The sequence below is a fragment of the Rhinopithecus roxellana genome, chromosome 19 (genome assembly GCF_007565055.1).
Source record: "Rhinopithecus roxellana isolate Shanxi Qingling chromosome 19, ASM756505v1, whole genome shotgun sequence".
In the NCBI taxonomy this organism is placed as follows: Eukaryota; Metazoa; Chordata; class Mammalia; order Primates; family Cercopithecidae; genus Rhinopithecus; species Rhinopithecus roxellana.
This window is the reverse complement of record NC_044567.1, coordinates 24,735,915-24,992,099: the sequence shown is the minus strand read 5'-3', so window position 1 is coordinate 24,992,099 and position 256,185 is coordinate 24,735,915. Positions and strand designations below refer to the sequence as shown.

The 256,185-nt window shown below is 42.7% G+C and overlaps 2 protein-coding genes, 1 long non-coding RNA gene and 2 other non-coding genes across 7 annotated transcripts in view; 3 read left to right on the top strand and 2 right to left on the bottom strand.

Annotated features, from left to right (window-relative positions):
- Positions 1–27,283: 27,283 nt before the first annotated feature.
- LOC104672950 lies at positions 27,284–129,804 on the bottom strand. The gene is made up of 3 exons (XR_749463.2): positions 129,409–129,804; positions 104,740–104,855; positions 27,284–27,336 (listed from the first exon to the last, which is right to left on the bottom strand). It is a non-coding gene; the product is annotated as an uncharacterized LOC104672950 (long non-coding RNA).
- Positions 129,805–139,705: 9,901 nt separating this feature from the next.
- On the bottom strand, positions 139,706–139,846 carry LOC115895091. Its single transcript, XR_004055283.1, has one exon. It is a non-coding gene; the product is annotated as a U4 spliceosomal RNA (small nuclear RNA).
- Positions 139,847–168,642: 28,796 nt separating this feature from the next.
- DHX40 (DEAH-box helicase 40) lies at positions 168,643–222,626 on the top strand. 3 transcript variants are annotated; one of them, XM_030923383.1, is made up of 18 exons: positions 168,643–168,896; positions 169,723–169,890; positions 173,169–173,314; positions 175,792–175,911; positions 176,407–176,634; positions 176,855–176,921; positions 177,973–178,104; positions 180,175–180,274; positions 182,343–182,429; positions 182,568–182,750; positions 191,416–191,496; positions 193,428–193,585; positions 212,340–212,454; positions 212,974–213,082; positions 216,402–216,496; positions 219,564–219,633; positions 219,873–220,101; positions 221,325–222,626. In XM_030923383.1, exons 1-18 carry the CDS (start codon positions 168,785–168,787, stop codon positions 221,462–221,464), a joined length of 2,340 nt encoding a protein of 779 aa, XP_030779243.1. In that variant the 5' UTR covers positions 168,643–168,784; the 3' UTR covers positions 221,465–222,626. The 3 variants fall into 3 exon arrangements, 2 of the variants coding, with proteins under 2 accessions (XP_030779243.1, XP_030779244.1); XR_004055019.1 differs by lacking the exon at positions 221,325–222,626 and adding an exon at positions 217,696–217,913 and having other exon boundaries at positions 168,695–168,896; positions 219,873–219,889; XM_030923384.1 differs by lacking the exon at positions 173,169–173,314 and having other exon boundaries at positions 168,671–168,896; positions 221,325–222,621.
- Positions 222,627–234,205: 11,579 nt separating this feature from the next.
- CLTC (clathrin heavy chain) overlaps positions 234,206–256,185 on the top strand; it is a 76,004-nt gene continuing 54,024 nt past the window's right edge. Inside the window, exon 1 of the mRNA XM_010364053.2 lies at positions 234,206–234,697. Within this exon, the coding sequence (XP_010362355.1) occupies positions 234,656–234,697 (42 nt within the window). The 5' untranslated portion in view covers positions 234,206–234,655. The remainder of the gene's footprint in view (positions 234,698–256,185) is intronic.
- Positions 252,913–253,019, top strand: LOC115895104. The gene has a single exon (XR_004055295.1). It is a non-coding gene; the product is annotated as a U6 spliceosomal RNA (small nuclear RNA).

Below are 256,185 nucleotides of genomic sequence, written 5' to 3'. Positions count from 1 at the left end.
CTTTTACAGGCAGCCAGAATGTCAAAGAAGATACTAAAACCACACAAGTGTGCATGTTTCACATTGCTAATATTTTTAAAGCCTTTCTATGGCCAGGCACCGTGGCTCGTGCTCATAATCCCAGCACTTTGGGAGGCCAAGGCAGAAGGATGACTTGAGTCCAGGAGTTTAAGACCAGCCGGGGCAACATAGTGAGACACCATCTATATAAAAAGATTAGCCAGACATGGTGGTGCGGGAGGCTGAGGTGGGAGGATCGCTTGAGCCCAGAAAGTTGAGGCTGCAGTGAGGCGCAGTTGTGCCACCAGACTCCAGCCTGGGTGACAGAATGAGACCCTGTCTTTAAAAAAAAAAAAAAAAATCTTTTATGAAAAAGGACATGCCTTCTCTCCCTCCCACATATTTTCAACTACCCATTCTGGGCACAGCTACAGTTGACTTTTATTTGTCCTTCAGTATATTATCTTCCAGTGACCTGTTTTGCTTCAGTGGATGTGCCTGTTATCATTTCATTCTTGTTTGCCTTTTGCAGAGAAGGACGAGAGAAAAAAGAATGTGCTTGAGACAACCAATCTCAAGCCAGCTTTGGGTCCTCATTCTTTCAAGCTCTTATTTCCCTCATGGGAGAAAGGGAGGGGAGAGGACACTATCCCCATTTTGTAGATAACGAAATTGAGGTCTTGTAAGGTCTCATTACTAAACCATATTCCAAATTTTAGCATTGTTAAGTCTTTTTTTTTCTTCGAGATAGGGTCCGGCTCTGTCACCCAGGGTGGAGTGCAGTGCTGCAATCTCTGTTAACTGCAGCCTCCACCTCCTGGGCTCAAGTGATCTTCCTGCCTCAGCCTCCCGAGTAGCTGGGACCACAGGTGCACACCACCACACCCAGCTAATTTTTGTATTTTTTTGTAGTGCTGCGGTTTCGGCATGTTGCCATGTTAATTCTGATGTTGCTTCACACGACACTTTCCCATTCTGCCCACCCTGACTGCTTAATAAGAGCTCAGGGAATGCAAATTAGAAAATTCACATAAACAAAACAGCTACAAAAGTCAATGCTACCTGGGAAGTATTATGTATTTCATAGCTCAATATTTTTACACTAGGCTTTGTTGTTGTTTTTTAATACTCTCTAATGGATTACATATGTAATCCTTGACCATCTACATTAATAATAGGTGCTGAATAAATGCCTGATGGGCCTTGAATTGGATGGCGGAGAATTAACAGCTTTAAAAAAAATCTGTTTAACCATGTCAGTATGTTTAAGAGGAGAATGGAGAAGTTAAGCATAAAATGCTTCCTGCATAGGGAAATGGTTCAGTTTATTTGCATTTATTTATCCTACAAGCATTTTTTTCAGACATCTATTATATGCCTAGTCTAGTAGGGAAACCAAGGGAGTAGAAAGCTGTGGTACTAATTTTGCAGTGTGAGAGGATGAGGGATTATGATGCAAGGGCCTCCCCAGTTTGGGCCAAGTCACTCGTCACATCAGCCAGGACCCTCACACAGGACCACTGGACCCTGACAGGCACCTGCTTTCTGCTGAAGCAATTGCTCATAAAGCCTTTCATCTGAAGCAAGTAAGTGGCTCATGTCCTAGAGCAGGGCACAGGGTAGGCTATGGAGCTAGAGCAACTGAGCTCAAATACTGATTTCCCTTAGATAATCTGTAGAAAAGGCTCAGCCCAGTGTCTGGCACAAAGTATTCAAGAAGATGATGATTGTTATCACACATGGCACAAGTCTATTTTGAATTGAGAGTGGGATGAAGAATACTATATTCTTTATGCACATTATTGGTTTAGTTCACACAATAATCCCCCCATTTCACAGAAGAAGAAACTGAGGTTCAAGAAGTATAATAGCATGCCTGTGGAAAAGCGAGGATTTTCACTCTTGTTCTGATTCTGTGAAGCCCACACCCTATCTGTGGCCCCAGCCCGCCATGAAAATCTACCAGAAGGAAACTTCCTGGCAGATCTGAGCACACACCAAAATGTCATGGCTATTTTGTTCGCTCATGTTTTATTCTTTTTTTTTTTTTTTTTTTTTACATATAAAATGGAAATCCTGGCCTTTCAAGCACTGGAAACACAGAGCTTAGAACTGAGGGATGGTTGGGTTGTATTATACCTTTATTTTACAGGCGTTCAGCCCTTTTGATTGTGGCACTATGTTTTTATATTTCTTCTTTTTATTTTTTGGAGGCAGGATCTCTCTGGTTTCACAGGCAGGAGTGCAGTGGCACGATCAAGGCTCACTGCAGCCTCCACCTCCTTGAACTCCTGGCCTCAAGTGAGCCACCCTCCTTAGCCTCCCAAAGTGCTGGGATTACAGGCATGTGCCACCATCCCCAGCCTTATATTTCTTTTGAGGGGGAAAAATGTTTTCACTTGCTCAGAATGATTTTAAAAGATTAAAAAAAAAAATCCAAACCCTTGCCCACGTGAAAGTGACTAAGGTATTCTAACACATTACAGCATCTCCATGGAGCCATTCAGAGGTAATTCTGCAGGGCAGCTTGGAACAAGCCAAGGATTGAAAGTTCATGTTGCATATAAGGTACCTGTAATTCCCAATGATAAATAATTATACATATATTTTTTGAGACTGAGTTTTGCTCTTGTTGCCCAGGCTAGAGTGCAATGGCGCAATCTTGGATCACCACAACCTCCACCTCCCTGGTTCATGCAATTCTTGTGCTTTAGCCTCCCAAGTAGCTGGGATTATAGGCATGTGCCACCATGCCCAGCTAATTTTGTATTTTTAGTAGAGACAGGGTTTCTCCATGTTGGTCAGGCTGGTCTCGAACTCCTGACCTCAGGTGATCCGCCCGCTTCAGCCTCTCAAAGTGCTGGGATTATAGGTGTGAGCCACCGTGCCCAGCAAGTTATATTTATTTTCAATTAAAATAATGATTTATCCCGAGCTCATGAGCTCAGAAATCAACACAGTCAAGTGGAAAGAACCTTGGCTTTGGGGTTGCACAGATGGATTTGAAGCCTCGCTGCACGTTTACACAATCATCACTTTGAGAAAGTCGCTGCAATTATGAGGTCTCGTTTCCATCATCTGTAAATAGGGAATACCAGCAACCACATAAGTTACTGTGAGGTCAAATATAATGACAGCCATAAAGTGCCCAGCACAAATGGGTCTCAGCAAGTGTCACTTATCTTTTTACTGATTGATTGGAACTCACTATAGTGAACACTGTGAGCACATAGGATATTTAGGATTCAACACTTATCCCTCTAAGCCCACCTCTACACAGGGGACTGACACGCAGAAAAGTTAAGTAATCATGGTTATTGGGCCTAATAAGCAGCAGCCCTGTTAGGCAACGAAGCTAGTAGTCCTTGCACAATACTACTTGCTTTTACTTCTAGAGGAGAGTGTGTATGTTTATGGAAAGAAGAAACGTAGCGGGGCATCAGCTAGAAAAATCATCCTTGAATTTTATGCTAACCCTCTCTGGTGGTCTTCAGTACAGCAAAATGCACTCATTATCCCTGCACTCACTGGTCTGGTGTGCAGGCAACGTGCTGGAGAGGAGGAGGCCCAATGCTGTCGAATTCACTCTCCTCCCCAGCTTCCCCTGGACGTGTCTGCCTCAAATTCTGAGCCACTTCGCCAGAGCAAGGCCACACAAGCAAAGCATCCAAGCAATCCAATCAGGGATGTTGTATTTATGGCTTTAATAATGAAGCCTCTTGGGGAAATATTAGTTTCCCATTCCCAGAAGCGAAAATGCTTCCACAGAATGTTCTTAAAATTTATTACTGTTTGTTTTTTTCCTACCACATTCTTTGCACCACCTTAATAGAGTTTAAAACATCCCTTCCCAAAGTAGACAGGATGATCTGTGCTGTCATTCGTTTGGCTGGTTCTGAAGCCAGCACACTGTTGAAAGTTGAAAATACAGGTTGATAATGCTGCTGCTGATGACCTAATCCTATGTTGAACCTGTTGTTATTAAAACTGCCGCTAATTCAACAGGACCTTGTTTCGGCACTGCCCAGTTCTCAGTCACTTATTTCCAGGGCAGCTGGAAGAACTGCACCCATATCTCTTGGAGGCACTCAGGCTTGAAGCTGTTTCCATGGTGACGAGACATACCCAAGGTTCAGATTTCATTTCGTTTTAGATCTCAATGATATTCTAAAAGAAATAGTTTACTGGTGAGAACTCTCAGCCATCTGAGAGAGGAGGCTGGAGGGAAAAGAGAGCCGCTGACCTCCTGGAGCCCTTGCTGTAGGAGGGACCTCTTTGGGAGTTCTTGTTTAACAAGGGAGAGTGGATAGTCATCCTGCAAAGAAAAGGTCAGCATTCTCTCAGAAGTTACTGACATGGACTTGCTGAGTCCAGTACGTCAGACATTTCCTCTTGCCTTGGGTAAACCCAGGTATAGCCTGAAGGAGGCTTGCTTGAAAAAGCAAGCAGTGCAACAAGGCAGCAGAACTCAACATGAGAATGCCCATATTATTATTATTATTATTGCTATTTTTGGAGACAGAGTCTCACTGTGTCATCCAGGCTAGAGTGCAATGGCACGATCTCAGCTCACTGCAACCTCTGCCTCCCGGATTCAAGTAATTCTCCTGCCTCAGCCTCCTAAGTAGCTGGGATTACAGATGTGCGCCACCATGCCCAGCTAATTTTTGCATTTTTAGTAGAGATGGGGTTTCACCATGTTGGTCAGGCTGGTCTCGAACTCCCGACCTCACGTGATCCACCTGCCTCAGCCTCCCATGGTGCTGGGATTACAGGCGTGAGCCACCGCGCCTGGTCGAGAATGCCTACAAAAGTTTTTTCTGCCAGTGGGCATGAGACACACAGTCATGTGGTTTAAAGCTCGGGCACCAGAGTCAGACCTAGCTCTGTTGCTAGTTAGATGTGTGACCGTGTGTGACCGTGGATAGGTCAGTTACCTTCCTTTTTTTTTTTTTTTTTTTTAAGAGATAGGATCTTGGTCTGTCACCCAGGCCACTGGAGTGCCATGGCGTTGTCATAACTCATTGCAGCCTCAATCTCCTGGGCTCAAGCAATCCATCTTGGCCTCCCAAGTAGCTGGAACTACAGGCCTGCACCACCACACCCAGCTAATTTTTGTATTTTTATTTTTGTAGAGATAGAGTCTCACTATGTTTCCCAGGTATCAAACGATCCTCCCACATTGGTCTCCCAAAGTACTGGGGTTAAAGGTGAAAGTCACTACACCTGGCCAGATCAGTTACCTTCTGAGACTCAGCTGACCCATCTATAAAAAAGGGTTACAGGCCGGGCACAGTGGCTCATGCCTGTAATCTCAGCACTTTGGGAGGCCGAGGTGAGTGGATTGTTTGAGTCCAGGAGTTTGAGACTGGCCTGAGTAACATAGTGAGACCCTGTCTCTACAAAAAAAATTTAAAAATTAGCCGGGCATGGCAGTGTGCACCTGTAGTTCCAGCTAATTGGAGGGCTGAGGTGGGAGGACTGCTTGAGCCTGGGAGGTTAAGGCTGCAGTGAGCTGTGATTGTGCCACTGCACTCCAGCCTGGGCAAGAGAGCAAGACCTTATTTCAAAAAAAAAAAAAAAATTCCTATGGGGACAGATCATGCACACAGAGAAAGCCTGGCACTGTAGAGCTGAAGAAATGGTCATGATTTTTGCTTCAGTACTGTGAGGGCAAGGCATGGATTTATGTTACTCAAAGTAGAAAATGCATGTGAAAGCTGGGCACAGTGACTCATGCCTGTAATCCCAGCACTTTGTGAGGCTGAGACGGGTGGATCACCTGAGGTTTCAGGAGTTTGAGACTATCCTGGCCAACATGATGAAACCCTGTCTCTACTAAAAATACAAAAAAATTAGCTGGGCGTGGTGACATATGCCTGTAATCCCAGCTACTTGGGAGGGTGAGGCAGGAGAATCGCTGGAACCTGGGAGGCAGAGGTTGCAGTGAGCTGAGAATGCACCACTGCACTCCAGCCTGGGCAACAGAGCAAGATTCCATCTCAAAAAAAAAGAAAAAGCAAATGCATGTGAAACACTGCACAGAGGAGAAGGATTTTCAATATCATGGATGATAATGATCCCTTTTTTCTCATGTACTTTCTTTTTTTTAACTTTTAGGTTCAGGAGTACGTGTGAAGGTTTGTTACATAGGCAAACTCATGTTACAAGGGTTTGTTGTATAGATTATTTCACCACCCAGGAATTAAGCCCAGTACCCAATAGTTGTCTTTTCTGCTCGCTCCCGCTCCCATCCTCCACCCTCAAGTGTACCCCAGTGTCTGTTTCCTTCTTTGTGTTCTAAGTTCTCATCATTTAGCTCCCAGCATGTACTTTCTAAACATGTTTTATTTTATATTTCTTTCCAGGGAATTTGGCAAATGCTAAATATCCCCAAAGACAATCACTCACACATTCTTTCAACAAATATTTATGAGCTACGCTTTATACTAGGGATAAACAGACAAGGTCTCTGCCCTTAGGGAGTTTTCTCAGTCCTGCCTGGGAATGCTTATGCAACAAGGGGAGTGGGTAGTTGCCCAGAGAAGGAAAGGTCTGAGTTGCCACAGCAGTTACTGGTTGGACTAGAAAGTAAAGTTCTAGAAAGGCTTCCTATGGGCCTTGCCACCATGGCCCCTCTTCCACGGGGTCCCTGTAGCACGTGGCCCAGGTCTCTGCTATGGTCCTTATTGAGTTGTTTTTTATTTTATTGAGTTGTTTATTATTATCTGTGTCCCTCCCTAGCCCTTTCTTGAGGGCAGGGACCCAGACTCTTCTTTTTAGAGACAGGGTCTTGTTCTGTTGCCCAGCCTGGAATTCAGTGGCATGATCATAGCTCACTGTGGCCTTGACCTCCTGGGTTCAAGTGATCCTCCCACCTCTGCCTCCCACTGGGATTTCAGATGTGAGCCACTGTGCCCAGTTCAAACTCTTTCTTTACAGCTACCCAGACTGAAGGTTCAATGAAGGTTTGATGAAGGAACAATCAAGTGGATATACGGATGATCGACTATCCAAAGAATTCTTCCTTTCAACTCTAACCCAAAAGAAAACTTGTGATATTTATTGAACATATGTGAGAGAAAGGAAAGATTGCTTTAGCTTTTACCTTATTCCACTGGAAACCCTAAGGTAAATGAGAGAGAAGCTTAGAGGACAGGAAACATAAGTAAAGCATGTAGAAAGATGTTTTCTACAACCAGTGTTGTGGGGGCAAGGAAGGTCCTCAAATGGTTCCATTTAGTCCAACATAAGTACAAGTGGTGGGAAGAATGGGGAGATTAGCAATTACTCATGGAGTAGCAAAGAGGCAGATTTCTCCACATGGGCTATGTCAGACAGGGAACTGAGCAAAGTCTTGGGAGCACAAACACGAATCCCTTCAGCTGGCTGGTCAGAGGGTCGTGTGCTCTCTGTTGCCCAAAGGAAGTCCTCACAAGTAAGTAGAGCCTGGATGCAAGCAATGGATGAGCCCACGAAGTCAGAGGCTGCACAGTCAGCGAACATGGACTGCAAAACTTTCAGTAGGGTTGCTTTAGGACCAGCCTCTTCATCTCCAGGCCCCACTAATCTCTCTCATTCTTCGTTCTTTGCTCTAGGGAATCTCTTTCCTTTCAAGTAAGAGATGGAGGTGGGGAAACATGGCTTTCATTTGTGGTGTTTTCTCCCAAGTACTTTGCTCTTACTAAGAGTTTTTTCTTTTTCTTACCCTTGATGGCCTAGGATTGTGAAACTCAAAAGCCAGAGAAATAGATACACATATTTTTTTCAAAACAGATATAATTTACAAACAGTAAAATTCACCTTTGAAAAAAAGGTGGGTGCCGTGGGTCACACCTGTAATTCCAGCACTTTGGAGACCAGGGTGAAAGGATCGCTCAGGGCCGGGAGTTTGAGACCAGCTTGGGCAACATAACAAGACCCTGTCTCTACAAAAATAATTTTAAAAATCAGCTGGGTGTGGTAGCTCACACGTGTAGTCCTAGCTACCGGGGAGGCTGAGGCTGGAGGCTCACTTGAGGTCAGAAGTTCCGGGCTCTGCACCACTGCACTCCAGCCTGGGTGACGGAGTGAGACCTGGTCTCTAAATAAATACATAATTTTAAAGGTGTACAGTTGTACTAGTTCTGACAAATGAATACAATCATGTATACCTGTCATGCACCACAGTCAAGATAGAGACTATTTCCATCACCTCAAAAAATTCCTCATGTCCCCTTTGTGATCACCTCTCTCCTCCAGCCCCAGCCCCTGACAATCCTGTTTTCTGTTCCTATAGTTTGCCTTTTTCAGAATGCCATACAAAGCGTTTTGAGTCTGGCTTCTTTCACTAACTGTAATGCTTTAGAGATTCATCCATAATGTTGCGTGGATCAGTAGGTTGTTCCTTTCATTGCTGAATAGTATTCCATTGTACGGATATGCCATCATATGTTCACCAGTAGATGGACATTTGTTTCCAGTTTCTGGCTATTCTGAAAAACCTGCTATAAACATTTGTGAACAGATTTTTGTGGATATTGTGCCTATATTTTCATTTCTCTTGGGTAAATTTCTAAGAGTGGAGTTGCTGGATCATATGGTAAGGCGGAGGTTTAAATTTATAAGAAACTAGGCCGGTTGCGGTGACTCATGCCTGTAATCCCAGCACTTTGAGAGACCAGGTAGGTGGATCACATGAGGCCAGGGGTTCCAGACCAGCCTGGCCAACATGGTGAAACCTTGTCTCTACTAAAAATACAAAAATTAGTCAGGCATGGTGATGCATGCCTGTATTCCCAGCTATGAAGGGAATAGCTGTATTCTCATCTGTGAAGCTGAGGCACAAGAATTGCTTGAACCTGGGAGGCCGAGGTTGCTGTGAGCCGAGATTGCACCACTGGGCTCCAGCCTGGGCAACAAGAGCAAAACGCTGTCTCAAAAAAAAAAAAGATTGCATATTTAAACAAAGACCTCACCCCTGACCCAAAATTACGTTATTTCTTAATGGCTCTAAAATGTCATTTGACAGCTGGGCATGGTGGCTCACACCTATAATCCCAGCACTTTGGGAAGCTGAGGCAGGTGGATCACAAAGTCAGGAGATCAAGACCATCTTGGCCAACATGGTGAAACCCCATCTCTACTAAAAATACAAAAATTAGCCAGGCATGGCGGCGTGCACCTGTAATCCCAGCTACACGGGAGGCTGAGGCAGGAGAATTTCGAGGCAGGAGAATTGCTTGAACCTGTGGGGCAGAGGCTGCAGTGAGCTGAGATCGCGCCACTGCATTCCAGCCTAAGCCACAGAGTGAGACTCCATCTCAAAAAAAAAAAAAAAAAAAAAGGCCGGGTGCGGTGGCTCACGCCTGTAATCCCACCACTTTGGGAGGCTGAGGTGGGTAGACCATCTGAGGCTGGCAGACAAAATTAGCCGGGCGTGGTGGTGGGTGCCTGTAATCCCAGCTACTCTGGAGACTGAGGCAGGAGAATCGCTTGAACCTGGAAGGTGGAGGTTGTGGTGAGCCGAGATCTCGCCATTGCCATTGCACTCCACCTGGGCAACAAGAGCAAAACTCCATCTCAAAAGAAGAAAAAAAAAAAAGTCATTTGACATGAAGAGTCATTTAATCCTTTTGAAGAATCATTTTGTTACTTTAAGTCATGTCACTCCTCACTCACTTCATTAGCATACACATTTGCTATTTATTTATCTATCTATTTTGAGATGGGGTCTCTGTCACCCAGACTGGAGTGCAGTGGCACGATTTTGGCTCACTGCAACCTCCACCTTCCTGGCCACCTCAGCCTCCTGAGTAGCTGAAACCACAGATGTGCACCACCACACCTGGCTAATTTTCTGTATTTTTGGTAGAGACGGGGTTTCGCCATATTACCCAGGCTGGACTTGAACTTTTGAGCTCAAGCCATCCACCTATCTTGGCCTCCCAAAGTGCTGGGATTACAGATGTGAGCCACCGTGTCTGGCCAATCTTGCAATTTATAATCTGGGCTATTTAGTTCAAGGCTCCAGTAAGACTATTATGACCTCTCAAAGAGGCTGCTTAACTCAGCATCTATAAATCTCAAGCCTGAATGGAGACTACAGCCTCCTCCTTCTGCCTGAGTATTGAAAGAAAGGCATTTCTTCCAGCCGTGTATGGGACTGTCACACTGGGGTCTCTGTCTACCCAGAGTTGCTTTCTTATACACCCCTGTGTAGCCAACGGAAGGAGCAAAACATCCGGCAGTTTACTCTGAGGGTCTGTGCGTCCCACTTCCTTTCCTCCAAGGAGAAGTTGCTGCACCAATCACCAGTCACCTCTGTTTGACCAAATTTGAGAAAGAGCGAGCGGCAGCAGGGAACAGACTGGTGGGACTTTTGAAGAATTCAGGTAATCTGTTGACTCGTGGGTAATGCTTACTTTTCGTTTCTAGGCAATAAATCATGACTTACAAGCAAAAGGCTGTTCCGAGTTTTAGACACCATCTGGATCCATTTCCCCCAGGGCCTAGTATCCAGGGTGACCCAGTACGATGGCAAATGTAAAGCCTGCTGAAATTGAGTGCCCGTGTTGGAGAACCAGACTCCAGACATTTGGTTCAAAAAGTGATGGTGACACAATGGGGTCAAGTGAAGCTGTCAGGAAAATAGCTACTAATAATAGCTCATATGTACTGAGCACTCACTCTGTGCCAGACACCAAATGTTCCACATGTACTTTTTTTTTTTTTTTTTTTGGAGACAGAGTCTTGCTCTGTCACCTAGGTTGGAGTGCAGTGGTGTGATCCTGGCTCACTGCAACCTCTGCCTCCCAAATTCAAGCAATTCTCGTGCCTCAGCCTCCCAAGTAGCTGGGACTACAGGCACACACCACCATGCCTGGCTAGTTTTTGTATTTTTGTAGAGACTGGTTTTCACCATGTTGCCTAGACTGCTCTCCAACTCCTGAGCTCAGGCAGTCCACCCGCCTCCGCCTCCCAAAGTGCTAGGATTACAGGTGTGAGCCACTGTGCCCGGCCCACATGTACTTTTTCATTAGCCTTCATATTAACCCTCTAAGGTAGGTCCTATTATTAACTCAGTTTTACAAGAAACAGAGGCTGAGATGGTGACTTCTTTCTTTTTCTTTTTTTTTCAAGAGACAGGGTCTTGCTCTGTTGCCCAGGCTGGATTGCAGTGGTGCAATCATAGCTCACTGCAGCCTCAAACTCCTGGGCTCAAGAAATCCTCCTGCTTCAGCTTCCTAAAGCACTGGGATTACAGATGTGAACCACCATGGCCAGCCTGGAGTCTATATTTTAGCCACTATATATTCAACCTCCAGCCCAAGCCCCACTATAGCAAAAATCCCCAGGGAAATAAGTCCAACAAAGGGAAAAGGTGAGGACAAAGTGTTTCCAAGGTTTCAGAATCTGCTTTGAAGATCAATTCATTTCAAGAAGCCATTTATTTATTCATTTAACAAATATTAGGCTGGGCACAGTGACTCACGCTTGTAATCCCAGCACTTTGGGAGGCTGAGGTGGGTGGATCACCTGAGATCAGGAGTTCGAGACCAGCCTGCACAACATGACAAAACCCTGTCTCTACTAAAAATACAAAAATTAGCTGGGCACAGTGGCAGGCACCTGTAATCCCAGCTACTTGGGAGGCTGAGGCAGGAGAATCGTTTGAACCTGGGAGGTGGAGGTTGCGGTGAGCTGAGATCAGGCCATTGCACTCCAGCTTGGACAACAAGGGCAAAATTCCATCTCAAAAAAAGAAAAAAATAAATAACAAAATAAAAAAACAAATATTTACGAACACGTACAGATGCTGAGGATACAACAGTCACAACATAGCTATGGTTCCTGCCCTCACAGACCCATCTCTAAGAGGGACAGTTTGTAAAGAGAAAATTACAATAAAAAAGAATTTGCTTCGTCAGAGGTCTGAAGGGGTGGTGTCAGAGGAAGAGGTGCCCACATCTGATCGTGAGTGTGAGGAAGGGCTTCCCAGGGGGCGTCTTTGGAGCTGAGTCTCAAAAAATTTGTGGGAATCACCAAATGGACATAGTGTGTGTAACACGTGCGTGTGCAAATGCACAGGGATTGCACAGAAGAGAAAAGGAAGAGGCATTGTGGGCAGAGGGCACATCTGGCCCAGTCCTCAGACCTGAGACTTCACGTGCGTCTGGTATGCCTGGAACACAGAGTTCAAGGGAAACAGCAGGAGAGTGGATCAGGCCACACAAGGTGGTTGGTGCCAGGTCTTGAAGGGCCCTGTAAGGTGTTTAGGTTTCAACTCATAGGCATCAAGAAGCCATTAAAGAATTTCAAGCTTGTTTCCTTCCTTACGGGGTGGGGAGAAAAAAGATTTTTGAGCAGAAGCGTGACATTGTCAGATACACATCACATTTCCACTCAGACAGTTATGGAAGGAAGGACTAGAGAGAGGCACAGAGGCTGGATGGAGGCAGGGAGGTGATTGAGGAGGATGTAGCAATATTGCAGGTGAGAAAAAGTGAAATGCCTAACCCAGGGCAGTGCCCGTGAGGACAGAGAGGAAGAGACAGATAAGGAAGGCCGAGCCATGGGAGTCAAGGGTTGTTTCACCAAGAGGTAGTAGCTTGGTGAACTCACAGGCTATGGCTCCACCCAACACTTCCTAGCAGCGAACTTGATCAAGTTGCTTAACCTTAAGTCTCTCCATTAGTAAAATGGGGATAATAATGGCACCTACAGCACAGGGTTGTGGCAAAACTCAAATGAGATCCATGTGCTTAGCACAGTGTCTGGCACAGGAAGTGCTCAGCTACTTTTCTGTTTTTATCCTTTAGTGAGGGGAAGGGAGGGCTCTAGGCTGGGTCCCAGGTTCCTGGCCTGGGTCGTCGCGTGGATGTGCACTAGGCTGAGGGCAGACTCCTGGAGAAGGCTGCAGTACTGAGAACATTGTGAGCTGATCCTCATGGGCCACGACTAAGATTTGTTGTACTTTTTAGCCCTGAAAGTAATGAATGGTGCTTCTGAATAGCTCCAGGTTCTCTAGAGGAGGAGGAAGACATGGAATAAGTAATCTCTTCCAACAATCCCATCTAATTTAACAGCATCACCATCCTCCCAGTTTACTAGGTTCAAAATCCAGGAGTCAGCTTTGATTCCTCTCTGTCAATACCCCTCACCCATATCTAACCCCTAGGCAAGTCCTGTTAGCTCTACCCCCAAAAGAGGTCTCAAATCTGACGGGTTTTCATCATCTCCAATGCTACAGCCTGGTTCAAGCCACCATGTCTTGCCTGAACTCTGGCAATAACCTCCTTACCTGGTCTCCTCACTTCCACTCATGCCCCTTATAGTACATTTCCAAGAATAGCCACAGTGAGCTTTTCAAAGTATAAACCAGACCTTGCTGCTCCTCTGCAATCAGAATAAAACTCAAAGTCTTCAAGGTCCTACATATTCTGTCTGCCACCCGCAGCCTCGCGACCACAAGCACCTGGACATTCTTTCTGTGCCTTGAACACATCAAGCTTGTTTCTGCTCAGGGACTTTGTACTGAGGTATCCTCGCTTAGGATGGTTTTTCCTTGAATTCTCTCATGTCTGGCTTTTTCTCACCCACCAGGTCTCTGCTCAAATGTCAGCCTTTTCTAGCCCCACCTCACCCTTTCCTCCTCCAGTCACTGTTTATCTATTACCTTGTTTTATTTTCTTCATATCACTTATCACCATTTCCTTCCTTTCTTCCTCTTTTTTTTTTTTTTTTCAGACAGGGTCTCACTCTTTTACCCAGGCTGGAGTGCAGTGGTACAATCCTGGATCACTGCAGCCTCAACCTCCTGGGCTCAGGTGATCCTCCCATCTCAGCCTCCCAAGTACCTGGGACTACAGGTGTGCACCACCACACCCAGCTAATTTTTGTATTTCTTATAGAGACAGGGTCTCATCTATGTTGCCCAGCCTGGTCTCGAGCATTTGAGCTTAAGTGATCTGCCCACCTCGGCCTTCTGGAGCGCTGGGATTATAAGAGTGAGCCACTGCACCCAGCCCTTTCCTTTTTCTTTCTCTTCCTCTCTTTTTTTTCTTACTTTATCTCTACATATAAGTGGTTTCCACAAGGAATAAGACCTTGTCTCAGTGCCTGTATATCCCACATGCCTTGAATAGTAAGTACGTGGTACATAGTAGGTGCTCCGTAAATATGTATTTTTTGTTTGTTTTTGTTTTCGTTTTTATGAAACGGAGTTTCACTCTTGTTGTGCAGGCTGGAGTGCAATGGTGCAATCTCGACTCACCGCAACTTCCGCCTCCTGGGTTCAAGTGATTCTCCTGCCTCAGCCTCCCGAGTAGCTGGGATTACAGGCATGCGCCACCACGCCTGGCTAATTTTGTATTTTTAGTAGAGACAGGGTTTCTCCATGTTGGTCAGGCTGGTCTCAAATTCCCGACCTCAGGTGATCTGCCCACATCGGCCTCCCAAAGTATTGGGATTACAGGCATGAGCCACCACACCCCGCCGTAAATATGTTTTTGAATTGAAAATTAAATGACTGAGTGAAGTAATTACAATAAAGTATCTTATCACGTAGTACAGCCATGGCAGCATTTGTGATGGCTGCTCAACTGTGTATGGGAAATATTTCCATCTGTCTGAGATTTATTTTTTATTTCATTGTAAGTTCTGGAAATATGCTTACCCATATCTGAGATTTAAATTCAATCCTGCCTGATAGTAAAAATTTGGACTAGACTTTTCTCATAATTCTTAGCAATCTGGGATTCTGGGAGCCATGCCTTTTCCCAGGTCCCGAAGTGTTCTCCTTTCACCTGGTTCTTAGCAGTCCCCAGATTAAAGAGCTCCTGTCAGCTGGGTGTGGTGGCTCACATCTGTAATCCCAGCACTTTGGGAGGCCGAAGTGAGCAGATCACTTGAGGTCAGGAGTTCGTGACCAGCCTGGCCAACTTGGTGAAATCTCATCTCTACTAAAAATACAAAAATTAGCCAGGGGTGGTGGCATGCGCTTATAGTCCCAGCTACTCGGGAGGCTGAGGCAGGAGAATTGCTTGAACCCAGGAGGCGGAGGCTGCAGTGAGCCGAGATCGTGCCACCGCACTCCAGCCTTGGGGCACACTCCAGCCTTGGGGCGACAGAGTGAGACTCGTCTCAAAAAAAATTTTTAAAAAGGGAGCTCCTGTGGCCAAATGGTTTCTGAAATGGAAACCTGGCCACTATTCTTAACGGAGCAATCAGTCACCTTCATAAAAGGCACTGCCAAAATTCTACTCAGATTGTTTTATAGTTGGTGTCACAGCAAAGACTCCCATTTGTGGAGTACATATGACTTCCATCCATCTTGCGTGCCTCCTAGCTAATTGCTGTGCCAGCTCTGCGGGAGTAGGTGCTATCCTCCTCCTAATCTGCATGTAAGGAACCAGAGGCCCAGAGAAGCCCTGTGACTTGCCTAAGGTCACAAAGCTGATAAGAAGGAGCTAGGATTCATCCCAGCTCTGTTTGGCTACAATGTCTGGGCTGCTTTCACAACAATCTAGAGGCCAACTCCTTAACTCGGGGGGCAGATGGCCTGATAGCTACCTAACTAATGCTAATTTGGGAACACAGTCATGAGATAAAGAGTTATAGAAAGCAGATTCTGTAATTAGCCTGCTGGCCCAGCAGGAATGGCGAGTTTTATCTCCTACAGATCAGAGCTATTTGACTTGCAGAGATTCCAGGGCAGGACTGTAGGGTCTCTAGAGAAAAGGGTTTTCAGGTTGGGCCCAGTGGCTCACACCTGTAATCCCAGCACTTTGGGAGGCCGAGGCAGGTGAATCATGAGGTCAGGAGATCGAGACCATCCTAGCCAACATGGTGAAACCCCATCTCTACTAAAAATACAAAAATTAACCGGGTGTGGTGGCGGACATCTGTAATCCCAGCTACTTGGGAGGCTGAGGCAGAAGAATCGCTTGAACCCAGGAGGCAGAGGTTGCAGTGAGCAGAGTTTGCGCTACTGCACTCCTGCCTGGTGACAGAGCGAGACTCCGTCTAAAAAAAAAGTGTTTTCAAAGACAGTGTGTCCATAACAGATGTCATGCAAGGAAGAGCAATGTCTTCACAGGGAAGAGAACATGCTAGGGGACAGGACAAGGTGCTAGAAAGGCCCTGGGAAGGAGGAAAGATGGATGCTGAGTGTGGGGCAGAAAGGGTAAATGCATCCACAGCAGGAAACTCGGACAAGGGTTCTGCAGCCCCTGCTCTCCTTCCAGAATGCTGGTTTTTTTGGAACAGGGTCTCACTCTGTCACTCAGGCCGGAGTGCAGTGATGTGATATCGGCTCACTGCAGCCTCAACCTCCTGCGCTCAGGTGATCCTCCCTCCTCAGCCTCCCCAAGGGCTGGGACCACAGGTGGGTGCCACCACTCCAAGCTAATTTTTGTATATTTTGTAGAGATGGGGTTTCACCATGTTGCCCAAGTTGGCCTTGAACTCCTGAGCTCAAGCAATGCTCCTGCCTCAGCCTCCCAAAATACTGGGATTACAGAGGTGAGCCACCCCGCCCAGTCCCCAGAATGCTTTTTTTTTTTTTTTTGAGATGGAGTCAAGCTCAGTCACCTAGGCTGGAGTGCCGTGGCACAATCTCGGCTCACTGCAAGCTCCGCCTCCCAAGTTCACGCCATTCTCCCGCCTCAGCCTCCCGAGTAGCTGGGACTACAGGCGCCTGCCACTGCGCCCGGCTAATTTTTTGTATTTTTAGTAGAGACTGGGTTTCACCATTCACAGGATGGTCTCGATCTCCTGACCTTGTGATCCACCCGCCCCAGCCTCCCAAAGTGCTGGGATTACAGGCGTGAGCCACCGCGCCCGGCCCCCCAGAATGCTTTTTACTGCACCTCTGGCTGAAGTACCTTTTCATTCTTCTCAGAGCCTTTCATTGAGAGAACTTTTAACTGAGCAGAAAGAGGAAATCCCAAGTCCTTAAATGTCACCTCCTCAGAGAGGTCCTCCCTCACCTTCTCATCTAAATCAGACACCTTCTCCTCCCCATCGTTATTCTCCATCACTGTCCCCAAGTCCTTCTCTCAATAACACTGCTCACACTTGGCAATTATTTATGTATTCATTTTCAAGTTCTTTGTCTGGCTCTTCCCCAGGGCAGACACAGTCTTGTTTTATTCAGCAATGTGCATTCAGAACCTAGAACAGTGCTGGCACAAGGTAAATGTTCAAAAACTATTTGCTGAGTGACGGCAGGAGTGAATGGTGTTAGGGTAGCTGATCCTTAAATTGGGCAGTCTTTGTGGCATGTAAATAAGTGATGGTGTAGGCCGGGTGTGGTGGCTCATGCCTGTAATCCCGGCACTTTGGAAGGCTGAGCGGGGAGGATCACTTGAGGCCAGGAGTTTGAGACCAATCTGGGTAATGTGGCAAAACCCTGTCTCTACAAAAAAATTTTAAAAATTATCCAGACATGCTCTTGTAGACTCAGCTACTCAGGAGGCTGAGGCGGGAGGATCACCAGAACCCAGGAAGGTCAAGGCTGCAGTAAGTGTTTGCACCACTGCACTCCAACCTGGGCGACAGAGTGAGACCCTATCTCAAAAAAAAAAAAAAAAAAGAAAGAAAAGACAGTGTTCTCATCCCCTCAATATCTGCGTGTAGGTAGACTCCAGGCTAGAGTTAACACAAAGGACATGAGGACCACTCTCTTCCCTACTGACGTGAGGGGAGTTCTGGGCTGCCTCTATGGCAATGAGCCCAAGTCAATTCAGTGCCCACTGTCTCCTCTGCCACAGAAGCCCCTAGTGAGCTGGGGGCAATGTTGGGTGAGGGGAGGTCATGGGGGTGCTGGCCCCACTTTGTGCTGCCAGCAGTGCTGGCTGGCTCCCATCAGACATATGTGAGCTCTTCGCAAGCAAGAGGGAAGAGAGCTGTGGCAAGAACAAAGTCCGACCCCACTCCCACCCCACCGGACTTGCAGGCTGCTGAGGGACACTGACTGGGACTGGGCTAAAGAGACCATTATTTGTCATCTAATAATCAGGTGTCTGGGGGCAGGTTATTTCTCAGCAGTTTGAAAAACAGGGCACCCATGATATTTTGTTTCTCCTTTGGCCTTCCTGATAGCAGGGTTCACCCACAGGCCTGGCTGACCTGGTTCTTTTAAGGGGGACCTTGAAATATAGATAAGCACCCCGCCTCATGGAAGCCCTTCTGTACCCTTGGCTTGCCCATATTTTTCTTGGTGCCATCCTTTGGGACTTTTTTTTTTTTTTTTGGAGACAGAGTCCCCTTTTGTCATCCAGTGGCACGATCTCGGCTCACTGCAACCTCCGCCTCCTGGGTTCAAGCGATTCTCCTGCCTCAGCCTCCCCAGTAGTTGGGACTACAGGCGCCTGCTACCACACCCAGCTAATTTTTGTATTTTTAGTAGAGATGGTGTTTCGCCATGTTGGCCAGGCTGGTCTCGAACTCCTGACCTCAGGTGATCTGCCCGCCTCGGCCCAAAGTGCTGGGATTACAGGCATGACCCACCGCGCCTGGCCTATGAACTGTGAGACTTCTGAGAACTGTTAGTAGGGAAGATAAATGGAGCCAGGGGACACCTCACTTTGGCTTCAGTGGAACCCATCGTGGTCCAGATTGGGCCACTGTTTGGAATTTCTGAATAGTATGAATCCAGAGGAGAGAAACAACGTTCTGCTTGTTCTCATGGGCCCTCATACCAGAGATGTTTACATCATGGGCCTGCAGTTTAGAGATGCTGGTCATGTTTCCCCACCAGTGTGAGGGGTTTGGATGGTCTTGGCTTATCCTCACATTTCCCCATTTTTTATATTTTTGAAAAGAAAATTAAGATAGTTTATTGATCACCTACTATATTCCAGGCACAGTACTTGGCATACTTTCCAAAGTTGTCTCATTTCATTTGCATTAAAATCATTTCAGGATACATTATTATCCCTTTATATACATAAGAAGATGGAGGTTCAGAAAAGTGGAATAAATTTACTAAGCCCTCTCAGCTCAGAGGTTAAGTGAGAATTTGAATCCAGGATGTCTGGCTCCTAAACCCGTATGTTCTACTCATTCAGGGCCCACAAGGGATGGGAAGGCTGGAACAAATTACAGGGTGGCCTGACTTCATTGCTTCTCAGTATGATCTAATGCTAAAGCACATTTAGCTTGTTTGCTTTTCCTGGGGAGAAACACAGGAAGGGAAGAGGGGTGGAGTAAAAAATATTATTTTTTTTTTTGCTGGGACTCAATCTGTTCTCAGCATCCCATCCCATCTGGGCAATCTGAGCCTTCTTTTTTTTTTTTTTTTTTTTTTTTGAGACGGAGTCTCACTGTATTGCCCAGGCTGGAGTGCAATGGCACAATCTTGGCTCACCGCAACCTGTGCCTCCTGGGTTCCAGTGATTCTCCCACCTCAGCCTCCCAAGTAGCTGGGATTACAGGCACCCGCCATCATGCCCAGCTAATTTTTGTATTTTTGTAACAATGGGGTTTCACTATGTTGGCCAGGCTGGTCCTGAACTCCTGACCTCAGGTGATCCGTGATCCACCACCTTGGCTTCCCAAAGTGCTGGGATTACAGGCATGAGCCACTGCACCCGGCCCTGAGCCTCTTTAAGTAGGCCACTTTGTTACTGTCCTGACGGAGAAAAGGTGACGCTGGTAGGGGCTAACCCCAGTTTGGTCTAGAACTGGCCGTTCCAGTGAGCTGAGGGGTCTGCATAATTGGATAAGATAGCCACACTTTTTCAGTCCTGCCCAAGAATATTGGTGAGAATAAAATAAAAGTTAGCCTGCGTCCATATCTCCTGCCCTAAACAAAGGGAAGCTCAGTGAGACAGAACCCCCAAAGCAGTGACTTGTCTTGCAGGCCAATGACTTTGTCTCCCCAACCTCTCTGCAGCTGCTCTGGCCTCTGCTTTCTGGGATGGAGCCTCCGCTCTGGGGGCCCTCCACAGCCCAGCTCCAGGAAGGTGACTGCTTCCTGATTTGAGATGTATTATTAAACTGTAATCATACTGTGCATGGAGTCAGCCAAAGCAGTGGCTATTAATAGGGAGGTGAAGAAAGCTGACTCAGAAGGAACCTGACTTAGGCTGGAAAGGAGAGCCTGGCCACCTTGGCCTACAATTCTCAGCAGGAGGTCAGTGAGAGAGACCTGAGCTCACTTCGTTCCTGGGCAGGAGTCAGCATTATCTGGATTTCTCAACTTTGGAAACAGAAACCCAAAGCAGTCCTGATCAAAGGGATATTGAGCTGTCTTTCCCAGGTCCTTGGGGAGTCTCCGAGCCCTTGAGTACTGATAGCTTAAACAGCTATGATTCAGCAGAGCAGCAACTCTTCCCTCCCGACATCATGGGTAGATGAGACTTGGAAAGGGGCCCTGGGGCTCCATTTCCGTGACCTCCCTCAGCTGAGAAGCCAGTGCTGAGCCAGCCCTTAGCTGGCTGGACAACCCATTGGCAGAGATACCCAAATAGGGAGATTCTGTTTCTGGCTCCTTGGAGGTGACCATTTTCATTTCAGGTGAAGGACCACAGTAAATGAAGGGCAGGGTGCAGCAGGGCCTCACACTGTGGGGGAAAAGGACATTTTTAGCAATTTCTGTCAATGCCATGCATTTCTCAGAGAGTTCAGACTTTAGCCGTCTGGCAGGCTCCCCATCGTCAGGTAGCTGGAAGCAGGAAAGATCCCCGAATCTGGCTCAGGATATGCCCTGGAGAAACAGGACTGCCCCTGGATGCACAATACCCCTCACTGTGCAGCAGCCACCAAACAGCCTTCACACATGCGGCTTCAGCTCGTTCTCACCAACCCCAGGAGGTGGGTGGTATCAGCCCTCTTAGCTAGCGAAGGAAACAGATTTCAAAAAGGTGAAGTGAGTTGGTCACACAACTAACAGGTAACAACGATGGGAATAAAACCTCAGTCTGTCTGCCACCGGAGGAAAAGCCAGGCACGAGCTGCCCTTGTGCCCCAGGCACAAGCCCATTTGTACCACTTCCACCTAGACCCAGGTGTCCCCGACTTTGTCGCTACCCAAGTGCTCACCCTGAGGCCAGGGTGGTGAAGCTCTGGCGTGTGTTGGGTAGGGGTGCTAAGAGGTTGGGGGAGCGCTATGTCATTCTCTTGCCTTTCTTTCAGGTGGGTGGGGTTGCCAAGGTATGTCTTCTCAAACTGGAAGATTCATTTTAGTTCCTGGATCTCCGTAGAAGGAGGTTCGGATGGAGGTAGGATGTGGGAGGTGTTTTCTCTTCCTCCCTAAAAATACTTATTAAGCACCTCTTGGTTTCAGCTCTGGGCAGCCTGGGCGCTTTCAGATTATAGAACAATTTCATGACACCATGGATCTGGTATTTTTCTCTGCTGTTTTTCACATAGTCTTAATATAGTTTTACCTGATAAGAACTATTCACATGTGTATATCTTTTTAGAGTTCTAAGACAGCATAATCTACATACTTATATGTACCTATAAAATATCTTTTTACAGAATAAAGGGCATGCTATTAAAGAATGACTTTTCTTCCACTGATTGTCATGTGGATCACTTCCTGAACCTGAAGGAGGTTCCAGAACTCCACACACCGGGTCCTGAGCTCTAGCAAGTAGCTGACGGAAGAATTTTCAGCCCCCAGCTGCTAGGGGTTCTCAACACAGAAGCAGGACCAGACCAGGCTTTTGGGAATTTATTCATCATTTTACAGCCATCATGGCGTATCCAGAGCTGGAGTGCTGGAGAGTAATTTCCTGACCATCAGGCTCTGAGCTATTGTTCTGGGGTCTTGCATACTCTTTTGGTCAATTATTTTTTTCTGCCTTTAGCCACACAAGCAACAGGATGGCGCAGCATCCAGGTTCAGAAAGCTGCCTCCTCTCACTTAGTCAAAGTTAATTAATTCTCACTGTACCTTGAACTAGGTCAGCTGCAGGGCTGTGCTGGGCCTGACCTGCTGTCAGGGGAGGGCTTTTCTCATCTGTCTCTTGATGTGCTGTCCTGGGCAGGGAAAGTGGGAAGGAGGTAGGTTTCACCTTTGCGTGGGATCATCTCTCCTCCTTTCTTCCGGGGAGGTGACCATTTTCAGATCTGTGGGTGGGGAGGAAAATCTTCTCTTCCAAAAATAATCTCTCTGCAGTGGGGTTTGAAGTTGGACCAAGCTGCTAGCGCTATTTTTACCCAGCTTGCAGTTCAGGGTGTAAATAGCAACTCTGGCTGTTTTTTCCCACAGCTGACAACAGAGTCAACCTCTTTGAGGCAGGAGCATTCTGGCATTTTGCACAGAGAAAACAGAACACAATTTGCCCTCGGGCCCAGTTGATGATTCCTGGACTGTGGGGTCGGTATCCAGGGCTGGCACCTCCACGATTCTGTTATCTTGGTCTCCACTATAAACACCAGGCCCCATGAGAGCTGCTGGGCTGAGGCTCATTTAAAGAAGCTTCCTGCGGAATGATGAGGGAAAAGGCAGGTCCGTAAATCCCCGCCTGCGCCCGCCGAGGGTTCCAAGAGCATGAGCAGCTCCAGGCTCCAGCTGGCTGTCCCCCTTGCCCTCCTTCTTGCATTAGCAGGCACTTCCTCTAAGACTGCTGCCCTGGGAGGGTTTCTTGCAAACCCACTAGTTCTGAAGAAAGACAGAGAAAACATCCACTTAAGGCTGCCCAGATGACAGCATGTCTCTAAAAATATTTAAGTCTCCTAGTTTTCGAGTGATTGAAGGCCCCACAGCCTTCAGCACTGGCGTCATTTAGAGGTCATGGTGAAAGGACTGGCTCCCTCCTTGCCCCCATTTAAGCAGAAGCTGCGAGAAAGCTCCCAAAGCCTTGGGTCATATCTCTAACAGGCACGGGTGAGTGGGAAGTTCAGCCTCATAGAAGGCCCCTTGCTGGTGCGGTTCATGAGGACGATAAACTTGCAAAGCTGAGATGCGCCCATCACGGTGAGCAATTCTCTCTGTTGCTTCTCTTCTGGGGAATGAACAGGCTTCACATGCTTTTCCCTGAGGCCAGGTTTCTTACACAAATCTGTCCCTGGAGTCTTTGGTCTGAAATAAGAAAGGAGTTTTGAGTCAGCAGGAGAGCCACTCTTCACTGTGAATTACACAGCAACTCCTTGTGGAGCTGCCCGTACCCTTCCCCCGGGTACACATCAATCAATCGAAGTATTTCTCAAATATCTACCCCATACCCAGAACTGGGCATTTAGGTACGTGGTTCAAGTTTCAGATTCTTCCAGCAAATGGTTTGTATGGGGTAAGAAAAAGGATTAGAGGTCAGGTAGGCAGTGGAGTAATCCCCAACTCTGCCTTTTTAAAAGCGGTTTCAGTTGCGCATCCTTGGAATTGATTCTGGGCAGCTGTTAATTGCAAAACTCACTGCCAATTATCGATAGCTAAAGTGGCATTGGAGAGCTTCTCATGGTAAAAATAGGGGCAGGTAATAGATGAGAAAATGGCTTTACATTTGAGAAGAGAGGATGGGAACATACTGTCTCAATCTTGCTGTGTTCAAGGTTTCCTTTGGCAGCCTGGGTTCTCTCCCCGGACTGGCCAGCAAAGTCTACTTAGTGACCTCCAGCAAATAGCCCACCAGCAAGCTACTTAAGATGAGAGCAAAACTTTGTCTTGGCAGCAAGAACAGAGGGGATCCTGCTGAGTTCAGGGCATCCTGGTTCTCACCGGGCTCAGTCACATTAAACAGCCAATACCAGTTTTAGGAAAACCCATGTTGAATGTTAAATGTACTTTTGCCTCATTTGGGGGGTTATGATTGTCCAATTCAGCTGGTAGTTTGTGCACCAAACTTCAAATCGACAAACGATGGTTATTCAAGGAAGTTTCTTGAAGCCTAGATGGTACATGTTTACCTTAAAAAGCAAAACCATAAAACAGAAACAGGAAAAAGTGCCCTGGTGAGTAAAACCAAAAGCATGCGGTAGACAGACACAATGCAGGCCTGTTTTGAACAATGCTCATGGCCCCAGCCTTGACACTGGGGAAACTGGGAACGTGGTCACAGACTTCCTATGTCAAGTGTTTCCCTGGATTTCCTGGAATCCAACTCGAAGTGCCACTTCCCCTGGTGCCACCAAGGAGTTAAGCTTTGGTTCTGTTCTCCCAGTGACTAAGAACGCTCTGTGTGGCTCTGAGATCATCCAGAAAGAAACTGACAGCCGGCGTGGGAAGTGTGTGAGCTTTCAGTGCTCTTGAAATGCCTTTGATGGGCATGGTGAGAGAGCAAAAGGCTTATTGCCACCTAGTGCCCCTGATTGTGTAATTTCGTCGTGAATTCTTGTTTCTTTTTTTGAATTTTGCATAATTTCAAATGAAGATCTCCAACTCCTTGGGGAGCTTGATTCTGTGATGTGTGAGTTATTCTATGGAGCTATTCTATATTTTAGACAGCAAACATATCCCACCACTTGGAAATATCGCCCATTTTGATTGAAAACAAAGTAGAATCAATTGACCTGACCAAATCACACGTGGTGTGTGCGAGGGAGGAGACTGGGTCTTCCCACTCCTGATGTTTTCTTTCTTCTGAAAAGAGTCCAAACACTCCTGGCTTCTCTCCGCCTGCCCCCTCTTCCCTGAGAAGGAGGAGTGGTTTAATATGACTGGTGAGTTTGGAAGGAGGAACTGTGCCTTATATCATCCTCTCTTCTTTTCTTCTTGGGAGCAAGCTTCGCTCCCGCGGGGTGGGAAGAGGAGGCCCATTCCAGCTCAGCTGCCTGTCATCAAGCCGCCAAGTCTGCCTAATTCTGAAGTTGAGTATCAGGAAGCTCGTTTGTCTGATGATATAAGCCACGTTCTCTAATATCAGCTTTATCAGTAGAAAAGGTTATTTTTGGTCCTCATCTAGCTTGCTGCTATCTTCTGATTCAATTCAAAATTCACAGAGAAGGGAGCAGACTGCTATTTTGGGGCCTCCTCAAAGACCCCAATGTATTTACTGGAAGATTTCCTGTGATTAGGAAAATGCCAGCATTGGGGTAAGGTCCGACTTCTAGATCCACATCATCACTTTCTTACAGAACACCAGATTCCTTAGCTGTCAGCTGAGTAAAAGAGAGTTTATGGGTGTTCCGTGCAGCTAAAATGCATCCATTCAAAAGTTATTTATTGAATCCTTACTATGTGCCAGGGAACACATAGGTGATCAAGAGAAACACAATCTTGGGCCAGGCGTGGTGGCTCACGCCTGTAATCCCAGCACTTTGGGAGGCCGAGCTGGTTGGTCACTTGAGGTCAGGAGTTTGAGACCAGCCTGGCCAACATGGTGAAACCCCATCTCTACCAAAAATACAAAATATCAGCTGGGTGGGGTGGCAGATACCTGTGGTCCCAGCTACTCGGGAGGCAGAGGAACAAGAATCACTTGAACCCAGGAGGCGGAGGTTGCAGTGAGCCAAGATCAGGCCACTGCACTCCAGCCTGGGCGACAGTAGTGAAACTCTGTTTCAAAGCAAAAAAAAAGAATGAAAGAAAGAAAGAAAAAAGAGAGGGAGACACACTCTCTGCTGTCACACAGTTTATAATTTAACTAGGGTGTATCAATTTAAAAGTTTAATGTTTCAAGTGAAAGAAAACAACCTCAAATAGGCTTGAGTAATACAGGAATTTATTGTCTCACTGGAGATCCAGGCACAATTTGATCCAAGATTCAAACGGCATGGATCCATTTCTTGGCTCTGCTTCCTCTGAGTTGGATTCATTCTTTAGCCACCACATGTTGGAACCCCTCTCTCCTGGCAGCTTCAAGCTTTCCGCGACGGCTGCAGCAGATCTAAGACATACCATTTACCAGGCTGACAAGAGTCCAAGTTCCAGCAATCCCTGGGGGTCTATCCCGAGAAGGCCATCTCAGGTTATAGACCAGCATAAATCAGGAGCTCACAGGGCAGAAGACACTGATTGGCTCACACCCAGTGGGGCCCACCCCTGATATGGGAGACTTGGGCTCTTTCCAATTCCAAAAATTTGGGTACCTATTTGGAAGGGAGAAAGGGCCACAACCGATAACTGTTTATGATAGAAGGAAAAACATTAAATAAGTTTATACTTCTGCTCTGAGGGAATCATTCAGCCTACAGAAAATGGAGACATCTCATTACTACCTGGAGAGTCAAACACAGGCCTGGGGATCCAGAGATGTATTTGGATTCCAAATTCTGTGTGGGTCCCTATACACAGCTGACCCTTGGGGACATTGTAGAGGTTGATACATGATAGACTTTGCTCCTTGATCTGTCCCTTCAGTAGTTACCCTTAGGCTGTATTCTGCTGTGTGATCGCTTTTCCCTTACGTACTTATTTATTCATTTGAGATGGGGTCTCACTCTGTCACCCAGGCTAAAGGGCAGTGGTGCAATCTCGGCTCACTGCCACCTCTGCCTCCTGGATTCAAATGATTCTCCTGCCTCAGCCTCCCGAGTAGCTGGGATTACAGGCGCATGCCACCATACCTGGCTAATTTTTGTATTTTTGGTAGAGATGGGGTTTCACCATGTTGGCGAGGCTGGTCTCGAACTCCTGGCCTCAAGTGATCTGCCCGCCTTAGCCTCTCAAAGGCCTGGGATTACAGGCATGAGCCATCACAGAGGATAGTATGTGCCTGAGAGAGATGCTAAAAGGATGACTGAGATGATATTCACAAAGTACGTGGTGCAAGTCACCAAATAAACCTAAGCTATCTATTGGCGTGTGTTCATTATGCTTTCAGATTTAAGGACATTCAGCTGATGGTTTAGGGGCTAAACATTAACCACAGCGGGACAAGTCAACACAGCATGAGCTGTGAGCCATGAAGATACACAGGCCTTCGGTGTTCTAAGTTCCACAGACCTGTGTGAAAAACGTATTACCAAAATGAATTGAAAATGGACAGAAATTCCGTCAAACATGCAGGGTAGAGAGAGTGCTCCAGTTAAGACCTCGGCCAGTTCTTTTTTTTTTTTTTTTTCGAGACAGTGTCTTGCCCTGCTGCCCAGGCTGGAGTCCAATGGCACGATCTCGGCTCACTGCAACCTCCTCCTCCTGGGTTCAAGCGATTCTTGTGCCTCAGCCTCCCGAGTAGCTGGGATTACAGGCACATGCCACCACACCCGGCTAAGTTTTTGTATTTTTAGTAGAGACAGGATTTCACCTTGTTGGCCATGCTGGTTTCGAACTCCTGACCTTGTGATCTGCCCACCTTGGCATCCCAAAATGCTGGAATTACAGGCGTGAGCCACCACGCCCGGCCCTTGGCCAGTTCTTAAGAGGCATGAGTACTTACTAAGCAAGTTGATGTGCCAGTGGTGCCTGAGCAATCCTTTATTTCTTCATTCAGCAAACATTTTTTGGGGTATCTTCTATACAAGAAGCTATAATAAAAACAGACAATCAGTTTATGAGGCAGGCACTTAAATCCTAGCACTTTGGGAGGCCGAAGCGGGTGGATCACAAGGTCAGGAGATCGAGACCATCCTGGCTAACACGGTGAAACCCTATCTCTACTAAAAATGCAAAAAATTAGCCGGGCGAGGTGGCGGGCGCCTGTAGTCCCAGCTACTCGGGAGGCTGAGGCAGGAGAATGGTGTGAACCTGGGAGGTGGAGCTTGCAGTGAGCCGAGATCGCGCCACTGCACTCCAGCCTGGGCAACTGAGCGAGACTCCTCTCAAAAAAAAAAAAAAAAAAAAAAAAATCCTTCTTAGAATAAAGAGGGGAACTCCCTTTATAAATAGGTAAATTATTATAAAAGTTATATGCAAAGCTAAAATGAACTAAAGATCTATTATACAAGAGACAGAAAAGAGAAAACTAGTTTCAGTATTTGGGTGGAGGCTGGAGAAGAAGTGGGCTATACCTGGGATGGAATGAACAGACTTTGTGTTAAGTCATAAACAAAGATATAGGGGTAAGTGGAGAGATGGCAATCAATTATATGAAGTCTTATTTGGTTGTTGAAAGAAATGTGACCCAGTCCTCTGAATGCCCTACAGCAGCGGTTTATGTGTACCTTGCCTACTGCTCTTATTCTAACTTGTATCACAGTCGGTTATTTATTCATTCAATTATTTGGTTACTCATTGAACATTGATGCAAGGCTTGATATGTGCTAAGTATTGTGCCAAGGGCCAGAATACAAAATAGAGTGAGACATGGTTTCTGTAGCTCAGTCTAGGAGGGGAGGAGGCATATAAAACATAATTATAGCCTGAGCACAGTGGCTTCCACATGCAATTCCAGCACTTTGGGAGGTCAAGGTGGGAGGATTACTTGAGGCCAGGAGTTGGAAATTGCAGTACTCTATGATTGTGCCATTGCATTCTAGCCTGAGTTACAGAATAAGACCTTGTCTCTAAAAGAAAAAATATATATAATCTAACATGAGAGGTGCTATAATAGAAATATGCCCTGAGTGCTTGGAGGTGAAGTCTTCCCAAACGAGGTGATATTTGAATGGATCTTGACAATAACAGGAGTTTCCTAGGCTGAATTTCCAAAGTAGCTGGAAAGCCCCTGAAAGAGGAGCCAGAATGATGTGTGAGGAAATGCTGAGTGGTTTGGTATATGGGGATCTTTGGGTATGTAGGGAGAGTGTCAGCAGAGGAGGCTGAAAACGTAAGTGGGGTAAAAGGTAAGTCACATAGAGCTTCATAGATCTTGCTATGGGCTTTGAACTGTGTAGACAAAGGGATTTGTTGAAGAATTTTAAGTAAATGATTGACAAGATCAAATTTGGGCTTTAGAAAGATGTTCTGGCAGCAGTCTGAAGGAAGAGTAGTAGTGGGGAAGGACTGGAGGTCAAGAAATCAACAGGGAGGATATTTCACTAGTCTAGGTGAAAAGTGATAACATCTTGATGATTGAAAAAGAGGGAACAGAATGGGTTCAAGGAAGAACTGAGAGATTAAATCAACAAGGCTTGGTTATTGGTTGGAAGGAAGATGATGTAGGGAAAGAAGGCATTAAGAATGACTTGGGGGCCGGGCGCGGTGGCTCAAGCCTGTAATCCCAGCACTTTGGGAGGCCGAGACGGGCGGATCACAAGGTCAGGAGATCGAGACCATCCTGGCTAACATGGTGAAACCCCGTCTCTACTAAAAATACAAAAAACTAGCCGGGCGACCTGGCGGGCGCCTGTAGTCCCAGCTACTCGGGAGGCTGAGGCAGGAGAATGGCGTGAACCCGGGAGGCGGAGCTTGCAATGAGCTGAGATCCGGCCACTGCACTCCAGCCTGGGCGACAGAGCGAGACTCCGTCTCAAAAAAAAAAAAAAAAGAATGACTTGGGGCTGGGTGTGGCGGCTCATGCCTGTAATCCCAACGCTTTGGGAGGCTGAGGTGGGTGGGTCCTTTGATCCCAGGAATTGAGGCTAACCTGGGAAACATGGCTGAAACCTCATTTCTACAAAAAAAAAAAAAAAAAAAAAAAAAAAAAAAAAGCAAAAAATTAGCCAGGCTTGGTGGCACGTGCCTGGAGTCCCAGATACACAGGAGGCTGAGGTGGGAGGATCACCTGAGCCCAGGAGGTTGATGCTGTGATGCACAATGATTAAGCCACTGTACTCTAGCCTGGGTGGCAGAGTGAGACCCTGTCTCAAATAAATAAATAAAAGAATGACTTAGAAGCTACTAGCCCATGTAGCTGAGGAAACAAAAGTGCCATTAACCACAGTAGGGTATAGAAGAACAGGAGGAAAGATAAAGATAGGATAATGACATGCTGTGTTTAAGATGCCCATGCAACATTCAAGTGGACAAGCCCCACTGGCAGTTGGAAATCTCTGCCTAGAGTTAATGAGAGAGCTGAAGGCTAGAGACTGAGCTGGGAATAAATAGGTGCCGAGGCTATGGACATAAAGGGCATACACCCACCAAGTACAGCTGGAAAGTGAGAAGATAAGAGACACCAGCACAGACCCTACAGAGCACTAACATAAATGGATTGATCAAAGGGGAGCCAGAAAAGGAAAGTAAAAAGAGGTGTCCAGAGAACAGCCAGGAGAACTGGCAGAGACCGACATCTTAGAAGGCACAGGAGACAAGAGAAGGAGGAGGCAGTCAAGTAGGCCAGAGCTGCTGAGAATTCTAGTGTAGCATTTGTGACATTTCCCCATTAAAGAGCAAAGCCTGTGACACTAGGAACTCCTGGCACAGTACTTTGTATAAAGCAGGCAGTATCTGTGCCATGATCTATATATAGACATATAGATGTACCAATTTGGAGACTGCTAGTAACTGCTAGATGCCCAGAGACCTCAAATCTGGAAACATCGCAATTTTAAAGTGTTATTTTAGGGTCAAATTAGGAATAAAAACCGTACAATATTAGAAGAGATTCTACCTTTCCTCAAATTCTATTAAAAATTACTACTACCGCCTTGTGTATTTCTTTATATTTGGTCTTCAGGAGAAGATACATGGTCAGCAGTATAAAATGAGGAAGCTGGGGTAATACAATTTATCAGAACAGAGGAGTTCAGTTGCAGTTTCTGGAACACAGAAATTGGTGTCAATGTGTTTGGCCTTTACGAAAGTCTTTCTGAGGGCAACATCATGGTATTTTAGGAACTAAGCAATTTCTTCCTCCTCTTCCTCCCCCTCCCCCTTCTCCTCCTCCTTCCCCCTTTCCTCCTCCTCCTTCTTCTTCTTCCTCCTCCTTCTCCTCCTCTTTCTTATTCTTCATTCTGTTGCCCAAGCTGGAGTGCAGTGACCGTGGCTCACTGCAACCTCTGCCTCCCAGGTTCAAGCAATTCTCATGCCTCAGCCTCCCGAGTAGCTGGGACTACAGGCACGTGCCACCACACCCAGATAATTTTTTGTATTTTTAGTAGACACGGGTTTTTGCTATGTTGGCCAGGCTAGTCTCGAACTCCTGACCTCAAGTGATTCACCTGCCTCAGCCCCCCAAAGTGCTGGGATTACAGGCGTAAGCCACTGCACCCAGCCAGCAATGTCTTCTTCAAATGTCATACAATGTTACAGTTCTTTTTCATTTGCCCATTCTTTCAATGTTGAGGACCTCATATGTTCGAGACACTGTGCTAGGGGCAAAAGACATCTTTCCATCCCTCAAGGAGCTCACGGTTCAGTGGGGGACATAGACAGGGGAATACAATGGAAATATATTGAGAAGTGCTGTGCCAGAGGTAAGCACAGTGTGCAAATGAAGACAGCGAAAGACAACCTAACTCAGAGGGCAGCAAACGAGGGCAGTGGCGTAAAGTCTTTCCAGAAGAGACAATGCCTACCAGGTGTTACAAGGAGGGACAAGCTTCCAGATCAAAGAGAACAACTGTGAGAAAGAAAAAAAAATTCAATATGACTGAACACAGAGTACAAGGAGGGGAAGAGTGAGAGATGAGTCAGGTGGGCAGGTACCTCATCAGACCCCGGAAGCCCTTCTAAGGATTCGGAGCTTGAGCCTAAAAGCAATGAGGAGATGCTGAATGATTATGTTAGAGGACTTCAAAGGAAGTCCTTTGCTCCTCATATTTTTCTTATTTCCCATTCTCTCTCTTTCTTTCTTTTCTTCCCTTCCTTCCTTCCCTTCTTCTTTTCTTTCCCTCCCTCCCTTCCTTCCTTCCTTCCTTCCTTTCTCTTTCTTTCTTTCTTTCTTTCTTTCTTTCTTTCTTTCTTTCTCTTTCTTTCTTTCTTTCTTTCTTTCTTTCTTTCTTTCTTTCTTTCTTTCTTTCTTTCTTTCTTTCTTTCTTTCTTTCTTTTCTTTCTTTCTCTCTTTCTCTCTTTCTTTTGAAATTGCAGCTGATCTGGTCTATACCTAAAGAGAATAACTGCAAGGGATTTATTTACAGTATGTCCATGGTTTGGTGGAGAAAAAGATGGAACTAATCCCTGAAACCTGACTTTTGATGGCAGTAAGTAACAAAACGAGAGGATCCCAGGAATAATTCCTATCTCCCACAGACTTTTCTTCCATCTGAATCTGGAGATGCCTGTGTTCGATTTTAATGAGGAGGCTGTTACCTCCAAGGTGTGGACAGGAACCTTTTTTTTTCTGGCCAAACGAGCAAAGAAAGGAATCTTAATTACGAAGAGGTCTACACTCTTGCTGCTTGAAACTGGGTCCCTGGACCAGTAGAATCAGCATCCCCTGGGAACTGGTTGTACAGACGAAAATCTGAAGCTCCACCCCAAACATACTGAATCCAAAACTGTGTTTTAAACAAGATGCCTGGGTGATTCCATGCACATTCAAGTTTGAAAAGCCCTGATCTACAAGATAGGAAAACTGCCTAGTTGGTAAAACTTAGGGCACTGTGTTGCAATCTGTGTTTTATTTTGCATGACTGATTGATAAGTAATCAGTTTGTCAGCCTCTTTGACTACTAATATATGTCCAAAAGCAAACTCAACCAGAGGCTAACCCCTTTCTACTCTACTGTACATTTCTAAGAAATCTCCACAGAGTCCACAATGTTGTGATCCATTTAAATACAAGACTTGCTCTCTGGCTGATGAGTAAAAGATTCATTTTTTTTTTTTTTCCTATTGTGGCAAAATGTACATAACATAAATTTACCATTTTAACCATTTTTAAGTGTACGGTTCAGTGGCATTAAAGACATTCACACTGTTGTGCATCCATCACTATATCATCTCTAGTGTTTTCATCTTCCCAAACGGAAACTCTGTACATGTTAAAAAATAACTCCCCATTACCCCCTCCCTCCAGCCCCTGGCAACCACCATTCTACTTTTTTTTTTTTTTTTTTTTTCTGAGACGGAGTTCGCTTTGTCTCCCAGGCTGGAGTGCAGTGGCACGATCTCAGCTCACTGCAACCTCCGCCTCCCGGGTTCACGCCATTCTCCTGCCTCAGCCTCCAGAGTAGCTGGGACTACAGGCGCCCGCCACCTCACCCGGCTAATTTTTTTTGTGTTTTTAGTAGAGACAGGATTTCACCGTGTTAGCCAGGATGGTCTCGATCTCCTCACCTTGTGATCTGCCTGCCTTAGCCTCTCAAAGTGCTGGGGTTACAGGCGTGAGCCATCGTGCCCGGCCCACCATTGTACTTTCTGTCTCTATGAACTTGACTACTCTAGGTACTGCATCGAAGTGGAATCATACTGTACTTGCTTTTCTGTGACTGTCTTATTTCACTTAGCATAAGGTTGTCAAGTTTCATCCATGTTGTAGCATATGTTGAAATTTCCTTCCTTTTGAAGTTGAATATTTTGCTGTATGTATCTACCATATTTTGTTTACCATCAATGGACTTGATTGGCTCCCACCTTTTGGCTTTTGTGAATAATGCTGCTACAAACATGAGTGTAGAAATCTTCATTTATGCCAGCATGCAGGTCCCCTCTTCTGGCTTACCAACATTATTTTCTAGAGAGATGCCACAACAAACATAAATTCACAGTTAATGGATGCTCTCAATGGATTTTCTCTGTCTCTCTCTGTCTGTCTGTCTGTCTCTCTCTCTCTATATACATACTTTTTTTTTTTTTTTTTTTTTTAAGCAGCGACAGGGTTTCACCATGTTGCCCAAGCTGGTCTCAAAGTCCTGAGATCAAGCAATCCACCCACCTCGGCCTCCCAAAGTGCTGGGATTATGGGCATGAGCCTCAATGGATTTTCTTTAATATATCAAGTCTCTAGTTGACTCCTTATGAAGAAAAGAGAATTCGCTGTTGTTGGGAGCAAAATGTCTGTTGCAGTTAGTCTCTGTCCAGGAGTCGTGCCCTCCTGAATATAAACTCAGGGCCAGAGCCAAGACTTTAATTTGTGAAGCCCAAGTATTGATTTGGTGACACCATTGTCTTCCCCTGATGCTATTCCTATCAACCCAAATTATCTGTGTGAACACAGGAACCATTTTTTTCCGGGTGTGCTGGGCAGCTGGTGACAAGCTGCTTGCCGATAGGCCCTGACAGAGATGAACACTTGGCTGCTGTTGGGCAGTCAACACTATCCTTGCCAGGGCGTTGCTGGGCAAAGGAATCTACAGCCCTGAAGCTGATGAGCATACACCACCCCAACAGACCCAGTGCTCCACGCTGATTTCAGCAACCCACAGCAAGGCTCAGACAAGGGAAGAGGCTCTCAGCTTATGGGTGAACTATTCCTTTTGTTTTGTTTTGAGACAGGGGCTTGCTCTGTCATCCAGGTAGCATGATCTTGGCTCACTGCATCACTGCAGCCTGTCTTCTGGGTCCAAGCGATCCTCCTGCCTCAGCCTACGGAGTAGCCAGGACCACAGGCGTGTGCCAACATGCCCGGCTAATTAACAAAATTGCAGAGACAGGGTCTCCCTGTGTTGCCCAGGTTGGTGTTGAACTGGGCTCATGCAATCCTCTCGCCTCAGCCTCCAAAGGTGCTGGGATTACAGGCATGAGCCACCATACCCAGCCTGGGTAAACTCTTCTAAAGAACTATATAAAGGGTATTATGTCCCCCCAAATGATCTGGAGTCTCATTTCCTGGTGTTGCTTCAGGAAGCTGTGGGGTCAGCTCCCCTTGTGTGCTTCCCCTCAGGTGCCCAGGGGGCTGCTCTGACAGTCTTCACTTCATCCCACTGTTTCACCTCTGGGACAACTCTTTAGGTTGCCACATATGTGCAAGGATGAGGAGGATACAATCACACCACCTCATTTGGAAAATACGCGCTGAGACTCTTGATTTCATCTTCTGTGGAATGACTTTTACTTTGCAAACGAAATCTGGATGTTAAGACAGGGGAACAACCGCAAGTTCCCCATTTTCATGTTAACTCCTGGCCCTCGAGGATGATTAACTTTAGAAACTGAAAACGCATTTGGGCTAATCGTTTATGAGATCTGATTAAGAGCTTTACAGAGAAGATTTGCACCAGTGTTAAGAAAGGCTCTAGCAATTCAGGAGAATGCACATGTAAGGGATTTCCTTCCACCGGATTAGAAAGAAGAGCTAGCCAACACAGCTGAAGACAGAAGAGAGGAAGAGGTGAAGACCTGCCTGTAAGAATCCAAAGAAAAAGTCTGCCTGTGGGTAAACACATCTGAAGAAGTCTCATGAGAACCACTGACTAGAATGTAACATGCGACGAAATAACGTGTGTGTGCAGCCCCATTAATGTGTGACGTGTGTGTAGCCGCAAGGATGTAATGAAAGTCTGGGAACATGCATAAAAGAACTAAGTATTTGCAGGCCACTGTCTAGAATTTACAATTTGCCTCCTCACAGATTTGTCCTGGTCTGTCCACTTGCAATGCCCTTCTCTGTCCTTTCCATCTCCATTAATACATGCTTATCACCTTATTCAAGAGCCAAGGAAAATCTCACCACCTGCAGGAAGACTGCCCAGACTGACCCCTCTTAACTATAATCAGTCTTTTTTTTTTTTTTTTTTTTTTTTTTCCTTTTTTGAGACAGAGTCTTACTCTGTCATCCAGGCCGGAGTGCACTGGTCCTATCTGGGCTCACTGCAACCTTCGCCTCCTGGGTTCAAGCGATTCTCCTGCCTCAGCCTCCCGAGTAGCTGAGATTACAGGTGCACGCCAGCACACCTGGCTTTTTTGTATTTTTAGTAGAGATGAGGTTTCACCATGTTAATCAGGCTGGTCTCAAACTCCTGGCCTCAAGTAATCTGCCTGTCTCCACCTCCCAAAGTGCTGGGATTACAGGCGTGAGTCACCGCACCCGGCCTCTTAACTGTAATCATTCTTTTGCAACCTCTCCAAATGTGTGTGTCCTACATGTCCTAGGGAAGCCCATGCGGCATTAATGACATCCTTTTTTTTTTTTTTTCTTTTTACTCTGTGTGTGTGTGTGTGTGTGTGTGTTTTTAGTAGAGACGGGGTTTCACCGTGTTAGCTGGGATGGTCTCGATCTCCTGCCCTCGTGATCCGCCCGCCTTGGCCTCCCAAAGTGCTGGGATTACAGGCGTGAGCCACCTAATGATCATTTTCATGCCACTTTCCATATGTGTGGTTTGTGTTCCTAAACCAGTCTATGAGCTCCTTGAGATGGGGACTGTTTGGGAGGAGAAAGGGTATGGTTTGTTTGGTTGCTGTTGTTCTTGGCCTTTTCTCTTGGATATCCTAAAGCAGTGCTGCTTAAACTTTAACAAGCACGTTAAATGCTTATTACTGTTATATGTTATATGCTTATTAATGTTAACTGTTACATGTTTATTAATGTTAAACGCTTCTTATTAAAATTCAGAGTTGATTTAGTAGGAATGGGTTGGACCTGAGATTCTGCATTTCCTTATCTTTCTTTCTTTGTTTCTTCTCTCTCTTTCTTTCTTCCTTTTCTTTCCTTCCTTCCTTCGTTTTCTTTCTTTCTTTCCTTCCTTTTTTTTTTCCTAATGGAGTTTTGCCCTGCCGCCCAGGCTGGAGTGCAGTGGTTCTGTCATAGCTCACTGCAACCGTGAACTCCTGGGCTCACGCAACCCTCCCACATCAGCTTCTCAAAGGAGCTGAGACTATAGGCATGTATCACCATGCCTGGCTAGATTCTGCATTGCCAACCTCAGTGTGGCTGTTGGTTGGAGGACCACACTTGAGTGGCAAGGCTTTGTAACTCCCAGAATAGTGCTTCAACATAAGCAAGCAAGACTTTTGGTAGTATTCTAGGAAAATTAAAATTCCCTTCTGAGGCCCAAGCCCTTCAAGCAAATTCTACCTTGCAATAAGGCATTTCCTCTTTGATCACTAGACTGCCCCCTAAATTAACTGAAGCCTGAGGACATGCTTTTGTTATAGTGCAGTTGTTTGAATTCGCATTTAAATCTAGGAATACAAATAGTTTTACTAATGTAATTTGAGAAGATTGGTGAGTTATTTTGGGTATGCATGGCCTAGCCCTGCAATGCTAGGATTCTCTTGATAAATGCCACAATTACACCAGCTGATCCCATAAAAAGGGAAAACAGTCTAGTCTTCATAGAGTGCTGACAGCTGTAACACCCCCTTTTCTGGACCAGGGGCCTTTGCTTTTCCCCCAGGTGGGTTAGGTAGCTGGAAGCACACATAAAGCTTTTATTTTCCTGTGCCTGGTAAGCCTCTGTTTCCTGTGGAAAGTCCCACTTCATCAGAGGCAAAGAATTCCCTCTTAGTTTCACCTCTGAAGCTAAGAAAATTAGTCTTTAACCATACTAAATGACTTCAATAAATGTTTTTCTATTTTCTTTTTAAATAGAGATAGGGTCTCACTATGTTACCCAGGCTTGTCTCAAACACCTGGGCTCAAGTGATCCTCCTACCTCAGCCTCCTGAAGTGTTGGAATTACAGGCATGATCCTAGCCAATAAATGCTTTTTAACTGGGAGGGACAGACCAGAAGGATAAGCTGGCACTAATGAAACCAGAAAGACACTTGGCTGGACTCCTAGCATGACACCAACAAGAGGAAAGTCAAGGCCAGGTGCCATGGCTCACACCTGTAATCCTAACACCTTGGAATCTGAGCTGGGAAGATCGCTTGAGGCCAGGAGTTTGAGACCAGCCTGAGCAACATGGCAAGACCCGCCCCCCCGCCATCTCTACAAAAAAATTTAAAAAATAGCTGGGCCTGGTGGTACACGCCTGTGGTCCCAGCTACTCAGGAGGTTGAGGTTCTTGGGTCTGGGAGTTGAAAGCTGTAGTGAGCTATGATTGCCTCACTGCACCCCAGCCTGGGTGACAGAGGAAAATCTTGTCTCACAAAAAAAAAAAAGAAAAAAAAAAAAGGAGAGCCAGATCTCTCAGGGCCTTGGTTTACTTATCTGTTTAATGAAGGTATTGGGCTGGAAGATTCCTAGCCACCCCAACAGGTTAGCTAACAGCCAACTTATCAGGAGAAAGGCAAAGAGACAAGAATTCCACCGCTGGCTCCTTGACAGCCCAATGTGACTGGAGTCTCTTGGCTGACTTGTATTCTCCCATTGGTCTCAGCCCAAATGCTTGCCCGGAGATGGTACTAAGTTCTCCCTTCCTAGAAAATTTGGTGCCTCACATCCGCCTGCCTGTTGCAGAAAGACCTGAAAAGACACGCCCTGTGCTGCCACCTAGTGGTTCCTCTTCTATCAAGGCAGGGTAGACTCTTCCTTTCTGTTCTCCATCCACCAGCTATGAGGGTCTAACAGGAGAGACTAAAAATAATGCACTTCCAGGTGCCACCGCTTTAAGGGAATCAGGGACTATGACTAAGAGCTACAAAGTCTTCTAAACGTTATAATTTCCTCTGTACTGTTATTTCCTGTATGTTTCACTGCAGTGATTAGCAGTAAAACTCTAAAAACAAAAATGACCAAGGTTGTTTTTAAAGTCAGCAAGGAAGCAGGGAACTGGGGAGAGGCAGTACCCCAGGGTTTAAGGTAAACAACACCAGGAGATGGAGTGGGTGGAAGGAGCTGAATAACGGAAAGGCAAGAGGGTGAAGTCCTCAGGCTTGTTTGAAAAAGGAAAGAGGGGGTGGGAGGATGAAGTTGCCTTTTAGCTGGAATGAAAGCCATCATCTTAATAGCATTGTCATTCTTTCCTGTTTTGTCTTTAGAGGGACAAATCTGTTTTCAAGTCTGGAAAATGAAGCAAATGTATGGTTTTCAGCTACTGTTGCAGTTCAGGGGCCTTTGTAGCAAAAGATACTCCCCTAGATTAAGGATCCGCAATACAAATGTCTATAGAAAAGCCACACAGATATGGTACCTGGATGGAAGCAGCCAGAGGTAAGGCTGTTGGGAGTGGTGGGGAGACAGGAGAGTACTCACTCCATCTAAGGAAGCAGAAGCAACCAGGCCCAGGTAATTATGGGCCTAACCAAACCATGTACCCACATTGCTAGATCTTTCCAATTTTCAGGAGAAGCGGGAAACTTGGATTATTATGTGAAGTCACCTTATTTTTAAATGTTGGCAGCTAATGTTGCTTAAAAACAAACAACAGTACTCTGTGAGCCAAATAAAACATATCAATGAGACATACATATTTAGCTATCAAAGGCCAACTCTTTGAAAACTTGAATACAGAGGATTTTGCAATCTGGAATGCTAAAGCACTAACGAGTTTTTCAAGGCATGTGGTCTTCTTCTAAATAACAAATGACAAGGAAACAAGCAAATGCCAGGTAAATTGGGGAACTGTAAAATGCTTTGTGTTACGATTTGTTAAAATTGACTATCGTGCCTAGAAATTTGTATAAAGAGCTAGTTTGTTAATTTTTTATGTCCAACTGGAAAGCTCCAATATATTCGTTCAATAAATCATGAAACATTTATTGAGCACCTAATATATGCAAAGTAAAGATAATAGGCCAGGTGCCGTGGTTCACACCTGTAATCCCAGCTGTTTAGGAGGCCGAGGCGGGAGGGTTGTTTGAGCCCAGGGGTTCGAGAAGAGCCTGGGCAACACAGGAAGACTCCATCTCTTCATCTTCATCCTACAAAAAATTTAAAAAATTAGCTGGATGTGGTGGGGCATGCCTGTAGTTCCAGCTACTTGGGAGGCTGAGGCAGGAAGACTGCTTGAGCCCAAGAGGTTAAAGCTGCAATGAGCCATGATGGTGCCATTGCACTCTAGCCTGAATGACAGAGCAAGACCCTGTCTTAAAAATAAATAAATAGGCCAGGCGCGGTGGCTCACGCCTGTAATCCCAGCACTTTGGGAGGCCGAGGCAGGCGGATCACAAGGTCAGGAGATCAAGACCATCCTGGCGAACACGGTGAAGCCCTGTCTCTACTAAAAATACAAAAAAATTAGCCGGGCATGGTGGCGGGCGCCTGTAGTCCCAGCTTCTAGGGAGGCTGAGGCAGGAGAATAGCATGAACCCGGGAGGCGGCGGAGCTTTCAGTGAGCCGAGATCGCACCACTGTACTCCAGCCTGGGCGACAGAGCGAGACTCTGTCTCAAAAAACAAACAAAAAATAAATAAATAAATAAATAAATAAATAAATAGGCCGGGTGCCGTGGTTCACGTCTGTAATCCCAACACTTTGGGAGGCTAAGGCAGGTGAATCACCTGAGGTCAGGTGTTTGTGACCAGTCTGGCTAACATGGTGAAACCCCGTCTCTACTAAAAATACAAAAGAAAAAATGAAAAAAGAAAAAAAATATCAGCTAGGCATGGTGGTGGGTGCCTGTAATCCCAGCTACTTGGGAGGCTGAGGCAGGGAGAATTGCTTGAACCTGGGAGGCAGAGGTTGCAGTGAGCTGAGATCGGGCCACTGCACTCCAGCCTGGGCGACAGAGTGAGACTCTGTCTTAAATAAATAAATAAATAAATAAATAAATAAATAAATAAATAAATAAATAGGCCGGGCGCGGTGGCTCAAGCCTGTAATCCCAGCACTTTGGGAGGCCGAGACGGGCGGATCACGAGGTCAGGAGATCGAGACCATCCTGGCTAACATGGTGAAACCCCGTCTCTACTAAAAATACAAAAACTAGCCGGGCGAAGTGGCGGGCGCCTGTAGTCCCAGCTACTCGGGAGGCTGAGGCAGGAGAATGGCATAAACTCGGGAGGCGGAGCTTGCAGTGAGCTGAGATCTGGCCACTGCACTCCAGTCCTGGCGACAGAGCGAGACTCCGCCTCAAAAAAAATAAAAATAAAAATAAATAAATAAATAAATAAAATGAAATAAATAAATGAAAATTTAAAAAGATAAATAAAACTTTTTCTATAAAAAGTGTCAGATAGTATTTTACTTTGTTTCTTTGTTTCTTTGTTTTTTGAGACCGAGTCCCAGTCTGTGCCCCCGGATGGAGTATAGTGGTACCATTTCAGCTCACTGCAACCTCCACCTTCCGGGTTCAAGCGATTCTCCTGCCTCAGCCTCCTGAATAGCTGGGATTACAGGTGCCCGCCACCACGCCAGGCTAATTTTTGTATTTTCAGTAGAGACAGGGTTTCACCATGTTAGCCAGGCTGGTCTTGAACTCCTGACCTCAGGTGATCCACCCACCTTGGCCTCCCAAAATGCTGAGATTACAGTTATGAGCTATGATGCCCAGCCCAGATAGTAAGTATTTTAGGCTTTGAGGTCCATTCAGTCTCCATCACAACTACTCAGATCTGCCTTTGTAGTCACAAAGCAGCCTTAGACAATACATAAACTAATAGATATGGCTGTGTTCTAATAAAACTTTATTTACAACAGGCAGCAGTCCAAATTTGGCCTGTAAGTTATAGTTTGCCAATCTCAGATATAGAAGATGTAAGAGAGCTTGCAGCCTAATGCAACAGTTTTATTTTTAAAAATTTACATGTTTATATTTTGCCTATTAAGACAAGGAAGTAGAGTAATATCGCTGTGGTTTTTAAGTTATACTTTGGGTGACAACACTGATTTTTTTTTTTTTGAGACAGGGTCTCACCCTGTCCCCCCGACTGGAGTGCAGCATTATGGCTCACTGCAGCCTCAACCTCCTGGACTCAAGCGATCCTCCCCTCAGGCTTCCAAGTAGTGGACTACAGGCATGCATCACCACGCCTGGCTAATTTTGTATTTTTTGTAGAGACAGGGTTTCGCCATGTTGCCCAAGCTGGTCTCAAACTTCTGGGCTCAATTGATCCTCCTGCCTTGGCCTCCCATAGTGGTGGGTGAGTCACCATGGCTGGCCAAGAACATATTTCTGACTGAAATAGTTACTTCAGTGGAGTGATTCAATTCCTCTGTGTTTTGATTGGACTTGAAACTGTTGTGTGGCTCGCACCTGTAGTCCCAGCTACTTAGGAGGCTCAGGTGGGAGGATTGCTTGAGTTTGGGAGGCAGAGGTTGCAGTGAGCCAAGATTGTGCCACTGCACTCCAGCCTGGGTGACAGAGCAAGACCCTGTCTCAAAAAAAAAAAAAAAAAAAAGAGGCCGGGCACTGTGGCTCATGCCTGTATTCCCAGCACTTTGGGAGGCCGAGGTGGGCAGATCACCAGAGGTCAGGAGTTCCAGACCAGCCTGGTCAACATGGTGAAACCCCTGTCTCTGCTAAAAACACAATAAAATAAAATAAAATAAATTTTAAAATAGCTGGGCATGGTGGCATGCGCCTGTACTCCCAGCTACTCGGGACGCTGAGGCAGGAGAATTGCTTGAACCTGAGACGTGGAGGTTGCAGTGAGCTGAGATTGCGCCACTGCACTCCAGCCTGGATGATGGAGAGTCTGTCTCAAAAAACAAACAAACAAACAAACAAACAAACAAACAAACAGAAAAGAAACTGTAGTGAAGAGGCAACATGAAGCTGAGTACACTTGATTGTCCAGAGTCCTAGAACTTCCAACTTGGAACTTTCAAAAATATGTTCTAGAGAGCAAATGAAGCAGTATATCATTTTATTTTATTTATTTTATTGTTTATTTATTTATTTTTTGAAGACAGAGTCTTGCTCTGTCACCCAGGCTGGAGCGCAATGGTGGGATCTTGGCTCACTGCAACCTCCACCTCCTGGGTTCAAGTGATCCTCCTGCCTCAGCCTCCCACTTGGGAGTGGCTGGGACTACAGGTGCCCGCCACCATGACCGGCTAATTTTTGTATTTTTGGTAGAGACAGAGTTTCACCATCTTGACCAGGCTGGTCTCAAACTCGTGACCTCAGGTGATCCACCCGCCTCAACCTCTCAAAGTGCTGGGATTATAGGCGTGAGCCACTCTGCCTGACCGGCAGTGTATCATTTCAATCTTCACATTCCCAATGAAGTAATAGTACATAGAACGTGTTCCAATGATTTTGCTTTATGAGTAGCAGACACACAGACTATGACCATGTTAACTTCTTTATATTTCTTTTTCCTGAAGTGTCAACTAAGGATACCTTGCTATTTACATGGCTGTGGAAGATACTGTTTTACTGGATATCAAAAAGCTATTTGTAGTCTCCTTTCTCTTTTTTTTTTTTTTTTTTTTGAGATGAAGTCTTGCTCTGTTGCCCAGGCTGGAATGCAGTAGCACGATCCTGACTTACTGCAACCTCTGCCTCATGGGTTCAAGTGATTCTCCTGCCTCAGCCTCCCAAGTAGCTGGGATTACAGGCGCCCACTACCACACTCAGCTAATTTTTGTATTTTTAGTAGAGACGGGGTTTCGCCATCTTGGCCAGGCTGATCTCGAACTCCTGACCTCGTGAGTCACCCGCCTAGGCCTCCTAAAGTGCTGGGATTACAGGCGTGAGTCACCGCGCCTGGCTGTAGCCCCTTTCTCCTTTGTTTTCTTCTACTAGACACTCCCTTGTAAGTAAGGGGGCATGTGCTCCAATTCTAGCCAAAAGCTATGAACAGTATCTGCTTAGAGCTTCTGAAAAAGTTTCTTAATAGGGATGATTCCATTTGGCCTCATGACCCTTCCCTCTTCTTCCTGACCTAGAACACAGATGCAATAGCTTAGAGGTTCAGCAGCCATTTTGTGAACACAAGGACAAAAACAACAAACTAAGGATGGTGGAGTGGAGAGAAAGAGGAAGCTTTAATGATATCATTGAGCAGCTCCACTAGCCCTGAGCAGAATACCTTTGGGTTTCTTATTACATGAGAAGAAATATAGTCTCCATGGAGTAAAACCATTGTTATCTGGTTTTCTATTACCTGCAGCCTAACCCAAGCCTTTCTATTTGGGGCTCTTTAGAGTTTTCTCCTATTTTCACAGTCCATCAACATTGCTCAGGAAATGAAAATGCAACAGCGATCTGGCATGCAATGCAGTTGTATTAACTTCCCAACTCTTCCTGGGCCACTTTAAAAAGTTGAGGTTCAAGTTATTTAAAATCGCCGGGCGCGGTGGCTCAAGCCTGTAATCCCAGCACTTTGGGAGGCCGAGAGGGGTGGATCGCGAGGTCAGGAGATTGAGACCATCCTGGCTAACACGGTGAAACCCCGTCTCTACTACAAAATACAAAAAACTAGCTGGGTGAGTTGGCGGGCGCCTGTAGTCCCAGCTACTCGGGAGGCTGAGGCAGGAGAATGGCATAAACCCGGGAGGTGGAGCTTGCAGTGAGCTGAGATCCAGCCACTGCACTCCAGCCCAGGCGACAGAGCGAGACTCCGTCTCAAAAAAAAAAAAAAAAAAAAGTTATTTAAAATCTTGTTACAAACTCAGCATATAAAGATCAAAATCCATTGAGTTTCTTGGGAAGAAGTCTTATTACAACACATCAACATCTAGTTCAAAGAAAATGTTCTATAATATATCTTCTAAGAAAATCAAGGGGATTGTCAACAGATGTTTTTGAACTTGTTTCAGGTGGCAAACATTTTATGCCAACAAACTATCCAAAATGTGTTTAAAAATATATAAATAGGGCCGAGCATGGTGACTCACACCTGTAATCCCAGCACTTTGGGAGGTCAAGGCTGGAGGATTGCCTGAGCCCAGGAGTTCAAGACCAGCCTAGGCAATATGGTAAAACCCTATCTCTACAAAAAATACAAAATTAGCCTGGGATGGTGGCATGTGCCTGTAGTCCCTGCTACTTGGGAGGCTGAGGTGGGAGGATTGCTTGAGCCCGGGGGGGTGGAGGCTGCAGTGAGCCAAGATGGTGACACTGCACTCCAGCCTGGGGGACAGAGTGAGACCCTGTCTCAAAAAATATATATAAATGAAAATAAATTACAAATATATATGACTATAGTCTACATTTTAGAGTTTTTAAATTTCTTTTTGAGATAGAGTCTTGCTCTGTTGCCCAGGCTGGAGTGCAGTGGCATGATCTTGGCTTACTGCAACCTCCAGCTCCCAGATTCAAGTGATTCTCCTTCCTCAGCCTCTTGAATAGCTGGGATTACAGGTGCCCACCACCATACCAGGGTAATTTTTGTATTTTTAGTAGAGATGGGGTTTCACCATGTTGCCCAGGCTGGTCTTGAACTCCTGACCTCATGTGATCCGCCCGCCTCAGCCTCCCAAAGTGCTGAGATTACAGGTGTGAGACACTGCACCCAGCTACATTTTAGAGTTTTATGTCCTCCAAACTCATCATGTTTTGTGATATACACATTAGATGATTATAAAGATCTTTCAAACATTAGAGTTCCCACTTGCCAAATTTAGGACAATTTGATGTATTTTGTACATCAAAAAATAATGGATTATAACCCGTTAAATGAAATGTAAAAAAAAAAAAAAAAGCTCTATGAATTCACAGTGATTCAGAAGCATGCCAGCTAATAAATGTAGACAAATGATAGAATTTGAATTTGTAACTGCCAATGTAATAATTGATTCAGTCTGGTTATTATCAATGATAAAATAATTGAGTGAAAGGATGTTGGGGAATACGATAATTACATGGTTCCAAAGTTGTACCCCACAGATCAATTAATAAATTCAGGCTGGGCGCGGTGGCTCACGCCTGTAATCCCAGCACTTTAGGAGGCTGAGGTGGGCGGATCACCTGAGGTCAGGAGTTCAAGACTAGCCTTGCTAACATGGTGAAACCCCATCTCTACTAAAAATACAAACATTAACCAGCTGTGATGGCGCATGCCTGTAATCCCAGCGACTTGGGAGTCTGAGCAGGAGAATTGCTTGAACCCAGGAGGTGGATGTTGCAGTGAGTCGAGATCGTGCCACTGCACTCCAGCACTCCAGCCTGGGCAACAGAGCGAGACTCCGCCTCAAAATAAAAAATTAATAAATTCAAAGGGAAAAATGTATCTTTACCACGGACAGATCTGGTGAATACCCTCTTAACCAAGCAAGCACACTTGGCTTCACTAATAGTAAAACAATGGATGGCCTCCTGTTACAATGCACTGAGACACACAATACCCCTATGTAGAATTCTGCTGGGATTGTTTAACCTGCAAATAAACATAAGGGAACAATTAAGGAAATTCAGAATCTGGAAAAATCTGCAAGCTAACTGGCCTAGATTCTCAAAAACTTCAATGTCGGCCGGGCGCGGTGGCTCAAGCCTGTAATCCCAGCACTTTGGGAGGCCGAGACGGGCGGATCACGAGGTCAGGAGATCAAGACCATCCTGGCTAACATGGTGAAACCCCGTCTCTACTAAAAATACAAAAAACTAGCCGGGCGACCTGGCGGGCGCCTGTAGTCCCAGCTACCCGGGAGGCTGAGGCAGGAGAATGGCGTGAACCCGGGAGGCGGAGCTTGCAGTGAGCTGAGATCTGGCCACTGCACTCCAGCCTGGGCGACAGAGCGAGACTCCGTCTCAAAAAAAAAAAAAAAAAAAAAAAAAAAAAAACTTCAATGTCATGGAAAACACCAACAGGTGGGGATTTTTTGAGACTAAGAGAGACCAAGGAGATAACCAGATACTATATGTAAACCTCGAGTAGATCCTGGATGGGAGGAGGAAAGCCTGCTAGACATTTTTAAGATCACTGGCGATAGTATATTAAATTGTCTTCTTGAATTGATGTTAATTCTCTTAGTCTGATTGTAGTGAGTGCTATTGTGGTTATTTACTAGAATGACCTTTTCCTAGGAGATCCATAATGAGATATTTAGGGGTGAGGTGTCATGACAGCTGCATCCTGCCTTTAAAAAACTGTGCTGGCCAGGCACGGTGGCTCATGCCTGTAATCCCAGCACTTTGGAAGGCCAAGGCGGGTGGATCACGAGGTCACGCATTCGAGACCAGCCTGGCCAACATAGTGAAACCCCGTCAGGTTGCAGTGAGCCAAGATCGTGCCACTGCACTCCAGCCCAGGTGACAGGGCGAGACTCCATCTCAAAAAAAAAAAAAAAAAAAAAAAGTGCTATATGTGTGTACATGTGTGTAGCAGAAAATGTGGTGAAATGTCAATGATTGGTAAATATATGTAAAAGGTTTAGGATGTTTATTGAACTATTATTCCAGCTTGTTTGGAAGCGTAAAACTTTCTAAAAAGAGAAACTTCATACTATGCCTCGGAATTTTATTGTAACTGTTATTCTTCTGGGAGATATTAAGATGTACTAGCTAGATATTCTGACACAAGCTCTAGGTGTCACATAAGCATTATTCAGTAAAGATTATTTGAGTGTGGCCTACTGCAAGCCAGACATGATTTTAGGCAATTAGGATACTTGAATGAACAAAACAGAGATCTCTGGTCCTGTGAGGCCTATAGTCTGGCGGGGAGAGACAGACAGATATAATAAACGTAATAAGTAAGTAAACTGTGGGAAAAAACAGTTGAGTAGGAGTTAGGGGACAATTTGGGAAATACTAAAGTGGAGACTTAGGTAAATAAATGAAAGAAGCTCAGAGATTGATTTAGAGGATACTGAGATAATGTCCAAATTTTCTATTATTCTAGGATATGCTGGTTTGGTTTCACCTGAAGAGTACTGCACCTTTTAATCACACAAAGCCATTTCAAGTATTCCTAGTTAGTGTTCACAATTGGTGTGCATTTCAGCCAATTCTGAATCCTCACTAGGAATACACTGGTTCTCTTTTACCTTTTACTGAATCCTAACTAGGGTGACCAGGTCTCCTGGTTTGCCCAGGACTAAGGGGTTTCCCATGATATGGGACTTTCAGTGTTAAAATTGGGATAGTCCTGGGTGAAACTGGGATGGGTTGGTCACCTTAATACTGCCACTTGCCACTTGTGTGACTTTGAGTAAATAATTTAGCTTCCAAGAGTCCTGATTGCCTCATCTATAAAAAGGACATTATACATACACACACATATATATGCTCCAACATGGATGAATCTTGGAAATATTATGCTAAGTGAAAGAAGCTAGACACAAAAGGTCACATATTCTTTTTTTTTTTTTAATTATTATTATTATTTTTTGAGATGGAGTCTCACTCTGTCACCCAGGCTGGAATACAATGGCATGATCTCGGCTCACTGCAACTTCTGCCTCCTGGGTTCAAGTGATTCTCCTGCCTCAGCCTCCCGAGTAGCTGGGATTACAGGCACGTGCCACCACACCCTGCTAATTTTTGTATTTTCAGTAGAGACGGGATTTTGCCATGTTGGCCAGGCTGGTCTCAAACTCCTGACCTCAGGTGATCCACCAGCCTCGGCCTCCCAAAGTGCTGGTATTACAGGCATGAGCCACCATGCCTGGCCAAAAGGTCACATATTTTATGACTCCATATCTCTGAAATGTCTAGAATAGGCAAATCTGTTGGGAACAAACCCTCAAAATTTGGCCATAAACTGGCCCCAAAACTGGCCATAAACAAAATCTCTGCAGCACTGTGACATGTTCACGATGACCATAAAGCCCATGCTGGAAGGTTGTGGGTTTACCAGAAAGAGGTCGAGGAACACCTGGCCCGCCCAGGGCGGAAAACAGCTTAAAGGCATTCTTAAGCCACAAACAATAGCATGAGCAATCTGTGCCTTAAGGACATGCTCCTGCTGCAGTTAACTAGCCCAACTTATTCCTTTAATTCAGCCCATCCCTTCGTTTCCCAGAAGGGATACCTTTAGTTAATCAAATATTTATAGAAACAATGCTAATGACTGACTTGCTGTTAATAAATACATGGGTAAATCTCTGTTCAGGGCTCTCAGCTCTGAAGGCTGTGAGACCCCTGATTTCCCACTTCACGCCTCTATATTTCTGTGTGTGTGTCTTCAATTCCTCTAGCGCCACTGGGTTAGGGTCTCCCCGACCGTGCTGGTCTCGGCACAAATCCATAAAGACAGAAAATAGATGAGTGATTGCCAGGTCCTGCGGGAAGTGGGGAATGGGAATTGACTGCCTCAGGGGTATGGTGATTTTTTTTTTTTTTTGCGGGGGTGGGTGAGGAAAATGGTCTAGAATTAGATAATAATGGTTGCACAACTTGGTAAATATATTAAAAACCACTGAATTGTACATTTCAAAAGGGTATATTTCATGGTAAATGAATTCTATCTCAATGAAGTTCTTATTTAAAAAAATACAATAACATGGAGTGACCATATGGTATGGTTTGGATGTTTTGTCCTCTCTAAATCTCACATTGAAATGTGACCTCCAATGTTGGGAGGTGATTGGAAGGCTCTCCTTAACTGGAGGTGTTTGGGTCATGGGGTCAGATCCTTCGTGAATGGCTTGGTGCTGTTTTCACAGTAATGAGCCAGATCTCACTCTATGAGTTCACTCAAGATCTGGTTGTTTGGGGGAGCATGGCACTTCTCCAGCCCTTGCTCCTTCTTTCACTGCCTGCTCCTCCTTCACCCCTGCCATGATCATAAGCTCCCTGAGGCCCCCGCCAGCTTCGGCACCATGCTTCCTGTACAGTCTTCAGGACGATGAGCCAAAATAAACCCTTTTTCTTTATAAATTACCCAGCCACAGGTATTCCTTTATAGCAATACAAATGGACTAACATACCATATAATTCAGCACTTCCACTCCTGGATATATACCTGAAAAAGAAATAAAAACTTGCCCACACAAAAACTTGACATGGATGTTCATAGCAGCATTATTATTATTATTTATTTGAGACAATGTCTTGCTCTGTCGTCCAGGCCGGAGTGCAGTGGTGCAATTGTAGCTTACTGCAGTCTTGACTGATCTCCTGGGTTCAAACAATCCTCCCACCTCAGCCTCCCAAGTCGCTGAGAATACAGGCCCACATCACTGAGCCCAACTAAATTTTTTTTTTTTTTTGGAGACAGAGTCTCACTCTATCACCCAGGCTGGAGTGCAGTGGCACAATCTCGGCTCACTGCAACCTCCACCTCCCAGGTTCAAGCGATTCTCCTGCCTTAGCCTCCCGAGTAGCTGGGACTACAGGCGCCCGCCACCTCACCTGGCTAGTTTTTTGTATTTTTTTTAGTAGAGACTGGGTTTCACCGTGTTAGCCAGGATGGTCTTCATCTCCTGACCTCGTGATCCACCCGCCTCGGCCTCCCAAAGTGCTGGGATTACAGGCTTGAGCCACCGCGCCCGGCCTCATATTTGTATTTTTAGTAGAGACGGGGTTTCATCATGTTGGTGAGGCTGGTCTCAAACCCCTGACTTCAGGTGATCCACCCGCCTTGGCCTCCCAAAGTGCTGGGATTACAGGTGCCAGCCACCATGCCTGGCCCCAAGCCTGACTAATTTTTTATGTTTTATAGAGATGGAATCTCACTATATTGCCTTGGCTGGTCTCAAACTCTTGGACTCAAGCGATCCTCCTGTTTCAGCCTCCCAAAGTGCTGGGATTACAGGAATGAGCCATTGTGCCTGGCTGCAGTATTATTTTTAATAGTCAAAAAGTGGAAGCAACCCAAATGTTCATCAGCTGGTGAATGGATACATAAAATGCAGTATATCCATGCAGTGGAATATTATTTGGCAACAAAAAGAAATAGAATACTGATGCTACAACATGGATGAACCTTGAAAATATTATGCTAAGTGAAAGAAGACAGTCACAAAAGAATATTGTGTCATTCCATTTATATGAAATGTCCAGAACAGGCAAATCCATGGAGACAGAAAGTAGATGAGTGGTTTCCAGGGACTCGGAGAAATGGAGGAAAATGGGTGTGATTGCTAATGGGTATGGGGTTGCCTTTGGGAGTGATAAAACGCTCTAAAATGTATCGTGGTATTGGTTGCACACACTGTGCCCGGCAATGACGACAGAAACTTTCTTTTTTTTTTTTTGAGACGGAGTCTTGCTCTGTCGCCGGGGCTGGAGTGCAGTGGCCGGATCTCAGCTCACTGCAAGCTCTGCCTCCCGGGTTCCCGCCATTCTCCTGCCTCAGCCTCCGGAGTAGCTGGGACTACAGGCGCCCGCCACCTCACCCGGCTAGATTTTTGTATTTTTTTTGGTAGAGACGGGGTTTCACCGTGTTAGCCAGGATGGTCTCGATCTCCTGACCTCGTGATCCGCCCGTCTCGGCCTCCCAAAGTGCTGGGATTACAGGCTTGAGCCACCGCGCCTGGCCGACGACAGAAACTTTCTAATTCATCCAGGGATAGCCCGGTGTGGTGATGCATGCCTATAGTCCCAGCTACATGGGAGGCTGAGGTGGGAGGATCACTTGAGCCCAGAAGTTAGAGACTGCAGTGAGCTATGATCATGTCACTGCACTCCAGCCTAGGTGACAGAGTGAGACCCAGTCCCTAAAAATAATAGTAATAATAGGCCGGGTGTGGTGGCTCCTCCCTGTAATCCCAGCACTTTGGGAGGCCGAGGTGGGTGGATCATGAGGTCAGGAGCTCGAGACCATCCTGGCTAATACGGTGAAACCCCATCTCTACTAAAAATACAAAAAATTAGCCAGGTGTGGTGGCAGGCGCCTGTAGTTCCAGCTACTCCGGAGGCTGAGGCAGGAGAATGGCGTGAATCCGGGAGGCAGAGCTTGCAGTGAGCCGAGATTGCGCCACTGCACTCCAGCCTGGGTGACAGAACGAGACTCTGTCTCAAAATAAATAAATAAATAAAATAATAATAGTAATAATGAAAATCAAAAATAGGCCAGGCACTGTGGCTCATGTCTGTAATACCAGCATTTTGAGAGGCCAAGGAGGGAGGACTGCTTGAGGCCATGAGTTTGAGACCAATTTGGGCAACACAGCAAAACTCCATCTCTACAAAAAAAAATATATATACATATATATATACATACACACACACACACACACATTTCACACAGGGCCAACTTTCCGATCATGTAAGCTGTGCAGTCTCACAAGGCCCTATGATCAGAAGAACCCCACACTTGGTTCAGTGCCCTGCTGTCACTGTCTTGAAATTTTTAATACTACGGTGTCTGAATAAAATCTAGGTGCCCCTCATTTTCATTCTGCACTGGGCCCTGCAAAAAATGGTGTAGGTGTCCTGAATGCACCTTTGTACCCCCATCACTTAGCATAGTACTGATACACGGTGGGTGCTCGATAAATATGAATTGCTTTTCCCAGTCCCAGTACCCTGAGAACAGCCCAATGACCTTCCACACCGATTTACCTAGAACTTCCTACCTGCCAGGGACTGTGTTAGCAGTTGGGATACAGGGGGAGCCAAAGCAGGCAGCTGAGACTCTCTTTCCTCATCACTGCAGGGGAAGCATTGAGGAGGACGCTGTTCACGAAGCCAGACATGCCTACCTAACTACTATCTCCAGCAGCAATTACAGCATCTGACTCATTTGTACTTTTAGAGAAAAATGCATCACCTTGGAATCCTGATCTTGTGAGTTCTTCTTTGTTACAGGAAACAGAAGGCTCTGATGAATTAGGATGGGACTTTAGTTCTTTTCCATGGTGTGAATTTTTCAATGTGCTTGTGAACGATCACATTGACATCTATATTTAAAGAGATCTGTCCGCATCTTTTAATGCAATTCAGTTTCTTTTCTGTTTTTTTTTTTTTTTTTTTTTGAGACGAAGTCTCGCTCTTGTGCCCCAGGCTGGAGTGCGATGGCGCAATCTCGGTTCACTGCAACCTCCGCCTCCTGGGTTCAAGCGATTCTCCTGCCTCAGCCTCCTGAGTAGCTGGGATTACAGGCACCTGCCACCATGTCCGGCTAATTTTTGTATTTTTAGTAGAGACGGGGTTTCACCATGTTGGCCAGGCTGGTCTAGAACTCCTGACCTCAGGTGATCCACCCTCCTCGGCCTCCCAAAATGTTGGGATTACAGGCGTGAGCCACCACACCTGACCAGTTTCCTTTTTTTCATACTATTTAAGCTATCAAAAAGTTGTTTATTTTTTTGAGACAGGGTCTTGCTCAGTTGCCTAAGCTTCAATTCAGTTTCTATGTAGAAAACACTTTGTTAGGTACTGCTGGTACAAAGACTGTAGCTGGGATTTTCTTTTTCTTTTTTTTTAGACTAGGTCTCGCTCTGTCACCAAGTCTGGAGTTCAGTGATGCAATTGTGGCTCACTGCAACCTCAACCTCCTGGGCTTAAGCTATCCTCCCACTTCAGCCTCCATAGTAGCTAGGGCTACAGGCACACACCACCACGCCTAGCTAATGTTTTATTTTTGTAGAGACAGGGTCTTGCTATGTTGCCCAGGTTGGTCTTGAACTTCTGGCCTCAAGTGATCCTCCTGCCTTGGCCTCCCAAAGTGCTGGGATTATAGGTGTGAGCTACTGTGCCCAGCCTGTGCTGGATATTTCTTTTTTATTCTTTTCTTTTCTTTTCTTTTTTTGAGACAGAGTCTTCCTCTGTTGCCCAGGCTGGACTGCAGTGGCACAATTTTGGCTCACGGCAACCTCTGCCTCCAGGTTCAGGCGATTCTCATACCTCAGCCTCCCAAGTAGCTGGGACTACAGATGCACACCACCACGCCTGGCTAATTTTTGTATTTTAGTAGAGACGGGGTTTCACCATGTTGGCTAGGTTGGTCTCGAACACCTAACCTCAAGTGATCCACCCAGCTCAGCCTCCCAAAGTGCTGGAATTACAGGTATGAGCCACCACACCCAGCATCAATGGCTGGATATTTCTAAGCTGGATCACATGAGCTGTTTTGACAGAGATTATGGTGAGTTACAACTTCATGAGGAGTTAGCAGAGAGAGCAATAAAATTCCTAATAGACCTGGCTTCCGCTTGCTACATTTTTTTTTTCTTTTTCTTTTTTTTTTTTGGAGATGGAGTCTCGCTCTATCACCCAGGCTGGAGTGCAGTGGTGTGATCTCAGCTCACTGCAAACTCCACCTCCTGGGTTCATGCCATTCTCCTGCCTCAGCCTCCCAAGTAGCTGGGACTACATGCGCCCACGACCTCACCCGGCTAATTTTTTTTATTTTTTTAGTAGAGACGGGGTTTCATCGTGTTAACCAGGATGGTCTCGATCTCCTGACCTCATGATCCACCCGTCTCGGCCTCCCAAAGTGCTGGGGTTACAGGCGTGAACGACTGCGCCTGGCCTTTTTTTCTTTTTTCTTTTTTTTCTTTTTTTGAGACAGAGTCTCGCTCTGTCGCCCAGGCTGGAGTGCAGTTGCCGGATCTCAGCTCACTGCAAGCTCCGCCTCCCGGATTCCCGCCATTCTCCTGCCTCAGCCTCCTGAGTAGCTGGGACTACAGGCGCCTGTCACCGCGCCCGGCTAATTTTTTTTTTGTGTTTTTAGTAGAGACGGGGTTTCACTGTGGTCTGGATCTCCTGACCTTGTGATCCGCCCGCCTCGGCCTCCCAAAGTGCTGGGATTACAGGCGTGAGCCACCGCGCCCGGCTTTTTCTTTTTTTTTTTTCTTTCTTTTTTTTTGAGAGACAGGTTGTCACCATGTTGCCTAAGATGTACTCAAATTCCTGGGTTCAAGAGATCATCCTCCTCAGCCTCCAGAGTAGCTGGGACTACAGGCACGAGCCACCACTCCCTGCTAAATGTGCTTTTCTAGCGGCAAGACCCAGGGGACAATTCCTTAATCTCTCTAAAGTTTAGTTGTTTATCAGTTAACACAACCCTGGTGCCACAAGGGCTATTGTAAAGATTACATGAGATAATGCACGTATCACTCTTAGCACAGTGTCTGGCTCTTAGTGAGAATGTCACAACAGAAACAGAACATAGACCAGGCATGGTGGCTCACGCCTGTAATCCCATCACTTTGGGAGATTGAGGTGGGCGGATCACCTGAGGTCAGGAGTTCGAGACCAGCCTGGCCAACGTGGTGAAGCCCCGTCTCTACTAAAAATACAAAAACTAGCTGGGCGTGGTGGCAATCGCCTGTAATCCCAGCTACTCAGGAGGCTGAGGCAGGAGAATTGCTTGAACTTGGGAGGCGGAGATTGCACTGAGCCAAGATTGCGCCATTGCACTCCAGCCTGGGCGACAAGAGTAAAACTCCATCTCAAAAAAAAAAAAAGAAAAGAAAAGAAACAGAACCTAAAACATTCGGTAAAACTGGGCTGTTTTGCATCATCATGACTCAATAGTACTGTTCCTGGCACACAGCTGCATATCGTAAAATAGCTCTGCCTGCAAATTCCATTTTTCCAGCTAGAGGCGAAGGCAAACAATTCCAGCCAACATCACCTAACACTGTGAACACAGTGAGGTCCCTTTCTTCCCTCTCAGCCTTGGTGGTGACGCCTCTCCCTGCCCCACTCTCCTAGGCATGCCGTGAGCTTTGCTCTTTGGGAGGCTAAGCAGGGGGATTGGGATGCCTGCAGCTGCTGGCAGGAGTGCTAGGGAGAGGGGCTTTGACCTGTCCTGGCGTCTTTAGTTTCTGGGAGCCCACTCCTTTCTAACATGGTTTGCCCATTGAGCACTTAAGAACTTGTGCCCTGGAAATAGACAGGACTGGGTTTGAATTCCAGCTCCATGACGTACCTTCTGAGTCATCTCTATTTAGTGACCTGTGTAATGAATATTTCCTACCTGTCTTGGTTCAGGCTGCTATGAAAACTACCATAGACTAGGTGGCTTAGAAGCAACAGTGTTATTTCTCACAGTTCTGGAGGCGAGAAGTCTGAGATCAGGGTACCAGCAGGGTCAGGCTCTGGGAAGGGCCCTCTTCTGGGTTGCAGCCTGCTGACCTCTGCTTGTGTCCTCATATGGCAGAAAGAAGGCTGGAGAGATCTCTGGGTCTCTTTGCTAAGGGCACTAATCTCATTCATGATGGTTTTACCCTCATCACTCAATCACCTCCAAAAGGCCCTCCTCCTAATACCATCACATTGGGGGTTTAGAGTTCAACATATGAATTTTGAGGAGACACAAACATTCAGTCTCTTAACACTTGCTGGATTAATGAGATAATGTACCTGTAGTACCCAGCACATACAAATACCTCAATAAATACTTCTTTTCCTCTTCCTCCTCATTATTATTTATTCTGTATATCTCTATCTGAGCAAATACTGGGTTTCTTCTCTTTAACTCCTGTTCCAGTAATCTATATAGATACTCTACTTTCCAGGGTTATTTTGCTTAGTATTTAATGATATTCCCATCCTATATCCATTTTCTTAAGTTCCCACTCTAGTACAAAAATGATGAAGTGAATCCCCTTTGTTAATAAATTTTAATGTCATTAAAAAATATATAGGCCAGTCTTGGTGGTTCATGCCTGTAATCCCAGCACTTTGCGAGGCAGAGGCAGGTGAATTGCTTGAGGTCAGGAGTTCGAGACCAGCCTGAGCAACATGGTGAAACCCTGTCTCTAATAAAAATACAAAAATTATCTGGGCATGGTGGCTTGCACCTGTAATCCCAGCTACTCAGGAGGCTGAGATTGGTGGATCCCTTAAGCCCAGGGAGGTCCAGGCTGCAGTAAGCCATGATCATGCGACTGCACTCCAGCCTGGGCAACAGAGTGAGACCCTGTCTCACACAGACACACACACACACAAATAAAAATAAATTTAAAAACACCTGTTCACTAGCAGATCTTCTCTATAGCTGGCTCCCAATTCTGAAGGGTATTTTTTAACACTAAGTAATGGTGAGGAGATTAAAATCACTTGTCCCACTCACAAGTGAAACTGTTTTCCAAGATCATCCCAGTTTCATTTATCCAGGAAGTGGAAACTGTGTCGGCTGAGAATATCCTAGCACTATTTAGGGGTATCCTTGAGATCTTCTAGATGGTCACGATTAACCCTAAAGCCAGCATCCACTGTTTTCAAGTCACTGTGCCCTATCAAACAAACACAGATCTTAATCTGAAGGAGTTTAAAATGTTACAGGGGAGATAAGATATGTATATAAAGAAACATAATATGGAAAGTAGTGAGTATTGTAAGGCATATACAGAAAAAGTACAATTGAAGTTCAAGAAAAGATTTATTTTTGACTTGGAAAGTTGGGAAAGGCCTTATGGAAAAGGTAGTCCTCATATTTGGGACTGGAGAGACTAGAGGAAAAAACTGGATGTGCAGAAATAAGTGTCAAAGGAAGGGAAAATTACTACTTGTATTAAAAAAAATTGATGGCAACAGTTTTCACATTATGAGGGATGCTACAGAATTCCTCCTGTTGTAGGAGAAATCATGGATGGGTCTTTTGGTTATGAAAAGCAAGCCCTAGGGAAGAGAGGGAAAGTAGAAGTCTAGAGGAAGCTGAATTCCTCTGGAGAAGCTAATAAATCTTTCTTCCTTGAGACAGATGTTGTTGCAATGTAAAATGATATTTATGTCCTTTGGGCGGGCCTCAGAACAGAAGTTCAGGAGGCTTAGAACTCAAAGGAGGAAGAAGGCAATGAAATTCTATGAAAAAAGAGAAGTCAGCAAAGGGCAACATGTTGTGGGTCAAGAAGAATGGGCCAGTTACTAAATTCCCCATGGCAGGAGGAGCCAACAACTTCAGCAATGGCAGTACCTGTTAAACACTTCTGTTATCCAAAATAGGCCGGTCACAGTGGCTGACACCTGTAATCCCAGCACTTTGGGGGGCCGAGGTGGGCGGGTCACTTGAGGTCAGGAGTTTGAGAACAGCCTGGCCAACATGGTGAAACCCCATCTCTACCACAAATACAAAAATTAGCTGGGTGTGGTGGCGTGCACCTGTAATCCCAGCTACTTGGGAGGCTGAGGTAAGAGAATACTTGAACCCAGGAGACAGAGGTTGCAGTGAGCTGAGATTGTTCCACTGCACTCTAGCCTGGGTGACAGAGCGAGACTCCATCTCAGGAAAAACAAAAACAAAAAACTGATCAGGTTTCTGTTCTCGTGGGCTTACATTCTAGTGAGGGAAACAGAAAGATAAACAGATGATAGATAGCAATAATTGCATTGTAAAGCTTTCAGGTAGGTTGATATAATAGCACTCGTGGCTACTTAAGACCAGGATGGCCAGGAAAGGCCTCTCTGAAGAGGTGGCTCACACCTGTAATCCCAGAACTTTTACCATTTGAGGTCTGAATGGTAATCAGCAGCTAGGTAAGTAAAGATCTGGAGGAAAGAGCATTCTAGGGAAAGGTCTCGATCAGTACAAAGGCCCCAAGGCTGGAAGAAGCTTGGCTTGCTTAAAGAACCCAATGGCCAGGTGGCTGCAGCACGCCCTGGGGGAGGCTGGGAACATGCACTGGCACACGAGGTTGATTTTTACCCATGAAGCGAATGAAATGACATTTTGTAACATGTCAACCAAAAAGCAAGAAGCCACAGACTCCTGACTTGAATATGAAGGGTACCTTGTTTTGAAATTTTTACATTTATTTATTAAGAAACTGTAAAAGGCCGGGCGCGGTGGCTCAAGCCTGTAATCCCAGCACTTTGGGAGGCCGAGACGGGTGGATCACGAGGTCAGGAGATCGAGACCATTCTGGCTAACACGGTGAAACTCCGTCTCTATTAAAAAATACAAAAAACTAGCCGGGCAAGGTGGCGGGCATCTGTAGTCCCAGCTACTCGGGAGGCTGAGGCAGGAGAATGGCATAAACCCGGGAGGCGGAGCTTGCAGTGAGCTGAGATCCGGCCACTGCACTCCAGACTGGGCAACAGAGCGAGACTCCGTCTCAAAAAAAAAAAAAAAAAAGGAACTGTAAAACTTTCAGATTAAAAATTAGTAGAATATAAGCACCATAAGACAGGGTGAAGGCTGGGCACAGTGGCTCACGCCTGTAATCCCAGCACTCTGGGAGGCCAAGGCGGGCGGATCACGAGGTCAGGAGTTTGAAACCAGCCTGGCCAACATGGTGAAACCGCATCTCTACTAAAAATACAAAAATTAGCCAGGCGTGGTGGCATATGCCTGTAATCCCAGCTACTCAGGAGGCTGAGGGAGGAGAATCACTTGAACCCAGGAGGCGGAGGTTGCAGGAGCCGAGATCTTGCCACTGCACTCCAGTCTGAGAGACAGAGCAAGACTCCATCTCAAAAAACAAACAAACAAAAAACAAGACAGGGTGAAAAAAAATCAGTAGAATATAAAACAAAAGTGATGACGGTATGTGATTAAAACAAAAGTGATGAAGATATGTGATTAGTAAATACTCTGACATCAAGAAATGAATTAAACAACAACAAAAATTTCAGGTTCTACAGAAAGTACTAGTGTTAAGAGGAAGAGACAACCCTTGAATAGAGGTAATAAATTAACTTCTAGTTTGCTGGATAATACCATTAATGAAGATGAGGGCAAGATAGGAACCCCTAAGAAAAAGATTTTGAGTTCTTGCTGATTTAACACAAAATATTGACGTCAGTAGAAGTCATATAATACTGAGGATTCGCCACTAAAACGAGGACTTCAACAACAGACTCATAATGGTTATTGTCAAATCAAAGAATACTTAAGATTAATCTTAACAAGAAAACATGAAATGCCCTAAAATCTTACAGCTCATTTGGGATAGAAAATTGATGGAAATTTTGACAACAGTCTTAAAATTTTACATAATAATGAATCACGTAGTTGAAAGACACTCTTTTAAAATATCATAAAAAACAAATTTCGGCCAGGCGCAGTGGCTCACGCCTGTAATCCCAGCACTTTGGGAGGCTGAGGCGGGCAGATCACCTGAGGTCAGGAAGTTTGAGACCAGCCTCACCAACACGGAGAAACCCCGTCTCTACTAAAAATACAAAATTAGCCTGGCATGGTGGCGCATGCCTGTTATCCCACCTACTTGGGAGGCTGAGGCAGGAGAATCGCTTGAACCTGGGAGGCTGAGATTGTGGTGAGCGAAGATCACACCATTGTACTCCAGCCTGGGCGACAAGAGTGAAACTCTGTCTCAGAAAACTAACAAACAAACAAAAAACTTTAAAGCAACCGCTGGAGGACAGATGAATTATCTTTCGACCCTTTCCTTAGAAAATGAAATTTAAAATGATATTTAGGCTGGGCATGGTGTCTTGTGCCTGCCATCCCAGCACTTTGGGAGGCCGAGGTGGGAGGATTACTTGAGCCCAGAAGTTTGAGACCAGCTTGGGTAACTTAGTGAGACCTTGTCTCTACTAAAAATAAAATGAAATAAATTAGCTGGGTGTGGTGGCACACACCTGTAGTCCCAGGTACTCAAGGCAGAGACAGGAGGATCACTTGAGCCCAGGAGTTTGATGTTGCAGTAAGCTACAAAAAAAAAAAAAAAAAAGATATTTTAAATTGTCGTATGAAGAGAAAAGACTGTGTAGCCAAAAAATGTAGCAAAAAGTATTCTAGTTGTGTTAATAAGTTAATTCATAAAAAATATATTTTGGGCTGTGTGCAGTGGCTCACACCTGTAATCCCATCACTTTGGTAGGCTGCGGTGGGAGGATTGCTGGAGCCCATGAGTTCAAGACCAGCCTGGGCATCAGAGTGAGACCCCGTCTCATTTTTAAAAAATTATATACATATATATGTAGTAGTAAATATATAATATAGTAATGAATATATAATTATAGTTATTTTCCTAAACGGTGATATTTTTTGCAAGTTTTTGAAAATTTGAAATTTATTGTGGTTTCTTCTTGGATTCTAAACAAATATTCATTTTCTTTCTTTTCTTCCTTTTTTTTTTTTTGAGACAGGGTCTAGCTCGTTGCCCAGGCTGGGATGCAGTGGCACAATCATGGTTCACTGTAGCCTGGGAGATCTGCAGCCTGGATCTCCCAAGTTCAAGGGATACCCCTGCCTCAGCCTCCCCAGTTGCTGGGACTACAGGGACATACCACTATCGTCAACTAATTTATTTGCTTTTTATTTGAGACAGGGTCTCCCTGCATTGCCCAGGCTGGTCTCGAACTCCTAGGCTTAAGCAATCTTCCCAACTCAGCCTCCCAAAGTGCTAGGATTACAGGCGTGAGCCACTGTGCCCAGCTAAATATTCATTTTGTTTTTTCTTTTTTTTTGAGACAGAGGAGTGCAGGGGCGCGATCTCGGCTCACTGCAAGCTCCGCCTCCCGGGTTCACGCCATTCTCCTGCCTCAGCCTCCCTAGCAGCTGGGACTACAGGCGCCCGCTACCACACCCGGCTAATTTTTTTTGTATTTTTTCAGCAGAGACGGGGTTTCACCCTGTTAGCCAGAATGGTCTCAATCTCCTGACCTCGTGTCCACCCGCCTCGGTCTCCCAAAGTGCTGGGATTACAGGCATGAGCCACTGCGACCGGCCTAAATATTCATTTTCAATTTAGTTTTTTATTTGTGTTTAGGCCGGGCGCAGTGGCTGACACCTGTAATCTCAGCACTTTGGGAGGCTGAGGTGGGCGGATCACCTGAGTTCAGGAGAGACCAGCCTGACCAAAATGGCGAAACCCTGTCTCTACTAAAAATATAAAAATTAGCTGGGTGTGGTGGTATGCACCTGTAACCCCAGCTACTTGGGAGGCTGAGGCAGGAGAATCGCTTGAGCCTAGGAGACAGAGGTTGCAACGAGCTGAGATTGCACCACTGCACTCCAGCCTGGCAACAGAGTAAGATTCTGTCTCAAAAAAAAAAAAAAAAAAAAAAAAAAAAAAAAAATTAAAAATAAATAAAAATAAAAGTAGCAATATTTGTGATTTTATATTTTTTTCATAAAGAAACTCCTCCCTCCATAAATTATGTAAGTTCCAGGAGACCCACGAAACCTAAGTCTTTCCCTAGGTACAAGAAGATATGTGGTTTGCTGCTAAAGAAGTGATTTGGATTTTATTCTATGTATGATGGGAAGCTATTAAAAGGTTCTGATTAGACGAGTGACAAGCTGATTTATGACATTTTAAAAAGATGGCTCTGGCTGCCAGGTTACATACAATAACACAGCTTAGTGGGGGAGATGAGGGGGAGGCTGTGTTCATGTTTGTGGTGACAGGGAGTTGGGGGTTCCCACAGCTGTGCAACAGCCAGAGTCTCTGGAGAAAAAGTCAGGACAGGTATTCAGAGCAGGAGGAGATAAACCCCAGAAGTAAGCATTGGGCACGGGTTAGCTATGATGGTCATGATGACCACTTACCATTCAGCTAACATATACTGAATGCTTACTTCTGGAGAAGGTGAAATAGCCCTGGGTGGGTTCAGAAATATTGAAGAAGAGATCGAGTTGCCTATAGGATGGGAGTTCCAGTTAAGGAAACTGATCTGAGAAGGCTGGGGGACTTAGGGATACTGGGACACGTGATTGGCAGGGAGCGAAGAAAAAGACACAGAGGGAGCGAACACAGGACATGCAAAGGTAAAGAGACAAGTGAAACATTAGGTGGGCTGACACACAGGACACAACAGCAGTAATAGCTAACACTTCCACAGTTCACCTGGTGCCATTACCGGGTTTTGCACGTGTTAACTATTGTATTTTATTTTTGTTTTGTTTTGTTTTATTTTGTTTTATTTTATTTTATTTCATTTCATTTTGTTTTGTTTTATTTTGTTTTGTTTTATTTTGCTTTCTTTTGTTTTGTTTTGTTTTAATTTTTTTTTTTTTTTTTTTTTTTTTTTTTTTTTTTTTTTTTGAGACGGAGTCTCGCTCTGTCGCCCAGGCTGGAGTGCAGTGGCCGGATCTCAGCTCACTGCAAGCTCCGCCTCCCGGGGTTACCGCCATTCTCCTGCCTCAGCCTCCCAGTAGCTGGGACTACAGGCGCCCGCCATCTCGCCCGGCTAGTTTTTTTTTTGTATTTATTAGTAGAGACGGGGTTTCACAGTGTTAGCCAGGATGGTCTCGATCTCCTGACCTCGTGATCCGCCCGCCTCGGCCTCCCAAAGTGCTGGGATTACAGGCTTGAGCCACCGCGCCCGGCCTTTTTTTTTTTTTTTTGAGACGGAGTCTCGCTCTGTCGCCCAGGCTGGAGTGCAGTGGCGCGATCTCGGCTCACTGCAAGCTCCGCCTCCCGGGTTCACGCCATTCTCCTGCCTCAGCCTCCTGAGTAGCTGGGACTACAGGCGCCCGCCACCGCGCCCGGCTAATTTTTTGTATTTTTAGTAGAGACGGGGTTTCACCATGGTCTCGATCTCCTGACCTTGTGATCTGCCCGTCTCGGCCTCCCAAAGTGCTGGGATTACAGGCGTGAGCCACCGCGCCCAGCCTTGTTTTAATTTTTGAGATGGAGCTTCGTTCTGTTACCCAGGCTGGAGTGCAGTGGTGCAATCTCGGCTCACCACAACCTCTGCCTCCTGGGTTCAAGTGATTCTCCTGCCTCAGTCTCCCAGTATCTGGGATTACAGGCATGCACCACCACACCCAGCAAATTTTTGTATTTTTAGTAGAGATGGGGTTTCACCATATCGGCCAGGTTGGTCTTGAACTTCTCGTCTCAAATGATCCACTCATCTTGGCCTCCCAAAGTGATGGGATTATAGGCATGAGCCACAGCGCCCAGACTAACCCATTTATTTTAGAAAGAGAAGCTGCAGTCAGATGGTGGTTTGCTCTAAGTTAAGAAACATGGACATATTTTATGGATAGTGGGGAGCCACTGAAGGTTTTTGAGCAAGTATTATTAGGAAATAAAAGAGTAATCAAGATTGCTTAGCTAGGGGAGCCTAAAGACCTCCTGAAATTTTGAGCGAATATTTGTGTGAATGCTTCTTTTCCTGGGGAGAGTCCATACCTCCCATCCAACCTCAAAGGTGTCTGAGATTTCAACAAAGGCTAAGGAAGCCCGGGTGTGGTGGCTGGAGCCTATAATCCCAGCATTTTGGGAGGCTGAGGCAAGTGGGTTGTTTGAGCTCACAAGTTTGAGGCCAGCCTGGGCAATATGGCAAAACCCTATCTCTACAGAAAATTAAAAAATTAGCCAGGTGTGGTGGCACGTGCTTGTATTGTAGTGCCTGCCAGCTACTCGGGAGGCTGAGATGGGAGAATGGCTTGAGCCCGGGAAGCAGAAGTTGCAGTGAGCTGAGATTGCACCACTGCACTCCAGCCTGGGTGATAGAGCCAGACCTTGTCTCAAGAAAAAAAAAAAAAAAAGGTTAAAAATCACAGACTTAGTGTTTTCAAGCCTAGATGACCAATAAGATGGTAGTAAGTAACATGAATGCAACTAGGGGTCCCAGGCAAGACATAAGGAGGTAGGGTTGGCTGGAAGAGCAGAGACATGGTCTCTTCCCTCTGAGATATGTTGATTTCAAGGTGTTATAGGTGGATCTCCAGTGGGTGGTAGAGACTTGGAACCCAGCTCTCCAGAGATGCGGCGAGGCTGCTGCCACAGGCAGGGGAGTGATCCTCTATCACAAGCTCGAGTTTGAATGACATTGTCAAGGAAAATCAGAAAAGAGAGCCAAGGACAGATTTTTGAACACTATTTGATCTGACTGCCGTGCCTTTTCCTAAGTGCTTTCTGACAGATTTTTTTTCTACATGGGAAATTCACATTTTGAACTTTAGTTCCTAAAATACATTAAATCATACTTGGCTTCTAAGACAGGGCAGGAGGGGATGCACATAATGACTACTTATGTGGCTTCTCATCTGAGGAAATTATCTCTTCAAAATGGTCAGGTGCTCCTGACCCTGTTCTTAAGAGCGTGGGCATTTTTGAGCTAATTTTGGAAGTGTGAAGGATAATTGCTAGCACTTAGAGGACCTAGTTCTAGCCCAGTGTTAAAATCTTGAGAACCGGCTGGTCATGGTAGCTCATGCCTGTAATCCCAGCACTTTGGGAGGCTGAGAAAAAGGGTTGTTTGAGTCCAGGAGTTGTAGATCAGGCTAGGCAATATGGCGAAACCCAAAAATACAAAAATTAGCTGGATATAGTGGTGCATGCCTGTGGTCCCAGCTACTGGGGAGGCTGAGGTGTGTGGATCACTTGAGCCTGGGATGTGGAGGTTGCAGTGAGCCAAGATTGCACCAGTGCATTCCAGCCTGGGAGACATAGCAAGACCCTGTCTCAAAAAAAAAAAAAAAAAAAAAAAAAAAATAAATAAATAAATAAATAAATAAATAAAGAATAAAAAATGCCGGGTGTGGTGGCACACACCTATAATTCCAGCACTTTGGGAGGCTGAGGCGGGTGGATCACCTGAGGTCAGGAGTTTGGGACCAGCCCAGCCAACATCGTGAAACCCCATCTCTACTAAAAAAAAAAAAAACACAAAAAAAATTAGCTGGGTGTGGGAGCGTGTGCCTGTAATCCCAGCTACTTGGGAAGCTGAGGCAGGAGAATGGCTTGAACCCAGGAGGGGGAGGTTGCAGTGAGCCGAGATCATGCCATTGCACTCCAGCCTGAGTGACAAGAGTGAAACTCTGTCTCAAAAAAAAAAAAAAAAAAAAAAAATCAGGAATCCACAAAACCCCTCCTCTTCCTGGGGAGGAAAGAAAAGATATCTACACGTGGCAGTAAGCTGCTTAAAGTACCAAGGTAGGCCAGGCATGGTGGCTCACATCTGTAATACCAGCGTGCTGGGAGGCTGAAGTGGGCAGATCACGAGGTCAGGAGTTCGGGACCAGCCTGGCCAATATGGTGAAACCCCATCTCTACTAAAAATACAAAACATAGCTGGGCATGGTGGCACGTACCTGTAGTCCCAGCTACTCGGGAGGCTGAGGCAGAAGACTTGCTTGAACCTGGGAGGCGGAAGTTGCAGTGAGCCAAGATTACGCCACTGCACTCTAGCCTGGGTGACAAAGTGAAACTCCCTCTCAAAAAAAAAAAAAAAAAAAAAAAAGAAAGAAAACCCACCTCTACCAAAAATACAAAAATTAGCTGGGCGTGGTGGTGAGCACCTGTTATCCCAGCTACTCAGGAGCCTAAGGCAGGAGAATCGTTTGAACCTGGGAGGCAGGGGCTGCAGTGAACCAAGATCGTGCCACAGTACTCCAGCCTGGGTGACAGAGTGAGACACTGTCTCATGGGAAAAAAAAAAAAAAAAAAAAGTAAATTGCACATTGATAGCTCCTATCCTGGATCAGAGGTCATAATCCAAGAACACTGAGAAATATCCCAAAGAAGCCGGGCGCGGTGGCTCAAGCCTGTAATCCCAGCACTTTGGGAGGCTGACGCGGGCGGATCACCTGAGGTCGGGAATTCGAGACCAGCCTGACCAACATGGAAAAACTCCATCTCTACTAAAAATACAAAATTAGCCGGCTGTGGTGGCGCATGCCTGTAATCCCAGCGACTCGGGAGGTTGAGGCAGGAGAATCTCTTGAACCTGGGAGGCAGAGGTTGTGGTGAGCCGAGATTGTGCCATTGCACTCCAGCCTGGGCAACAAGAGTGAAACTCCATCTCAAAAAAAAAAAAAAAAAAAAAGAAGAAATATCTCATAGAAGTGCCATCATTTTCCTGAGAGGCTGTTTAATTTTGTGTGAGTACATTATTTTAACAAGAAAGGAGCAACTGCTTTAGTCTGTCATACCCAGAAACTACCTGATAACCAATATGAAATTCTGTGGAGGCAGTAAAATACTGTGTTAAGTGGTCATGATGATCACCATGGCTAACATGTGCTGAACAGTTACTTTGTTTTTTTGTAGAGACAGAGGTCTTGCTCTGTTGTCCAGGTTGGAGTGCCGTGGTGCAATCATAGCTCTCCTCAAACTCCTGGGCTCAAATGAGCCTCCTGAGTAGCTGGGACTACAGACATGAGCCACTACACCTAGCTTTGAATGCTTACTTTGTACCAGGCCCTGAGTTAAGGCCATATATTGGCTGGACACAGTAGCTTACGCCTGTAATTCCAGCACTTTGGGAGGCAGAGGCATGTGGCTTGAGTCCAAGAGTTCAAGACCAGCCTGGGCAACATGGCGAAATTCCATTTCTACAAAAACAAACAAATAAACATTAGTTTGGCATGGTGGCACATGCCTATAATCCCAGCTGCTTGGGAAGCTGAGGTGGGAGAATTACATGAGCCCAGAGGTTGTAGTGAGCCTAGATGGTGCCACTGCACTCCAGCCTGGGCGACAGAGTAAGACCTCATCTCCAATAAATAAATAAATAAATAAATAAATAAATAAAACAAATTTTTAAAAAAGAAAAAAAAAAGGCTATATATTCATTACTCATTTAATCCTCACAATATCCCATCAGATGAGTTTTGTTAAAGGTCTTATTTTATGGATGCAGAAATTGAGGCTCAGTGAGCAAACTTAATGCTTCTAACCACCCTCAGACTGTTCCTGCTTTATTCTGGGCAAGTCTCACCTGCAGACCTTCCTGTGGCCATGTCCAGCCTTGTGGGCCTGGATCATCCATACGAGGGGCAGTAGAAATAGAGTCAAGAGTAAACACCCTTAGATCCACTAGGCTGCACTCTAGCCCTGCCCCTGTGCCATGTTGCAGCCTGCTTCCACCCATCTCTGAACCCTGCCTGTCTGCCTCTAAACACCTGCTTATTGTCCCTACTTCCAGGCACTTCAAACCCTGCACTTCAAACCCCACTGGCTTCCCTTAGGGTGCAGCTGGGTTTGGCCCCACCACCTGCAGAGGTTGGGGCAGAACTAAACAAACAAGGACTTGGATTAGCTGCACCCTGTGAGTCAAGGCCAGTTCTTTTCTTTTCTTTCTATTTTTTTTTTTTTTGTGACGAAGTCTCACTCTGTTGCCCCACAGGCTGTAGTGCAGTGGCGCAGTCTCGGCTCACCCCAACCTCTGCCTCCTGGATTCCAGTGATTCTCCTGCCTCAGCCTCCTGAGTAGCTGGGATTATAGGCGCCCACCACCATGCTCAGCTAATTTTTGTATTTTTAGTACAGATGGGGTTTCGCCCTGTTGGCCAGGCTGGTCTCAAACTCCTGACTTCAGGTGATCCACACGTCTCGGCCTCATAAAGTGCTAGGATTACAGGTGTGAGCCACTGTGCCCAGCTGGAGGCAAGGCCAGTTCTAAGGGGAACATGCTCAACTCAGAGGAAGTCTCCTATGGCTGGCAGAACAAATACTGGCAGAAAAGGGATACTGAGATGCCTGTCCAGCAGTGAGGGCTGGAACTAGATAGAATTAGATTGCCGAAGTGGACAGGTAGAGGGCCAGGACTAGATGTCATAGGGCAAAAGGCACAACGTAGAATACCAGAGGCTTTCTGATAACAAGGTAGCACTGGGTTGAGAATTCAAGAAGGGTCAATATTTAAGAACCAGGATAGATGTCATAGGGTAGACTTTCTCCTCTTTTTCCCCCTGTTATGGGTTAAATTGTGTCTTCCCCAAATTCTTATGTTGAAGTCCTAAGGCCCAGTACCTCAGAATGTGATCTCATTTGCAAACAGGGTTGTTACAGATGTATGCAGTTAAGATGATGTCATTCAGGTGGGCTTTAATCCTATATAATTGGTATACCTATAAGAAGGGAAATTTGGGCCAGGCGCGGCAGCTCACACCTGTAATCCCAGCACTTCGGGAGGCCAAGGTGGGTGGATCGCTTGAGCCCTAGAGTTTGAGACCAGCCTGGCCAACATGGCGAAACCCTGACTCTACCAAAAATACAAAAATTAGCCAGTCGTATAACCCTGTCTCAAAATAAATAGATAATTTCTTTTTAAAAAAGGGACATTTGGAAACAGAGATACACACACAGGGAGGAGGTTGTGTGAAAACCAAGGTGAGATCAGGGTGATGGTTCTACATGCTGAGGAATGCCAAAGATTGCCATCAAGCCACCAGAAGCGAGGGGAGAGGCATGGAACAGGTTCGATCTCACAGCTCTCAGAAGGAACCAACCCGGCTGACACCTTGACCTTGGACTTCTGACCTCTAGAACTGTGAGACAGTACATTTCTGTTGTTGAAGACACTCAGTTTGTGGTCTTTTCTTTCTTTCTTTTTTTTTTTTTTTGAGGCAGAGTCTTGCACTATCGCCCAGGCTGGAGTGCAGTGGTGCGATCTCGGCTCACTGCAACCTCTGCCTCTCAGGTTCAAGTGATTCTCCCGCCTCAGCCTCCTGAGTAGCTGGGATTACAGGTGCCCACCACCACGCCCGGCCCAGTTTTGTATTTTTTTGTATTTTTTGTATTTTTAGTAGAGATGGAGGTTTCACTATGTTGGCCAGGCTGGTCTTGAACTCCTGACCTCGTGATCTGCCCGCCTTGGCCTCCCGAAGTGCTGGGATTACAGGTGTGAGCCATCACGCCCGGCCCAGTTTATGGTATTTTCTTACAGCAGCCCTAGAAAACAAATGGACCTCTTTTCTCTAAAACGGTAGGCCTGTTCCAGTCTGCTTCTGGCCAATCTAGTCCTGGTTTCCTGAACCCAGGCTTCAGAGGAGGCAGATCTGCAGAGAGCTTTTCAATAAAAACGGCTCCAGCAGAGCTCGTGGGTATGCAGAGCTCATTGGAAGTCAGCAGGCAGAGTAGCATAGGGACCTTACACTCCACCATGCAGGGTGAAGATAGTGTGTGTCCTGTGTTCAATGTGGTTTAAGGGAGAGGGTTCCCGATGTAGAACTGGGTACTAACTCTCTTGAGGGATGAAAATATTTCACCTCAAGTCTGGAGCATGGATTTTGCTTAACATGACTCATAAAAATCTTTGTTCTCAGCCTCTCTCCCCATCACCATTCAGGCTGTTACCAACTTGCCTTTTATCTGACAAAGGCAGCCAGTTTCCATGGTTACCTACAAGCATGCAGCAAGGTGCCATTCCTAGGAGACCCCTGGATTAAGCAAATAGCAAGACAGGGGGCCTCTGGCACAATGAAAATAATCTGGATCCAATTATCAGAATGGGATACTGGGGGTAACTGGGTTTCAGGAGCAAGTTGGAAGCCCAGTTATTACAGCTGGGCATGGAGCCAGAGGCAGAGCAGCAAACCTAGTATTACTGTCGGCTGGACACTGAGCCCTTCCTATGAAGCAGGTGCTACAGCAAGCACTTCATGTGACTTACCTCCTTTGGTCCTTGCCTACTTACCAAAGCACTCAGTTTTATAGATGGAGGACTCATGTGGCACGTTGAAGATCACACGGCCAGTAGGTAACAAGGATTTGAACCCAGGCGCTGAATACCTTCCATTTATCCCTCCAGCTGAGCTTGCCATCCTTCTCCACCACAGAGGCTGATCTTATGAGTTGCATCAACAGCCTCCCTTTCTCCGCTAGCACCAGTTGGGTCTGTTAGTGGAGAGCCCCACAGACAAGAGGGAAGAAAGGAGAGGGTGCTTTTGGCTTGCAGTGCCACAAAGTGGCTGTCTCTATACAATCTTCTCCATTTCCTTTTTTGTGTGTTTGAATCTAGGGCTGCTACTGCTCTATCTTTTGTGGTTGTCCAGTACCCACCTTTTGCAGGAAGCCTCTTTATAATAAATCCTTCTTGACTTATGGTCTTTCTAGTAAGACTGTGACTGCTATACCAGGTCTGTCTACTGCTGAAGGCTTTAGCCTGAACTCCCATGCTACTCTTCTCCCTGTTTTCCAGCCAGCATAGTGATTTGAGTCCCAGAGCATTGGATCAGTGCTTTTTTTTTTTTTTTTTTGAGACAGAGTGTTGCTCTGTTGTCCAGGCTGGAGTGCAGTGGCGCAATCTCGGCTCACTGCAACCTCCATCTCCTGGGTTCAAGCGATTCTCCCACCTCAGCCTCCCAAGTAGCTGGAATTACAGGTGCATGCCACTACGCCCAGCTAATTTTTGTGTTTTTAGTAGAGATGGGGTTTCACCATGTTGGCCGGGCTGGTCTCGAACACCTAACCTCAGGTGATCCGCCCACCTTGGCTTCCCAAAGTGCTGGGATTATGGGTGTGAGCCACCATGCCCAGCCCAGCCAGATCAGTGTTCCTTAAACGCCTGCAATCTAAGGTCAGCATTGGTCTCTAACACTTGGAGCTGTGGGAAAGAGGTGCTAAGCCTGAGGTGGGTACTCAGTGGTTACAAATGTGAGGAGAGGGCATGGCCGAGTCTGGAGAGTTAAGCAGGGCCTGACACTCACTACAAGGGCCTTCCATTCCTATGTGGTCCTTCTGTCTGGCAGCTCCCCAGTGCTGAGCTGCTGCACTGGAGTTTAGTTAACTGTTCAGCTGGAGGGAACAGTATCTGCAAGCCTGCCTTCACTGCAGACACCGGCCACAAATTTGTGGATGTGCAGGACCACCCTCACTTCAGACTATCAGGCTACAGACTCAGAGGTTTTCAAAACCCCCCTCATAGAAGGATTCACAGAGCTCAGAAAGTGCTATACTTACGGTTACAATTTTATTATAGCAAAGAATATAAACTCTAATCAGCCAAGGGAAGAGATGCAAGAGCAGATTTCAAACGATATCCACTTGAGGAGCTTCTGGTCATCATCTCCCCATGGAATCATGGAGTCTTGACCATAATGTATGATAATACATAGTACAGATGCCCTTTGACTTAACAATAGAATTACCTCTCGATGAACCCATTAAAAATATTGCAAATCGAAAATGCATTTAATACACCTAAACTACCGAACATCACAGCTTTGCCTAGCCTACCTTAATTGTGTTCAGAACGCTTATATTAGCCTATATTTGGGCAAAATCATCTAATGTAAGGCCTGTTTTGTAATAAGGTGGTGAATATCTCATGTGATTTATTAAATACTGAATACTGCATAGAAATTGTGACAGTTTTGCATCACCACAAAGTCAAAAAATCTAAGTCAAACCATCCTAAGTCAGAGACTTTCTGTATTGCCAACGTGAGAAGGTCACCTACAACTTTGGTGTTCAGAGTTTTTATGGGAATTCAATTATAACACATTTTGGTATCTAGCCCTTTCCAGAGATCAGAACTGATGTGACATGACCCAAAGCCTTCATCATAAATCACAGTTAGACTGCCCAATGGCCAAAGCCTGTAAGCAAACAAAAACAGTCCTATCAGGCAGAACATTCCAGGGGTCTAGAGATCACCTCTTGGTAGCCATGGACAATGGCCAGACCTCTCTTTGGGGCAGTTTAATTTTTCATTACACAACTACTTTGCTCCTTTAGCATCTACCAGACCTTCCCATTTGGCTGTATTCCTGGTGTTTGTCTTGCCTGGCCAGCACTGTGCTATTATCATCCATGTGTCCATCTGAGTGTGGGATGGAGCTCAGGAGACATTTGATTCCGTCTATGGTGAGCATACCAGCTCTTCTCCATTGCAAGATTCACCACTGCAACCACTATCCCTGCTACTGTGGTGGTAAATTTCATGTCTTTATTACATCATTGGGAAGGGACATCTGCTTTACAAAAGAGTTTCTCGGCTGGATGTGGTGGCTCAGGCCTGTAATCCCAGCACTTTGGGAGGCCGACGTGGGTGGATCACCTGAGGTCGGGAGTTCGAGACCAGCCTGACCAACATGGAGAAAACCTGTCTCTACTAAAAATACAAAATTAGCCAGGCATGGTGGCACATGCCTGTAATCCCAGTGACTCGTGAGGCTGAGGCAGGAGAATCGCTTGAACCAGAGAGGCAGAGGTTGCGGTGAGCTGAGATCACACCATTGCATTCCAGCCTGGGCAACGAGAGCAAAACTCAGTCTCAAAAAAAAAAAAAAGAGTTTCCCTTTGTGGCACTAGGGGAAGAGTCTACAATTGCCTTTCAAATGCCCTTGCACAAATCAACTGCCTCCCTACTCTTATGCTTTGGGGCCATTATTAGTAAAATAAAGGTTACTTGAACACAAGCACTGTGATAGCACAGTTGATCTGATAACCAATAACCAAGAGGGCTACTAAGTGACTAACAGGGCGGGGAGCCTATCAGCCTGGATACGCTGGACGGAGGGATGATTCATGTCCCCGGTGGGATAGGGCAGGACAGCACAAGCTTTTCTTTTCTTTTTTTTTTTTAGACTGAGTCTCGCTCTCTCTCCCAGTCTGGCCTTCAGTGGCGCGATCTCGGCTCACAGCAAGCCCCGCCTCCCGGGTTCACATCATTCTCCTGCGTCAGCCTTCTGAGTAGCTGGGACTACAGGCGCCCACCACCATGCCCGGCTAATTTTTTGTATTTTTAGTAGAGACGGGGTTTCACCGTGTTAGCCAGGATGGTCTCGATCTCCTGACCTCGTGATCTACCCGCCTTGGCCTCCCAAAGTGCTGGGATTACAGGCCTGAGCCACCGCGCCCGGCCAGCACAAGCTTTTTTTTTTTTTTTTTTTTTTTTTTTTTTTTTTTTTTTGAGACGGAGTCTTGCTCTGCTGCCCAGGCTGGAGTGCAGTGGCCGGCTCTCAGCTCACTGCAAGCTCCGCCTCCCGGGTTCACGCCATTCTCCTGTCTCAGCCTCCCGAGTAGCTGGGACTACAGGCGCCCGCCTCGTCGCCCGGCTAGTTTTTTGTATTTTTTAGTAGAGACGGGGTTTCACCGTATTAGCCAGGATGGTCTCGATCTCCTGACCTCATGATCCGCCCGTCTCGGCCTCCCAAAGTGCTGGGATTACAGGCTTGAGCCACCGCGCCCGGCCCAGCACAAGCTTTTATCATGCTACTCAGAGTGACACAATTTAAAACATCTGATGCATTGTTTATTTCTGGAATTTTCCATTTAATATTTTCAGACCCCTGTTGACCATGAGTAACTAAAATCTGGGAAAACAAAACCACGAATAAGTGGGGGGACTATTGTCCGCGCCCGGCTCTCGTCTTAGGCCTCTTGAAGGACGCGGATGTGTCTCACTCATCTTCGATACCGCCAGTGCCTACTATGAGCTGGTCCCTCACAGGCATTCTGTAAACCAACGTCTCCAGTTCACCTGCTCAGGAATACACTGCATTGAATTTCTCTAGATGAGAGTTAGCAGAGGTGCCCCTGAATGCACATTAGCTCGGTCGTTATTTGGAAGTGTTACTCTCTTTACCAATACTACCTCTTCTAATCCTTGCACCGGTGAGATAGGTGCTCTTTACTACCTCCATGAACAGATGAAGGAAGAAATTGAGGCATCTATAGAGAGCAACTTTCCTGAAGTCATCTAATCCCCAGGTGGCCCAGTGGGGATGGAACCAGGTCTGTTGGATTCCAGAGCTCCAAGTCCTTAACCACTATTCCGTAATGGCCTGGGGTAGTCCACTGAGATCAATGCAATTATAGGTCATTTCCAGGAAAGGATTTAGCTTGAAATCATGCTTAGGGTTAAGAATGAGATTATAAAATGAAGTGACTTTGAATAATCTGTGAAGAGGTGAAATGAAAGCTCGTGATTATGACTGAGAATGCACTAGAAGTAGAAAAAAAAAGATCCTGATTTTTAAAGTGGTAGGAAATCACTGTTAAGTCCATCTGGTGAAAAGAGATCATCATTAAATCCACATGTAAAATACAAGCTGAAACATTTGTGTGTTGTTTTTTCTGACCTTAGAGTGATCTTTACTTTGTAGCTCTCCTTTTTCTACATTTTTCACATTGAACGGAAAATGTAGCCCTGTATTTTAGGGTTAATTTCTTTCTTTCTTTTTTTTTTTTTTTTGAGACGGGGTCTTGCCCAGGCCAGAGTGCAGTGGCGTGATCACTGTTCACTGCAGCCTCGATCTCCTGGGCTCAACTGATCCTCCTTCCTTGGCTTCCCAAGTAGCTGGGACTACAGGCATGCACCACACCCGAGTACTTTTTTTTTTTTTGGTCGAGAAGAGGTTTTGCCATGCTGCCCAGGCTGGTCTTGAACTCCTAAGCTCAACTGATCCACCCACCTCAGCTTCCCAAAGTGCTGGGATTATAGGTGTGAATCACTGCACCCAGCCTTCAGGTTAATTTCTGTTTTTATACATGTAATGTCATGTGCTGCATAATGAGGTTTGGGGCAATGAGGAACTGCATATATGACAGTGGCCTCATACAATTATAATGCCATATTTTTACTGCATCTTTTCCATGTTTAGATATGTTTGGATACACAAACACTTACCATTATGTTACGATTGCCTACAGTATTTAGTACAGTAACATGCTGTACGGATTTGTAACCCAGGAGCAATAGGCTATACCATATAGCCTATGTGTATAGTACACTATACTATAGCATCTAGGTTTGTGTAAGTAAACTTTATGATGTTCACACAATGTTGAAATCACCCAGCAACACATTGCTCAGAATGTCTCCCCATCATTAAGCAGTGCATGACTGTATACAATAGTATAAAAGGGTAGCATTGCCTAAAGATTTCTAATTAAAAAAAAAAAATCAGTTCCCTGCCTGATCCCTATACATTTCTACTCTCTCGAGACAATCACCTCAACTCTCAGCTGTTCCTTCTAACATTTATAACTGCTTTCTAAATAATATGTTTTTATTTAACTTCTTAGCTGATAGATTTGAGGTATAATCTATTAATTTCCCACCATCATAGATGAGGGTTTCCCTTTTCCATATCACCTTTTCCACTTCCCTTTCTCCCACCTTCCCTACGTAAGCATATCAACATCTTATATCTCTTTTTCTACCTAAGCATTATTGACATTTTATGTTATATTCAAAGTCAGTGTTTATATTATTATGGCCAAGCAAATATTGTTGACAACCAAATCAAACAGTATTAAAGAGTATTCTATTTTCAACCACACCTCCTTTCTTGTATTTTAATTTTTCCTATATTAAAAATTGCCATGTTTTGGCCGGGTGTGGTGGCTCATGCCTATAATCCCAGCCTTTGGGAGGCCGAGGCAGGTGGATCACCTGAGGTTGGGAGTTCGAGACCAGCCTGACCAACATGGAGAAACCCCGTCTCTACTAAAAATACAAAATTAGCCGGGTGTGGTGGTGCATGCATGTAATCCCAGCTACTCGGGAGGCTGAGGCAGGAGAATTGCTTGAACCTGGGAGGCAGAGGTTTCAGTGAGCCAATATTGTGCCATTGCACTCCAGCCTGGGCAACAAGAGTGAAACTCCATCTCAAAAAAAAAAAAAAAAAAAAATTGCGATGTTTTTTCATTTTCCTATTTGCCCATGAACCCATCCAATTTTTCCCCAAGCATTTCAATACTTCTGTCACTTACATATCAAAATGTCTCCCTAATACTCACACATGTAATTTCCATAGTTTTCCTGGAACTCTTCCAGAACCTTCCTTTGTTCTGTCTGGGCAGAGTGCTCTCAAGAGCTGCATGCAACTGACAGTCTGGGAATTCCTAGCTTTTTATTTTTATGAGCCATTAAAATGTAGAAAACAAAACCAACTGAAACACACACACACCCCCCCCCCCCCCCCCCCCAGTGTTTAACTATACCTTCTAAAGTTTGTTTTTTTTTTCAAAGTAAATCCCTATTTGATTTTTTAAAGTAATCCACGAACTCATTGTTTCAACAACTGGAAACTAAAGAGAGCGAACCAAGCATAATGCTGCCGTTCAACTTTTTGTGTTCTAACTGTATCCTTGAGTAACAAACTTACAGATGAGGAAAATTTTCTCTTTATTAAACTCTTCCATCCAACAAGTAAAAAAAGAATGTTTGAGTTAAAACAACACCTTTTCTTCTTTGAAATGGAGTCTCGCTCTGGAGTGCAGTGGCACGATCTCGGCCCACTGGAACCTCCGCCTCCGGGGTTCAAGTGATCCTCCCGCCTTAGCCTCCTAAGTAGCTGGGATTACAGGCACCCACCACCATTCCCAGCTAATTTTTGTATTTTTAGTAGAGATGCAGTTTCACCATGTTGCCCAGGCTGATCTCAAACTCCCGGCTTCAGGTGATCCACCTGCCTGAACCTCCCAAAGTGCTGGGATTATAGGCATGAGCCACCATGCCCAGGCTAAAATAACATCATTTTGTAATTTTTTTTTTTTTTTTTTTTTTTTGAAACAAGGTCTCACTGTAACCCAGGCTGGAGTGTAGTGTCCCAATCACGGCTCACTGCAGCCTCAACTTCCGGGGTTCAAATGATCCTCCTGCCTCAGTCTCCTCAGTAAGCTGGGACTATAGGCGTGCACCACCAAGCGTGGCTAATTTTTGTATTTCTTGAGGAGATGGGGTTTCCCTATGTTGCCCAGGCTAGTCTCAGACTCCTGGGCTCAAGTGATCCTCCTACATTGGCCTCCCAAAGTGCTGGGACTACAGGTACCACTGCGCCCGGCCTGTATAATTATATATATATTTTAAGACAGGGTCTCACTGTGTCACCCAGGCTGGAGTGCAGTGGTGCAATCATGGCTCACTGCAGCCTCAACCTACTGGGCTCAAGCAATCGTCCCACCTCAGCCTCCTGAGTAGCTGGGACCACAGGCCCACCATGCCCAGCTAATTTTTCTTTTTTCTTTTTTTTTTTAATATTTAGAGATAGGGTCTCACTATTTAGTTACACAGGCTGGTCTCGAATTCCTGGGCTCAAATGATCCTCCCACCTCAGTAACCCAAAATGTTGGGATTACAGACATGAGTCACTGCACCCAGCCTTAAAGAGACTTTAAAGATAAATTGACAAATTGCAATATGTGGGCCTTATTTTGATCATGACTCAAACAAATATAAAATTATGACATTTGTGGCCGGGTGCAGTGGCTCACGCCTGTAATCCCAGCACTTTGGGAGGCCAAGGCAGGCGGATCATGAGGTCAGGAGATTGAGACCATCCTGGCTATCACGGTGAAACCCGGTCTCTACTAAAAATATAAAAAATTAGACACACGCCTATAGGCCCAGCTGCCCGGGAGGCTGAGGCAGGAGAATGGCATGAACCCAGGAGGCAGAGCTTGCAGTGAGCTGAGATCACACCACTGCACTCCAGCCTGCATGACAGAGTAAGACTCTGTCTCAAAAAAAAAAAAAAAAAAACGACATTTTTGAGACATTGAAAATTTAAGTGCCAACTAAATTTTCATATTAAGCAATTCTTGTTTATAATTGATCCAACTATTTAAAAAATCATTATCTTTTAAAGATATGTTCTGAAATAATTACAGATAAGTAAATATGATGTATTACCTTTACATCAGAATAATAGGGGAGTTTGAGATGGGGCAAGCAGGTGGAGGTACAGACGAAACAAAGTTGATCATTATTGAAGCTGAGAAATGGCACACAGGGGTTCATTATACCATTCTGTTTGCTTTAATATATGTTTGAAAGTCTCCATAATAAAAAGTTAAAAAATGTAATCTAGAGACAGTTATACCGCAAACTAAATTAGCTCTTCTAAAGCATGGGCTACCTATGCCAAAAATGCTCAACCTGGCTGTGGTGGTTTTAGGACAATGGTCCCCAAGTTCTTTGACACTCATCCCATTAAGCAGTGGGCTCTATGTCCTCTCCTTTTGAATCTTGTGATTGCTCTGCCTAATACAGTACAGAGGAAGTGCTGGTGTGTGACTTCTGAGTTTGGGTCATTAAAGGTGCTGCAGCTTCCTCCTGGTTTTCTTGGGACCCTTGTCCTGTGAGAAGTCAGCCACCACGTAAGAAGTCTGACAACCTTGAGACCACCTGCTAGAGAAGCCATGTGTATGCAATCCAGGAGATAGTTCAAACTGAGCTCCCAGCCAACAGCCTGCATCAACTAGCTGCCAGCCAAGGCAGGGAGCCATCTTGGATGTGTAGCCCAATGTCACCTTCAAGCAACTGCAGCTCCAACCAGCATCTGACTGCAGCCACCTGAGAGATCCCGAGACCAAACTGCCCATCAGTGCTCTTCCCAATTTCCTGACTGTCAAAATCATGAGCAAAATAAAGTGATTTTGTTTGACTGGGTGTGGCAGCTCACTCTTGTAATCCCAGCACTTTGGGAGGTCAAGGTGGGAGGATCACTTGACCTCAGGAGTGTGAGACCAGCCGACATAACAGTGAGACTTCGTCTCTACAAAAAATCAAAAGTTAGCTGTATATAGTGGCATGCACCTGTAGTCCTGGCTACTCAGGAGGCTGAGGCAGGAGGATTGCTTGAGACCAGGAGGTTGAGCCTGCACTGAGCTATATGATCAGGCCACTGCACTCCAGCCCGGGTGACAGAGCAAAACCTTTTCTCAAAAAAAAAAAAAAAAAAAAAAAAAAACACAAAAAACAAAAACAGTTTTTTTTTACACCACTATGTTTTGGGGTAATTTTTTATGCAGCAATAGTAACTGAAACCATGATCAACTATAAGAACCAAAATTAAGGATATACAGAACATTAAAATTGCTTTTCACTTTTCAAAAGCATTAACATTGTGACTGAAAATGTCATTAATCTCTCTGGATATTTATATTCTCACTCATAAATTGAGGTGTGGAAAGAGACTTAAGGCACTTCTATTTTTTTCCCATTTTTTGTAAAAATAGGGTCTCCATATGTTGCCCAGTCTGACCTCAAAGTCCTGGCCTCAAGTGATCCTTCCACTTTGGCCTCCTAAAGCTCTGGGATTACAGGTGTGAGACATTGTGCATCGCCAAGACTTTTCTAATCAATAACAACAAGTAGGCAGATGTTTATCTTACTCACCTGGGTTTTCACTTATATGCAAACTTTTATTTAAACATTTCTTATGTATTAATAACTAATAAACTTATTCATTCTTCCAACATATATTTGACCCAGGCACTATTGCTAGTTGCCAGTCACTGTTCTTAGATCATTTAAAGGCACTCATTTATTCAGATTTAGGCATGGTATAACCAGAGTAGGCCACCTGGCTTTCTAATTGCTCCTTCTCCCAACCCTCTTCATGCTTTTGCAGGCTTAATAGAGTCAGCACTATGACACTCTTTTCATGGTTTTTCATCTTTTCAGAAGAGAAGATCTTTTTCTTCAGTAACTACCATATATGATACTGAACTCTGTTCATTTGAGCATATAAATATTGAGGAAACTGGCATGACATTCCGGGTAGTTCCATGGCAAAACTGCTTCAAAACAAATAAAATGTATTATTCTACACAATACTCTTTGGGATTCTTAGGGTACATTTCCGGACTGATATTTTGGAGTTTGGGCTTTCTTTTCAGAATGGAAATGAGAAGATCTAAATCAAATGAAGTGTTAATGTCTTATTTGCTAGGCAATGCTGTGAGAATACAGGCCTAAGACAGACTAATTTGAACCTGGGCTCCAGTTTAAAAATGTTGTTTGCCTGACATGGTTTTATTTAAAAAAAAAAAAAAATTTTTTTACAAAGTTTATCCTATGAATGCATGTGTGTATTTTTTCCAATATAAAACACATCTACGAAAACAGAACAAAACAAAATAAATAAATAAAAAAACACATCTACGCTATTTAAGTCAACCAATATGGTTCGTTTGCTTCCTCTGATAGTTTCCTAAGGCAGCAAAATAAATACAAAATCAAACTTGTTCCAAAGAAATTAGTACTATCCAGGTGTGGTAGTGCACACCTATAGTCTCACCTACTTGGGAGCCTGGGGCAGGAGGATCCCTCGAGCCTCGGAGTTCGAGATTCCAGTGAGCTATGATTGGGCCACCACACTCCAGCCTAGGCAACAGAGCAAGATCATGTCTTTAAAATAGATAGAGTACTTTACTAAGAACTAGGTTAGGAATTAGAAGGAGGGGCTGGGGGTGGTGGCTTACAACTGTAATCCCAGCACTTTGGGAGTTTGAGGCAGGTGAATCACTTGAGATCAGGAGTTCCAGACCAGCCTGGCCAACATGGTGAAACCCCGTCTCTACTAAAAAAATGCAAAAATTAACTGGGTGTGGTGGCAGGTGCCTGTAATCTCAACTTGGGAGGCTGAGGTAGGAGAATTGCTTGAACCCGGGAGGCTGAGGTTGTAGTGGGCCGAGATTGCACCACTGCACTGCAGCCTAAGCAACAGAGTGAGACCCCATCTCAAACAACAGCAACAACAAAAGGAATTAGAAAGAAAACTTCAGCTTGGCATGGTGGTTCACGCCTGTAATCCCAGCACTTTGGGAGGCCCAGGCGGGCAGATCACAAGGTCAAGAGATCGAGACCATCCTGGTCAACATGGTGAAACCCCGTCTCTACAAAAAATACAAAAATTAACAGATGTGGTGGCACGTGCCTGTAGTCCTAGCTACTTGGGAGGCTGAGTAGCTAGGAGAATCGCTTGAAACCCAGGAGGCGGAGGCTGCAGTGAGCCGAGATTGTGCCATTGCACTCCAGCCTGGCGACAGAGCGAGACTCCATCTCAGAAAAAAAAAAAAAAAAAAAAGAACTTCATCTCCTTTTGGAGTTCATATTCTCTTCAGTATGTTTATCAGTTATAGCACTGTTAGTGTCTCCCAAATCTACATCTCCTGCCCAGGCTACCCCCTGGCTGAGCCCCAGTCTTGCATATTCAACAACCAACTTGGTATTTCTGTTTGATTACCAGCTACAAAAACTTAAGTCTAGCTACCAAAAAAAAAAAAAGGAAATTTATTGGAAAGCTGTGAGGACCTCACAGAGTAATAGGAATGGGAGAGGTTAAGGAGAAGACAGAACGTGACCTGGCACTTCCAGAATGTCTTGGTAATAGGAACTGCTCACCCACTGCTCAACCCTATGGTTTCTTCCATCTCTGCATCACTCCAAACAAGATTCAAAGTCCTGGAGGGAGTTTGGCCAAGCTTGGGTTACATGGCAACTCTTTGACTGAATCAGTGTAGCCAGACTGGCAAAGATAATGTTTACTAAGACCTGTTGTTGAGGCAGAAGTGTGTAAATAGGTGCTCCCATGCACCACTGTTGCAAGTAAATTGCTCCTGCTTTTTCTGGGAGTCAATTAGATAACATACCAAATCTTTTTCTTTCTTTCTTTCTTTTTTTTGTACATACTCTTTAATCGAGAAATACATTTAAGATTTTTTTCTAAGGAAAATAATTGAATGAGTGAGCAAAAATAAAGATAGTTGTTTATTTTATTATTATTTACAGTAGCAAAATTTGGAGACGTCCTAATTGCCAACAATAGGAAATGTGTTAAATAAATGATGATATAACCATATGTTGAAGTGCTTTATAGCCATTACAAATTATGTTGTAGACTCCCATTTGTTTACATGGATACATGTCCATTTTGTATTGTTAAATGAAAAAGGTAGGCTATAAACAGTATTTGACCCTAGTTTTAAAAAATTAATTTTTTTTTTTTTTTTTGAGATGTAGTCTCACTCTGCTGCCCAGGCTGGAGTGCAGTGGTGGCACGATCTCAGCTCACTGCAACTTTTGAGTCCCCCCAGGTTCAAACAATGCTCCTGTGTAATTTTTATATTTTTTTAGTAAAGGTGGGTTTCACCTTGTTGGCCAGGCTCGTCTTGAACTCCTGACCTCAAGTGATCCGCCCACCTCAGCCTCCCAAAATGCTGGGATTACAGGTGTGAGCCATGGCTCCCAGCCTGTAAGTTTTTTCTTAAGAGACAGGGTCTTTTGCTGTGTCACCCAGGATGGAGTGCAGTGGTGCAGTCATGGCTCACTGCAGCCTCAAACTCTTGGGCTTAAGCAATCCTCCAGCTTCAGCCTCCTAAGTAGGTAGGACTACAGGCACCTGCCACCACAACTGGCTAATTTTTTTTTTTTTTTGGTAGAGACGAGGTCTTGCTATGTTGTCCAGGCTGGTCTTGAACTTCTGGGCTCAAGAGATCCTTCTGCCTTGACCTCTCAAAGTGTTGGGATGAGAGACATGAATCACCACACTCAGCATATATGTATGTATGCATTTTTTTTGTTTTCTGGAGGAGGGGAGGACAGGGTCTCACTTTGTCACCGAGGCTGGAGTGCAGTGATGCGATCTCGGCTCATTGTAGCCTCAACTTCCTGAGCTCAAGCAATCCTCCCCCTCAATTCCCCAAGAACCTGGGACCAAAGCATACATAATTACACCTGGCTAATTTTTGTATCTTTTGCAGAGACAGGGTTTCGCCACGCTTCTAGGCTGGGCTCAAACTCCTAGACTAAAGCAATCTGCCTGCCCTGGCCTCCCAAAGTGCTGGAATTACCTGTGTGAGTCACAGTGCCTGACCTATATATGTATTTTTGAAGTTCAAAAGAACTTAAATCTTTGGCAAGCAAGTGCATTTTCACTTCTAAAATCAGAAAAGGCCAGGCAAGGTGGTTTATACCTGTCATCCCAGCACTTCTGGAAGCTGAGGAGGGAGAATTGCTGGAGGCCAGGATTTCAAAAGCAGCCTGGATAACATAGTGAGACCCCCATCTCTACAAAAAATCAGCCAGGCATGGTGGCGTATGCCTGCAGTACAAGGCAGAAGGATCGCTTGAGCCCTGGAGTTCAAGGCTGCAATGAGCTATGGTCATGCCACTGCACTCCAGCCCTGGCAACAGAGCAAGACTCTGCTCTCTAAAACATAAATAAATAAGTAAATTAATAAATGAACAATAAAATAAAATCAGAAAACCAAAAACTAAAGAGAGAGTGCTAACAAAGTAGACTCATTATTTAAATGTACTTAAAATTCTTTTAATATAGATTATTTCCATAAAATGGTATCTCTCACATTTTTAAAAACTCTTCTATAGACCTGGTGATTAGAAGTGTGGTATCTCTCTCACTTTTAACTTTACAATGCAGTCTGTGAGCTTTTTTTTTTTTTTTTTTTTTTTTTTTTTTAATGAGACAAGAGTCTCGCTCTGTCGCCCAGGCTGGAGTGAAGTGGCGTGATCTTGGCTCACTGCAAGCTCCGCCTCCCGGGTTCACGCCATTCTCCTGCCTCAGCCTCCTGGGTAGCTGGGATTACAGGCACCCGCTACCACGCCCAGCTAATTTTGTTTTTGTATTTTTAGTAGATACGGGCTTTCACCGTGTTAGCCAGGATGGTCTCGATCTCCTGACCTCATGATCTGCCTGCCTTGGCCTCCCAAAGTGCTGGGATTACAGGCGTGAGCCACCGCACCCGGCCACCAGTGAGCTTTTAATTGTCATGATGGTACCCTATTTTTTTTTGTTTGTTTGAGACAGAGTTTCACTCTTGTTACCCAGGCTGGAGTGCAATGGTGTGATCTTGGATCACTGCAACCTCCACCTCCTGGGTTCAAGCGATTCTTCCGCCTCAGCCTCCTAAGTAGCTGGGGTTACAGGCACGCGCCACCACACCTGGCTAATTTTTTGTATTTTTAGTAGAGATGGGGTTTCACCATGTTGGCCAGGCTGGTTGTGAACTCCTGACTTCAGGTGATTTACCCGCCTCAGCCTCCCAAAGTGCTGGGATTACAGGCGTGAGCCACCGTGCCCAGCCCAATGGTACCGTATTAAGAATAACAGCCTTCTTTTTTTTTTTTTTTTTTTGAGACGGAGTCTTGCTCTGCCGCCCAGGCTGGAGTGCAGTGGCCGGCTCTCAGCTCACTGCAAGCTCCGCCTCCCGGGTTGACGCCATTCTCCTGTCTCAGCCTCCCGAGTAGCTGGGACTACAGGCGCCCGCCTCGTCGCCCGGCTGGTTTTTTGTATTTTTTAGTAGAGACGGGGTTTCACCGTATTAGCCAGGATGGTCTCGATCTCCTGACCTCGTGATCCGCCCGTCTCGGCCTCCCAAAGTGCTGGGATTACAGGCTTGAGCCACCGCGCCCGGCCAAGAATAACAGCCTTCATGATAGTAACAGTTAACATTTATGCACTGCTAGGCACTGTTTTAGCTTTCTATGCATTTCTCATCCAATGCTCACCACAACCTTATTAGGTTGATACTGCATAATTATTTGACCTATTTCACAAATGAGAAAACTAAGGCTACCTATCAAGTCACTGGAAAGTCCAGGACTCCCACCCAACTAGAGTTAAGTCCAGAGCCTATGCTTTTAATCTCTATGCTAGATTTCCTCCATAATTAGGAAATTAAGTTTGAGCGAGTTCATTTATTTAAAGCATTGCCTTGTTCCAGAAAGGATTTCAGGCATCTGGTTAAGTAAATTGTCCAAGATCACCCAGACAGTAAGTGGCAGTGCCAAGAATCAAAACTCTTTCTTGAACGAACTGTATAAACTAAGCGAGCTAACACAGATGTAGACTCACATCATGTATTTCCTCCTAAACATGAGAAGGGGAAATGAAGGCTCTTTCTTTGGCCGGTTTTCATGTTCATTTTAGTTGGATGTGTTTTCAGCCTTAGAGCGCCTTTATCATTTGAAAAGGGACAGAGTAGGACAAGAGGGATTCATGAATCACAGGACTGGGCAGCAATCACATGGCTGCCCATGGTGGGCAGAGGAAAGGAAAAGCCTGAGGCGATCCTAAAATGTGTCTTGGGACATGACAGACGACCTGGAAACACTGCTTAGTAATAAGCGTCTTCAGGAGGAAAGGTAAGAAAGAGGAAAGAAGGGTAAAATGAAGAGATCAAGGAAGAGTTAGGAAGCCATATCGTATGAGAGGTGGAGGGAAGGTAATGGGGGACATGTATAGCTGTCCAGGAGTGAGAATAAAAATAATAATTGGCCAAGGTGGGAGGATCACTTGAGGTAAGGAGTTCAAGACCAGCCTGGGCAACATGATGAGACCCCCCCCACCCCAATATCTCTACAAAAAAACATAAAAATGAGCAGAGTATGGTGGTGCACACTTATTGTCTCAGTTACTTGAGAGTCTAAGGTGGAAGGACTGCTCAAGCCCAGGAGCTCAAGCTGCAGTAAGCCATGATCACACCACTGGACTCCAGCCTGGGCAACAGAGCGAGACCGTGCCACTAAAATAATAATAATAATAATAGGCCGGCATGGTGGCTCATGCCAGTAATCTCAGCAGTTTGGCCAACTTGGTGAAACCCCATCTCTACTAAAAATACAAAAATTAACCAGGCGTGGTGGCAGGCACCTGTAATCCCAGCTACTGGGGAGGCTGAGACAGGAGAATTGCCTGAACCCAGGAGGCAGAGGTCGCAGTGAATAGAGAGCACACCATTGCACTCCACCCTGGGCGACAAGAGCAAAACTCCGTCTCAAATAACAATAATAATAATAATAATAGTAATTGGATTTGAGAGTGCCAGGTTTCAAAGGAGAAAAGTATAAAAAGGTAAACACTACCAGAATAGTCTTTTAAAAAAAAAAAAGTACATATTCTAAAGATATTCTAAAGTATCTCAAATCAGGGATTGCCCCTTCAGGTCTAAGTGGGTCGCATTTTTGCCATTTCCTCTCAGTCTCCTCTGTTTTGGGTCCACAGCATCCTTCTTCTTAAGACAAGTACTGAGTCCATTTTCTTTTACCTCTAAGTCCAGATAGGTTTGTGTAAAGAACTGTCTTTTCTTGGCAATAACTTGAAAAATAAATAAGATGAAGTATACACTCATTCTCTTTTGTATGGCTGCAAAATGGAACATTCATTTGCTTTCAGTTTGAATTATTACAAAAACATTGCAGAACTTGTCCTAATCTTTTTTTTTTTTTTTTTTTTTTAATGAAAGAGCCTGTCTCAATTTAGTATCCTTAACCAAACATGATTTAGTCCCAGGGCAAGAACTGGTTATAAAGAAAATACAGCTATTTCAGTAACAGCTCTTTAGTCCTGGCTGTTCACAGAAAGCTAACTATGAAGCCGTTTGAAACTCTTCTCATTAAGAACCATGATGTTGGCCGGGTGCGGTGGCTCATGCCTATAATCCCAGCACTTTGGGAGGCTGGGGTGGGTGGATCATGAGGTCAAAAGATTGACACCATCCTAGCCAACAAGGTGAAACCCCATCTCTACTAAAAATACAAAAATTAGCTGGGTGTGGTGGCACACGCCTGTAATCCCAGCTAATCGGGAGGCTGAGGCAGGAGAATTGCTTGAACCTAGGAGGCAGAGGCTGCAGTGAGCCAAGATCTCGCCACCGCAATCCAGGCTGGTGACAGAGCAAGACTTCATCTCAAAAGAAAAAAAAACAACAACCGTGAGGTTTTACTGAAGTTGGACTTTGCCACTCTGGATCATGTAAAACAGAAGTCACTTATTGAGAGGTAGGGACAGGAAGAGGAAATTGTTGACCTGTAACAAGAGTTCTCCAAAGGTGACAGGTAGGCTTATTAACCTCGTGGGACCTATATTTATTTAGCAACTTGAGCTGACCAGCACGTATGCTGGGTAATGTTTAAATCATTAGAGTGATGTATACAAACTTAACATTACAGGAATTTCTTTCCTCTCCCATTGCTGCTTTCTGGACATTTCCTCTTTTTTTGGCCTAAACTATGCAAACAACATTCCAAAAAAGGCAACTCAATACAGGTTGGTTGGATAGAATTCTGTGGAATATTGATCATTAGGACTTCTCCTTTACTATGAGAACTACACAAAGAGTTCTCTGTTGTAAGTAACTGAATCTGGGGCAAAGAAATGTCCACATCTATTTGAACTTAGTTTGGAGTTATTCCTTCTCTCTACAGAAAGGGTATAATGTATATATTTGTTTAAAAATATATGTATTATATTTTTAAATGTAAGTGATTTAATCTTGTTTTAAGGATTTAAAAAATTATCTGAAATAATTAGAGTTGCAAATTCCACAAAGTTTTTTTTTTTTTTTTGAGACGGAGCCTCACTCTGTCGCCCAGGCTGGAGTGCAGTGGCCGGATCTCAGCTCACTGCAAACTCCGCCTCCCGGGTTTACGCCATTCTCCTGCCTCAGCCTCCCGAGTAGCTGGGACTACAGGCGCCCGCCACCTCGCCCGGCTAGTTTTTTGTATTTTTTAGTAGAGACGGGGTTTCACCGTGTTAGCCAGGATGGTCTCGATCTCCTGACCTCGTGATCCGCCCGTCTCGGCCTCCCAAAGTGCTGGGATTACAAGGTTGAGCCACCACGCCCGGCCAAATTCCACAAAGTTAGACAGCAAAAACATGATATTATCGAAATGTACAGAAATATGCAAACAGTAGAAAATGTAAGGCTGGGCACAATGGCTCACGCCTATAATCCCAGCACTTTGGGAGGCCCAGGTGGGTGGATCGCTTGAGGTCAGGAGTTCGAGACCAGCCTGACCAATGTGGTGAAACCCCATCTCTATTAAAAATACAAAAATTAGCTGGGCGTGGTGGCATGAGCCTATAGTCCCAGCTACTCAGGAGGCCCAGACAGGAGAATTGCTTGAACCTGGGAGGTGGAGGTTGCAGTGAGCCGAGATTGCACCACTGCACTCCAACCTGGGCGACAGAGCAAGGCTCTGTCTCAAAAAAAAAAAAAAAAAAGGCCGGGCGCAGTGGCTCATGCCTGTAATCCCAGCACTTTGGGAGGCCGAGGCGGGTGGATCACGAGGTCGGGAGATCAAGACCATCCTAGCTAACATAGTGAAACTCCGTCTCTACTAAAAATACGAAAAAAATTAGCCGAGCGTGGTGATGGGCACCTGTAGTTCCAGCTATGTGGGAGGCTGAGGCAGGAGAATGGCATGAACCCAGGAGGCGGAGCTTGCAGTGAGACGTGATCCTGTCACTGCCCTCCAGCCTAGGTGACAAAGCGAGACTCCGTCTCAAAAAAAAAAAAAAAAGAAAGAAAGAAAAAAGAAAACGTATATTATGATAGCCAGTGACTAAAAACCTAACGTAAACTAAATTTAATCCCGCATTGGCTGCTTCATAAAACCTCAGGTCCAGTACAAACAGCCCTAACACAAATGCAACAGGGGCACAATGCAGTATTAGACTTAAACGCCCAGTAAAATGATTGGAGACCTAGCAGATCTGTGCCCTGATACTATTTTTTAAATTATGACTGATAAGAAGCTCTAAGAAACAGTGAAAGAAAAATGACTCATTCCACAAAGACATTTTTATAAGGGAAGTGGATTTAGAATTTAATGGTGACATTTAGTCATTATAAAGTAGATAATTTCATGAAGAATAATTTGATATTTATAACACCATCATTGTCAATTAAATTAGTAAAGAGTAAAAGTGAATCAAAGATCCTTGATGAGCAAAGTATGATGAAGTGGAACCTCAGTAAAGGCACAGTTAGCTGTTAGGAGAGAAGAAATAGACTGGGCGTGGTGGCTCACGCCTGTAATCCCAGCACTACGGGAGGCCAAGGTGGGTGGATCACCTGAGGTCAGGAGTTCGAGACCAGCCTGGCCAACATGGTGAAATCACATCTCTACTAAAAATACAAAAAATTAGCTGGGCGTGGTGGTGGACACCTGTAATCCCAGCTACTTGGGAGGCTGAGGCAGGAGAATGGCGTGAACCTGGGAGGCGGAGGTTGCAGTGAGCCAAGATCGTGCCATTGTACTCCAGTCTGGGTGACAACAGTGAAACTCCATCTCAAAAAAAAAAGGAGAGACGAAATAGAGTGGAAGGTTTTAATTGCTGTAGTTGTTTTTAGATCCATGTGTTTTTAGATCTGGTACTTGTTTTTAGATTGTTAGGTCTGCATCATAACAGAATCAGACTTGGATTAGTAAGTACACATGAAGTTCTGATTTCTCACGGCCAAATCTTCTTGCGCATTTCATTGTCTCTATTTTTTCTCTTTGGATTGCTCATCTAATGCACTAGTTTCTCTTCTGCAAGGCTTCCTTAAGATTTTGTTTTGTTACAATTTTTGGTTGGTGGCCCATCCTGAAAGACAGTTGTTTACTACATTCTAAAAAAGCCACAAACAAGGAGTGTCTCCATTGTTCCTTGGTTACACATTCTAGTCTATTCAAATTGTGGATCAACTTATTTTTCTGTTGTTTGTAGTCTGTAGCCTAATATACTCTGTACTACCTTCTGAGGACAATATGGGTTTTGTAAATGGCAGAAACATATGTAAATAATCAAGCTACATTGTATAATATATTGTGCCAAGAATGGATTGTTTCACACATGGTGTGTTGGTGAAGAAATAAAACCTTGAAAGTAAAGTGTTTTCTATTAGGCTACCTAATATAGAAATGGTTTATGCCCGAGGGCAAAAAATTCATTGATGCTTTGACATAATCTATTGACTTTTAATTAAAACCTTGCTTATTTTACAAGTGTAAATCCATGAGCTAAATCACATTTTGAGTCTACGGATTTATGACTGGAATAAGTTTAATGCTGAATTAACTCTTGTAAATGTGCTTTCTTAGAATAATAGCATTAGCTCCAAAATACATGTTATTTGATTGCCTTATTGCACCCAAAATAAAGTTATTGCAATTTGGCAATACCATAAACCACATATCTTAATTAAAAATAGCACATATTATATAATAAAGTATGTTCTACAATTGTTCCCAAGATCCTAGCATCTGGAAATGCATTCACAGTATCATCTGTACAACAAACAAGTATTTCATTTTTCAGACCAAAAAGATAAAACCTTAACCCTAATTTTTAAGGCTATGATTTACAGAAACTGCAATATATTGTTATAAGGCTTATTTTCTTTGAAAATGTCTGCTTTGCGTTTTTGTTCATTCCTTGGGTTTTGTAGCTTGGTAAAACACAAATGGCAAATATATTTATCTAAAAATTTAAAAATGTTTTTCTCCCGACTCTTCTAACTCCCTAGTTAGAATTTCAGAAGATCAAAAGGAAAGGAAAAAATAAACACTAATTTATTATAGGATAAAAGAACATAATCCTTGACTCATTTACTTCTAATTAAGACCTGCATGAGACCATAAAAACAGAAATATGTTTATGTAACTCATTTAAAATCTAACCAAATCCAGAGAAAACGTCAACCTCTCCTAGGTGTATCAATACACAGTTTTGTAATATAAGAAAAAAATGTGGCCAGAAAAATGAGATCTAATGGCAATTTCCTTTTCTTACAATAGTTTTTTCCTATCAAATACAGCTAAGAAGCCCTTGCATAAGAACCCAAACACACGAAGTTATCATCTACAGATGGTGGTTTGCCCCTACGTATTATGGGAAAATATGCAGAGACATTCGTGCGTTCATTCACCCACAAAGACGTAGTCAGCAACCAGGCCATGCCAAGCACTGGGGTCAGTCCATCCAAATGCCAAATGCCTAACAGAATAGGGTGAATTATCAAGTCTGTCTGCAGTGAATCTTACGTGTATCTGCAGATTACCTTTCATTTTCACTCCATCGTTTCACTGAAATTCCTATTTTTAGATATATTCTCGCATACTAAAGGCTGAAAATAACTTTTAAGAAAAAGACTAATTTTAGATCTTCCACCGTGTAGGCTCAGTTTGAAATGTTCTCTTTCACATTGCCCTAAGTGAATTATCCTGCGTTTTCAATTCCAAGGCTGTCAGGCCGGATCTAAGCCCTGTTTAAGTCAGTCTGTTGAAAGGGTTAGTAAGACATCTGTGAATGTTAAAAGCATGTGGGTCAGTGCATTGCTTTGATCAGGGATTTTTGCCCAACTAAGAGGACTGAATTTTGACTGAATTCAAAATCGTAGATCATTTGGTGGCAATTAATACAGTACTCTTCTTTCTGGGATATTTGCCAATGTACCTGTCCGTCAATGTTAATCTCTCTTTGGCCAAAAATTTAGATTTTTTTCATAGCTTTTTCATTTTTCCAGCAATCCCCTTACCCTTGCAATAGTCTCTATTTGTTAATATTATTCATATTAGACTTTCTAAATGTGTTTCTCTTTTTTTTAACTTACAGTCACATCCATATTTTAGCTGCTTGATTGTAATTCTCTGACACCAGTGAAATAGGATTCTCCAGTATTAAACCAAGGTGTCTCCAGGGTAACAGAGCAGAGAAGTGGTAGGGCTTGATAGACGAGGCTCTGAGCCACCTGAAGTATTATGTGGAAGGTGACCAGGAATATTCAAAGGCACTATAGAGTTTCAAGGAAGGATACTCTTTGAATGAACATATATTGAAGGAACAAAATGCATGTAGAACAGAGCAAAGCATAGTATCTTTTAAAAATATATTCATAGGCCTGGCGCGGTGGCTCAAGCCTGTAATCCCAGCACTTTGGGAGGCCGAGACGGGCGGATCACGAGGTCAGGAGATCGAGACCTTCCTGGCTAACACGGTGAAACCCCGTCTCTACTAAAAGTACAAAAACTAGCCGGGCGAGATGGCGGGCGCCTGTAGTACCAGCTACTCGGGAGGCTGAGGCAGGAGAATGGCGTAAACCTGGGAGGCGGAGCTTGCAGTGAGCTGAGATCTGGCCACTGCACTCCAGTCTGGGCGACAGAGCGAGACTCCGCCTCAAAAAAAAAAAAAAAAAAAAAAAAAATATATATATATATATTCATATTTGATTGTAGATGCATAAAGAAACACTGAAGAATAGACCAAAAAATAAGAATTGTTACCCATGGAGGAAAGAGGGGCAAAGGAAGGAATGGAACCTATTTGTGTATACCTTCCTATTTAGTTTTGATTTTTGAATCATGAAACACACAATTAAAATAAAAATTACGGCCGGGCGCGGTGGCTCAAGCCTGTAATCCCAGCACTTTGGGAGGCCGAGATGGGCGGATCACGAGGTCAGGAGATCGAGACCATCCTGGCTAAGACGGTGAAACCCCGTCTCTACTAAAAAATACAAAAAACTAGCCGGGCGACGAGGCGGGCGCCTGTAGTCCCAGCTACTCGGGAGGCTGAGGCAGGAGAATGGTGCAAACCTGGGAGGCGGAGCTTGCAGTGAGCTGAGATCCGGCCACTGCGCTCCAGCCTGGGTGACAGAGCCAGACTCCGTCTCAAAAAAAAAAATAAATAAATAAAATAAAATAAAATAAAATAAAATAAAATAAAATAAAATAAAATAAAATAAAAATTACTTGGAAGATCAGGATCTTCAATCAGTAGACTGAGATCCATAGAGCTATCCCTAGGCCTTTCCTGGTAGACCCTCATGCCAATTGCTCCCACTGGCTCCATGAATTCTCAACCCAGTGAATCCTCTCCTCCTCAAGCACCACATTTTCCTGCAAGCTCCACGTGCATCTGATGCAGGTGTCAGAAAACTCAACCCCAACTGATTAAGCAAAGAAAGGGAATTGATTGAGGTAAACTGAAAAGTCCAGGCCTAGACCTTCAGGCACAGCTTGACTCAGGAATTAAGCTAGAGAACACTAGGATCCAGTCCACAGCTCTGCTTCCTTAGAGTTCGTTCTGTTCTCAGACCCTGCCAGTGGTCACCAGCAGCTACAGGCTATCAACATTATGACAACCAATTACAGAAGAAAGATCCACTTTTTCTCTAATAGCTTCCATAAAAGTTCCAGAATTGAGTCTTATGGGCTTTGATTGGCCCAGTTTGAATCCTTTGCCCATCTCATCAATCACTGTCGCCAAACAGAGCATGCCATCATTGGCTTAGTCTAGGTTACGTGCCCCACTGTGGGTACAGGAGTAAAGTGCTTCATTTGAAGTGCATAGGTAGAAAAGTGAAACTGGGGTATATTGTCAGGAAGGGATGTTAGATATTGGACAGTAAAAACACTACTCTTGGCCGGGCATGGTCGCTCACGCCTGTAATCCCAACACTTTCAGAGGCCAAGGCTGGCGGATCACCTGAGGTCAGGAGTTCGAGACCACCCTGGCCAACAGGGCAAAACCCTATCTCTACTAAAAATGCAAAAATTAGTCAGGCATGGTGACGGGTGCCTGTAATCCCAGCTACTCAGGAGGCTGAGGCAGGAGAATCGCTTGAACCCAGGAGGCGGAGGTTGCAGTGAACCGAGACTGCAGCCACTACACTCCAGCCTGGGCGATAGAGTGAGACTCTGTCGCAAAAACAAAACAAAACAAAACAAAAAACAACCAAAAAGCACTACCGTGTTCTCAAGCTGGAGTGCAATGGACCATCTCAGCTCACTGCAACCTTTGCATCACAGGCTCAAATGATCCTCCTGCTTCAGCCTCCCAAGTAGCTGGGACTACAGGCATGAGCCACCATGCCTGCTTAATTTTTGCATTTTTTGTCAAGATGGGGGTTTCACCATGTTGGTCAAGCTGGTCTCGAACTCCTGGCCTCAAGTAATCCACCCACCTCAGTCTCTCAAAGTGCTGGGATTACAGTCACGAGCCACTGCGCCTGACCTAAAAAAGCAGCTTTTCAAAAGAGATTTGAGACTCCTGATTTAAAATAAGGGTTTTTTTTTTTTTTTTTTTGGCCTAAAATGGGCTATCCAGAGTACACTGTACTTTTCAAAGCAGGTCAGAAAAATTGCTGTTCTAATCAAGAAAAAGCAGAAGTTCATAAAAAGTGCTTATATTCCAAAAACTGAAGTTTAGGAGCCAGGGAATGATGAGCAGTTTGATAGAACTGTTTTGTTGAGTTAGACCAGACAATAAATTATTTTTGTGGTTTTTTTTTTTTTTTTGGTATAACACCTCAGTATTATTTAGACCTTGAAACTTCCTCTTAATATGTATTATTTCTGATCAATGACCATAGGCAGTCTTTAAATACTCCACAAGGAATAGACAGAAAGGAGGCATCTTTCCAAGAGAAATTCTCAAACCAAAGTATTCCTTAGCCAGTTTCTGCCCTGTTATTCCATGGCTGGTCTCAATTAGCTTTCTGCCACCGTCACACATTTGTGAAAATGGCAACAGTGGTAATGAACATACCCATAGGCCCATGGAAGATTTCCATTTTCTCTTCATTTCTGGCACCACAGGAACACTTCAGTCCAGTCCAGCACACACAATCAATTCAAGTGCACGCATAAAACTCTACTATATATAGTATGAGTATGAGTGGATTCCAGGATGCAAACTATATATAGTTGAGCTAAATAACGAGTTCGCTGTCATGTTATTCAGCTGGCAATGTTTGAAACATTAAACAGTTCTTTCCAGTCACTCCTTGTTGAATGCTGGTTCTCACTGGTGCTCTTTTGTGCACCCTTGTTTTCAGCTGGCCTGTCTTCTTAAGTCCCTTTCTGGACTTTGGTCAAGTGAGAGCTGTTTCTTTTCTTTTTTTCTTTTTTTTTTTTGAGACAGAGTCTCACTCTGTCGCCCAGGCTGGAGTGCAATGGTGTGATCTCAGCTCACTGCAACCTCACCGCCCGGGTTCAAGCAATTCTCCTGCCTCAGCCTCCTAAATAGCTGGGATTACAGGCGCATGCCACCATGCCTGGCTTTTTTTAAAAAATATTTTTAGTAGAGATGGGGTTTCACCATGTTGGCCAGGCTGGTCTCGAACTCCTGACCTCGTGATCCTCCCACCTCGGCCTTCCAAAGTGTTGGGATTACAGGTGTGAGCTACCGCACACAGCCCTGTCTAACTTTTATGTACAGGGATGGCTCTGGCATTTCCTTCTTTATTTTTATTTTTATGTTTTTAACCCTATCCCTGGTGGCAGGTGAGGCTATGGTATTTTTAGCCAGGAAAAGCTCAGGGCAGCAATCTGGGGGCAATCAGGGCAGCACAATGGGGGAAGCTTGAGGCAATTCCCTGGAATCTTTTTAGATCTGGAGGATGCTGATGGAGATTACAGAGGAGGAAGGGCTAATGGACCTACTCCAGGCTATCTTTTGGTGCTGTCACTACCCACATACATCTTTTTTCTTTCATCTTGTAAAAACTGCTTGTTCTGGCAGGCTCTTACCCAGCCAGGTAAGCCAAGCTCACCCAGTAGAAAATCTCAAAATTGTCTCTGAACTTCCCATTTCCATCAGAGGGGCATTAAAGGGTGCCACAGACATTTATTTGGCCATGGGGATGCCAACATGAACAAGATGGTCCTCGTCCTCAAGTTGTTCACAGTCTAAAGTGAAGTAGAACCAGGTACAGTGGCTCACAGTAATCCCAACACTTTGGGAGGCTGAGGTGGGAGGATCACTTGAGGCCAGGCATTTGAGACCAGCTTGGGCAACATAGTGAGACCCTATCTCAACAAAAAATTTAAAAATTAGCAAGGCATGGTGGTGCATGCTGGAAGTCCCAGCTACTTGGGAGGCCAAGGCAGGAGGATCCTTTGAGCCCAGGAGTTTGAGGCTGCAGTGAGCTATGATCATGTCATTGTACTCAAGCCTGGTTGGCAGAGTGATACCTTGTCTCTATCAAAAGTCACAGTGTGGGAGCACGGGAAGGTTCTGTTTACCTCATATGTGGTCCCTATTTGTATCTCCTCTCTCTCATCTATAGCAGCTCATATTTTATTCTTTCCCACATTCCATTCATTAAACAAATACTTGTTGAGTCTTGAGTCTGTGCTAAGTGTTGGGGCTACAGTGGCATTGGACTTGTATTCCAATGGAGAGAATCAGATAATAAGGAAGTACACAAATAAGATATTATTTAGTGAAACAGAAAACAGGCTAAGGGATAGAAAGTGACCATCAGGGGAGGTAAAATGGGGAAAGGTTGCAACAATGGGCACAGAGATCTCTCTGAGGAGGTGATATTTGAACTAAGATCTGATGGGCAGGTAAGAGGTAACCAAGCATGGGAATATCTGGGGAAGAGCAGGGCTGGCAGGTGAAACTGGAAGAGGAAGACTGAGCGGGATGTCTATGGTATTGCAGGAATGGAAAGAAGGCCATGGTGACTAGAGCCTAGTGCCACAGGGGAGAGTGACAGCAGCTGAGATCACAGAGGTCATCAGGGGCAAATCAGGAGGGCTGGAAGACCTTGATAATCAGATGTCTGAATTTTATGATCAGTGCAATTTGGAGAGGGGAATGTACTTTTCCTATTATCAGATATGCATGTTTTTTATTCAGGGTATCCTTGTCAGCATATAAAGAAACAGAATTAGTGATGAAAATATTGATTGCTTGGTGAGTACAGAATTAGAGCAAAGACAGATGAAAGGTCTTGAGGGATATTTGACATAGGCTCTCCAAGGGTCCACAGCACTGGGGATTTTCTTTTTCAAATATCTGGATATTTGTGAGTATCAGATATACTAAACTCTCTTGAACAAAGTTTAACACCTCAAGTCTCCTTGTTTTTAGGGTAGGCAGGAATTCATGCCCTTTTGTCTGTATTCTTTCATCACACCATCACCTTTCCTTACTTCCACAGCCTTTGTTACATTCCCAGTTACAGATGATATTTAATCACCTCAAGAATCTAGTCCAGGCCAGGCGTGTTGGCTCGCCCCTGTAATCCCAGCACTTTGGGAGTCCAAAGCAGTAGGATCACATGAGGCTGGGAGTCTGAGACCAGCCTGGCCAATATGGTGAAACCCCATCTCTATTAAAAATAATAATAATAAAAAAGTAGCGGGGCATGGTGGCACACGCCTGTAGTCCCAGCTACTTGGGAGGCTGAGGTAGGAGAATCACTTGAACCTGGGAGGCAGAGGTTGCAGTGAGCCAAGATCACCCCACTGCACTACAGCCTGAGCAACAGAGCGAGATTCTGTCTCAAAAAAAAAAAAAAAAAAATGTAGTCTAAAACCTATCATAAACTGGATCCTGATGGGAAGTATACAATTATATAACTTATCCATGGTTAGTGAATAATTTTAGCTTCAGTCTCGGGGAACGAGACCCACGTCCCACCCCCGACCAACTTGGGCTTTTGGCTTGGGGGCTAGTTTTCTTTTCAGGCTTGTCACTCTGTAATCACTGACCACTATATGCATATGGTTCTGATGTAAACTAAAATCTTTATCCAAAGTCTCTATCCACCTGGCAACTTTTGAACCCATATGAAATAAGCAGGGTAGTGACTCTTCTTTTGAGACCTCATTTGCTCATTTATTCAAGTACATGGAGCCCCAGGCAGCACACTGAGTACAAGGGATAAAACAGATGCATGATGTACTCCTAGCCCCCTAGTCTGACAAAGCTTTTATGTGTATCTCTGGTTCTTAAAATGAACAAATTGTCCACTTACAAACTGTATACTTACAACTAACCAGGATGTACAGGGCTTGTGCTCCATGCAGCTTGCAAATATCTGTCCTGAATTATTTTCTGCAGACTAACAGCCACCACAGCTTCTGGTTGCTCCTCTCTCCTCCTTGTCCTCCTTCCCACCTCCAGAGCTCTTGCTGCTGTTGCCATGACAGCCAGAAGGAAAAGCTTTGGAACCTTATCTCTTAATATGGGCCTATGTCTCCCCATGAGGACATTATTGTCTGTCACTCCAACTGGACTCTGGGGCTTGCTCTTTAAATATACCATTAAGTCATGTTAAAATTGGAACTCTAGGGGCAAGATTATGACGGTATTTAGTCAGGGACCTAGGAATTCTCAAATCTTGTTTTTGACTAGCAATCCTTTTCTTCAAAGAAAATATGTGCCACTTATGTCAAAGCAGGGTATAGAGATGCTTTTTACTAAGTGGGGCTTCATGTCTAAGCCCCGAATAGAGTTTTAACAGGTCCATACAGACCTGATGGAGGTCTCTTTTGACATAAGCTGGGTTGACCTGAGATGCCTACTTGACCACTAACAGATTAGAAGAAAAGATCCTCCAGCTCAAACTTGTCAGCTGGGCTCCAGGTTCAGGCAGCCATCTGCTGGTCTGATATTTCCCTGGATGTCTTGTGGACATCTTCATCTTAAAAATCCTTCCATCCTTATTCTTCCCCTAGTCTTCCTCCTCTCCATAAACAGCTTCACCCTCCAGACAGAGGCCCAAGTCAGCAACCTGGGAGGCTTCCTTGACTCTTCCCTTCCCCTTGCCTCCCTGCATGCCCAATCCTTACCAAGTCCTGTGGCTCTATCTCCAAAATAAAACTCGCAGACGTCTGCTCTTCTCCATCACCACTCCCACCACTTCAGACTAAAACGTAGTCGTCTTCCGTCTGGATTATTTTGATCACCCTCGGACTGTTCTCCCTGATTCTACTTGTTTTTCGCCGAGTCCTTCTTCATAGAGCAGCAAGAGCGATCTTTTAAAAGGATAAACCAGATTGTATGACTCTGCTCTTTAAAACTCTTCTTGGCTTCCCACTATACTTGGAATGAAAACCGTCGTCTTCACCCTGGCCTACAGGGCCTGCCCTGCGTTCTCTGAGCTCCTGTCCAGCTTTGTCTCTCCCACTCTCCACCTGGCCCCTCCTCCAGTCACATTTGTATTCCTTCCACTCTCCATGTGGCTTGCAAATATGTCTTTTGTTTCCTCCAAAGTCAAACAGCTGCCACACGTCCCGGTTTTCCCACAAAGCTCTTTTCCCACCTCCAAGCCTTTACACCTTCAGCTCCTTCTGCCTGGAACACATGTTCCCTGTGCTTTGCCTAATCTTTGTACGGTGGCTGTTTCCTTCTTAACCTTGAGGTCTCAGTTAAATGTCACCTCCTCAGCGAGGCCTTCCCTGACTACCCTATCCAAAACTGCTCTCCCGCATGAGTGACTCTCTGTCAGTGCACCCTGTTTATTTCCTATGTAAGATTTTCCAAAACATGTACCTATTTTGGTTATTCATGTGTGTGTTTATTGTTGAGGGCAGGAACTAGATCTACTTTATTCATTATGAATGGCATATAAGAGAAACATGATTAATACCTGTTAGATCCATGAATTATCCTGTCTGAAATTCCACCTGGGATTCCTGCACTCAGGAAAGAAACATGAAATATTTTTTTCCTCTTTTTCCTCCTTCACTCTCTTGGTCAGGGTCTTTTTTTTTTTTTTTAAGATGGAGTCTCACTCTGTCACCCAGGCTGGAGTGCAGTGGTGCTATCTCGGCTCACCGCAACCTCCACCTCCCAGGTTCAGGTGATTCTCCTGCCTCAGCCTCTTGAGTAGCTGGGATTACAGGCTCAAGCCACCACGCCCAGCTAATTTTTTTATTTTTAATAGAGACGGGGTTTCACCACGTTGGCCAGGCTGGTCTCAAACTCCTCATCTCAGCCTCCCAAAGTGCAGGAATTATAGGTGTGAGCTACCACGCCCAGCTGGTCAGGATCTTGATGAATGAAATTCTCCTGAGATGGCACAAATGAAGAAACTGTAAAGAAGAGATTATTCTCTGAGGCAAGGACAGGGTTAAGAAAACCAACACAGGATGTTCAGATACCTGAGAGGAGCAAGAGCAAGGAGTTGTTATACCCCCAAGACTGGGTGCCAAAGGGAGGGAACCATATTCCCAGAGCCCAGTAAGAGCTGGGGCTGTGGAAGAGGCTTCCCAGCTAGAAATGTAGTCTTGGAGGGACATAGCCATTGCCAGGTTGCTGGCAGCTAAGCAGGAGAGGAACAGATGAAGAAATACCCCACCTAATCTCATCTCCTATTTCTAGTCTGTGCCCCTTCTTGACTGAAGCCAACTGAAAGCTAGCCAGCAAGGAAGCCCAGGTGAACAAATCAGTCTGTAGGAAGCTGGCCTTCCAGAGCACTGAGCAGGTGATAAATGGAGAAGAACTGGCACAGGTGTTCACTCCCAGCAGCTGGAACTCAGCCTTGGTTTTGCTCCCATGACTTAGAAGTCAATCCGATTTGTGACTTATGCTTGGAATTTAACTACCATTTATACCACTGGGTTTATAGAATTTTGATTTCTAAATAAACGACTTACTAATAAACCTGACAACACAATTCACTAGGGCATTAGAGCCTGCCTTTATACTGAACAAGTGGGTGAAGTGTTTTTATTATTAATAAGCACAGTACAGCCTACTCAAGAGAAAGAAAACTTCTATAATCTTATTTGGCCACCACATCAAACGAACTATGGAGTCTTTTGATGATATAAATAGTATCCTCACAAAATACATGGGACCAGTATTTGCCAAACTTGATTTCTAGGTTCTGTCAAACCAGTTGCAGACATATAGCTAGAATTTCTTTTCTCAGTTAAAAATGCTTTAAGTCTTTGAGTTCTGGTTTTCATCCTCCTCTGATCAGTTGCTGTGTGAGGATGTCCATATCTGACTAATTTTACTCTACAAATACAGAATTGCACCCAGGTGTATTTTAGGGGTATTGGTCACCTTGAAGTTTTCATAGGTTTTACAGAGATACATGCTGGTGAGGTGGGAGCGGGGGTGAATAACAAGTAAAATACAAGTCTTCCTGAAAGCTGATAATGCAGCATTGGGGTCGATGACTTGTTTTCTTTCTTTCTTTTCTTTCATTATTATTATTATTATTATTATTATTATCATTATTATTTTGAGATGGAGTCTCGCTCTGTTGCCCAGGCTGGAGTGCAATGGCACAATCTCGGCTGACTGCAACCTTTGCCTCCTGGGTTCAAGCGATTCTCCTGCCTTAGCATCCCGAGCAGCTGGGATTACAGGCATGCACCACCATACCTGGCTCTTTTTTTTTTTTTTTTTTTTTGAGACGGAGTCTTGCTCTGCCACCCAGACTGGAGTGCAGTGGCCGGCTCTCAGCTCACTGCAAGCTCCGCCTCCCGGGTTCACGCCATTCTCCTGTCTCAGCCTCCCGAGTAGCTGGGACTACAGGCGCCCGCCTCGTCGCCCGGCTAGTTTTTTGTATTTTTTAGTAGAGACGGGGTTTCACCGTATTAGCCAGGATGGTCTCGATCTCCTGACCTCGTGATCCGCCCGTCTCGGCCTCCCAAAGTGCTGGGATTACAGGCTTGAGCCACCGCGCCCGGCCATCCTGGCTCTTTTTTTGTTTTTTTGTTTTTTTTTTTTTTTGAGACAGAGTCTCGCTCTGTCACCAGGCTGGAGTGCAGTGGTATGATTTCAGCTCACTGTAACCTCTGCCTCCTGGGTTCAAGCGATTCTCCTGCCTCAGCCTCCCGAGTAGCTGGGACCACAGGCACGCAGCACCACGCCCAGCTAATTTTTATATTTTTAGTAGAGAGGGGTTTGACTATGTTGGCCAGGCTGGTCTCAAACTCCTGGGCTCAAGTAATCCACCTGCCTCAGCCTCCCAAAGTGCTGCGATTACAGATTTGAGCCACTGTGCCCAGCCTCTTTTTTTTTTTTTTTAATAGATAATAGGGTTTCACCATGTTACCCAGGTTGGTCTCAAACTCCTGGACTCAAGTGATCCACCTGCGTCCATCTCCCAAAGTGCTGAGATTACAGGTATGACCACTGTTCCCAGCCAAAAATCATTTCATCTTTGTAACTTTAGCAGTGGGATCTGGGGCCACGTTATATGACTGAGTGGCATCACAATATCAATATACAACTCATCTTTTAAAATCTTTGTTTTAGAATATGACTTGGGAGCTGGACAGCTATACTGAATATTTCCACTGGAGCAGAGAGGACTGAGAGGCCACTGCCCAATTTATTGTGTCTGTGTTGAGTGCTAGATCTATGAATGGGGTTCCATATTAGCAAACAGCAACCTCATTTCCAGTTCATTTTTCTCCTTGCTGGAAGTGTTCTAAATATTGGAAGAATCATCTACTCTAAATTAGAATGCCCTCGCTTTGTCTACTCTGCATTTTTTAACAAGAAGGCATACAATATATTTATTGTGTTTATTGATTTATTGATGCTTAGAAAATAAGAGAATGTTGGTTTAGCATGGACTGAATTTTATCTTTCCGCTATGTAAAAAAGAGGCAAGTTGCGCTAATCCTTGAATCACAGAGGCTTATAAGGAGAATTCAAATTCATGTCTGGTTTCCCGTATCCAGAGATTCTACAGAGAGAAAATTCTCTCCTAAAAGGAACTATATACCGGCCAGGCACAGTGGCTCACATCTGTAGTCCCAGCACTTTGGGAGGCCAAGATGGGTGGATCACTTGAGGTCAGGAGTTTGAGACCCGCCTGGACAACATGGTGAAACCCCGTCTGTACTAAAAATACAAAAATTAGCTTGGCTTGGTGGCATGCGCCTGTAATCCCAGTTCCTTGGGAGGCTGAGGCATGAGAATCGCTTGAACCCAAGAGGCAGGAGTTGCAGTGAGCCGAGATCGCACTATTGCACTCCAGCCTGGCCAACAGAGCTAGACTGTCTCACAAAAAAAAAAAAAAAAAAAAAAAAAAAAAAGAACTATATACCACCTGGCATATATCTGAAGAGAAGCAGGGTGGAGGGTAAAGTAAAATATAAGTTCAGTGGAAAAATACTTGGAAAGCCACTTGGTAACCATAAAGATCTTAATTAAATCACCCAGGGCCTTATTCCATAGTGATATGCACCAGGTGTTTCTGCTTCCACTTAATTAACTCAGCATAATTCCTCTTTTAAAAACACGACATATACTGTTGGGGTGTATCCAGCCGAAACACACATCACCACAAAGCTTTTAAAATGTGGTTCTTTTCAATGTACATATTAGAATGGCCTCATGTCTTTCACTATGTGTGTACTGACCTTAGAGGGTCACCCACATTAAAGGATGCAGTAGAAATAAGGCAATCCCACATTTACAGACAAGAAAACACAATAATGTAGTTTTATGGAAACTAACCTTCAGAAATGCAAGGCATTTCTGAGTGTAAACCTCTCAGATGTGGGAGAAATATGTGTGAGATCTGGACTTTCATTTATCCGAATATGAGGAATTTGTCTGCTAGAGTCAACTGGCTGATAATGGATGGAAAGGATTAGTGCAGGTCCTACTTGGCAGGCTTCTCGGTAGAAACCCATATGCTCTCTGACATTGATTATAATTATTTTTCCATCATTCCCAGGTTACATTCTTAGCAGGAATGTGAGCCAACTCTCTCCCTAGGAAGGCTCCTGCTGTGAAACCATCTTTGGCAATGAATCTTTAACAAAAGATCAAGAACTTGACATTTATTTTTAAGCACGAGAAGAAAATGTGTGCAATGTTGGAAGCAAGGACAGGGATAGGAAGAGCTTCTAAACACTTGCAGGCAGGAGCAGTGGAACAGAAAGAAATAGTACATGAGTGACATGACTTTACTTTTGTGAATAGCAACTAATGACTAGGTATGGAATATGTGGATTATATGATGTTAAGGTTTAATGTCTTTTTAAAGTAGAAGGGTGGGGGAAATGTGGTTATTATTCCAAACCAGGTATGTCTTTATGATTTTATATCCAACTGATCATTTAGGGAAAAAAATCTTTTATTTTCAGGAAGAGCATGTGCATTCAAACTTGTTAATTCATTGATTTGAGTTGAAGGGAGGGGGATATGCTTGGTGGAAAAGTTAAAGTGCTCCGGATGAGAAATTCACAGGGTAAGAATTTTTCATTTTCAAATTGTCCACCTACAATAAGGAAATTTCTTCCAAATTAATTTTTTAAACAACAGGGGCAGAAAATGGTGTGGCTGTCAGAAGATTACCAAATTAAACACAAAAAGCTTAGCCTGTCTCCTAAAGGATGGTTATTTCTGTCTCATAGTTTCATGCACTGTAATGATTAGTTTCTCCATTAAAATCAAATACAGAATATAATTAAGTCAATCCTCCAGGTTACATGATTAAAATTCCACTAGCTGAAGGACTTGCTAGAGGAAGTAATAAATACTTTAATAAATGCCTGTACCATAAATGTACTTCGGATGTGACTTAAACTCAGTACAAACCTTATCATAGGCAGTTTATAGCCCCTTGATGGGGAAATTTTGTTTTTGCTGAGCTATGCTCTTCTAAGCATTTGGATAAAGTTCCTAATGGTATTCCACTTTCTACCTTTGCCGAAAACTTAGCCCAAAGTGATGTGTACATTTTTATACATGAGAATGAAATCAAATGAAACGTTTTGATTTAAAAAGGAAACCACATATTATTGAAAACTAAAATATATCTTGGTTATGGACTTGTGAATACTACATCAAAATTCATTGCAGAAGAATAAATTACCCAATCTTGTAATAGAGTTTTCAGATATGGGAAATATATAGTGTTCTTCCTGTTTTAACATTGCGGATTTAAATCATTTGGTTACATAATCACAATTCAATCTTCAACTGAAATTTTCATTGTCATTATTATATCATTTAAAAATATATAACTGAGCACAGTGGCTCATGCCTGTAATCCCAGCACTTTGGGAGGCCATAGTAGGAGGATCACTTGAGCCCAGGAGTTCAAGACCAACCCTGGCAACACAGCAAGACCGCGTCTTTGCAAAAAATTTAAAAACTAGTTGGGCGTGGTAGCATGCACTTGTAGTCCCAGCTACTTGGGAGGCTAACCTCGGAGGATCACTTGAGCCCAGAAGCTTGAGGCTGCAGTGAGCTGTGGTCATGCCACTGCCCTCCATCCAGCCTGGGAGACAGAGCGAGACCCTATCTCAAATATATATATATATATATTTAAATATTATCAGCAAATATATATGTATATATATTTTTAAATATTATATGATATATATATTTTAAAAAAACCACTACAATCGCTTGTACTTAAAGTCTATTCTCATCTTCTCAGTTTGGCATAACCAATAATTCTTTTCTCACTGCAGGTAAAGATGTTAATAGCAATGGGGAAAAAACGCTTCTCCAGTGCTAGGCAAACGGCCATATCCATCAGGAGTAAAGAAAACTAATAAGTTCCCACACATGGCTGCCTTTATCTCATCTATTTGAATAAGTTATTGAATTTACTATGTGCAAGGTTGTTTGCAAAACATCTCACACGCATTCCCTTATTTAATTCTCATAAAAATCTAAAATTTATATGTTTAAGCCTCCCAACTACCCAGTGAGAGAGTTAATAATATGCTCCTTCTACAGGGAGAAAAGTGAAGCTCAGAGAGTTTATTTACCTAAACTTTTATAGGGAGGAAATCATTTCTTGTAACCATCTGTGTCAGTTGGGTCTTCCAGGAAGCAGGTGAGGAGACTGAGTGAAGAACACAAACAGTTGATTCAGGTGAAATGCCTGTTAAAGAAAAAAGGGAGAATCAGCAGCTTGGACAGATAAAGCCTTTGGGCCATGATATTAATCTGATACTTGTGAAAAACAAACAAACAAAAAAGGTGGGGAAGAGTCGGCGCGGTGGCTCACGCCTATAATCCCAGCACTTTGGGAGGCCGAGGTGGGCAAATCACCTGAGGTTGGGAGTTCGAGACCAGGCTGACCAATATGGTGAAAGCCCATCTCTACTAAAAATACAAAATTAGCCAGGTATGGTGGCACGTGCCTGTAATCCCAGCTACTCATAAGGCTGAGGCAGGAGAATCACTTAAACCTCAGAGGCAGAGGTTGCAATGAGCTGAGATCACGCCATTGCACTCCAGCCTGGGCGACAAAAGCGAAACTCTGTCTCAAAAAAAAAAAAGGGGGGGGGGGTGGGGAAGAAACAGGATTGAACAGGAGCACCTCAGAATACAATGCACACCTGACAGTTTTGGCCAACTCAATGGGAAACACCAGAGCAAAGACTGCTGATTGGAAGATATCCGCATTGGCTAGAAATAGCCAGCCCCTAGTACTTCCACTATGCTTGGTTATTATCTGGAGACCGTGCAGGAAGAGTGTGGCCTTAGTTTGAAAACTGAGGTGGTCTGAAGCTGCTGCAGTTGGAGGCTATCAACTAACCACTCTCCTTGCAGCTGAATGGAAGTTATTTCTCGAACGGAGAGCCAAGTGGTATGTCTTCACAACTGCCACGGTTCACCCCGTGCACCATGCAACTCCCTTCACATTTAGGGAACAGCTCCTCCAGGGTTCCAGTGTGCCTCTCTTCTTGCAGATAAACTTAAAAGAGGCAGATCAGTGGGATGAACTATACCCCTTGTCACAGCAGTTGATCTTGGGATTGCAACTGATACTTATCCTCTCCCTTCTCCACTATCCATTCCAAATTTACTCTCCCTCAGTTACCATCTCTAGTGGTCTCAGTGACTTGCTGGTGGTGTAACACAACTTTCATTTTTGAATGAAACCACTGGTAACCATACTTATCTCAAGCTGGCGTTGCTGTACTCATCCATGTATGTTCTCAGTTGGGCCAGGGAGTATCATAAAGCACCCAAGTGGACTGCCTGAGTTCTCTACGTATTCTTCATTGCCCCCACTTGTAACAGCAACACAAACTCCTCCTGCTAATCAGGGGCAATTACCCTTGCCAAGATGGCAACTCTTCTTACCTGCTGATTCATGGTCACGAAGAATTAAAAATGCCAGGGCAGGAGCCATATTTTATAGTTCAGATGGAACTCTTGCTCTTTCCCCAACCATGACGTTTCATTAGGGCAACCTTTTGCAGCCTCCTGCTCCTCCATTCTTGCTTTCTTTTTATTTATTTATTTATTTTTAATTATTATTATTATTTTTTAAGACAGAGTCTCACTCTGTTGCCCAGGTTGGAGTGCAGTGGTGCTCTCTTGGCTCACTGCAACCTCCTCCTCCCGGACTCAAGTGATTCTCCTGACTCAGCCTCCCGAGTAGCTGGGATTACAGGTGCCTGCCACCATGCCCGGCTAATTTTTGTACTTTTAGTAGAGACAGGGTTTCACCATGTTGGCCAGGCTGGTCTCAAACTCCTGACCTCAGGCAATCCGCCTGTGTTGGCCTCCCAAAGTGCTGGCATTATAGGTGTGAGCCACCACACCCAGCCTCATCCTTGCTTCTTTTGATGGTGCATATTAAGCAGCATCCCCATTGACTGGTCATTGACTTTGTCCTTTGGGACACCATACTCTGTGAACTATCTCCACAACTCTCTTTGGATCAAGCTCCCTTGGCTGCCATTCTGCTTTGCTGGTCATTACTATAATTACAACCCTCTGGCTTCTAGGGGTTAAGTGCTGCCCCCTGGCCTCTTGCTTCAGGAGCCCACCATGCTCATTGCTATCCATGAGCCAAGCTCTGTGACAGCATCTCCTACCCACAGCCCTCGCTAGCACTGAACTTCTCACTGATGCTGGCACCCTCTCCCTGGAGTATTCCTGATGGCCTTGGCAAGTGAAGCATAAGCTCTGGGCCTATGTGTGTAGCATAATCCTCTGGAGGTCTTCTGGCCTCACAGAAAACATCTATTCCAACATGTCCACTTCCCTCTGCATCTTTATTCCTTCCTCTATTATCTGCCAGGGCAAAATTCACACATTTATTAAGTGCTGGTTTGTGTGCCATCCTTTGACAGGAGACATAAGACAAACAGCTCAGAGTGGAAGAAATAGATGTTCTCAGGATGGGGCTGTATGTTGTCCTGGTTTAGAGCATCTGCCCTACAGTCAGAATGCCTGCGTTTGAAATAATTTCTGCCATGAACTAGCTGTGAGACCGTGGGTGAGTTATTCAACCTTTCAGCACATCATCTCCTAAAATGGGGATAATGTTTTCTTCCCCAAAGACTTGTGGGGAGGAACCAAAAATTAAATGGATTATTGAATATAAAGTACTTAGACCATTGGCCAACCCTTCGTCAGTGCCCTATAACAGTTGCCTGTTTAGCATGTCATAAACACATGACTCGCATACATCATATTAAAATAGAGCAGAGTAGTTAAGTCTGGGGAAAGGAAACTAACTTTTATTAGATGACTGTTCTCTTCCAGGTGCATAACACTATTTTCTCATGATCCCCTCTTTAATCTTTGCAATAACTCACAAGGTAGGTATTACCAGTTGCAGTTTCCTGAGGAGGAAACCAAAGCTGGGAATTATTTTATCCTCAAAGAGGCAATAAGTTGACGGCCACAACCGGGACATTCAGCTTTTCTCCTCACATTTAGAAATGTCATGTGGCTGTGAGTCACCTTGTGAGGATCTTGTCACATCCTTAGGCTGTACTGCCAACACTGAAAATGCACTGTGGCTGACCCGTTTCAGCAAAGCCAGGCTGCAGTTTTCCTGTGGATTCCCATTCCAGCAGTTAGGCTAGGCTCTCCTTTGGTTTTGGTACCACTGTGATTTTGCTGTGTGGCTACTTTAGAGACTAGAGACTGCCTAATGTGAGCAATAGGTGATCTAACGGACACTCATTATTTGTTGACTCAGCATCTATGAAACTTTAGTCAACTGGCAGCATCATGGTTTTCATCCATGGAATTCTGCCATGTTGGTTCCACCCTCAGCTCCGGGAGGGGGCATGTGCATGGCACCTGGATAATCAGATCATGGCATTCCCAGCCACAGAGATGGGTTTTGGGGAGAGGAGACATGTTACAATTCAGGCCAACTCATGTCGGGCCCAGGACTTAACTTATATTGTTTTATTTTATTTTATTTTTGAGACAAGGTCTTGGCTCTGTCACCCAGGCTGGAGTACGGTGGTGTGATCACGGCTCACTGCAGCCTGGAGCTTCCAGGCTCAATTGATCCTCCCGCCTCAGCCTCCTGAGTAGCTAGGACTACAGGTGCACACCCCCCTACCCAGCTAATTTTTGTAGAGACAGAGTTTCACCATGTTGCCCAGGCTGGTCTCAAACTCCTGGGCTCAAATGATCCACCTGCCTTGATCTCCCAAAGTGTTGGGATTACAGGTGTGAGCCACCAAGCCCAGCTTGGACTTAACTTTATATTGATGGCAATGAAAGCTTTTTCTTTTTCTGCCTGGAGCTCTATAAGGTCATAAACCACCTGCCACTACTGGATACAATCTTCCTCCCATAAAATGAAAGTATGCCTCAGAATAAAGCCAGAACAGAGGCAGGAAAAACAGAGACATCAGGAGAGCAGTGGTCCTGGTAACATCATTTGAGCCCCGATTCCAGGTATACCTGAAGCCTGTATATCCCTTGGCTTTTTAGTTCTGTTGAGTAAAACCTACGGTGAGGCCATTGGTTTGAACCGAGCTCCTGCACTGGGCCCCAACATATCAGACCAAACCAGAATGGAGTCACTCACGCTAGCTGTTATGTAGTCAAACTGAACTTAGAAGTGGATCAGTTTTCCAAAAAAAAGGAAGATTCACAGCAACCAATCCAAAGAGGCCCCATCAACCTGAGCCAACATGATAAGGAAGTCCCTTCCGCTTTAATCCTATAAGAAAAGTGACTTTGAAACAACCAAACTGCTTTTTTGTTCCTTGTTTCTGCTTTCTTCTGCCTCTTCTGCCTATAAAGCCCAGCTCCTCTGCTCAGCTCCTCAGGGTGCCTTTGTATTTTATAGAAGAAATGCTGCCCAATTCATGAATTACCAACAAAAGCCAATTGGGTCTTTAAACTTGATTTGTTGAAATTTTGTTCTTTGATAGTTCCACAAGCCAATAAATTCCTTTTTCTTCCTTTAAATCAGATGTCCTTGGCCGGGTGTGGTGGCTCACGCCTGTAATCCCAGCACCGTGGGAGGCCAAGGTGGGCGGATCATCTGAGGTCAGGAATTTGAGGCCAGCCTGATCAACATGGATAAACCCTGTTTCTACTCAAAATACAAAATTAGCCGGGTATGGTGGTGCATGCCTATAATCCCGGCTACTCAGGAGGCTGAGACAGGAGAATTGCTTGAACCTGGGAGGCAGACTTGCAAGAGCTGAGATTATGCCATTGCACTCCAGCCTGGGCAACAGAGTGAGACTTTGTCTCAAAAAAAAAAAAAAAAAAAAAAAATCAGGCATTCTCAACCTCTAGGCATGGACCAGTCCACAGCCTGTTAGGAACAGGGCAGCACAGCAGGAGGTGAGTGGCAAGCAAACAGGAGCAAGCATGGCCGCCTGAGCTCCGCCTCCTGTCACATCACCAGCGGCATTAGATTCTCATTGGAGCACGAACCCTATTGTGAACTGAGTATGCGAGGGATCTAAGTTGCAGGCTACTGATGAGAATCTAACTAATGCTTGATGTACTAACTGTACTGCCAACAGTACAGTACAGTTTCATCCAGAAACCATCCCTCACGGTCCATGGAAAAATCGTCTTCCACAAAACGGGTCCCTGGTGCCAAAAAGGTTGGAGAATGCTGCTTTAAATAGTTGCAGCTGGGATTTCTATTACTTGAAACTAACTCCTAGCCATGAATCATTCAGTCAGTCAATATTCAATATCTTCAGTGTGCTAGGTATCATCCAAGGGTAGGAAAACAGCAGTCAATAAAACAGACAACTCCCTGTGGGCCTAGATTCGCATTTGAAACTGACATTCTCAGCTGGGCGTGGTGGCTCACGCCTGTAATCCCAGGCACTTTGGGAGGCCAAGGTGGGCAGATCACCTGAGGTTGGGAGTTTGAGACCAGCCTGGCCAACATGGTGAAACTCCGTGTTTACTAAAAAAAATACAAAAATTAGCTGAACATGGTGGCACGGGCCTGTAATCACAGCTTCTCGGGAGGCTGAGGCAGGGAATCACTTGAACCTGGGAGGTGGAGGTTGCAGTGAACCAAGATCATGCCACTGCCCTACAGCTTAGGTGACACAGTGAGACTCCATTTCAGAAAAAAAAAAAAAAAAAAAAAGAAGAAGAAGAAAAGAAACTGACATTCTAGTGAGAAGAAAAGAAGAAGGAGAAAAAGTAAATAGGTATATTGTGAATCAGTTATGACAAGTTCTGTACTCTGGGCAAGGCGAAGGAAGTGTTATAAGGGATTCAGGGAACATCTCACAGATATGGTGACTTTCAGAAGAGACCTAAAATATGTGAGAGAGTAAGCCATGAGTGGTAGCAGGGTTCCAGTAAGAGGAAACAGAAAATTCAAAGGCCCTGAGTGGAGTGGATGCTTATAGCACAGTGAGGCCAAAGTGTTAAATGTGGCCAGGCATGGTGGCTCACACCTGTAATCCCAGCACTTTGTGAGACTGTTGAGCCCAGGAGCTCACGACCAGCCCCGGCAATGGGGCAAGATTCTGTCTTTACAGAAAATTTAAAAATTAGCTGGAGACAGTGGCATATACCTGTGGTCCCAGCTACTTGTGAGGCTGAGGTGGGAGGATGACTTGAGCTCAGGAGTTCGAGCTTACAGTGAGTCATGATGGTACCATTGCACTCCACCCTGGGCAACAGAGTGAGACCCTCCCTCAACTAAAACAAAAAACTCAGAGTGTTAAAAGTGTAGTGGGAAGGGAGGTAGGGTGGAAGATGAGTTCAGAGAAGTAACAAGTTCAAACCATCCAGGCCCTTCACAGACATCAGAGCTTTATGGTTTTACTCAACATACATGGGAATCCACTGGGCAGGTTTTTTTCTTTTTTAAATGACATGTGCTAACATATTTTAAAAGAATTAATTTGGTTGTTGAATGGAGGGGGCAAGGGCAGAAGCCAGGAATCCAGGGAGAAGAATATTGCAATGATCTGGATGAGAGATATTGGTGGCTAGGGCAGGGTGGTAGCAGTGGAAATGAAGAGTGGTGGACAGATAAGAGGTATATTTTGATTGCTGAATAAACAGGATTTGCTGATAAATTGGATTTTGGGATGAAAGAAAGAGAACAATCAAGGATAACTCCATAGTTTTTGTCCTAAGCAACTAGAAGTTTGGGATAAAGTTTCAGTCCTTTTCTTTTTTCTTTTTTTTTTTTGAGACAGAGTCTCGCTCTGTTGCCCAGCCTGGAGTGCAGTGGCATGATCTCGGCTCACTGCAAGCTCCACCTCCTGGATTCAAGTGATTCTCCTGCCTCAGCCTCGTGAGTAGCTGGGATTATAGGCACATGCCACCACAGCCGGCTAAGTTTTTGTATTTTGAGTAGAGACGGGGTTTCACTGTGTTGGCCAGGCAGATCTCGAACTCCTGACCTCAAGTGATCCACCTTTCTCGGCCTCCCAAAGTGCTGGAATTACAGGTGTTAGCCACTGCGCCTGGCCGGTTCTTTTTTGTTACTTATTAGATACTTATTAGATATCCAAGGTCTGACACTCAGACATTCAGAGGAGAGGACTAGGATAGAAATATATATTTGGTTGGGAGGCCGAGACGGGCGGATCACAAGGTCAGGAGATCGAGACCATCCTGGCTAATACGAGGAAACCCCGTCTCTACTAAAGAATACAAAAAACTAGCCGGGCGACGAGGCGGGCGCCTGTAGTCCCAGCTACTTGGGAGGCGGAGGCAGGAGAATGGCCTAAACCTGGGAGGCGGAGCTTGCAGTGAGCTGAGATCCGGCCACCGCACTCCAGCCTGGGTGACAGAGCCAGACTCTGTCTCAAAAAAAAAAAAAAAAAAAAAAGAAATATATATTTGGGACTCATTAGTGCATGATAGTATTTAAAGTTGTGAGATTGAATGAGGCCCAGTGCAGTGGCTCACACTTATAATGCCAGTGCTTTGGGAGGCTGAGGTGGGAGGATCACTTGAGCCCAGGAGTTTGAGGTTACAGTGAGCTATGATCATGCCATTGTACTCCAGCCTGGATGACCGAGTGAGATTCTGTCTCAAAACAAAATAAAATAAAATAAAACTGCAAGACTGAATGAAACATGTGTATAGACAGAGAATAGATATGAGGGCCAAGTCCTGGGACTCTCATGTTTAGAGGTCAGGAAGATAAGGAGGAACCAATAGGGCAGACTGAGAAAGAATAGCCATTGGGGTAGCTGCTGCTGTGTATAGTGAAGAAAATGCATCAAGGAGGGAGTGATCAGCTGTGTACGAGGTGCACTAGGTGCTGATTTCTGGGACAAGAAAAATGAGGACAGGAAATTTATTACTAGATTGAGCAATGTGGAGCTTTTAACACTTACTGCTATCTTATTTATATACTACCTGTTGACACTTGCTTATTTTCTGTCTGCTCTCATTCTTATGTAAGCTCTGTAAGCTCTGTGACATTCTATTTCATTTGCTACTGCATTCCTATTGTCTAGGACAGTACCTGGCACATAATAAGTGTTCAATGAATAGTCCTTAAATATTTATTGAATGGGCCAGCACGGTGGCTCACCCCTATAATCCCAACACTTTGGGAGGCCGAGGTGGGCAGATCACTTGAAGTCAGGAGTTCGAGACCAGCCTGGCCAATATATACTGCAACCCCGTCTCTACTAAAAAATACAAAAATTAGGCCGGGCGCGGTGGCTCAAGCCTGTAATCCCAGCACTTTGGGAGGCCGAGACGGGTGGATCACGAGGTCAGGAGATCGAGACCATCCTGGCTAACACGGTGAAACCCCGTCTCTACTAAAAAAATACAAAAAACTAGCCGGGCGAGGTGGCAGGCGCCTGTAGTCCCAGCCACTCGGGAGGCTGAGGCAGGAGAATGGCGTAAACCCGGGAGGCGGAGCTTGCAGTGAGCTGAGATTCGGCCACTGCACTCCAGCCTGGGCGACAGAGCAAGACTCCGTCTCAAAAAAAAAAAAAAAAAAAAAAAAAAAAATACAAAAATTAGCTGGATGTGGTGGCGCACGCCTGTAGTCCCAGCTACTTGGGAAGCTGAGGCAGGAGAATTGCTTGAACCCAGGAGGCAGAGGTTGCAGTGAGCCGAGATTGTGCCACTGCACTCCAGCCTGGGTGACAGAGCAAGACTCTGTCTCTCAAAAAAAAAAAAAAAAAATTATTGAATGAAAAAATTATGAAAACAGGCCAGGCGCAGTGGTTCACGCCTGTAATCCCAGCACTTTGGGAGGCTGAGGCGGGTGGATCACCTGAGGTCAGGAGTTCAAGACCAGCTTGACCAACATGGTGAAACCCCGTCTCTACTAAATACAAAAAATTAGCCAGGCATAGTGGTACAAGCCTGTAATCTCAGCTATTCGGGAGGCTGAGGCAGGACAATCACTTGAACCCGGGAGGCAGAGGTTGCAGTGGGCCAAGATTAAACCATTGCACTCCAGCCTGGGCAACAAGAGCGAAAACATTGTCTTTAAAAAAAAAAAAAAAAGGAAATTATGAAAACAAGGCAGAGAAAATTTTATTTCTCAATTCCTCTTTGTACAAAGATACCTTGCTTTTTTATATTTTGGTAGAGGAAGTAATGGTGTAGCACCAGTTTTGAATTATGTTCAGAATCTAACAAGGTATTTAAACTCACTAAACTTTTGTTTCCTTATGCTTAAAAGGTGATGGATAATAATAAGATAATGTTTGAGATTTTACCCAGAACCATGTCCAGTACATAACGGGTATTCAATAAATGCTTTGTAAATCTGGAAGGGTCACATGAGCCAGACCACACAATGGCAGACAAATTGGATGCAGATAAGTAAGTCATTTGATATAGGAAGTTTCATTTATTTGAGAAGTGATTTATTATGTCTTTTCTCTGTCTACACTCTGTCTAAATTCAGTCTCACAACTTTAAATACCAGAAAAAAGGAAATGTTGCTAGTCAGCTGCATTTCCAACTAAAAGCACTTGAATGTGTCTCAAGATGGGATAAGGATGGTAACATATTCAGAATAGTGTTGCTATTATAGTGGTTTCACATTAAAATGTAATGGCTGGCCAGACACGGTAGCTCACGCCTGTAATCCCAGCACTTTGGGAGGCTGAGGCAGGCGGATCGCCTGAGGTCGGGAGTTTGAGACCAGCCTGGCCAACATGGTGAAACCCTGTCTCTACTAAAAAATATAAAATTAGCCGGGTGTGGTGGCACATGTCTGTAATCCCAGCTACTCGGGAGGCTGAGACAGGAGAATCACTGGAACCTGGGGGGCAGAGGTTGTGGTGAGCCAAGATCGCGCCACTGCATTCCAGCCTGGGAAACAAGAGCAAAACTCTGTCTCAAAAAAGATAATAAATAAATAAATAAATAAATAAATAAATAAATAAATAAATAAATAAAATGTAATGGCTTTTAGGCTTTTGCTTTGTTTTGTTTTTGAGACAAAGTCTCACTCTGTTCCCTAGGCTGGAGTGCAGTGGTGCAATCTCAGCTCACTGCAACCTCTGCCTCCTGGCTTCAAGCGATTATCCTCCCTCAGCCTCCGAGTAGCTGGAATTACAGGCATGTGACACCATGCCTGGCTAATTTTTGTATTTTTAGTAGAGATGGGGCTTCTCCATGTTGGCCAGGCTGGTCTTGAACTCCTGACCTCAAGCGATCTGCCCACCTCTGCCTCCCAAAGTGCTGGGATTAGAGGCATTACCCACCCTGCCCAGCTGGCTTTCAGGCTTTTAAAAAGAACCTTGTGTCTTATTATAGATTCTACATTTCAAATCTCATTACATTATAATGTAATAAGATAGATAGATATACTTTGGGGAGACGACTCCCCCTAGACCTAGATCTTCTCCTAGGTCATTCTGATCTGAATCTTACAGAAGGCACCAGAGTAGGCTGGAGCAGATGCCAAGGCTTGAAAAGACTCTGCAAATATGTTGTGAAGTGTCAACCTCAAAAGGTTAACTAGGAAGCTCCTAAAGGATCTTGGCGGTTTAAAGTAGGTAAAGATTATATTTTCAAGGAGATCGGCCTTTAGCAGGGAAAATTGTGCTGAGTGAGGAGGTTAAAAGGGGGTGGGATAACCAGTCAGAGCAGAGAGCTATTCTGAATTAGCACTTAAGCAGCCTGGGCATGCGGCCAAATCTCTGGGGTTAATATTTCTCCTTTGTTGTCCAGGATTAGGCAACAATGCAGCCTTCTGTCATTTTGCATTTCTTTGTCTGTTAAACAGAGTCAATAACCTGCATTCTCTTTGGACCCAGAATACTTGGCCATCATCTTCCCCCTAGCACAGAAACAATGACATTCTGGTATTGATGTATTGGTACTGGACATTGTGGGGAGATGTCAAGATGGTGATTAAAGTTCTGATCCTTTGGAAATCAGTGTTTATGGGAAGGTACCAAACATTATAAGAAGCTAAGAACTCACAAGACAAATATTTAGATAAAATCTCCAAGAACAAACTCTTCCAGGTAGGAACAAAGTTTGTATTCGTGTGCCAACTCTTCTTGTCTCTCTTGATAATACTATTTTTTGCCATGAAATGTGGGTTATTACAGTGATGGGGAAGAGAGGCTGAATCAGAAAGGATGTTGAAATTTGGCAACAGAAGAAAGGGTTTGTATTTTATTTATTTATTTTTTGAGACAGGGTCTCACTCTGTCACGGAGGCTGGAGTGCAGTGATGCCATCTTAGCTCACTGCAACCTCCACCTCCTGGGCTCAAGCAATCCTCCCACCTCAGCCTCCCAAGTAGCTGGGACTACAGGCAGGCACCACCTTCCCCTGCTAATTTTTGTCTTTTTAGTGGAGACGGGGTTTCACCATGTTGCCCAGGCTGGTCTTGAACTCCTGGGCTCAAGCAATCAGCACGCCTCAGCCTCCCAAAGTGCTGGATTACAGGCATGAGCCACCATGATCAGCCAGAAAGGGTTTTAAAATCTTCCAGTGTACCCTTCAAGATGGCTGAAAGCATCACTTTGTGGGCTCCTTTTTTGTACTTTGGCTTCACAAGGGGAATGACATCTCCCAAGTGACTCTGTCTGACTGGTCTTTGTCATTATTATTACCTCATTTATTTAGCACTTCCTAATATTAGACATTGTGCTAAGTGTTTTACATATATTATTCCATTTATTTCTCACAAAAAAACTCATGAAGTAGGAACTATTAATGTTCTCTTCATATAAAGAAAACTGAGTCATAATCCTACCGCTGGTGAGCTTTTGGTGAGGTGAAGCATCTGGATACTGGAAAAGAAGTTGCTAGTTGAGGTGCTAAGAAAGAGGAACAAACAGAGTTTAGAGCAACTTACTGGGTGCAATGGCTGACGCCTGTAATCCCAGTAATTTGGGAGGCTGAGGTGGGAGGATTGCTTGAGCTCAGGAGTTTGAGACCAGCCTGGGCAACATCAGGAAACCCCATCTCTACTAAAAATACAAACATTAGCCGGGAGTGGTAACTTGTTCCTGTAGTCCCAGCTACTTAGTAGGCTGAGGCATGAAAATCATTTGAACTCAAGAGGCGGAGGTTGCAGTGAGCTTAGATTATGCCATTGCACTCCAGCTTGTGTGACAGAGTGAGACTCTGTCTCAAAATAAAATAAAATAAAAATGAATAAATAAATGAAATATACACATTCAAATTTTCATTCATTCATATTTTGCTTCCTTCCATGAGTTGGGTGTTGTATTGGGACTGGGAATACAATAATGAACAGATGCAGGTCACAGGCTATTGAGAGTCCAGTAATTCAAATAGTTGTAACGCAATATGAGGAGTGCCATGACACAGAGCAATGTTTTCAAAACTTTTCTCATGATGGGAATCCCCAGGACCACTTGTTAAATATGGAACTTAACTTACTAGACTTCTCTCATGGAAATTCTGGGGTTATAGAATCTGTTTTTTGGTTTTTGTTTTGAGACGGAGTTTCACTCAGTTGTCAGGCTGGAGTGCAATGGGGCAATCTCTGCTCACTCCAGCCTCTGTCTCCCGGGTTCAAGCAATTCTCCTGCCTCAGCCTCCTGAGTAGCTGGGACTACAGGCGTGCCCCCACACCCAGCTAATTTTTTTTTTTTTTTGTATTTTTAGTAGAGACAGGGTTTCACCATGTTGGCCAGGATGGTCTCCATCTTTTGACCTTGTGATCCGCCCGCCTCAGCCTCCCAAAGTGCTGGGATTACAGGCATGAGCCACGGCACCCGGCCCAGAATCTGTTTTTTAACTAACACTATAGTTGAGTTGTATATTCAGGAAAGTCTGGGAAGCATAGATGTAAAGGTGTGTGCCCAAATGCTTGAGAAACCTAAGGTGGGGTGTCTACTCAGCCTGGGGAGTTAAGGATGGCCTCACAGAGAAGGTGACAGCTGAAGAGGAGGTGCAGGAACAGAAGTTATTTCACACCCCAGCAGGGAACCGTATCCTTGTGTTCCAAGGTGTGAAAGTATGAGCAAGCATTGACCTATTTAGGACACTGAGAGCAATCAGACACTGTGGAAGCGCAAAATATACAATAAGAAATAGCAAGGGATAAGGCTGGAGAGAAAGTGAGGGCCAGGCTATGAAAATCCTGGAATGCCATGTGAAGAAATATAGATTGATGGAGATGCTTTTTAGACTGCCTTGGTTCTTATTTCTATTTTATATATTATCATATCATATATATTTTATATATTTATATATTGCATACTCTAATATATTATTATATTTATATTTACTGACTTTTTTTTTTTGAGACAGGGTCTCTCTGTCACCCAGGCTGTAGTGCAGTGGTGCAGCCTCAACCTCCTAGGATCAAGAGGTCCTCCCACCTCAGCCTCCCGAGTAACTACGACCACAGGTGTGCACCACCATGCCTCGCTAATTTTTGTATTTTTTGTAGACACAAGGTTTCACCATGTTGCCCAGGCTGGTCTTGAACTCCTGGGCTCAAGCGATCTGCCCTCCTCAGTGTTCCAAAGTGCTGGGATTATAGGCATGAGCCACTGTGCTCGGCCTATTTACTGAAATTAATTCCTTTTAAATTTTAGACAAGACTCAGTGGGGTATCATGGAGGAACGGGAGACTTGTTTCTCTGGTTCTCAGCAAAGGGCATTTACCACACTGCTGGGAACAGGAGTGGTAATTTTAGTGAAGGGAATCAAAAGGAGAGAGTGCAGATAGAGAGGTGGGCCTCACAGGCGATGGCTGAGAAAGACTGGAGCGGCTGTCATTTCCTTCTTGAGACCTTTTCTGTTCAAACCAAAGAGGACATTCTACTTTGTTTTTGTAAGACTAAATGCTTTCTATACAAAACCAGATCTTAATCTTTAAATGTAAAATAGTGAAACCCCAAAATACATTAAAAGTATGTTGGCTGAACAGACACATGAAAAAATGCTCATCATCACTGGCCGTCAGAGAAATGCGAATCAAAACCACAATGAGATACCATCTCACACCAGTTAGAATGGCAATCATTAAAAAGTCAGGAAACAACAGGTGCTGGAGAGGATGTGGAGAAATAGGAACACTTTTACACTGTTGGTGGGATTGTAAACTAGTTCAACCATTATGAAAAACAGTATGGCGATTCCTCAAGGATCTAGAACTAGATGTACCATATGACCCAGCCATCCCATTACTGGGTATATACCCAAAGGATTATAAATCATGCTGCTATAAAGACACAAGCACACATATGTTTATTGCGGCACTATTCACAATAGCAAAGACTTGGAATCAACCCAAATGTCCATCAGTGACTGACTGGATTAAGAAAATGTGGCACATATACACCATGGAATATTATGCAGCCATAAAAAAGGATGAGTTTGTGTCCTTTGTAGGGACATGGATGCAGCTGGAAACCATCATTCTCAGCAAACTATCGCAAGAACAGAAAACCAAACGCTGCATGTTCTCACTCATAGGTGGGAACTGAGCAGTGAGATCACTTGGACTTGGGAAGGGGAACATCACACACCGGGGCCTATCACGGGGAGGGGAGAGGGGGGAGGCGGAGGGGGGGGGGGAGGGATTGCACTGGGAGTTATACCTGATGTAAATGACGAGTTGATGGGTGCTGACGAGTTGATGGGTGCAGCACACCAACATGGCACAAGTATACATATGTAACAAACCTGCATGTTATGCACATGTACCCTAGAACTTAAAGTATAAAAAAAAAAAAAAAAACACACACACACACACAAAAAAAGAAAACTGGTTAAAAAAAAAAAAAAAAAAAAAAAAAAAAAAAAAAAAAAGGCCGGGCGCGGTGGCTCAAGCCTGTAATCCCAGCACTTTGGGAGGCCGAGACGGGCGGATCACGAGGTCAGGAGATCGAGACCATCCTGGCTAATACGGTGAAACCCCGTCTCTACTAAAAAATACAAAAAACTAGCCCGGCGACGAGGCGGGCGCCTGTAGTCCCAGCTACTCGGGAGGCTGAGGCAGGAGAATGGCGTGAACCCGGGAGGCGGAGCTTGCAGTGAGCTGAGAACCGGCCACTGCACTCCAGCCTGGGCGGCAGAGCAAGACTCTGTCTCAGAAAAAAAAAAAAAAAAAAAAAAAAAAGTGTGTTGGCTGGGCACGGTGGCTCATGCCTGTAATCCCAGCACTATGGGAGGCCGAGGCGGGCAGATCACAAGGTCAGGAGGTCAAGACCAGCCTGACCAACATGGTGAAACCCCGTTTCTACTAAAAATACAAAAATACTAAAAATACAAAATTACAAACATTACTAAAACTACTAAAAATACAAAAATTAGCCAGGCAGGGTGGTGCACAACTGTAATCCCAGATACTCAGGAGGCTGAGGCCGAGATCGCACCACTGCACTCCAGCCTGGGCAACAGAGTGAGAGTCTCCCTCCAAAAAAAAAAAAAAAAAAAAAGTATATTGCTTTTTAATCACAAATTATAAGAAACTCTCTATATTAATTCAAAGAAATAGTACGTGCTCAGATGCGCCCTGCTCCAGGAAAGCCTTCTTTGCGTCCTTCCCTTTCTCTCTTCCCAGTATAGGTACCTCTCTTCTATGCTTCTGAAATACCATGTGCATCTAATCATATTGCATATACGCATATTATGTATTTATTTGTTTAGGCTCATCATTGCATATTATATGTTTATTTGTCTGCTTCCTCCATGTCATTATGAGCTCTTTGAAGGCAAAGAATGTGATATATTCTTTTTGTATATATAGGAGTGAGCAAAGGCACATAAATGTTCAATAAATTTTTTTTTGAAAGAAAAAGAAAGAGATTGAGAGAGAGAATACTGTGTTTATTCTTTGAAACCATACTTTTTTTTCCTTCCAGGACAGGAAGCAGATAAATCATACATTTCATTATCAGGACTTTTGACTGCTCTGAACTGATTTCAAGAATAAATGCCTTGTCTGAATCCAGTATCTGATGTGGTTTAAAAGCACAAAAATATGCTCCTTTGGTAGTGCAAATTGATTCAATAATTCCATAGCGATCGTCGGGATAAAGCACATTTAAGCCACGTAGTTCACTGAGTTTATGTGTTTTAAAGTGAAATTTTCAAGTCAGAATTCTAACAGAGAAAGGCAAAAATTTTTAAATATTGACTTCTAGAAGCTTGAATTCAATTAGGCTTGTTTTGCTAAGAAAAATTTTTACTCAAAACTCATTAGAAAATGCAAAGAAACTCATTAGAAGATGTATATGTTATGTACATTTAAAAAATCTCCTAGAATGGAAAGCTATTACTTTTTATTTCACATGCATCAATTCTCTCATTTTAGATATGAAACATTTAAAAATAGTTTCCATTTCATCTTTAATTTGATTTAGCCCTGATTTTGTAGACTTTCTCAACATTCTGTGATTATTGCATCAGGACAATGAAATATTCCAAAACAACTATTTTATAAAACAATTAAACTTCTGGAAAACTAACCTATGTTTTTCTTCCGTTATGTCACTTCAAATGTTGATTATTGAAAACTTTCTCAGTGCTTTTAATGCTTACTAATCAATTATTTTATAAGAATTTATCAAGAAAAAAATTATTCCAAAGTATTACTGTAAAATAAAGCCTTGGGTAAAAAACATATTTGGATATTTGTGACAAGTAAAACAGAAATTCCAGCCTTCAAAACAGATTAGCTTTGGCAAAGAAACATCTTGCTGAATGTAGACATTCAGCATCCTCTCTCTATAAGAACAACTTATGTTAGAATCTGTTGTTGCATATAAAAGTCTTATTTGAGTGGAAACTTGTACATCTGTCAAATGAAACTTTGTGGAAAAGATCAATTCATTTTAGGAAAAGAAGTAAAATTAATAAGCAGAAAAAATAGCTTAGAAAAAAAGCAGTGTACGTTCATTAGCAACTTGGATTCAGACAATTTGTCAAAGGAAGCTGCTACTTTTATTTATGAAACTGGGGCAAAATGTTGGCAGTCTTGCAGGGTCATTTTACTTGGAATCATGGACCGTTGAAGCAAAACTGGATCTTAGACATCATCTGGGTCAGGGATTCTCTATTTTTATTACGCATGGGAGGATTACCTGAGAAGCTTTTTTTTTTTGAGACAGAGTCTCACTCTTGTTGCCCAGGCTGGAGTGCAATGGCATAGTCTCAGCTCACTGCAACCTCCACCTCCCAGATTCAAGTGAGTCTCCTGCCTCAGCCTCCTGAGTAGCTGGGATTACAGGCATGCGCCACCACGCTCAGCTAATTTTGTATTTTTAGTAGAGACGGGGTTTCTCCATGTTAGTCAGGCTGGTCTTGAACTCCCGACCTCAGGTGATCCACCCACTTCTGCCTCCCAAAATGTTGGGATTACAGGCGTGAGCCACCATGCCTGGCTGAGAAGCTTTTTAAAAAGCCTACACTCAGACCCTGCCCCCTTGCTCCCCCTTTGTTCTTCCCAACTCAATTGGTTTGGCTTAGGGCTCAAAATCAGGTTTTTTTTGTCTTTGTTTTTGTTTTTTTTTAATTGTGGCAAAATATACAAAACATACCATTTACCATATTAATCATTTGTAAAGTGTACACTTTAGTGTTATTAAGTGCACTTATGTTGTTGTGCAACCGTCACCACCACCCATCTCCAGAACTTCCTTCATTTTCCCAAATAGAAACTCCGTGCCTATTAAACAGTAACTCCCTATTCTCCCCTCCCCAACCCCTGACAGCCACCATTCTACTTCCTGTCTCTATGAATTCGACCGTGCTAGGTAGCGCATATAAATGGAATCATACACTATTTGTCCTTTTGTTTATGCTTATTTCACTTAGCGTAATGTCTTCAAGACTCATCCATGTTGTAGTATGTACCAGAATTTTCTTCCTCTGAAAAGGCAGAATAATATTCTATTGAATAGATATACCACATTTTATTTATCCATTCATCTGCTGATGGACATTTTGATTATTTCCACTTTTTGGCTACCGTGAATAATGCCTCCATGAACACAGATACACAAATATCGGTTTGAATCCCTGTTCTCAATTTTTTGGGGCATATACCTAGAAGTGAAATTGCTGGATCATATGGTAATTCTGTGTTTAATTTTTTGAGGAACTGACATAGTTTTCTACAGCAGCTTCACATTTTTACACACCCATCAGCAATGCAGAATGATTCCAGTTTCTCAGCATCCTCTCCAACTTAAGTGAAATTTTAATCTTTATTTATGTAATCCTTGATATTAACAACTTTTCTAACCCTCTCATCTTTAATTGTGCTATATTTCTAAGTTGCATGGTCCTTTTATAGAGAGGCAAGGTCTTGCTCGGTCATCCAGACTGGAGTCCAGTGGAATGATCATAGCTCACTACAGCCTTGAACTCCTGGGTTTAAGAGATCCTTCTGCCTCAGCCTACCAAGTAGCTAGGACTACAGATATGCATCACCATGTCCATCTAATTTTTAAAAAAGAATTTCCTTAGAGGTGGAGTTTTGCTTTGTTGCCCAGGCTGGTCTGAAACTCCTAGCCTCAAGCAATCCTCCCACCTTGGCCTCCAAAAGTGCTGGGATTACAGGCATGAGCCACCCGGCCTGGCCACAAATATTTAAGTTCTTATTCTTCTATCTTCAACAGATACCTTCTCTGATTATAAAAGCAACACAGTATATAATTACCAAAAACCTACAAGTCACATAATCCACATTTTTCCAGGCTTCACAAAGTTGAGAGTACTAATGGGGCCATATTAACAGTAATACCTGAAAACTTGCTGGCTTTTACTCCCAGGCAAATCTTTCCTTCTGCTCTGCCTTGCCTTTTTCGGGGAAGTTCCCAGAAAATCTAAACTTGAGTGGCGGGGGGGCGGGGTGGGGGGGGGTACAGTCACTGATGTAATTTCCCAGACAGCCACTGGAGGGCAGCAGCTCCCTTTCACCCCCTGACCCCAGCCCTGAAGAGGATGCTGCCATCAGGCCCAGAGCTTTCTTGAAGCAGCAAACTCTCAAAGTCATTGCATGGAAACTCTACGGAAACAGGGGGACTATCCCTCTTCCCAACTCTTGGTCACACGTTGTGACCTGGGTTTCATAAAGTCCTATGTGGAAACAAGCACATGTCAGAGTCCAAGCTTAATAGCTGATTGAGAATGTGATAAACAGCAAGATGACCCTGACAGCCTGCAGCTGGCAGCTAACTAGTCTATAGCGTTCCCTCATGCAAGATAAGCAGTTTTCACAGAATAACAACGATAATCATATAAGGTCACTCTGTAACCATGGTGGGACAAGACAATAACAAGATTGCAACTTACTCAATCTGAACATGAACACAGACGAACACATTAAACAATCACAAAAATAACCAAATACCCACCCTGTTGTAGTCACACGAGTGACTCTAGCCTCCCAGGTAAAAATTAAGATACCTAATCATCAGGCTGGGTGCAGCGGCTCACGCCTGTAATCCCAGCACTTTGGGAGGCTGAGGCAGGTAGATCACGGGGTCAAGAGATTGAGACCATCCTGGACAACATGGTGAAACCCTGTCTCTACTAAAAACACAAAATTAGCTGGGCGTGGTGGTGTGCGCCTGTAGTCCCAGCTACTCGGGAGGCTGAGGCAGGAGAATCGCTTGAACCTGGGAGGCAGAGGTTGCGGTGAGCCGAGTTCACGCCACTGAACTCTAGCCTGGGCAACAGAGCGAGACTCCATCTCAAAAAAAAAAAAAAAAAGGTTGCACTTTGATGTCTGCAGCAACCTCTTGTTAGTATTTATCTTATCTAGTGAAGTATTTCTTTTTATTTTAACTACTGCCTGAAAGACACTGCTGTGATACATTAATTTTTGATGTAAGTAGGTGCATAGCTATAATGAAACATCATAATCATCTTCATACATGCTGAGAAGATAATCTTGAAATCTATATTATATAAATATTGTCACTTCAATTTATTGTGTACAATTAATGAAGTTTAAAACTATGAGTTCTGAGTAAAATTTACAGTATTTTGTTTTTCCTTTAAGAAGAAGGCTGAATTTATCACAGACTTTTTTGGAATAGCTATTGTAGATAGGAGTCATTGTCAACTTTATGAATCAGCTAAGTGAGAAACGTATTAAATTATTTTTTCTATTAACCTGAATTATCTTAATTGGCTCCATCAAACACACCAGATAAATATTCAACCCTCAAATTGGCTTTCCTATTTAGAAGATGAAAGCAAACAATGAGAGTAGTTTCTGTTAAAAATGCAATTCCATTTAAAATAAAAGCAGCTGTCTGTTAACTATCATGCCATCAAAATTAGGCTATCACTGCATGTAATTACTTTTAAAATGAAAATTAAAGTTTTGGCCGGGCGCGGTGGCTCAAGCCTGTAATCCCAGCACTTTGGGAGGCCGAGACGGGCGGATCACAAGGTCAGGAGATCGAGACCATCCTGGCTAACACGGTGAAACCCCGTCTCTACTAAAAAGTACAAAAAACTAGCCGGGCGAGGTGGCGGCGCCTGTAGTCCCAGCTACTCGGGAGGCTGAGGCAGGAGAATGGCATAAACCCAGGAGGCGGAGCTTGCAGTGAGCTGAGATCTGGCCACTGCACTCCAGCTTGGGCGACAGAGCGAGACTCCGTCTCAAAAAAAAAAAAAAAAAAAAAAAAAAAAAAAAAAAAAAAAGAAAATTAAAGTTTCAATTATTTTCTTTTATTCAGTGAGGTTAAAAGACATTTTCCGGCCGGGCGCGGTGGCTCAAGCCTGTAATCCCAGCACTTTGGGAGGCCGAGGCGGGTGGATCACGAGGTCAGGAGATCGAGACCATCCTGGCTAACACAGTGAAACCCCGTCTCTACTAAAAAATACAAAAAACTAGCCGGGCGAGGTGGCGGGCGCCTGTAGTCCCAGCTACTCGGGAGGCTGAGGCAGGAGAATGGCGGGAACCCGGGAGGCGGAGCTTGCAGTGAGCTGAGATCCGGCCACTGCACTCCAGCCTGGGCGACAGAGCGAGACTCCGCCTCAAAAAAAAAAAAAAAAAGACATTTTCCCTCTCCAATTTTTAAAGTATATTTTTTAATAAAGAAAAATCAAAATGCCAAAAAAATTTTTTTTTTTTTTTTTTGAGACAGAGTCTTGCTTTGTCACCCAGGCAGGCTGGAGTGCAGTGGCGCCATCTCAGTTCACTGCAAGCTCTGCCTCCCAGGTTCACACCATTCTCCTGCCTCAGCCTCCTGAGTAGCTGGGACTACAGGCGCCCGCCACTATGCCCGGCTAATGTTTTGTATTTTTTGGTAGAGACAGAGTTTCACTGTATTAGCCAGGATGGTCTCAATCTCCTGACCTCGTGATCCGCCTGCCTCGGCCTCCCAGAGTGCTGGGATTACAGGCATGAGCCACCGCGCCCGGCCAAAATGCCAAAATTTTTAAAGGATAAAATGAAGAATATTAAGCAGTCATTTATTGTTGCCTAATATTAATAAACCTACTGAGCTTAAAATGTATTTGAATTATTTCAAATGGAATCATTTTTCCTAGACTGTGTGCTCTCTGAGGGTAGGATGATGTTTTGTTTCTCCATGGTTTCAAGCTTTATCCAGAAAACAGGGTTGTCGAATATTCTATATGAATTGTTGTTTGAACTTCAAGAAACTTCTTGTATGGCCACAAAAGTAATATCATCTATACACTTGTAAGAAAATATTAATATATTTTAGTGAATTGAGTTGCATGTGTGTAGATAGATACAAACACACAATATTTTAGAAATAAACAAATCCAACCAGGCACGGTGGCTCATGCCTGTAATCCCAGCACTTTGGGAGGTTGAGGCGGACTGATCACCTGAGGTCAGGAGTTTGCGACCAGCAAGGCCAACATGGCAAAACCCTGTCTCTACTAAAAATACAAAAATACGAAACTTACAGGCGTGGTGGCACATGCCTGTAATCCCAGCTACTCGGGAGGCTGAGGCAGGAGAATTGCTTGAACCCAGGAGGCGGAGGTTGCAGTGAACCGAGATTGTGCCATTATACTCCAGCGTGGGTGACAGAGTGAGACTCTGTCTCAAAAAAGAAAGAACAAAAACAAAAAACAAACAAAAAAACCAAATCCAGTGGAGCAGGGCTTCCCAGACTTTCTCATGTCATGAGAAAAAAATAATAATAATAAATAAATAAATAAAAATATGTGTGTGTGTGTGTATATATATATATATATATATATATATATATATGAATGATAATAGTTGAACAGCACATTGGGGTAAATTGACAAGACTGCTCTCAGCAGAAGGCAATAACCCAGGGCAGGCACTGCGCACCTGAGACATCCACCAGCACTCCTGAGAGTTTAAGTGTTCAGAAATGTGCTGGAGCCAGCTCCTACCAGCTCCCAAGAGCCAACTGTGTACATATCTTCCCCAATCCGCACTTAATGACAGCTTGTTGGCAGTCTGAAATTGTCTGTGGTAGGAGTACTTACACCACGGAAATAAAAACAATTATTGAATGCAGGCTGGGCCCAATGGCTCACCTCTATAATCCTAGCACTTTGGGAGGCTGAGGCAGGAGGATCACTTGAGCCCAGGAGTTTGAGGCCAGCCTAGGCTACATAATAAGACTCTATCTCTAAAAAGTAAGATAAAATTAACAAATGCTACAAATCAAGGCTTTTTTCCTGGAGAGCTGGTTGTTACACATGTACTTTCACCTTATTGACCCAAGGGAAGGGGTCTATACCTTGGCACATTTATAACTCGCTTGTGGCATACCTGTTGGGCAGCTCTGCAAAAAAGTCTTGTTTTTTTGTTTGTTTGTTTGTTTTGTTTTGTTTTTTTACTCTCCAAATAAAAGTGGTTTTTGTTTGTTTTGTTTGTTTTTTCAAGACAGAGTCTTGCTCTGTCGCCCAGACTGGAATGCAGTGGTACAATCTCAGCTCACTGCAACCTCCACCTCCTGGATTCCAGCAATTCTGCCTCAGTCTTCCAAGTAGCTGGGATTACAGGCGTGTGCCACCATGTCTGGCTAATTTTTGTATTTTTAGTAGAGATGGGGTTTTGCCATGTTGGCCAAGCTGGTCTCAAAGTCCTGACCTCAAGTGATCCTCCCACCTCGGCCTCCCAAAGTGCTAGGATTACGGATGTGAGCCACCGTGCCTGGCCCAAATACAAGTTTTTTATACAAATTGTACCAGGTAGCTGCTCTGTAATTTGATTTTATTATGTAGAATAAAAATTTAAAGGCTGGGCATGGTGGCTCACTTCTGCAGTCCCAGCACTTTGGGAGGCCAAGGTGGGCAGATCACCTGAGGTCAGGAGTTCAAGTGCAGCCTGGCCAACATGGCAAAACTCCGTCTCTACTGAAAATACAAAAAAATTTAGCCAGGCATGGTGGCGAGTGCCTGTAATTCCAGCTGTTTGGGAGGCTGAGGCAAGGGAATTGCTTGAATCCGGGAGGCGGAGGTTGCAGTGAGCCAAGATGGTGCCACTACACTCCAGCCTGGAGGACAGATACTCAGTCTCAAAAAACAAACAAACAAACAAACATTTAAAACATTCTGTGTCAAGCTTGAGTAAAATAAATTTTAGAGTAAATCCACCTTGAGGCTAGAACATCATGTGTAAACACTGGCAACTAACTATAGATAAGACAATATGGAGGGAGGAAAACCTCAGTGAAATTTAAGTTTTGTCCAGTCACCTTACTAATGAAGCCCAGTTCACAAATCCCATACTCTCAACAGAGCTGTCAGTACATTCTCAGTTCTGTAGCCCCCTAAATACAAATAGGTGAGAAAGAAAGTTCTTATCATTAAAAAACAGAGACCAAAATAAATGAACAGGACAACAAAATGTAGAGGTATTGAGATAATGCAAGAAGTAAAATAAATAAATAATAAAACTGTTAAAGACGTCTTCAGAGAGATAAGAGAAGATACACACTTATGAAATAATACAGAGCCCTTGGAAATTGAACACATAGCAGGAGCAAAAACTTTAATAAAGGAATTGGAAGATGAAGTTGAAGACTCTTTAGAAAGAAGAAAAAAAAGACAAGAAGTTGGAAATTGAAGAGAAAAAAAAATAAGGAAGCTATTGGATCACGGCAGATTGTCCAATATCTGCCTATAATGTGAAATCCTCCATGGCAAGGATGTTGTATGTTTGATCATTGCGTAGAATAGAACCAGACACACAATAGGCCATCAATAAATAGTTCTGCAAGAAATCAATTCCCGGAGTGTAAGGATCCACTCAGAACAAGAATGGGGAAAGACTCATGCCAACACACACAACTGTGAAACTTCAGAACATCAGAGACAAAGGGATCTTCAAAGCTTCTGAAGAGGAGAAAAAACACGTATTTAAGGATCAAGAGTCAGATTGGCTTTGAACTCTACAACAGCAAAGTTGGAAACATTATATACCAGTAAGGAGACATCCTGTACTTTTTATACATTCTTTCAAATGCCCAATGATACAGAGAAATCTTTTTCATCCATGACCAATGACAGAGCAATCTTGAGTATCTTGCAAGATTACACCTTATTTGCAAGCACATATGTGAACTAAATTCTTTCAAAATATTGTCATCAAGAAAGGTTAGCAAAGCAAGTTAACGTCTAAAGTTTTGTGGCTTGATATTAACTCCTTGGTGCTAAGTTAAAATGAAATCTGTTTATTATTCAGTCTATTTTGTGTTCCTTCACTGCATGCAATTGCAACAAGTAGACATTGGAGGCAAAAAGTAAAATTACATAACACAAAATAGACTCTCAAATGTTCCTCCAACAAAGCAGAAGCTAATAATGCTTACCTCTGGTCAGTATTCGCGTGGTGACCAGGGTTAGTGGTACTGCCATGAGGCTCCATGTGGCTGGATTGTTGATATTTTCTATCAACTGTAAGTGATAGAAACTCAACTCAATCTAGTTTTAGCAACAGAGAATGCATAGGCTCCTGGAAATGGGAAGTCCAAGGGGTGGGTCCTGCTTCAGGCATAACTGGATCTAAGAGTACAAATCATGTCATGGGATCTCTCCTTTTACCTTTCTCTTCACTGCTCTTCTGTTTTCTCTGTGTGGCTTCATTTCCAGGCAGGCTGTCTCCATATGGAAGCAAAGATGACCAGCAAACAGCTCAGGCTTACGTTTTCCTCATGGCTAGCAATTCAACTCTTGCTTTCCTAGCATTTGCATCCATCTTTGGAAAGAATTTAGATTATGTCACTTGCTTCTTCCTTGACCAATTGTGTGGTAGGGAGAATTAGGCACTCTGATTGGGCTGCCTGGTTCATAAACTGATGAGATTTGTTTTAGGGCCAGATGGTTGGTATCTGTGGGGAGAGAAAGGATACAGAAGTTGGGAATCAAGCAGGTTCTGGATTTAAACCCATGTATCTGACAGACCCACCTAAATCCCATAGAGTGGGAGGGTGATAACTTTCAAAAGAAGAGGATCAGAAAAGACTCCTCCCCATCATCTCCCCTCAAAATAACAGATGATCACTTCCATGAGATTTTCCCTAGGAGTCAAAATTCCTCACGCTGTAAGATACTAAATAAAATGCAATCGTTTTAAGAAGAGCATACTTGAGAAAATTATCACCTTGAAATGATGGATGGCTTAATTAGAATTTAAAAAAGAAAAAAAACGCAACCCACAGCATTATCCAAATTACTTGAGGTATAACATACAAACTCTTTGGTTTCTAGGAGATATGTAAATGATTCACTTGTATTTTTAATTTGTAAGTAAATGGTGCCAGGTTTCCAGACAGAAACTGAAGCCAAATCTTTATCCATGGAACTTCACAGTGAGAGGCACATCTTAGAGATGAATACAAAGCAATAATACAAATTATCCTTATCTAAATTTGCCCCAATATTGTACCTCTTGTGCTCTGGTCATGATACTCCCACAGCTCTGGGTGTTTCAAATTAGATGTGGATTCTTCCCCCTTTTTTTTTTTTTTTGAGACAGGATCTCACTCTGTTGACCAGGCTGGAGTGCAGTGGCATGATCACAGCCCACCGCAGCCTTGACCTCCCAGGCTTAAGCAATCCTTCCACTTCAGCCTCCAGAGCAGCTGGGACTACAAGCATGCACCACCATGCCTGCCTAATTTTTGTATTTTCAGTAGATACGGGGTTTTGCCATGTTGCCTAGGCTGGTCTTGAACTTCAGGGCTCAAGTGATTCACCCGCCTCAGCCTCCCAAAGTGCTGGGATTACAGGTGTGAGCCATCACGCCCAGCCTCTTATTTTTAAAACATCTCGTTTATTGTACTTTATAGCTTCAGAATTGATCTGATCAAAATACACGCTATTCAACTTGCAGAGTAAAATCTTTCCTTGTGTCTATCAGAACCTGTCTAACTCCCTACTTCTATATCCTTCGTCTCCCAACAGATACCAACATTCCAGCCCCTAAAACAAATCTCAGCCCCAGGAGGGCACTCAGGTCCGTCATCCAGAGATTTGGCACACACAGTCATACTCATTGCTAGACTAGCTCTGACATGCTGCAATAACTGGACTTCCTACTTGTCTCCAAGACCAGGCCTTCTGGTAACCAGTTTTTGTAACTACATCCCTGTCTGTTCCCTGTGCCTGGATCCCTGACTTAGAAACCTACTGAGAACCACACTTTCTCTAGACCCGGAGGCCTGCCTTGTTCTTACCAGTCTCTATTCTTATCATACCTAGGGACAGAAGGTGTGCTCCACAACTTCAGCCTAAATATCTGACAGATAACTTTCCACATTTGGAGATCTATGCAGGGAAACACTTAACATCTACCATCTGAGACATTCCATCTTCTTTGTATTGAGATGACAGGTACTGATTTTTCTTCCTTCCTTCCTTTCTTTCTTTCTTTTTTTTTTTTGAGATGGTGTCTTGCTCTGTCACCCAGGCTGGAGTTCAGTGGTGCGATCTCAGCTCACTGCAACCTCTGCCTCCCGGGTTCAAGCGATTCTCCTGCCTCAGCCTCCTGATAGGTGGGATTATGGGCATGTGTCACCACAACCAGCTAATTTTTGTATTTTTAGTAGAGACGGGGTATCACCACATTGGCCAGACTTGTCTTGAACTCCTGACCTCAGGTGATCCATCCACCTTGGCCTCCCAAGTGGTGGGATTACAGGTGTGAGCCACTGAGACTGGCTTTTTTTTTTCTTTTTTCTTTTTTTGTGCCAGAGTCACACTCTGTTGCCCAGGCAGCAGTGCAATGACTCGATCTCGGTTCACTGCAGCTTTGACCTACCTGGGTTCAGGAGATCCTCCCACCTCAGCCTCCTGAGTAGCTGGGACCACAGGCTTGTACCACCACACCTGGCTAGTTTTTGTATTTTTTGTAGAGACAGGGTTTCTCCATGTTGCCCAGGCTATGGGTACTGACTTTTCTTGGATTGTTACCTAATGTCTCTTGCTGTACCTCCCCAAGGTTGATATACCCTCCCCGACACCTGTGCCCATCGCTGTCCCTTTCCATGCCTATTTTACCTTGGTGGAGGAACTCTTCCAGTTCTTGCTCCTCTCTACACCTCTAAGGAAAGCAAGATTATTTCTCATCCTGCTGCAGTTTCTCAATAACCTGAGTTTCATTTCATGAAAAAAATTACTCTTTAGGAAGAGTATTTTAACTGGGTGCTGGGAAAGTAAAGCATGTAACTTTTACACTTCTTTTGTGCTGCTCTCATAAGACAATTTATCCTTAACTTCCTTTATTATTACAAATTTGGTCATTTTTGTCTCTTCAACATCTGTTTTCTCCTCCCCACCCCACCCCCATCACCACCTTTTTTTTAAAATACAGAATCTCACTCTGTCACACAGGCTGGAGTCCAGTGGCATGATCTCAGCTCACTGCAACCTCTGCCTCCTGGGTTCAAGTGATTCTTGTGCCTCAGCCTCTCAAGTAGCTGGGATTACAGGCACACACCACACGCTTGGCTTATTTTTGTGTTTTTAGTAGAGACGGGGTTTCACCATGTTGTCCAGGCTAGTCTTGAACTTCTGGCCTCAAATGATCCGCCTGTCTTGGCCTCCCAAAGTGCTGGGATCACAGGCATGAGCCACAGTGTCCAGCTCTTTTCCTCCCCTTATTTTGATAATTGAGTGCCCCTTACTATGTGGGAACTAACTCTTACCCATTTTATCCATAGACTTTCCCTAGGATTTGATGTGTACATGTTTGGAGAGAAAAGCTGTGGTACTTAGGCTATACTGGAGCTATCTTCCCTGACCTTTGAAGTCACCCTGAAGAAAGCTTGAAGGCACCAAGAAATCAGGGAACGAAGTCAAGTAGAGATGACAAAGAAGAGGCAGAAAGTCGTAATGACACACACAACCCTGTCCTTCCCAGTATGTGAGCCAGTAAACTACTTTTTTTTTTTTTTTTTTTGCTTTGCTTAAGCTACTTTGAGTTGAATTTTTGTCCTTATAATGAAGAGTCCCAACTAATATAGCCCCGTATTTCAAGAAATTCACATATCTGGCCAGGCACAGTGGCTCATGTCCGTAATCCCAGCACTTTGGGGGGCCTAGGTGGGTGGATCACCTGAGGTCAGTAGTTCGAGACCAACCTGACCAATATGGTGTAACCTGGCCTCTACTTAAAATACAAAAATTAGCCAGGTGTGGTGGGGTGCACCTGTAGTCCGAGCTACTCGGGAGGCTGAGACAGGAGAACTGTTTGAACCTGGGAGGCGGAGGTTGCAGTGATCCAAGATCTCTCCACTGAACTCCAGCCTGGGCGACACAGCGAGACTCCAGCTTCAAAAAAAAAAGAAAGAAAGAAATTCACATATCTAACCAAAATCCACATGTTAGGGATCTGAGGGCTAAGCTCTTCTTTTTCTTTCCCTTCAAGCTCTATCCCACCCCTCTGAAAGCAGATCTGGGGAGAGTTTCCTTATAACTTGTGTTGAAGCAATGTGGCTTAAGCCCAAAGCTGAAGTAGGGCTTTCACTGATTCTATTCACATCCAGGCTTTCCAATCTATCTTTAGAAAGAGTTGGCTCTGCCAGGAAGACACTCCTTAAGCCAGTGGTGCATAGGATCAAGATCTGTTTAATAAACCCTAGCCCTGCAGAAGAGAGAGCATAGCAAGCATATATGTGAGACAGCAAGTCCCCTTTTCAATGCCCGGCTCCTGGTTCCTGCTTCTAATGGCTTGTCCTGATGTCACCAATCAGGAAAGTCACTCATCTTTCCCTGAAGGAGGAGCAGGCAAGGATAGTGCACTGCGGACCCCCTGGGAGTCTATTTCTAAAAGTCTCCTTTTTGTCTGTGGATATGGAAATATTAAGGAGAGTCACTCCCTCCCCCTCCCCATTTCTTGGGTTCTGATCCCCTTTCCTCTGCTAATAGCACCTCATCCTAATTCTTCCCGTACTACTCTTAGTACTGTACCTGGAAGGGTTGGTTTGAAGAGAAAACCCATCAGAATGGACCAATCAGAACCCATCTCTGAACTGTCCACATCAATTTCAACCTTCTGTGTTGGTTTCCTTAGGTAACACCATCTTCAAAGTCACTTTTCTTTCCTAAGGGCCTCTGTATAAGCTGTTTCCCTGTGAAATATGTTTCCTTATCATCTCACTTGAGTAGCTTCTTTGTCTCCCTTTAGACCTCGACTTAAATATGACTTCCGCAACTCAAACTTACCCCTTCAGAGAGGTCTTCCCAGTCCGTTCTATTTAAACCAGGGCTTCCGTTTGGATTCTCCATCTCAACCCTTTGTTTGTTTCACAACTGAAAGGAACAATTACTATGTTTTAAATATGGACTGACATAAGAAAATGAAACATATTTGCTGCTAAAAATTAAGTTGAAGAAGTACATTGAACCATCTTGTAAAAATATATTTTAAAATATTCAATAGGAGAAAAATTGTGCCAAACCTGGACTGGGATGGAATATTTTTTGGAATACAATTCACAAGCTCCTTCTGGGGAGAGAATTGCATTCCTGATAAAATACTTAAGGAATTTTTCTGAACTTTAAATTACGACATGTTCTGGGAAAACCAATCACCCGGCCATTTAACCGGGTAGAGTGACCTTAAACAAACATTCTTTTGTATCTAATCTGAAAGTGATTAACCTTTCTGTTTTCCTATAAAATATTTCTGCCAAGAGTGAATCTTTGGATTGGTCTGCTAGAGGCCTTTTTCTTGCAGTCAGATTGTAATAAAACATTGTAATTTGCTTATAACTAAATTGCCTGAAAAAGTTTTGCTTTTTTACTTTTTAATTTTTATTTACTTATTTATTTACTTTTGAGACAGAGTTTAATTTTTTTTTTTTTTTTTTTTTTTTTTGAGACTGAGTCTCACTCTGTTGCCCAGGCTGGAGTGCAATGATGTGATCTCGGCTCACTGCAAGCTCTGCCTCCTGGATTCAGGCCATTCTCCTGCCTCAGCCTCCCGAGTAGCTGGAACTACAGACACCCGCCACCACACCTGGCTAATTTTTTGTATTTTTAGTAGAGACAGGGTTTCACTGTGTTAGCCAGGATGGTCTCAATCTCCTAACCTTGTGATCCGCCCTCCTCGGCCTCCCAAAGTGCTGGGATTACAGGCGTGAGCTATCGTGCCCGGCCTAGAGACAGAGTTTTTATTCTTGTTGCCCAGGCTGGAGTGCAATGGCGCGGTCTCAGCTCACTGCAACCTCCGCCTCCTGGGTTCATGTGATTCTCCTGCCTCAGCCTCCTAAGTAGCTGGGATTACAGGCGCCCACCACCATGCCTGGCTAAATTTTGTATTTTTAGTAGAGACGGGGTTTCACCATGTTGGTCAGGCTCCTGACCTTTGGTGATCCACCTGCCTTGGCCTCCCAAAATGCTGCGATTACAGGTATGAGCCACCGCACCTGGCCAGTTTTGCTTTTTTAAAAATAACAGCAACAACAACATACATTACAGTGTCTTTACACACTATATTTATTCATAACTTCTTTTGGGTCTTGTCCTCACACTAGACTATATAGTGTTAAACTATAAGCTACAATAAGACAACGAGCAGGTTTGTATTACTTGGTGTTTATCCCTAGGAACAACTTAGCACAGTACCTGGCAAACAATGGGAGCTGTAGTGATATTTGTTAAGCTGATGAGTAATAAGTGAATGAATTAAATTTAAATGTGTGCACATTTGCAGACTAGATGAATTTAAACACAAATGAGTGTGCATCTCCTCTTTGTCTGTGACAAATAAACATGAAAGAATGGAGTCCTTCCTTTCCCCTCTCTGATCTGTAATGTGAACATACCTGAGCCTCCTCGGCACTCTGTGATTCCCTAGGAAGGCCACTCTCAAATGTCATCTCATCCAAACAATGCAAATTCCACTACAAAAACACTGGAGAGTAATGAATGTTTTTATTGAAGGTTTCAAGGGAGACAGAAGAGGAAGTTATGAAATACACCACTAGCAGCACCTTTTAAATTCTTACCTGAGGCAAGGCGTGGTGGCTCACACCTGTAACGCCAGCACTTTGGGAGGTCATGGCAGGCGGATCACCTGAGGTTGGGAGTTTGAGACCAGCCTGACCAACATGGAGAAACCCCGTCTCTACTAAAAATACAAAAAATTAGCTGGGCATGGTGGCGCATGCCTGTAATCCCAGCTACTTGGGAGGTTGAGGCAGGAGAATGGCTTGAACCTTGGAGGTGGAGGTTGCAGTGAGCCGAGGTCACGCCACTGCACTCCAGCCTCGGCAACAAGACTGAAACTCTGTCTCAAAACAAACAAACAATTCTTACCTGAAGCATTTCTCTCTCCCTAGAGAGAGAGAGCCACACACCTTTCTCTCTCTCTCAATCTCTCTTTCTTTTTTTTTTTTTTTTTTCAGATGGTATCTCGTTTTGTCACCCAGGCTGGAGTGCAGTGGTATGATCTTAGCTCTCTGCAATCCCTGCCTCCTGGGCTCAAATGATCCTCCTACCTCAGCCTCCTGAGTAGGTGGGAGCACAGATGCGCACCACCATGCTCAGCTAAATTTGTATTTGTTGTACAGACGGGGTTTCATCATGTTGCCCAGGCCAGTCTCGAACTCCTGAACTTAAGTGATCTGCCCACCTTAACCTCTGAAAGTGCTGGGATTACAGGTGTGAGCCACCATTCCCGGCCTCTGTCTTCTTTCTCTCAAATCTGTTGAGCCTCCCTCCCTGTCTTTGACCCTCATACTTCCTCTCCCTCTCCTCTTTTTCCCCATTATCTTCCCCTGTAGGTCTCTTTCCTTTTCTGAAGTGAAACAAGTGACCCCCTTCTGGGTTCTTCAGTTTGCATCTCTACTTCCTCAGTAAATACTCTAAAGAAAAGTTTTTCTTTAGGATACACAATTAATAGAATATGGGAAAGAGGAAGGGATGACAAATAATCATTTTTCTTTCTCTTTTTCATATTCCTTCTGTTTAAGATTACACAAAGTGGGGCGGCGGATTAATTGAGTACGTAAAACAGTAGTGCATTTAGTGCAAAACAATACAAACTATACCAACAAGACTGGGCGTGGTGGCTTACCCCTCTAATCCCAGCACTTTGGGAGGCCGAGGTGGGTGAAGCACTTGAGCCCAGGAGTTCAAGACCAGCCTGGGCAACATGGCAAAATCCCGTCTCTCCAAAAAAATAAATTAATACAAAATAGGCAGGCATGGTGGTGTGTGCCTGTAGTCCCAGCTACTTGGGAGGCTGAGGTGGGAAGATCACCTGGGCCCAGTTAGTCGAAGCTACAGTGAACCTGGGTTGTGCCACTGCACTCCAGCTACGGTGACAGAGCAAGACCCTGTCTCAAAAAAACAAAACAAAATGATGTATATATAGTTTTGTTTTATGTTTATAACTTATAAATATATATATTTATAAGCGTGTGTGTGTGTATGTGTGTGTGTGTATATATACACACCAAAATATGAAGCCTGTACTCAAGAGGTCTGCAGGGACAATCCTGTGTAACTAGGCAGATTGTCCTTTGGGGGCACTAAAAGTATTAAATGATTTGTCTTGGCTTTCATTTGTGCCAAACTTGCTAGTTATGTCATTAGCAACTCAACTTGTTAAGGCTTCTCTATGTAACTTCTAAAAGAATGCATTTGTCTACCTAAAGAAAGAAACTGAGGCAAAATTAATATAGAGAGTTTATTTGGGCCAAGGTTGAGGACTGCAGCCTGGAAATACTTCCTAGTCACCTTGGGAAGTGCTCCAGAGAACAAAGGAGAGGCTTACGCTTTTAAAGAAAAAATAATGAATCAGGAGATGGGGTGATGACAAAAGTTGTTTGTGAGGAATTTTCATTGGTGTACAGAAATAATATTGATTAATGATTGGCAATATACATTGCCGAACTATAGAGTATGAGTTATGGTGTCCAGTGTATGGCATTGTTAGGTTAATTTATAGCTACTTGGGGTCAGTAAATCTAGAGCCCAAATAACAAGTAGCTTCATGAAGTGATTACCTTTTTCAAGGGGGAGTGAAGCGTGACTCTTGTCACATTTCAGTGCTCTGGGCCTGATAATTTAAAGCGGAGCTTGCATTTCTCAGATAAAAAATTTCTTTTCTTTCTCACATTGCAGATACCATCTGTACAATTTTTTTTTTTTTTTTTTTTTTTTTTTTTAGATGGAGTCTTGCTTGGTTGCCCAGGCCCAGGCAGGAATGCAGCGGCACAATCTCGGCTCACTACAACCTCTGCCCCCTGGGTTCAAGCAATTCTCCTGCCTCAGCCTCCCTAGTATCTGGGATTACAGGCGCCCGCTACCATGCCCGGCTAATTTTTGTATTTTTAGTGGAGACGGGGTTTTGCCATGTTGGCCAGGCTGGTCTTGAACTCCTGACCTCAAGTGATCTGCCCACCTTGGCCTCCCAAAGTGCTGAGATTACAGGCATGAGCCACTGTGCTCGGCCCATCTGTATGATTTTTTAAGTCACTTAATGCTCTCATTTAAGGGGTCTTTTATTGCCTTCCAGATGCAACCTTTCTTCATTAAAAAAACAGCCTGGGCAACATGGTGAAACCCCATCTCTACAAAAACATACAAAAATTAGCCCGGCATGGTGGTGGGCGCCTGTAGTTCGAGCTACTCAGGAGGCTGAGGTGGGAGAATCGCTTGAGCCCAGGAGGCGGAGGTCACAGTGAGCCAAGATCATGCCACCGCACTCCAGCCTAGGTGAAAGAGTGAGACCTCATTTCAAAAACAAATAAATAAAAATTAAAATAAAAAAAATTGCTAAATCCTTCATTGGATGAGGATGCAATAGGCCTCTTGCAGGTGCAGGCCTTCTTTTTGCCAGTGTGGGCTGCCAATTATATGAATATAGGTCTAAGGAGGCTAGAGAAGGAATTTTCAGCATTACAACATTCAAGCAAATGTTCAATGTCCAACCAAATAGCTAATTCTATATGGGACAAAAATAGATGGAAATGTGTTATTTGTAGTTCAACTTGTGCTTGCTTTTTTTTAAACTTAGCAAAGAACTTATTTCATTTTTATATCCTGCTCTATTCTCCACAGTGACTTAAAAACACATTATAGAAACTTTAAAAATAGAATTTGTTATTCGCAGTGGCCCAAAAGGGATATTTAAAAGAGCCTAAAAGCAAAATATAATGTAATTCACTGTAGTGCTGCTTTTAGTGTAACTTGGGACTTTTTTGAAAAAAAGATACAGACTGTTTTTTTTTTTTTTTCTGATTGTAAAAGATGTCTATTGTGAAAAAAATGTTTAAATTCATGAAATAAAAATCATCAGTAATCCCCAAACCACAGATAATCCCTATTGACATTTTGGGATATTTCCTTTCATCTTTTTTTCTAGGGACAGGGACAGTTACAAGAGTGTACAACCTGTGAAGTCACACAGGGCCCCTATTCAGAAGGGTTCTACACTTGATTTGAGGTTCTGTTGTTGCCTTCTTAAAATTCTTAATAATTTTGAACTGCATTTTCATTTTGCACTGGGCCCTGCAAATTACACAGCCAGTTCTGTCTACAGATGATGCACACACACACACTAATTATATATATACGTAACATATACATGTAAGATATATATTATATATAATATGTACATTATATTTACTGTCTTTTTTTCTTTTTTATGTTCAGTCTCCATAGAGACTGTCAAAAATTGCCAATGCCAACTATATTTCAAGTCATTATGGTGGGGTATTGGGAGAAGTTTTCAATTAGCAATAATAGCACCTCAGATAAACCTCATTGGCTACAATACTGCCACTGCACAAAACTGTAAATGTTATTTTTAATACATACTATTTCATCATATGGAAACATAACCATTTATTTAACTATGTCCCTATTTTGTTTTAAATTTAAAATTTTTTAAATTTTGTTTTAAATTTTGTACTGTTATAAATAATGATGAGAAACATGTTTTTACATTAATTAAAAATATATTTCTGGATCCTTTCCTTACCCCTTATACGAAGATTAATTCAAGATGGATTAGAGACTTAAATGTTAGACCTAATACCATAAAAACCCTAGAAGAAAATCTAGGTAGTACCATTCAGGACATAGGCATGGGCAAGGACTTCATGTCTAAAACACCAAAAGCAACGGCAGCAAAAGCAAAAATTGACAAATGGGATCTAATTAAACTAAAGAGCTTTTGCACAGCAAAAGAAACTACCATCAGAGTGAACAGGCAACCTACAGAATGGGAGAAAATTTTTGCAACCTACTCATCTGACAAAGGGCTAATATCCAGAATCTACAAAGAACTCAAACAAATATACGAGAAAAAAACAAACAACCCCATCAAAAAGTGGGGAAAGGATATGAACAGACATTTCTCAAAAGAAGATATTCATACGGCCAACAGACACATGAAAAAATGCTCATCGTCACTCGCCATCAGAGAAATGCAAATCAAAACCACAATGAGATACCATCTCACACCAGTTAGAATGGCAATCATTAAGAAGTCAGGAAACAACAGGTGTTGGAGAGGATGTGGAGAAATAGGAACACTTTTACACTGTTGGTGGGATTGTAAACTAGTTCAACCATTATGGAAAACAGTATGGCAATTCCTCAAGGATCTAGAACTAGATGTACCATATGACCCAGCCATCCCAGTACTGGGTATATACCCAAAGGATTATAAATTATTCTACTACAAAGACACATGCACACGTATGTTTATTGCGGCACTATTCACAATAGCAAAGACTTGGAATCAACCCAAATGTCCATCTGTGACAGACTGGATTAAGAAAATGTGGCACATATACACCATGGAATACTATGCAGCCATAAAAAAGGATGAGTTTGCGTCCTTTGTAGGGACATGGATGCAGCTGGAAACCATCATTCTTAGCAAACTATCACAAGAACAGAAAACCAAACACCGCATGTTCTCACTCATAGGTGGGAACTGAACAATGAGATCACTTGGACTCGGGAAGGGGAACATCACGCACTGGGGCCTATCATGGGGAGGGGGGAGGGGGAGGAGGGAGGGATTGCATTGGGGAGTTATACCTGATATAAATGATGAATTGATGGGTGCTGACAAGTTGATGGGTGCAGCACACCAACATGGCACAAGTATACATATGTAACAAACCTGCACGTTATGCACATGTACCCTAGAACTTAAAGTATAATTAAAAAATAAATAAATAAATAAATAAAGATACAGCTCAACAACAACAAAAAAATATATATATATATATTATATATATATATATATATATTTCTGGCTATTTCCTTAAAACAACATCCCAGACACAAAACTGAAGGGATAAAGGGATATGAACATTGTTATTGGAAATTTGTATTTAAATTGCCAAATAGCATTCCAGAAATATTAATATTATCAGCAGAATGTAAGAAATTCTCTTTTCATACTCTTGGAGGCAAAGAATACTATAATTTTAAAATATTTGGGAATTGAGTAAGTTAAAATATTATCCAATTATTTTAATTTCCATTTATTTGACTACCAGTAAAGAAGGTTTTAAAATATACATATTTATTAGTCATTTTTATTTCTTCTTGAAATTGTCCTTAGACTCTAAATTTCTCAACATGATTTTTAAGGCACCTGGTGTCCTACCACTCTGGGTTTATCTTCTATCACTCCTCTCCTTCCCAATTCCCACCCTATTCTAAGCTCTAACCATACTTAATTTTATTTAATATCTATAATTTGTCATGCTTTCTCTTGCTTCTGGCACTGTAAACATTCTACATACTATTTCTGGATGTCTTTTTCAGTATCTCTTGTCTAGTTAATTCCTATTTGTCCTTCAGGTCTTAGCTTAAGCATCCCTTCCCCAGAAAGCCTTCCCCACCCCCAGATTAGGTTGAGTGCCCTGCTAGGAGCTCCCAAATCATCCTGTATTATTATTATTATTTCTTCCCTTCTTCTTCTTCTTCCTCCTTCTCCTCCTCTTCTTCTTCTTCCTCCTCCTCCTCTTCCTCCTCCACTTCCTCCTCCTCCTCCTCTTTCTCTTTTTCTTATTCTTTCTTTTTTCTTCTTCCTCTTCCCTTTCTTCTTCTTCCTCTTCCTCCTCCTATTCTTCTTCTTCTTCCTCCTCCTCCTCTTCCTTCTTTCTCCTTCTTCTTGTTCTTTCTTCTTCCCCTTCTCCTTCTTCTACTACATATTTAATTTTGAAATGATTTTTGATTTAAAGAAGAGCTACAAAGATGGTACACAGAGCTCCCATGTACCCCTCATCCAGCTTCCCTAATGTTAACATGTTACATAACCATCGCACCATGATCAAAACTAAGTTATGAACACAGTTATGATACTATTAACTACAGACTTTATTCAGCTTTCACTAATTTTTTTCGCTAATGTCCCTTTTCTGTTCTAGGATCTAATCTTGGATAGCATATTGAATTTAGTTATCCTGTCTCCTTAGTCTCCTATACTTCATATCCTATAGTGCTTAATGTATTTTATTATAATTTCCTCCCATTCTGGAATATAAGGTCTGTGAGAGCAAGGGCTGTTTTTTAAATTTTTCATTTATTTTTATTTTTTACCATTGCAGCCTCAGTTCGTACAGCTGTACAGTGTCCATAGTAAGCAGGTGGTTTATATGACTGAATAGAAAGCAGGATTTTTCCTTAAAGAGTTTCTCAGAAAAGAGGGCAACACCTTCCATGTAAGTTTTTACAAAATATGTTATGTTCTTTCAATTTTTTTATTTAGAGCAATAAAGTACTGTTCAAGGAACACACATTAGCCTGAAATGACCTCATAGAATGTGTGGATGCTTGTAGAGAGCATCTATTGGAATCAATACAAAATGGAGACAAAGACATTTAAAAACCTTTAGTAATCTGTGTTTTGCGGGCTGTGACCTCACAGTGGTAAGGGCTGGATGTCCTTGTAAACAGGCTTTTTTGTTTGTTTGGTTGGTTGGTTGGTTTTTTTTTGAGATGGAGTTTCACTCTTGTTGCCCAGGCTGGAGTTCAATGGCGCGATCTCGGCTCACTGCAACCTCCCCCTCCCCCTCCCAGGTTCAAGTGATTCTCCTGCCTCAGCCTCCCAAGTAGCTGGGATTACAGGCATACGCCACCATGCCTAGTTAATTTTGTATTTTTAGTAGAGACGGTTTTCACCATGTTGATCAGGCTGGTCTTGAACTCCTGACCTTAGGTGATCCGCCCATCTCGACCACCCAAAGTGCTGGGATTACCAGCGTGAGCCACTGTGTCTGGCTGTAAACAAGTTTTAAAAGTAGATGGGGAACCAGGCATGGTGGCTCACGTATGTAATCCCAGCATTTTTGGGAGGCCAAGGCCGGCGGATCACTTGAGGCCAGGAGTTTGAGACCAGCCTGTCAACATGGCGAAACCTCATCTCTACTAAAAATACAAAAATTAGCTGGGCGTGGCATGTGCCTGTAGTCCCAGCTACTCAGGAGGCTGAGGCACGAGAACCATTTGAACCCGGGAAGCGGAAGTTGCAGTGAGCCAAGATGGTGCCACTGCACTACAGCCTGGGAGCCTCAAACAAACAAACAAACAAACAAAACAACAACAAACACAAAGTAGACAGGGGAGTGGTGGGAAAGAGATGGAGGCTGAAGAACAATGCTGATTATAAAGTTCACTTCCAAAGCAATTCTGCTGAGTAAGTGGCTTACTTCCCTGATCAAAGCAACCGTTATCTCTTGCCTGAAACTGCCGCAACAGCCTCCTAAATTGTGTCTGTGAACCCCTCCTATCCATCTGCAATCTTCTCTCCATGAACATCCAGAGCGATCTTTTCAAAATTCAAATCTCCTACTTAAAAACCTGTAATAGATTTGCAACTGATCTTTGAATAAAAATCAAAATTACTAATGACTTCTAAAAAAAAACTTCAATCCTTAGTCTGTCTCTCTCTCTCTCAATCTTTTTTCTTTTCCTTTTCTTTTGTTTTTTTTGAGACAGGATCTTGCTCTGTTGCCCAGTTTGGAGTTCAGTGGTGCAATCATGGCCCACGGCTGTCTCGATCTCCCAGGCTCCAGCAACCCTCACACCTCAGCCTCCTGAGTAGCTGGGACTATGGGCATGCACCCCATGCTTGGTCGATTTTTAAAAATTTTTTTGTAGAGAAGAAGTCTCATTATGTTGCCCAGGCTGGTCTCAAATTCCTGAGGTCAAGCGATTCCCCTGATTCGGCCTCCCAAAGTGCTACCATTACACGCATGAGCCACAGCACCGTCTCAAGTTTTCCTTCATTGCCCTTGTTAGAATTATAGTTATAACTAAACTTTGTAAGGGCAAGACACATGTCAATTTTTGCTTACCTTTGTCTTTCCAACACCTAGCAAAGTACCTGGCACTGGTAATTTGTAAGCACTTATGATTATTTGAATATATGAACAAATGAGATCCTTCATTAGGAAATGAATTATCTACACAGTGGTCTAAGAGAGTAAACTTTAATATTTGTACTTTTTGGCTTCTGGGACTCCAACTTTACTCTGAGCCTGGCATCATGAGAATTGATCATCTAGTTTGGTTAAGACCATTCAGCTCTACCATTCTGGGATCAAATACCTATTCAGCTTACATGATGTCTTATTTGAAGATACTCATTTCTAGATGTTCACATCAAACAGGTCATCAATGACTGACATCTGCTGTCTGATTCTCTGAAAAGTCCTTCATCTCCACCTAAGAGAGCAACCTGATATTTACCATATGAGAATTCTTCCCCTCAGCTCTCTTGGTCACCAACAATATGGGTCCTTTATAGGTTTTCCAAGTTCTTCTCATGATTAAGGGCATTTCAGGTGCCCTGCTTGGAAATGATAGCTCAGTTTCCAGTATTTGTAGAGAAGGAACATAAAACTTGGTGCAGCACGTACTTCAGGAAATTTTGGAGAATTAAGTATTGCTTCTCAGTATCTCACTCCAGTTCTGGAGTTTTACACCTCATGCTGTAAGCATGAAGAGTAATTTAGCGTTATTAGGCGGTTTCATCAGTTATATAGAAAAAAATGTGTATTTTCCTTCTGTATAACTGATAGAATCCAGCTCTCTGTAGTGTGTACTTCCTATAATCTGCAGAGTAAAGCTGAGTTAATAGCAATTGTATCTCACACAGAGACATTACTCTGTGTCATGTGTCTTGCCTATTACTTCATTGGAGAAAGTTATGAAAAGTTGTGTCTGCCACCATGCTCTACATCTTCCATGCTACTTCCTTACTCCCTGGTCACAGGCCTAACTCAGAGTTCTAATCCTACAGAACACTTCATTCCCAAATGCCCCATTTACATTTTCTTCCCCTCTCCCTGAAGGCTTTTATGGATTGTCTATTCAAAAGATCACTGAATCAAAAAGAAAATCACCCTTCTTTATTTTTTCCCTAACGCATATGTCTTATGTCAAATAAGACATCATCCAACATAATATACATATTTTGTTTACATTGTTTATTGTGATTCCCTTCACTAAAATGTAGCCTTCAGGGATCCAGGAATGTGCGTCTGTTTTATTCACGGTAGTAGTATTAGTGCTTAGTATAGTACCTACAATGTAGTAGGTGCTCACTAAATATTGGTTGAATGAATTAATGATGCCAAATCGATATAAGAAAGGATATTCAAGCATAACTTTACCATGCATAGGGTTTTTCATCATTTCAAATTGCTGAACAAAATTCTCAAAGTTAAAAAACAAAAATAAACGTACTACTTTGGAAGAGAATGTAGTCACTTAGAAGAAATGAGGTGTAGAATTAGGGAATTTATACTAAAAATACCACCGAAGAATGAGCACTTGGAGACAATCTACATGTATCCATATGTCACACATGTGCCTGGGCTTTGGTGCTAGAAATAATTGCCCTGAATAATTTCTGGGGATGGGATGTGTTTATAAACGCTCTCCTTGACAGGGCACAGTGGCTCATGCCTGTAATCCCAGCACTTTGGGAGGTGGAGGCGGTTGGATCACAAGGTTAGGAGATCAAGACCATCCTGGCCAACATGGTGAAACCCCATCCCTACTAAATACAAAAATTAGCCAGGCATGGCGGCACGTGCCTGTAGTCCCAGCTACTCGGGAGGCTGAGACAGAATTGTTTAAACCCGGGAGGCGGAAATTGCAGTGAACAGAGAGCCACTGCAATCCAGCCTGGGCGACAGAGTGAGACTCCATCTCAAAACAAACAAACAAAAAACAAAACAAACAAACAAAAATGTCCTCCTTGATCTGCTTGACTCTGTCTTCCTCCCAGGATTTCAGTCACTTGGCTTTCTTCCTTGCCAGAGGAGTATTAGGAGACGGTAGGTGAGTCCAGGGCTTTACAACCAAAGGAATAGGGAGAGGCAACCTCTTGGGGGTGAGAACTGGGCTGCAGCAGCAGTTTCCGGAACCTAGTTTCTCATGACTGAATGTATGCAGGCTCTGGCTTCCCCAGTGGCTTCTTGGAGAAGTCAGGTAATGACTCATGGGAGATGAATTATTTATTCTCCTTCTGTGTCCTCCAACAGATTATTGACACCCATACAGCCATTCCAGAGATGTTCCCATTTGATTAGGCAGCCAGTTGTGTTTCTTTGAGAAGCCGTAGCCTTGATTCTTCCTTCTCTAGGATGGTACTCGTCTTCCTCCCTCTCCTCACAATAAAAATGAGCTCTAGGAGCATTTTTTCAGGTTCTGTTTTCCAGGGAACCCAGGCTGCAGCCGAGAGAAGAGGGAAGTATTCTGAAACAATTCACTTTCAGAAAGATTACGTGAAACCACAGTCATGTCTTAGGGTTCAAATCTTCTTTCATGTGCCTTGCTTCAAAAACGTATATTTCCACTTCGATACAGTTAAGATATTAATCTGTAGCAAAAGTCAAATAACCATAAAATGAAAAATTGGTAGAACTTCAAGTGAAGACTGGAATACTTGGAGATGAGTTGTTGTAGTCAGAAAGACCCTTTTGTAAAATTAATTCATTCATTCAACAGACTGCCAAGTACTAATCTAAGTGCTGGAGACACAACAGTGAACAAGACATATGGATCCTTCTGAAAGGAGCATAAAAACAATGTGGGGAGACAAACGATAAATAAAAAAATACTTAATATTGGTCAGGCACGGTGGCTCATGCCTGTAATTCCAGCACTTTGGGAGGCCAAAGTGGGCAGATCCCTTGAGGTCAGAAGTTCGACCAGCCTGGCCAACATGGCAAAACCCCATCTCTATTAAAAATACAAAAATTATCCAGGCGCAGTGGCAGGCACCTGTAATCCCAGCTGCTTGGGAGGCTGAGGCAGGAGAACCGTTGGAACCCGGGAGGCAGAGGTTGCAGTGAGCTGAGATCATGCCACTGCACTCCAGCCTGGGTGACAGAATGAGACTCCGTCTCAAAAAGAAAAAAACAAAACAAAGGGTGTGTGTGTATATATATATATATATATATATATATATATATATATATATATAATCAAATAGTAATCAACGATTAGAAGAAAAATAGGCTGAGCGTGGTGGCTCACGTCTGTAATCCCAGCACCTTGGGAGGCCGAGGCAGGGGGATCACGAGGTCAGGAGATTGAGACCATCCTGGCTAACACGGTGAAACCCTGTCTCTACCGAAAATACAAAAAATTAGCCAGGCGTGATGGTGGGCGCCTGTAGTCCCAGCTACTCAGGAGGCTGAGGCAGGAGAATGGCATAAACCCAGGAGGCAGAGCTTGCAGTGAGCCGAGATCGTGCCACTGCACTCCAGCCTGGGCAACAGAGCGTCTCTTTTTTTAATAGAGACGAGGTCTATGTTGCCCAGGCTGGTCTTCAACTCCTGACCTCAAGAGATCTGTCTGCCTCTGCTAACATGGTGAAACCCCATCTCTACTAAAAATAAAAAATAAAAAAAAATTTAGCCAGGAGTGGTGGCGGGTGCCTGTAGTTACAGCTACTCAGGAGGCTGAGGCAGGAGAATGACATGAACCCAGGAGGCGGAGCTTGCAGTGAGCCGAGATTGCACCACTGCACTCCAGCCTGGGCAACAGAACGAGACTCCGTCTTAAAAAAAAGAGATCTGCCTGCCTCTGCTTCCCAAAGTCCTGGGATTACAGGTGTGAGCCACTGCACCCTGCCCAAAATTGCTTCTAGTCTTATTCTAGCCCTACACTTTGTCTGGTATTATTGCTATTTATTTGCACATCTCATATCCATTTAATTTGGCATATGATTTTTTTTTTAACAGGCAGAGTCTTGCTATGTTGCCCAGGCTGGTCTCAAACTCCTGGGCTCGAGGGATCCTCCTGCCTTAACCTGCCAAGTAGCTGGGACTACAGGCATGTGCCATGGTGCCTGACTAATGTGGTATACGCTTTGAAAGCAAAGGCTACATATTTTTAGCATGATAGTCCTTGAAATATCTAGTACAGTCCTGTCACAAAGTAAATACTTACTTGTTGAATTAAAATTTTTATTTTTATTACCATAGGTACGTTTTGGAGAAAATCACCTGACTCCTCAAAATTCCTAATCACAAATATATATTTAGTGTAGCTGTAGTATTGTTTTTTTTTAGAAACAGGGTGTCCCTCTGTCACCCAGACTGGAGTGCAGCAGCAGAATCATAACTCACTGCAGCCTTGAAGTTTTGGGCTTAAGCCATCCTTCGGCTTCAGCCTCTGGAGTAGCTAGGATTATAGGCCGGAGCCACCACATCCAGCTAGTTTAGGCTCTTTGAAACCATATTCTTGCATGCACTGATTTTTTTTTTTTTTTTTTGAAACAGAGTTTCACTCTTGTTGCCCAGGCTAGAGAGCAATGGCGTGATCTCAGCTCACCACAACCTCCGCCTCCAGGGTTGAGGCAATTCTCCTGCCTCGGCCTCCCAGATAGTTGGGATTACAGGCATGCACCACCATGCCCGGCTAATTTTGTATTTTTAGTAGACATGGGGTTTCTCCATGTTGGTTAGGTTGGTCTCGAACTCCCGACCTCAGGTGATCTGCCTGCCTCGGCTTCCCAAAATGCTGGGATTACAGGCGTGAGCCACAGTGCCCAGCTGATTTTTTTAAAAAATAAAATATCTGGACTTAGACAAGCTTACCTAACCTCTGAGAGCCTAAGTGTAAAATTGTTATTCCTGTAAAAATCAGAAATAATAATCATTTGACAGCATTTATTGGTACAAGAAAAGAGAACCAGTTGTGGTGGCTGATGCCTATAATCCCAGCACTTCAGGAGGCCTAGGTGGGCAGATCACTTGAACCAAAGGGTTTGAGACCAGCCTGGGTAATATGGTGAAACTCCATCTCTACAAAAAATACAGAAGTTAGCTGGGCATGTGTGCCTGTAGTCCCAGCTACTCAGGAGGCTGAGGCGGGAGGATGCTTGAGCCTGGGAGGTTGAGGATGCAGTGAGCTGAGATGGCACCATTGCACTCCAGCCTGGGTGACAGAGTGAGACCCTGTCTCAAAAAATAATAATAAAATAAATAAATAAATAATCTAGTACAGGACCAGATACATGGTAATATTTAATAAATTGTTGGTCATTCAATCAAGATATTAAGAATTTTTGGCCGGGCGCGGTGGCTCAAGCCTGTAATCCCAGCACTTTGGGAGGCCGAGACGGGCGGATCACGAAGTCAGGAGATCGAGACCATCCTGGCTAACACGGTGAAACCCCGTCTCTACTAAAAATACAAAAAATAGCCGGGCGTGTAGTCCCAGCTACTCCGGAGGCTGAGACAGGAGAATGGCGTAAACCCGGGAGGCGGAGCTTGCAGTGAGCTGAGATCCGGCCACTGCACTCCAGCCCGGGCAACACAGCAAGACTCCGTCTCAAAAAAAAAAAAAAAAAAAAGAATGTTTAAGGTTGATCTGAAACCAGGTTATTCATTCATGTAAAGAATGTGGTAGTTATTTGTTGTTGTTGTTGTTGTTGTTGTTGTTTTGAGACAGAGTCTTGCTCTGTGGCTCAGGCTGGAGTGCAGTGGCCGGATCTCAGCTCACTGCAAGCTCCGCCTCCCGGGTTCACGCCATTCTCCTGCCTCAGCCTTCCGAGTAGCTGGGACTACAGGCGCCCGCCACCTCGCCCGGCTAGTTTTTTGTATTTTTTTTTAGTAGAGACGGGGTTTCACCATGTTAGCCAAGATGATCTCGATCTCCTGACGTTGTGATCCGCCCGCCTCGGCCTCCCAAAGTGCTGGGATTACAGGCTTGAGCCACCGCGCCCGGCCAGTAGTTATTTGTTAATGACATTTGTTGTTAGTTATTTCCTATAAGGAAATAATGATGTCATCACAAAATCTTTGCCTTAATCAGCTTTATTAAGGCATAAATTAATTATAATTATACATAATTAAATATAATTTACATGTAATTAAATTCACCAATTTTCAGTGTATAATTTTTGACAAATGCACACCGTAATCAGCATCACAATCAATATGTAGAATATTTCTCTCACTGTAAAAAGTTCCCCTGTAACTCTTTGAGAGCAATTTTCCCCTTCTACCCTCAGCCCCTGGCAACCACTGATTTGTTTTCTGCAAACGATACTTTTTACTTTCTAAGCAAATATTTATCAGGGCCTTCTATTTAGAAGTCCTTGAGCTAGATAGATACTTCATAGAATACAAAGATAAGTAAGACTCAGTTTATGTCTTTAAATAGCTAAAAATCTAGTCTAGTCGTATGTAATTTTGAGATTACTCTGTCTACACATAATATGGGACTGAATTTCAATATGAATTATGCCCACTAAAGAAGAATAAGGAAGAAAAAATACTGCAAATGCTCCCTGAACTTTTAGAATAGTAAACAAAAGATTCATGAGTGCCACTAATTAATTATAATTTATTTTAAAAGGCACAAATTTATGATTACAGGATTTCCAGATAATTTTTAAAAAGTAAACTCTTTAAAATTAAGTAACATGTGTACAGGAAACAGAAGTGCAGAAATCCTAAGTTCACAGCTTGATCTTTTCAGATTATTTATGGCAACCTAGACCAGCCCTGTGTGACCAATGCAGTAAAAAGACATCCTAAAGTCTTATAGTTTAGACAGAATAATTACATCACTGTAAGAAAGAAAGAGATAAGAGAAGAATGTTCTGCAAAGGCTCACAAAGAATTGTGGGGATAAGTAGTGAGAAAATGGATAGCACATTAAAATTCATGAGGAAATGCCGTTTAAGTTCTATGAATAACAAAGCGATTATTATGCAGGATCAGGTTTTTCTTTCATCATTACAGAAAGACACAAAATCATTATCGTGATCTGCCATATGTTTTTCCTTTGTTATCAGATGCTGGGACAGGCCTATTAAATGTTCTGTGTTACCCAGGGGAATGGTCAGGGCGGTGAGTAATGGTGGTCACAATGCATATGGTTTTCTATGGTCCTAATTGTCAGTGCATTTAGATCCGAGGAAAGGAACAAATTAAAAAGGGCAGAATGGCTGGGTGGACACTTTCTTGTGATTGCAAAGAACTGGGTCTATTCTTACCCTTTCTGCCCCTTGCTTTATGCTTTACACCTGCCATTTCCAGACTGGACAAAGCCTTTGGTGGCTCCTTGGTCTATACAATGGGGACTACAATTAATTTCAAAAGGGGTAACACATGCAAATTGCAGAAAAACATTAACACCAGGAGGAAAAACACAGTGTGCAAAAATAATCCTACAAAAATGTTTATAGTGGGGTCACACATTTACCCACGTTATAATTCCAATGTGCAAAGAAAATACTACTTTTTAATTTCTATCATGGACCTAATTTTTCCTTGCAAGTTTCCACCTTGCGCTCTAATGAGAGGAAAAAAACCAACCAAACATTAAACTTGTCAATTCCAGGCAACAACCTTTTTTAGTTTAAATAGTTTATTTTGGCCCTGTGTGGTGGCTTACTTCTCTATGTAATCCCAGTGCTTTGGGAGACCAAGGAAGGAAAACGGCTTGAGGCCAGGAGTTCAAGACCAGCCTGGGAAACACAGCAAGCCCCCATTTCTACAAAAAAATTTAAAAACTAGCTGAGTGTGGTGGTGCACACCTGTAGTCCCAGCTACTCAGGAGGCTGAGGTAGGAGGATTGCTTGAGTCTAGGAGTTCAAGGCTGTAGTGAGCTATGACTGTGCCACTGTACTCCAGCCTGAGTGATTGAAACCTTGCCTCAAAAAATAAATAAATAAATGATCACTTTTGAATAACATATTTTCTTTTGGGCAAATGCAGAATCTTTCACATTTCTTCCTGCTTCCCTCTGCTTCTCTTCAAAACAATGTCTAGCTATACAGAAGGATTTGTGATCTAGGATGGCAAGGAGAGGAACAGCCTCACATCTATGTGGGGGTCTCAGGATCAAATTTGTCTCTATACCAGAGTGCATGTTTAGGGGAGCCAGAGATCAACCCCCACTTTGCTCTTAGTGACTTCTTTAGATCTAGAAACCAAACTGACACCCGGCAGATTAACAAGGGAAAAGCATACAAATTATATTAGTTCTACATGTACATGGGGATATTCACAACAGCGTGAAGTCTGAATAAGTAGCCAAAGCAAGATGCTTTTGTATTTGTAGACAAAAAATGATACATTTGAAAAGAAATGACAGGACAAAGAATACCTGGCCAGGGGCAGTAAATTTTCTGGAGGAATTACTAGGAGATGTATGGAGGATGTGAAACAGGTGGAAGATAAGGGTTACTTCGTCAAGTACGTTTATTCAGGTCCGTTGTAGCCTCCAATTCTTTTTTTTTTTTTTTTTTTGAAGTGGAGTCTCGCTCTACACCCCAGGCTGGAGTGCAGTGGTGCGATCTCGCTTACTGTAGCATCCGCCTCCAAGGTTTAAGCGATTCTCCTGTGTTAGCCTTCCAAGAAGCTAGGACTACAGGCGCCTGCCACCATGCCGGGTTAATTTTTGTATTTTTAGTAGAGATGGGGTTTCACCGTGTTGGCCAGTCTGGTCTCGAACTCCTGACCTCAGGCGATCTGCCCGCCTGGACCTCCCAAAGTGCTGGGATTACAGGCGTGAGCCACTGCGACTGGCCTGCAGCCTCCAATTCTAAGTCTCTGGTGATAAGAATTTTCTTGCCCTGGTATGGGCAGGGTGCCCCTCCCAGAGGAATCTGTATCTCTTGTTGCATGGAGGAAGAGACAGGTCAGCTCACCCTTTCTGAAATTACAATTTCTCAACTGTTTTCAACTTGAAATAATTACTATATCAATCTGGCATATTTTGGGATGGCACATTCTTCACTCCTTCACATATCTCTAACTAAGTTATTTATATAGTAGAAATAAGTTCTATATTTTGTCAGTAAAGTTGCAAAAGTAATTTATTTCTACTGTCTTTTATTTAATGTTTTTTATCTACCATGTATTTTCTTTACTTTTTTTTAATACTTTCCTACCTTCTATTGAGTTACTGATTTATTTTTCACCTCTACTGACTTGAAAGTTGTGTTTAAAAATTAACCTTTACTTATTATGGATTAAAAAGGAGTTTCTCTGATAGAAAAGGTGGGGTTTCAGGTTTATAACATAAAGTTTTATGTGATATAGAAAAAAGTATCAGTAAACAAAGCTTGCTATTTTCTTTTTTTCTTTTTTTTTTTTGAGACGGAGTCTCGCTCTGTCACCCAGGCTGGAGTGCTGTGGCCAGATCTCAGCTCACTGCAAGCTCCGCCTCCCGGGTTCACGCCATTCTCCTGCCTCAGCCTCCCGAGTAGCTGGGACTACAGGCGCCGCCACCTCGCCCGGATAGTTTTTTGTATTTTTTAGTAGAGACGGGGTTTCACGATGTTAGCCAGGATGGTCTCGATCTCCTGACCTCGTGATCCGCCCGTCTCGGCCTCCCAAAGTGCTGGGATTGCAGGGTTGAGCCACCGCGCCCGGCCTTTAAGTTTGCTATTTTCTTACAGGCTTACACGATTTTGAAATCAATCTTTTCCTCATTGTAATTACATAAAACCTTAAAATTTTTCTTGCTTGTTTCATCCATTTTTCCTTGTATACTTTCCCTTTGGTGGGAAGTTCATAGTTATCAAGTATATTTTCCTCACAGTGGTAAAATTAACAAGAACTTACTTTTGCTTTTTTTATTTATAAAAACAATATCACTTTCTTTTATTCAATCAGTGGTTACTCTTAAATTTATAACATGTGTGGCTCAACTTGGTCTAAGATATTGTCAACCTCTTTTGAACAATATACAATCTGAGAAACTTTATTCCTCCCATTCTTCCTGTTATTATAGTAACTTGGTTTCACCTTTTCAAAAACTCTCTCAACTTAGAGTATTAATTTATTTATTTTAATTTTAATTTTATTTTTTATTTATTTATTTTTGAGATGAAGTCTCACTCTTGCTGCTCAGGCTGGAGTGCAGTGGTGCAATCTCGGCTCACTACAACCTCTGCCTCTGCAACCTCTGCCTCCCGGACTCAAGCAATTCTCCTGCCTCAGCCTCCCGAGTAGCTGGGATTGCAGGTACATGCCACCATGCCTGGCTAATTTTTGTATTTTTAGTAGGACAGGGTTTCACCATGTTGGCCAGGCTGGTCTCGACCTCCTGACATCAAGTGATCTGCCCGCCTCGGACTCCCAAAGTGCTGGGATGACAGATCTGAGCCACCATGCCCGGCCTCAGTATTTATTATTATTGCTTTTATTTTGTTTTATTTTGACACAGGGTCTCTCTCTGTCACCCACACTGGAGTGTGGTGGCATAAACACAGCTCACTGCAACCTTGACTTCCTGGGCTTGAGCAGTCCTCTCACCTCAGCCTCCTGAGTAGCTGGGACCACAGGCATGTACCACCACATGGCACTAATCAAAAAAAATTTTTTTTTGTAGAGCTGAATCTTGCTATGTTGCCCAGACTGGTCTCTAACTCCTGGCCTCAAGCAATCCTCCTGCCTTGGCCTCCAAAAGGGTTGGGATTATAGGCATGAGCCATTGTGTCCAGTCTGTTATTGCTTTTTAACAGTCAATATTAATATAGATTTACCAGTATTTTTACTAACTTTTCTGTTTAAAATTAGTACTTACACCAGGTCCTTTCTCCTAGGTTTAATTTCTTTCTTTCTTTTTTTTTCCAAGAGGCAGACAGAGCAGGCCTGGTGCAGCAGGGCTGGCCGCCAGTTTAATTTTTTCACTTGAAGTGTATATTTGAATTTTTTTTAAAGCAATGACTTGTTACTATATATTATTTTAGTGTTTGAAAATATCTTGATTTCAGTCTCACTCTTGAACGAAAGTTTGAGTATAGACTTCTTGGTTATTTTCGCTTAATAATGTGGAGATGCCTATCATTGTGTAGTCTTTTTTATTTTTGTTGAGAAATCTGCTGATAATGTGTTATTGTTCCTTCATAGGAAATCTTTTTAATTCTGTTGCTTTTAAGATTTTCTCTCTTTCCAGCGTGGTCGATGTTTCATTTTGTTCAGGTGTATGTAGTTTTTATTTTTTCCTGTCTGGGGCTCAGCGATTATCTACTCAAATATTGTTTTTCTTCCTATTCAAATAGACATATTCCATTACTCTGGAACTCCTTTTAGACATCTATTCGGTCTTCCCATCCCATCCTCCGTTTCCTCACAGGATACTGTCCCCACAGAATAGCTTTGCATTTTCTCGGGAATTTGCATTCCCTTTTCATTGCTGGCATCTGAAGATTTTTATATTTTATCAAGAATATCTATATTTTTGTTGCATCAGATGAGACTGGATCATCCAGACTTAACCCACCAGACTGCTGGAAGTCCCATGCAGCAAAAAAAGGTAAAATTTCTGTCTAATTTACAATTAAATGAAGAGACATAGCTAACTTAATATGTAAAGTAAAAATTATGCTTCTGTGCGAAGTCTTAGAATTATGAATTAAAATTTCAGCATTTTGGTAATCCCTAGTGTCTAGACTGTTTCCTTTTTTGTGTGTGTGCTTACTTTATAATGAGATTGTAAACCCAGTGGCATTGGGTAAACCTTAGGGGCATCTGGTAAGAATTCAGGTCGGGCGCGGTGGCTCATACCTGTAATCCCAGCACTTTGGGAGGCTGAGGCGGGTGGATCATGAGGTCAGGCGATGGAGACCATCCTGGCTAACACAGTGAAACTCCGTCTCTACTAAAAAAATACAAAAAAAATTAGCCAGGCGTGGTGGCGGGCACCTGTAGTCCTAGCTACTTGGGAAGCTGAGGCAGGAGAATGGCGTGAACCCAGGAGGTGGAGCTTGCAGTGAGCAGAGATCGCGCCACTGCACTCCAACCTGGGCGACAGAGCAAGACTACGCCCCCCCCCCCCCAAAAAAAAGTGTAAGTCTCTTCCTTGGTTGAAATTTTCACCTATGGGAAAAAATGGTTCTAGAATAATTGTGTGTGTATATATATGTGTGCATGTGTGTGTGTGTGCATACCTTGAACCATACTTTGTACCATGTAAAAACATCAACTCAACTAAAAATGGATTGCAAATCTCAATGTAAAATTATATAACTATAAAAATACTTGAAGAAAACATTGGGTAGGTGCAGTGACTAATGCCTGTAATCTCAGCACTTCGAGGCTGAGGTGGGAGGATCGATTGAGCCCAGGAGTTTGAGAGCAGCTTAGGCAACATGAAAAAAAAAAACCAAAAAAACAAAAAAACAGTCTCTACAAAAAAAGTACAAAAATTAGCCGAGCATGGTGGCACATGCTTATAGTTCCAGTTACTCAGGAAGCTGAAGTGGGAGGTTCACTGAACCCAGAAGTTCGAGGCTTCAGTGAGGTATGATCGTGCCACTGCATTCTAGCCTGGAAGACAGACAGAAATCCTGTCTCAAAAAAAAAAAAAAAAAAAAAAAAAAAAAAAATTAAATAAAAGAATAAATAAGAAAATATATGAAAACATCTTTGGATTAGGCAAAGATTTCTAAGATACCACACCAAAAGCACAATTTATAAAAGGAAAAAAAATTGATAAATTGAACTTTATCAAAATGGAGAACTCTTTGAAAGACACAATTAAGAAAATTAAAAGACAAGACATAGACTAGGCCAAAGTATTTGCAAAGCATATTTCTGACAAAGAACTTGTATTCAAAGTGCATAAAGAATTCTCAAAATTCAGTAAGATAATAGGCAGCGCTTCCCATACACGTACAAGTGGGCAAAAGTTTTGAACAGACACTTTACAAAAAAGTTGTACAGACTACAAATCAATACCTTTTGTAGAAATATGTTTGATATTGTCATAGAGACATGCAAATTAAAGCTGTAATAATATACCGTTAACAGTGGAAGATAGTCCACTGTTACTGGTGGCGAATCCCTGTGGGTCTGCAGCAACCTCAATTCTCGCCTCCTAGAACAAAGAATTTGACTGAGGGACATAAGGCAGTAAAAGAGACCAAGGCAAGTTTCAGAACAGGAGTGGAAGTTTATTAAAAAGCTTTAGAGCAGGAAAGAAAGGAAAGTATGTTCGGAAGAGACCCAAACGGGCACCAAGACGGTCAAGTGTGACATTTAACCTTGATCCTAGAACTTTTTTATTTTATTTTATTTTATTTATGAGATAGAGCCTTGCTGTGTCACCAGGCTGGAGTGCAGTGGCGCAATCTCGGCTCACTGCAATCTCCACCTCCCAAGTTCAAGCGATTCTCCTGCCTCCGCCTCCCAAGTAGCTGGGACTACAGGTGTGAGCCACCACGCCGGGCTAATTTTTGTATTTTTAGTAGAGACGGGGTTTCACTGTGTTGGCCAGGATGGTCTCGATCTTTTGACCTCGTGATCTGCCCGCCTCAGCCTCCCAAAGTGCTGGGATTACACACGTGTGTCACTGAGCCCAGCCGATCCTAGAACTGTATAGACTGGCCCACTTCTGATGTCTCGTACCCCTTTCCCACGATATTTCCCTTAGGGTGGGCTGCCCACAGGCGCAATGCCCTCTATGTGTTTGGGAGGTGAGCACACACAGTGTATTTAGGAAGTTGTAGGCATGCCCATCTGAGGCTTTCTTTCCTTTTCCGGTGGGCTGCCTGGGAAGGTCATACTCCATCATTTTGTTTCTTAAAGGGCATGCCAAGGAAGTTGCCTCTCCCTGGTGTCTACATTCAACTAATGTTTTAGAGCGACAGGTGTAAACTATCAGGAAATGGTTTTTCCCTGGCAATTTATCAGCCTCTCATCAACAATATTGATGATGAATGATTTAATGACTGGTAACTGGCTCTGTGATCATTACTCAAATCTTAATATCTGGACACTCAGAAAGAACGAGAAGAAATTGTGATGATGACATGATGATATCTTTTACTTTTGGACTGAAAGTTAGGTATTTCTTTAAGTTTTATGATATGGCCATGCCATCTAATTATGCCAATATGTCACTGCTGCCAATTTGTCACTTTTAGAGAGGCAATATGATAATTGTTGAACCATTTCCTGACATTCCTGGTGGAGGGGGAGAGCCCTCTCCTGCCCTGCTCATGCCTGTCTAAATACCTGTAACAATACCATTATTTCCTATTAGAATGGCTCAAACAAATGAACAAACACTGACAATATCAAGTCCTAGCAAGGATGTAGAGCAACTGGAATTTTCATATATGACTGACAGAAGTGCAAAATGGTCCAGCCACTTTGGAAACACAGTTTGCAATCTTATAAACATATATTTATCTTTTGACCCAGCAATTCCACTCCTACGTATTTACCCAAGAGAAATGAAAATTTTGTCACTCAAAAACCTATATATGAATGTTTATAGTGAATGTACACGTCATCACCCAAAACTGGAAACAACATAAATGTCTCTCAACTACTGAATTAATAAGTAAATTGTGGTACATCCATACAATGGAATATCACTTAATAATAAAAAGGATTCAACTATTGATATACACTACAACATGGATGAATCTCAAAGCAATAATGCTGAAGATAAAAGAAGGCAGACCAAAGAAGGAGTATATGCTACACAATTTCATTCACATGACATTTCAGGACATGCTAAACTATGCAGACAGAAAACAAATCAGTGGTTTTGAGGACCTGGAGGTAAAGGAAGGGGTGACCATAAAGGGGTACAAGGGAATTTGTTAAAGTTATGAAATCATTTTTTATCTTATATTTATAGTTGTGGTTACACAACCATATGCACTTGTCAAAACTGATAAAACTCAAAAAACTGTAACCTAGAGTTCCAGGGTTTTCCTTTTCCAGAACACATGGTGAAAAAGCACCCAGTTGTGCCCGGTGCGGTGGCTCAAGCCTGTAATCCCAGCACTTTGGGAGGCCGAAGCGGGCGGATTACGAGATCAGGAGATTGAGACCATCCTGGCTAACACGGTGAAACCCCATCTCTACCAAAAATACAAAAAATTAGCCGGGCGTGGCGGAGGGCGCCTGTAGTCCCAGCTACTGGGGAGGCTGAGGCGGGAGAATGGCATGAACCCAGGAGGCGGAGCTTGCAGTGAGCTGAAATCGCACCACTGCACTCCAGCCTGGGCAACAGAGCAAGACTCTGTCTCAAATAAATAAATAAATAAATAAATAAATAAATAAATAAATAAATAAATAAATAAAAAGGAAAAGAAAAAGCATCCAGTTGTAACTGCTGAAGTTTTTGTTGTTTCAGAAAAGTTTAAAGGGCCGGGTGCGGTGGCTCACGCCTATAATCCCAGCACTTTGGGATGCTGAGGAGGGCGGATCACAAAGTCACGAGATGGAGCCCATCCTGGCCAACATGGTGAAATCCTGTCTTATTAAAAATACAAAAATTAGCTGGGCATGGTAGCGCGCACTTGTAATCCCAGCCACTCAGGAGGCTGAGGCAGGAGAATGGCTTGAACCCGGGAGCTGAGATTGCGCTGCTGCACTCCAGACTGGGCGACAGAGAGAGACTCTGTCTCCAAAAAAAAAAAAAAGAAAAGAAAAAGAAGTTCAAGGAAGAAGCCCAGCCACAGCAAAACAAAAACCAGTTTGATCCAGAGATGCCTGAGTTGGAGATGAACTTTGGAGAATTCTCCTCCTTAGCATACTAAAAATCCACCCAGGATGGAGCTATTCTCCATTTGTATGCAGAAGCCTGATCTCAGACTGGGCCTGAGCTGCCTGGACACCTCTACATATGATGACTCAGCTAACCTGCCTAAGAAAAGCCTTTTTGTCACCTTGGTTTAGGGAGACACTGCTTTGGGGAATTATCCCCGATAGCCTCCTTACTTGTTTTAAATCATAAAATCCCCTTGTTAAATCTTCCTTGGTTGTGGTATTGGACTGTCACTGGCTAAGTGATCAAACCCACTCATTGTGTGGGTAACAAAACTACACACTAAAACTATAACATTTGGAAATTATGCCCCGATAAACCTGACCGCCCCCCAAAAAGCCTTCTCACAATGCTTTTTACAGACTTTTTTTTTTTTTTTTTTTTGAGATGGAGGCTCGCACTGTTGCCCGGCTGGAGTGCAGTGCTGAGATCTGGGGGCATTGCAACCTCCGCCTCTGTGGTTCAAGGGATTCTGGCGCTTCAGAATCCCGAGTAGCTGGGAATACAGGCGTGTGACACATGCCCAGCTAATTTTTGTATTTCTTTCTTTCTTTCTTTCTTTTTTTTTTTTTTTTTTTGAGACAGCGTCCCGCTCTGTCGCCCAGGCTGGAGTGCAGTGGCCCGATCTCAGCTCACTGCAAGCTCCGCCTCCTGGGTTTACGCCATTCTCCTGCCTCAGCCTCCCGAGTAGCTGGGACTACAGGCGCCCGCCACCTCGCCCTGCTAGTTTTTTGTATTTTTTAGTAGAGACGGGGTTTCGGCCGGGCGCGGCGGCTCACGCTTGTAATCCCAGCACTTTGGGAGGCCGAGGCGGACGGATCACGAAGTCAGGAGGTCGAGACCATCCTGGCTAACACAGTGAAACCCCGTCGAGGTCGATCTTCTGACCTCGTGATCCGCCCGTCTCGGCCTCCCAAAGTGCTGGGATTACAGGCTTGAGCCACCGCGCCCGGCCTGATTTTTGTATTTCTTTAGCAAAGATGGGGTTTCACCATATTGGTCAGGCTGGTTTGGAACACCTGACCTCAGATGATCTATCTGCCTCAGCCTCCCAAAGCGGTGCTGGGATTATAGGCATCAACCACTGCTGCTGGTCTTTCCTCAGATTTTAATGGTAATACTTGACAGAGCAGGAATATCGCCATCTCGGACAAGCACTGCCATTCTAAAGTTCCCCTTGATCAAAAACCGCCTAAATCCAAAAGGCATCAGCCTAATGGCTAAGGTCAGCATGACCATAAACCACAAATGACATCTCTGACCAGAAACATTCCAACCATAAGATAAACCCCTCCCTGACTGGAGAGATGTCAGCCCCAAGATAACCTTCCCTCCAACCAGAGACATTCCAACCCCTCAATAAACTTCTCTCCCACACAGAAACATGCCAAGCCTGTGATAAGTTCTCTAGCCCTGAACTCTTAAATACTCTTAGTCTGTAAGAGAGTGCCCCTGACTGAAATCGGCCAAAAACCCCTCTCAGGTATATTCTCTAAAATAAACCTGTCTTTGACTGTTGAGCTGCTTTTCATGTTTCCTTCCTCTTTCTTTAACTCTTACAATACTTAAATATATAAGTTCCTTTTCTTCTGCTATGAAAAAATTATATCATAACTGAGAAATCAATAAGGATAATAAAAATTAAGATATAAAAATGAGGCCAGGTGTGGTGGCTCACACCTGTAATCCCAGCACTTTGGGAGGCTGAGGCAGGTGGATCACTTGAGGTTAAGAGTTCCAGACCAGCCTGGCCAATATGGCAAAACTCTGTGTCTACAAAAAATACAAAAATTAACCGGGCATGGTGGCGTGTGCCTGTAGTCACAGTTACTCAGGAGGCTGAGGCAGGAGAATCGCTCGAACCTGGGAGGTGGAGGTTGCAGTGAGCTGAGATCTCACCACTGCACTCCAGCCTGGGTGACACAGTGAGACTCCATCTCAAAAAATAAATAAATGAATAAATATAAAATGGAAAGCATTTGCAATACAAAATCTGTGTGCTTTAAGGTAAGTCCTACTAAAGACAAGAAATAAATGTTTATGTTTCAATTGGTTTCACTTTTTGATTTTATGAGTTAAATGTCAATGAAAGATTTTTTTCAGATAAATAGTACTGTTTCATTTTTCTTTTAAATAATGTTGATGCTGAAATTTCTGAAATAAACCCAGCTTGCCACCTTCAGGCCATTGAAAGATTTACAGAGACCATAGTCAGAACACTAATACTGCATCTTTCTCAATAATCCATAATGAATAATATCTTGATCCCTCTATTGTGCCTTTGTCAAATGCACTCTATCTAGAATCTTTCCCTAGCATTTACTGGAATCTTCTCAACTTTCAAAGCTTAGTTCAAATGTCACTAACTCCTAGAAGGCTTCACTAATCACTCTAGCCAGTTTTTCCTCCTCTAAATATGTTATCTCCTTGATTACGTGTAATGTCATTGAAAGTAACAACCATGTCCTATACATATTTTATGCCTCTGCGTGGCTACTAAAAAGGGTGCATGTAAGAATTGTGCATTTTAGCCGGGCGCGGTGGCTCATGCCTGTAATCGCAGCACTTTGGGAGGCCGAGGTGGTTGGATCACCTGAGGTCAGGAGTTCGAGACCAGCATGGCCAACATGGTGAAACCCCGTCTCTACTAAAAATACAAAAATTAGCCGGGCATAGTAGCAGGCGCCTGTAATCCCAGCTACTCAGGAGGTTGAGGCAGGAGAATTGCCTGAACCTGGGAGGTAGAGGTTGTAGTGAGCTGAGATCGCGCTATTGCACTCCAGCCTAGGTGACAAGAGTGAGACTTCATCTCAAAAAAAAAAAAAAAAAAAGAATTGTGTATTATAATATATACTGAATGAACACATGAATGAATAAATAGGAAACTAGAGTAAACATTGAGCTTTCACTTGGAAGAGGCCCTATTTTACTAGTAAATTAATGGGAATTCTACACATGTATTAAAGATTATATGCACAATTTTCATTGACAACTAGCAGGGTCTCAATCTCTATTAAGCTCTCAAACAATATTGTTGATGAATGATTTAATGAGTATTTGGTCACTGGCTCTGTGGTAACTACTCAAATCTTAATATCTAGACACTTAAAGAGAAGAAGGTGTGATTATATCTTTTACTTTTTTCTTTTGAGACAGTCTCACTCTGTCGCCCAGGTTGGAGTGCAGTGGCACCATCTCGGCTCACTGCAACCTCTGCCTCCTGGGTTCAAGCGATTCTTGTGCCTCAGCCTCCTGTGTAAGCTGGGATCACTGGCAAGTACCACCACGGCCGGCTAACTTTTGTATTTTTTTGTAGAGATGGAGTTTTACCATGTTGGCCAGGCTGGTCTTGAACTCCTGACCTCAGGCGATCTGCCTGCCGTGGCCTCCTAAAGGGCTGGGTTTACAGGTATGAGCTATCACACCTGGCTGATATTTTTTACTTTTGGACTGAAAGTTAGATATTTCTCTGATTTATGATATGGCCATACCATCTAATTATTTTCCTCCAAACCCCCAAGTTGCTACTAAAGCTTGTTAATAAAATATGTAACTGCAGTATGTAGTCCACCACTATATGACTCAGAAAAATTCCCCAATTTTTTGTCTAGTTCCATCTAGTTTAGGGCATAAGGTTTTCTTTCATGTTTACTTTCTGTCTAGAATGAAGTTCCCCTCCCTGTCTTTCAAGGTCTACATGTATCCAGGACTACTAGATGAAAAACTGGTCATAGATGTTTGTTTCTGATTTATTTTTAATTGGGAAGGGAATGGTCCACACTTGAGAATGGTTTATCTTCCTGAATTCCTTCCATTAGAACTTTTCTTTCTTTCTTTTTTCTTTCTTTTCTTTTTTTCTGAAACAGGGTCTCACTCTGTCACCCAGGCTGGTGTGCAATGGCACCATCACGGTTCACTGCAGTCTTGTCCTACTGGGCTCAAGTGATCCTCCTGCCTCAACCTCCCAAGTAGCTGGGAATACCAGCATGCACCTCCAAGCCTGGCCAATTTTTGTATTTTTTGTAGAGATGAGTCTTGAGATGGGGTCTCACTATGTTGCGCAGGCTGGTCTCAAACTCCTCGTCTCAAGCAATCCACCTGCCTTGGCCTCCCAACGTGTTGGGATTACAGGCATGAACCACCACACCTGGCCCCATTAGAACTTTCTAACAAAAGATGATCTTTCTCGTGCCCCATAGGAGGGCTGTTTATCTCTTCTGTCAGTCCTTCCTTTCTCATTATATCCTCCCCACTCTCTGCCTTCTGCCTAGGCCCAGGCTTATCCATCAGAGAGAGGAAGTAATCAGTAATTTGAGCATGCACAGAAGGCTCTGGTTTGGGACCTCAGGTCAAGAGTCTTTAGATTTTTGTTTCTGCTTTGTTGAGGGCTGAAGAGGAAGATAGGCCTATGGGTTACCAGTGAGATAGAAAAACGGGAGGAAAATACAGAAAAACAATCAGACTCACATTTTGGGATACAAATCCACCACAAATGCAAGTTTATAATACCTATCTGGACTAAAAGTTTGTTCTCTCTCCTCCAGTCCTATATCCTTCCTCAAAATGTGAACTTGGTATTTCTCCCTCATCAGTATCTTTGTTTCAACTCTCCTGAACACATCTTCTCATTGTACCCCAATACTTTCATTGACCAAGTCTTTTCTTAATCATCGCATATACACTGTAGTAGCAGCATCTTTTTCCAGCTATTCTTTTCTCTCCCTTTCATTTACCCTAGTTGATTCTAACCAGCCATCCCCAAGTGTATTAGGTACATTTTCAGTTTACTCTCGAATTCTCATTTACTCACAATCTGGCTTCTGTCTGCTTCTCTTTACCAACACAAGTCTTGTTTTGGTCCAATTAATGAGTTTTTAAAAAATCCATGTAGTTTGATACCATTGCTCACTCCTGTGAACAATTAGGTTCTGTTATTAATTAGGTTTGTACATATCACCATTTTTTTGCATTTTAAACTTTCTGGTTGTGACTGTAATAATATCTTTGATAATTTTCCTTTCTTGTGTGGGTTTTACTTACTCCTTTTAACCATCACAACAGTGGTCCTATACCTTCCTTTCTTTCCTGAAGATGATTTAAAAATTTTCTTCCATTTTTGTAAATCTTTAATGTTGAGCCTCTTTCCTGTCTCTTTTGGATGCTCTGAAACAGGTTGCTTGGATTGTAGAATATTTTGAAAGACTGCTTATGAAGCAATAGCAGCAGGGGGCAATTCAGACTTCCCACACTTCTTTAAATACCAGTTCTTTCAGGTGTCTTTTTTGTTTGTTTGTTTTTGTTTTTTTTTTCTGAGACAGAGTCTTACTCTGTTGTCCAGGCTGGAGTACAGTGGTGAGATCCTGGCTCACTGCAACCTCCACCTCCTGGGTTCAAGTGATTCTCCTCCGTCAGCCTCCTGAGTAGCTGGGATTACAGGTGGCTGTTACCATCCTAGGCTAATTTTTTTGTATTTTTAGTAGAGATGGGGTTTCACCATGTTGGCCAGGCTGGTCTCAAACTCCTGACCTCAGGTGATCTGGCCACCTCGGTCTCCCAAAGTCCTGAGATAACAGGCCTGGCCTCAGGTTTTTAATTTAACCCAAAGAAAAGAAATAGATTCAATGTGGTTGGGGATACAGACCTTTCTTCCCAGATTCAACCCATGTATTTTCTATTTTTACTCTGTACTTCAGTTTTGTTTGTCATTGTAATTTGTAACCTCACTGGGTAGGAAATAATTGTTGGTCTTCTAATTTAGAATAGCCCCAAGCACATGGTTATTAATGGTAACATGCTTTAAATGTCCTTGGTTATAAAAGGAACAATGTTAAACATCACTTGATTTTTTTGCTTTCATTTTTCTTCATTTTTGGCTTGCAGGTTTTATGTTGTATACTCTCAATAGGTGGTTCTCATACAAGAATGGGGTCAGTTCTAACAGAGTTACAAACATTGGAAGAAGATGCATTATTTTGGCACCAAGATCTAAATAGTTCCATTTCCCAATGCAGTTTAGTGGTTATTAGTGTGACTTTGAATCTTGGCCCTCTTAGTTCTTTGTTTTGTCACCACAGGCAAGTTTCTAACACAAAAATTAGGGATAGTAATAACCAAATTCTGTGAGTTTTTGTGAAAAATAAAGGAAATAATTTACAGTTGAAACCTGAACAAGGTGGGGATAGGGGCACGAATCTTTTGCACTGTCAAAATCTGCATGTAACTTTTTTTTTTTTTCTTGGAAACAGTCTCGCTGTCACACAGGCTGGAGTGCAGTGGCATGATCTCGGCTCACCCCAACTTCCGTCTCCCAGGTTCAAGTGGTTCTTCTGCCTCAGCCTCCCAAGTAGCTAGGACTACAGGCACACACCACCACACCTGGCTAATTTTTTTTTGTATTTTTAGGAGAGATGGGGTTTTGCCATGTTGCCCAGGCTGGTCTTGAATTCCTGAACTCAGGCAATCTGCCCACCTTGGCCTCCCAAAGTGCTAGAATTACAGGTGTGAACCACTGCATTGGGCCGAAATCTGTGTATTACTCAATTCCCCAGAGCTTAACTATTAATACCAACTATTGCCTGGAAGCCTTACAGATAACAATTAATACATATTTTGTATATATATTATATACTGTGTTCTTAAAATAAAGCAAGCTAGATAAAATAAGATATTAAGAAAATCATAAGGAAGAGAAAATATATTTACTATCCATTAAGTGTAAGTGGATCATCATAAAGGTTTCCATCCTGTTCAGTAGGCTGAAGAGAAGGAGGAGGAAGACAAAGGGTTGATCTTGCTATCTCCAGCTTAGCAGGTGCAGAAGAAAATCTGCCTACAAGTGGACCTGTGAAGTTCAAACCTGTATTGTTCCAGGGTCAACTGTATCAGAAAGATTTGACTACTATGAGCTAAGTGGTAATCATCATTGGTCCGGAATGATGATTTTTAGAAAGTGACTTTATGATATCACTGAGATGCCCTATACCAAAATACTGAGATTACCAATACCTTCCTTGCCTGTACTACAAATGTATTTTTGCCATTTTGGTTTCTGTTTCTATATTTTGAATTCTGTTTCTATATTTTAAAATCCTAACATGATCCAGAAGGCTGGGAGATGCTCCTAATGAAAGAGAGAAACCTGGAATATTCTATTTACCAGATTGCTTCCTCTCATACCCATATTTTGAGATACAAAGTTGTCACAAAGTTCCAACTTATTTGGTATCATTCAAAATCTGATGAGCTTGCATTTTAAGAAGTGTTGATCAGTCCCATTTAAGAGCAGTTGGTATGAGTTCACTTTACTTTATTTTTTGAGACGGAATCTCGCTCTATTGCCCAGGCTGGAGTGCAGTGGCACGATCTTGGCTCACTGCAACCCCTGCTCCTAGGATCAAGTGATTCTCCTGCCTCAGCCTCCTGAGTAGCTTGGATTACGAGCACTCGTTACCACATTCAGCTAAATTATTATTATTATTTTTTTTTGTATTTTTAATAGAGATTGGGTTTCACCATATTGGCCAGGCTGGTCTCGAACTCCTGATCTCAAGTGATCCACCTGTCCCAGCCTCCCAAGGTGCTGGGATTACAGGCATGAGCCACCATGCATGGCCATGACTTCGTTTCAAAGAGCACAGAAAAATCTGGGGGTCCAACAGCCTTATGGAACATCTTTTGAAGCCTGGTCACACAGTGGGGTCTTTAGGTGATGGTGAAGTGACAGTTTTGAGTTGTTTTCTTTGGTAGTAAGTGTTGGTTAATTCTAACAGCAGGAACAATTCAGGAGTCCAAGAAACAATCTTGTTCACATTGCATTGATTTTGTTACAGTTGACACTAATTTAAAAATTGGTAGGCTCTAGAACAGAAAGACCTGTCCCCAAAGTACCTTTTCTGAAAAAGTTGCCCTGCCTCAGATGTCGTGTATCTGTTGAACTTTTCAGCTACTGTGGTTTCCAAGGAATGCACCTGTATCAAAAATGAGCTGAATTCCTAGGGATGTCAATTATTCATTCCTCCATTCCAGCAAAGTCAACAAATATTGACAGCCCACCTTGAATCACTGGGACCCTGGATGTAGTGGTGTTTACATATTCCGGCTCTTTTGGGGGACTTTACAATCTAGCTGGGCAGAAGAGGAAACATGCAAATAAATTAAATTCAGGGTCCTGTGAGGCAAGTGAACAGCCTTGGTTACCTAAGTTTTGATAATAACATGACTAAAAGCTCGGTTCCACAACTCAGTAGCTGTGTGCCTTGGACAGGTCATATCAGATCAGGAAAGGTCAAGTGAGAATGAGTTGCCGAACGCAGCACTCCTGGATCATGGTTCCAGCTCCAGGCAGAGGGTCACATCGTGTCAGGTGTGCGAAGACAAAATAGTCTGCAGAGACCAGTGTGGCGTTGAAATGAGGTGTGGTCGCGACCTTTGGCGCCGGAGAGGCGAAACAAGAGGGGGGTCTTCGGGCCCTCAGGTGTGCCTCAGCCGCCCGAGGCGAAGCGCACGTGGCAGTTGGCGGGAAATCCCTGGGGGTGGAGCCTTGGCTCGCGGCCCGGCCGCCCCGTGCTACGTCATCGAGCAGCTCCCCCCCCTCCCTTTGCTACAAGTCGCACGCGCGGAAGTAAACACCGCTACGTCATCAGGGCGCGTCCTCGCCTTTCCCCTCCCATCTCCTCAGATCGGTGGACGTGCTCGCCTCCACTCGGGGCCAGGTCTATGTCCCGGTTTCCCGCAGTCGCGGGCAGGGCGCCAAGGCGGCAGGAGGAGGGTGAGCGGTCAAGAGACCTCCAGGAAGAGCGGCCCTCGGCTGTTTGCATCGCCGATAGAGGTGCGGTCTGCGGGACGGTACGGAAGCCAGCGGGAGTTACGGCGTGGGGGTTTTGAGGGGGATGAAAGTACGCCTTTGGCCGGCTGAGAAGAGTAGTGAGGAAGCCGTGGCGTTCTCCTGGCTTTCCAAGCCCGAGGCGAACTTTGCGTCCAATGAGCACTTTGCCTTAGAGGGGGGCGGTCCCAGATCCAAGTTGGGCGAAAACCTTACTGGGGGGCGAAAAAGTGAACCCCAACGCCCGAAATGCATTCTGTTCTTAAACAGGCTCACAAACCCTTTGTTCTCTACCCATTCATCCTCCCCCCTCCTTCGTCGGGCCGCCAGCCTGCCTTTGGGTACGGTATGAAGGGAGCCAGTTTCCAGGAGCCAGTTTCCATGGTTACCCACCACTTGGCCTTCTGGGATATCAGTCACTCTGAACGGGGACCTAACTTGAACCATGAATCAGAAGCAAACACAGGTGGCTTCTAATCCAGCTGAGAATTTTCTGCTGTGTTCCAGTTTTTGGTCTGTTGTTAAATAAAATTGGGTTTTGTGCTTCTGTGTAAGTATACATGTGTATACGTTGCCTTGAGCTATACTTGCTTTGAAAAGTACTTTGAGTTACGCGTGAACAAATGCTCAAGTTGCTGAATTTCACCAAAAAGTTGTTCTGGGCTCTTTAACCCTCACTTACAAATTGTACATGAGCGATTTAACTGAGAAGTCATGGATGATCCCTTCCAGCCCTAAAATTCAATATTGCCTTTCTGGTTTCAGTCCTGAGAAGTTGAGTCAGAGATATCTTTACAAGTCTTTTAATTGACTTGTTTTTCTGTTATTACAGAAGAGAAAGGATGCACGTCCCAGGAGGGAGGAACTACTCCAACTTTTCCTATTCAGAAACAAAGAAAAAAGATTATTCAAGCTGTGAGGGACAATTCATTCCTTATTGTTACTGGAAATACAGGAAGTGGTAAAACAACTCAACTTCCAAAATATCTATATGAAGCAGGTGAATTTTTTCTGTTCTAACATTGGAAATATTTTTAAAATATCCTGTTTTCAAAGGCCAGTAGGAATTCTGTACTCCATGGTTGCCTACTATTTGCTTTATAGTCCCTCTTCTCTTGGCACACCCCCTTCCCCTATGTCTCCCTTGCTTCTTTATGGTCTATTTCAGGTTCAGGAATTAGTTGGAATGGCAGATTTTCCCATTTTTAATTACCATAATAATCTCAAATATAATTACATCTAGATATTAATTCCATTTTATAGAATAAGGTTGTCTAGCAGTAAACTATTAACCATTGGATACTGAATTAATTTTGAGGGGGAAGAGATATGTGATACCTGTTGCTGCCATTAGTACTTCTTGGTTCTTTCTCTAGAGCATTATCAGGTAAATATTTATCCCTGACTTTGCCAGCACAAGCCAACTAACAAATTACCTTTAAAATATGTTAAGTAAAATTAATAGGAGGTCTTTGGTTTGGACTGATCCCCCGCACTAGACCCAACAGACCAAACCAAAATGGAGTTACTCATACTGAAGTTCTCACGCCACCGTCTAGAAACTAAATTTTTCATCTAATCTTCTGAGAAATCAGGAGAAAGAGATAATAGCCAAATCCCCAAACAGACCAGTTTTAGCCAGCATCAAGAAGTTTCCTCTGCTTTAACTTTTGCAAAAAAAAGTAACTTTGAAATTAGCAATCTGCTTTTTATTTTCTGTTTCTGCTTTCCCTCAGCCCTTTTCTGTCTATACAATCCGCCTCCTCTGCTCAGCTCATTGGAACACTCATTCTATTTTATGAGACGATGGGTTGATGTGATTCCAGAGTTGGAATCACAAAAGCCAATTAAAAATTTTTCGTCGGGCACGGTGGCTCACCCCTGTAATCCCAGCACTTTGGGAGGCCGAGGCGGGCGGATCATGAGGACAGGAGATCGAGACCATCCTGGCTAACACAGTGAAACCCTGTCTCTACTAAAAATACAAAAAGAAAAATTAGCTGGGCATGGTGGCTGGTGCCTGTAGTCCCAGCTACTCAGGAGGCTGAGGCAGGAGAATGGCGTGAACCCAGGAGGCGGAGCTTGCAATGAGCCGAGATCACGCCACTGCCCTCCAGCCTGGGAGACGGAGCGAGACTCCGTCTCAAAAAAATAAATAAATAAATAAGAATAAAATTTAAAAAAAAGTTTTTAGGCCGGGCACAGTGGCTCAAGCCTGTAATCTCAGCGCTTTGGGAGGCCAAGGTGGGTAGATCACGAGGTCAGCAGTTTGAGAGCAGCCTGGCCAACATGGTGAAACCCCGTCTCTACTAAAAATACAAAAATTAGGCATGGTGGCGGGCGCCTGTAATCCCAGCTACTCGGGAGTCTGAGGCAGGAGAATTGCTTGAACCCAGGAGGCGGAGTTTGCAGTGAGCTGAGACCATGCCTTTGCACTCCAGTCTGCGAGACAGAGTGAGATTCTGTGTCAAAAATAAAATAAAATAAAATAAATTTGTTGTAATTTTGTCTTTTGACAAGTGTCTTTCAGTATGACAGAACTTTCTGTCATAAGGTTTGTGAAGAACAGTATTACATTGGATATGATTTGCCTTAAAAAATAACATATATTATTCTAATGCTTCAAATCTAAGGTGCCATCTATTAAGATACATCATTATTTTATGTGCAGTAATCCCCTCTTATCCTTGGGAGATGCCTTCTAAGACCACTCAATGCCTGAAACTGCCAATAATACCAAACCTGCGTATACTATGTTTTTTCCTGTACATACATACATACCTGTGATAAAGTTTAGTTTATAAATTAGGCACAGTAAGAGATTAACAGCAACCACAATAAAATAGAACAGTTATGACAGTATACTGTAGTAAAAGTTTTGTGAGTGTGGTCTCTCTGTCTCTCAAAGTGCTGTAATTTTGGATCTCCGTTGACTGTAGGTAACTGAAACATTGGAAAGCAAAACCAAGGGTAAAGAGGGACTACTGTATTAGTAAGAATGGAAACACGCCATCAATTTTAAGATGCAGCTCCATTCCCAAAGATATTAAAATGGTATATGGAAGGTGTATAGCTATAGATATAAATATAGATTTTTTTTGAGATGAGATCTTAACTGTGTTGCCCAGGCTGGTCTCAGACTCCTGAGTTCAAGCAGTCCTCCTACCTCAACCTCCTGAGTAGCCAGGGTCCTGAGTAGCTGGGATTACAGGTATGTACCACTGCTCCCAGCAGAAAGGTGGCATATTTAAATCCAGTTTTAGGCCAGGCATGGTGGCTCATGCCTGTATTCCCAGCACATTGGGAGGCTCAGGCAGGTGGATCACTTGAGGTCAGGAGTTCGAGACCAGCCTGGCCAACATGGTGAAACCCCATCTCTACTAAAAATACAAAATTAGCTGAGTGTGGTGGCTTGCGTCTGTAATCCCAGTTACTCAGGAGGCTGATGCAGGAGAATTGCTTGAACCCAGGAGGTAGGGGTTGCAGTGAGCTGAGATTGTGCCACTGCACTCCCGCATGGATAACAGAGCAAGACTATCTAATAAATAAATAAATCCAGTTTTACTCTTGTGGCAAAGGTAAATTTATTTTGGGAAGTGTGTGGAATTTTATGAATTCCTATGTGTCAAAATTCTTGGCTTACCTTTAGAGTAGATTTTTAGACAAAAAACCAAACAAAGTGAAATCTAATTTTAAAAATATATTTTTTACAAAAAATTAGGTGTGGTGGCGTGCGCCTGTAATCCTAGCTGCTCAGGAGGCTGAGGCAGGAGAATTGCTTGAATCCGGGAGGTGAAAGTTGCAGTAAGCCGAGATTGCGCCACTGCACTCCAGCCTGGGCGACAGAGCAAGACTCTGTCTGTTATCTAGCAAGACTCTAGCTGGCACAAGCCTGTTATCCCAGCTACTTGGGAGGCTGAGGCAGGAGAATCATTTGAACCCGGTACGTGGAGGTTGCGGTGAGCTGAGATCGCGCCATTGCACTACAGCCTAGGCAACAAGAGTGAAACTCCGTCTCAAAAAAAAAAAAAAATATATATATATATATATATTTTTTTTGAGTGGTATATATTTTTTTTTTGAGTGGTTACTAATATGTATTATTTTAAATTAATATTTAAATTTTCATGGTGTGGACATAGCAATGTGTTTTTAATTTGCAGGATATTCTTTTGGAAACATTCAAGCAGTTTTGTATTCATTGGCCAAAAACAATTTAGCTCTAATAGGAAGACAATTGCTAACATTGTTGTATTTCTTTATCTCTGGTTTTGATAGGGTTTTCACAACATGGTATGATTGGTGTAACTCAACCACGAAAAGTAGCTGCTATATCAGTTGCTCAGAGAGTAGCTGAAGAAATGAAATGCACTTTGGGATCCAAAGTAGGATACCAAGTTCGTTTTGATGATTGCAGCTCTAAGGTACAAAAGTCTTGTTGGTATTTGTTTCTTTTCTTTTTCGGGACATGGCCTCGCTCTGTCGCCCAGCCTGGAGTGCATGGCACAACCATGGCTCTCTGTAACCTCTACCTTCTGGGCTCAAGTCACCTCCTACCTCAGCCCCTTGAGTAGCTGGGACTACAGGAGCATGCCACCATGCCCAGCTAATACTATACACTTAACAGAAAGAGTGGAGAGAGTTCTGAAAGATTTTTAACTTCAAAGTTCAATATATATTTTAAATAATTTATTTTTGTCATTCATTGTTAATGCTTTAGCTCTCAAGTGTCTGATATTCATCCCATTTTCTCCTTCCTTAGTTTATAACTGACAGTTTATTTTCTTAGGATTCTCTTATTTATGTTTTTTAACTGTAAGGTTTCTTGACGTGTAGGTTTTTAAAATGCTTTATTGTAATAAAATATATATAACTTAAAATTGACCATTTTACCATTTTGGTATACAATTCAGTGCCATTAAGTATGTTCACAATGGGCTGGGTGCGGTGGCTCACTCCTGTAATCCCAACACTTTCGGGTCCGAGGCAGGTGGATCACCTGAGGTCGGGAGTTCAAGACCTGCCTGATCGACATGGAGAAACCCTGTCTCTGCTAAAAATACAGAATTAGCCAGGCGTGGTGGTGCATGCCTGTAATCCCAGCTACTCAGGAGGCTGAGGCAGGAGAATGGCTTGAACCTGGGAGGCAGAGGTTGCGGTGAGCTGAGATCGCACCACTGCACTCCAGCCTGGGCAACAAGAGCAAAACTCCATCTCAAAAAAAAAAAAATGTGTTCACAGTGTTGGGATCACCATTAATACTTTCAGAACTTTTTTTTTTATCATCCCAAACAGAAACTCTTATCTATTAAACAATAGATTAAAACCCCCATTTCTCCCTCCCCCTAGCCTCTGGTAACTTTTTTTTTTTTTTTTGAGACAAAGTCTCACAGTGTTGCCTGGGCTGGAGTGCAGTGGCGCGACCTCCACTCCCTGCAACCCCTGCCTCCCAGGTTCTAGTGATTCTCCTGCCTCAGCCTCCCAAGTAGCTGGGATTACAGGCTCCTACCACCACACCCAGATAATTTTTTGTATTTTTAGTAGAGATGTGGTTGGTCTCAAATTCCTGACCTCGTGATCTACCCCCCTCAACCTCCCAAAGGTTTACGGGGATTACAGGGTGAACCACCGTGCCCTGCTGTAACTTCTATTCTACTTTCTGTATCTACAAATTTGCCTACTCTGGCTACCTCATACAACTGGAATCACACAGTATTTTGTACTTTGTGTCTCTCTTATTTCACTGATTATGTTTTCAGGTTCATTTATTTTGTGTGTTTGTATTCTTGAAGTCAGTGGAAAGCTGAGTTAACAAAATCAATCAATTAACAAAATCAGCAAGCGTTAAGCATCTTCTATTCTATATCCATGGCACCAACAAATTTAAGATTCTCTTTTTAATAGTGAATATTATAATTTACATTCCCTGCGAATTTCTTAATCCTGTCCCAGCTACAAAACGATCCTTGGTTTACATATGTTCCCTAATAGGAATGGCCATCAAATATGGCACAAGTTGACCCCCCAAAATACTATCTTTGCCTTCCTAGTGGTCACTGTTTTTTCTTTCTTCCTTCCCTTGTTTTATGGATGTCATTGCTGTTATTCCTAGCCTTTGGACCTTTTACTCACCCTGTTTTAATGCTTGTTGAGTAACACATTTTTATTTGGAGATAGTGTCTTGCTCAGTCACCCAGGCTGGAGTGCAATGGCATGATCTCAGCTCACTGCAGCCTCTGCCTCTCAGGCTCAAGCAGTCCTCCCGTCTCAGCCTCCCAAGTAGCTGGGACTACAGGTGTGCGCCACCACACCTGGCTAATTTTTATATTTTTATTAGAAATGTGGTTTTGCTGTGTTGTCCAGGCTGGTCTTGAACTCCTGAACTCAAGTGATCCGCCCACGTCAGTATCCCAAAGTGCTGGAATTACAGGCTTGAGCTACTGTGTCTGACCTAAGTAACACATTTTTTAGTAGGACAGTGGGGTAGGGAAGAGGAGATAGTGGGTGAAAAGTATGCAGCTACCATTTTCTCATTTTACCTGAATCCTCTGAAGTAGGGGCTGAGTCAGAAAGATAAATCTCATTTCACTGTTGTTTCCCACAACTTGCTCACCTAATGCCATTGCATCATCTTGCCACTTTCCTCTGACTTTATTCTATCTCCTTATTGGTGATTTTTGTTGCTTTGTCCAAGAATACCCAAGTGAGTTATTTGTCCCTTTTTTTGTATAGACAGCATGCTTTGTGACTTACCATCATTTTGTCTACATAAGTTAGACTATTTTATGTACCCATTTGTTTAGTCAGATTGGTTTGATCACTTAATGTTTGTACCTCTTGAGGAAAAATTTAGTTGGGAAAGTAGTGGTGAATTTCTGTGACTCTGCTATTTGAACATTAGGAGACAGCAATCAAGTATATGACTGATGGATGTTTACTGAAACATATTCTGGGAGATCCAAATCTTACCAAATTCAGTGTCATTATTTTGGATGAAGCCCATGAAAGAACTCTAACTACAGTGAGTATTTTATTTTTTTTATTATTAGCAAATAGTTTACTTGTTTGGGTAGCTTTTTACTATATAGAGAATTGACTCCTCTTACTTTTTAATTTAATTTAATTTTTTAGAGATAGGGTCTTGCTCCATCACCCAGACTGGAGAGCAGTGGCATGATCATAGCTCACTGCACCCTCGAACTCCTGGGCTCAAGTGATCCTCTCACCTCAACCTCCCGAGTTGCTAGTACTGCAGACATGCATCACCGTGTCTGGCTAATTTTTAAGAACATTTTTTGTAGAGACTGTTTCATTTTGTTTCCCTGGCAGGTCTCGACCTCCTGGCCTCCCACCTTGGCCTCCCAAAGTGCTGGGATTACAGGTGTGAGCCACTGCACTTGGCTCTTATATTTTAATCTATTAAAATAGGAATTCCTTGGATAGAATAGCAGTGTATTTAAAATAGCTTGGTTGTTAAGTGCACTTGTGACTTACTAGAAATTTACTTTTCTTTCAGGATATCTTATTTGGTTTATTGAAGAAGCTATTTCAGGAGAAGTCTCCTAATAGGAAGGAGCATTTAAAAGTGGTGGTAATGTCAGCAACTATGGAATTAGCCAAGCTCTCTGCATTCTTTGGAAATTGTCCAATATTTGATATACCTGGAAGGCTTTATCCAGTCAGAGAGAAATTCTGCAATTTGATTGGTCCACGAGACAGAGAAAATACTGCGTATATTCAAGCGGTATTACTTGGCATTCATTTAATGTCTTTTTTTAATATCTGTGATTCTTACTAATTAGGTAGTTTGATAATTCGTTTGTTCCCCACTATTTTAATGACAGCCCTCACAGGTCCTAGAACTTTTAAGAACCAAGTTTAATTTTTCTGTGGGGCAAGGGAAATGGTGGTAAGGGAATGACTGTATTTCCACTAGCATATTATGCCTGCATTTCTTGCTTCAGATTGTGAAAGTCACCATGGATATCCATTTGAATGAAATGGCTGGAGACATCTTGGTTTTTCTGACTGGTGAGCATTAGTATCAAGTTAAAAAACTTAGTATTTGTAAGGAATGTGACACCCAGTAGAGTGCTACCTTTGTTGAGAATTCTGTGCCCTTCTCAAGTGTTGCCCTAGCTTTTTTTGATTATCTGAATAATTTTAGCTAAAAGATATATAAAAATTGTAAGCTTGCTGCCAAAGAGAATTATATATATGTATGTCAAAGACATAATAGTATATATATATTTTATGTCAAAGGCATAGTAGTGTGTGTGTATATATATACAGACACGCACCCACATGTATATGTCAAATGTCAAAGACATCAGGCTCATTAGTAAATATATGTAAAACACACTGACCTTTTAATTGAAAGAAATTAAATAGTGAAATATTGTTTTTATTGGTCTGTCTTAGCTAGAAATGTAACCTGACTAAACAGACCTGGGTTAATTCCATTATTTCAAAGGACATCTCACCAGGTTCTTCTTTGGGTGGTGGCATTGTACTGTGTGATAACAACACATAAGATGTAGAATCTATGTATCATAGACAAGCATGTGGCATTTTTGGAGATCAAAAATAAAATAGTTAAATCCTAGACTAGTGGTGTAACTTTTCAAGTAGCAGCACCCTCCTAATAGGAATTAGTAGTTTCCTTGTTTACTTTTTTCCTCTGCCTTGTACTAATGTCAGAAGTGAGGGATTGTAACAATCTTTGCCTTTTGGAGATTACTTATTTTGAAATTTACCCAAATGCAATAGCACCTGGACTAGCTTTTCCCCTTTGTTAACAATTTAGTGAGTCTTCTTAAATACTATGTTAACAGGGTGAAAAACTTGAAGATGATACATATTTTTATTCCTTTAGAGATTTAAGTTCCTTAGAAACTGATGTTTCTTCTACTTCAAATTTTTTGGTTGAAATGTGGTACAGCTTAGGTGTTCATCTCCTTTACATTAAATGAGAGATTTACAGTAATTTCCAGGCAAAATTAATTTTAATCTTGACATTTTCTTTATTCTTAAATTAATTTTTCTGTTCAGTTCCTGAAGTTTTTTTTTCTTTCTGTTTTAGGCCAGTTTGAAATAGAAAAAAGTTGTGAGTTACTTTTTCAGATGGCAGAGTCTGTTGATTATGATTACGATGTTCAAGATACCACCCTCGATGGCTTGTTAATATTGCCATGTTATGGATCTATGACAACAGGTAATTTCTCATTAGAATAGAAAATTTGATTTTTTTAAAAAACTTTTTATTGAATAATCAGGTTTACAGAAAAGCACTCAGGTCTTAAGTGATTAGGTTAAGTTTCACAAACCAACCTCACCTTTGTAACCCACATCCAGATTGTGAAACAAATCAGTGAGAACCAGCATTCCTTGAGAGAAGTGATTTTTGCCTGAAGTCTTTTTACATTTCACTTTTTCGAGAGCCTTGGATATCCCCCTTATTATCGTTAAGAGTATTGTTTCTCCTAGCAAAACAAAACTGTTGGTGAGAATTCTTTGAAATGAGGACAGTAGTTTCTTGCTGGTATTACTGTAAGTCAAACCTAATTTGCCATTGCCACAGAATTTTTAGAAATTGTATATATCCAGGTATATCTAAGTCTAAACACAGTGGATTGTTTTCCTTTTTTTTTTTTTTTTTTTTTTTGTAACCGAGTCTCGTTCTTGTCACCCAGGCTGCAGTGCAGTGGCGCAATCTCAGCCCACTGCAACCGCCACCTCCTGGGTTCAAGCGATTCTCCTTCTTCAGCCTCCCAAGTAGCTGGGATTGCAGGTGCTTGCCACTATTCCCTGCTAAGTTTTTTGTTTTGTTTTGTTTTGTTTTGTTTTTTAGTAGAGATGGGGTTTTGCCATGTTGGCCAGGCTGGTCTCAAACTCCTGACCTCAGGTCATCTGCCTGCCTTGGCCTCCCAAATTGCTGGGATTACAGATATGAGCCACCATGCCCGGCTGTGGATCATTTTCCTTTTAAAGTAGCCATGCCTTAGTCTGCTTTTCAAGCATGATCCTGTTCTTTGGTGAATTCCAAGAGCAGATACAGACTCTTGATTTGATATTTTGGTCATAGTAAATACTATTGAATGAGGTTTAGAATTTGTTTTGTAAAACTTTTATTATGGAATTTAACTTGTAAAATTAAAGGGAAATTAACCTTAGCCTCCTATTTGAAGTTGGAATTAGCATTTGAATGTTTTTGTATTTTACGTGTATGTGTATTAACAGTTTTTGTTGATTGAGTGATTCTTGTCCCTATATTAACAAAGTTTTGGAATATATGTGTCAGTAAAGAACATAGATGTGCTATTTTGGAAATCTCTTTTATGATGATATTAGCTCCTTACTCTATTGAAGCATAGATATCTATTTTAGATTTTTACATCTTCAGGGAAATTCTTAGGATCATTGTTTAAGGTTCTCATTGTTTTCTCAAGATTTGGTTCACCGATGCTTTTATAATTTACTTTGTAACTGATAAAAAACCCATTATGTTTGGTTTGGTTTGTTATTAACCATTAACTACATATATACATAGACATGTGTTTTTCTATACAGAGTAAATAATTTCATCTTTCTTTTCTTTTTTTTTTTTTTTTTTTTGAGACGGAGTCTTGCTCTGCCACCCAGGCAGGAGTGCAGTGGCCGGATCTCAGCTCACTGCAAGCTCCGCCTCCCAGGTTTACGCCATTCTCCTGCCTCAGCCTCCCGAGTAGCTGGGACTACAGGCGCCCGCCTCGTCGCCCGGCTAGTTTTTTGTATTTTTAAGTAGAGACAGGGTTTCACCGTATTAGCTAGAATGGTCTTGATCTCCTGACCTCGTGATCCTCCCGTCTCGGCCTCCCAAAGTGCTGGGATTACAGGCTTGAGCCACCGCGCCCGGCCCCCCAATTTCATCTTTCTTACTGCCATATTGAAAATAATGTTCTGGATCTTCTGTTGCCTCGGTTTTCTTTTGTTTGTTTTTTTGAGATGGAGTGTCGCTCTATCGCCCAGGCTGGAGTGCAGTGGTGCAATCTTGGCTCACTGCAACCTCTGCCTCCCGGATTCAAGCAATTCATAGAGACGGGATGTCACCGTGTTAGCCAGGATGGTCTCGATATCCTGACCTCGAGATCCTCCTGCCTTGGCCTCCCAAAGTGCTGGGATTATAGGCGTGAGCCACTGCACCTGGCCTAGTTACATGACTTTTAGTGAAAAATTGAGTTTTTTGAAACTTGAGTTTGACACATGCATGTTGTAAATTGGTATTTTCTTTCTATATATACGTTAGATCAACAGAGGAGAATATTTTTGCCACCTCCACCTGGAATTAGAAAATGTGTCATATCCACCAATATTTCTGCAACATCTTTGACAATAGATGGAATCAGGTATAACTTTTGAACTTTCTCTTAAAGTCAAGAAAACCTATCGTTACTAAACATTAGCTAAACATTACTGAGTTTGCTTTTCTGTGCCCTCCACTAATTCCCTTCTCTCCTACTTTTTAATGTTCTTAACATGTAATCACCTGTTTTGTTTTGTAATTGATTGCTTTGAGCAGGAAATGGAGTAGGAGGTACATGCTATATTCCTATTCACCCTTTTTTTTTTTAGAGACAGGGTCTCATTATGTTGCTAAGGCTGGAGTATAGTGACTATTCATAGGCATGCAGTCGTAGCACACTACAGCCTTGAAGGAAGATCAACCAATCCTCCCGCCTCAGCCTCCTGGGTAGCTGGGACTCCAGGCATGTGTCACCATACTTGGCTGTTCACACTTTTTAACTGCTTGGCAACTTGAAGCTTCCTCTTTCCAAATTTAAGATTATGTAGATTATGTATAATACTTCATGGGTTTCACTAAATAGGAAGCCAAACCTATTTTTCTGTACTCCCATTATAAGCATATACCTTAGATGATTTGATATTTCCTTCTACCTTGCAGCCTCACTTGGTAGAGTTAGTTGTATATCCAGTGTTTATCTGGATGTATTGTCTCTGACTTTTTACCTTTTTGTGAAAATAACTATGATTCAAGTCCCTTATCTTTTCTGGATATAGTAAATAGTGCTATCAAATTTTTGAGTAAATTTAGTAAGGGAACACTAAGAAATTTTAAGTCTGGACTGATAACTAATGCAAAGTTCTTTAAGACTGGGTGATTTATCATTTACCCAATATATTTTATGTCTTTAGCTAAGCCTGATTGTCTGCCTAAGGAAGGCTGAACCTGAATCTCAGAGATCCTGTGTGTTTCTTCTGGGTAAAATGATCACCCAGGTCTGAGAGGAAGTCTTAATTTCCTCTGCTTTTCTTCATTACTTTAAAAATAACGCTAAGGGATTAAGGGAGTGCTCTCCTGGGTAAATTAACCTCTGTAGTTTTCTGTTTCCTACACAGGCAAAAGCCATTAAATAACAAGATTCAGAATGTTGTCTTGTTACTGCTATCCTGCTTTGGTTCCTTACCTGACTTGTTCACCATTTAATTGGCTTAGAATGGCATGTTAAGGGCTAGCTGAAATTAGATTCTGAATCTGTTAACATGGTCTGAAACTGACTTTCAAGTTTGTGTATTTTTTTTATTGAGGCAAAATTCACATAAAATTAATAATTTAAAAATGAACAATTAAGTAATACTTAGTACATTTACAGTATTGTGCAACCACTGCTTCTACTTAGTTCTAAAATATTTCAACACCTCAAAATAAGACCCCATATCCATTAAGCACATACTCCACATTCCCCTCTCGACCCCAACCCTTGGCAACTACCAGTCTTACTTTTTGTTTGTATGTGTTTTCTTTTTTTAAAAAATTCTTTAGATGTGTCAGTAGGAAGCAGTATGTATTTTCTGTTCTGAATATTTCATACAAATAGAATCATATAATATGTGGCCTTCTGTGTTTGCTCTCTTTCCCTTAGCATAATATTTTTGAGGTTTGTCAACATTGTAGCATCTATCTGTACTTCATTCTTTTTTGTGGCTGAATAATATTGCATAGTGTGAGTGTGTGTGTATATATACTGCATACATATATGCAAAGCAATTTGTTCATCCCTTCATCCATTAATGGTTAATGGACATTTAGATTGTTTTTACCTTATGGCTATGATTCGTAGTGCTAATATGAACATTGGTCTACAAGTATTTGTTTGAGTACTTGTTCTCAGTTCTTTTTGGTGCATACTTAGAAACAGAGTTGCTGGATCATATGGTCATTTTGTGTTTAACTTTTTGAGGACCCCCTGAACAATTTTCCACCTTGGCTGAACCGTTTTACATTCCCATCAGCAACATATGAGGGTTCCAATTTCTTGACTTTCAAGTTTTACACGTAACATAAAAGGCATTGTGTACTTGCTAGTTTGCTAGAAAAGGAGAAACCAAAGTGGTTAAAAATGAACAAGTCTTCTTTTATTTTCCAGAAACTTAACTTGCTTTGATTCTTCTTAGATATGTGGTAGATGGTGGCTTTGTGAAGCAGTTAAATCACAACCCCAGATTGGGGTTGGACATCCTGGAGGTGGTTCCAATTTCAAAGTAAGTCTCTATGTCAAATCTTTTTATTCAAAGAACAACTGATTAGGTAATTTCTAGCTGGTTTGGGGAGAGAAAGTAAATTACCTGAGAAACCCACAGAACATTTTGGAGACTTTTTGCATTATTTTCCTTCTGTAGGAGCGAGGCATTACAGCGAAGTGGCCGAGCTGGCAGGACTTCTTCAGGAAAATGCTTTCGGATCTATAGTAAAGATTTTTGGAACCAGTGTATGCCTGACCATGTGATCCCTGAAATTAAGAGAACTAGTTTGACATCTGTAGTTCTGACCTTAAAGTGCCTTGCCATACACGATGTCATAAGGTATGTAGACAACTAGCAAAAAAAAAGAAAAACTTGTTAGCATGGAGCCAAGTTATTGGCTCAAAAATTATTTTGAAATATTTGACTCATACATCCCTGAGAGTTTAGGAGGTTGGTTTTTATATTGGTTGCTTTTCTTTTTTTTTTTTTTTTTTTTTTTGAGATGGAGTCTTGTTCTGTCACCCAGGCTGCAGAGCAGTGGCATGATTACCACTCACTGCAACCTCCACCTCCCGGGTTCAAGCAATTCTCTTGTCTCAGCCTCCTGAGTAGCTGGGACTACAGGTACCGACCACTATGCCTAGCTGATTTTTGTATTTTTAGTAGAGACGGAGTTTCACCTTGTTGGTCAGGCTGGTCTCGAACTCCTGACCTCAGGTGATCCACCCGCCTTGGCCTCCCAAAGTGCTGGGATTATAGGCCACTGCGGCTGGTCCTATTGGTTGCTTTTCAATTAAACTAACACAGAAGACTTCCTTGCATTGCTTTAGTAGGATCTCTTGCTCTTGATTAACCTTGGCTTAATGGTGGGGTTGGGGGGTTGTGCTGATGTTTATTTGCATCACTTAATGACCACTGTTTATTTGTAATGAAAGGTATATAATGAGTTGGGCATAATGGTTTATGCCTGTAATTCCAACACTGTGGGCGGCGAAAGTGGGAAGGTTGCTTGAGCCCGGGAGTTTGAGGTGAGCCTGGGCAACATAGTGAGACCTTGTCTCTACAATAAAGAGAAAAAAAAAAGTCTGATATGGTGCATATTTGAGTCCCAGATATTTGGAAGCTGAAATGGGAAGATCGCTGGACCCTGGGAGGTAGAGGCTGCAGTGAGCCATGATTGCACCAGCGCACTCCAGCCTGGGCAACAGAGTGAGACCCTGTTTCAAAAGAAAGGGGCTGGGTGCGGTGGCTCACATCTGTAATCCCAGCATTTTGGGAGGCTAAGGTGGGAGGATCCCTTGAGGCCAGGAGTTTGAGACCCGCCTGGCCATCCTGGCGAAACCCCGTAGCTACTGAAAATACAAAAATTAGCTGAGCTTGGTGGCATGTGATTGTAGTCCCAGCTACTCCAGAGGCTGAAGCACGAGAATCACTTGAACCCAGGAGGCAGAGGTTGCAATGTGCCGAGATCACGCCTCTGCACTCCAGCCTGGTCAACAGAGCGAGATTCTGTCTCAAAAAAAAAAGGGTATACGTTGGAAAGTGGAGTGTTTTTTTTGTATGGCCAGCATTATACTATATACCATGAAAGACAGAGTAATACTCTGTAGTTTTTTGCTTTCACTAAGCTTAAGCTTAAGTTATATTAGGGAAACAAGGTTCAGACATGTGAAATAAAGGATAGAATAACAGTTCTATCCTTTAGAACAGTTAAATTAGCCAAATGTTAAACAATATAATTTATTGGTATAGGATAGAATATTGTTGTAGATTGAAATTTCTATCATACATAGTAGAGGAATTAATGGAGGAAAGTACTATCTTGTTCTTTATTTTGTTCTTAATTCCCTCTTGGAATTTAAAAGTGTTCAGGAATTTTGGGGGAGGATAACCGTGCGGTTTTTAAATTCATAGTAAGTGATTATTAGGTGCATCCAAATGTATTGTAGGCCAGGTGTGGTGGCTCATGCCTGTAATCCCAGCACTTTGGGAGGCTGAGATGGGTTGATCACCTGAGGTCAGGAGTTCAAGGCCACCCTGGCCAACATGGTGAAACCCTGTCTCTACTAAAAATACAAAATTAGCCGGGATGGTGGTGCTTGTCTGTAATCCCAGCTACTTGGAAGGCTGAGGCAGGAGAATTACTTGAACCTGCTAGGCAGAGGTAGCAGTGAGCCGAGATCGCGCCATTGCTCTCCAGCCTGGGCAACAAGAGCGCAACTCTGCCTCCAAAAACAAAAAACAAAAAAAACCCAAAACCCACAAATACTCATTGTATACTCTTGGAAAGCCAATTTGCCAATTTCAAAATGTTTTAATAGTTATCATTAGACTAGAGATTTTCTGAATGAGAATATGTAGATACTAGAAAGATAAAACATGCAATACATGAAATTCTGACTGTAACAATAAATTATACCAGTGAAAAGAAGGAAAGAGCCATTTAAAGAAATCCAGATAGCCAAACAGAAAACTTTCAGATGAACCTAGATTTTAAAATAATGTCTTGATTTTTTTCATTTGGGGAAAAAGGGCTGTTTTTGGAAATAGTTGCTCAGTAAGCTTAATATTGACTCCTAGTATATTCACAAAGGATAGCAGAGCAGCCTGTAACCAAGAATGAGTATATATTAGAAAAATAGGAACAGTAATTAATATCATCTGCACTGAATTATTTTTCCATCTTAAGTCTTAAAACCTATAGTGTGGCTGGGTGCGGTGGCTCAAGCCTGTAATCCCAGCACTTTGGGAGGCCGAGACGGGCGGATCACGAGGTCAGGAGATCGAGACCATCCTGGCTAACATGGTGAAACCCCGTCTCTACTAAAAAATACAAAAAACTAGCCGGGCGTGGTGGCGGGCGCCTGTAGTCCCAGCTACTCGGCAGGCTGAGGCAGGAGAATGGCGTGAACCTGGGAGGCGGAGCTTGCAGTGAGCTGAGATCCGGCCACTGCACTCCAGCCTGGGCGACAGAGTGAGACTCCGTCTCAAAAAAAAAAAAAAAAAAAAAACCTATAGTGTACTAAAAATCGCAAAATTTTGTTTCAAAATGCTTGAAACAAAAAACAAACAGACTTCCTTTTTAAAAAGTATAAAGAATAAGGAGAGGTAGACCCAGTGTTTGGGATAGATGGTATAGTATTCACAGATGACAGAAAGAAAATGGAGCTTCTCAGTTATTAGTTTGCTTTCCCTTTCTCTTCCATCAGGAAGAATGATTTTAAAACTGAAAATGCAAGAACAGGTCTGAATAAGAAGGAATTGATGACTAAGATGGATTAGGAAATAATGAGGGAAAATCCAACCACCATAAATGATTTTGTCTTGAGCATTTAGACATTATTTCCATGGTGCTAAAAGTACTTGCAGATTTAGTGTCAGAGTCATTGTAGGTCATCTATGAGAAATTATGCAGAATAGGTTATCAAAAAATGGTGAGAAAGGCAAATGTCTTGATTTTTTTCATTTAGTAAAAAGGGCGGGTTCTGGAAACAACTATCCAGTAAGCTTGACATTGATTACTAGGGAACTCTATTACTTATGTAAACTTATTGAGAATGGTTTAAGGACATTTAATGATGATTAATGAGTATGAATTTTAAAAGTTCACAATGAATATGTTATTTTTTGTTGTTGTTGTGTTTGGTTTTGGTTTTCTGAGACAGGATCTCACTCTGTCACCTAGGCTGGAGAGCAGTGGTGCGATCTCAGCTTACTGTAACCTCCACCTCCCAGGTTCAAGCGATTCTCATGTCTCAGCCTTCTGAGTGACTGGGATTACCTGCGTGTGCCACCATGCCTGGCCGAATATGTCATTATAAGCCATTTCCTTTTCAGTTTGAGGACAGGACCATCCACATAATGGGTGCCCCACAAGAATTTATTGAAAGTTAACCTAATGTTTATTTTCAGCACAGTACTTAACAATACTGCATTTGATATCTTTGTGAATAAAAAAGTCATCTGTAGATGATAGTCTGTAGATTATAGTTGCCAAATAGCCCACTCTAAAAAAGTATTAATTAATTGCTTAGTATAGACTAGGTGAAAGTTTTACTAGTATTGTGCTGAACTTAGTTTTTTTCTTGATAAACATTTCTAATAATGATATTGAATAAAAATATTGAAATGATTATTTTTTCTGGAAAATATCTTAATATCTAATAGGTAGATTATTACAACCAAGCTTTATTTTATTTTTTTATTTTATTATACTTTAAGTTCTAGGGTACATGTGCACAACGTGCAGGTTTGTTACATATGTATACATGTGCCATGTTGGTGTGCCGCACCCATTAATGACGCCATTAACTCGTCATTTACATTAGGTATATCTCCTAATGCTATCCCTCCCCACTCTCCCCACCTACAACAGGCCCCAGTGTGTGATGTTCCCCTTCCTGTGTCCAAGTGTTCTCATTGTTCAGTTCCCACCTATTAGTGAGAACATGCGGTGTTTGGTTTTTTGTCCTTGTGATATAGTTTGCTGAGAATGATGGTTTCCAGCTTCATCCATGTCCCTGCAAAGGACATGAACTCATCATTTTTTATGGCTGCATAGTATTTTGTGGTGTATATGTGCCACATTTTCTTAATCCAGTCTATCATTGTTGGACATTTGGGTTGATTCCAAGTCTTTGCTATTGTGAATAGTGCCACAATAAACATACGTACACATGTGTCTTTATAGCAGCGTGATTTATAATCCTTTGGGTATGCACCCAGTAATGGGATGGCTGGGTCAAATGGTATTTCTAGTTCTAAGGAATTGTCACATTGTCTTCCACAGTGGTTGAACAAGTTTACAGTCCCTCCAACAGTGTAAAAGTGTTCCTATTTCTCCACATCCTCTCCAGCACCTGGTGTTTCCTGACTTTTTAATGATCACCATTCTAACTGGTGTGAGATGGTATCTCATTGTGGTTTTGATTTGTATTTCTCTGATGACCGGTGATGATGAGCATTTTTTCATGTGTCTGTTGGCTGCATAAATGTCTTCTTTCGAAAAGTGTCTGTTTATATCCTTTGCCCACTTGTTGATGGGGTTGTTTGTTTTTTTCTTGTAAATTTGTTTGAGTTCTTTGTAGGTTCTGGATATTAGCCCTTTGTCAGATGAGTAGATGGCAAAAATTTTCTCCCATTCTGTAGGTTGCCTGTTCACTCTGATGGTAGTTTCTTTTGCTGTACAGAAACTCTTTAGTTTAATTAGATCCCATTTGTCAATTTTGGCTTTTGTATTGCTTTTGGTGTCTTAGACATGAAGTCCTTGCCCATGCCTATGTCCTGAGTGGTATTGCCTAGGTTTTCTTCTAGGGTTTCAGGGTTTTTATGGTTTTCGGTCTAACATTTAAGTCTTTAATCCATCTTGAATTAATTTTTATATAAGGTGTAAGGAAGGGATCCAGTTTCAGCTTTCTACATATGGCTAGCCAGTTCTCCCAAAACCGTTTATTAAATAGGAGATCCTTTCCCCATTTCTTGTTTTTGTCAGGTTTGTCAAAGATCAGATGGTTGTAGATGTGTGGTATTATTTCTGAGGGCTCTGTTCTGTTCCCTTGGTCTATATCTCTGTTTTGTTACCAGTACCATGCTGTTTTGGTTACTGTAGACTTGTAGTATAGTTTGAAGTCAGGTAGTGTGTTGCCTCCAGCTTTGTTCTTTTGGCTTAGGATTGACTTGGCAATGTGGACTCTTGGTTCCATATGAACTTTAAAGTAACTTTTTCCAATTCTGTGAAGAGTGTCATTGGTAGCTTGATGGGGATGGCATTGAATCTATAAATTACCTTGGGCAGTATGGCCATTTTCATGATATTGATTCTTCCTGTCCATGAGCATGGAATGTTCTTCCATTTGTTTGTATCCTCTTTTATTTTGTTGAGCAGTGGTTTGTAGTTCTCCTTGAAGAGGTCCTTCACCATCCCTTGTAAGTTGGATTCCTAGGTGTTTTATTCTCTGAAGCAATTGTGAATGGGATTTCACTAATGATTTGGTTCTGTGTTTGTCTGTTATTGGTGTATAAGAATGCTTGTGATTTTTGCAAATTGATTTTGTATCCTGAGACTTTGCTGAAGTTGCTTATCAGCTTAAGGAGATTTTGGGCTGAGACGATGGGGTTTTCTAAATATACAATCATGTCATCTGCAAACAGGGACAATTTGACTTCCTCTTTTCCTAATTGAATTCCCTTTATTTCTTTCTCCTGCCTGATTGCCCTGGCCAGAACTGCCAACACTATGTTGAATAGGAGTGGTGAGAGGGGGCATCCCTGTCTTGTGCCAGTTTTCAAAGGGAATGCTTCCATTTTTTGCCCATTCAGTATGATATTGGCTGTGGGTTTGTCATAAATAGCTCTTATTATTTTGAGATACATCCCATCAATACCAAATTTATTGAGAGTTTTTAGCATGAAGGGCTGTTGAATTTTGTCAAAGGCCTTTTCTGCATCTGTTGAGATAATCATGTGGTTTTTGTCATTGGTTCTGTTTATATGCTGGATTACCTTTATTGATTTGTGTATGTTGAACCACCCTTGCATCACAGGGATGAAGCCCACTTGATCATGGTGGATAAGCTTTTTGATGTGTTGCTGGATTCGGTTTGCCAGTATTTTATTGAGGATTTTTGCATCGATGTTCATCAGGGATATTGGTCTAAAATGCTCTTTTTTTGTTGTGTCTCTCCCAGGCTTTGGTATCAGGATGATGCTGGCCTCATAAAATGAGTTAGGGAGGATTCCCTCTTTTTCTATTGATTGCAATAGTTTCAGAAGGAATGGTACCAGCTCCTCCTTGTACCTCTGGTAGAATTCGGCTGTGAATCTGTCTGGTCCTGGGCTTTTTTTGGTTGGTAGGCTGTTAATTATTAGGTCAATTTCAGAGCCTGTTATTGGTCTATTCAGAGATTCACCTTCTTCCCGGATTAGTCTTGGGAAGGGTGTGTGTGTCGAGGAATATATCCATTTCTTCTAGATTTTCTAGTTTATTTGCGTAAAGGTTTTTATAGTGTTCTCTGATGGTAGTTTGTATTTCTGTGGGATTGTTGGTGTTATCCCCTTTATCATTTTTTATTGCATCTGTTTGATTCTTCTCTCTTTTCTTCTTTATTAGTCTTGCTAGTGGTCTATCAATTTTGTTGATCTTTTCAAAAAACCAGCTCCTGGATTCATTGATTTTTTTTGGAGGTTTTTTTGTTTCTCTATCTCCTTCAGTTCTGCTCTGATCTTAGTTATTTCTTGCTTTCTGCTAGCTTTTGAATGTGTTTGCTCTTGCTTCTCTAGTTCTTTTTTTTTTTTTTTTTTTCAGACAGAGTCTCGCTCTGTCAACCAGGCTGGAGTGCAGTGGCACGATCTCGGCTCACTGCAAGCTCCGCCTCCCGGGTTCAGGCCATTGTCCTGCCTCAGCCTCCCAAGTAGCTGGGACCACAGGCGCCCGCCACCGCGCCCGGCTAATTTTTTGTATTTTTAGTAGAGACGGGGTTTCACCGTGGTCTCGATCTCCTGACCTTGTGATCCGCCCGCCTCGGCCTCCCAAAGTGCTGGGATTACAGGCGTGAGCCACCGCGCCCGACCCTCTAGTTCTTTTAATTGTGATGTTAGGGTGTCAATTTTAGATCTTTCCTGCTTTCTCTTGTGGGCATTTAGTGCTATAAATTTCCCTCTACACACTGCTTTAAATGTGTCCCAGAGATTCTGGTATATTGTGTCTTTGTTCTCGTTAGTTTCAAAGAACGTCTTTATTTCTGCCTTCATTTCGTTATTTACCCCGTAGTCATTCAGGAGCAGGTAAAACCAAGCTTTAAAATGACTAACAGATTAGAACCATGGGCAAAAATCAACAGGGTATAAATTTGGAAGGATATATCTTATATCCTGCGTTTGGGATGTACAATAGCAAATACATGTGGTAGAGAACTGAAATTATCAGATCATCACAAACTTAGTATGAGCTTATAGCTATGGCTCTGTTTAAAAAATTTGTTTTAGGCCGGGCGCAGTGGCTCACGCCTGTAATCCCAGCACTTTGGGAGGCTGGGTGGGCAGATCACGAGGTCAGGAGATCGAGACCATCCTGGCCAACACGGTGAAACCCTGTCTCTACTAAAAATACAAAAAATTAGCTGGGTGTGGTGACAGGCACCTGTAGTCCCAGCTACTCAGGAGGCTGAGTCAGGAGAATGGCGTGAACCCGGGAGGCGGAGCTTGCAGTGAGCCCAGATTGCGCCACTGCACTGCAACCTAGGCAACAGAGTGAGACTCCGTCTCAAAAAAAAAATTAAATTTAAAAAGTATTTTGAGGCCGGGTGTGGTGGCTCACGCCTGTAATCCTAGCACTTTGGGAGGCTGAGGCGGGTGGATTGCTTAAGCACTGGAGTTCAAGACCAGCCTGGGCAACATGGTGAAACCCTGTCTCTGCAAAAATACAAAAAAACTAGCCAGGCGTGGTGGTATGTGCCTGTAGTCCTAGCTACTCGGGAGGCTGAGGCAGGAGAATTGCTTGAACCTGGGAGATGGAGGTTGCAGTGCGCAGAGATCGTGCCATTGCACTCCAGCCTGGGCAAGAGAGTGAGTCTCCGTCTCCAAAAAGAAAAAAAGCATTTTAAGGTACTATTGAACAATTTATAATTTTCAGCCACTTTCAATTAATATTTCTCTACTATTTTTATAAAAGTTTGGAAAAAAATTATGGAGTACAAAAAAGAGTACACTTGACATTGGCTGTGAAGGATGGGTGGGGCAGGATTAGGATAATTAGAGAGACTGGTGAGAGTATTTCAGCTAAGGGGAGTCAAAAAGAATCACTTCTTGAAGTAGAGGAGTGTGATTCAGAAAAAAGTTATTTCCTCTTTTGCTGAATGCTGATCATGATCATAGAATTTTTTTTTTTAGAAAACGATGACTTGAAAAATAGAAATAAAACCTTTTAAAGAAATTTTCGTCATATCTATATAAAATCCTACCATGTTCAAGGAATGCCTCTCACTTCATATCTTATTTAAACACACAGGTTTCCCTATTTGGATCCACCTAATGAGAGACTTATTTTAGAAGCTCTTAAACAACTTTACCAGTGTGATGCTATTGACAGGTAAAAAAAAAAAAGAAAAACGCATAACCAAAACAGATATTGATCTCTTTTTAAACAGGGCTCTAAATACCTTTCTCTATCAGTAGAAAATAATTTGTTTACATTGAACGGATTGTTTTATTTGAAGTTAGAATTTGTCGTTAGTCTTTCATCACAATTCTGATTGAAAAACTAGCCTGGCACGGTGGCTCATGCCTGTAATCCCAGCACTTTGGGAGGTTGAGGTGGGTGGATCATGAGGTCAGGAGATCGAGACCATCCTGGCTAACATGGTGAAGCCCTGTCTCTACTAAAAATACAAAAACAGTATTAGCTGGCTATGGTTGCGGGCGCCTGTAGTCCCAGCTACTTGGGTGGCTGAGGCGGGAGAATGGCGTGAACCTGGGAGGCAGAGCTTGCAGTGAGCCAAGATCGTGCCACTGCACTGCAGCCTGGGTGGCAGAGCGAGACTTCGTCTGAAAAAAAACAAAAAAAGAGAGAGAAAAACTACAAGATAAAACCCCTTTTGTTTAATAAATATTGGTATTGTTTAACAAGTAATTTCTGAGTACCCTTTTAGTGCCAGGCATTATGCTAGATACATAAAAATGATAAAGGAGCCAGAGTCCTTGTTTTTATGTTTGTGTGATGGGGTAAAGTTTGATATTAATAATTATTATTCTCTTGGATGTACGTGGTGGCTCACGCCTGTAATTCCAGCACTTTGGGAGGACAAGGCGGGCAGATTGCTTGAGTCCAGTTGTTCGAGACCAGTCTGGGAAACATAGTAAAACCCATCTTCACTGAAAATACAAAAATCAGATGGTCGTGGTGGCACACACCAGTAGTCCCAGCTACTCAGGAAACTGAGGTGGGAGGATCGCTTGAGCTTCAGAGGTGGGGGTTGCAGTGAGTTGAGGAGATTGTGCCATTGCACTCCAGCCTGAGGGACAGAGCAAGACCCTATCTCCAAAAAAATAAATAAATAAAAGTAAAATAAAGAAAAATACAATTATTATTCTCTCATGTCTTCAAAGACATTTTCTTTCTTTCTTTTTCTTTTTTTTTTTGAGACGGAGTTTTGCTCTTGTTGCCCAGGCTGGCCTGGAGTATAATGGTGCAATCTCAGCTCACTGCAATCTCCGCCTCCCAGGTTCGGCGATTATTCTGCCTCAGCCTCCCAAGGAGCTGGGATTATAAGCATGCACCACCATGCCCTGGTAATTTTTTTATATTTTGATAGAGACAGGGTTTCACCATATTGGTCAGGCTGGTCTTGAACTCCTGACCTCAAGTGATCCACCTACCTCGGCCTCCCAAAGTGCTGGGATTACAGGTATCAGCCACCGCACCGGGCTCCTCTATGCTTTTGTAACATGTTTGTATCTTTTGTTATATTCCTTTATTCTGCCTCGTTGCTTACTGGATGTATTATAGCTTTTGACAGTAGGGATTTATCTTCGTGTTTCTCTTAGCAGTAACCACAGTATTTAATTTTTTTTGGTTTTTTTGTTTGTTTGTTTGTTTGTTGTTTTTTGAGATGGAGTCTAGCTTTGTCATTCAGGCTAGAGTGCAGGGGCACGATCTGAGCTCACTGCAACCCCTGCCTCCTGGGTTTGAGTGATTCTCCTGCCTCAGCCTCCCAAGTAGCAGGGACTACAGGTGCATGCCACCACACCCAGCTAATTTTTGTGTTTTTAATAGAAATGGGGTTTTGCCATGTTGGCCAGGCTGGTCTTGAACTCCTGACCTCAGGTGATCCACCTGCCTCAGCTTCCCAAAGTGCTGGGATTACAGGCATGAGCCACCACGCCTGGCCTAATTTTCTTGAATTGAACTTCTGGAGGTGATTGGAGGTAATGTAAATTATATCTGATTTATTCTGAATGATGAATGTTACATTTGCACTCTCCCAATGTAGAAAGACTTAAAAACTTTTTCTTTGTGTTAAGGAGTGGCCATGTCACCAGATTGGGTTTGTCTATGGTGGAGTTTCCTTTGCCTCCACATCTGACATGTGCAGTAATAAAAGCTGCTTCCCTGGATTGTGAAGATCTACTACTTCCAATAGCAGCAATGTTGTCTGTGGAAAACGTCTTCATTAGACCTGGTAAGATGTTTATTTTAAGTTGTGTTTTTTAAAATTAATAAACTTGGCCGGGCACGGTGGCTCACGCCTGTAATCCCAGCACTTTGGGAGGGCAAGGAGGGTGGATTGCTTGAGGTCAGGAGTTGGAAGACCATCATGACCAACATGGTGAAACCCTGTCTCTACTAAAAAAAAAAAAAAGAAAAAATGCAATTAAAAAAATTACTAGAGTTTATTTTTTAGAGAATTTTTAAGTTTACAGAAAAATTGAGTAGAAAATACAAAGAGTTCACATTCATCCCCTCAACCTCCCACAGCAATTTATCCTATTAACATCTTTCATTTGTGTGACACATAAGTTGCAATTGGTGAGCCAATATTGACACATTATTATTAACTAAAGGGATCACCGTTTGTGCTATATGGTTTTAGCTGGGATTACAGGCATGTGCCATCATGCCTGGCTAATTTTGTATTTTTAGTAAAGACGTAGTTTCTCCATGTTAGCCAGGCTGATCTCGAACTCCTGACCTCAGGTGATCTGCCCGCCTTGGCCTCCCAAAGTGCTGGGATTACAGGCATGAGCCAGCACGCCCAGCCGGGTTGTTTTCTTACTGTTAAGTGGTCTTTGCGTATTTTAAATAGTTCTTTAACAGATACATCTTTTGTAAATATTTTCTCCCAGTCTGTGGTTTATCTTCCTTTTTTTTTTTTCCACTCAGTCACCCAGGCTGGAGTGCAGTGGCACGATCTTGGCTCACTGCAAGCTCCGCCTCCCGGGTTCATGCCATTCTCCTGCCTCAGCCTCCCAAGGAGCTGGGACTACAGGTGCCCGCCACCACGCCCGGCTAATTTTTTGCATTTTTAGTAGAGACGGGGTTTCACCATGTTAGCCAGGATGGTCTCAGTCTCCTGACCTCGTGATCTGCCCGCCTCGGCCTCCCAAAGTGCTGGGATTATAGGCATGAGCCACCACGCCCGGCCTGGTTTATCTTCTAATTGTTTTGACATTGCCTTTTGCAGTGCAGAAGTTTTTATTTTCGATGAAGTATACCTTATCAATTATTTCTTTCATAGATTGTGTATTGTTGTTTCTAAAAAAGTCATTGTCATACCCAAAGTCATCTAGATTTTCTCTTCTATTGTCTTTTAGTATTTGGGTGTACAGTTGTTGTGGTACCATTTGTTCAAAACACTATCCTTTTTATGTTGAAATGCCTTCACTTCTTTGTTAAATATCAGCTGACTATACTTATATGGGTCTGTTTCTGGGCTCTGTATCTTGTTCCGTTTATCTGATTGTTCTTCCACCAATACCACACTGTTTTGGTTATTGGAGCTTTATAGTAACTCTTGGAGTGTCCCGACCTGCAGGACAGTCAAACGGGCCCTGGAAGGGGGAGTGGGAATGGAGGAGACAAGAAAACACAAGAAATGGAGACAAGACAAACAGCCTGATCAAGTCTCGTTTATTGAGTGTAGGGTCATGCCTTACATAGGCTGGCAGGGGAAGAGGTTGGGCCAGGGCGGTGATGGGGGCCGGGTCTTCTCAAATTACAATCGCGCATGCGCCGTGGGTTTGTACTTTTCCCGGGCGCGGGATCGCGCCTGCGCCCTGGGCTGCATATCTTTCTGGGCGGGAAAATGTTTGTGCGCGCGCAGGAAAGGTTGGCGCGCGCGGGAACAGTTTTGGCGCGCGCCGGAGAAACTTAGGCGCGCGCGGGAAAAGCTTTGGGCGCGCGCGGGAAGGGTTTTTTTTTTTTTTTTTTTTTTTTTTGAGACGGAGTCTCGCTCTGTCGCCCAGGCTGGAGTGCAGTGGCCAGATCTCAGCTCACTGCAAGCTCCGCCTCCCGGGTTCACGCCATTCTCCTGCCTCAGCCTCCCGAGTAGCTGGGACTACAGGCGCCCGCCAGGTCGCCCGGCTAGTTTTTTGTATTTTTAGTAGAGACGGGGTTTCACCATGTTAGCCAGGATGGTCTTGATCTCCTGACCTCGTGATCCGCCCGTCTCGGCCTCCCAAAGTGCTGGGATTACAGGCTTGAGCCACCGCGTAAATAAAGAACCCGGGAATGTGCCCTCTTGTCTCTGCTTTGCGGAGATCAAGCAACAGAGGTCGGCTAATTCCAGGCCTCATGGCTCCGGACAGGTCCCCCTTTTTTATATATAATTATGGCTAGAAGATTGTCCCTCGGGAACTGCGCCTGTCTTAGGTTGGAGTAATGCATCTCATCACTGGTACCCGTCATGGGATTAGGCAGTAGCTTATGACGGCCCTCCTGTCTTAGGTTAGTGAGAGATGATACTCTCTTACCCGTCATTGGCTGTCCAGTTCAGCGCATAGGGAAGGTGGTCATAATGGGTGTGAGTATAAACCACTGTGATCTTCTTGTTCTAGGCGATGATAATGGACCTGTATAGGCTTCGCTTGGATAGCCTCAACCTGTTGCTTAATGAATGTCATGAGCTTATTGAAGACTAAAGGTCCTATAGAGAGTAAGAGCAATAGGCAAAGCAGGGGGCCCAGGAATGGCATAAGATAGGGAAGGAGTCCATGGAACCCAGTCCAAAACGGGTTATCGGTTATTTCCTTTCGTCGTTTTTCTAGGTCTTCTTGTAGACGCCTGATTTTGTCCCTGACGATCCCGGACTTGTTGGCATAGAAACACATTTCTCCTGTAAAGCCAAGCAGATGCCTCCCTGTTCTGCAGTTAGTAAATCTAGGCCTCTTCTATTTTGGAGCACTACTTCTGCCAGAGAATCTACCTGATCTTGTAAATCTTGTATAGTACTCGAAATGGCCTGCATATCTGAGATCAGTTGGCGAGACAATTTGGTGTATTGAGTAACAGAAACCCCTAGGCCTGTGGCCCCAGTTGCTACGGCAGTAGTTATGCCTAATCCTGCAAGTAACGGGATAAATTGTATTGCCCTTTTGTTTCTTCCTAAAAAGTGATCTATAGCTGGGATAGGCACAGGTTCATCTCCAGGATAATGTCTATGTCTGGTAAAAGTGTGGCTAAGACACAGCGTCCTGTCCAGTTAGTAGGTAAATAGGTATAAGCCCTATTATTGCCACATATAAAAACCGAGCTGTTTGGGGCACACAGCGATTGGAAAATATTTACTATGGTGGAACAATTATTGAATTGATTGAATCCTACATCGAGGTCGTAAGTGTTATTAAGGGGAGGGGAGTAGATGCAAGAGGAACTAGGAAGTTCTAAAGGCTGTACTTTAAGGGGAGGAATTATGGTGCAAGGGGTATTGGATGTATAGCCGGGACCATTGTCTGTTTTTAGTTGTTTAGGCTTTCCAACTATGGAAAAACAGTGTAGTAAATGAGCTATGACATGTTTGGTAGCTTCGCCTGTTTGTAGGGTGGCCAGTATAAATCCACTAAATGTATCTATACATACATGGATGTATTTTAAGTTACCGAATTCTGAATAATGAGTGACATCCATTTGCCAAATCATGTTGGGAACTAGTCCTCTTGGGTTAATTCCTAAGTGAGGGACTGGCAGGTATGTTATACAGGTCTGACATTGTTTAACTATTTGTCTTGCTTGTTCTGTAGTTATTTTAAACATCAGTCTCAAAGTTTGAGCATTAAGATGGTGTAAGGCATGAATAGCCTGTGCTTGGGCTAGGTTTGTATTTGTAGCTATGGCTACCGTCTTGGTTGCCATATCAGCCAGCTGATTGCCCTGGGATAGAGGTCCTGGTAATCCTGAATGAGCTCTAATATGTCCAAGAAAGAAGGGTGTTGTTCTATTATGTATTAATTGTTGGCATTGTAAAAGTAACTTGGCTGTGTCTGACACATGTTTGATTTGTGCTACGATCTCAAGTAAAGGTATTGAGTGAGCTAAATATGCACTGTCAGTATAAATATTAAGGGCCTGATTAGGGAAGGCTGACAGCACTGCGATTAGGGCCTGCAATTCTACTAGCTGAGCTGAAGTATGGCTGGTTTTGAATTTAACAGTGGTGTCTGCAAAGGTATATGCAGCAGTTCCTGTGGATGACCCATCAGTGAATACTAATAAGGCATTGTCTAAAGGTGTTTTACTGGTAACATGAGGGAAGACAAAAGCATGCAGCTTACAAAATTGAATAAGCCTGTTTGGTGGGTAATGGTTATCTAAGTTGCCGGCATAAGAGGCACAAGCAATCGGCCACGTTTCAGTATTTTGCATCAACCAATGGATTTGTGGCTTAGAATAAGGTTGTATGATCATAGAGGGTTCAATTCCAAAATATTTTTTGCTATTGTCTCTCCCTAGAATAATTAAATCTGCTATGGCATCATAATAGGGGAGTAATACCTTTTTGGGAGATGAAGGCAAGTGGACCCACATAATAGGGTTATTTTGCCAGAATAAACCAGTAGGTGTTAGTGTTGTGTTAAATATTAAAAGGGTTAATGGCTGTGAATAGTCTATGTTAGTAACAAATTGTTCAGCAATGGCCGCCTCTACTTTATTAAGTGATAAAAGAGCTTCTTTTGATAACGACCTAAGGGACTTAGGGTTGGGGTCACCTCTCAGGGTGTCGAATAAGGGTTTTAAGTCTCCTGTGGTGAGTTTTAAGTAGGGCCGAAGCCAATTTATGTCTCCAAGGAGCTTTTGGAAATCATTGAGGGTTTGTAACTGATCTTTACGGATAACGGCCTTTTGATTTGTAATTTTAGGTCCATTTATTTGAAAACCTAAATATGTATAAGGGTCTTGTAGTTGTATTTTTTCTGGAGCTATTTGTAAACCCGCTGTGGTTAGTTCTTGCTTGAGTTGAGCAAAACACTGTAAAACTTGTTCTCCCATTTTTCCTGCTATAAGAATGTCATCCATATAGTGTATAATATACATTTGTTTCATGTCTCTCTAACTGAGTGTATGGCTGTGGCCACATATTTTTGACACAAGGTGGGACTGTTGGCCATACCTTGAGGTAACACTTTCCATTGGTATCGTTTCATTGGTTCTTTGAAATTTACAGATGGTAAGCTAAAGGCAAATCGTTTTTGGTCAGTAGGATGAAGGGGAATTGTAAAAAAGCAATCTTTAAGGTCTATGATAATTTTAAAATATCCTTGAGGGATTGCTACTGGAGAGGGTAGCCCTGGCTGTAAGGCGCCCATAAGGACCATAGTAGCATTTACTGCTCTTAGATCTTGTAAGAGTCTCCAATTTCCAGATTTCTTTTTTATGACGAATATGGGGGTGTTCCAAGGAGAGTTGCTTTCTGTAATGTGTCCTGCCTCTAATTGTTCCCGCACTAACTGTTGGGCAGCGGCAAGCTTCTCATTGTTTAGTGGCCATTGATCAACCCAAACGGGTTCATCTGATTTCCAAGTGATTGGATCAGCAAATTTTTGGGGTGCAGGCATGTCAATGGCCACGGTTAAAAATTTCCAAGCCCCATTTAATCCAATTTTCCTATGGCTGGGATTGGCTGTAAAATGCCATCTTCTCTTTTTCCTAACCCTTTTCCAGGGTGGTAGCCCTGAGCCAACATTTGTGCAGTGACTATATCATTTGGGCTACACATCATGACCCTCATTTGGGAGAGAAGATCTCTACCCCAAAGGTTAACAGGCAAATCAGGGATAACAAATGGCTTAATGAGACCGGAATTACTTTCTTGATCTCTCCAGGTGAGATATTTGGAACTTTGTCTAGGGTTATTACTTTGCCCGATTCCTCGTAAATTTGTTAAGGTCTCTGAAGTGGGCCAACTGGAGGGCCAATCTTGTTGCTTAATAATTGTTACATCGGCCCCTGTGTCTATCAGTCCTGTAAATAACTTTCCGTCTAGCCACAAGGTGAGAGAGGGTTTTTGATTAGTAATGGGCTGTACCCAGTAGATGTCTGAGGATCCGAATCCTCCCTTTCCCTTTAGGGGCGGTTGGACTTTATTAGCTGTTTTTAGCAATGGTAACAGGAGTAACTGCGCTATTCTATCCCCTTGAGGAATGATAATGATGTTGTCAATAGCCTTGGCCATGATTTTGATTTCTCCTATATAATCACTATCAACTATTCCTGGAAAGACCTGTAGGCCTTTCATGGTGATGCTGCTTTTCCCCAGGATTAATCCAAACATGTTTGAGGGTAGGGGCCCATATATACCTGTACTTAGGGCCTGAGTTCCCATTTCAGGGGTTAATACTGTGTGGGAGGTGGAACAGAGGTCCAATCCTGCGCTTCCTGGGGTTGCTCTACTAAGCTGTGAAACGGATTGTTGTTGGTTGGTACAAAACTGACCGCCCCATAAGCTTGTTTCGGGGCCTGGGGCCGGCCCCTCAATCCGTTTCCCTGTTGAGGTGTTAGGGGATTTCCTTGATTGTCAATTTTAGATTTACATTCGTTGGACCAATGTTTTCCTCTTTTACACCTAGGGCAGAGGCCTGGAGCTTTTGCCTCTAAGGTCTTAGCTAGCTCTCCCTTACAATCCCTAGCGAAGTGTCCCATTTTTCCACACTTGAAGCACCCCTTGCTATTTTTATTTTTACTAGCGAGGAAGTCTTTTACGGTTTGTCCACTAAAGGCAGCAGCCATAGCCAAACCCTGTTGATATGAGGGCCCTATGTCTGAACAGAGGCGGATGTAGCCTGTCAAGTCTGTTTCTTTCTATAAGGTCTGATTGCTGCCTGACAAGCCGGGTTAGCGTTTTCGTAAGCTAGCTGTTTTACATAATCCACCCCGCCTCGGCATTTCCAAATATTCTGCTAGCCGTGGTTAAAAGTCTATGTACAAAGTCTGCAAAAGGCTCATCAGGTCCTTGTTTGACCCCCGTGAGCGAGGCTCCTGGATCCCCCTTAACAGGAAGTTTTCTCCAGGCTTTGGTAGCCGCTGCTTGGATTTGAGAAAACAGTCCAGGATCGTACTGCATCTGAGCATCGGTTTCTGTGTAATTACCCGAGCCAGTTAGCATATCAAAATCCCAACCATTTCTGGCTTGTTGGTTTCTCTTGGCCGTATCTCTACAATTTTCATAAAATTCTGACTTCCAAATCAGATGGTCGCCTCCGGAAAGAACTGCTCTAACTAAGGTATTCCAATCTATGGGAGTGAGCCAATTTTCGGCCACAGATTCGACTATGGCCAGGGTGTACGGGGCAGTAGCTCCGTATTGCGAGACAGCAGTTTTTAGTTCTTTTATTACAGTAAATTCAAACCCACTGTGGTGTCTCCAGGCTCGACCCTGCGCATCTGCAGTTTCCGTTACTGGAAAAACATCTCGAGGAGAGGAATCCTCCCTATCCCTACTACCAAGCGACCTTCCTTTTGGGACATGCTGTCCGGGTCTCTGAGGGTGAGAGGGTTTCTCTATTCCTTTAGGGTATTGAACGCTCTCACTTCCTGTCCTTAATTTCTGCAATCTAGTGATTAAAGACTGATGTAGTTCTTCGAGCTTTATTTGCTCTTCAAGCTGTGCAATTTTTTCTCTAAGCTCTTCTTTTGGGTCTATTACTGCCATAACTGCGGGGGCAGAAGCCTTATTATAGGGAGGGGGATAAGTAAGAGTTTGTGGCCAGTCAGAATTATAATATTTTGCTGCCCCTTCCTCCAAATTATCCCAGTTTACTTCTGAAGGGTTAAGGTTATTTTTACTTTTGCTTTCATTAGTTGTAGGTAAAACTGGGTATTTTTTGAACTTTTCCTTATTTGATGTTTCTATATTTGTCATTGAGGGGACCCCAGCCTCTTCCTCATCGCTTTGTAGTGATATAAGGTCTATTTCTTTATTAGGTATGGATTTTTCGAGGTCGGTTTGGGAGCTGCCTCTTAATATTTACTCAGTCTGAGTAACCATCGCCATTACCTCAGGATCTTTTTCTTTTTCCTTTTTATCTATTATATCTCTGATTAGATTCCAATAAGAAAAAGCTGTCACCGGAACCTTTTCTGGTCCAAAAGTACTATAGTAATCTTGAAAACAGTCTCCCACTCTACGCCACCTCTTTATGTCAATGGTCCCCTCTTGTGGAAATCAAGGGCAGGTTTCTTTTACAAAATCAAAAAACTTAAATCATTACTTTTAACCTTTACTCCTCGTGTTTTTAAAGCCTCTTTTAATTGCCCTACATAAATTTGATGCTGGCTTAATTCTTGTCCCATAATCAGACACTATTACTCACCTCTGGTTCCAACGTGGCAGGCTCCCGCGATGTCCGGAGGAATTTCTTCCACTTTCACTTTCGGCCGACTTTAGTGCCTTCTTCCTCACTTTTTCCCCCGTGTCCAGGTCCCTGTTCGGGCGCCAGGTGTCCCGACCTGCAGGACAGTCGAACGGGCCCTGGAAGGGGGAGTGGGAATGGAGGAGACAAGAAAACACAAGAAATGGAGACAAGACAAACAGCCTGATCAAGTCTCGTTTATTGAGTGTAGGGTCATGCCTTATATAGGCTGGCAGGGGAAGAGGTTGGGCCAGGGCGGTGACAGGGGCCGGTCTTCTCAAATTACAATCGCGCATGCGCCGTGGGTTTGTACTTTTCCCGGGCGCGGGATTGCGCCTGTGCCCTGGGCTGCATATCTTCCTGGGCGGGAAAATGTTTGCGTGCGCGCGGGAAAGGTTGGCGCGCGCGGGAACAGTTTTGGCGCGCACGGGAGAAACTTACGCGCGCGCGGGAAAAGCTTTGGGCGCGCGCGGGAAGGGTTTGTAAATAAAGAACCCGGGAATGTGCCCTCTTGTCTCCGCTTTGCTGAGATCAAGCAACAGAGGTCGGCTAATTCCAGGCCTCATGGCTCCGGACATTGAAGTGTTGTTCTTCCTCTTCAAAATTGTTTAGGCCATTCTGGGTCTTTTTCGTATAAACTTCAGTCTATTGAAATTCACAAAATAACTTGCTGGGATTTTTTTTTTTTTTTTTTTTTTTTTTTTGAGACAGAGTCTCTCTCTGTGGCCCAAGCTGGAGTGCAGTGGCCTGATCTGGGCTCACTGCAAGCTCCGCCTCCTGGGTTCATGTCATTCTCTCGCCTCAGCCTCCCAAGTAGCTGGGACTACAGGCGCCCACCACAATGCCTGGCTAATTTTTTGTATTTTTAGTAGAGACGGGGTTTCACTGTGTTAGCCAGGATGGTCTCAATCTCCTGACCTTGTGATCCGCCTGCCTTGGCCTCCCAAAGTGCTGAGATTACAGGCATGAGCCACTGTGCCCGGCCCTTGCTGGGATTTTAATTGGGATTGTGTTGTAATTAAGATAGATCAAGTTGCGAAGAAATGACATCTTGACAGTATTGTCTTCCTATCCATGTACGTGGAATATCTCTTCATTTATTTAGACTGCCAGTAATTCGCTAAGCATTTACTGAGGGTTTACCGTGCCTTAGCCCTAGGACAGAAAACTAAGGATAAACAAGTTTTGTTGTTGTTGTTGTTTTTGAGACGGAGTTTCACTCTTGTTGCCCAGGCTGCAGTGCAATGGTGTCATCTCAACTCATTGCAACCTCCTCCTCCCAGGTTCAAGTGATTCTCCTGCCTCAGCCTCCCAAGTGCTGGGATTACAGGCATGTGCCACCATGCCCGGCTAATTTTTGTATTTTTAGTAGAGATGGGGTTTCACCATGTTCGTCAGGCTGGTCTCAAACTCCTGACCTCAGGTGATCCGCCCACCTCGGCCGTGGGATTACAGGCATGAGCTACCACACCCAGCCCGGATAAACAAGTTTTATATTTTGTTATCCTTTAAGTTAGTTTTTTGGCACAAAGAATATATAATGTTCCTGGCCGAGAGTTAATTTCCTTTCATTAGTAAAGGAAGATAGTGCTTTTATAGGACATTAGTAATATACTAATCTTTTTTTTTTTTTTGTAGGATCAAAAGAAAAGGTAGTTTAGCCCTTGCATCCTTAGAGAATTATTTTGAAGTTTCCATGTCTTTAAACTTCTGCTTCTTTGTTTTCTTGGTGTGTCAGTATAGGACACAATTTAATTTGACATATGTTAGATTTGTTTTCATGCAGTGGAATAATTTTTTCTTTCAAGGAGCTTCCAAGTGAACAGTATACCTTGTCTGCAGGCAGACAATAGAATGTGTTAGCTCACTGGCTTTATCCCTTTGTAGGCTGGAAGTGTCGGTTCCAGATTAATTTATTATTGCCATGATTATAATGGAGGATACATTTTTCTATAAAAATACTCTCATCAGTGTACTATTTCAAATAGATTGCAATCTTTTTTTTTGTTTGTTTGTTTGTTTTTGTTTTGTTTTGTTTTTTTGAGGCGGAGTCTCGCTCTGTCGCCCGGTCTGGAGTGCAGTGGCCAGATCTCAGCTCACTGCAAGCTCCGCCTCCCGGGTTTACACCATTCTCCTGCCTCAGGCTCCCGAGTAGCTGGGACTACAGGCGCCCGCCACCTCGCCCGGCTAGTTTTTGTATTTTTAGTAGAGACGGGGTTTCACCGTGTTAGCCAGGATGGTCTTGATCTCCTGACCTCGTGATCCGCCCGTCTCGGCCTCCCAAAGTGCTGGGATTACAGGCTTGAGCCACCGCGCCTGGCCTTTTTTTTTTAATTTAAAAGAGTTTTAAATTTTATTGAGATAAAGTCTCACTGTGTTGCCCAGGCTAGAATGCAGTGGCGTGATCTTGGCTCATTGCAACCTCTGCCTCCCAGGCTCAAGTGATCCTCCCATCTCAGCCTCCTGAGCAGCTGGGACCACAGGTGCTTGCTACTATGCCTGGCTAATTTTTTGTATTTTTGTAGAGATGGGGTTTCACTCTGTTGCCCAGGCTGGTCTCGAACTCCTGAGCTCAAGTGACCCACCAGCCTTGGCCTCTTAAAGTGCTGGGATTACAGGCGTGAGCCATTACACCTAGCAGTTGCAGTCTGAAGTGTCAGAATTTTAATTCTAGTAATACTCCTAATTGCAATTTTTTGTTCTAATAAAATGCTGTGTAAAAACAAGTAATGTTAACTGGTTTTCATGAGGTAGTATCAGAGTTAAAAATACTGGTGGGCACAGTGATATCCCAGCTCCTTGGGAGACTGAGGTGGGATGATTCCTTGAGCCCACAAAATTAGGGCCAGCCTGGGCAACCCCATCTCTAATAAGAAATCAAAAAATAGGCCAGGTGTGCTGGCTCATACTTGTAATCCCAGCACTTTGGGAGGCTGAGGCAGGTGGATCACCTGAGGTCAGGAGTTTGAGACCAGCCTGGCTGACATGGTGAAAACCTGTCTCTACTAAAAATATAAAAATTAGCCAGGCGTGGCGTGCACCTGTGTTCCCAGCTACTGGGGAGGCTGAGGCAGGAGAATTGCTTGAATCCAGGAGATGGAGGTTGCAGTGAGTTGAGATCGTGGCACTGCACTCCAACCTGGGTGACAGAGTGAGACTCCATCCCCAAAAAGAAAGACAGACAGAGAGAAAGAGAGAGAGAGAAGCTAAAATATTTCAAAACCTATTACAGAGTATTGAACTATTGAGTGCAGAGTTCTGTCTAGCTCCACTACTACCTAATTATCTGACCATGGCCCTAGCTTTTCTGGATTTCATTTTTCATTTGTAAAACCAAGAAATTGGATTAAGGAGACCTACTCTAATAGTCTTTTAAGGCTAGAAAAAGAAAAATGTTTTTTCCATGTTGGAATATTTAAATAGATAAAATCAGTCTGGTGTTAGCCTTTTTTGGGTGACATTTATTCTTATATAATTTCAAATAAGAATAACAAAGGAATTCCTTTATACCTTCTATGCAGTTTCAGCAGTTTTTAACATTTTACTGCCTTTGCTTTATTATTCTGTCTCCCTCTATATGTGTATGTATAAATGGATTTTTTTCTTTTTCTGAATCATTTAAGAATAAATTGGAAGCATTGTGCTCCGTTACCACAAAACATTTACATCTATATTAGGCAAGAACAAGGGCAATCTCTCATTTAACCATAGTACATTAATCAGAATTAAGAAATGGTTTTGTTTTGTTTGAGAGAGAGTCCCACTCTGTTGCTTAGGCGGGAGTGCAGTAGTGGGATCATGGCTCACTGTAGTCTTGACCTCCCGGGCTCAAGCAATTCTCCCACCTCAGCCTCCTTAGTAGCTGGGACCACATGCATATGCTACCCTGCCTGGCTAAGTTTTAAAATTTTTTTTGTAGAGATAAGGTCTCGCCGTGTTGCCCAGGTTGGTCTCAAACTCCTAGGCTCAAGCAGTCCTCCTGCTTTGGTCTCCTAAAGTGCTGGGTTTACAGGTATGAGCCACTATGCCCAGCCTAAAGTTCGGAAATTTAACTTTGATACAATATTACTATCTAATCCAGAATCCATATTGAAATTGTCCATTTTCCCTAGAATCTACAGAAAGTAGTTTGAGAAATGGTAAGTTATAGTACTGTGAAAAACAACCCTATATAACTACAGTTTGACATTTGTTTACAGTTAATTTTAGGTAAAATTTGCATATAGTGAAATGCATAAATTTTATGTGTATAATTCAATGAGTTCTGTAAAATGCTTATACCCATGTAACCCAAGCCCTGTCACTATATAGAACATTTTTGTCACTCTAGCAAGTTCCCTCAGTGCCACTTCTTAGTCAGGTATCACTCTACCTACCTTTGGTTAAACACTTTTCTTATTTTTTTCTGATTAGTTTGCCTCTTCTGAAACTTCATATAAATAGAATTTTTTTTTTTTTTTTTGAGACAGAGTCTTGCTCTGTCATCCAGGCTGGAGTGCAGTTGCACAGTCTCGGCTCACTGCAACCTTCACTTCCTGGGTTCAAGCAGTTGTCCTGCCTCAGCCTCTCAAGTAGCTGGGATTACAGGCACCCGACACCATGGCTGGCTAATTTTTGTATTTTCAGTAGAGACGATGTTTCGCTGTGTTGGCCGGGCTGATCTCGAACTCCTGACCTCAGGTGATCCGTCAGCGTCGGCCTCAGCCTCCCAAAGTGCTGGGATTACAGGTGTGAGCCACCGTGCCCAGCCCAAAACTTCATATAAATAGAATTATACACTCTCTTGTGTGTGACTTCTTTTGGTCAACATAATGTATGTTAGGTTTATTCATATTGTTGTATGTATGAATACTTTATTATTTTTATTGTTGACTAGTATTCCACTTTAGGAACATACAGTTGTGCATTATCCTGTTGATGGACATTTGAATTGTTTCTTGTTTAGTTCTATTTTTGAGTAAAGTTGTTTTGAACATTCTTGCACAAAACTTTTGTAGGTGTTTATTTTCATTTCTCTTAGATAAGGTAAATACCTAAGAAAGAAATTTGCTGTGCCATTGAGTAGGTATATGTGAACCTTTAAGAAACTGCCAACCTTTTCCCTAAATAGTTGTACCATTTAAAAATCCCATCAGCAATGTTTGAGAGTACAGCTTGCACTAAACACCTTTCTAAACATTTGGTATAGCCAGTCACTTTTATTTTACACATTCTATTATGTACCTCTTTGTGGTTTTAATTTGCATTTTCCTGATAACTAATAATGTTGAGCACTTTTTCATGTGCTTATTGGCCATTTATCTGTCTTCCTTTGTGATGTGTCTGTTAAAATATTTTGCCTGGCCGGGCGCGGTGGCTCAAGCCTGTAATCCCAGCGCTTTGGGAGGCCGAGACGGGCGGATCACGAGGTCAGAAGATCGAGACCATCCTGGCTAACATGGTGAAACCCCGTCTCTACTAAAAAATACAAAAAACTAGCCGGGTGAGGTGGCGGGCGCCTGTAGTCCCAGCTACTCGGGAGGCTGAGGCAGGAGAATGGCGTAAACCCGGGAGGCGGAGCTTGCAGTGAGCTGAGATCCGGCCACTGCACTCCAGCCCGGGCGACAGAGCGAGACTCCGTCTCAAAAAAAAAAAAAAAAAAAAAAAAAAAAAAAAAAATATTTTGCCCATGTCTTTTTGAGATGGAGTCTCACTCTGTTGCCCAGGCTGGAGTGCAGTGGCATGATTTTGGCTCACTGCAACCTCCCGGGTTCAAGCAATTCTCCTTCCTCAGCCTCCCAAGTAGCTGGGATTACAGTCTTGCATCCCCATGCCCGGCTAATTTTTGTAATTTTAGTAGAGATGAGGTTTCGCCATGTTGGCCAGGCTGGTCTCAAACTCCTGACCTCAGGTGGTCCTCCTGCCTTGGCCTCCCAAAGTGCTGGGATTACACGTGTGAGCCACCATGCCCAGCCCCTTGTCTTAAATTTTAAAATAAACTTTAATTCATGGATTCTTTCTTCTGCCAGCCCAAATCTACTGTTGAGTCCCTCTATGGCAGTTTTCATTTTGTTTTTTGTCCTTGTCAACTCTAGTGGTCAGTCAGTGATTCGTCGGAGGTTGTACCTAAGCCTTTTAATTTAAGCCAGTGATGTTTTCACCTTTTACTGTTGAATCTGTGTTTGTGGTTCGGAGACTACTTTCATGGTTGAGGGAGCTGATAAATTTGTACTGTGTTCAGCCAAAGAGTAGAGGCTCAGATGTTCTTTCTCTGTCTCAGAAGGCTCAGCTTTGGGCATGAGAACAGTCTTCTAGAACACCAGGAAGACTATGCTCTTAGCAGGCCTCTCTTTCCTTCACCGATTTCTCCATTGAATTTTTAACTGGTCTGTCTCTATTGGTGTCACAGCAAGTTGTTAGTCACCACTGATTGGTAGCTGCTGGCTCTGTTGTTTTTGACAGTGCCCAGGGCATAAATTGTTCTATAGTCTTGATCCAAATAAAGTTGGGTACCTCGGCAGGGGCAAGGTACTGCCAGTCTTTGATAATCCTTTCCCCATCCTTTCCTGGAAACAATCCCTGTGCTATGAAGCAGGAGGTAGAGAGGGTGGTGGTGGTAATGGGGGCCTGTTATTCACTGGCTATCCTATCTGGGTCCTCTCTAAATAGCAGAAGCTTGGGGTTGGGGAGTTAGGAGCTGATACTGCGGCTCACTTTGCATCTTCATCAGCACAAAGCCTTGTGAGATGCAATCTCTGGATGTTCACTGGTTGCAAACATACAAACCTGGAATAGCTCTAGGAAACTGGGAGTAGTGGGAACTACCACTGAGCTGCTGAACCCAGTGGAACAACTCTTCTGCAACACAGAGCTGTGGGGAATAGAGGACTGCGTAAGCTGTCATTAGCTGTTACGCTTTGATCTTCCCTACGGAGTAGCATTTAGGAGTCAGGGAAAGGTTGCCGCTTTCAGGCTGCCCTGAAGGCTCTTGCATAGCCCTTCCACACACATAGCTGTCGAGGGTGGGGCCTTCTTCCTACTGTCCTTACTGAATTCCATAGATTAGGCTTGTTTTAAGCTTTTTAATCAATCTCCAGAGACTTTGAATGATTGTCTTTGGTAATTTTGACTAGTTTAATAGATGTCTCTCTAGAAAAGAAGTTTTACCTAACTCCTCACACTACCATTCCCAATACAGTTGATGCTTGAACACACAGGTTTGAACTGTGGAGGTTTACTTATTTGTAGATTCTTTCTTTCTTTTTTTTTTGAGACAGAATTTCGCTCTTGTTGCCCAGGTTGGAGCGCAATGGCGCAATCTCGACTCACTGCATCCTCCGCCTCCCAGGTTCAGGTGATTCTCCTGCCTCAGCCTCCCAAGTAGCTGAGATTACAGACATGCACCACCATGTCCTGCTAATTTTGTATTTTTAGTAGAGATGCGGTTTCTCCATGTTGGTCAGGCTGGTCTCGAACTTCCAACCTCAGGTGATCCTCCTGCCTTGGCCTCCCAAAGTGCTGGGATTACAAGTGTGAGGCACGTGCCCGGCCAGTTTTTTCAATAAATATATTGGAAACGTTTTCAGAGATTTGTGACACTTTGAAAAAACTCACAGATGAACTCCATAGCCTGGAAATATAAAAAAAAAATTAGGAAAACATATGTCATGAAAACAAAATATGTGTAGGAAATGCTGCGGGATAATTAAGGAATCAGAGACTGAGGGGTTGAGGAGGAATTACTTAATTATTTAGGTGCACTGACTCAGTTGGATTAACATCCAAAGGACTGAGCCCCGAACAAAGAGTCGAGCTACCTTTTAAGCATTTCGTGGGGTGGCGGGGAGATCTGTGCAGGGGGAGGCATATTACAGAAGCGAGAAACAAAGACAGTTATTTAATTAAGACATGCATTACTTTATTTCTTACTTTTCAAGGAACAACATGTTTTACGACTTGAGATTATCTGTCTAGTGACCTTACAGCTGCACAGGTGGAGAAACGGAGTCTTCACAATGCCTGGGAATAGGAGAGATAAGGCTCACTAGCCACAGAGAGAAAAACAGTCAGTTAATTTTAAAGGACTCCAGTTCTTTCTCTTCCTCAGGGGGGAGTAGGTTTTCTTACATACAGCTGAGTTTTTGCTTATACAGTCTTTAATTTCTTTTAATTCCTGTTCCAATAATAGTCTATTTTATAATTTACTACCATAAAATATATACAAATCTATTATAAAAAGTTAAAATTTATCAAAAATGCATGCAAACACAGACTGCATGGTGCCATGATTCTAGGGATTCCAGGAGGCACTGACTCATAGGTAGGCTTGCCTCCTAGTGTTGAGAGCCAGGATGGGGTCGATGCTGGAGTCTAGTGCAGTTTGATTTGTGGCATGATATCTTCTGGGGGATGGCAGTTAGGTGCTTGAAATGTTATATTTTGGGTTAAAAATTAGTATCCCTGGCTGGCGTGTTGGCTCAAGATTATAATCCCAGCACTCTGGGAGGCTGGGGTGGGTGAATCACCTGAGGTCAGGAGTTCAAGGCCAACCTGGCCAACATTGTGAAACCCCATGTCTACTAAAAAATTTAAAAATTATTTGGGTGTTGTGGTGTGTGCCTGTAGTCCCAGCTGCTTGGGAGGCTGAGACAGGAGAGTTGCTTGAACTTGGGAGGTGGATGTTGCAGTGAGCCAAGATTGCACCACTGCACTCCAGCCTGGGCAACATAGTGAGACTCTGTCTCAAAAAAACAAAACAAAACAAACAAACAAAATCAAAAAACAAAATTACTATCCCTGAGCAGTTCAAGAAATGGAGATTAATAATCACTTATATATTTTCCTTACCAGGGTCATTTGTATGGTCTGAGATAAATCATATTTTTTTTTTTTGTTTCTAGCTGCTTCATTCAGTTGTTACCTAGGTAACAGTTGGAAGCTACTTAAAACATGAGATAGAAGACTTTATATCTTCATCAGTGTTTTCTTTAATCAAATTGTTTTCCTCCTAGTAACAGGAACTGCTGCTTTGCAGATTCACATTGTGTTCTATAGTAAGTGCTGCTCCCTGGAATCAGGCAACATTTTGCCTCTGCTAAATCTAGCTGTGATAAGTATAGGGAATAGGAATTGTGGTGTGACGTGTTAGATTGAAGGAAGGATCCCTATGCAGTTTTGAAAAAATGGGACTCTGAAAGATTAGCCCTGGATAAAGTGCTATGTGGGGAATTTGGGCAATCAGAGAGCACATCAGTCCTGAATGGAGTCAGGGGAAGTGGTATCAAAGTCAGTAACAGATAAATCTCAAAAACATAATGTTGAGCAAGAGAAAACAGACATATCAAGTACGTATTATATGATTCATTTATACAAAGGTTAAAAATGGGCAAAATCCGTCTGTAGGATTAGAAGTCAGGATATAGTTACTCTTGTGGAAGGGAATGGGTAGTTACTCGAAGGAGGGCATAAAGGGGGGCTGTTGAGATGCTGGTGATACTGTTTGTTGATCTGGGTACATTGGTATGTTATGTTTGTGAATATTAATTGAGCTACACACTTATGTCCTGTGTAATTTTCTGTATGCATGTTATACTTCAATATTACATTAAAAAAGAAAATGTTCATAGTAGGTCAGTTCTGTATATATGGAGATCATGTCTAATTGCCCACAACTGGGAATTGGATAAATAAGAACTGGTTAAATTGTGTTATGTTCCCCATACTCCTGGGCAATACCGTATCATTTTTTTTTTCTTTAGACAAGGTTTCACTCTGTTACCCAGGCCAAAGTGCAGTGATGTGATCACAGCTCACTGTAGCCTCAACCTCCTAGGCTCAAGTGATCCTCCCACCTCAGCCTCCTGAGTAGCTGGGACTACAGGCGTGCATCACCATTCCTGGCTTATTTTTGTAGTTTTTGTAGAGACAGGATCTTGCTTTGTTGCCTAGACTTGTCTTGACCTCCTGGGCTCAATTGATCCACTTGCCTTGGCCTTTCAAATTGCTGGGATTACAGGCGTGAGCTACCACACCTGACCCTATATTGCTATTTTTGAGAATGAATAATTCTATATGTACTGATATGGAGCTGTTATTAAATGAATAAACATTTTCAGATTATATATTCCATTTATAGAAAAATGAAACACTATGTACATATGCTTGTATATACATAGAAATTACCTGGAAGGACACACACTAAATAATGAACAGTAGTTAGCCTTGAAGATTGTTTTATGGGTAGTGTGACTGGGGAACATTGAACTTTCACATAATTTTTTTTATACCATTACATTTCTTTTTTTTAACTGTAAGCATGGATTACTCTTATAACAAAACTAATTTAAAAAGTAAATTACAAATACTATTTTAAAAAGACAAATAGATTGGGAGAAATAATGTTGTTATTCAGGTAAAATCTCCAAAGTGATATTAAAAGAAAAAAAGGAATTGTGGGAGAAATTAGAGCTTCCCAAGAGGAGTTAAGAAGAGTTAATATAGTTCTACCTTACTTCACCCCAGAGGATGAGGCAGATTTTAATAAGTTTTTGAAAACAAAGTGATTGTAGGCACTTACTGTAAAGTATAACTGAATTGCCTGTCCAATTCTTTTAGTTGATCCAGAGTACCAGAAGGAAGCAGAACAGAGACATCGAGAATTGGCAGCTAAAGCTGGAGGATTTAATGACTTTGCAACTTTAGCTGTCATCTTTGAACAATGCAAATCAAGGTATGTAAGGTAGTCCTTTGTCCTGGAAAATGTCAATTTGATGTATGGTTCCAGTACGTACTTACATGGCTTGTGACACTAAAGTTCAGTGAAGATGATACTGACTTCAAGGTATTTTGAATTTCAGTGAAGTTATCTATGTCAGATGACTGTTGCTTAGTAGGCGTTTATTATATAATATTGATTCTCTTCTTTTCTCCTCAAACCTTTCCTGAAAATGACCTTATAGAATTTTGCTTCTATATAGGTAGCCTACATTAAAAAATGATTGAATATTTGTTATTGCATATATGAGTAAAGAAATTCATTTACAAATTATTTTTTAATTTAGTCAGGGGCACCCTCATTAATTTAATTGTTTTTTTCAAATTTCCTAAAATTTTTTTTAGTACTTGGACAGGTCTCCTGAAGGAACTGACAGTTGTTTATGGGTTTCCACTTTTGTAATAGAAATGAGAATTTTAGATTGTTTTTTACTTAGGGAAGATATTTTAAAGATACCAGTTTTTTGTTTTGCAGTGGAGCTCCAGCTTCATGGTGCCAAAAACACTGGATTCATTGGAGGTGCTTATTTTCTGCATTTCGTGTGGAAGCTCAACTTCGAGAACTAATCAGGAAGCTTAAACAGGTGATTGCCGTAATTTTTTTTTTTTCTTGAGTAGCATTTTGGACCTAAATATTTCATATTGAATTTTCATTGAAGTACATTAGCACCCTTTCTATTCTACCACCCTTCCTTTCTGTTTGTTTCTATGTACAGCCATCTCCCTGACCCCATGAAAGATTCCTAGTAGTAATAAAAGAGTTAACTGTATGTGCAGAAATGAAGATTTTCTTTTCTTTTTTTTGAAGCGGAGTCTCACTCTGTCGCCCAGGCTGGAGTGCAGTGGCCGGATCTCAGCTCACTGCAAGCTCCGCCTCTCGGGTTTACGCCATTCTCCTGCCTCAGCCTCCCGAGTAGCTGGGACTACAGTCGCCCGCCACCTCGCCCGGCTAGTTTTTTGTATTTTTTTTAGTAGAGACGGGGTTTCACCGTGTTAGCCAGGATGGTCTCGATCTCCTGACCTCGTGATCCGCCTGTCTCAGCCTCCCAAAGGGCTGGGATTACAGGCTTGAGCCACCGCACCCGGCCAGAAATGAAGATATTTAAAAATTGCTTTCCTGATGTATAATTGACGTGCAATAACCTACACATATTTAAGGTATACACTTTGATGAGTTTTGATATGTTATCAAGATAATGGGACATATCCATCATCTCCCAGTTTTCTCATTCCCCCGCTTTTTTTTTTTTTTTTGAGGCGGAATCTCAGTCTGTCACCCAGGCTGAAGTGCAGTGGCATGATCTCGGCTCACCGCAATCTCCGCCTCCTAGGTTTAAGCAATTCTCCTGCCTCAGCCTCCCAAGTAGCTGGGATTACAGGCTTGCATCAACATGCCCAGCTAATTTTTGTAGTTTTAGTAGAGACGGGGTTTTGCCATGTTGGCCAGGCTGGTCTCAACGAACTCCTGACCTCAAGTGATCCACCTGCCTTGGCCTCCCAAAGTGCTGGGGTTACGGGCATAAGCCACTGCACCTGGCCTCATTCCCTTTCATAATCCATTGTCTCACCTAGCAGGCCTTCCTGCCTCACCTACTCAGGTAACCACTGATCTGCTTTCTGTCATTATACAGTAAGTTTTACCTCACTTAATGTCATCAGTAGTTTCTTGGAAACTGTGACTTTAAGCAAAATGATATACAGCAGGCCCTAGAAAAATACTGGTTTATTCACCATTAACACTGATGAGAAAAAAAAAAATCTTTAAAATTTTGCTTAACTTTGCAGTTTTTAAGAACTTATTGGCATTGAGGACTTACTGTATATAAGTTTGCATTTGCTAGCATCTTACATAAATGGAATCAAACAGTATATGCTCTTTTTTTGTCTGGCATCTTTTACTCATGATTATTAGTTTTTCAATTTACATATCTTATTTTGGTAAAATATTTAATATAAAATTTACCTCTACTGGGCATTGGTGATTCACCCCTGTAATCCCAATGCTTTGGGAGGCCAAAGTGGGAGGACCACTTGAGGCCAGGAGTTCAAGACCAGCCTGAGAAACAGTGAGACCCTGTCTCTACAAAAAATTAAAATAATTAGCTGGTTGTGTTGGCACACACCTGTAGTGTTGGCTACTCAGGAGGCTGAGGCAGAAGGATCACTTGAGCCCAGGAGTTCGAGGTTGCAGTGAGGTATCATGCCACCACACTCTAGCCTGGGCAACAGAGCAACACCCTGTCTCAAAAAAAATTTTTTTTTTACTGTTTTTAGGTGTACAGGTCAGTGTACACTTAAAACATTCACAATGTTATACAACCCTTACCACTTCTCCATCTCCAGAACTTTTTTTATCATCCCATACTATAATAAAATTCCATAACCATTCAACAATAACTCCCCATTCCCAACAGGGCATGATAGCTCACGCCTATAATTCTAGCACTTTGGGAAGCCGAGGTGGGGGGATCACTTGAGCCCAGCAAGTTTGAGACCAGCCTGGGCAACACAGCGAGACCTTGTCTCTACTAAAAAAAAAAAAAAATTAGCCAGGGGTTGTGTCACACACCTGTAGTCTCAGCTACTCAGTAGGCTGCGGTAGAGGATTGCTTGAGCCTAGGAGATCCAGGCTACAGTGAGCTGTGATCATAGAACTTCACTCCGGCTTGGGTGACGGAGTAATACCTTGACTCAAAACAAAAATAAAAAAACGTACCCATTATCTTCTTTCTCCAACCTCTGGAAGCCACTGTTATACTTTCTCTGTTTTGCTGCGAATGTTTTCTGTTTGCCTTGTCTTCAAGTTCATTAATCTTTTCTCCTGCAGTGTCTAGTCTAATCTGCCATTAATCCCATCTAGTATATTTGTCATCTCAGGTGTTGTATTTTCATCTCTACATGTTGGATTTCAGTCTTTAAATTTTTACATTTTATTTTTCAGGTCTCTACTCTTGGAACATATGTAATCCAGCTATACAGAAAATTATAATAAAATATAATTAAATCTGTGTCAGTTCTAGGTTGATTTTGATTGATGTTCTCATTATGGATTGTGTTTTTTTGCTTTACATCATACCTGATAATTTTTCAGCGGATGCCAAACATTGTGATTTTCACCTTGTTGGGTGCTGGGTATTTTTGTGTTCTAGTTACTTGGAAATGGGCTTTGGTCTTTCTTTTTGGGTCTTGCTTGCATGATTTGTTAGGTGGAATCAGAGCAGTGCTCAGTGCAGGGCTAGTTATTCCCCTCTATGAGGCAAGGCCCATCTGAGTACTCTTCCTAACATCACATGAATTATTGTGGTGTAGTATTTTCATGTGGCCTATAGGAATAGGCACCATTACTAGCCCTGTGAAAACACCATGCTCTTACTTCTTATCCTTTTAAGCGGTTCTTTTCTTGGGCTGGTAGTTTCCTCATATTCATGTGTTAATCACTATTCAGCTCAACACTTGAGGAGGACAGTCTGCATCTCTCTGGAGTTGTGTCTTTGTGCACTTCTCTTCTTTCCTGAACTCTTGGTCTGTGAACTCTAGCCATGTTGGTCTTCCTGGACTCCCAGCTTTGTCTCCCTAACCCAGGAAGTTCTCTGAGTTCCATTTGGGCTTCACTTCCCTGTATCTTGGTCTACAGTCTTTCTTAAGGCTGAAGTTGGGGCAGTTGTTGGGTGTACTGCATTTATTTCCTGACTCTGTCCTTTATTGCCTGATATTATAGTGTTTTGGAAATCATTATTTCATATATTTTGTCCATTTTTTTTGTTTTAGGTGGAAGGGTAAATCTGGTCTCTCTTAATCTATGTTGGCCAGAAACAGAGGTCTTTAGAAATGGGGGTTTTTCAAAATAAAAGATTATTTCAAATTGTACTATGAGATTTACCACTCTGTATATTCTTTTTACAGCAAAGTGATTTCCCAAGAGAGACCTTTGAAGGCCCTAAACATGAAGTACTACGAAGGTGTCTTTGTGCAGGCTATTTCAAAAATGTAGCTCGAAGGTAAGCAATAAGGACTTGAGAGATGGATCAAGATATAATACTGTATTTGACTAACTATAATATTGGACTATTTAATATTAAACATTGAATATTTGATTTAAGCTCTGTGATGATTATGATATGAATTACAATGACCAGGGACAGCTGCAATGGCTCAGAATGTGGTATTAGAGCTCAAGTAGGGTAGGAGGGGTATGTTTGTAGGGTGGCTGTCCGGCATGGGTTATCTTCACTTAAGGTAAGTAACAAGAGTTTTCTTACAGAGGGCTGGCCCTGTGTATAGTGTGAAAGCCAAGTAGGTTGAGCGTAGCATCCCTGAGGAAGGGTAGCTTGGCATGGAGTGTTAGGGCTTGAGCAAGGGTGGGGAGGGGTTATTTGGTTTGGGACATCAGTCTGAGTATAGTGAGGAAGGCATCTTTATAGATAAAGGGGTAACAGTGATGGTGATGGAGATTCATTAAATACAGAGGAATTGATCACATAACTCTGTAAGTGATAATGGTGAAGTGAGTTAGAAATACCGAAAGTGAGAAACTAGGAATGATCTCTGTGCTGTTGGACTGAAATTTCAGAGTATCATTATGAAGTTATGCATTTCATTATAGATGGATGCATGGATGGACACTGGAATAAAAATAGATGTTAGTGGGTGTATATATGTGTATTTGTATGTATGTAAATATTTATACGTATATATGCCCTAGCTCTGAGATAATAACAATGAATAGATGTAGTGCCCAGATCTTGACTTGGGACATCCATCTGCCACTTAAAGGAATCGGGGGTCTTTGGAGAAATGGGGCTGGGAAAATCCAAGATGAGCCCAGAACATCTTATTTTGCCAGCAAGTAAAGAAGTGATTACCAAAGGTTGAGGCTATGTCAGAAGAACATAGGAGCCAGCATGAAGAGGCCCCAAGTGATCAAATATGAGACACTTTAAGCATCAAAATAAGTAATGATAATAGTGGATTATTATGCACTTAATAAAATGTGAAATCATATTTCTATCATGGTATAAATAAAGGCGTCAAAGTTTAATGAGAAATGGAATTGTTTACAAGCACCTCTCCATAAAGTTTTTGTTAATTACAAAAGCAAAAAGTAACTTTACAGTGGAGAATCCTGGCATATGCTACCTAAATCAAGCAATCAAAGTGAACATAATGAAGTAAATCAAAATCATGTTCTTCCTGATAGGATACAATGAGAAAAACACAGCATTATATCTGTGATATTCCTGCTAAAGATGCATAACCTGAAACTAATCATCCTGAAACAGACAAACTCAAATTGAGTGACATACCACACAGTAACTAGCCTTGACATCTTTAAAGGTGCCAAGATCATGAAAGTCAAAGACTGAGGAAGTATTCCAGAATGAAGGAGACCAAAGGAAAATGAAAAATAAAGGCAATGTATGCTTCTGAATTACATCATTTTGCTATAAAGGATATTAGACATTCGGTGAAATGTCAGTGGGGTCTGAGGATGAGATGTTAGTAATGTATCAGTGTTAATTTTGTGGTTTTGGTGGTTATAATCATGTCAGAATGTTCTTGATTGTTGATTGTAGGAAGTGCACACTCAAGTATTTGGGGATGATGGGGTATTAGGTTGGCAGCTTACTGTCAAATGATTCGGGTAAAAAAGATTTTTTTGGTCGGGCACGGTGGCTCACGCCTATAATCCCAGCACTTTGGGAGGCCGAGGTGGCTGGATCACAAGGTCAGGAGATCGAGACCACCCTGGCTAACATGGTGAAACCTCGTCTCCACTAAAAATACAAAAAAAATTAGCTGGGCGTGGTAGCAGGCGCCTGTATTCCCAGCTCCCCGGGAGGCTGAGGCCGGATAATGGGTGAACCCAGGAGGTAGAGCTTGCAGTGAGCCCAGATCGTGCTGTTGTACTCCAGCCTGGGCGACAGAGCGAGACTTCACCTCAAAAAAAAAAAAAAAGGTTTTTTTTACTTGCAACTTTTCTGTAAATTCCGATTGTTTTGCACTTTTAAAAATATGGTATGTCGGCCGGGCGCGGTGGCTCAAGCCTGTAATCCCAGCACTTTGGGAGGCCGAGACGGGCGGATCACGAGGTCAGGAGATCGAGACCATCCGGGCTAACACTGTGAAACCCCGTCTCTACTAAAAAAATACAAAAAAAAACTAGCCGGGCGAGGTGGCGGGCGCCTGTAGTCCCAGCTACTCGGGAGGCTGAGGCAGGAGAATGGCGTGAACCTAGGGAGGCGGAGCTTGCAGTGAGCTGAGATCCGGCCACTGCACTCCAGCCCGGGCGACACAGCGAGACTCCGTCTCAAAAAAAAAAAAAAAATACGGTATGTCTTGGTTACTCGCTGTATGCCAAACACTGGGCAGGTACGAAAAATAGAAAGGTAGAGTAACATAAGTCCTTACATCATTCTTGATGATACCTGAATCTAATGGAGGGTGCAGATATGTAAGTGAATAATTACAATGCAGTCTGATCTGGGTTATACTATGAGTACATGCAAAGTACTATAGGAAATAAATTATGACGAACTAAGGTTATTATTTTGACAAGTTTTTTGGAATGATAGGTAGGGAAATGTAGAAGAAAATAAGGGCATGAATTAGAAAAATGATAGATTAACTAATTGTCAAGTTTTAGAGTAGTGAAAAATCATCCCTTTAAAAAGAGATGCAGCATAATATAACATAAACCATATTTAAGTCAGAAGAACCATTTAGGACTTGTTTTTACCGTGCGTTAGCGCTGGTGATCTTGAGAAGTCTAGCTAATTTATTTGAGTTTCAGTTTTGACCTTTTAATAAAGTTCCTGGCTCTCAAAGCTGATTCCTTATACCTAATTGTAGTGACTTATACCTAATTGTAGTGACTGTTTAACTTGTATAATTAATTTAAGATGAATTGGTACAGAGGCTGTAGTGATAGTTGAATAAATGTAAGCCTCTGCTTATAATGCTGTTTGTAATAGAACATACTGTAATTGTTCATTGCTGAATGTAATGCTCCATTTACTTCATTCCTTTACTGTTGTAGTCTTTATCATTTTGTTTTTCTGTTTATAGATCTGTTGGGAGAACGTTTTGCACAATGGATGGGCGTGGAAGCCCAGTTCACATTCATCCTTCCTCAGCAGTAAGTAGTTCATTTTTAATAAAGGGAAGAAATTTGTAAAGTTGTAGAAATAAGTAATATACAAATGTCTTCTATTTTTCACTTTGGGGTTAAATTTACATATATCTATATTACATAGATCTATAGGGTATTGGTTGGCCCATGCCTCCTGATTGAAGAAGATAGGACTATATGGTTTGTCTAATGTGGAATAGGGCAGGTTATTGAGTTATCATCCTTAAAAGAAATGTTTTGTATAGCTTCATGAACAGGAAACCAAACTTGAATGGATCATTTTTCATGAGGTATTGGTTACCACCAAAGTCTACGCAAGAATTGTATGCCCAATCCGCTATGAATGGGTAAGAGACTTGTTACCCAAGTTGCATGAGTTTAATGCACATGATTTGAGCAGTGTGGCCCGACGTGAAGTGAGAGAAGATGCAAGAAGGAGATGGACAAATAAGGAAAATGTAAAGCAGCTAAAGGGTGAGTAAATCATTTGTTCTATTTTAAAGCACTATGCCATACTGCTTCCTAGTAGCACTTTACTATTTTTGTTTATAAACATGTTGTGACCAACCTGGGCAATGTGATGAGATCCCATCTCTATCAAAAAAAAAGGAAAATTAGCCAGGCATGTTGGTGTGCACCTATAGTCCCAGTGATTTGGGAGGCTGAAGCAGGAAGATCGCTTGAACCCAGGAGTTTGAGGCTGCAGTGAACTGTCATTTCACCAGTGCACTCCAGCCTGGAGGTGACAGAGTGAGGCACTATCTCTAAAAAAAAAAAAAAAAATATATATATATATATATATATATATATATATATATATATATATGATTTGTGCATTATTTACTCAGAATTCCCTTTGTTTCCAAGGGGCTAATTTTATATATCCAAGGGGCTTTTTCTTTTCTTTTTTTTTTTTTTTTTTTTGAGACGGAGTCTCGCTCTGTCGCCCAGGCTGGAGTGCAGTGGCCGGATCTCAGCTCACTGCAAGCTCCGCCTCCTGGGTTTACGCCATTCTCCTGCCTCAGCCTCCCGAGTAGCTGGGACTACAGGCGCCCGCCACCTCACCCGGCTGGTTTTTTTGTATTTTTTTTAGTAGAGATGGGGTTTCACTGTGTTAGCCAGGATGGTCTCGATCTCCTGACCTCGTGATCCGCCCGTCTCGGCCTCCCAAAGTGCTGGGATTACAGGCTTGAGCCACCGCGCCCGGCCACCAAGGGGCTTTTTCTATGAAATATTAGGACCCTGGTTGGGAGGCATAAATAGTTGTGGTACTGAAATAGGACAGAAAGTTTATCAGCTCACATATACAGAAAACTTTTTAGTAAAGCTTTTTGAGGTTGAATCATGAAGTATATTGTATTTTCTTTATTTGACATCACTGAAAAATAGAATGGTGAAGAGTTTTGCCCAAGAAATCATAGAAAAGATTTTAGAAATGTTAGCCACTAGGTGTTTTATTACAGTCTCATAACACTGTGCCACATGCTTGAATTAGGGTCAGTTTTTCTGACTCATTGACCTTGGTGCTCTTAATTTTGTAACCATAGACTACTTGCTTTTGAAAGGGCAAAATTTAATTTTCTCTTTATTCTTTTTACTTTGTTAACATTGAAAAATCAGGGCTTCTCTTTCTCTTAACATTTCTAATACTGAATCTCAAAGCTAAGTTTTATTGGATTAATTTGTAATGTTTTCAGATGGAATATCAAAAGACGTCTTAAAGAAAATGCAAAGAAGAAATGATGACAAATCCATATCTGATGCACGGGCTCGTTTCCTTGAGAGAAAGCAGCAGAGGACCCAGGACCACAGTGACACACGGAAGGAAACAGGCTAAAGTGGTGAATCCTCTCATTCAGGAAGTAGGAAAAGCAGCCAGGAAATGTGCTTCTAGTTTGCCAGTTATTTCAGACAGCACTACCAAGAGGAAGTGGTCAGCACTTGTTATTGGCCTATGAACTAAAGCAAATCAAAGCTCATCAGTTTCCATAAATGCAATTGTCAAAGAAAAGATTGGGTTGCCATAGTCATAAGCAATGATACATGAAACCAATGAAAGACAGTACATGTAATATTTTCCTCGGTACAGTTTTGCTGGCCTTAACTGGTATCAAACTCTGTCATTGAGATGTTTTCAAAGAACATTTAGTTGTATTTAATCACCGTGTACTCCATTTGCATTGAAGCATTAAAAATTATTTTCCTTAAAATCTCTTTAAGGCCTTCTTGTCGCTGTTAGAATTGTGCTATATATCAGGTATGTGACCATTTCTTTCAGAAGGCTGAACATAAGAGGTTTCTACTCAGCAATACTTAGATGTCTAACCATTTAATTGCTACAGAGCTTTATAGATATTTAGAGAAAAGACTTAATCAGTTAGTAAATAAAATTGTCTATGGCAGGATTCTTTCTTGAATTAATATTAATCCTTAAATTGATTTTTCTGGGATTATACAAATTCCTTTTTATATCAAAGTATATTGTTTAAAACAGTAGCTATAGCCATTAACCAAAGGACAGATGATATATATATATATATATATATATATATACATATAAGTTCTTTTTTAGCTGTACCTACGTACTTATATCAGCACCATGTATGTAGGTGTGATAGTACTTTCAAACAGCCCCTCCACCTGGCCTACTCTGTTACTTCCACTTGCTTGGGAAGGGCCATTTAACTTCCATTATGCCAAACTTGGGATGGGATTTTCAAAGCAGGCAACACTATTTCATCGTGTTTCAAATTGGAACCTTGAGGCTAGTTAGTATCACACTGAGGCCACACTCAGCACTTGCCCACTCTTGTTTACTGCCTTGTATTCTAGTTATTTGTGTATTTGTCTCCCTCACTAGATTATACGCTCCTTGTGGGCAGGGACTGTCTTATTTTCATCTTTGTATCTTTCATGCACCTAGCATAGTGCTTTGCACATAGTAGTCACTCAATGTTTGTTAAATAAAGCTATTAGTGTCATTAAAATTCAAAAGACAGTATAATGTGTGTTTTTAGATATTTTGTGTAAAAGTTAAGAATCTAAATTTTTTATCAGTAACTAGTTATTTCCTTTGGAATCTAGTTTTATGTTCAATAATAGAAACCTGAAATCTTTATCAAAAATCACAAGGACCCAAATTCATGTATTTGTCCCTAAAGTAAGGTGAATGATGATGGTTTCTCCAAACCTTTCCAGTGTTTTAATTTGTTCATTTTTATTTTTAGTGCTCTAGACACTGTTATTAGCACATATTAATCATTTAGTTCTGTCAATCTCTCTTCTCAGGTGTATTGTATAAGGGCATTTCCTTGATGTGGTGGGATTGTGTGTGGATTCTTGGAATGAAAGCTCTTCTAGTTTAGTAAATATTAAGCACACATTCTGAATCTACACATCACACTCAAATTATATCAGTTGTTTTGGTATTGTCCTTTATGGCATTTTTCTGTAGTTCAAGATTTAGTCTAGGATCATGTATTGTATTTAGTCTCTTAATCTGGAAAAAGTCCTTAGTCTTTTTCTTTCATAACATTAACATTGTAAAATAATATAGGCTAGTTATTTTATAGAATGTTCTCAATTTGGGTTTCTCCAATGTTTCTTCATGGTTATGCATTTTTAACTAGAATACTGCATAAGTAGTAGTGTCATGATATCACATCTGGAGGTACATGGCATTTTCCCCTTACTGGTGGTATTAATTTTAATTACTTATTAGGGTGCTTTTAAAATTATATCAACCTGGTTATCCTTATAATTCATAAATAATGTGAGGGGGAGATACTTTTATTATATAAAATATATTGTTCCTTATAAAATATGACATTTTGGATTTACCATCAATTGATGATTCTTGCCTGAATCTATTTTATTCTTATGGCTGCAAAATGGTGATTTTTTTTTTTCTAATTCTTTTCTATATTTGTTGGTATTATATTGTAAGGAAGAGTTTTCCTTGAAGGATGAATGTGTGATGAACAGGTGGGTGCTAGGAAGAGCATGGATCAAGACAGAGAATTATTTATAGAAAGCACAGAGGGTGTTTGAGATGGTGGCAAACAGTTGAGTTTACTTGGTGCATAGAATATATATAGGAGAGTAGGTGGCTGAAAATGTTGAGGTCAGATTATAGAAAGCTTTGAAAACCAATCTATGGAATTTGGAATTACTTTATGGATTTGTTAGAAGGGAAGGACATCATTACAGTTTTGTGATAACTGTGACAGTGTTATTGATAAAAAATTTCTGTATCTCAGTTTGCATTTAGAGGACTGTGAGAGTAGTAGTATCAAGGGAATGCTGGATCTAGTTAAGGCAAGAACGTGGAAGCAGCCTTGGAGGAAAGGTGGGTTTTATGGAGGAGTTTGTTCTTAAAAGAATGGGAATACACCTTCAAGTTAGTAAATGAAACAAAACAAAAAGAATCAAAGACAAATTTTTTTTTTTGAGATGGAGTTTTGCTCTTGTTGCCCAGGCTGGAGTGCAATGGCACGATCTCGGCTCACCACAACCTTGGCCTCCCAGGTTCAAGCAGTTCTCCTGCCTCAGTCTCCCAAGTAGCTGGGATTACAGGTGTGTGCCACCACGCCTGGCAAATTTTTTTGTATTTTCAGTAGAGACGGGGTTTCGCCAGGCTGGCCAGGCTGGTCTCGAACTCCTGATCTCGTGATCCACCCACCTCGGCCTCCCAAAGTGCTGGGATTACAGACATGAGCCACTGCGCCCAGCCGACAAATGTTATAATAGAAAAATGGGCAAAGGACATGGCTGGTCCTTTTATAAAAGGGGAAATAAGAAAGGTCAATAAATAAAAGAAGACAATGAACCTAACTTGTAATTAGGGAGGTGGCATTCATTTCCATCAGATTAGCAATAATTAATACTCCTGAATAGTGGTGGTGGTGAAGAATAAATTGCTCTTATTTAATTAATTTGTTCATACAGCTCTGTTGCCCAGGCTGGAGTACAGCATGATCATGACTCACTGCTTCTTTGATCTCCTAGGCTCAAGCAGATGTCCCACCTTAGCCTCCTGAGTAGCTGAGAGTACAGGTGTGTGCCAACACACCTAATTTTTTTTTTTTTTTTTTTTTTTTTTTTTTGAGATGGAGTTTTGCTCTTGTTGCCCAGGCTGGAGTGTAATGGTGTGATCTCAGCTCACCACAACCTCTGCCCCCCCGGGTTCAAGCGATTCTCTTGCCTCAGTCTCCCTAGTAGCTGGGATTACAGGCATGTGCCACCACACCCGGCTAATTTTGTATTTTTAGTAGAGACGGGGTTTCTCCATATTGGTCAGGCTGGTCTCGAACTCCCGACCTCAGGTGATCCACCTGCCTCGGCCTCCCAAAGTGCTGGGATTACAGGCATGAGCCACCCCACCTGGCTTACTAATGTTTTAAAATTCAGTTTTTGTAGAGATGGGGTGTCACTATGTTGCTCAGTCTGGGTCTGGAACTCCTGGGCTCAAATGATCCTCTTGCTTTGGCCTACCAAAATCCTGGGATTATAGACATGAGCCACAATGCCCAGGCCAGCTCTTATTTTAGAGAACATTTTGTCAATATCTAGTAAAGCTGAAGCTGTGTACAACCTGATACCTAGTAAATCCACCTCTAGACTTAGGTGGTCTTTGACTAGTGTATCACATCTGGAGGTACATGGCATTTGCCCCTTATTGGTGATACTAGTTTTGATTACTTAGGGTGGACCCAGTAAGTCCACATTTAGACTTAGGGGTTTCTCTAGACTAGGAACTCCCAGACTATATACAATATTCTGTGCCTTATAAAGTGGGACTCCTATAGGTTTAGCGTTAAGTGCTGATGATAAATACATAAAAGATGTTAAATACAGCATTCATTACAATGTGAAATACACCATTGTTTCTAATAGAAAAAATCTGAAAACAGCACCTATATATATGTATATCAGGAGGGAAAAGGTTTAATAAATTGTGATATGTTCTTACTGTTGAATTCTACAGCAGTGACAGTGATTTTTGAGGTTCTTGATGTGTACTCCTATTTAGCAGAACAGATGAACCAGTTCATATTCCAACCAGCAATATATGAAAATGCCAGTCTTACTACACCTCATACCTCAGTCTTCTAATTATTGACAAAAGGTGCCTCATTATTCTCTTAATTTATATATTTAGATATTTAATGCTTTTTCCATATGTTCAAACTGTAGGGAATAATAAAATTATCTGATTTGAATTTGATAAGCCAGATAATAAATATTTTAGGCTTTCTGGATGTGTGATTTCTGTTGCAGCTACTCTGATGTTGTAGTATGAAAGCAACAACAGTACGTGAATGAATATCACTGTGTGATATTTATTGGAATAAAACTATGGAGAATGAAATTCAGATTTCACATGTCAGGAAATACAGTCAGCCCCCTGTATCTGGGGGCTCAGTATCTGGGGTTCCACACCCCCAGATTCAACCAACCACAGACTTCAAGTATTCCAAAGAAAATCCAATAAAAATAATACAATAATAAAAGATAATATAAAGAAAAAACAACAGAGTGTAACAACTATTTACATTGTATTAGATGTAAGTAATCTAGATATGATATAAAGTATGCAGATGAAGATGTGCGTATATGCAGATACTACCCATTTTATATGAGAAACTTGAGCATCAGCCAGATTTTGGTATCCTCAGGGGGAAGTCCTGGAACCAAACCCCAGCTGATACTAAGGGATGACTGGATTATTGTTGTGATTTCAGGTTTTTTTCCTCTGAGATGAAGTCTTACTCTGTCGCACAGGCTGGAGTGCAGCGGCACGATCTCTGCTCACTGCAATCTCTGCCTCCCAGGTTCAAATGATTCTCCTGCCTTAGCGTCCTGAGTAGCTGGGATTACAGGCGCATGCCACCACACCCAGCTAATTTTTGTATTTTTAGTGGAGATGGAGGTTCCCCATGTTGGCCAGGCTGGTCTCGAACTTCTGACTTCAAGTGATCTGCCTGCCTTGGCCTCCCCACGTGCTGGGATTACAGGTGTGAGCCACTGCACCTGGCCAATTTCAGTTTTTTACCACTTGTACTTGAATCTAGAAAAGCTACTTTTTATATTCCCATTCTAACTTAAATGATCACTTCATTTGCAAGAAAAGGTCTTAATGAAACGTCAGATTTTTTTGGCTTTTACTTTTTCTTCATAGCAGAGTTGATGAAACAGCATAATATCAAGGAATCAATAAATTTAAATAGTAATCTTTATTCTTCCAAAGATTTTTAAAGTAATCCTTATTACTTGTTAGCTGTTTCTTTAAACTTAATACATGAATAATACAAATTCCCTCGTGAAGCTGTTAAAGATTTTTCAAAGAAAATGATTAGTCACAGCTGAGCATGGTGGCTCACACCTGTAATCCCAGCACTTTGGGAGGCCAAGGTGGGCAGATCCCAAGGTCAGGAGCTCGAGACCAGCCTGGCCAATATGGTGAAACCCCCCCGTCTCCACTAAAGATAGAAAAAATTAGCTGGGTGTGGTGGTGCGTGCCTGTAAACCCAGCTACTCAGGAGGTTAGGGCAGGAGAATCACTTGAACCCGGGGGGGCAGAGGTTGCGGTGAGCTGAGATCGTACCACTGCACTCCAACCTGGGTGACAGAGCAAGACTCCATCTCAAAAAAAAAAAAAAAAGATTAGTTACATTCCTTGTCCAAATAAAATCCACATATTTTTCTCACCTATTATTACTTGGTTCTCAGCTAAAACATAGGAAATGAGATGAGTGAACCCAAAATACAGCCCAGCACCCTGTTTCGTGCTTTGTATATGGGAGGTAATTCTTTATAAATGATTGTTGTGCCAACTCCAGATGCAATTACTAACAACATAAAGTAGCCTAGGCTTCAAATTAAATGGGTGGTATAATCAATAAATGCTTTAATAGCTGGAGAAGTAAGGTAAATGGATTTTTTTTTTTTTTTTTTTTTTTTTTTTTTTTTTAGACGGAGCCTCACTCTGTTGCCCATGCTAGAGTGCAGTGACGCCATCTTGGCTCACTGCAACCTCCGCCTCCCGGGTTCAAGTGATTCTCCTGGCTCAGCCTCCCAAGTAGCTGGGACTACAGGCGCCCGCCAACACACCCAGCTAATTTTGGTATTTTTAGTAGAGGTGGGGTTTCACCATGTTGGCCAGGATGGTCTTGAACTCCTGACCTCAAATGATCCACCACCACTTTGGCTTCCCAAAATGCTGGGATTACAGGCGTGAGGCATGTGCCTTGCCGGTAAATGGATTTTAAGCTGAGTTTTTGAGGGAAGAGTAGGACCTGGACTGAAACGAAACGGGAGACAGAATTTGTGTGGTTGGGGACAGGAACCAGATGTAAACGATGGAAAAGTTGGTGTCACTTTGAGAAGGATTTTTTGGAAGGGTTTTGCAATGTCCAGTCTGTATCTTGGGTTAGCAATAATAGGTCAAATGGAGAATAATTTGAGTGTCACTCATTCCTACAGATAGAAAAATTTTTAAGTAGCTTGGGCTAGGATTTTCTTTTTATCATGTGCCATTGTGTACGTGTCTGCTACTTCATTTAGTTCCCTTTTTAAAAACTGAATTTTTACTACTACTGTGCAAAGGTTAAACATTTTTTTAAATAAATTAATAATGGAATGTTTAAGCCTTCCTCAGTAATAAGTATAATCTTATCTCTACATCTGATCTGGTGGGTCAACTATATAGTAACTATAGACTGTAATAGCTGTCTTCATCAGGTTAGTTTTTATTTTCACCATGCCTGTAGAATGCTTTATGTTGTAGTCCCTTATTATCTGAGGTTTCATTTTCTGATGTTTCAGTTACCTGTGTTCAACTGTGTCCAAAAATAGGTGACTACGATATAATATTTTGAGAGAGACCACATTCACATAACTTTTATTATAGTACATTGTTATAATCGTCCTATTTTCATTGTTAATATCTTACTGTGCCTAATTTATAAGTTAAACTTTATCATAGGTATATATGTGTAGAAAAAACATAGTGTGTACTGTATGGAGTTCAGTATTAGCTGTGGCTTCAGGCATCCTCTGTAGAGGTCTTGGAATATATACCTTGTGGATAATGGAGGACTACATATTTGAGTGGTTGGTGGACTTAAACTAAGGAGACCTTTTCATGACTCTTGGTGCTAACAAGGTTGACTCAGAAAAGAAAAACAATTTATATCAATAAATCTAAGGCAGGCTTATATGAATGCTGCATACTTTTCATCACTGCAGTGTTACGGAATGAAAAGTAGTTGTATGGGTTGATACTATACAACATTAAACTCATAGTTATTTGGAATATGAGCAACCAGGAAAAGAAAATAACCAGCTATTTGGTTTGCTTTACATAGTAATCTACTTTTAATAGTCATGACAGGATGAGGTATGGCATTTTTAAAAAAAGTAATACCTAGTATATCCTAGGTTTGGTACATACTCAGATTAGGCTACATTTGCAGGAGTACTATACAGCTGTTCACTTTGATGAATCTGAGGCCTTTGAGGTTCAGAACTGCTTTCCCTATATTAATTTTTTTTTCAAAAAAGGCTTTACAAAAGGATTTTAACATTTGAGTATTTAATTTTACATTGTAGGTACTGGAAAATATTTGTTGAAGAAATTAGATTATAATTCCTTAAAACTTTATTATTGAGGCCGGGCGCAGTGGTTTATGCCTGTAATCCCAGCACTTTGGGAGGCTGAGGCCGGTGGATCACGAGGTCAGGAGATCAAGACCATCCTGGCTAACACGGAAGACCATCCTGGCTAACACGGTGAAACCCCGTCTCTACTAAAAATACAAAAAAATTAGTGAGGCATGGTGGCGGGCACCTGTAGTCCCATTTACTAGGGAGGCTGAGGCAGGAGAATGGTGTGAACCTGGGAGGCGGAGCTTACCGTGAGCCGAGATTGCGCCACTGCATTCCAGCCTGGGTGACAGAGCAACTCCGTCTCCAAAAAAAAAAAAAAAAAAAAAAAACTTGACCATTGAGTTAACCAAAACTTTCCCAGATCTCAGTTCTTAGCTATTCTGTTGTGAAGAAGTGAGAGGTTTACTACCATTAACAAAGCTGCAGACGTACACTGCTACTGGCAGAACTATCCCTAGAGAGTGGCAAAACCACACTTCCCAAGGGAACATATCTGTGGGTCATGCTTTGCTTTGGACTGGAGACAGTAGTAACTCTAGGAGGTGAACACAGAACGTTCTACATATTTAGAAATAGAAAAACAGCCCTTAACAATTATTCCCGCACTCTCACCCTCATTGCCTCTTCATTCTATAGATGCTCTCAAGCTTCTTGTGACTTTTGTCCCAAGATGTTGTGACATGGCATCTGACTCCCTATTGATCAGCAGGGTTAAAATCCTCCTGGGTTTTTTTTCTGTCCACAGTGTTCTATGAATTGCTCTATTTAAACCAGCTTTTTTTTTTTTTTTTTTTTGGAGATGGAGTCTTGCTCTGTTGCCCAGGCTGGAGTGCAGTGGCACACTGTAGAGTGGCAAATGAAGACATATTTATCTGATCCTCTGATATAAAACCCCCATTAATAAACACCTTTCTTAAAAGTTCTATATAAAAGTATACTTATAATAGGAATGTTTCCTTTAACTTGTCTATAATCGAACGGGAAATAGGGGAGGCAGGGAGGTTCAAAAAACAAAATAAATGGAAAGGGAAATTGAAGGCATCCAGAGACATTTATTTATTTATTTTTGAGACTGAGTCTCACTCTGTCACCCAGGCTGGAGTGCAATGGTATGATCTCAGCTCACTGCAACCTCCACCTCCCAGGTTCAAGTGATTCTCCTGCCTCAGCCTCCCAAGTAGCTGGGATGGCAGGCACCTGCCACCACGCCTGGCTAATTTTTGTATATTTAGTAGAGATGGGATTTCACCATGTTGGCCAGGCTGGTCTCAAACTGCTGACCTCAGGTGATTGCCCGCCTCGGTCTCCCAAAGTGCTGAGATTGTAGGCTGAGCCACCGTGCCCTGCCTAAACCAACTTTTGTGAGATGGCTTTTTAAAGTAATAGCATGAACCACTTCATTCCTCTGCCAGGGTCTGATTCAACCCTTCAAAAACATGGGTGGACCCTATATAATGTGACTTGATTCCACATTAGATCCCCACAGAGCTAGTCTTGGCTTTTCACTTGGAACATGCCCAATGCTGATACAAAGTAAAGACTCACTATAGATCTTATTGCTATCCATGGTACATTATAAAACTTGTCTAAATATTTAAAGGTTTAAAAGAAGCCTGAGCAGTGGATGTCAAGAGTATAAGTCAGGTATATTTCATAGTAAAATTAAAATGCCATTAAAATTTTGTTCTTGCGGGGCTGGGTGTGGTGGCTCATGTCTGTAATCCCAGCACTTTTAGGAGGCTAAGTCAGGAGATTACCTCAAGTCAGGAGTTCAAGACCAGCCTACCCAACATGGTGAAACCCCAGTCTCTACAAAAAATACAAAAATAAGCCAGGTGTTGTTGCTGGTGCCTATAATCCCAGCTCCTCGGGAGGCTGAGGCAGGAGAATTGCTTGAACCTGGGAGGTGGCGGTTGCAGTGGGCCAAGATCACGCCATTGCACTCCAGCCTGGGCGACAGCAGCAAAACTCCGTCTTAAATAAATAAATAAATATTGTTCTTGCTTTGTAAATGCTGCTTTCATTTTTTCATTTTGGAGCGGGGAGCCTTGCCGATAGTCTGTGACTTGTACATTTGTTTACTGGCATTTGATAGGCTGCTCTTTATCTTGCATGAAAAGATAAAGACCTAGCCAGTCTAATCCTACTGGGATTCATATCAGTGGCCTCGGGGGGTTGAGATGCTTCAAAGCTGCTGTTTAAAGGGCAAAACTAAGTATCTTACTTGGATAATACTAAAGTATGTCTTTTATGGCTTTATTAGAATCTGAATTGTAAACATTTGGTACCGTGGGTTAAAGTTCCGCTTTAAAATTAATTTCTGAGTATGTGAGATATGCCTTTTCTTTGTGACTTTTGCAGTGCAGTGAATTCAGGCTGTTTTTAAAAGGTCAAGTTTTTAAAAGGCAGGGGCATTAGTGCCAGGGCTGCTTGAAGATGAACAGCTATGGAGAAATCCTACAGTGAAAGAGGTTGGTTTTTTGTTTGTTTTGAGGTGTCATTCTAGGATATATATATATATATCCTAGTTGTTGGCATAACATTAAAATTAGTGACACAATACAGGTTTCTTGTATAGGTTTTGAGAAACTAGCAGTCCTCAAAATAACAGACCAAGCAATGTAGTTTTTGCTAATGGCACTTGCTGTGACTCATGATAGGGACCTACTGTTGATGAGCATTCCAACAAAAATAGCTTTAACTTCACCATTTATTAACATGGCTACCTTGTTAAAACATTTTCTGAAACCAAAAGCTAGGGTGATCATTTACAGCATTGTCTTATTAAAAGACTATGTCATACTATATCATAGAAAAAAACATTCTGGGTGGTAGAATTTGCTTCCTGGTCTATTAGGTTATCTGTTCTCCCCTCTAACTTAAGGTAATGTCTGAAAACAGAGCCATTCAGGTATTGCTTAGGTAACTAAACCAGTGAAACCAGTGAAACTGCCTTTATACTGTTACCAAGAACAGCGGACTCCCATTACAAAAAAAAATCTTATTACCCTACTCAAATTATTCATCTTTAAAAAGGCATAGAGTTTTTTTTTCTCTTGAAAATTTTTGGATTAATTTGAAGATCATTTCAAAATGATCCAGGATAACAATCTATTTTTCCTCTTCCTAAATTATTTCTCAAAGCAATGTAATTTCTGTGTGTGATGACCTAAGAGTCACTAACAACCTCAGTGCACTTTTTGGTTAGATACTCCACACCAAATAGCTAAAATCAACTGCTTTTGGGATTCTAAATGTACTTAAAGTTACAGGGTCTGTATGAAAATACCAGACACATTAATAAATTAAATTTTGGTGGCCCATTAATGATATGGCTCTTGTATCTCCAGATTCTGAGACTGAAAATGTAACTTGATCAAGCTAATAAATTACTGTAATAAAACAATTACTCCCTTAGAATTTTAATTTAGAATTTGTCTACTTCCAAAAAGGGTTTAAAGCAGTTACTATCAGACTGGCATTAGGTCATTTCAAATGTTGCGGAACACAGAGGATCTTCGTGTATTTAGCTTAACAATACAAAAAGATATTTTGCAAGTATAAATATTCACTCTTACAACATGGTGGTAAGACTTTTCTTTGCAGAACAATCTTTGCCCTGTTACCTGCCAGATTCTTCTCTCATGCTTAGTATGAGACAGTTAAGTAAAAGGGAAAAATACTAAAAGCAACTGATTGGCAAACTTCTCACCCTAACCCAAACTTAGCACACAAAATTATTGTCTACCCAATAGGGTTTTATGTCCTTTAACTGAAAAGGGTACTAAAAATAATTATTGTGAACTTGAGATTTTCTCTTTCGGGGGAGGGTGGGGAATCACCTCTCTTACAAAGATAAAAGGCACAGAATTAAAGTCTTTCATCCTTTATTGGTGCGATTATGAAATATTATGGTTTATACTTTAGCAAGAAAGTACTGGGAAGGTTATTAATCGACATTGAATGCCGTTGATACCTTCATGCTCTTTGAAGACAGGATGCTCCGACTTTGAAGCGCTGCATTTCTACACTGCTAACCTACAGGAACCTATGTTGAGGTGGTCCCACGGAAATACACGACTAACAGTTCATCTCTTTCCTCCAGGAACCTTCAGGTTTTACCAAGCATCCTTACCCTAATTATCTAAATCTTTGAGACATAAATTATTTGATGTGGCTAAAAATCCTCCTGCTAGAATTTGAATCCAATCCTTGTACGTTCTGATACTCGAATTCTTTAACGAAACTGATCACTGAGCTAGGCTGACACATGTCCGCCAAAATGTCCGCAGAAACGTTGAGAAGCTGTCATAAGGCCAGCTTGAGAGACATCATAAATGGCCTTCGCTGTCCTTTGAGCTAATTATCTAACACCCGAAGAGAGTGCCGAAGAGAATCTGCGCGTCAGGTTCTCCAACCATCAGAAGGGCGTGTGTGAGGGCAGGGAGGATTTTAAACCCCGTTTCAGGCCCCCTCCCTAGGCTGTAGGAAACCACCCACTCTGAAGCCCGGCGGGGGAGAAGTGCTGCAGCCAGCTGCCGAGGGAGCGCTCTGCGGCGAGGCCGTTTCCCTGAGTCACGGAGAGGGCGGGAGGCTGCCCCCGTCTGCCCCCGCCACGTCTTCCTGTAAGGGGCTCAGTCAAAACAGGCATGGGTCGCAGGGTAAGGAAGCGGCACCCATCATGCCTCAAGGTGGCCCAACAGCTACTTCACTCCCAGGAGACGCCGCATTTCCTTAAAACGCGCTCTCCATTCTGGCAGCAATCAGCCGACCCTTCCCCACCAGTATCACGTGCACCTGGAAGTACGTGGGTGGGACCTAAAGCGCCCACGGAAGTGACGTCGGTCTCCCCGAGTCGCATGATGTGGCAAAATGCAAAAAAAAAAAAAAAAAAAAAAAAAGTGGGGGGAGAAAAAGAAGATTGGCGAAAGTGATGAGTCTAAAAAAGTAGTCCCTCCGGTTTCTCTGTTTCCCCCCGTGTGGCGTCAGAAGCGAGGCTACGGGCGCACAGCGCCCGGAATTCCTGCGCCCGCCGCGCGCGCCGCTCCGTGGAGGGGTACATAAGGCGGAGGAGGTGAGGCGACTGGGCGGAGTTCTGTCGCCGGGATCCTTCCGCTGGGCTCAGCCGTTTCCGGAGTCTGCGCTGCGCCCGGTTCCGCCATTGCGGCTCTCCTGGCCCCTGGAGCCTCCGCCCCCGACCCGACTCAACCGTCTGCGTGCCAGTTTTCTGCGTCCCCGGAGAGGATCTTGCTGAGCCCAGCCTCCCCCCTCCCCTTCTCCTCCTCTCCCTCGGAGACCCCGGGCAGCCACTGCCCCGCAGCCCCAGTGACAGGAGGAGACCATTCCCCCCGACAGCGCCATGGCCCAGATTCTGCCAATTCGTTTTCAGGAGCATCTCCAGGTGCGGCCGGGCCCAGGCTGGTGAGGGCTATGGAGAAGGTGGTAGGAATAATGAAAGAAGTTGGAGTCTGGGCCCGAGCAGGATCGGAGCTGGAGGGGTGGGGGGGTTTGTCGGTCTTTGGGGTAGATGGAGGAGGGGGCACTATCTTAGAAAGCTTAAACGGTTAAATGATGTGGGGCTTGGATGGAAAGGACGAGAGTTGGGGTGCAAAGGGCTGCAAAGACCAGGCCTGGATCCAAAGGCCTCTCGATCTTGCTTCCTGGATGGCCAGAACTGCGCGTACAAACTCTCCTCCCCATTTTTTTCAGTTCATTCATTTGGATAGGGGAGTGGGAGGGGGGATTCTCCCTTGTTTCTACCGGAGCAAAGATTCTTATCCCCTGGGCCAGTGCGGGGCTGTCACCTTCCATTGCTCTCCTCTTTCCCTCATCGTGTCTGCACCCAGGAGTTGTGGGGCGGGTGGGTTGGGGAGGAGCAACCTTTTTTTTTTCCTCCCTCTGCGGCTCTCAACTGAGAAAGGCACCTTCTCCGGTGGTGGGGGTTGGGGGTGGTGGTGAGGCGGTGGCTTGTCTCTTGCCTTCCTTGAGGCAGTAGGGACAGAAGGTCACTGAAAGAACGAAACGAGGGTAGAATGGGAGAACGCATTTCTCAGAGCGATGTCAATCTCAGAGTGTGTGGGGTCGAGCTCCGTAAGGAAACTTGCCTCCCCTCCCCAGTTTTTTTATTTCTCTGGGGATATTGTGTCTCTTAACCCCTCTTTGGTTCTAGAAGGTGGGAAAGAGTGATACAGAGGTTATCTTCTAGTCTTCTCGAGTAGTAGCAGGTAGTTTTGAGTATCTTCCTCAGGATCGCATGGAATTGAACAGAGCCCTGGGGACAGAGCACAGCTGCTCTGAGACCTGCGGGGCTATTTGGTCTGTAACTGGCTTCCCTTTAGTAAGTTCTAGAGTTCTTTCCCATGGTTCCTTATCCTGCAGGCAACATATTGTTGTCTCATCTGGCAGCATGCCAATGGCTGGCCTAGGCAGGTGACCACTGGAAGGCTTCACTGAATTAAACCTCTTCAGAGCTTTTGATTTTCCTGTGTCACCAATCCTGATTTTTACTGTAGATGAAATAATTTATTCCTATTAATTTGCTTTCTTCCCAAATATCCCCTTAAAGAAACCTGCCTCAGCTCTGTCGTCTGAAGGGCTAATTCCATAATGACAGAGAATGCAGTGGTTTGACGTGACACTAACACCAGTGACCTATTAGACACTTTACCATTGAAGACCGTTTTTATTTACGTTCCCCCATTGGTATAACATACATAAAAGAGTCTTGTTAATAAAAGGTTTTAACATTCAGGCTATAAGTAACATAATTTCATATTTCTTTGCAGGTATTACCATGTTTGCACTAGCAAGGACTTATTTTCCTTTAAGGCTTGAAATGTAAAGAATAATAAATCTTTACCCATAAAATGAGTTAAATAATGCACTTTCTTCAGTCATCTATAATTTTCAAATAACTCATCTGAAGTAATGGAATATACCTTGGCATATATATAAAAATATATTTATGCCAATAATAAAAACACTTTTACAGAAGGTTAAAAATGTTAAATAACAAAATGGAATTTTTTTTTTATCAATCCAAGTTTAATTGCTGTGGTTACTTTTGTTAAAGTGGGGTGGCAAATGAATGTGGAGAGTTGAAAAAGTGCTGTTCTTAAGTGTGAGGGGAAAACGCGGGCTTGTTTTCATACTAAGCTGCATCTGAAATATCTTTCTGCAGACAAATGTTTATAAACCACACAAAGAATCAAGTACAGCTGCTGTTTATTTTCCATGGCAGATGTATAGCTAACTACTAAATCTTGTGGTGGTTCGAGTAATAGCTTTTCATTTCTTTTAAAGAGGAGACAAGAATTGTTAAATGATCCCAGAGATTGGAACCCAACCTTGTCACTTATTGAAAACAAATTTAATACATGTCTGTTTTGTAACTGGCTCAGAGTTTCTGTAGATACTTGAATGAAGCCATTTTCTTCTCAAATAATTTGAAGATTTTTGAATATAAAGCAGATTTGCAAATGGAAAAATTCAGTCCTCTGTGTTTTGGATTGCTATGTCATGCCTAAAGTTAAGCTTGCTTAGCTAATATGACTGTATGCTCCAGCTGATTAATTGCAGAGCCCAAATAACTACAGCCTCTTCCATGATAATATATCTCCTGACTTCATTATCTCCTCCCTTTTGAAAAATTAATAAGGTTTTTGTTTTTTGAAGAGACAGGGTTTTTGCTGGAGGTCAGTGGCACCGTCACAGGTCACTGCAGCCTTGACCTGCTGGGCTCAAGCCATCCTCCCACCTCAGCATCCTGAGTAGTTGAGACTATGGCCATGAACCACCACACCTGGCTAATTTTTGTATTTTTTGTAGAGATGGGGCTTCACTATGTTGCCCAGGCTAGTCTCGAATTCCTGGGCTCAAGCAATCCTTTGCCTTGGCCTCCCAAAGTACTGGGATAATAGGTGTGAACCACTGAGCCCAACTAATAAGGATTATTTTAATTGGCGTCTTAGGTCTCTGACCTCTGAGCTTCTACCAGTTTGCTAAGTAGCAGAAGACTTTCTGAAACACGTAGGATTAAAAACTGGAAACAAGAAATGAGGAACTTAAGTATGAGTATAGTTAGCTTGTGAAACTGTAAATGAACTTATTTTTATACCCTTTAACTGCATTATCCAACTGAAGGATCTGTTGTCATCAAGGCATGGACCTACAGCAAATGAATGTTAATAAATGAAGATTTCTTTTTTCCTAGACTGTTTAGACTGATAGTGGTTAATAAATGAGTGCCTATTTGAGCAAGATATTGTTGGAATTGCAGATTCTATAAAAATCCTAGGCTACATATATAAAATATTGCCTGTGATTCTCAATTTTTTGGCACATTTAGTATCTTTAGACCACTTGACACATACCATTGTATTCCTAGATTCTTTGGGTCTTCAATTAAAAGTCTCCCTACCTTGTTCTTTCCCCATTGATGCATAAATGCAGGCATGGAATGTGTTGTTGAGTCAAATGTTAGGGGTTCTTGCTATAGTTAGTTTGGGTTGCAAATAGAAATCAATGCTAAGTACTGGGATTTACTGCATGCTTAGTTGTACTCTCTGGAAGAGGTAAACTTCCTGAAATTATGCTGTAGTCTCATGGGAATAGCTTCTAAGTTTAAAATGTATCATATTCTTCAGAATTTTCTTGATGGTCAGTTTACTCAGCTTAAAGTGTGTGGTTAATTTTAGTGAAAGTGCTTTCACTCTGATTAGGAAATAAGACACAGAATAGTGTGTGTGTAGAACACAGTCATTTTCATTTGAGTATTTAGGAAAATTCACATTTCCGGAACCTTGGTAGTTGCTCTTGGACAATTGTGTCTGAGCATAATTGGAATTTGTACCTTGCTTTTAAAAGGTTCCATTTATATCGAGTCCTCAGCTTCTTTGCAAAATTGTTTTTTCCGTACATATGTTTAACTCTACATGTTATTTGAATTATATTTAACAAGATGTTTTTCCTGTCATTGTTACTGTTGTGGCTTTTTCTCTTTGAGTTATTGTCCAATAGAACTTTCTTCAATGATGGAACTATCTGTTAGCTACATAGGGATATTGAGCACTTGAAGTGTGGCTGATGACTGAGGAACTAAATTTTTGCTTCAATTTCTTTTTAATTAATTGAAATATAAATAGCCACAAGTGACAATTGATTCTCATTGAACTGCACAATTATAGGCCATTCTGATGTGTTTTGTAAGTTTGAAGATTTATCTCACCACTCATGTTTATGTATTTAGAATATTTCGTTAGCTAAAATTAAAACGCTCATTCAAAAGTTTTAACTGAATACTGTCTTGGAAAGTGGTGGTGATGAATGATGACTAGCAGCAGACTTCTTGAGACCTTATTATGTGCTGTAAATTTGGCTAGGTACTTTCAGATCTTCACTCAGTCCCCCTAGACACCTTTCTAAAAAGTGAGACTCAAAGTAGTGGAAATGCTGTCCGAATGGGATGTGTACCTGAGTCTTCTGACACAAAATATTTGGCCTTAAAAAGAGAAGTTATACAGTATCCTAGAGTGCTTTTTTTCTATTGGACTTAGGCCCAGAGAGATGAGTTCTCTCTACTTGTTTATAGATTAACGATGTGGTATAGTAGACAGAACAGGGCTTTAGGGGTTGTTGAAGCCAATGCTGTCCAACAGAAAAATAATATGAGCCACATACTTTTTTTTTTTAATTTGAGACAGAGTCTCACTCTGTCACCTAGACTGGAGTGCAGTGGTACAATCTCGGCTCACTGCAGCCTCCACCTCCCAGGTTCAAGTGATTCTCCTGCCTCAGCCTCCTGAGTAACTGGGATTATAAGTGCCTGCCATCACGCCTGGCTAATTTTTGTATTTTTAGTAGAGATGGGGTTTTACCAGGTTGGCCAGACTGGTCGTCAACTCCTGACCTCAAATGATCTGCCCACCTTGGCCTCCCAAAGTGCTGGGATTACAGGCATGAGCTGCTGCTCCTGGCCTCACATAAGTAATTTTAAGTATTCTAGCAGCCATGTTAAAAGTGAAAAAACAGATGAAATTAATTAATTTTGGGTTTTTTTGGTAGAGACACTCTCGCTATATTGCTCAGGCTGGTCTCAAATTCTTGGGCTGAAGTGATCCCCTCGCCTTGGCCTCCCAAAGTGCTGGGATTACAGGCATGAGTCACCATGCCCTGCCTAGATAAAATTAAATTTAATATATTTTATTTAACTTGGGCTGTGCAAAATATTATTTCAATATGTAATCAGTGTAAATTTTACTAATGAGATACCTTACATTATTTTTCATACTAAATTTTCTAAATCTAGTGTGTGTGTGTTTTTTTTTTCTTTTTTTGAGACAAAGTCTCGCTCTGTCGCCAGGCTGGAGTGCAGTGGCAGATCTTGGCTCACTGCAACCTCCCCCAACCGGGTTCAGTCTCCTGCCTCAGCCTCCCAAGTAGCTGGGACTACAGATGTGTGCCACCACACCCAGCTATTTGTGTGTGTGTGTGTGTGTATTTTTAGTAAAAATGGGGTTTCACCATGTTGGTCAGGATGGTCTCTATCTCTTGACCTTGTGATCTGCCTGTCGGCCTCCTGAAGTGTTAGGATTACAGGTGTGAGCCACTGCACCTGGCTATATATGTTTTATACTTAGATCACATATCAATTCAGACCCTATTTTCATTGGAAATCCTGGTCCATATTTAGAGTTAATAAAATTTACAGTTAGAAAGACAGATTTGGGGCTGGGGGTAGTGGCTCATGCCTGTAAACTTAGCACTTTGTGAGCCAAGGTAGGAGCACTGCTTGAGCCCAGGAATTCGAGACCAGCCTGGATAACAGAGTAAGACCTTGTCTCTATATTAAATAAACAAAAATGAAGAAAAAGAAAAGCAGATATGCAATACTTCAGTGATCCCAAACATACTTAAGTTTTCCAGTAGTTGAATCACTTACTGGTTATTATTTAATTTTAGTTACTTTAAAATTACGGTAATCACACTTCAAGTGCTTATTATCGTATATGGGTTGTGACTTGTGGTTACCATATTGGACAACACAGGTTAAGTCTAACCTCTTGCTTCTTTTTTTCTGGGAAATGGGCTTACTGTCTCACAAAGTTATTATGAGGATCTGAGATCATGTATGTGAAAACACTTTACGTAGCACTTTAGGAGCATTAATTATTGACTAAATAATTTTTGTCCAGTGCATTTTATTCAGGTATCTCAACCAATGACACAATATTCATTTGCAGATCCAGCATTTTATGGTGTATAAGTATTTGGGGTTAGTTCATTTACCTAATATTTGAGTACTTACTGCAGATCAGGAACTGTGTTAGACCTTAGGGACAAGGTGGTAAACAGGATGGACTACACCTTGTATTCATGCTTCCATTGATGAGTTGGCAAAGGCTGTTCACTTGTCATTCCAACCATCAATGTTGTCTACTTGATTGTGGATCTTTTATGTATTTGAACATTTGATATTGTGCACAATTTAATACAAATAATTGATATGATACAAAGTTGATTACACTCTGAAACTGCCCCCAAAAAAGAAACTTTTAAATAAACCTTTTATTATGTCCCATGAGTCTCATTGTGTGCCACTGGTACATTTTAAATTAGGGTTCCTAATTTGAAAAAAAATTTGAAAAAAAATCTTAATGAATCATATTGGATAAAATACCCATATGGAATGCCAGTCAGGCCTTTGTTAGAGTTATTGTATGTGTCCTTTTTTAGGGTGGTAGTGTTGAAGTGAATCTTCTCACTTAGATAAGCAGTAGGTTCATAGCTGATATTTTACTCCTGTATATTAGAATGAGGCTGCTTCTCTAAGTTCATGTACGTATATGCCATGCCAAAACTACTTCATGAAATAAACGTGTCTTCTGAGCCACAGCAAAGTTTACAGCTCTGGGTGTCTTTTCTTCGATTCTTGGTCAAGTGCCCGTGGCTAATGCTCTTAACTCAGGAGATGGCTGTAAGCTTGGACCTAAAGGTATTATGCAAAACCCATCTGTCAGACTTTTGTGAGTTTCTTCTTTTGTATTATCTCCTTAAATTAAGACATAATTTAAGATATTTTGTCCTATCTTTTTTTTTTTTTTTTTTTTTTTTTTTTTTTTGAGACAGGGTCTCACTCTGTTACCCAGGCTGGAGTGCAGTGGCATGATCAAGGCCCACTGCAGCCTTGACCTCCCTGGGCTTAGGTCCTCCCACCTCAGCCCCCCAAAAATAGCTGGGACTACAGGCGTGCACCACCAAACCCAGCTAATTTTTGTATTTTTTTTGTAGAGTCGGGGTTTTGCCATGTTTCCCAGGATGTCTCAAAATCCTGGGCTCAAGCAGTCTGCCTGCCTCAGCCTCCCAAAGTGCTGGAATTACAAGTGTGAGACACCAAGCCTCGTCCTATTTTTGAGGCAATAACTCTTCAAATCTTAATTGTCCTGAAATCTAACCCATAAAATCAAAATACATTGTCCATTATAGCTGTTTGAGCACCTGTTATGTGCCAAGAACTGTATTAAATATTTAATGTTTATTATCTCATTTAATTAGCAAGGGAACCCTTGTGCTTAGGTCGGATTAGCCTTATTGTAGAGATTGGGCAACTGAAGTTCATAGCAGGTAACTTTTAGAGTCTCACAGTTAGTGAGCAGTCAGATTTTTAATACTTGTTCTTTCATTTGGCTCATTGCCTCATCTGGTAAATGGTCTGTATCATTTGAACTGCAAAATATGCCACAATTGTTTGTATCTATGCTGTGATGGTCTTTGATTCTAGTAGTACTGTCGTTTGTTTTTCGGGAAATATTTTTTATATTATGAGAAAAGTAGGAGACAGCAAACTAACATCTGACTTTATGCCTTGAATGATTATTTAGGTATATATTTTTTAAGGACTTTATTTCATATTGGAAAATTGTGCAGGATGATTGGGATCCGGTTAACTTGTAGCCAGGATTATCTGCATCCCTCTCATAAGACTGAACTTGTCACACTTACCTATAGACTTTTTCTTACAGAAAAGAATGAATGTGTTCCAGTCTGAAGCCACTTGTGAAAGGAGGAAACTTCTGCTTTCTGTTTTACTGTAAATTCATGTTTTTGTGTTTATACCTAAAAATAGAAGCTTGAACTCAAGGATGGCAATTGTGCATGAAGGGGTAGGAAAGGAAGGTGACAATGGAATATATTTGTTCATTTTGACTAGCATCATGGTAGAAGGGAAAATGGTTACAGACTTGTAGAGTTGTGCTTTGGAGGCAGACTGCCAGTACTGTTAATACTTCTTGTTCCTAATCCTTAGGTAAATAAGGATTTTAAGTTCTGAAGTAAAACAGTTTTAAAGATTATTTCTGAAACAATAGGAACCAGATCCATTAAAGCCGTATTTTGTTATGTTAAACAATTTAAACTCTGCAGTGTGCTATTCTGGAAAATATCTCAGATGTTTAATCTGGGCTTATCTATTTGATTCTGTCAGGTTTTCAGCTTGTCTCAACTTCCTCATTTATTAAAACAATATGTCCGGTTAATTTTAAAGTTAGACTGCAGTATGTGTTTGTCTTTATAGTATAATATTTAGCCCTTAACCCTTTACAGACACTCAAATATTAGTTCTTCCCCTCCACTCTGGAAGAGTTTCCCTTTGTCCACTTGAGTTGAATATATGTGCCATACTAAAGGAGAAAAACTACCATCTACCCAGTTATTGAAGCCAAGATCTTGAAGTTACACCAGACTCTCTAATTTCTCATTTTCTGCATCTATCGATTTCTGGAGTTCCTCAGTGATGCACACTGCGGGGTCTCAGGGATTAGTTTTTCGTGACCCTGGGTTGAAACTGGGAGTCATAGAAGATGAAAAAAATGGGAATTGGATTGGGAGTTGACTCTGTCATCTAGGCTGGAGTGCAGTGGTGCAATCTTGACTCACTGCAACTTCTGCCTCCCAGGTTCAAGCAATTCTCCTGCCTCAGTCTCCTGAGTAGCTGGGACTACATGTGCCCGCCACCATGCCTGGCGAATTTTTTTGTATTTTTAGTAGAGATGGGGTTTCACCATGTTGGCCAGGCTGGTCTCAAACTCCTGACCTCAAATAATCTACCCACCTCAGCCTCCCAAAGTGCTGGGATTACAGGCGTGAACCACCGCGCCTGGCCAACTTGCATTTATTTCTGATTAGCTGCTTATCTGAGAAAGGTGGCTTTAAAAAACCACCAAAGTGGACAGACTGAAGCTAAAGACTATCAGTATATATGCTCTGCTTGGCAAACAGCTGACTTTGGATAGATCTCATTATTTAAAGATGAATAATAAGGGGGAAAAGACGAGTAGAGAGAACATGGTTTACAAAAACCCATCTCTTTCTCCAGTCTCTGCAATACTCTGTATTTGGTTATATTGAACTATGAAAATCTAAGGCAGGTTTCTTTTTTTTTTTTTTTTTTAACCACAAATACCCTCAGGAAAGAGTCTCCTTATGAAAAGCCTTACTGAATCTCCATAGTATTGTAGGCTTGAAATCAACTGGATTAGTGAGAGACAAATTTTACACATCTACAGTTCTCCTGTGTATGACCTCACAGTTGGAACTGTTGGATGTTATAAGCAGATGATTTAAATATCCCTTGAAAAGCAGTCCATTCGGGCATATTTCTAGAGATGATTTTTTTTTTTTTTTTTTTTTGAGATGGAGTCTTGCTCTGTCACCTAGGTTGGAGTGCAGTGGTGTGATCTCAGCTCACTGCAACCTCCACCTCCCGAGTTCAAGCGATTCTCCTGCCTCAGCCTCCCAAGTAGCTGGGATTACAGGTGCCCGCCACCATGCCTGGCTAATTTTTGTAATTTTAGTGGAGACAGGATTTCACCATGTTGTCCAGGCTGGTCTCGAACTCCTGACCTTGTGATCTGCCTGCCTTGGCCTCCCAAAGTGCTAGGATTACAGGCATGAGCCACGGCACCCAACCTAGAGATCATAATTTACATAGAAAGATAAGGGAAAAACAACTCTCCTAATATGCAGGTAGATTTGATGTTATAAAATTGCATCAGTATGATTGCACTGGAGTGGATTTTTGAAAAGCATTGTGAAATGGAGATGACTTTCTAGTGCTGACGTCAAAAATGCATATGAAGAGTTTAAATATAATTTTGTTTGGTGTGTTTTGTTTTTTTGAGACAGGGTCTTGCTCTGTCACGAAGGGTGGAGTACAGTGGCGAGATCATGGCTCACCACAGCCTCGACTTCCCAGGTTCCAGCCATTCTCTCATCTCACCTCAGCCTCCCAAGTAGCTGGGACTGCAGGCATGTGCCACCACACCCAGCCAATTTTTGTATTTTTTGTAGAAACGGGGTTTGGCCATGTTGCCCAGGCTGGTCTCGAACTCCTGAGCCCAAGCAATCTGCCCGCCTTGGCCTCCCAAAGTGCTGGGATTACAGGCGGGAGCCACTGTGCGTGGCCTAATTTTAAATGTCTGTAAAGTAAGTGAAATGACTAGTTGAATTGTACATTAAATATATCTAATCCCTAAGAGTTTATAATGTAAAGGGATCAAAACTTTCAAATAATAAAATTAACCATTTTAAAGTGAACAATTTAGTGGTATTTAGTGCATTCACAGTGTTGTGCAGCCAACACCTGTATCTAGTTCCAAGACATTTTCATCTCCCCAAAAGGAAACCCCATACCCGTGAAGCAGTCCCTCTCCCATCCCCCTCCTCCCATCGCCTGGCAACTGCTAATTTGCTTTTTGTCTCTATGGATTTACCTATTCTGGATATTTTGCATAAACGGAATTATACAATAAGTGACCATTTGTTTCTAACTTCTTTCACTAAGCATAATATTGGAGATTCTTCCGTGTTATAGCATATATCAGACTTCATTTCTTTATGGCTGAATAATACTTCACTGAATGGATATATCAACATTTTATTTGTCCTTTCATCAGTTGGTGGACATTTGAGTTCTTTCTACCTTTTGGCTGTTGTGACTAGTGCTGTTGCAAACATTCATATACAAGTTTTTGTTTGAACGCCTGTTTTCAGTTCTTCTAGATACATACTTAGAAGTGGAATTTCTGGGTCATATGGTAATTTCTCTCTTTCAACTTTTTGAGAGACCACGAAACTGTTTTCCACAGTGGTGGCACCATTTGACATGCCCACTAGCAATATATGAGAGTTCCATTTTCTTCACATCTTCTGACAGTTTTTTGGGGTGTTGGGATGATTAGTCTAACTGGGAAAATAAGTACCTTATTTGGGCCTATATGGTATTTTTAATTCTGTGTGTCCACTCCCAAACTCTGTAGCCCTGCCCTCCCTTATATTGTGTGTCCTGTTTTAGATTGTTTCCATTTCTTCTGAGACACTGCATATACCCCTACATGTATCTGTGCTAGGCATACATCCCTGTAACTTCGTGGCATTGTTGTAATTGCTGTGTACCTGTTACATATACTGAGTGGAAGGGAGTGTCTCATTTGCTGTAGAACTCTCTGTGCATTAGTGTAGTGTCGGGCACACAGTAGCTGCTCAGGAATTTTTTAAATGTGTGATTATTGGGAAAACTACAGAGCTAGGGAGAGATCTGAAGAAATACTAGAAATTTTTTTCAGATGGAATCAGAAGAAAACTTTAGAAAATTGTTGACATCATCTGTGGCATGCAGCAAAAGTTGATGTAAAAGGAACAGAAAGACCTATGGAGATAATGGGATGTAATAACATAAAACATACTGAGACAATTGGTTTTGAAATCAGTTAAGAGCAGAACTGGAATTCCTACTCTGTGGAATGAATCAGCAATGTGGAAGGAGTAATATGATTTTTTTTTTAAGATTTTAAATTTAGGCTGGGTGCAGTGGCTCACGAGGTAGGTGGATTGCTTCAACCCAGGCATTCGAGACTAGCCTGGACAGCATGGCCAAACCCTATCTCTACAAAAAATACAAAATTTAGCTGGGTGTGGTGGCATGTGCCTGCAGTCCCATATACTTGGGAGGCTGAGGTGGATGGATCACCTGAGCCTGGGAAGTCGAGGCTGCAGTAGGCTGAAATCATGCCACTGCACTCAAACCTGACAGACAGAGTAAGACCCTGTCTCAAAAAAAAAAAAAAAAAAATTAGAAGTAAATCCCAGAATTAAGTAAAAGTGGTGTGTGTGTGACAGAAGAGATTACAAATTTAAGAATTTTAGAAACCAAAATAATTAGAATGGAAGCTTTTTTCAATGAAAGAAAACTTTGGTAATTTGAAAGAACCAAAATTAAAAGGGTTTAGTGTTTGGAACAGGCCTGAGGAAGTTGTAATACCATGAATTTAAAAAAACAAAACAAAAGAAACTCAGGAGGCCAAAGCACAAGAATTTCTTGAACCCAGGAGCCGGAGGTTGCCTTGCGCTGAGATTGCGCCACTGCATGCCAGCCTGTGCGACAGAGTGAGACTCTGTCTCAAAAACAAAAACAAAAAATCCCCAAAACTATAAGCATCTAGGGCACATCCTCTTCCTGACCAAAAAAATCAAGGTAATAGTAGTTTTTTAACCCTGAATTTTAGATAGTGAAGCAGTGTCTATAGTTTTTGAGATGGAAAGTGTCTTGTTTTTAGAAGACATGAGTCACAATTTGAACCCCCAGAGAGCCTCTGAGAGCCTAAAACCTGTTTTTTCTCCCTTAGATTGTTTCCTCACTAGTAATGACAAAGTTACAGTCAGCACAAAATAAGCAAAGGGGACAATTTCACACAAAAATTGTACATAAAATATTGAGTTTGTGTTAAGTTGCTAAATAATGGATGCTCAATATGTATTAATTGAAAGCAAACCATGGTGGTTTAATCATTTTAATGTCAATTTGAACTCCCTGAATTTGTTAATATTAAATCATTTTGAGATAATCTGTAACTCCTCATGCTGATTGTTAGTTATTTCATTCACTCATTTGAAAACAGTATTTGTGGCATTTAAGCTCACAGGAAAATACTCCAGGACGAGTGCAGTGGCTCACTCCTGTGATCCCAATACTTTGGGAGGCTGAGGTGGGTGGATCACTTGAGATCACGAGTTTGAGACCAGCCTGGCCAACATGGTGAAACCCCGTCTCTACTGAAAAAATACAAAAATTAGTCGGGTGTGATGGTGCATTCCTGTAGTCCCAGCTACTAAGGAGACTGAGGCAGGAGAATGGCTTGAACCTGGGAGGTGGAGGTTGCAGTGAGCTGAAATCGTGCCATTGCACTCCAGCCTGGGCGACAGAGCGAGACTTCATCTCAATAAAAGAAAAGAAAAAAAAGAAAATACTCTAGTGACCCAATTGTAAAATAAAATGGTTCTAGTCTTATAACTTGTAGCACCTAGTAGGCTGAGTGTGCTTTAAATAATTGATCTAACTAGAATAATGTGGGATAGAGCATAATGTCTAATTTCCTGGGGTCCCTCAGTATAGGGTAGAAAGATACATGAATATATACAATAGTGATAGGGTTGACGGAATGTAATACTAGGCTCTCACTTAAATGTATATTTGTGAAGTCGCTGGGAAGTTATGTCACAGAATGAAGTTTCTCAAGGATCTTTATAACTTGAATATTAAGGGGACTGTCCAGACGTTTTATTCTCATCAGGAAACCAAACCTTTAATGTCTGCCTGGTTACATTCATTTGTAACATCCTTTATGCTAAGTCAGCAATAAGTATTATATATATTTTCTGAGATGAGGTCTTGCTCTGTCACCCAGGCTGAATGCAGGGGTACAATCACAGCTCGCTGCAGCCTCTGCCTCCTGGACTCAAACAATCTTCCCACCTCAGCCTGCCAACTAGCTAGGACTACAGGTGCACACCACCACACATGGCCAGTTTTTAAATTTTTTGTAGGGACAGGGTCTCGCCATGTTGCCCAGGCTGGTCTTGAACACCTGGGCTTGAGAGGTCCTCCCACCTTGGCCTGCAAAAGTGCTGGGATTATAGGCATGAGCCACTGTGCCTGGCCTTGAACCCTCAAAGTAAACCCGTTTCTGGTTCTTCGAATGGTAGGTTCGGATATATTCTGCACAACTTCTCGCCCCTTCCATTGAATGTAGCTATGGTGGCAGCATTGGGTTGTTTTGGGCTGCTGAATTGCATTTACACAGGGGCATAATCTTGGTAAGTCATATCCATCTCCAAGATTTGGGGCATAAAAACTCCTGTATTTCCCTGCAGCTTGGTTAACATTGGCCTAATTGATCTGATATCATGTAATTATTGGATTACTTTTTTAAGAATGCATTAAATATAAAGTTTTTGAAAATTTCGAATCAGCAGTTGATTATAAGTAGGAAAAATTCTTTGTCTTTGAGCCTCCTGGTAGTTTACCAAAGCTCATAGTCTGACAACCTGTCTCCAACTGTGGTCGCTTCCTGAATATATTGCTTAAATTTGGAGTTTGTGACCAGAATCAAAAATTCTAAGAGACGGTGATTCTCTCAAAGGCTGACATGGAGTAGAAAAAAACTACATGTTTAAGTGTGGGGACAGCAAGCGTTAAAGGCATTTTTATTTGTTGCTTGAAATCTTTGGAGCCTACAGAAAAGAGTGGCTGGTATCCTGTTGATGGAAGAACTAAAGGAATGCTGCATTCTCAGCATTTCTTATTTCCTGTAGAATACAGCAGCTGCAGTTTTTATTTGACATTCTGCTAGTTTCCAGGAAGGGCTCAGTGAAGTGACTGCTGTCAGCATCTTTTTTCACTGTAATTGATACTAGAGAAGGTAGAGGATGTTTAGGAGCTTTTAAAGGAAATTATGCTTAATGAAATACTTGGGTTAGAAAGTTAACCAAATCTTTAAGTACTGACTTAAAAATTCTTGTATTGAGAGATTAATGGTATCAGAATGACATACTAATATCATCAGGTCTCTCAGATTGTTGACCTATTAACTCTATAGTGGTAACACTTCTTTTTTTTTTTTTTGAGACGGAGTCTCGCTCTGTCGCCCAGGCTGGAGTGCAGTGGCGCGATCTCGGCTCACTGCAAGCTCCGCCTCCCGGGTTCACGCCGTTCTCCTGCCTCAGCCTCCTGAGTAGCTGGGACTACAGGCGCCCGCCACCGCGCCCGGCTAATTTTTTGTATTTTTAGTAGAGACGGGGTTTCACCATGGTCTCGATCTCCTGACCTTGTGATCCGCCCGTCTCGGCCTCCCAAAGTGCTGGGATTACAGGCGTGAGCCACCGCGCCCGGCCTATAGTGGTAACACTTCTAAAGTCCTTGGTAAGATACAAAATTCATTTGCAGAAAATTGCTCCATCTGAAATATAGTAGCTCATACATACTTCCTTTACATTTTCCCTATTTAGATGAAACAAGGAGGATCTGGAAAGTGTGAAGCCAAGCAATAATTGTGAAACATAAGTCCTTAGTAATGCTGTCATAAACTGGTTTTCATGTATTTTGATTTTCAGCTGATATAGCTGGTGAATGAGTTATACTACAAGTTTATGGGTCGTTCATTAGGAAACAAACTCTTAAGTATACTTACAGAGAAGCCAGTTTCCAATGAGTTTATTCTTAACTGATCAAATGTGAGAACTGCTGGTTGAAATTAGTATGTTCAAAGCAAATCTCTTACTCCTTTAATTATGTGGTGTCTGTAGGCACAAACAGATAGATTGTGAATGATTGCTTAGAGTGCGCCTTGGTGCTAATGGAGAGTTGTCTTTAAGTAGTTAAAGAATTAGGCCTTGAAAAAATTATGATTTTATTTGGTCGTATGTCTTAATTAGGCCTTGAAAAAATTATGATTTTATTTGGATGTATGTCTTAAGCTAGCATTTTCTGCCCTTTTTAATGTATATAGTATTGAATTAAATATATTAATAGGACCATGGCCTCTTTGCTCCTCTTAACAATATTTTCATAGTTTGATCACTAATATATTCTGTTAAGATGCTCATGCAACACCGCTAAGTTTCCTGATTCCTTGATGTATCAGGGTTTCCCCATTCTGTCTTTAGGAGCATGTGAACAAAGCAAATTAGCCCAGGTAAGGTTTGAGTATATAACAGTAGCATGATGCCAAAACCAGTCTGTTTAAGAGCAGTCTATATCGACTGGGCGAGGTGGCTCATGCCTGCAGTCCCAGCACTTTGGGAGGCCGAGGCGGGCAGATCACCTGAGGTCAGGAGTTTGAGACCAGCCTGACCAACATGGAGAAACCCTGTCTCTCTAAAAATACAAAATTAGCCAGGCACGGTGGCACATGCCTGTAATCCCAGCTACTCGGGAGGCTGAGGCAGAATGGCTTGAACCCGGGTGGTGGAGGTTGTTGTGAACCAAGATCGCACCATTGCACTCCAGCCTGGGCAGCAAGAGCAAAACCACGAGCAGTCTGTTATAATACCATAGTCCCAGAACTAGAAGTTCATCAAATAGAGTGCTCTGTGTTCCCACATTAAGAACTTGATGTGTGTTAAATCACCTTAACCTTTCAGGTAGCACCTAGGCATGCTTCTTTGCTCCCTCTCAAGTAAGGATGGATACTTTTTTCCCTTTCCATTTTCCATATTTACAATCAAATGGAGTATATTTTCAAAACCAAGACAGGAAAAACAAAGTTTAAACCATTAAAAACTGATGAGCATTCAACGTAGATTTCTGAGTCTCATTGCTAATGTGTTTTTTTGCTTGTTTGTTTGTGAGACAGAGTCTTGCTCTGTCGCCCAGGCTGGAGTGTGGTGGCGCAATCTCGGCTCACTGCAACCTCTGCTTCCCTTGTTACCCAGGCTGGTCTCGAACTGAACTCCAGGCCTCAAGCCATTCTCCTACCTCAACCTCCAAAGCACTGGGATTATAGGTGTGAACCACCATGCCCAGTCTTGTATTTGCTTGTCTTTGTTTGTTTTGCTTAAACATTGTAAGTAAATTCAGGCTATCATATTTTACCTGTAAATACTTCAGCTTGCATCTTCAGAAAATAAGGACATTTTCTTTCTTTTTTTTTTTTTTTTTGAGATGGAGTTTCACTCTTGTCATCCAGGCTGGAGTGCAATGGCACAATCTTGGCTTACTGCAGCCTTTGCCTTCTGGGTTCAAGCGATTCTCCTGCCTCAGTCTCCCGAGTAGCTGGGATTACAGGTGCCCACCACCATGCCCGGCTAATTTTTTTTGTTTGTTTTTGTATTTTTAGTAGAGATGGGGTTTCGCCATGTTGGCCAGGCTGGTCTTGAACTCTGGGCCTCAGGTAATCCGCCTGCCTCAGCCTCCCAAAGTGCTGGGATTACAGGAATGAGTCACCACATCTCACCAGGACATTTTCTTACTATATTATTTATAGCGCCCTGATATTTAAGAACAATATCAGAAAACCAGTCCATATTAATATTTTCTCATTGTCCCTAAATGTTGTTTGGTTTAAATCAGAATCCAGGAATGATCATGTTACTTTCAGTTATGTCTCTGAAGTTTCTTCCTCTTTTTTTTTTTTTTTTTTTTTGAGACGGAGTCTCGCTGTGTCGCCCAGGCTGGAGTGCAGTGGCGCAATCTTGGCTCACTGCAACCTCTGCCTCCCAGGTTCACGCAATTCTCCTGCCTCCGCCTCCCGAGTAGCTGGAACTACAGGTGCCTGCCACCATGCCCGGCTAATTTTTTGTATTTTTAGTAGAGACGGGGTTTCACCGTGTTAGCCAGGATGGTCTCGATCTCCTGACCTCATGATCCGCCCGTCTCGGCCTTCCAAAGTGCTGGGAGTACGTACTTGAGCCACCGCACCCAACCTGAAGTTTCTTAAAAAAAAAAAAAAAAAAAAAAAAAAAAAAAAAAAAAAAAAAAAAAAAAAAATTTTTTTTTTTGGCCTGGCGCGGTGATTCATGCTTGTAATCCCAGCACTTTGGGAGGCTGAGGCGGGAGGATCCCTTAAGCCCAGGAGTTGGAGACCAGCCTGGGAAACAAAGTGCTACCTTGTCTCTACAAAAAAAACAAAAAATTAGCTGGGCATGGTGGCGTATGAGTGGTCCCGTCTGTTTGGAAGGCTAATCTATGATCAGTAGTTAAAAGAAATTCACACCCGGAGCTTCAGCCAACCTATGGACAGCTGAATTAAGCAGCCCAGGAGTTTGAAGCTGCAGTGACACATGGTCAGGCCACTGAATTCCACCCTGGGCCACAGAGCAAGACCCTGTATCAGAAAAAAAAGAATTGGAAGTCCTAAAGTGTAATTTTCTTTTCTCCTCACCTCCCCAACAAAAACAAATTTAAAAAAAAAAAGCATTTCATAGTGTCCGAGTCAGTTAAGCAGCCAGAGACCACAAATCTATTATCAGTAGTTAAAAGAAATTCACACCCAGAGTTTCAGCCAACCTATGGACAGCTGAGTTAAGCAGATAATAAAATGCAAATACAAAAAAGCTAACCTTGAGCTGGCTTAAAGTACTGATATGTTGTATATGTTAATAGTTAATATCAGTGAGCTCTGGATTGCTTGATCCCAGGAGTTTAAGGATACAGTGAGCTATGATCACACCACTGCACTCCAGCTTGGGTGACAGAGTGAGACCCTATCTCTTAAAAAAAAGAAACAAAAAATAAATAAATAAATAAATAAATAAATAAATAAATAAATAAATAAAAATAAAAATAAAGTGCTCGCTTTGGCAGCACATATACTAACATTGGAACGATACAGAGAAGATTAGCATGGCCCCTGCGCAAGGATGAAAATAAATAAATAGATAAATAAATAAACAAAACAAAGGCAGTATCTATTGAGCTGTTTGATGTCAGGCATTGTTCTTTGCATTCACATTAAATCTTCACACCTCTGAGATATATGTCATCTCAGATGTTTCATATGAGGAAACATAAACACAGCCTCTGTTCTCTAGATCAGTAGTCCACAACCTTTTTGGCATCAGGGACCGGTTTTGTGGAAGACAATTTTTCCACTGGTTGGGGGTGGGAGTGGGGTGGGATGGTCTCAGATGAAATTGTTTCACCTCAGATCACCAGGCGTTAGTTAGATTCTCGTAAGGAGTGAGCAACCTAGATCCCTCGCTTGCACAGTTCACAATAGGGTTCGCGTGCCTATGAGAATCTAATGCTGCGGCTGAAATGGCAGGAGGTAGAGCTCAGGCAGTGATGCCTGCTCATTGGCTGCTCACCTCCTGCTGTGTGGCCCAGTTGCTAACAGGCAACGGACGGATACTGGTCCGCAGCCTGTGGTTTGGGACCGCTGCTCTAGATTATGGGGAAGCCGAAGTACTATTTTCTCATTATAAAAACAGAATCCTACCTTTTACTTCCCACCTCCCCCTGTTAATGGAAGTTGGAATGGAGAAGGAAGGAGATGCCGGGGAAAGGAAGCATTTTAAAATCATTTGTAACATGTAACTCCAAGGTACTTCAGAGTTTTAAAGAATAAATAGGGAATAAATTTAATTACCTTTTTAGATCCAGGTTTAGGTGCCACTTGCAGGCCACAATCTAATCTGGAAACCAAATGAGTTACAAAGTTTGGGTGCTTTTCTATAAAAACAAGGAAGCCGTTTATTTGTATACTTTGTGTCTTGTGCCATTCCGTTGGAAAAGGGCGGAGGAAATACTTTCATATGCTACAGGATAGCTCTGAGATGCAAAAGTATCTCTAATTGCTTAGGGAAGAAGGGTATTACTGGAAAGATGGGGTGGGTGACTTTTCGTAGTATAACCTTTTGTGAGATTTTGGTGCTTAACTGTATGCACATGATAACTATTCAAAAAAAACAAGCCCCTTTTTTTGGACCTTAGTTTACTGACTCCATATTCTTGTAACAGCAAAATTAAAATTCTTTTAAGTTAAAAAAAATTTTTATCATAGGAATTTCCAAGCATGTCTTAAAATAGAATATCCCCAACTTCAACACTAATGGCATTTTGCAGATTGAGAGGATAATAAAATGTAGCTGTAGTTTGGATACTACATGTATCCAGATATACTACATGTATTTCAGATATATCCTCTGAAAATACCTGCAAGTTTATAGAGAATGTTGTGTATGTCCTTTGACTTTATCCGCGCTTAGTTCCATAGTCTATAAATCAGTTTCTGATTGGGCACAGTGGTTCATACCTGTAATCCCAACACTGGGAGGTCGAGGTGGGAGGATTGCTTGAGCCCAGGAGTTCGATACCAGCCTAGGTAACATAGGAGAACCTGTCTCTAAAAAAAAAATTAGCCAGGCATAGTGGCACCTGTAGTCTCAGGTACTGAGGAGGTTGGGGTAGGAAGATCACTTGATCTTGGAGGGTTGAGGCTTTAGTGGTACCACTGCACTCCAGCCTGGGCGACAAGGCGAGACCCTGTCTCAGTAAATAAAGAATAAAAATACAGTTTCTGTGGTATAGTTTATATACCATCACACCTTTATAACTGACTGAGAATACTTTATGGTTAGTATGTGCTGTTTTGAAAATAAAACCTGTTTTAAAATGTGTTGCATTTTAAAAGTTTTAATCTATATTGATATTACTAGACATAGTTATATAGTTTGGCAACCCTGTTATATGTTCCTATTGTAAGGGTATACCTAAACCAGACTGGCAGTTAATGAGAGTGACTTGTCCTGTTATTGTGTGCTTTGGCATATTTCTCTTTTGAATATATAACAGGAAAATACGGGAAGAATTGCTGAGTGTTCTAAACATTCTCATTTGCAAGGAACATCAGTAAGGAAAACAATCTTACCTACCTTATTTGAAGAGGTGGAAGCAAATTTAACCTTCTGTTAGCCAATAGGAATAGGTCTGTACTAAAAATACACAAATTAGCTGGGCGTGGTGGTACACACCTGTAGTCCCAGCTACTTGGGAGGCTGAGGCAGGAGAATCGCTTGAACTGGGGAGGTAGAGGTTGCAGTGAGCCGAGATTGCGCCACTGCATTCCAGACTGGTGACAGAACGAGACTCAGTTTCAAAAAAAAAAAAAAACTTGGAACTTTAGAATTATGTTCATGTTTGCTGGTGTTTTAACTCAAACAGGGACATAAATCCTAGGGAAGTAACCCATATCACTGTTTTTCTAATAACTGCATTTGTAGTAGAATAACACTACATTCACTAGTAGAGGTTGAGGGAGAGAGGAAAAGAAGGAATTACAGGTTACAGGATACTTCTCTGTTCTTGTCTAGACTGAGGCTGAGGCGGGTGGACCACGAGGTCGGGAGATCGAGACCATCCTGGCCAACATGGTGAAACCCCATTTCTACTAAAATACAAAAAATTAGCTGGGCGCATTGGCGCACTCCTGTAGTCCCAGCTACTCGGGAGGCTGAGGCAGGAGAATCACTTGAACCCGGGAGGCGGAGATTGCAGTGAGCTGAGATCAAGCCACTGTACTCCAGCCTGGCGACAGAGCAAGACTTCATCTCAAAAAAAAAAAAAAAAAAGTTTGTCACTTGCCTCCTGTTTAATTTTGCATTTTTTAAATAAAGGATTTATGTCTATTCCACATGGAGTATTTTGAGTAGTACCAATACATTCCTGAAGGAGATCAAAAATATATATGCATAGCTCTCTTGGTAGCATGTGTTTGAGAAAGTAATATAAGGATTACATAGATTAGGGTTGCAGGCAATTCTGTCCCTTTAAAGCCAGATCTTTTATTTACTTAATTTTTAAAGTTTTTGCAGAGGTGGGGTCTCACTGTGTTGCCCAGGCTGGTCTCAAACTCCTGAGCTCAAGTGATCCTCTTGTCTCAGCCTCCTGAAGTGCTGAGATTATAGGTGTGAACCAAGGTGCCAGGCCAAATCTTTGTTTTTTTTCTACAAGTAAAACACCCTGAGGCTGAAGGTAATTGCTGACTGATGCAACGTGTTTTTCTTACTGCTTTTTTTCTGGGGATCTAACAAGGAATTGGAAACACAAGTTTTTGACTTTCC

Coding starts and splice junctions, on each gene's coding strand:
- DHX40 (XM_030923383.1), top strand. CDS start 168,785: ATGTCCCGGTTTCCCGCAGTCGCGGGCAGGGCGCCAAGGCGGCAGGAG. Junction 178,105..180,174: donor TTATGGATCTATGACAACAG/GTAATTTCTCAT, acceptor TATATACGTTAG/ATCAACAGAGGAGAATATTT. Junction 216,497..219,563: donor TTCAAAAATGTAGCTCGAAG/GTAAGCAATAAG, acceptor TTCTGTTTATAG/ATCTGTTGGGAGAACGTTTT.